General features: G+C 48.9%; 9 protein-coding genes, 1 long non-coding RNA gene and 1 other non-coding gene across 35 annotated transcripts in view; 9 read left to right on the forward strand and 2 right to left on the reverse strand.

Annotated features, from left to right (window-relative positions):
- Window positions 1-44,064: 44,064 nt before the first annotated feature.
- ZNF710 (zinc finger protein 710) lies at window positions 44,065-107,005 on the forward strand. 9 transcript variants are annotated; one of them, XR_008994711.1, is made up of 6 exons: window positions 44,066-44,866; window positions 95,990-97,475; window positions 99,884-100,075; window positions 100,559-100,733; window positions 101,721-101,963; window positions 104,406-104,541. XR_008994711.1 is itself a non-coding variant. In XM_036931979.2 (5 exons), exons 1-5 carry the CDS (start codon window positions 44,739-44,741, stop codon window positions 104,573-104,575), a joined length of 2,151 nt encoding a protein of 716 aa, XP_036787874.2. In that variant the 5' UTR covers window positions 44,067-44,738; the 3' UTR covers window positions 104,576-107,005. The 9 variants fall into 9 exon arrangements, 8 of the variants coding, with proteins under 8 accessions (XP_057350855.1, XP_036787874.2, XP_057350856.1 ...); XM_036931979.2 differs by lacking the exon at window positions 101,721-101,963 and having other exon boundaries at window positions 44,067-44,866; window positions 104,406-107,005; XM_057494875.1 differs by lacking the exons at window positions 44,066-44,866; window positions 101,721-101,963; window positions 104,406-104,541 and adding exons at window positions 47,114-47,128; window positions 48,136-48,227 and having other exon boundaries at window positions 100,559-101,637.
- Window positions 107,006-108,206: 1,201 nt separating this feature from the next.
- IDH2 (isocitrate dehydrogenase (NADP(+)) 2) lies at window positions 108,207-122,946 on the reverse strand. Its single transcript, XM_036931988.2, has 11 exons — window positions 122,719-122,946; window positions 115,013-115,104; window positions 113,924-114,089; window positions 112,484-112,644; window positions 112,256-112,399; window positions 111,388-111,524; window positions 111,069-111,220; window positions 109,493-109,605; window positions 109,240-109,337; window positions 109,076-109,168; window positions 108,207-108,592 (listed from the first exon to the last, which is right to left on the reverse strand). The coding sequence occupies exons 1-11, from the start codon at window positions 122,831-122,833 to the stop codon at window positions 108,505-108,507; spliced, it is 1,359 nt and encodes a 452-aa protein (XP_036787883.1). The 5' UTR covers window positions 122,834-122,946; the 3' UTR covers window positions 108,207-108,504.
- A 17,249-nt stretch (window positions 122,947-140,195) lies between these two features.
- On the forward strand, window positions 140,196-148,282 carry LOC118935531 (uncharacterized). Its single transcript, XR_005033865.2, has 3 exons — window positions 140,196-140,490; window positions 145,658-145,986; window positions 146,372-148,282. It is a non-coding gene; the product is annotated as an uncharacterized LOC118935531 (long non-coding RNA).
- Window positions 143,097-143,260, forward strand: LOC130681659 (U1 spliceosomal RNA). The gene has a single exon (XR_008994862.1). It is a non-coding gene; the product is annotated as a U1 spliceosomal RNA (small nuclear RNA).
- Window positions 148,283-167,511: 19,229 nt separating the features above from the next.
- SEMA4B (semaphorin 4B) lies at window positions 167,512-200,757 on the forward strand. Of its 2 annotated transcripts, none has more exons than XM_036932049.2 (15): window positions 167,512-167,644; window positions 178,716-178,981; window positions 192,483-192,646; window positions 192,801-192,863; window positions 194,436-194,534; window positions 195,164-195,275; window positions 195,529-195,642; window positions 195,773-195,924; window positions 196,087-196,268; window positions 196,401-196,551; window positions 196,903-197,113; window positions 197,213-197,328; window positions 197,495-197,661; window positions 198,755-198,840; window positions 199,081-200,757. In XM_036932049.2, the coding sequence occupies exons 2-15, from the start codon at window positions 178,849-178,851 to the stop codon at window positions 199,815-199,817; spliced, it is 2,487 nt and encodes an 828-aa protein (XP_036787944.2). In that variant the 5' UTR covers window positions 167,512-167,644; window positions 178,716-178,848; the 3' UTR covers window positions 199,818-200,757. The 2 variants fall into 2 exon arrangements, with proteins under 2 accessions (XP_036787944.2, XP_036787945.2); XM_036932050.2 differs by lacking the exon at window positions 167,512-167,644 and adding an exon at window positions 178,021-178,575.
- A 528-nt stretch (window positions 200,758-201,285) lies between these two features.
- Window positions 201,286-204,638, reverse strand: CIB1 (calcium and integrin binding 1). 2 transcript variants are annotated; one of them, XM_036932064.2, is made up of 7 exons: window positions 204,219-204,494; window positions 204,055-204,089; window positions 202,907-203,015; window positions 202,188-202,338; window positions 201,959-202,077; window positions 201,794-201,882; window positions 201,286-201,542 (listed from the first exon to the last, which is right to left on the reverse strand). In XM_036932064.2, the coding sequence occupies exons 1-7, from the start codon at window positions 204,267-204,269 to the stop codon at window positions 201,521-201,523; spliced, it is 576 nt and encodes a 191-aa protein (XP_036787959.1). In that variant the 5' UTR covers window positions 204,270-204,494; the 3' UTR covers window positions 201,286-201,520. The 2 variants fall into 2 exon arrangements, with proteins under 2 accessions (XP_036787959.1, XP_036787960.2); XM_036932065.2 differs by lacking the exons at window positions 201,286-201,542; window positions 201,794-201,882; window positions 201,959-202,077; window positions 202,907-203,015 and having other exon boundaries at window positions 204,219-204,638.
- Window positions 204,568-219,924, forward strand: GDPGP1 (GDP-D-glucose phosphorylase 1). Of its 10 annotated transcripts, none has more exons than XM_057494837.1 (5): window positions 204,681-204,965; window positions 205,074-205,297; window positions 205,712-205,822; window positions 206,949-207,092; window positions 218,573-219,924. In XM_057494837.1, exons 4-5 carry the CDS (start codon window positions 207,075-207,077, stop codon window positions 219,737-219,739), a joined length of 1,185 nt encoding a protein of 394 aa, XP_057350820.1. In that variant the 5' UTR covers window positions 204,681-204,965; window positions 205,074-205,297; window positions 205,712-205,822; window positions 206,949-207,074; the 3' UTR covers window positions 219,740-219,924. The 10 variants fall into 10 exon arrangements, with proteins under 10 accessions (XP_036787957.1, XP_036787956.1, XP_057350825.1 ...); XM_057494840.1 differs by having other exon boundaries at window positions 205,712-205,769; XM_036932062.2 differs by lacking the exon at window positions 205,712-205,822 and having other exon boundaries at window positions 204,568-204,696; window positions 205,179-205,297.
- A 2,128-nt stretch (window positions 219,925-222,052) lies between these two features.
- TTLL13 (tubulin tyrosine ligase like 13) lies at window positions 222,053-232,113 on the forward strand. The gene is made up of 15 exons (XM_057494683.1): window positions 222,053-222,185; window positions 222,631-222,901; window positions 223,223-223,263; window positions 223,985-224,103; window positions 225,421-225,551; window positions 225,800-225,956; window positions 226,307-226,450; window positions 226,745-226,830; window positions 227,143-227,374; window positions 227,840-228,033; window positions 229,186-229,371; window positions 229,669-229,849; window positions 230,139-230,318; window positions 230,881-231,196; window positions 231,566-232,113. The coding sequence occupies exons 2-15, from the start codon at window positions 222,642-222,644 to the stop codon at window positions 231,727-231,729; spliced, it is 2,391 nt and encodes a 796-aa protein (XP_057350666.1). The 5' UTR covers window positions 222,053-222,185; window positions 222,631-222,641; the 3' UTR covers window positions 231,730-232,113.
- Window positions 232,114-232,477: 364 nt separating this feature from the next.
- On the forward strand, window positions 232,478-237,044 carry NGRN (neugrin, neurite outgrowth associated). Its single transcript, XM_036931850.2, has 3 exons — window positions 232,478-232,691; window positions 233,086-233,196; window positions 235,963-237,044. The coding sequence occupies exons 1-3, from the start codon at window positions 232,528-232,530 to the stop codon at window positions 236,564-236,566; spliced, it is 879 nt and encodes a 292-aa protein (XP_036787745.1). The 5' UTR covers window positions 232,478-232,527; the 3' UTR covers window positions 236,567-237,044.
- Window positions 237,045-239,435: 2,391 nt separating this feature from the next.
- On the forward strand, window positions 239,436-257,528 carry VPS33B (VPS33B late endosome and lysosome associated). Its single transcript, XM_036931924.2, has 23 exons — window positions 239,436-239,868; window positions 242,915-242,995; window positions 243,354-243,415; window positions 244,853-244,902; window positions 245,081-245,148; window positions 249,291-249,336; window positions 250,373-250,467; window positions 250,746-250,850; window positions 251,289-251,385; window positions 251,584-251,661; window positions 251,912-251,985; window positions 252,245-252,331; window positions 252,518-252,608; window positions 252,807-252,881; window positions 253,135-253,199; window positions 253,286-253,340; window positions 254,307-254,353; window positions 254,918-255,050; window positions 255,705-255,778; window positions 256,259-256,360; window positions 256,545-256,620; window positions 256,732-256,848; window positions 257,145-257,528. Exons 1-23 carry the CDS (start codon window positions 239,773-239,775, stop codon window positions 257,222-257,224), a joined length of 1,854 nt encoding a protein of 617 aa, XP_036787819.1. The 5' UTR covers window positions 239,436-239,772; the 3' UTR covers window positions 257,225-257,528.
- A 12,261-nt stretch (window positions 257,529-269,789) lies between these two features.
- The window catches only part of PRC1 (protein regulator of cytokinesis 1), a 34,571-nt gene continuing 22,768 nt past the window's right edge, over window positions 269,790-281,592 (forward strand). For all 6 annotated transcript variants that reach the window (XM_036931929.2, XM_036931934.2, XM_036931930.2 and 3 more), the window contains exon 1: window positions 269,790-269,953. In XM_036931929.2, coding sequence (XP_036787824.1) covers window positions 269,943-269,953 — 11 coding nt within the window. In that variant the 5' untranslated portion in view covers window positions 269,790-269,942. The remainder of the gene's footprint in view (window positions 269,954-281,592) is intronic.

The raw sequence follows: 281,592 nt of genomic DNA on the forward strand, positions 1-281,592 counted from the left end.
ATGCTTACTCCTCGGGAAAATGGAGTCAGTATCAGGGGTTGTAAAGATTAATACAAACTCACTCTTGAACATAGTATTGCCCTTCTTCGTCTTCCCGGATAGTCTGTGGTTTTAGTATAGCTGGACCTCTGCCCAGCTGCCTATTGCCTTTTGCACACATCTTTAACAGTCTAGGGGTGCATTTTCCAAGCCTGGGTGCTTTGGTCTGTTCTGCCCCCGGATTTGTTGGAGAGCCTTGATTCTCTTGTTTAAGAAGGGCAGGTGGACCCGCTCGTGGAATCCAGGTGTGGCCTCTGTGGGAGCGAGCAGTCAAAGGGGAGGTGGCCAGATAGGTGCCTTCCCAGGTATCCAAACCAACGATGAGCTGTAGGTGCTAGAGCACCATCTCCCACCACACGCAACATGACTTTTGTGAATCCTGGGCTCTTTTTTTTTCAAGGGCTCCTGCCTCCATTAAAATGTTTTTCAGTTACGTTTTATGACTGGGTTAACATAAACATGAATTTATTGATACTACATACTAAAACATTTTCTTTGGCCTAAACATTCTTTTTGTCTTCTGATATTAAAAGAACATTTTTGTAAGTCCTAAGCATTGTGTCTACTGGATTAGTCAGCCCCACCCCATGTCTGGCCTACCAGGCTGCTCCCTAAAAGTCTAAGCAGGAAGGACATAGAAGAGCCTTCACAGGAAGCTTTCTGCATAGAACTGTCCTTGATTCTCTCTTCAAAACTTCCTAGGTTGATATAAGAAATTCCTGTAACTCAATAGCAAAAAAACTACCAGATTAAAAAATGGGCAAAGGAACTTTTTCTCCAAAGAAGACATACAAATGGCCAACAGCTGTATGAAAAACCATTCAACATTAGTAACTAATCATCAAGGAAATGCAAGTCAAAATCACAGTGAGCCCGTCACCTCACATCTGTTAGAATGGTCCTTATCAAAATGATCAAAGATAAATGTTAGTAAGTATAGAGAAAAGGGAACCCTTGTGCACTGTTGGTCGGAAGGTAAATTGGTGCAGCCACCATGGAAAACAGTGTGGAAATACCTCAAAAAACTAAAACAATTGCCATGTGACCCTGCAATCCAGTTTCTGAGTACACATCAAAGGCATTGAAATCAGATCTCAAAAGGATATCTGCACCCCCATGTTCCTTGCAGCATTATTCACATTAGCCAAGACATGGAAGCAACCTCAATGTCTGTCACTGGATGAATGGAAAAAGGAAATGTGGTGTATACATACAATGGGATATTATTCAGCCTTAAAAAATAAGGAAACCCTGACATTTGCAACAACATGAATGGACCTGGGAGTGAAAAAAACCAGACACAGAAAGACAAATACTGCATGACCTCATTTACATAGAGAATCTAAAATAGGCAAAACTCATTGAAGCTGAGAGTGGAATGGTGGTAGCCGGGTCTGGGAAGATGGGGGTAAAGGGGGGCAGTGGCCAAAGGGCGCAAAGTTGCAGGTATTCAAGCTGAGTAAGACCTATCTACTGTGTAGCATAGTGCCTACAGTTAACAATACTGTATTATATACTTAAAAATTTACTAAGAGGGTAGGTCTTAGGTTAAGCATTCTTATCACACCCAAAATAATAATTAAGAGATCAGCAGGAGGAAACTTGGAGGTGGTGGGTTATGTTTATGGTGATGGTTTCACAGGCATAAACTTATCTCCAAACTCCAGTTGTACACATTAAGTATGTACAGTTTTTTGTATGTCAATCATACCCCAATAAAATGGCTTAAAAAATAAACTCCCCAGGCTGTCACAGCTAAGTGACTGGTGTACCCCCATCCTCCTTCCCCTCTCTGCATCATCTTCCCCCTCAAATGGCTCTAAACCCCCACTGCCTTAGATGGCAGCCACTAGCCACATGTGACTATTTAAATTTAAATGAATTCAACCTAAATAAAACTTAAAATTCAATTCTTCAGTCAGTCTCACTAGCACATTTCAAGTGCTCAATAACAAACAGCGTGTGGCTAGCAGCTACCATTTTGGACGGCACAGATACAGAACATTTCATTAATTGCAGAAAGTTCTACCCGAAAATATCCTTTCTCAGGAAAAGTAATCTTCTTATCGGGTTCTGTGACTTCACCCCATTAGCACCAGCAGCAGACCAGGCGCCAGCAAGACGGAGCCTAAAAGAACAAGCAAACATCTTTTTTTTTTTTAGGTTTTGATATTTGTTTCCTAAAAAGCATCAATCATCATGGGGAAAAAAACATCTTTTCTGGACTTTCTTACACCTATTTGCAGGTCATGGATGTCTATATGAAATGATAAACCAGGAGGTACAGCACGGAGGCCGCTTAAGCTTTGGGTCCCTCCATTCCATGGCAAGTTCAGGAGTAGGAAATAGGTTTATGTGGTCTGTAGTCTTGCCCACCTGTGATTCAGTTTCTGCCGGCTGTGCGGGTGTGAGAGTGCCCTACCCCCCTCACTGACTCATCTGGTGTGTGGCGCATAGTGTGCGCCCAAAGGACCAGGGCAAGCGGGTCATAGCACAACGGAAACATGCTTCACAGTGCCTGGCAATGAGGTCATGCGGGGAGTGGAGAAGGACCAAGGTGTGAAACAGAAGGGGCCAGAAGCTGGTGTGTAGAAATGCAGACAGGTATAAAAATTAGACAGGTAAAAATGTGAGCGGAGGATTTGGTTCTCATTAACCCTGGTCAGAATGGATCTTTGTTCAGGAATGTTCTCGCTAAGGCTGTGCATGTAATTATAAGCATGTTAACTTTTTTTTTCTCTTTCAATGGGCACTGGGCAAAACAGAATTTATCAGGATTCTTGTAGGGCACAAATACATAGCAGTAAAACCAACAAGGAGTGGATGTGTGGTGCAGTCGTAGGTTTTATGCATCAGATCACTTCTTAGCACATCTGACACATTTTGCCTTGACAAAGTCTGGTGGTTCCAGAAGAAATAAAGTACCGATTTGCCAAAAAATGCAGTGAAATAATGTGCAGAAAACATACACAGACACCACAGAGTCAAGGATACAAAACAAAGAATGCACTCAAGAGAGAAAGCATAACGTGAAATAAGATGCCTGAATAAGAACTGAACTATCCATCATATTACATCAATAAATGCAAATAAGGCAAGCCTCATTTGGAAAGAAAATCCATGCTATGCCTTTGTATCAGACATCTCTTACCACCGCATCAGAGCCTCTGTTCCTCGTGTGCCAATTGGGCTGTTGCCCTCTCCTGTCCTAGACTCTCTATGGGGACCAGCTGTGCTCTGGCTCCAACTGATTTCACCCAAAAACAACCCTCTGCACCTCACCTCATGACCATATGGCACCACTTGCTCCCTAAGACAATGGGTCCCAAGGGTGGTCCTTCAAAGAAGAGCCCAGGATGGGACCGTGGTTGGATTACCAATTGTTCTGATGGCAATAAGGCCACTATTACTAGGTGGCGATAACCCTTGACATGAAGTGGCATTAAAATTACTACGGTTTTCGTCTGTGGTTAATTAGGGTGAGGTGCAGGCGGAAGGCCAAGTTGTGCTGGGAAATGGGATGCCTCTAGCGTCTGATCAGTACGGAGCCACGATAATCCTAGGAAACGCAGAGTAAGTAGGCTGACTTCATTAACAGCATTGGAAACCTTGCAAAAAACAAAATCATAGGCTCAGGGCAGCTAATGGCCAGCTTAAGGGACACATAAAGGCCATGGGGCGCTTTGTGGCTGTTTTTTAAGGAGACTTTCATCTTCTGCAGCTTCGAGGGAAATTGCTGTCAGGCTCAGCAGCTGATTGTAAGGGTGACAGTTGCTTGTTCCATTCCAGCTGTTGCTGAGATGGCAAACCATGTGCGTGTGACTCACTTACGTGGGTACAACCCAACAGGGCCGCAAGCCCTCCTGTGCCACTTCTCTCCCTGCTCTTGCCCTGGGGCACCCTTGCTGCCACTGAAACAGGAGATGCCAGGGCCCGCTGGGCACTGGAGCTCATATACCTTTAAGTGTACAGGAGTTAACAGCTGTGGAGAGAACCTCTGACCAAAGCTGGCAGATAAATCCTTCCTCCCTTCTCTCTCTGTTCAGACTGTAATGAAACACAGTTGAAACGGCCCCTTGGAAGATGGTTGCATAAGATCAGACAAGCACCCGCTCTTAGTTCCAAGTGGTGACCAGTTGCGTATCACACCCTTAGGTATGTCCTTCTTCCCTCCTGGGATTGCACTCCTAGTAAAGGAGCGGCAAGGAAGATTTTGTCTCCAGCTATGCTTTGTGAGGAACCCAGTACAATACAGTTATGTACGAGAATTTTCTAAAAGAAAGTGACCCAGAAAGACAAAAAAGACCAGGGAGAACCTACAAACCAAATAAAAGTCACACTTTTCATAATTTTAAAAGTGCATTAAATCAGATTTTTTAAAAGGGAACTTTATAGTGCAAAACATCACAGCCCACAGAGAAACTAAATAAGATAATAGGTCAAATCAAATAGGATTAAAATTCAAAAATGCAAAATCTGTCAAAGGAAATGGGAAAAAAGCACAATGAGCTCCTACCCTACACCCCTTAGGATGGCTACGGTATAAAAACAAAAACAGAAATAACAGATGTTGGCGAGAATACAGAGCCGTTGTGCATTACTGGTGGGAATGTAAACCGGTGGGAAACAGCATGTAGGTTCCTCAAAAATTAAACATAGAATCGTCATATAATCCAGCAATTCTACTTCTGGGTATAAACCCGAAAGAATTGAAAGCAGAGGCTTGAAGAAACATTTGTACACCCACATTCGCAGCAGCCTCACTTGCAACAGCTGACAGGTGGAAACAACCTGAATATCCATCTCTGGATGAGTGGATAAACAAAATGTGGGCCATACATACAATAGAATATTATTTAACCTTAAAAAGGAAGGAAATGAATGGTGGCACACGCCACAGCATGGATGAGCCCTGAAGACATTTTGCTAAGTAAAATGAGCCAGCCACCAGTGGACAAATACTATGTAATTTCACTCATGCGCAGTCCCTGGAGTAGTCAAATTCATAGACAGAGAAATGAAATGGTGGTTGCCAGGGGCTGGGGGGAGGGAGGAATGGAAATCTAGGGTTTCATGGGTAGAGAGAGTTTCAGTTTGGGAAAATGAAAAAGTTCTAGAGGTGACGGGTCACAGCCACGTGAGTGTACCTAATGCCACGGAACTATACACTTAAACGTGGTTAAGATGGTAAACTTTATGTTAAATGTATTTTGCTGCAGGAAAAAATTTCAAGATACACAACCCCTGTAGAAAATATGATAAGCAAAAAGAAAAAGTTTTTAGAAATTGCGCTAAAGGAAAAAAAAAGAAACAGATTGAGTCTATGTCTAAAATGATGTATGTCAATTTTAAAACACACACATCCACACTGCAACACTAGATGTCTTTGTTTGCTAAGGCTGCCATAGCACAGTCCGCTGGCCTGGGGGGCTTCAACAACAGAAATTTGTTTCCTCACAGTTCCGGAGGCTGGAAGTCTAAGAGCAAGGAGTTCACAAGGGCTGGTGCCTTCTGAGGCCTCCCTCCTTGGCTTGGCGACGGCCGTCTTCTCCCAGTGTCTCCAGTGGCCTTTCTCCTGTGTGCATACATGTCAGCATTCAAATTTCCTCTTCTTGTAAGACCAGCCATATCGGATTAGGGCCAACTCTAAAGACTTCAATTTAACTTAATTACCTCTTTAAAGATGTTATCTCCAAACGTTGCTACATTCTGAGTGAGGTTCTAGGAGTCAGGACTTCAACACAGGGGCACAATTCAGACCATAACCCTGTATGTCATTCAGTGATTCATACATAACCACAGACACTTAGTTAAATATGTGAAAGCGGGTTCCAGGAGATGAGGGGACAGGGAGAGTAGAGTTGAGATAGGAGTGAAAATGGTGAATGTAGGGGAAATATGAAAATGTGTGTCTATTAGAAATACAATAGAAATAAGAGACTCTAATTTACTTCTCTCAGCAAAGAACAGATGAAACAGACAAAAATTATTTGTTAATAGCTTACTATAATATCTTGCTATGAGTATGCTTTACCATTTCTTCCTCATTGTTATTTACCGTTTTTTTTTCTCTCCAAAAATCATTCTCTGTATTTATTTATTAGTCCTAGCTTTTTTTGTTTTCTAACTCATTATTTTCTCTTTTAAGCTTCATGAATTCCTTCCTTCTGCTTTCCTTACATTCATTTCACTGTTCTTTATTAATGTCCCGAGTTGAATGCTAAATCCGTTTACTTTCATTCTATCTGGTTGAGTAATCTGTTTATAAGCTGTCAGTTGTCCTCTGAGCTCTAACACCATCAGGCCCTGCTGTCCTCCTGATGCTCTTGGGACAGAGTCAAGAGTGGCCCCCCCCAGCAAGAGTCCCAGATTTCCGTGCTCTTCATAGTTTTGGGAGATACTCCTCCTTGCTGCCCTCAAAGGCACCTACCTCTTTTCCCTCCCCATAACATATGCCTTACGATGCTTAGGGTTCCCAAAATAAAATCTCTAGGAAGGCAGATCTACACATTCACAATGTGACCCCACATTCCCATGGTGGGAGGTGGGTGGACACATGTAACACCAGCATAGGATAAAGGTGCCTTTGCAAATCAGCAGGAAAGAGAGGCACAGACCAACAGGTGGCATCAGGACAACTGAATACCAATAGATTAAAAATAAAAATTTTTAAGTACTGTAAAAATGCCAGAAGAAAAAATGGAAAAAAGCTTACTAATTTCAGTGTGGGATAACTTTTTTCTCTACAAACACTAAAATCTCCGCCATAAAAGGAGACTGATAAATTTGGCTTCCTAAATTTGAGAATTTATGTACTGACATGCCAACGCTATGAAAGAAATGGGGTGAGGGAGCACTGTTCTAGATTTATAAATGGCTTATAAACGTGTAAAAAGAGGCTCAACCTCATTCAGAATTAAATATATGCAAATAAAACCACTGAGTTGAACCTCTTTTAACATGTTTTGTAAGCCATTTATACTTATATTTTCTGTGAAAGCTGAATTTTGCTTTCAATCATATTTTCCCCCCAATTTGGTAAAGATCAAAACACTTGATAATGCAAATTTATCTACATCAATAAACAGACACATACATTTCTGGAGAAAAATACATATGTGAGCTGGTATGACTTTTTGAAAATATGCTTGATAGTGTCTATTAAAACTACAAACACATAGATTTAAAATTTCTCATCATAAGAAAAAAAATTTTGTAACTATGTATAGTAAAAGATTTTAAGTAGACTTATTCTAGTGATTGTTATGCAATATATAAAAATATCAAATCATTACCCTGTACTCTTGCAACTAATGAGATGTTATCTGTATGTCAGTTGTACCTCAAAAAAAAAAAACAACTATAAGCACAGATAGCTTTCTACCCAGCAATTCTATTTCTTAGAATAAAACTATTTCTAAGAATATATTCCTATATGTGTGAAAAAACATATTTGTGAGCATTGTTTGAAATAGAAATATACTAGAAATGACCTAACTGTCCATCAATGGGGACCTGTTAGATAAATTATCAAGAAAATACTATACAGCCATAAAAAAGAATGAAGCACATGTACGCAACCACATACAGCGTGTAGAGGTGTGTGCATGCAATATCGAACTATTTCACTTATTGTTAAGTAAAATCAGCAAAAGTATAGTGCAGAGTGCCCAATATAACTTTTGAACAATACTGATGGAGGAGGACTTGCTCCATGCTGGGAACTGTCCTCAGTACTGGAGACGGAGAGGTAAACAGAACAGCTCAGATCCAAGCTGCCACGAAGCTTACATTCTGGTAAAGGAGAGGGGCAGTGAACCAAGAAAACAATCCAGAAGTGAGATCATTTCAAAGTGGTTTTCAAATGCTATGAAAGAAACTCGACAAAGACAGGTGACAATGAGAGATGTGTGCATGGGCTGCTTTAGAACAGGTGCTCAGGGAAGACTTCTCTAGGGGTGCCATCCGAGTTGAAGCACCAAGGGGCAAGAAAAAAGGCCCTGAGGCAGGAAAGAGCTAAGAGTGCTAAGGGCCACAGTGATGGCCAGTCCAGCTGGAGTGTAGTGACTGGTGGGGACAACAGTACAGATGAGGTCTGAGTGATAGACAGGGCTCGGGACTTGTATCTTACTGTAAAACATTTTCTCACTGTGTACAAAAAAGAGAATATAAATGTACATAAATGCATTTCTTCTTATATGTGTGCTTGTTTATGTACATAATATTTCAGGAAGGAGAAATAAGAAACTGATCACAGTGGCTGCTGCCTGCAAGAGGACTGGGCTCCAGGGCAGGAAGAAGACTTATGTTTCACAGTGTATCTTTTTATGCTGTTTGATAGTTATACCATGTACATGAATTACTTTTTCAATTAAAAACTAGTTAATTTTTTAAACTCTGGAGACATCATAAGATTCAGTCTTGTTGTAATCAGAGAAATGCAAATTAAAACATCAGGGAAATAAGATTTTTTTAGGAAGGATTTAAAAACTCATAAAGCTAATAGTTGATAAGGATATGCAAAAATGAACTTCTGTATTGTTAGTACATTTTATTTGTAGGAATGAGCATTGGTAAACCTTTCCTGAGGATCACTGGACTTTTTGACATCACAGGCCTTAACTTTTTTAGTATGTCCTTGACTCAACCATTCCATATAAATGAGTTTCCCCAGAAGAAAGAAACAGGGAAAGGTGCAAAGATTAAACTACAAGGCTATTAATCCCAGCATGTTAATAATAGGAGAACTATAGGAGGGAGCAATTTAGATTCTAACAATAGTCATTTATTTAAATAAATTATGGTATATCCATACAATGGGATTATATGAGTATATTTTAAATACTGTTAAAGAATATTTAATTACTTCATTTATTGTTAGGTGAAAAATAAAGTTACAAGAGTGGTCCATATTCCAGTTTTAGCACAAATATATATATGAATACTACAAAAATATTAACAATAATTAATAAACCATAGGTGATTTGTAGTCTCTTCTTTTTGCTTAAAGTGCACTTTTTGGAACTCAGGTGGGTGTAATTGGATTATAATTCGTAGAGAAGAAGATACTATCATTGTTTAGCCTATGCACCACTGTTTCATTTTATTTTCTTTGGTTTATGCATGTATTTCTACAATGAACTCCCATGAATCCACCTCCCGACTACAATATTGCCAATAACCATATATGGCTCCTCACCTTTCTCATCCCCATCTTCCCTCAACTAAAAGTACCCACCATCCTGAATTTTGTGCTTCTTATTCCTTGCTTTTTTTCATTTTTTTATCTTTTAAAAACTATGGTAAACTACACATAAAATTTAACTAAGGGATTTTCAAGTGTACAGTTCAGTGGCATTAAAAACATTCATATCGTTGGACTGCCATCACCACCATCCATCTCGAGAAGTTTTTTCATCTTGCAAAACTAAAACTCTGTCCTTATTAACCAGTAACTCCCCACTCTCTCCCCACTCCAGCCCATGGTAACCACCATTCTACTTTTTGTCTCTGTGAATATGACTTCTCTAGGGACCTCTTGTAATGGGAATCATACAGTATTTCATCCTTTTGTGACTGGCATATTTCACTTAGCATAGTGTCCTTAGGTTTGGCCATTTTGTAGCATGTGCCTGGATTTCCTTCCTTTTTATAGCTGAATCATATTCTATTATATGTATATACCACCTTTGGTCTATCCGTTCAAACATCACTAACACTCGGGTTATTCCTGTCAGTTTTGGCTATTGCAAAAAATGCCACTACAAACATGAGCATACGTCTATCTCTTCGAGCCCCTGCTTTCAGTCCTTTTGAAAATATACCCAGAAGTGGAATTGCTCGGTCATATGATGGTTCTGTTTTTAATTTTTTGAGGAACCACCATATTGTTTTTCATAGCAGTTGCATCATTTTACATTCCCACCATGAACCCAGAGTTCTGGGGTTTCAACTCTTCCACATCCTAACCACCACTTGTTATTTTCTGCTATATATACATATGATATATATATTAGCCAACCTAGTGGGTGTGAGCTGATATTATTGTGGTTATTTGCATTTTCCTAAGGATTAGTGATGTTAGGAACACCTTGCATGTGCTTGTTGGCCATTTGCATATCCTCTTTAGAGAAATGTCTTTTCAAGTCTTTGCCCATTTTTTAAAAGGGTTGTTTATTTTTTGCTGTTGTTGAGTTGTAGAAGTTCTTTATATATTCTAGATATTAGTCCCTTCTCAGATACACGATTTGAAAACTTTTTCTCCCATTCTGTACACTTCTTTTTCATTCTGTTGATTGTGTCCTTTGATGCACAGAAGTTTTTCATTTTACATAATCCAATTTATCTGTTTTTTTCTCTTGTTGTCTGTGCTTTTGGTTTCATATCCATATCCCTATAAAATGGTTTTATACATATATGGGTGCCTAAACAATATCTTATTTTGTTTTTCTTGTTTTAGAGTCCTATAAAAAGTTTATTGTGCTCCATCCATGTGGTTATCTGAGAAGGACTATTTTCATTCATCATAATGCTACCCAGATTCACACATGTGTTGCCTGGTGCTATAGTTCACTTATTTTCAGAGCTGTATATTATCCCACTGTATGAATATACCAACATTTATTCATTCATCTCCTACATCTGTGAACACTTTCATATGTGTCTCCTGGTGCATGTGTATAAGAGTCCTCTCAGCTGTCTGCCTAGGAGTCATTGGTTCAAATCTACAAAATAATGCCAAGTTATTTCAAAGTAGCTGAATCAATTTATACACCCACCAGCAATGTTTATGAGATCTCATTGATAAACATCTTTTCTAACACTTTGTATAGGTATATTTCTTAATTTTTAATCTTAAATTTTAATCTTGTGGATATTAAACAGTATCTTATTGTGGTCTCGATTTGCATTTCTCTGATTAGCATGGAGACTGAGCATCTCTCTGTGGTACCTATTGGCCATTGGTATTTTCTCTTTTGTGAGATTCCTGTTCATGTCTTTTGCCTATGTTTAGATAAGTTTGCTTATCTTTTTCTTGATAAGTTTGAAGATATTCATTATGCATTCTCCACAGCAATTCTCTGGTTGGATACATATGTTGCAAATATTTTCTCCCTTTTTTCCCCCCTCATTTTTTACAGTGTCTATTGATGAATAAGTGCTCTTAATTTAAATGCAATCTAGAAATTTTCTCTTGTATAGTTAGAACTTGTTGGCAGGCATCTGGTTTAAGAAATCTTTCCCTACTCTAAAGTTAGAAAGATATCCCCTATATTTTTTTCCAAAAGTTTTTGAGTTTTACCTCTCGCATTTAAGTGTATAATATACTCAGATCTGATTTTTTTGCACTGCTCTAAGGAAGGGATGCAGATTACTTTTATCCCCATATGGATAATTGATTTACTCTACTCCATTTATTGGTAAGTATTGGAGGTAGCATGGCAGAATGTGAAGAGCAAACTAGTCAATGAATGGAGCTGGGCATGGAAATAAGGCCTTGAGCCTGAGGGAAGTCTGCAGGGGCTACTGATGTTTCCTCCTTAACAATAACTGACAGGTGATAGGAGATTGTTTTCTTGCATGTTGTCATACAAGGATTTGATGCTAGGGGCTGTTGCAGCCTTTGTGTCCCCAGAGGGGATGTTGTTGACACACAGAAAATGGACAATTGGAAATTTGTAAAGGACAAAAGTCTTTGATGATATAATTGAGCTGCTGAACCAACTCCTGAAGCAAGCATCTGGTACATATTACATTTCCAACAAATACTTTAGAATAAGTAAATGAATGAATACATATATCCACCTGGGACCATTCCCTGTGCCTGATAACACCCAATCCTTTTCTGCCTCTGTGCCTTTGTATTTTCTGTTCCTTCTCCTGGAATGTTACCATCTCCATCTCCTAAAATCTGGCTCATCCTCCAAGACTCATCTAGAATACCTCATTTTCCCTGAAGCTTATTCTAACCTCCTAAGGTAAATGTGATTTCTCTCTCCCTTGAATGCCCATAGCACTTTGTACTCATCATGCTTATATTTTTTAACTTATGACTGTTAATTATTTATGCCTAATCTTGTTCTAGAGAAGATTTGGAGGTGTTATAAGAATACAAAAATAGAAGCAAAAATGTAAAAATCAAGACCCAAAATATATAAACTAGAATAGAAGACCAAAGCAATGAGAGGATTTGAAAGCATATATGTAAGCCATGGAGTCCACAGTTATTAAACAGGAGTGAATTGTTATTAATCTATAACAACTGTTCATACTTCTCAAATTTGTTATTATATTCAGAACTAAATACATCCCTTAAAGGTTATTTGAAATGCCATCTTTGTCATATCCTTTTTTAAAAAAAATTGGGGCACTCTACGTACAAATATTGGTTTTTTACTCTGGCCCACTGATCTGTCTGAGTAGTACCACACTGTTCTAATTTTTGTAGTTCTGTGACATATTCCAATAACTAAGAGAGCAAGTTCCCCTTTGTAACTCTTCTCCATTTTACCTTGGATTTTCCTCCTGCACCTATTTTTCTAGGTGTATCTATCTATTCTAGACCAATTAGAGCTCCCAGAGTGACAATCAACCTTCAAGGCTTAGGCAGAGTGGTGCTGGGCCTGCTGCCTCCTGGGTTTGCTGGGGTCCCTCTGAATCCACAGCAACCCCCTCCAGCAAACTCCCAGCTCCCTCTCCACTCGGTCAGGAGCCATGCAGCTGTGGGGGCACCACAGAGGCTCAGGGAGCCGAACCGCAGGGCTGCTCCATCACTGTGCCTTGGGACAGCTCCAGGGCCTTCCACGAGGCAGCCCCTCCGGGGCTCCAAGCAGGGAGAGGCAATGCACCCTCTGTCCTGTGCCACTGAGCTACTGGCTTACCCGAAACCCATCTCTGGTCTCCATTCTACCTGACTTGCTCCCCTCCTGTGCCGTCAGCTTCCCACTTTCCCCAGGGTTGAGTCAGGAAACCTGCGCCCTGCTCCGCTGTGCACTCCTTTGTCCCTCTTGCGCCAGGGCTGGAAGGATTCTCTTCTCCACAAAGGGAGGACCCCACAGGCTGAGCCCTCTGGGCTTGGCTGGTGAAATGCTAAAGGAGGGGACTTGCCAGCAGGTATGCCTGGCATCAAAAGAAAATAATTTAGAAGATCTTCTTTTAAGATAGACACCCGTTTTGCAAGGCTAATGTCTTGCTGCGTAATTCTATTTTGAATGTCAGAAGCTGGATATCAATTCCTTCTTCTCTCTTCATTCTTTCTATGATTTGGCATTTCATTGAAGTGAATACCATCAGTTGTAAGGTGCACTGTTATTTGAGGTACTCCCAAGAGAGGAAAACAAGCTGCCAATTAAGTTATAAACAATGCTTTCTTATTATTTAGAACTTGGGTTTATATTTGTTGAAAGAGCTCTTTTTAGACTGATTTAGATGTACCTGTTCATCATATATCACTCTTGCACATAGGTTAAAAGGAAAATAGAAGTGAAAATGATTGGCAAGTATTCCTAAAACTTCTTTACAGAAGAGACTGATGCAAAGAATGATGCTTTTGAATGTCTTTTCAACTCAGAGTTGGTGGTGATCGTGTCTTTCTCCGCAGTATTGATCCTGTGTCAACATCACGGCCCTGACAGTTATGTTGACCCAGGATCTCTTAACCCAGAGATGAAGAGATCTGCCACTGTCCCTGGGATTTTCTTCCAAATTGCTGACACCCATCCTGCACATTTTTATGCTGTGCCTCCCCAGGCTTTTAGTCTTCAAAGAAGGTGTGGATAGAAGGTTTTCAGACCAAGTTTGCATATGTGCAGACAATAAGAACCATATCACAACATAGCTAGCCATAGCTAGTGGCAGCCAACACTGATTATAGGACACATTCCAGTTTCAAGGAAATGTAGGTCCTAGAAGTGATGAATTACAGTGCACCTTAATGATTTCTCCTTCCCACACCTCCTCTTCCCCCTCTAGGCAGGTGGTGCTTCAAGTCAAACAGAAAATAATGTTTTGGGAAAGACTAATACTTTCTGAGGTAATTCTATTACATAAATAATGCTGGAAAGGAAATCTTTGAATAGAAAACTTTGACTACAATCCTACTATTTCTTCACATAGACTTTTAGAAGAGGGTTTATCTACTTAAAAATAAGGCTGCCTACCCACGAATGGACTAACAATTACCAAAGGGAAAGGGACTGGGGAGAATGGGAGGGTAGGGAGGGATAAGGGCAGGGAAAAAGAAAGGGGGCAGCATTACAGTCATATGTATAATGTGGGGGGGGGTACGGGGCAGGCTCTACAACACAGAGAAGACAAGTAGTGATTTTACAGCATCTTACTACGCTGATGGACAGTGACTGTGAAGGGGTATGTGGGGGGGACTTGGTGAAGGGGGAGCCTAGTAAACAGAATGTTCTTCATGTAATTGTAAATTAATGATACCAAAAAAATTTAAAAAATTAAAAATAAGGCTGCCTATTCTTTCCATGAATGTAAATCATAGTTATTGGATCAAATGTGAAAGAGGCAGATGCGTGTGTGAATGCACACAGGCATGCATGTGTGCACGCACACACACCCATACGTACACACTATGGCAACCCTGGAAAACAAGGACCGATCTCAGCAGAGCAGAAATGTTCAGGAACCCTTGAAAGACAGAAGGACAGTAAGGCTAGACTGAAAGGAAACCACAGCATAAAACACACACAAGAGAGGACTGCTGCGGAAGTCAGGAGCATCTTAGAGGCTCTAAGCTTAGAAATGGCAGATGTGGGGAACAGAGGGCTACTCAAGGTCTGGGGCTACTCAAAAATAGTTGGTTGAGGCATCACAGTAGGAACAGGAGACTTTCTCTCTGTTTTCCTGCCCTAATGGAGACAAGAAGAGGAGAGCAGAGGCATCTGTCTGCAATCAGGCCTTTGAGCTCAAATATCAGGGCTGTGCCCAGGAAGGCCACTTACACCTAAGAGAAAGAAGGAGCTTCTTTGGCCAAAGACGTAAACTATCGGTTTACCCCACTCGGCAGAGTCTTTCATTTCTCCACCATGATCTTTATAGCAAATAGTTACAATGTTCACACACTGGCTACATTTGCCAGGAATGTTTAACAAGTAATAACAAATCTGCCTAACAGTGGCTCAAGCAAAAAATATATTTAATTAAGTCACATCAGGAGATATCTAGAGGTGGTTTCAGGTTTGGCACCTCTGACTCAATTAAAGTTATCCAGAAAACAGATTTCTTACCTTTCCACTCCACCATCCTTAGTATATAGCTGCCTCACAGTCACACAGTGGCTACTGCACTCCAAACATCACGTCTATGTCAAATGAAGGAAGAAAAGGAAAAAGGCAGTATCACTGAGTTTTCCTCATATGTGTCCCTTTTATAATAAAGTACAAGATTTCCCAGAAATCTCTCAGGAGATGTCCACTTACATCTCATTGGCTAGAACTTTGTTGCAGGCTAGCCCTAGCTGCAAGGGAGGCTGCGAAAGAAAGACATTGGAATTACAACATTGGCTTAGTACAGTTATGATTTGTCACTTGAGCTGGTTATGCATATGACTGTCCAAACACAATCAGGGTTCTGCTAGGAAGCAAGAAGTGAAGAATACCTGTCAATACTCTATTTCCAGAGTCTTGTGAAAGTAAACGGAAACACTTATACACAAAGACAATCACCCATCCAAGGGTCAAAAATCATTTGAGGATTTACCACACCTTGAAACACACATACCAAACCAAAAAGTACAATAAAAAATAAGACTTCAGATTAACAATATATAGTAACCTGAGATAGATAAAAGAGAAGTTTGCATCAAAAAATAATAGGCAGAGATTTTGGCTAATAGACAATCAGATGTTAATTTTAAAAAAAACCTCAAAGCAGAATGGACACACTTGAAATATAAGCCATAGAGCAGAAAGATAAACTAACCAAGAAGGAAGAAAAAAATGATCTATACTGAGAGATAGTGTGGTGACATTTCACAATACCAAGGATAAAAGAGAAACCCTTAAGACAGGAAAAACAGACCAACTAAGAGAGGACAAAAAATTAAAGTGACATCAGTCTTTCTTTTGACAACACTGAATATAAGAAGATAATAGAAAGTTCTGAGCTCTCTCCCCATCTATACTACCAGTCAAGTGGGAGGACAAAACAAGTGCATTTCAGACCTTTGAGACTGAAGATATCTCACTTCTCAAGAACCACATATAAAAGAATTAGAAGAGGATGTACTTCAACAAGAAAAAAAGTAAGTCCTCAATAATCCCCTCTTCCTGGCTTTCAATCCCTTGTATGATCCTCTCCCCTGGAGTGTGGGTGGGTGGGCCCTGGTGGGTGGGTAGGCTCTGGGTGGGTGGGTAGGCTCTGGGTGGGTGGGCCCGGGTGGGCCCTGTGACTTGCTTCTAACCAAGAGAACACAGCAGAAGATTCTGACTTCGGTTTTGTTACCAGATTTTGTCCTTTGCTGCCTCAAGGAAGCCAGCTGGCATGTTGTGAGCTGCCCTATGGAGATGCCCACATGGCAAGGATCCAGTGGAGGCCTCTATCCAACATCCAGCCAGGAACTGAGGCCCTCGGTCCCTAGCCCAGAAGTAGTTAAATCCCAATCCACATTTATATATGCATTTATTTAGATAATGAACTCCCGTAAATCCATCAGCCAATAACTATCTATGGGCCCTTTCTCATCCTCCCAACACCCCAACTAAAAGTAGCCACCGTCCTGAATTTTATGTTTATCATTTCTTTGCTTTTAAAAAATAGTTTTATCTCGTAAATGTGTTAAATGTGTAGCCTAGACAATATATTGTTTTGTTTTCCTTGGTTTAGAATCTTATGAAAGGAGTATCACTTTGTGTGGTCATCTGAGATGTGTTCTTTTCACTCATTATTTTACTGTCCAGTGTCATGCCTGTTGTTGCCGGAAGCTCTATAGTTCATTCATCTTCACAGCTGTATGATATTCTATAATTTGCACATTGTCTATTCATTCATTCTCCTACCTCCCACCAGCCTGGGAGAACTGGAAAGAGTGTACAGAGTATATGTGTGCATGCATGTGTATGCATGTGCATGTGTGTGTACATTGCTAGAGTTCAATCTTCATTCTCTCCAGCAGAAAGTGAACAAATGAGGACTAAAACTGCAAATTCAGGAAGTAGCAACACATGCATATTGTTTAGAAATAAAGAAGTAAATATGAGTAGAATCAGCTAACTGAATGAGAGTGGTTTCCTCCGGGGAGGAGGAAGTGGGAGGGGAGGTTAGAGGGGACCACTGTTTTCATAAGACTTATACAAGGGTTGGGCTCTTGCACTATGTGCACACTAACACTGAGAAAAGGTGAAACCATCTTTATTAAGAGTAACCATCAGAATAACAAAAGTAGGGTATAAAGCTTGCAAATCAGTGAGAAAAAAATGGAATAAAGAAAAACGTGGTTTATTCCACAAATGGTAGGAAAAGAAACAAGAAAAATTATTTTAAAAAGTGTTTGAGTTCTTTTTAAAAGGATATTAGTTTCCTACTGCTGCTATCGCAAATTGCCATAAATTTAGTGGCTTGAAACAACACAAATTTATCAGCTTACAGTTCTGGGAGTTACAAGTCCCAACTGGGTCTGTGGGGCTGTACCCTCTGCTGGAGGCCCCAGGGGACAGTCCATTCTCTTGCTTGCTTCAGCTTTGAGAGGCTGCCCACGTTCCTGGGCTCGTGGCCGCTTCCCCCACCTTCAAAGACAGCATGGTTGAGTCTTCCTCACATTTCATTGTCCAGACAGACTCTTCTGCTTCCCTCTTTCACATTTAAGGTTCCTTCTTGTGACATGGGCCCCACTTGGATAATTTGAGATAATCTCCCTATCTTAAGGTCAGCTGATTAGCAATCCGAGTTCCATCTGCAAACTTAATTCTCCTTTGCCATGTAATCTAACATTTTCAGAGGTTCCAGGGTTTGGATGTGGACATCTTTGGGAGGACATATCTGCAGACCACACAAAAAAACTGCAGCAAATAGAAAACATAGTTATATGGAAAAAAATAGATGAAACTCTAGAAAAAAAGGGAAAAAATGGAGAGGAAGAAATAATTGAAAAAAAATGGAGTCAAATTCACTGGAATTAAACTAAGGTGAAAGATTTCAGATTAAAATGGGCCACAAAGTCAAAGAAGGAAGTAAAGGAGAAAAAAACAGAGAGAGAGAAGGAAAACCCACACCCAGAGAAATAACAGTGAAATTTAAGAATGTCAAAGGCAAAGTGAAACTTTGAAGTTTAAACAAAGAACAGATTTTTATCGAATGAACAAAGATCAAATTCATATCAATTTTTCAATAGCAGTATTGGGTGCAAAAAGGCAAAAGGGTCTTCTTTTCAAGCTATTGAAGGAAAAGAATTCACAAACCTAAAATTTTATATCCAGCCAAACTTTCATTCAAATATAAGGGCATGATGAAAAAATATATCATGATGTATATCAGGCCTGAGGAGGTTTGCCGCAGAAAGATTCACAGTAAAAATACTTTTGAATAAGCTTTTTAAATGGTAGGAGAGACAGACCTAATAGATGCTACAAAGTATACAAGAATTAAAAGTGATCATCTCCTTTAAAAATTTTTTAATGAAACTAAAAGGTAAGCATACTCAATGTCAAAGACTGTTGTCTTACTAGGAGGAGGCATATAGATATAAATTTTTGAAAAAATAAAGAACTAAAAAGAAACATGAAAATCAAAATAACATAGTAAGTTGGAGGAACACATCCAATTATATTAACAAGATAATTTTTAAAGGTCTGAACTCCTTTAAAAGATAAGGGCATATTGAATTTTCTTTTGATCCAGTTACATACTGTACATATAAAATGCACCTAAAAAGCACAAGAATACACAAATGTTGAAGGGAAAAGGTGTATCAGGCAAATACAAACTAAAAGGAAGGTAGTATAATCTTATTAACATTAGATAAAATGACCTTTAAGACAAGAGCACTATTAGAGATGGAGAAGGTCACTATATGTGATAAATGACATAATTCTCCAAGAAGTTGTAGCAATTTTAAACTTGTATGTACCTAATAAAATATACAAAGCAAAAAATTGATAAAAATACAGGGAAAAATTTCTAAGTGTATCTCCAAAGTAGGAGATTTCAATACATCTTTCTTGAATATTGATTGGTCAAGCATAAAAATATTCAGCAAAGATGAAGATATGAACAGTACAGTTAACAAATTTGATCTAATGAACATAGAGTTCTTCATCCAACAGAGACAGAGTGCAATTCTTTTTTTTTTGCAATAACACATGAAACAATAAAAAAACTTGATTAAGAAAATCTCAGCCCATTTTTCAATGCATGGATCATAATCTCTGAGCAAAACTTATTTAAGTAAGAGGTTAAGAAGGGAAAACTCAGTTTTCTGCCTCCTCTGTGGGGAAAACCCCATTGTGTCTTTCTTCCTGTAAGTCCTCTTCCCTATTCACACAAAACAGTCACACATCTGACACTTCTGGTCACCCAACGTGTGTGTTCTCCCCCACACCAAGCAATTCTGCAACACCAGCTGTGTATCCTACAATTCAGCTCAATTCTGACAGCGCCTACCTGGGGACTGCATCAGACCCCAAAGCTTAAGGGCTCGGTCTCACAGGGCTGCCACCTCCTCCGAAGCACACCCTTCAGACACATATCACAAGCTCAGGTTATCACCTGCGCTCCTGACCAACAGACTGTAGATCAGAGGTTGCAATGACCCCGTCCTTGGTTTCGATTAGTTTGCTAGAGCAGCTCATAGAACTCAAGAAAATACTTAGATTTACCAGTTTATTACAACAGGATATGATAAAAGATACAGATGCACATGGAGACTGTTGAGAATTAGGCTTGGGGTTGATTAATGATTGTGCATTGAGTCCCCTATACAGAATTTTATTGTTGTTAACAACCATATGATCAATAAATATGAGAGATGCCCTCTCAAAAAAAAAAGATACAGATGCACAGCCAGATGGAAGAGATACACAGGGAGAGGTCTATGAGAAGCTCAGAGCTTCCATGCTCTGCCTGGGCGGGCCGCTCTGTCAGCACCCCCATCTGTTCACCAATCCAGAAGCTCTCCGAACCCTGCACTTTGGGGATTTTATGGCTTCAGCACATGGACATGATTGATCATTAACTCTATTTTCAGCTCTTCTCCCTTCTCAAGGGAATTGGGGGCAGGGAATTCCAAGCTTCTAATCATGGCTTGGCTTTCTGGTGACCAGCCCCCCAGCCAGGAGCCAGCCAGCAGCCCACACACAGTCGCCTCATTGGAACAAAAGACACTCCTATCACCCAGGAAATTACAAGGGTTTCAGGAGCCCTGTGTCAGGAACAGAGGTCAGAGATCAATATTAGAACAAAAGATGCTCCTCCTCTTCTTATCATTTAGGAAATTACAAGGGTTTTAGGAGCTTTATTCCAGAAAAGGGAGTGGACAGAGACCAATATATATATATTTTCTATTATCTCACAGAAGTTTCAAAAAGGAAAGTAAACAATCCCTTTGGAAACCTTTATACCTGCCACTACATAACTCATGGGTAAAAGAAGACATGGAAATTTTAAATAACTAGAACAGGATAAATATGAAAACATTGTATCTCAAATAATGTGTGTTGGAGGGGTATAGCAAATCTTTGCTTCAAATTTCTTATTTATATTATAATAGAGGAAGACCTTAGAATTACTGAGCTAACTGTTCATATTAAGAAGTTAGAAAAAGAACAACAGAATAAAAGGAAAAGATAAGAAAAATAGACATTAATAAAATGCAAAATAGAGTTTTAACAGAGTTGATCAAAAAGTGAATAATGGTTCTTTGAAAACAAATGAAAATGACAAACTTCTAGCAATATTGGTCAAGAGAAGAGAAAAGACACAAATACTATGAATGACAAGAGGCATAACTACAGATAAGGTACAGATTAAAAAGATAAGAGACAATGATTAACGGCTATATGCCAACAATTTTGAGAATTTGGAAAAATACTCAGATTTGCAAGAAAATATAACTACTAATTGACTCAAGAAGAAATAAAAACTTGAGTGGTCTTATATAGCTATTTTTTAAAAATTAATCAGTGGTTGAAAATCTTTCCATAAAGGAAATATCAGGCCCAAAGATCTTAAAGAGTTCTACCAAACATCCAAGGACCAGATCAACCCAATTTAATACAGACTCTTTCACACTTACTCTACAGGGATAACATAATCCTGACACTAAGAGCAGACAAAGGTAATGGGAAAGGACAATTACATAAACATAGATGCAAAAATCCTAAACACAATATTACCAAACCCAATCCAAAGTGTATAAAAAAGGCAAATAAACAATGACTAAGGTAGACTTATCCCAGGAATCAAAGGATGACTAGAGAATCTTCAAATGTAATTTACTATATTAAAAGATTATGAAAGAGAATCCATGTAAACATTGGATGGATGCAGAAGAAATATTTGATGAAATTTGACACCCACACATAATGTTTTTGAAAACTCTTGGTAAGTTAGAAATAGAAAATTCATAAATCCGCTTAAGTATGTCTATTAAAAAGAAAACTAGAGCAACATAATTCTAAAAGCAGTGTTTTAAAAGCATTCCCTTCACTCTCAAAAATGGGATAGGACGTCATTACCATCAATTCTATTTCACATTGGATGTGAGGTCTTAGCCAATGGAGAAAAACTACTTAGAGGCATAATGGCTGGTAAAAAGGAAATAAAGCTTCTCATTACTTGTACGTAATAAATTGTTTAAATACAAAACCCAAAGAATATACAGATAAACTATTAGAAACAAGAGAATTTAACAAAATGGAAAATGGTGTAAGACTAATATATAAAAGTAGCATTTTTATACTACAAGAGCAAACAACTAGAAAATAAAAGCAAAAAGAAGATGTCCAAAACTTCTAAGGGAAAATAATAAATCTTTATTAAGGCATATGAAAGCAGGCCCAAATAGATATAGCTTATAGATAGAAAAGCATTTTATTATAAAAATGTCAATCTTTCCCAAATCAATCTAAGTCTTTGATATAAGTTCAATCAATGTCCCAATAGAGTTTTCAGTAGAACTGGTTAAGATTATTCCAAAATGTACATGGAAAAATAAAACACCAAAGAATGCCAAGACATTTCTAAAGACAAAGAGGACAGTGTGAGATTTTACTACCAGATATCAGGATTTAATATGAACTTCTTGTCACTAAGAAAGTTTAATATTGATGTAGAATACACAAATGACGGAGATAATGTATCAGATCAGTGAAAAAGGGGCTGAAGAATCTATGCAGGAAAAGAGTTATTTGTGTAGGGAAAGAGTGGATCCTTACCCCACATCATATACAAAAATCAACTCCAGAGGAATTAAGAATTTAGATTTCCAAACAAAACTGGAAAAATGTTAGCAGAGAACTTAGAGGGAAGCCCATCCTTTAGAACATGGAGTACAGAAAAATGTCTCAAATTAGCTACAAAATACAATAAAATACAAGATTGACAAATTACTACATTAAAGTTAAGAACTTTTTCTTAAAGGAAAACATAAAGAAAGCAAAAGGCACATACTGGCAAAGAATTCAGCTCAAAAATGGATAAAGAACTTTCATTAAATAATATAAAAAGGACAAGCAGCCCAATAGAAAAATAGGCAAAAAATGTGAACAGGCATTTTGTAGAAAGAGAACCATACATATCAATAAATATATTAAGAGACATTCAAAAATAATAAGGTAAATACAAGTCAAGGCCACAAAAGATAATATTTTACATATAACTGATTGACGAAAATTTAAAAATTTGATGCCATCAAGCATCAGAAAGGGTTTACTGCTATAACACTCAAACATTGATAGTGAGAATGTAAATTAATAAAATCACTTTGGAAAACAAGACCAAGCAAGTCTGCTACTAGCTCTTAAATATCCAAAAGGAACTCTTATACATGCACACCCACAGACACATATAAAAATGTTCATGGTAATATCTGAATTCAGCAAAGTTGTGAGATACAAAATTAATACACAGAAATCTGTTGCATTCCTATACACTAATGATGAACTACCAGAAAGAGAAATCAGGAAAACAATTCTATTCACAATTGCATCAAAAAGAATAAAATACCTAAGAATAAACCTAACCAAGGAAGTGAAAGACCTATACATCTGTTTTAATTTCAAAATGATCTCACTTTTCAAAGAATTGTGGTAAAAACACACAATTCAAAATATATAAAGAGCTCATGCACCTCAACAAACAAAAAGCAATGAATCCAATTAAAAAATGGACAGAGGAGCTGAACAGACAGTTCTCCAAAGAAGAAATTCAGATGGCCAACAGACACATGAAAATATGCTCCACATCACTAGTCATCAGAGAAATGCAAATTAAAACCACAATGAGATATCACCTCACACCAGTAAGGATCGCCACCATCCAAAAGACAAACAACAAAAAATGTTGGTGAGGTTGTGGAGAAAGGGGAGCCCTCCTACACTGCTGGTGGGAATGTAAATTAGTTCAACCATTGTGGAAAGCAGTATGGAGGTTCCTCAAAAAGCTCAAAACAGAAATACCATTTGATCCAGGAATCCCACTTCTAGGAATTTACCCTAAGAATGCAGCACTCCAGTTTGAAAAAGACATATGCACCCCGATGTTTATTGCTGTACTGTTTACAATAGCCAAGAAATGGAACCAACCTCAGTGTCCATCAGTAGATGAATGGGTAAAGAAGATGTGGTACATATACACAATGGAATATTATTCAGCCATAAGAAGAAAACAAATCCTACCATTTGCAACAACATGGATGGAGCTAGAGGGTATTATGCTCAGTGAAATAAGCCAGGCAGAGAAAGACAAGTACCAAATGATTTCACTCAGCTGTGGAGTATAAGAAAAAAGAAAAACTGAAGGAACAAAACAGCAGCAGACTCACAGAACCCAAGAATGGACCAACAGTTACCAAAGGGAAAGGGACTGGGCAGGATGGGTGGGAAGGAAGGGATAAAGGCGGGGTGGAGGGGAAAGAAAGGGGGCATTATGATTAGCATGTATAATGTGGGGGGAGGCACGGGGAGGGCTGTGCAACACAGAGAAGACAAGTAGTGATTCTATAGCATCTTACTACACTGATGGACAGTGACTGTAATGGGGTTTGTGGGGGGGACTTGGTGATGGGGGAAGCCTAGTAAACATAATGTTCCTCATGTAATTGTAGATTAATGACACCAAAAATAATAAAAATACTACCATCCTAAAATACGTCTTAATAGTATTTACCTTCTAGGGCTCTTATGAGGAGTACAAGCTAGTAAATGAGAAGCATACTTGGACCTATGCTGGGCACAGAGTAATAACCATATAAGTGTTACCGTCATTACTGTGGAATCCAAGAGGCTCAGGAAAGACCTGCTCAGGTCTCAGAGCTCCACCGTGTACAGCTGGCCGCCCTAGTACCTCTCCTGAAAGCAAACCAGGAAACTGGAGAAGCCACTTTCCAACACCCCCAGCCTGTCGTCACCTAGTAATGTGGGCGGAACCTGGCCTCTGGTGCGCTAAGTGCAGTAAAATGGAACTGCTCAGTGAATGAAATGGAGGCACCATTTGTGCTGGTTCTCAAACCCAGGCCTCTCCGGTATGGGGCATTTGCTCATCTAATCATGGAATGAATGGTGCTTTGATCCTCATCCGGCTGCTGGTCCACAGACATGAGCTCCTTTGGGAGCCTTTTGGGCCACACATGCAGCCTGCAAAGGTTTCCTGGCTCAGGGCCGCAGCCCCACCCTGGCTGTGGTCCCCTTAGTACTCCACCTCTGCCCAGCTCAGAAAGCCGCCATGTGTTGTTGGGTGTAAAAGCAAAAGGCAGAACAGCGTGTCTAATACAACTATTATTCAAACATACATGAAAATGCATTTTCAAATTCTAGAAGGATGTATGCCAAAGCGTTCATAGAAGTTACTGAGGGTTGGTTTGCCCAGGCAGAAGCATGAGTGTGTGGGGAGGGCACATGCCCTCTGCTATAGACCATCAGTATTGTGTTGCTTTCATAACAAGCACATACAATTTCTGCTATTAAAAAAAAAATGTAGATTTTTTTTCAACAGACATCAAATTATGGGAAAATATTTACAGCACATTTGGCAGACAAGGAGTTAAAGCAATATCTGTAAGTGTTTATGAATAGAAAAAGTAGTTGAAGAGAATACAATCAAACAACAGTGGTTATCCCTAGAGGAGAGCTTAATGGGATAGTTTAATTTTCTTCTTTATACCCTGGCCTATATTTCCCGAACGTTTAACAAAAAAATGCACTATACTTTTCGAGTCAGAAAAATATGATTTTTTAAATCGAAGGGAAATATGACAATAAAAGCAGATAATTAAAGAGAAGATACAAAAGGAACCAAAAGGCTGAAGAGGTTTGAGAGGAAGGAAGGTAAAATGAGACCATTTGGAAAGAAAAAATAATTGGGGAAAATTCAAGTCAGAATGATAAAATATGTATACTGAAGTAATAAAAAAGAATCAGCTAAGATATTAAAAGTCAATATTAAAATATGTTAAAAATCAATAGCCAGTAAGTTAAAAAGAACCACTAGAAAGCAGACCAGTGATGAGTCCTTATGCAGGTCTTGCAGGTGGGAGACCCCGGCCGAGGTCCAGAAGTGTCCTCGTGAGGGCAGGGTTTCCCACACACTCCCTGAGAGAGAGAGGTGGCAGACCCTTTGGCAACATTGTGGCCACCCAGAAGCCAGGGCTTCACCCTCCAGGCTCCTTCCCTATCTCAGAGTCATGTGGGCTCCCCTGTGCTTCAGGCCCTGCTAGATCCATAACTTCAAGTCCTTTGCTCCAGCTCAGGCTCCATGCCTTGGTCAGGCCTGCAGTGCAACCTGGGCGAGCCATCCCACCCACCTGAGCCTCAGCTCCCAGCACACTTTATGGAGATGTTGTGGCACAGATCAATCAGATGATGTTTGCAAAGCACCTGGCATACAGTGGGTGGTTAGCAACAGCTCAGGGAAGAAGTGATGATGAGTGGCATCCCATCCCCCAGGTTGTCATACGCGAATCAGAATCCCAGCCCACTTGAGCTCCACGTAGGTGCCACTCTGCCTACCCACAAAGACAGACCCCTCACAGCAGTGGGTTCCTTGGCCTGCACACCATGAAAGCCCCAGCTTCCCTGTGCTATCCCCACCAAACAAGGAGACTCATTGTGAGAGAGAGTGGGGTTCTGCAGGCAGAAGGGAAGTCCCGACACTGGCGGTGAGCCCTCAGCAGGCCCCATCCCCACCTAGACCCCAGACCACAGCCCCTGAGCCTAAACAGCATGCCGTGGGCCTCTGTGCAGCCAGAGCCTTTCGCCAGTTCCACTGGAGCCCTGAGTTGCCAACTGTGGATGCATTTGTGGTCATCAGCTAACGATGACCCTAATTTACCCATAAGCCCTCAAACTTAGAGCTGCAATCAGCCCAGACCTAGCCATTGCCAGTGAGGGCCATCAAGGGTCAGGGACAAGGGCTGGGCTTTTCAGGCGTACTGTATACAGGATTCACCTGGAATCTTGTCACAATGCCAATTCTGTTTCAGTAGGTCTGGGGCAAGGCCTGAGATTCGCATTTCTAATAAGCTCCCAGCTGATGCTGCTGGTCCAGGAATCCCACCCTGAGTGGCAGGCTGCTAGACGGTGCTTTCATGCCATGAAATCATTAAACTCGAAGGGACTCCAGAGACCATGTTTTCCTGCTTCCCATTAAGGCCAGAAATTCTTCCTGCAGCATTTCTGATGGCAGGACTATGCCTGGCATGTACCAGGTGCTAAATAGATGATAGTTGGCCTGAAATAACTAAATTATTTCCAGGAACAGGAAGCTCTCCTGGTAGAGATGGCTCTCTTGTGGTTAGAAAGTGCCTTCTGTTGATCTGCACAGTCTCCCTGAAACTGCCACCCACTGGCCTTGGCACAGCCCAGGCTGCCTCACCCCCCAGGCACTGTGGCACAGTGCCGAGGTCAAACAAAATGTTTGCAACCTGGAAAGTGAACGAGCAAACAAAGAGTGACTCCAGAAACTAAAGACAATTAATAAATGTTAGGCTGCAAAATGCCATGCTTGTCAAACAGGCATCAATCGGTAATAGTTATAAATTAATCATAATTGTGGATTCAGGTGCGATTTAATATGTGTCATGTGACCTGGGGTGGGGCCTCCCAAAGTAAGCATGTCTCTGGCCCTCAAAGATCTCAGATGGCCCCGTACCATCTTCCTCAGGCTCTCTTTCCCCCTTAGAAGTCAGCAACTGTGGCCTGCCAGGGTCCCGGCTGCTACGCTAAACCAGTTCTACAGGCCTCCAGGTTGGGCACAGGGGAAAACACACCTCAGAAACAGCTCAGAATGCTTCCAATTTTTTTTCTGTCAAAAATAACTGTGGAATCAAAATTTCTTTTTGCATAAAGCCTTTATAATCATAGGATTAGATCGCTGGCATACAGACTTAAAAGGTAAGCATCACTAAAATGCCTCTCGCGCCCACTTGTCAGTCCGACTGTTTCCAAGGCCTATTAGTTCTTTCTTTTCAGCATCTCTTGACTTCATCTACTCTTTCACATTCACTGTTCAAATTCACGTTGTCAGAATTTCTGCCCAGATTTTGCCCAAAGCCTCCCGCCTGGTCTACCTTATATTTGTATTGCCTTCCTCCAATTTACCTTCCATATTTCTGCTAGAATATTCTTTCTAAAATTAAACTTGAGGGAATTATTCCCCCACATAAAATCCTCGACGGTTTCCCATTGCCACCTGAGCAGAGCCTTACCTCCTGAGCTTTTTGCCTGGACCTCCCTGCCTCTGCATCAGGTCTCCAGGGTTCCCTCTCTAAGCCTTGATCCTGCTCATACTGAACCGATCACAGCCGCCCCCCAAAAACTGTAAGCTCCTTGAGGAAAATGTAGGGGGAAAACTTCATGACATTAGATACTGCATTGCTTTCTTGGATAGGAAGCCAAAAGTACAGGAAGCAAAAACAAAAACAAATGAGAAATCACATCACCCCCGTTAAAAAAACAGAAAATAGTATTGGCGAGGATGTGGGAAAACCGGAGCCCCTGTACTCTGTTGGTGGGATTGTAAAATGGTGCAGCTGCTCTGGAAAACAGTATGGTAGTACTTCAAAAAATTAAATATATAACCACTGTGTGATCCAGCAATCCCACTTCTGGGTAAATAATCCAAAGAATTGAAAGTAGGGACTCAAACAGATACTGCACCCACAGGTTCACAACAGCATTATCCTCAGTAGCCAAAAGGTAGAAAGATGGAAGCCACCCAAATGTCCATCAATGGATGAATGGATAAACAAAATGTGATATGTATTTATTATATATATAGTGGTTATATATATAATATATAGCATAATATATGTAATGCATACAATTATATATAATTGTATTATATATTATGTATAAAGTATAACAATATACATATATGTGTATTATATGATATATATTATGTATGTATTACACTATATATAATATAACGTATAATACATAATGAATAATACAAAATATGCAATAATATTCTATAATATATAGTATACAATATATGGTAGTTTTATAGAGATAGAGAATATCATTATATATTATTATATATTATTTTATATATTATATATAGTAGAACATTATTTAGCCTTAAAAAGGAAGGAAATCCTGTCACATGCTAAACATGGATGAATCTTGAGGACATTATACTAAGTGACATAAGCCAGTCACAAAAAAGACCAATATTGTGTGATTCCACTTAAATGAAATCTCTAACGTAGTCAGATTCATAGACACAGAAAGTAGGATGGTTACCAAGGGCTGTGCAAGGGAGAAGTGGGGAGTTTTTGTTTCATGTGTACATTTACAAGATGAAAGAGTTCAGATCTGTTGCACAACAATATGAACGTACTTAACACTACTGAACTGTATGCTTAAAAGTAGTTAAGATGGTAAATTTTACACTATGTGTTTGTATTGCCAAAAGAATTTTTTTTTTTAAACCATGCAAAGAAAAGAGGAAAAAAGGAAAGAAACAAAAAACCTTTTCAGGTGATTTTGAAGTACCCTGGACTTGTAAACTGCTGGCCCAAAGTGATCCTGGACGGCTTCTGGGAGGCAGAGAAACTGAGCTGCGCTGGGAGGGGTGGACACGTCCCGGCTGGGTGAACAGGAGGGGGCGGGTTACAGAGGAAGGGATTGGCTCCGAGGCAGCATTGTCGTCATCGCAAACATTTGTTTAAAGTGCCTGTCAGGTGCCAGGAGTGGGGTTCACAGGCGCCCTCTCCTTCGATGCTCACCAAAGTGACTCTGCGAGGTGCACGCTGCTGGGGCCATTTCACCGCAGACGGCAGCTGGGGGAAGCAGCCGGGGGCCCGCTGGCCTGGGCGAACTGCGCGTGTGGAGATGATGCGGATTAGAAGGGGGAAGGCAGATCGCCAAAGGCCTGGACACCACGCAGAGACGCCACAGGATGCCGTGGCCGTGGCCGTGGCCATGGCAGGGTCTTGAGCAGAATCAGAATACGACTGAGCCGTGTTTTCAGCAGGTAAATACGGAAGCAGTGTGCAGGAAAGTGCTGGCTGAGCCACTGTGCCCTGCACCAGGGGGAAACTCAATCAGACCAAAATGGGTGACATAAATAGACGTGCTAATTTGGGGTGAAAATCTGGGGTCAATCCCCGACGCAAGCGCCCCATTCCCCATCTCCCCTGCCCCAAGCACTCCCAGGCCTCGCCTCTGAATGGCTCATTCCCCTGGGACCGCAGGTGTCCTGGTACCCACTCTCCCGCCGAGCAGGACCAGATGGGGCAGGGCGGCCTCTCCAGCGGCTTGGTGGCTGGCACCGCGGGCATTGGCTGGAGTGGGGCACCTCCCATCCCTGTGAGCGCCCTCTGCTGGAAGAACCTGGACTGGCAAGTGTCTGCAGGCCCTGGGCCCCGGGCCTGGTCGTCTTTCATTTTTTATTGGAATGATGGGATATCTGTTGGAGCTTCGGTGATATTAATTACAGCCTGTCGTATAACGGCCTCAGGTCTCACAGAGCACAGAGCTCTCTTTCCCAGAGGCCTCTGGCCCCTAGGGCCCCTCCGAAGGGGTTGATTTCTCAAGGATTCTGGGCTCCCTCCTCCTCCTGCTGCTCAGCACAAGCCTCCCGCCCCCCAGAGTATCCTCAGGAGGGCCAGTCAGGCAGAAGCCTGGAGCTCCTGGTGAGTCAGCCTGGAAGCTGCTCCTTCAGGATGGAGAAGTCTAGAAACTGGATCTAAAACCAGACCCAGATGACCACGACAGGACAGTGGATTCCTGCTCTAGTGAAGACGGGTAGTGAAGTTTACCGTTACTGGATTCTTCCAGGAAGGGCCTGCCCCACAGCAGGAGCGCCGTAGTGGATTCCCGCACTGAGCTGCATGGTTTTCAAACCTCTCTGAGCTGCCATCCCCGGAACCCTGCTCTCTAGGCCCTCCTGTCGCTGAGGCAGCTCTGCAGAACCCAGGATTCCTGGGGCCACCACTACAAGCCCCAGCTGATGTCCCTCCCAGCCACGGGAGTCCGCACTCTCCATTCTAAGCCAGTCAAAGAGTGTTTTTTTTTTTTAACTGAAGTATAGTTGATATACAATATCACATTGGTTTCAAGTATACAACATGGTAATTCATAATTCGACATAATTTCTGCATTATTAAATGCTGACCGATCAAATAGCATTAAGTGAAGGAAAACCATACAGTTGAAAATCAGCTTCACTCATGAGGGTCAAGTGTTCATTTCTGGATTCAGGGCTTCCTGAATTTCTGATTTGTTCCTCTTCATTCAGTAATGAAATAAAAGTCACAGAGACTAAGAACATTCCAGGGACACACACTAGCACTTTAAATATGTTTCCCTCTTTATCTTCACCGTAAAATGCTCATCTCCATGAAAATAGGGAGACTGGAAATGGTGGTGGTGATCTGCCTAAGGTTTCTCGACTGAAGCCAGGATTCAGGTCGGGGTCGTCCGGACACCGAGTTGTCCGGCCTGCCTTCTTCTTCCTCCCCAGCCCCTCTAACTACCTTCTCCACCAGGGAGCCCAGCCCACGCCAGATTCTGCACTGCTGTTCGCTCCATCCCATCCCTACTGTGTCCAACCTCCAGATGAAACAGACATAGACAAAGTATGTTAGAAATGTTTAACGTGCATTGGAAATGGCAGGACCCAAACCTGAATAGTGAGAAGTATTCAATATTCTGAAAAGAGGACTGAGGCCATCTGGGGCCATAAATAGGATTCTAGAGAGTTTTTAAAATGTGTCCACTTTTCACTTAATCCTCACATCCAGCTTGTGAAAGCGATAATGTGTCAATAGCCCCATTTTACAGAGAGAACACTGTGCCCCGTTCAATGTCACACAGTTCAGGAAAGCTCCACAACCAGAACTAAAGGGATGTAGAGGCGCTGGTTAGATTAATTCCACTTAAAGGGAACAGCAGCCTCATTCCTGTGCGCAGTAATTACAGACCACCACTTGCATAGGCACCACGGACACAGCCAAGGTGTACACACTACCTGTACGTAGAAAGGTGAGCCTTGTGAGCTTTGAACAACATGCCACACAGGTGCACGTGTGAGCTCATTGCATCCTCACCACAAGCCCAAGAGAGGTTTCCATTTGCCCACTTTACACGTGGGGTGATAGCGGCTCAGAAGATCTCGTGGCTTGTTCAAGGTCACACAACGTAAGTGACAGAGTCCAACTTGAATGTAAGTTCACCTGAAGCTGAGGTCCATGTTCTTCACCCTGCAGCTCCTACTGAGGAGCCATCAAACCACAGCCCCACCTTCTCCGTCTTACTGCTTCCAGGGTGCGCTAGCGTGCTTTTCCGGTAGGCCAGGCCTGGAGACAGCTGATGACAATACCAATTATTATTTTCCCCATGTCTTGGTTACTTACTTCAGTGCTGTGCTTTACCTCATTATGTCACTCAGTCCCCACAAATGCTTCGTGACGTGGACATTGCTAACCCATTTTACAGATGAGAGAGTTGAGGCTCAGGGCTCAGTAGCTTGCCACCAGCACGCAGCTTGTAAACAGTGGGATGAGGGTTTGGACCCAGATCTGGCTGACACCTGCAACCACCTCTCTCCCCACATTACTGCCAGGTTTACTATTCATCCAAATACGACATGAATTCTCTCTGCCTCCAGAGATGGAGAGACCAGTCTGATCAGTTCGGCCCGAGGGAAAGTCAGAAGGCGCTAGGCTCCCTGTCACCTGGGTTCTGCCTGAGGCTGGCTGCCTTGCCCTGCGGGAGAGCTGCTCCAGATGTCAGGATGGATGCCAGATAACAGCTAGAGTGTCTGCTGGAGCCCTGGGAACATATGTGACTTGCCTATTTGGAGGTACAGAGGAGACTGGGGCTCAGACTGTTTAAAAACAGTCCCTTCTTTTTCAGCAAGAAGTGTGCGCAGTGCCCATCCCCCCAAAAGAGGGGAAGCTTGGGTGTTTCAATCCACAGTGGGGGTCCGAGAGTCTGGCATGAGGCTCCCCGAGGTGGGAGTAGATGGGCAGACGTTAGAGAGGGAACCAGGCAGGGCCCTTTCGTGACAGAAAACCCAAACCAAACTGGTTTAAGCAAAGTGGGTTTATTGGCTCATAGAACTAAAAGCCCAGATAGGCGGAGCTTCAGTGCAGCCTGATCCGGGCAGCAGAGGATGCCTCCAGCGCCAGCTACCCAGCCCTGCTCCCCTCTGTGTTGGCTTTACTTCCGTATCATGGCAAGACGGCAGCCAAGGCTGCAGACTCCGGGAAAGGCAACAGGTAGTCCAGTGAGCTCAACAACCAGCTAAGCTTCCCTGGCTCTAGCTGGCCTGCCTTGGTTCGACCCTGAGACAGGGAGGCGATGTGCTGGCGGGCTGGGCTCAGGGTGGGCTCCACACCCACCCAACTGCATGGACTTAGGATGTCAAAGGTGTGCCCGCAAGGCAGTATTGGGATGCAATATAAGAAGCAGGATGAGTGGGTGTTGGATGTCAGAAAGAAAGAAAGAGACAGAGGAAAGAGAGAAGGAAGGAAGAAGTAGGGAGGGAGGGAGACAGAAGGGAAGGGAACAGCCGAAATCCACTCGGGGGAACAAACGCAAGCCATTCTGGGGTCACAAAGTACAGTGCGTATCTTCACACAGGGCATGCTCCCAAAGCTCAGTGGTGAATCACTTTAGAACTTAGCACAGTTTTTCCCATGTGGGGACAGAGGAGGGGGCATTTTTCATTGTAAACTACCCAAATTGACCTAAAATTTTTAAAATGTAATCCATAGTAGAACAGAAATGCTTAGATATTTGCAACGAGAAATGAAAAGCAAAATTTACAACCGTGGATGATAAATCAAAAAAAATTTGGCTCTGAAACCTTGTCTGTATTTGTTATGAGTGTTGATCCTTGAGAAAAAGCAAGTTTAATTACTGAGAAGGAGCTAGCAGATGGGGACGGCAGTGAGGACCTGAGGGGGGCTTCCGAGCGCACCCAGGGGCGGCCGATGGCAGGGTCTGTGTGCGGCTGGATTTCCCTTCGCGCCTTGCGGCTTTCCTTTCTCTTGCTTTAAGTATATCAGGGAGGACATTTCTTTGACATCTTCTTTTTACAGGTGTGCCGAGGCACATGTAAGTCTTTGCAACTCCACCATGATCCAGGTCATTTTGGACCCGTGAGTGGAATCCAGGGGAGGGAGAAGAGAGCAGGAAGGAGTTGGTCCCACAGGACCCCGTGGGCAAAGGGGGGCAAGGGGAGGGGCCAGAGAGGGGCTAAGAGGGAGGAAACCCACACAGAGTGAATGTGAGGCTGGGCCTGAGCCAGGGAGGGAGCAGACAGCTGGGCTGCCAGCTCCCCCTCTCCACCCCAGCCACGAGATGCCTTCAAACCCACGTTCCTCCAGCACTCGGCGTTTCCCCTCTCAGACCGTCTAGAAGGTTGGGGACTGCAACCAAGCTAAGCTTAGACCCCACCGGCCGGTACAGGCAATTCTCTGAGACACACACGTGGGCTGCTTCTGTTCCCTGATGCGAGCTGATTGGATACATGCTTCCCTCTCCTTTTCCCTGTGCTTCTCTCCCACCAGCAACCAGACTATAGAACTTCTTTGCCTAAAACACAAACCTGATCCCGTCACTTCGCACCCTGCCAGAAACCATTCAGGGTGGCCCAGTGCCTACAACAGCATTTCTATAACTCTCCTTGTATTCCTTAGAACCCTCATTCTTTGGGCAAATAAGCTTGAGAAATCCACTGTCCTTCACATTCTTAGAGAATTCCAATGCAAAATGACAAATGAAGGGCTCCAAGCCGTCTTTCAGTAAAGGACCTGTTTCGATGTTTTTATTCCATCTATTCTTAGCCTTATTTGACGTAGAAGCCCTCCATATGCAGTGTCATTTAGCAAGCACACTTTGGGAATCACCAGCCTACGAGATACAGCCCACATACCCTGACACGGCATTCAAGACCCTTCCGCTGTGGCCACAAGCCCACCTCCAGCCTCACCGCCCAGTCCTTCCACAGACGTGCCCTGGTTCCCACCGTACTGACCACACGCAGATGCTTTACGCTTTCGTTTCTCTGTATTTTTGCTCATATTATTCCCCCTTCCCTCCCTTTTCCTTTTCCCAAGTGAAACAGCCTTTCCCAAGAGATCCCTTCAGGTTATTTTGTTAATGTGAAAGACCAACGTACACTGAGCACGTACTAGGTGCCAGGCCCTCTCCCTTCAGTTTTCTCCACTCAGGCTGCCAAGCTGACAAGATCTGACAAGGAGTATGTTGTCTTCTCCTCTCTGAGAGCCCCTTGCACCAGGGAGCCCCTCTCCCCTCACAGCTACCCCAGACCTCCCCTGCTGGGCTTGGGTCTCCAAACAAATTCCCCCTCACCACCTCCCTCCCTCTTAGAAAAGAGCTTTGTGGTATCAGTTGATAAGGGCAAATGAAGCCCCAGGTTCATTCATTCACTCATTCATTCTACAAATATTGATTCAGCACTGTGGGTTTTAAGATTACCTCTCCCCCCGATCCCCAACCTTCCCCTGAGCTGTAGGCCAGGGAAAGCAGGGAACAGCGTTAGGAACAAATCGATAGTTGCTAAAGCACAATGTGTGGCCAAAAAAATGGGGGAAGAGGCCTATGGGAAGGACTTACCAGGGACTTAATCTGGTCTGTGGCTCCAGGGAGGGCTTCCTGGAGGAGACAGGGCCAAAGGAGACGGGACAGAGGTGGAAGGACAGGGGTGCGTTTAGGGGCTGCAGAGAGTACAGCAGGGAGAGCGGCTTTGGAAGAGGCTGGTGAGCAACAGGCCCGGCCCTGAAGTCTCCGTGAAGACCCAGCTCAGCAGCAGGAGTCAGCATGCTTGGGTGTGAATCCCACCCACCTGGCCATTCACGTGCTGTGGGGTTTGGGGCAAGTTTCTTAACCTGTTTCTGTTTCCCTATCTGCAAAATGGGGCATCTTCTCTAACACCTAGTTAGACTTAATAAGCATTTACTACACCCTAAGCACTTTTCTAAGCACTTTACATGATATAACTAATTTAATCCTATGAGATAATGTTATCCCCACTTCATGGATGATGAAACTGAGTCGCTAAATGAACCTGTTGAGGGTGACCCAGCAGGTGGAATGGATGTAGCTACAGAACAGGTTTGCAGAGTTCAAGGAGATAAAGCTGGTAAAGCCCCTAGCAGAGTGCCGGGCGCACAGTAATTGCTCAACAAATTTGCCATTTGTCTTGATTTCTCCTGAGGGCAATGAGAAGCCATTAAAAGGCTTTAAGGTAGTAAGAGGACATTTCTGAAAGACTGGGTCTGAGGGGGTCCAGAGCAGGTGCAGAGAGTGGTTAGAAGGCTGTGACAGGGGACGGGATACCGGCAGATGGATCAGACCTGGGGTAGTAGAGGGCTGATCAACACCTGAGAAGTGTTTCCAGGCTGGAATCAATCCACCTTGGGCTTTAATGGGCGCTGTGGGTGAAAGACAGGGAGGGCCAGGTTTCTGGCTGGCCTGGATGGACAGTGGTGCCGTCAACAGGAGCCCAGGGTAGAGACAGTTTCAGTATGGTGCCTGCAAAGAGGTGAGAAGCTCTGTCGGGACAAGTGACATGTGAGGATAAAATGCAAGCAGAAAGGACCAGCAGACATGAGATGTACATGTTCAGATCCATGAACTATTTTGAGCTGATGAGCGGGTCGAGCTTCTGAAGAATGACGTACCAGCTACCATTTGCTTGGCAAGCCCTTTATTGGACCAGATCCCGTGCTGAGTGCCTAACTTCCCCACAGCCCTTGGAGGGGAGCTCTGCTCTTATCCTCAATTTAGAAAGGTAAAAAATGAGTTCAGGAAGGCTCATTTTCTTTCCTGGGGTCAAGTAGCTAGTAGGGAGAACTGGGATTTAAACCCAGTTTGCATGGACCGGAAAAAGAGGTGGCCATATGCAGTCACACAGCTGTTCATTGTGGGGGCCCAAGCTTGGACAAACGCTGGGGATCTGACAGCCAAAGAGAGGGACCCTATCCCCAAGGGTTTCCCCTCTGCTCCTGTGCTTTAAAATTCATTTGTTTTCATCAGTCCTGCGCACCTCGGCCTGTGGTTCTCTCCGAGCTTGAGGAAGTCCTAAAGCCAACTTTCCCCATTTTCTGGTGCTTAGCCCCAGGAAGGGACACCAGGGTGGGGCACTAGACAGAACACCCTCCATTGTGTCTGCAGGCTGGGCCGTCCCACCAGCTTTCTGTGGATGCCCTTCTCCCTGCAGGGTGGCCGCTGCAGAAAGAGCAGGAAGGCTAAGGGGTGGCAGGAGAAGACGCCTAGGAGGCGATGGGCAGGCAGTGCTGGCAAAATCTCCAGTTAGGGGGACTTGCGCAAGGGTCTCTTTCTGCCACTGTTCCCCCTTCCTTCCCTCTGTGGCAGTTCCCCCAAGTTGCCCATTCCCCAAGGCTGAGCTGGTCCTGGGGCCCAGAAGGGAAGCTGGAGTTCTAACTCAGTGCATTTTATTTAAATGACTGTGAGTGTGAACAATTTCTTGGACTTTTTTGAGTGACCTGATTCATGGTATCTTTGGACTATTTGTCTATTGGGATTTCACAGTTTGAAAAATCATTTAAGACAAGCTCTTTATGTAACTAAAAAATGGCTTTTAAAATATTTAACATAATATGTCTTTTTGTTTTTGTTGCCACTTTTAAAATTACGTGAACATGAGCACATTCTTGTTATTAAAAATTAATTCATAATTTATACACTACAAATAAAGCAAATGTCCCCTTTGCCCACCTTTTTCTCCAGTCCCTCCCCATCCCAAAGCTACCAGTTTGTATATATCCTTCCTGACCACTATTTACACACATAATATATTCCCACAAAATATGTACCTTTGTCTTGTGTACATTTTTCTTCTTTGTGTGAACATTATACTAACTGCAACTTGCTTTCTTCATGTAACAGTATATCTTGGAGATGATTTTTGTGTTCTTAGCATGGAAAATTTTAACTTCTTGACATAACCAAAAATGTTCTCTTTTCCCTTGATTTCTTCCATTGGGTCTAAGCTTGGAAAGTCATTTCTTCTCCAGATGCTTGAAAGTGTTTATTTTCTTTGCTTTACAATTTTTTAATGATTTGGTCTTTATTATTATTATTGTTTTTTATATAATATTTTAGTCCAGATAAAATTTTTTGTTGTATTATTATGTGAGATGAAAGTAGAAATTTTTTTCCTAATTGCCAGCCAGTTAGCTCAAAATAATTTTTAAAATAATCCTCTTTTTCCAGTGATGGCCCTTGATTACATGTTAGATTAGTACATGGATCATTGTCTGATTTTGAGCTCTCTGTTTTAATCTATTAAAACAGCTATACATTTTTGCCTTAATACCACACAATTAAAAATATTACATTTCTCTAAAACGTTTCCCCTCTACGTCTGTTGCCACCATCCTTGCTCTTATTTTACAAACATTTCCTTGAAATTCCACCTGCTTATTCTGCTAAATGAATTTTATAATCTTTTCGTTAAAGTTTGAAGAAGATGCTCATTTGAATTTGCACTAAGCCCATAAGTTCATTTGACCTTTCCCTCTTTATTTAACATCTGCATCAGGTACACAGTACTGTCATTTTCTTCATATAGAAAGTTGCCATTTTCTTCATATGGAAAATGCTATGTTCTAGATAAACTTATATAAGATGGGCTACCCATGCCTCGAAACTTTAAGACACCCGCCTCTCTCCAGGAAAACCATTTGGGCTGAGAACTTAAGGGAACAGTACTCTCGATGTTTTTCAGAAATTCTTCCTCGATTCATTTATTCCTCTAAATAGTATTTACCTCTCATGCCTGGTGTGTGCCAGGCCCAGTTCTGTGCAGTAGCCAGACAGCAGCCAGAAAAATCATTTTCTTACAATTAACTAAAATACAACGTTTAATTAAAAAAACACAATGATGTCAAAATAAAAAGTTTGCTTGAGAACAAAACAAAGTTCTCTCTACTCAGGAAGCTCATATTCTGGTGGGGATAGAAGAAGTCACACAAGCGATTAGGCCCATGTCATATCTGAAGGCAAGAAATGCAAGGGTGTGGGGGGCCCGAAGCAGAGCACGGGTCAGAGAGGAGCCGCCTTCAAAAGCTTGGTCAGGGAAGCCTGTGCAGAATGCTTCTGAGCAGAAACTGAAGGAGGTGCTTTAGATTTTCTGGGCAGAGCAATTTACAGCCAGAGCCAATCTATCTCCAGGAACTGGGGAAAAAGAACAAAATGTGAACAGGAAGTTTCAGAGCAGAAGTGATTTTGACACAGAGGGGACAAAGAGCTGGCTTTTTTTAGAAGCAACTGAAAACCAGGCATGGTGCTAGGCTTTCTGCACCTATTGTCTCATTCAGCAGAACAGGAAAGCAGGTTCCTCAAGTCTGTGACCCTGCTCAGAGCCCTGTCCCCTTGGCTGAGCTGAGCAGTTCCTACTTTTCTTTCAGGACTCATTGTAAATATCACCTCTTCCAAGAAGGCTTCCCAAAGATGAGAGCTTTTGTACCTAATCTTACATCTGCCCCCTTGGTGGACAGCACAGGGTCGGTTCTCAATTAATGTTTGTTGATGTGAAGAATAGATGTAAAGGGAAGAGACCAAAAAGAGAATTCATGCCTAACGATTCAACACTGCAAAGGCATTACCCTATGGTTCCACTCCCCCAACCCCAGCAAGCAGGTAAGGTAATCGTGCTGACACTTCTAGCTCCTTCCATCTTCAGGGTGCTTTACTACACAGCATTATCCTGCATGCATTTGATCTCCTCCATGAACGTAGGTTGCCCGAAGCCCGTTTTCTAGGCATTGAAAAACCCAGAGACTGAGTCTGACCGAGGTCACACAGGTGGCAGGTCACGTCAGCCAAGAGCTCTGCAGACTCCAGTCAGTGCTACATTCACCCCTGAGCTCAGGTTCCTCCTGATGGTGAAGCAGACACACACACACACACAAATGCGCATGCACATGCACACGTACTTTGCTGCCTTGGTAAAGACTATAAATTCCCCTCCTGTCTTGATCCTCATCATGGCTCCACAATGGAATCTTTCTTTTCCAGACAACATACTTAATGAATGCCTTAAAGGAAATTCATGAGAGTGATCCCTGAAGTTACATGCTCACTCATTCATCTATTCCTAAGGGCAATAAACATCTACGGAGCCCCTGTTAGGAATGCAGCACCGGGAACTTGGCTGGCCCTGGATGCTGTGACACAGTTGCAGGCCGGGGAGGACAACTTGAAACGACTTTCGGGGCGTGCCTGCCCACAGCGGACCCACTGCTCCCAGGCCTGCCTCCTCCTCCCCCACCCTCCCGCTCCCATCCCACACCCTCTTTATCTCCCTGCACAAAAAGCCCCTTTCTCTTTTTGCACAATACGCTTTCACAATAGATCGTCTATTCAACCCGGAGTCCAAATCCTCAGCATCCAAAATGCTAGTTCCTCTTTCCTCTCAGGTCTTCAAACACTTCCAGGGGAGGAGAACTAACTGCAGTTCTGCAGTGTAACTTCCTGTTTGCTTGGCTATTTCTCCTGTAGACTAGAAGCTCCTTGAAGGCCTGGCCTGCATCCATTCACCCTTGCCTTGAATGAGAGGCCTAGCGTTCGTGTTCTCTAGCATAGAAGTTATTGTTTAAAAATAATATAATTTACATTCAAAATAATATAATATATATATAAAAAATAATCAAAATTTGGCAAGCATACTAGGAGACAAAGGACAAAATAAAAATCATCCATAATTCCAACAAACAGAAATGATCTCTTTTTAACTCGTATTTCCTTCCAAGTACTTGATATGTATTTTTCAGAATAAATGTACATATGTACCAATTGGACAAAAATAGAATTCTGATGCATATGCAGTTTTGCATCTCGCTTGGTACATTACAAACATTTCCTGACTCACTAAATATTCTTCAAAAACGTGGTTTTTAATAGCTATCTAGTATTATATCAAATACTTGTACTTATTCGAGTTGTAGCATGCCATACTTCTTTAAACACTTTCTTGCTGTTCAAAACTTAGGTTATTTCCTTCCTTCCTTCTTCCTTCTCATTTGTAATTTTTGCCCAGGTAAATAAAACTTTGATAAACATCTTCAACGTACACCTTTGGCCACATTGCTGATTCTTTCTCTCAAATAGATTCCTAGACCTGATGTTACTGAATCAAAGGGTATAACTTTTAAATTTCTCTTGGTCCCTAGTATCAAATCATTTTCCAGGCAGGCTTTGTACCAATTAGCCAACACATAGCAACGTGTCATCACTGTGGCTTTTATGTATTTGTTTTTTAACTGTTTGGCGACGCTGGCAGTTTCCTGCTGCCATGGTTGATGGCCTATGTTTCTTTTGTCATGTATTTATTCTTATATTTATGCAAATAGGGCTGGTTAACTTACTGGTCCAAGTGATGATGGGAAAAAACCCATGAAAAAATACGCACCCTTGGTCCCAAGGAGGGTCAGAAGGGGTAGATTATATGACACACCCTGTCATCACTTCTGGAAAAGGAATTCACAAATGTCAGATGTTCAGCCCGTCCATCCACAGGGAGGTGTGCTTTCTTGGGTTTTCCTCCACAGACACTGACTATTCCTAAATTGTTACTATATTTCTGAGGTCTCTGAGTTGTTGCCCAACACATATGCAGGACTCAGGCCACTAACTGAGTTCTCAGTGACTCTTTACCAGTGCCAGGTGCCCCTGCCATCTCCAAGCCCATCCTTTCAGGGGCCCTAGACACACCTCTGTTCTTAGCAGCCCAGTTTAGTTCAGCCCTGGTGGCTTATGCCTGCCATTGGCTGGATTCCAGCTGGGAGGTTTGATACTAAAAATCGAATATTAAATATTACAAAGTGACTGATATCTTTTTTAAAGGTTCATTTGCTTCTGCCACTGAAAGAAACAGATTTTAATGATCGCCTACTAATCTCCCAGCAGTTACCCTGGTGAACACTTCAACTGCAACACTGAGGAGCTGTTTCATCTCTCTTTTCTGTTTACAAGATTCCTGATTTTCAGAGATGGATATAAATATTTTGGAAGCTCTGTGGCATGAATGCATCTTCCCTCAGGGAAATCATGAGGGTTAATAAACTTAAAAAACTTTTAAGTTTAGTTTTATTAATAAACTTACAACAAACTTTCTTTCCCACTTCAGTTCCAAGGGAGCAACTATGGGAATTCTGAAATGCCCAAGGGAGGCCTCCCTTTACTGCTTCTGCACCAGAACAGCTGGTTTTTCCCCCTCTAGTGGGACTGTGGAGGCTTTCTCCCTCCGTCTGGGCAGGCCAGGGGATTTGGCTGAATGGTGGTGGTATCTGGTCATGAGGTTAGGCCTTTGCTGCTACCTCCTGACATTCGCATACTTCATGATATATGAAATATACTATTGCACATTATTCATCCTGTATTACCTGCTTTCATTCCTCTCAATGACTCCAGGAGGTGGACATTACTGAAGTTAAAAAGGTGTCAGAGAGGGAAGTGGGTTGCCTGCCCAGACAGATTCTCACAGGGAGGTGATCTGTGAAAGAAGATAATGGCGGGGTATGTGGAGGGGACAGCTGCTCTGGTGCAAAGGAGAAAACAGATGCCAAAGGGAACTCCCAGCTAGAAAGTGGCTGCAAATTGCGGTTCAGTCCCTCCAGAGCTGTGACCTTGGGAAGTGTTTTTTTAAACTTTTCTGTACCTCAGTCTCCTCATATGTAAAATGATGATCAGAGTATGACATCTACCTGGCACAAAGGGGACTGTATGTTTATTACAACCGGTCCATATAAGTGAAAAACTGGAAACATCCCACAAATTCAACAAGGTGTTCAAACACGTGATGCACACCATGGAGTAACACCATTTCTTAAGAATGGGGGAAGATATTTGTGACATATTACTGGGCAAAAGTGATTGCAATTCAGTAAATACATGTGCCATTTTTGTTCACTTTATAAAAAATAAATTCACATGTATAATCATTCGTTTAACGGTATTTACTTTGTATAGTTTTATTATTATGTGCATTTACAGGTAGATACGTGGATAGAAAATGTCCAAGGATATACACCAAAACATAATGTCTCTACAGGGGGTCTTTTTGCCTTGCTTAGCTGATTTTCCAAATCTTTCACAAACCAACTAATGTCATATGGAAATAAAAGAAGAGTAAAATGTTTACAATGCAGGAACTGGAATGCTGGCATCTGTCTGGATTCAGGGGGCTTTTTGCCAGTGCTAAGTTCATCTGCACATTGCTTGGAAAACCCAAGAAAAGGACTAACAGGTTTTCAGACATTTAATATGGGCTCTGGGGGAGACAACAATCCCTTTCTCCCCCGCCTCTGCCACAGTGTGAACTTCTGTGTCTACTTCTCTCCATAGAGCAAACACAGCCAGGTATCTGCTCCTAGAGGGTCTCCTGGATTTTACGAAGCCACTGTCTTCTGTTCCCTATTCGTCCTTCATGCCAATGAGAATTACTCTGATCAGGCCAAGCCTTCCTAACTATAGTCTTCACATTCTGGTCATGTTTGTGAGAGGACACCCTGGCCATGCCAATCAGACGTAGGTGTTCCCTAATCCTAGCCACCTACTGGGACATAGGGCATCTTTGAAAGAATGCTTCCTCCACAGCCAGCTCATCACATTTCTGACAGGAGTCATTCCAGTTTCAATCCAGAACATAATCTCATTTCCAGGTTGTAAGGGCACCTCCCTGTCACTCCCTGATTTATAATAATAATAATGAATACAAGCTACCATGTATTGCTGCTTATGTACCAGATACAGTGCAAGGTATGGACTCATTTAAGCCTTACAACAACCCTGTGAGGCAGGCTTTTTCATCCCCATTTTACAGATGAGCAGAGAAGTCAGCTTGCCCAGGGATACACAGCAATAAGCCTGGGCCCTCAAACCTAAGACACTGTCTCTGCAGCCCATGGGAGTTCTTACCGGCATTTTGTAAGTGAGGAAGTGGAATCTAAGTTATTCCCTGAGGCTGTTATTCACCCAAGTTCATGAAGTTAGCAACTGGGAGAGGCTAAAAGTTGAACCTCTCCCTGATATCCACCCCCCTACTCCACTTGGGCCCTGACACTGTCCTGTGTCCCCACTCCCCCATTTGTACTCTTCACTGCAGCAAACAGTTGCGGCAGTTCCCAGAATCTGTAAGAATGTGCTGTCTTGCCCTGGGGCCTTTGGACAGGCTGTACCTTCCCATGCATTTGCCTGGCAAGAACCTACTCATTTGGATGTAACCCCCTCAAGGAAGCCATCCCTGACCACCCCGGTGCAAGTACCCTCTTAGCACTTCTTGGTTCATCCTTGCATGTATCACAGGGCACTTGGTCATCCTCCCCTGCCAGTTTGCAAAGCCGAAGAGAGGACCATGTGTGCTGATGGTTAGGGCCTTAGCACCCAGTGCAGTAGCAGGCACAGGGGGTACTCAGTAAACATTTGTTAAATGAATGTTTGATTATCAGAGCTGAGTCTTGCTTTGAAGGATACAGCCTAGATGCTCTAAGTGGGAGGATATAAAACTGAGGGAAAAGCAGCTTCCGGTATATCCTAATGCGAGGGTACAGAGGGCAAATGCCCTCGGGTCATCCGGGGCTCTGTGCGCTGATGTGAAAACCATGGTGTCCTCCTTCCCAAAGCCAAGTCTCAGGCTACCGTTTTCTCGCTCGCAGTCGGAAACAAATCGTGTTCTGAGTGACTGGAGTCACCGCTCCCAACACCAGGAGCTGCTCTGGGGTGGGGCGAGGGGCAGTGGTCCTGGGGCTCCAGTCTCTGAAGGCCCAGACCTCCGGGCTGGGGGGGAGGGGTGACGAGCGGCAGGTCCTGTCCCCGGGAGGCTGCAGCCGCTGGGGGGAGAGACAATGGGGCTCAGCATCTGCTCCTCGCTGGGAGAAGGGACCCTCAGTGAAGAGCCAGGGAGAGCAGGGAAGTGTGGGAGGAATTGATGAGAAGGGGTGGAGCCGAGGAGATGCAGCCCGGAGGAAGGAAGGGAAGGGGGAAGGAAGAGAGGGGAGGGAGAGGAGAGGATCCAGGCTTTCCTTCCTCTTGATGACCTGGTCCTGCGCTGCGGCTTGTTCTGGCACTGCTTCCTGCGGAAACTCTCGGGGCCCAGAAGACCTCACGTTTCTCCCCAGCCCCTGGCAGCAGAACCAGTCCAAGGGCCAGGCATCCAGCAGGTGCTTAATACTTACTTGGGAAAATGAGAAATGCGGCCAACTTTGCTCTGGGAACTTCCCCCCCTGTGTTCTCCCCGCTTCTCCAGGGAAGCTGAGGGCAGAGCAGGTCCTGGGAGCACGTCCAGGCGCCTCAGGAATAACTGGCCCTTCTTGGCGCCTCTGCCCAGCGCTGCCCGAGGACTCCGGACGCGCCCTGCGTCGGGGTCCAAGCCGGAGTTGCGGGCTTGGAGGTTGGAGGCCGAGGGTCCGGCCCGCCGGGGAGCTGGGGGGAGACCAGGCTGCGCGGAACCCCGAGGCCCTTCAGGGAGGCGCAAGGGGCCTGCCCCTGCCGGGAGGACGGCCCGCCTCCGCGCCCCCCATCAGCGCGCCTTGGGGACTGGGGGCCCAGACCCGGGATTGGAGGCCCCGGAGGGGCTGCTCCCCGGAGCCCCTTCCCCGCCCGGGGCCCGGCCCTCGAGCCTGGCCGTCCAGGGCTCTGCAAACAGCTGTTCAAAGCCCTTTTCCAGTTCAGTGCTCAGCGGGGACGTTTGTTCCAAGCCCGCTGCCTACTTTAAAAATATATAAGTAAAGCACACACCCAGCCTTCGCCCTCCGGCCGGGGCGGGGCGCGGAGGCCCCGGGCCCTTTGTGCCGGCCGGGCCGGGCCCCCCGTTTCCATGCGAGGTTCCGACGCTGCCCCGCGCCCCCGCTTCAGTTAATCTTTGTTCCCCTTTTCTGCTGGGAGGAGGGGAAAAAAAAAAAGAGAAAGAAAGAAAAGGAGGAAAAAAGGCGTGACTTGATTTTCAAACGAAACTCCCACAGCAAACAAAACCCTTTTAGAGAAATAAGAAAGGAGGAAGAAGGAAGAAAAGAGGGAAGAAAAAAAAGGAGAAAGAAAACCCTCCAGGCTTTCATTTTGAGTGGGAGAGTTGAACCGAAAGACAGAGAAAGAAAGGAAGAAAAATCCTCTCTGCGGTAGAAAGAGAAAAGAAAACTTGGGCTGACAGGAGGGGGGTGCGGGGGGTGGAAGGAAGTGAGAAAACAAAAGGGAGATAAAAGGGCTGCTTTTCGGTCTCTTCCTCCGCGCGCCGGCTTAGGAGGAGCTGTTTTGCATCCCTTCACGTCAGCCCTGCCTCGTTCCCTTCTTCCCGGGAGGGAGAGCGAGCGGGCGAGCGGGAGGAGAGGGGGCGCGGGCGGGAGGAGAGGGGGCGCGGGAGAGAAAGAGCGGAGCCGAGGGGGGCGGCGGGCGCGCGTGGAGGCGGCGGCGGGCGCGCAGCAGCAGCCGGGCGGCGGGCAGCAGGAGCCCCCGGCCCCGGCCCGCCGAGGGCCCAGCGCAGGAGCCGCGCCCGGACGCAGGGTGAGTGTCCCGCGCGGGCCCCGCAGCCCGGGCGGCGCGCCGGCGGGGGGCGCGGGGGGCGCGGGGGTGGGTCGCGGCGGCCGCGGCCGGCCCGCCCCCTGCCTCTCCCCGGGGACGGCCGCGCGCAGGCCCGCGCCGCGCCGCAAACATGTCGTCTTTTCCTTTCACTTCCCCGTTCCCTCCTGCCGGCGAGCTGGAGGGAGAGAGCCGAGCCGGGGGAGCGGGAGATGGCGTCTCGGGGGGAGGGGAGGAGGGGGGCAAGCGGGAGGGGAGCGCGCGGGGGAGGGGGGCGGGCGGGGAAGCGGGGCGGGGAGGGAGCGAGGGAGAGAAGCAGAAATGAAAGGAAAGCGCGGCGGCGGCGGCGGCGGCGGCCGAGCCGGAGGCCCGGAGGCGGCGGCGGCGGCCCCCGGGCCCGCACGTGGGTGTCCCGGCGCCGCGCTCCCCCCGCGCCCCGCCGGGGACCCAAAGTTCCCCCCCTCGCCACCCGCCCCGCCCCTGCGGCTGCCCACAAACTTTGTTCTCGCCGCGGGGGTGCGCGTCCCCGGGGCTGGGGGAGGGCTGGGCGCACCGCGGGCGGCGGGGACGGGCGCCCCCGGGACACGCGCGGGGCACCCCGGGACCCCACAAGGCCGGCCTCGGGGCGCCCCGGCCGGGGACCTGTTGAAGCGCCCGCCGGCTGGCGGGGTCCCCACGGCCTGTCGTCAGCCTCTCCAGCTCAGTTCCCCTTCCTCGTCGCCCGTCTGTCTCCGTCTCCTCGCGGTCATTTTCCTAATTGGACGGAGCTGTGGGGTGTGATCGCCGGCGTCGGATCGGGGTCCTGAGGCTGCCAGGTGGTCGCGGGGACTCGGGGACCGACGGGGCAGACCCTGCAGACGCTCAGATCCCGCCCTTGGGCCACCGCCCCCTAACCGGGGACTTGCTAACTAGTGCGTATCAGGTTTTTTTCCAACTTGCCTTTTAAGATGACTTTTATGGTCGCTGCAATTGCTTCTTTCCAGCCTGAGCTGTAGTTGGGGAATATTTAAGAGGCCAGGGAGGTGCTTGCGTGGGTTTTAACTAACCCGAAACGGTCTTTAATGTATCTCTAAGCTCAGCGATAGTTGGGGCAAGGCTGAGCCGCAGCCTGGGTACATTTTCACAGGGACACTGAGAGGTGATCTTCTTCCTCGTCTGAGCTGCCCAGTGAGGGACCATCCTCGTGGCCCATCTATGAGCTGCCAGCCTAGCACCCCAGCTCCTAAGGACACCCTGTGCGCCTTTATTTCTGGGCAAAATGGAAACTCCAAGCCGGTGTCGACCTGGAGGGGGCATAACAGTTCCTGTGGGCGCCTGGGAAATTCACAAAAATTCCCCCACAGGTGTGCAGAGCAGGCAGGACTTTGCACCCTTGGGGTCACCCAGCCAACTTTGAAACCGCTCTTTCAGTCCTGCCTTTGTACACGTGTAAGTAAAAACAGCCAAAGTTCATTTCTGCCAAGTAGAAGACTGGGGTCCTGCATCATTGTTGTGCCCTCACCAGGGGCCTTCAAAAGACCTGCCCGGCTAGGTGGGGGATGGGAAGAAAACCACCCTTAATTGTCAATAGACAGTAAAACATGTATTCTTACTATTTGTGGTCAAAACCATGGGCCTGTCTGGTTTTGACTTTTGAGACCTAGGATGGCTATCCCTTACTTGTGTTAAAGTAAACGTTATTTTCTAGAGCTTTCCGGTGGTTTTGTTAGCTGGCCTTCGGGCACATGTCACCCTTAGCCAGGCACCTGCCAGGCTTGGAACAGGACCTCTGCCCAGTCAACTTCAGCTCCAGCTGCGTTAGTGCAGTGCTCCAGTAACCTATAGGACCCAGCTTTCCTGCAGGAAGGCAGCAGGGGTAGAGCTGCTTTCTTTTAGGTAGGGGGAGTTGGACATTTGGGTCACGTTTTCTTTTCTCCAGGCTCACCTGGTTGACTGTGTGCCCATGGAGGTAGATGCAGGGAGTTGAAGTGGGTGCAGAGGCTCATTCCTGTCCTCAGAGCAGATTCCTGGGTGAGTCCTTATCCCGTGGCATGTGGCCATTGGGCAGTTTGTTCTGTACTTGGATCACTTCCATTCCAACCAGGCTTTTCCTACCAGGGAAACCTACTTTGAGCCTGCTGTCTAGAGACAAGGAGACAGACAAGGTCTGGAGTGGTTTTCGAGTTGGAGGAAGGGAGACTAATGGGACCACCAGAGATTTTGCATGACTTTTATTTTAGGTTTGCTTTGTGGCCCAGAGATACTTCTTTCGGAATTGTGTTTGGAAAGTTCAAGTTTGAAGTTAAAAGGGAGTAAATAAATAAAGGTGGTGTTGGGTGCATCTCAGAGGATGCTTTCCACAAGCTCCCCATGGGCTTGCTCACCCCCACATCCCAGGGCAGGGGTTCATTTGGTTGAATTAAGGAATGTGTGAACTTGCTGAGTCTCATGTGGATGTGAGAAGTTGCCTAAAAGAAACATGCATGAGAAGCTCCATGCCTGGGGTCACGCAGTAAGTGGCAGAGCCGGCACTCAATCACAAGCTTCCAGGGTCTACTTCCAGTGCTCTTAACACAAGGCTGCTGCCTCTATTCCTGCTGGGGATGCGGAAATCATGCTCTGTCCAAAGAACGTGGCTATGGGAACATGAAACCATGGGCATACGATACCCTCATGAGATGGGTAAATGGAGCACCCTATTTTCCAGGTGTGTTACACACACCGTTCCAGAGCATTTAATAGCCAGTGTGACTTGCTAGAGGAACCTGGCTCTTCTGGCTGTTTTAGCATGGACTTGTTCAAAGTCCACCAGTTCAACAGGGCAGCAGTAGTTTAAGTCACTGGGATGTTCCCAAGTCACACTTCGCACTTTTTGATCCAGCATGCTTCCTTCATGCTCTGTACTTGTGTGTGATTTATTTAGGATTGGTCTGGGAGAAACAAATGGGGATGTAAGGAATGACCAGAGACCTGAACTGAATCTCCATTCATGCATTAGATCTCCTACTAGAATGTCGGTTTGTTAGCTTATAAGTCTTTCTTTGTTCATTGCTAAGCCCTGTGCCCAGAACAGGGCCTGGCACATAGTGGGTCCTTGATAAATACTTATGGAATTAAGGAATCTCTGAATTTGTACAGGACATTAGGAAAAAGATTTTGCTGCTAGAAGGAACCCACAAATCATACACAGAGACAGCGACAGGGAGGTGATTGATGGGCGCTGCAAGGTTTTGCAGTGAGTCATTGCTTCCAACTCGCTCCAGACAGGTAAGGCAGGAGGGGCTGGGAAGAGCCCATCCTGAATAGGTGGAGCTACTGGGTGGAGACTGGTGCCAAACAATAGAGAGATTCTTGCATTGGACTGGATATTAGGAGCATAACAATAATCACATATCTTGGCCTAGGCTCATCGTTGTGTATATCCTGTCCCTTGGTTCTCACAGGTGCTAGTTACTACATTATCATCCCGTTTGGCAGATTGGGACCCTGGAGCACAGAAGAGTTAAGTAACTCCTCCAAATGCACAGAGCTGGTATCTGAACCCAGGCAGACAGACTTAAAACTTCACCTTCCTAGAATGACAGCGAGGTCAGACATCTTGGCCCAACCGGAGGACCTGAGCATTCAGAGCTTCAGGGTTGCTCGAAAGGATGGCAGCAGAAAAACTGGAAAAGAAATTATTGGTCTGCAGGGGAGCAGGGCTGGTCAGGGTGCATGCCCTCTGCCTCCTTTGCCAGGGCCCTCACAGTGCCCCAAGACCATTTACCCAATGAAGACCCAGGGAATGCTTATGTGGGGGGGCCTCCCTCTTCCCCAGGTAGAGTGGCTAGTACCAGATGGGGACTATTTTGCACTTGATAAAGATTTAGGGTATTTTTTGGGTGAGGGGCAGAGTATGCTTTTCAACTTGAATTTTGGTTGGCGTGTATTTGGAACTGGTGGGACTTTTAAAGCTAGAAATGCCGCTGTTGGCTTCCGGGCCTCCACCTCCAGGCAGTGTTTTCCTCGGGCATGAACCTTCCTGTTCCAGGATGCTGACCCAGGTTCTTCCAGACCACAACAGCTCCCCTTCCGTTGACTGTGATCTATCAGGCACTGTGTTGGTCCCATCCTCACGGAGCTTGCGGTCTCCCTGGGAGACAGACATTAAATTAATAATTACATAATACTCTTTAATTATAGTTGTTACAAAAGCTTCAGAGGAAAAAGTACAGAGGCCATGAGCTCTGATCATCAGGGAGGGTGGGGGAAGGAAGGCTTCCCTGAAGAAAAGAACATTTAAACAGCCATATGAAGGGGTGTGTGAAGAGGCTCTACCCCAGCTGGGATGGGCCATTAACCTTGACACAAACCCTTGCTATTCTATGTGGTCCACTCACCCACAGCATCAGCACCACCTGGGAGCTTTTTAGAAATGCAGACTCTCGGGCCCCTCAGCAGACCTGCTGCATCTGTGTCTAAACAGTGTTCGCCTGTGTGGTGAAGTCTGAGAAGTGCTGATGGGCTCAAAGTGCTGAGCTAGGAGGCTCTGGGCTTGGCTGTGAATCAGTTGGGTGACCTCGGGCGAGTCACTTCTCTGGGTAACAAAGGAATTAGATCATCTTCCAAGTTCCTTCTGGCTTCTCTGAGCTTTGGCTCTGCTGAAATGTGCTGTCTCCAAGCTTATTAAGAGGAAGGATCAGGCCTTGCACGGCGTCCAGCTTTGCCGTGCCTTTGGTGGGGCCCCACGGGCACTAGTTCGCACTCCGTTCTGACTAAAGGCTAGAGTGGGGCCTGACAATCAGAGCCTTGGGGAAGGATGGGAATAATTTGCAAAAAGCCTGTGGGGCTTTGTTGCACGCAGAGAGCTTGTCTTAAGGTGACCGAGGGAGGATTTGGCCTGATTTGAGAGAAAAACTGGCAGAGGTCAAAAGGGCTTTGGGGAAGAAAGGTGTAACATTTCTGCCAAAAGTGGCACCTGAAACGAGGCAGGGACGCACCTGCACAGTAGTTCGTGCATGTGAACAGAATGCTTTGAGAACTGCTACCGCATTTCACCCCTGAGACCCTCACATCGCTGTGAAGAGGACCAGAGGGGGCTGAAGCTAGGGATCCTTGACCCTCGCAGTCTGTGGTGGCCTTCTCTGGCAGCTCAGCTGTACGGAGGGTTACATGTGTGTGTATGCTCTCCTGCGGCGAGGACCCGTAGCTTTCGCCGGCTTCAGAGGGGTCTGCGGCCTCCCAGAACTAGGAGCAAATGCCCTTCTTGACCGAGCTCACCCAGCTCTGTTATTACACAGCACTTACTGTGTGCACTGGTTCAGGCACTGTCCACATACTAGCCCGTTCAGGCTGGATCCGTATCTGGACGTCACACACCTGGTATTGGAACCAGGATTGGCACCCAGGCAGTTGGGCTCCACAGCCCCTCTTGCAAAGCCTATCTGAGTAACAGGGAAGGTGGGACCAGGGGGAGCTTTTTCTGGTAAAACAGAAATTGAGGTTACAGAGTCCCCCACCCCACCCCCATTTTACAAGTAAGCGTCTCCTAATTGCTCATGCATAAAACAGAAAGGATTTTCCAAGGAAACAAGTTCTGAACAGCACCAGGTTGCCAGGCTAGCCCATGAGAACCTGTGTCACATATTTGGCCCAATTCATGCTTATTTGCCAAGAAAAGAATGAGAAATCAAAACTGCTACAGTACTGCTACAATACAAGCCAAATAAAAAGTTCTAGAATCAGAAGGTGCTTGGAGAACTGCACTCTCAAATATGGGAAGTGGGGGGGGGAGTAGCAGGAAATTGGGGTAGATTCTGAAAGGGGGAATTAACAATGTTAGAGGCCAAAGCAGGGCCAAATATATGTCAAATAAGCAGCTTCAGAAGGTAAAATAACTGGTTCTTATTACCTACTAATGAATGTGTGTAGTTCACAGATCTGACCCTTCCCCCATCCCTAGTGCCTGACCCCAAGTACAGAGGCCTTTTGTCTTCTCTTTTATTCATTTCTGTGCTATTTGAATTTTTATCAGTGTGTATTATCTTTATAATCTGTATATTTATAAGTGGAGTAAAAGGACTCTTAGAAGTGGGTTGACCTCTAGGGGTTTGTTTCTGTCTTCACCCATCGTCCTAAAGGGATTTCTGACATTAACTATATATGCTCTAGTGTATGTATATTTGGGGAACAAATCCGCAAATGTGAGGATTTCCTGTGTAGTTGGATGCTGAGAACAAGGGATCACCTTGTGGCCCGACTGCCTTCCCTGTCTGCCTTCCCCCCAGCCATGTGTAATAAAAAGGGAATCAAAGTCAGGTAGGAAGGGTCACTTACAGCTGGAATGTCCACCCTCCAGATTTACGTGGGAAACTATCATTTCTGTGATGACTCTTGGTTACGTGTGGTTTGCCTTCTGGCTGTTTCCTGAACGCCATCCTGGACCGCACCCCATTCCCAATGGGGCAGCAATGGAATGGGCTTCTGGATGGGGAAGGCTGTGCTGCACGTGTTTGGTAAAAAACAACAGCCAAACCTTGGTGGTGGTTTTATGCGCCACATCAGAAGTCCTCGTAGGGCCCACGTCTGAGCTGGCCTGTCGGTAAGATCGGGTGCCCTTTGGAGGCTGGCGGTGCTGGTTGGCTAACCCTCATCTGTGAAGTCCAATCCGCACAAGCCTCACCCCCCGCAGGGCTCATTCAGTAGCCACAGACCCCCAAGACCACTGTGGACTGGCTGTTATCTGGAAGCAGGTCACCTCTAAAATTCCGATCTCTTCCCATGCCCCCCAACTGCACAGCCCTCCTCAAGCTGGGAATCCTGTGCCTACCCACCCAGGCCGTGTGCCCACCATCACCCCATGCCTCACTCCCCTGTGCTCTGCCCTGGCTTCTGTCCTAGGGCTGAGCACCCCACATTCTCGGACATCCCGATTCTCCACCTACAGTTGCAGGCACACCTGTCTTCCTCTCCTGTGGCCCTGCCTCCCACCCAGCCCCACCCCCACATCACTTTCCCTCATCCCAGGACTTCACAGAGTCTTCCCTTTCCTTTCTGTCCCTACTTACTCTCTCCCTGCAGAGAGTATGTCTCACACACACACACATTCCTACCTGCGCTCCCAGAGGTCCATTTTATGGCCTCTACTTACCTGATTTTTCTGTAGCAGGTGGAGAGCCTTGCCCCCAGTCGGTTCTGGCCCATCTGGGTCCTCCCCCTCCCTCTGATCCTACCATTTGGGGCTGCTTCCTCCTCTCCCAGCTACACTTTGGTGCCTCCCCCGAGGTTCTCTGCTACTTGCCCCCCTTCCACGTCTGGTTTTAGCCTGCACAGCCAGGACTCTAGGCCTGCATCCTGTCCTCGTGTCTCCTGTGAACAGCCTAGAGCTGGGCTTGCATTTGTTATACTTTGGGATATTTATGGGTTTCTTTCTACCAACTTATTGTGCGCCTTCTGTTTTTTCTTTTTCTGATTATTCTCTGTTCATTCTTTCTTTTAAATTGATTGGAAGTTTTTTCTTCCCTTCACTCGATTTTTTTTCTCTTTACTGCTTTGGAACACAGGCACTCTGTTTCTCTTTTGATGCATGCGAACTGCAGAAGGTTTAAAGTTAGTTGGTGTCCATGTTTCTTTATGTTCTCAGGTAATACAAGGACCTTGGAAGGCTGTATGTGAAGTCTCCATTCTCCCTGCTCACATTCAGTTGCCCTGTGGTGGTTTAGCTGCATCTTGCTTCTCTAATTCCACAAATTGGGTGGTGTTTTTAATGTTGTATACAGTTAACCTTTGCTGTAATTTTCTACATACGTACCATTTTGTTTACTTATATTTCTCCTTGCATCGCAGGCCTTCTTTTTGAGATCAGAACATCATGTGTTGAAGGTCTCAACCATAAATTTTTTAGTTCCTGTTTGACTGAAATTTTATTTCATCCTTATTGTTGAAAGATTGCTTGACTGGGTGTAAAACATTAGCTTGACACACATTTTCTCTCAGTATTTAAAGATAGTATTCTGCTGTCTTCTGGATTTCATTGTTGATGTTGAGAAGTTGGTAGCCCAATTATTGTTCTTAGGTAACTTCTTCCCTCCGGTGGTGGGTGGTGGTGGTGATTGTGTGTGTGTGTGTGTGTGTGTGTGTGTGTGTGTGTGTGTGTGTGTGTGTGTGTGTGTGTGTGTGTGTGTGTGTGTGTGTGTGTGTGTGTGTGTGTGTGTGTGTGTGGTGTGGTACAGTTCACTATAATATACTTAGGAGTGCATTTTTATTTAATTTATTTGGCTAAGAATTCAATTTATTTGGCTAAGAATTCACTAGGCCAAAGATTGGTGATTTTCATCAGTTCTAGAACTATTTCAGCCCTTATCTCTTTTTGAATCATTATCTCTAGCTCTTTGGGAACTCCAATTAAGTGCATGGTAGGCCTCATTCTATCATTTATGTCTCTTAACATTTTTATTTTCAATCCTTTGGTTTTGTATGATGTTTTCTAGGCAACTCATCTTCCAGTTCTCTAATTGTCTCTTTATTTATCTCTAATCTTCTGTTTAACCCTGTTTGATATGTTTTCATTGCAGTTATCATTTTTGATGTTTATCCCTTGAGTTTTTAATCTAGATGACTTGTTTATTTTGGGGTTTCTATTTTATCCTTTTTCAAATATGCATCATGTTTCTTTTTTTAATAATGTTTTACTCCTTACTTGTGTTTTTAATTGCTTGTTTTATTTCCTTAATCGTATTAAATACTTTCTTTGTATTCTGTGTCCAGTAATTCCAAGTACCTGAAGTATTTGCAGGCGTAGTTCTGCTGATTTCCTCTCCTGACGGCTTGCTTTCTTCTGTGTTTCATGATGTTTTATTGTGAGCTTATATTTGTTAGAATTCTATTTGTGAAAATTCTTTGAGGTATGGGATGAGAGTACATTCTTTCAGGGAGGATATGTTGCCTTCTGCCAGATGCCTGAAGGCCCTATAAATGGGTCCATTTATTTATAATTCTTAGCTTGTAGTTTTGAGGACCTGTCAATGACCACAGCTTCTCAGAGGAACCTTTTTTAAAAACTCCATCCACAGCTGACACTAGGCCAGATTACTTCCTTCCTGCCTACATGCCACCAGACACGCTGCTTAGTCCCATTGTTCCCTTATTGCCAAATGCCTCTGTCCGTAGGGACAAAGTCCTAGTCATGCCAGGCCCAGTTAAAACCTTTATATCTTCTGGGCCTTCTCCATGCCATCGATGCAGAATTAACCTGTCCCTCCACATTCATTGGCCACTGTTGCCTTACCTCTTAGTCTGTAGGAATATATGTTTAGACCTCACACTGGACTCTGAACTTCTTGAAAGCTCAGAGCCTGTGTCATTTATTTCTGGAACCCCAGCATCTGGTGCACTGGTGGGGAGAGTAGTTGCTTAATAGATATCTATTGATTGAATAGAATTTATGGCAAAATCAATACTTCTTTTCTTCTTGAGTAGTAATAAAAAACAGACAAAAAAATCCAAGCATTAACCTGCCCTCTGATCTTGGACAAGTCCAGTTTCCCTCTCTGGATTTCAGTGTCCTTAGGCTATAAGAGGAAGGGGTGATTCTGAGATCTCTGTTTGCTCTAAGATGCTGAGATTCCATCCAACTTGTATGATCGTCAGTCACAATAACATAGATAAACTTCTGGCTCACAGTGGAATGATGAGATAGGAGGGCCTTGGAGAGAAAGAGCATGATTCTGAGGCAACTGGGCATGATTTGGGAGAGAAGAAAGAGAAGGGACTGAAAAGTAAATTAATATGACATAAAGATGGCATTTTAAAATTTGTGACCTGAGAAAACAAACATAATGGCTATCTAAAAAAATGATTGCATTATAGCACAATACATTTCAGATGAATTAAAAGTGATAAATATTTTTAAAAAAAATAGACTTGGGAAAGACTAAGTATGACTTAAAACTCAGAAGCCTTAGAAAAAGATCAATATATTTGACCCTATACAAGTAAAAACAATTTTGTGTGGCAAAATCATCATATGTGGAGTCAGAAAAGTCTCCCCGTTCTCAAAACAAGGGAAACATTTTTGAAACATAAATTGTAGATAGAGCTGATTTCCTTAATATCTAAAGAGCTCCTACAAATCAATAAGAAAAAAAAAAAAACTAACTTTTAAAGTAGGCTAAGAACACAGCTCACAGCTCACAGAAAATAATTACAAATGGTTCTTAACTGTATAAGAACACATCCAACCCACTAGCAGTAAGAGAAATACAGGTTAACTCTGCTGTGGAGAAGTGACAGCCCGAACAGATACTCTCATAATTGTTGATAGAGTATAAATTTGTTGATAGAGGATTTTGACAGTATTTATTAAAATGTAAAGTCCACAAGCAATTTCACTTCTGGAAATTCCTCTCATGGATATGTTGCATACATATGCATGAAGTGATGTGGTTTTTAGGTAGTTTATTGCATCATTGCTTATAAAAGCAAACAATAAATGTAAAAAAAGGGAAGCAACCTTAATGTTCATCAGTAGAGAACTGATAAATTGTCCTGCAACCATACAGTGCAATTCTGTGCAGCTATAAAACAGAATGTGAAAGTTCCTTAGGTATCGCTGTGGTGGTCACTGAGATACTTCCTAAGGCAGAAAGCAAGGGACAGAATGCCTGGCTCTGTGTTGGTGCTGCAAGGATACCTAGATTAGTAACAGTGGTTTCCTGCAACAGGGCCTGACTTGTCACTGTGCACCTTCTACATTTTGGGTTTTGTACCTTCTGCATATACTTCCTAATAAAAAATACTTTTAAAAAGGGAAGAAGAGAGGGTGGGAAACAGGATCTCACCTTTGCTTTGCATTTTCACATAGGCTATTTTAGTTACCCTCCACAGCAACCCTGGGCAAGGTTACCATTTTTAGAGGCCTAGAATCTGAAGGTTGGAGGTCAGAAATGATTTTCTCAGGTCCATATGGAGAGAGCCTTGGAACCTGGCATTGAATCCAGTTCACACCCCAGAACTACTGGGCTCAAGTCTGTGGATTGGTATCCTCTTCTCTTCCTTTATTTTCAACCGACATCTCATTGGTCAAGGACCAATGGCTGTACCCCTTGTCTGTACACCATGGCATAGGTCCATCCGCCTCTGCAGCTGGCTTGCTGGCTCATACTGCCCAGGGGGCAAAGCTCCAGTAGTAGGTCATAGAGCCAGCCCAGAACCCAACCAGCCACATCAGACGCAATGAGGAGGATTAGGGATGGGTTTGCAGTCATTCCTTTGAAGTTCCCAGCTTTTATCAGAGTGTCTGAACCTTAATATTATTTCAAGGGAGCTTTTATTACTGCCTGTGAACTGGCCTCAGGTGGGTACCAGCCGCTGCCAGGTGCTGAGGGAGTACTTCCTGCCTTAAGCTGGTGCCTTCACTTTGTTTTATGGCAGGGAAGTTTTCAGGGCTACAGGCACTTGGTACGTGGAAGATTCTGGAAGAATAACTTTCTGTTTCTATTTTTCTATTCAGAGGTACAACTGGATGGCATCCCTTTAATTAAAGGAAAGGAAGAGAGGTGCTTTTTTTTCGGTGGTCTAACAGAAATACCTATACTGTTTTCAAAGTAGAATATTGACTGCTCCCTCTTTGCCAAAGAAAAAAGCTATAGAACAAAGCTAAGGTTTGGCCATATATAATATGAGGCTGTAATTTATAGGATGCAGCTTCACCAGGGGAGGAATTTGATGTGTTTAAGAAATACAGAATCCTCTAGCACCATAGTCCTCGTACGCAGCGTTGTTGGAGTCATCATTTAAGAAAGGGGCAGGGTCCTTTGGAGCTGAGGAGTGCTCACGGGAGCAGGAAGTCCTCAGGAACTGAGAGCTTGAGCGGACAGGTCCAAGACACTGCCACATCTTTATGAGGGGTGCATCCTAATGACCCGGCTGTGTTTTTCTTTGGTGGAAGGGGAAATGCCTTGCACATTACAGAGGTACCCATGTAAAAGTCAGCTCTTTGCTGAATGCATGAATGGATAGGAGGCACCCAATGTTTCCTGAATGGATGAGTTTTGATACTTGAGATAGACTTTAAAGCTTTGGTCATAGTTCTGGAGAACTTAGATGTCTCCCATCGCTCCTCAGGTTTTCCTAACATTTGAATAATGGAGTCCATGCCCCGCGGAAGTTTTCCTTTCTTGGGCTGTCGGTCATCTCTCTATGCAAAGGCCAACTTCTGTAAGTGGTACATGCGCTCTCTGCAGCGGTCCACTCCATTAGCATCTTGTGTTCCAGCTCATTATCCAGAAAAGCTTCGGTGTAACAGCAGCTAAGTTCTTTTGCTTCAGTTACAGAGCTCGTCAGAATTTCTCTTGCAAACCCCTATTTTGGGACTTTTAGACTTTGGTTGTAAAAAGTCATTCCCTTTCTCCAGGTAGATCAGCAAATCTCTTAGGAATGAGTATTTTTTGAGGGGGTTTTCCTCGCCTCTGAGTTCATTGTCTAAAGAGATGGCTATTGTCCTGTCCTTGATCAAGGACGAAAGTGACATTTGTTTTGCCTTTTTGCACCTGGGCCCCTCCCTTGCCCTCATCTCCCTACCTGACAGAAATGTGCAGGTCCTGGGTGTTGGGGGGTCTGGCTGCCGGCTGGAGCTCCCCTTTTCTGTGCCCACTTGGGCCCTTCTGGAGGATTTCAGTTCCTCTGGGCTGGAAAGCCCCTTAGTCCTTAAGGTGGTTTTAAGATGCGTCTCTTCAGTTCGGTTGTTGTTTTTCAAATCCAGCTCTGATTTGAATGTCCAAAGAATGAGTCCGTCTTTTGGATCTTGAATCTCTTCCTTTTGTTTTTTAGAAAATAGCTTTCATTGATTTTTTTTTCTTGTTGCAAAAGGATTTATGATTGTTGCAGAAAATTCAGGAAATAAAAGCAAGCAAAAAGAAGAAAATAAAAGCCACCTATAATTATTAATATTTCATTATACTGTATATCCTTCCAGCATATATTTTTTTAATTTAAAAAAGTAAGATCATCCTGGATGTACCCTCATGTTACATTTTTCTTTCTTTCTTTCTTTCATTTTTGCTTTTACTTAGCAGTATGTTATTAAAATTTCCCTTGGATTAAACCTTCTCCAAGTCATTTTAAAGGGTTGCATAATATTCTCTCAAACGGATGGTGGACCATTATTTAAGCAGTCTCCTACATTTAGGTTGTTTCTTCTTTTTCTCTTATAAAGAATGCTGTGGTGAGCATCTTCGGGTGTTTTTGTCCACAGGCTTGATTATTCCTTGGGGTTTCATTTCTAGAAAGGAATCACTGGGCCAAGGACCCATTCTAAAGGCTCTTGATTTAGATGGGTAGATTGCCCTCCAGAAATATATAGTATTCTTTTATTCATTTTAGGTGAATACTAAGTCACGTGCCTTTAAAACCTGGTTGTGCATTTTTAAGACACCACTTTCCAAGTGTTTCATATATGTTAGTTGAGAGTACCCAGCCAGGGAAAGGCCAGAGAGGCCCAGGGCACAGCCGGCCTGTGAGAGTGAACCTCCCATCCCGGCCCCTTTGTCTGCAGTGGGCCAAGGCCAGCGGCCTTTCCTGTGTCCTCGGACTGCCGTCAGCTGGGAAACCTGGAGGTGCCGTCCCTAGGGTATCTGGGACGGAGCTGGCTTTGAGGATTCCAGAGTCTCTCAGGGACCTTAGGCTGGTCTTCCTGCCAAGAGGGTACTCACAATAAACATTCACCCCAACTCCAGAGACCAAGGCTGGGCCTCCGCTTAGCATTGGGGGTTAGGAACAGAGACTTCCTGCGCAGGCCGCCCAGACCTGCGGCCCTTGCAGCCTGGTTCCTCAGTCCTTGCCCTGGTGGGAGGGCCTGGGGCGGGAGGAGGGCGGATGGAGTCGCTGAGGAAGGAGCATTTGCTTAGTCTAAATTGGGCCTTCCTGTTCCAGCTCTTTCTTCCTCCTTTTCTGCTCTCTCCCTTCGCCATCCCAGCGCATTCTTTAGGGTGGTTGGTGAGGCCCCTGGGGACACTCGCCACTTCTTAGCGTCCTCCGTCCTCTGCACTCCTGGTGATGCCCAGGTCGGTGCCCACCTCCCAGACCTGCACCTCCGAGCATGCCCCGGCTCTTTCCCCCACCCACCTTCCTCCGGCTGCCAGCCCCATCCACCCGCCTTCCTCTCCAGGGGCTGCTGACCCAGCCGAGGCCAGGCCCTGCCTGTCCTCAGGCCTGGCAGGAAGGGGACCGGGCTCACGGAGGCCCGAGCTGCCTCCCCCCAGAGACACAGCGTGCCAGCTGCTGCCTGTCGGGTTACAAAGCACAAAGACACAAAACCCCAGCCCCCTGAGATGAGGGACGTTTTGGTTTCCATGAACCTGACGACTCATGTGCTGGAAATGAGAGGTGCGGGTTGGGAGAGGGAGGGTGGAGGTTTCCCCCGGGGTGAGCTTTGTTTAAAATTTAATATGCTCTTCCTTTCTCTCAACGCGCCAGCCACACTTCTGCCTCCTTTGTCATTTAGCTCCGTCATCTGTCTGGCGGATGAGATCTCATATCTGCCCGGCCGCCTCTTGTCCCTGAACGGCCCGTGCCCGTCCCACACCCCACCCCGCTCTGTGACACAGTGTTACAGGTCCCAGATCCCATCCTGTGACCTTAGATTCCACAAAGCTTGTCCCTTTGCTCCTTAGCCAGTTCAGGTGTGGGGAGGACAGGGGTCCACTTCTAAAGGTGTTGGACCCACCAAAGGCACAAGTCGTGAGCAGCTTTGGTGCCTGTAAGAAAGGATGTGGCACCGCACCCCTAGCGGCGCGGGGACTGTTGGGTCTCAGGGTGAGGGTCTCGGCTCTGGGTGGCCTAAGTCGCAGTTGAATATTTGCCCCCGTGTGTATTCCAGCTTCTGGCTTGGCACCTGCTTGGGCCTGCAGAGCCTGTAGGGCAGAAACTGCTCTAAACACAGAAACGCAGAACTGCTCTTTTCTCCGCAGATGGGAATGGATTTAAAGGCTCCCTCCCCGTGGCAGGGCTCAGAGGCACGGGGAGGCCTTACTTCAAGCCACGGGACTCAGGACCGGGGGGGGGGGCCATGGCTTCCCATCTTGGCTTACTGTCTCCTAGTCCCGGTGAGCCCCAGAGCCCCTAACCGTCAAGGTTTGGTTTCATGGCCTGTGAAATGGGCTCATGAGCCCACTTTTCATAGCTGTGCTCTGTGCTGTGAAATACAGGATTATCATTATTGCCTGTGGACCCAGGGCTGAGAAGTGAGGGGAGCGCCCACACCATACTGAACCCTTTTTGCTCTTACAAAACTCCCTTAACCATCTTTTTATTCCTTCACATAATCAGCAAACCTTTATGCAGCACCTACCATGTGCTAAACTCTGGTACAAAGAGGAATGGCAGGGTCTCTGTCCCCAGCAAGCCCTCAGCCAAAAGGAATATTGGCTATGTAAACAAGAGTACAGGAAGTTAGCTCTTTGAATGTGGTGGGAGTGTAGGGTTATACAGGAAGACTGCCTGGAAGAGGTGGTGTTTAGCTGAATCTCAGCAGACAAGGGGAGCAGGGGTGTTCGTCAGGCAACTGGAGAGTGCATAGGCACATTTGAAGAGTCAGTGGTAGTTTGGCGTGGAAGGGAGGTAGGGTGTGTAGGTGGAACAGTAGGAGATGGGGCTGGAGAGAAGGTAGGGGCTGATCTGGGGATGTGTCCAAACGCTAGGCCCTCATCTAAAGGTGTGGGGGATCCCTGAGTGGGTTCTGAGCAAAGAAGCAAAAAGACATAGCTGTGGCCAAAAAAATTGGGGGCCTATGTTGCTAAATCCGTGTGGGGAAATCCCCTTGGCAATGTTGACCTGAGAGCTGAGAAACCGCTCAGAGGAATAAGTAGAGTGCTTTTGCTTGAATTCCTTCTCATTTCACCTGAAATTTCTGCTTTGCACCAGATGTTTAAGATAATTTACAAAGGTGCATTTTCTATGCTTCATTGTGTTTCTTAAAACTTACCAAGAAATAACTCCAAGTAAAATTTTTCTGCTGGGGTGTGTTCTTTATTTATTTATATTTATAATTACCAAATTGACTTAAGACTGTCGGAAGGTCTTTTGAAATGTTGCATGAGACCTTCAGGCTGGGGTCCCCCTAATCTTGGCAAGAGAAAGCAAAGGAAAACCAGTGTTTCTTGAGTGCCTGCTCAAGGCCGGACAGTAGGCTAGACTGCTAATTCATGACCCTGCAAGAAACAGCATTCCTGGTGCATTTTAGAAACAGGGAAATGGGCTCCTAAAGGTGGCTGCTTATACCTCTAAGAGAGGTGGTGGGATGTGAACTCAGGTGTGACTGAGTCCAGAATTCACACCCCATCCACTGAACCGCTCTGCCGTCCAACTCCTAGGACACACCAGAAAAGTATAGTAGGAGATGCAGAGGGGGACACGTGAGCCGCTGGAGAGCCTTTTGGCTTCTAGATAAAAATTAGCGCTAGAACAGTAGCTCACACTCCTGTCCTTCAGTAAATTCATCTGCTGGCTGAGGCACCCCAGAGAACAGCGCTTTCCTAGGATGCACTCCTCCAGAGGGTGATGGTTGCAACCCATTGGCTGTGTTCTGATTTGGGTGTTTCAACCCACTGTGTAGACGCTGCATGGAGCAGAGGGCAGGAAGCTCGTGCCTGTAATTGGCATCAGGTTTAAACATAGGCATACTTGAAGGTCATTGCCCCCCAACACCCAGGGTGGTAGGCACAGCTCTGCCCGAACACGGAAAGCCATGAAGGTAGGCGCCAGGTTTATTGAGAAAGGATATTGAGAAATGGCCCTTTTCACTCTCGTGTGGCATCATGAGACCCTCTTCCACACTCTACCTAAGCCATACCTGGCATTTTTTTCCTTCTTTAATCAGAGCTAGCATGTCCACTACAGAACGAATTTTTTCCCCCAAGAGGATTCCAGGTGTTTAGGATTTCAGCTTCAGTAGATGTTTGTTCCACAGTGATTTTCATGGTCTTTTCCCATCTACCATTTATGAGAGAACCTTTGGGTTTTAAATGCCTAGGTGAGCTTGTTCATTCTGGGCATGTGAGCATTCCCAAGAGACAGGATGCACCGCTGGGGAGCTAGGCACGTGCCAGGATCCCTTTGCCTGTCACTGCACTTCTGTTGGCCCTTGGCCTCTGCTTGGCCACCTTAATACATTCCTTCCCTGTGGGAAAGGGCACATTGGTCGGGATGCTCTTATCTGACTTTCTAAGAGTGTCTTCCTCGCTCTGACTCAGCTGATCCTAGACTCGCCCTTCGATGGGCTGGGGCTCATTGAAACTATCACCTGTAGGCCCACCTGTGCCACCTTCCTCGTAGGCAGGCTGCCCTCCCCGTCTCTGCCTCTGTCTCTACTACAGAGGATTCACGTCAGTGAGGTGGAGGGCAGGGAGACAGGAGAAACACCCCACTGTGAGACAGCTCCTGGCAAAGGTAATAAATGCAGGAGAGGGGTTAGTCACCAAGTGGTGAGCGGGCTGTGGTGCCTCCGCTGGTCACGTGTTCAGGACATGATGGGTCTCCCTGGAGCTGCCTGCCCCCTCCCCTCAGCACCCTGTCACCCACCCTACATCTTTCTCCTGTTCTCATCAGCGCTGCCTCTTGCCTAGCCTCTGTCCCTGCTTTTTCCTGGGCTGGACAGTCAGGAAGCACGTTTCTAGGTCTCCCTGGGGTTTTTAGTCACACGCTGACCAGGCAGCTTTTTGGAAGTGAGGCTGCTTCTCTCCTGAGCTGCTGGTAGTGGGGTGAGCATCAGGAGCTGGTGGAACAGCCACGGTGGGCATCAGCGACCTTTTCCATTTCCAAGGACCCTTGGAACTGGGGGTTTGGCCAGAGTTGCTCTGAATTCATCCTTAGCAGTTGACCTTGAGTTGAAAATGTGGTTTTTGAGTGGGCCATAGGGATCATGTTGAGGAAGAAAATAAAAGCCTGCGTGGGTCAGCTGCAGTATTGGACCTCACTGTTTTTCACTGTGAGGTGAGACTCCGCTGTTGCAGCAAGGGGGGAGATGCTCATCTGGTGTGAGGAGCATGGAGGGATGAGCTGGTTCTCCTGGGTCCCCCCCAGCCGTGAATTTCCTCCTGCAGGGGGGACCTCCAGAGCCACAATGACTGTGGGTCCCTCCCAGGGCCAGCGTCTTCAGTCGTCAGTTCTCTTGGGTCCAAATCCAATCATTCCTCAAGTTCTTCTTGCTGACATCCTTGACTCTGGCCAGGGAGAGCTTCGCAAAAATAGTCTCAGCATCAGAGCATTTCTGTTACCAAACCTTAAGCAAATAAGCATTTAAAGAAATCTTATTTTTAAGGTAGTAAATCTTGTGCTTCCATAGAAAATTTGAAAATACAGGAAAGTGTAAAGAAAGTAAACACTACCCATACTCTCACCAAATAGAAATTACTATCACTGTTCCGTACCTTTATGCATTTCCTTAAAGTCTTTCTGATTGTGCATATGTTCGTTAATATACTGTATTTTCAACATAGTCACACGCACACTGAACTTCGTATCCTTTTTCTTTTTCATCTGACATAACATTATGGCAAGCAAAAACTTTTTAAAAAGCGCTTAGGCTTTGCAAGCAAACATATGTTTTGCAGACATGTCTGTCAACCACCAGTAACCAACTGTAAGAACTCATGCTCTACCCAAAACAGAAATTGTGCCAGTCGGAGAGTCCTTTGATCAGCGTGCAATAAACCTAGCCAAAATATTGTAAATTTAAACAGACTAAAACTAAAGCTCAACCACTTGGAAAATTTTAAAAGACTCTCCTAAATTGCTGTTGGGTCAAGGAAGAAATAAAAAACATAGTGACAAATATTTTGAAAGCTCTGAAAACCAGAACATCACATAACCAAGCCTATGAGAGACAACTGGAGCTATTCTCCTAGCTTTAAATGCTTTTATTATTAAAAAGGGAGAGAGAAAAGGAATAAGCAAAGCATTAGCCTGAGATCTTAGGGAAAAAAGGGACGAAAAACAGCCTCTCAGGAAAATGGGAAGAAAAAAACAATAAAGATAAAAGCAGAAATAAATGAAGTAGAAAACAGAAACACAGTGAAATTAGCAAGTATATCCAAGAGCTGATGCTGTTTTTAAACACACAATTAAGTAGACTAACCTCTGGCAAATCTATCTGAGAAATAAAAGAGAGAAAAGAAAAAATAATAGGAATGAGAAAGGGGACATGGCAGCAGATAGATATTTTAAAGGAAGAATGCATGCACAGTAAGCTCCAACTTGAAGATCTCAAACAAATGCTTTTGTGAAAATGTATATGTGGTTAATTGAGGAAAACATTTGCGATTGATATCAAAGCATTGCCCCCTCTACCTAAAGAAGACCAAGATCCCAAGTGTTTTTGCTAGGTAATTATTTCAGATTTGATAATACTGATAACATTAAGCTATTCTGTGGCTTAGCAAAGGATGGAGAGCCCTCCAATTCATTCTCAAAGCAAAATAAGCCTGATATTAAACATGGCAAAGAAATCATATTCAAGGATGAAAGTGCTGTGTCGGGAATAGAATTCAATAATACATTAAACAAGTCGTCCACCATAACCCAGTGGAGCTAGGCAGGGAGAATCGTCAATATTAGGAAAGCTTAATATAGTAACTACGTCATGCTAATGGGTTAAAGAAGTAAAACCAGATTGATTCCAATATATGCAGGGGAAAACTGATTAAAATCGAACAACCATTTCTACCTAATCAATACATCAAGAAAGGAATAGAAAGGTGCATTCTTAGCATGATTAAGAATATCTATTTCAAACCAATAGCCAATGTATAATGAACTGTGAGACACTAGAAGCATCCCTGTTGAAACCAGGAACAAAATAAGGAAGCCTGCTATCACCACCACCATTTTAACATTGTTCTTAAAATTCTAGCCAACACAATAATCCTGAAACAGAAATAGAAGTAAACGTAACAGTATTTATAGTTTACTCTATGCCAAATATTGGACTAGAGGTTGACTTCCAAAGTTTAGAAAATTTTTTAAACAGTCTTAAAAAAATCCAACAGATTTGACCCCATTTAAAAAATTGCAATTGCTCTGTGCATTCTGAAAGATGATCGAGAGCCTTGGGGAAAAGATCTTATCGTAAGACACCTAAGGGTTAATATTTTTATTCAACCAAGGTCCTACATATTTTGGTGTTTAAAAATTAAACTTGAGAAGAAAGTGAACAGATGATATAATTAACAAATACGTTCCTCACCCAAAGAAATGCTGCAGGCTGAGCCCCACGAGGTCAGGGACCAGGTCAGTTTACTGCATAATTGATACTGTATTGAATGAATATTTCTTGAACAAATTAAGTGAATACAATGCAAGTTTGTAATAAAGTACGATGCCATTTTTTACCTTTTAAGTTAGCAAGAATTTTTTTCAAAGTTTATTTTGAAAAATTTCAATGTAGATTAAAGTTAATACTATAGTAAATCCTCATATACCCATGACTGAATATAACGAGATAACTAACATTTGCCATGTTTGCTTCATCTGTACATGCATGTCTTTTTTTCCTAAACCATTTTTTAAATGCATTTTTTTATTGAAGTGTAGTTGATGTACAGTATTATATTGGTTTCAAGTACACAGCATAGTGACTCAACGGTTATATATGTTATTAAATCCTCACCCCAACTAGTACAGTTGCTGTCAACACAGACATGTTAATAGAACTATTGATTATATTCTCTGTGCTGTACTTTCATCCCCATGACTAATTTATATTATGATTGAGATTTTGTGCTTCTTTATCCCCTTCACCTACCCACCACAGCCCCTCCCCCATGGTAACCACCAATCCCTTCTCAGTGTCTGTGAATCTGCTGACATTTTGTCCATTTTGTTTTGTTTTTAGATTCCACAAATGAGTGAACTCATATGGTATTTGTCTTTCTCCACCTGGCTTATTTCACTTAGCATAATATCCTCTAGGTCCACCTATCTTGTCTCAAATGGCAGGATTTATTTCTTCTTAGTGGCTGAATACCATTCCATTGTACATATATACCACATCTTCTTTATCCGGTCATCTATTGATGGACACTTTGGTTGCTTCCACATCTTGGCTAGTGTAAATAATGCAGTAATAAACACAGGGGTGTAGATGTGTCTTTTCAAATCAGATATTTTGTTTTCTTTGGGTAAATTCCTAAAAGTAGAGTTACTGGATTGTATGGTATTTCCATTTTTACTTTTTTGAGGAACCTCCCTATTGCTTTCCACAGTGGCTGCACCAATTTACATTCCCACCAACGGTGGAGGAGGGCTCCCTTTTCTCCACGTCCGCACCAACACTTGTTATTTCTTGTCTTTTGGATAGTGGCCAGTCTGGCTGGTGTGAGGTGATACCTCATTGTGGTTTTGATTTGTATTTCCCTGATGATCAGCGATGTGGAGCATCTTTTTATGTGCCTGTTGGCCCTCTGTATGTCTTCTTTGGAAAAATGTTCAGGTCCTCTGCCCATTTTTTAATCTGGTTATTTGTTTTTTTGGTGTTGAGGCATATGAGTCTTTTACATATTTTGGATGTCAATCCCTTTCCAAAACCATTCTGAAGTAAGTTGCAGAACATATCTCTTCTCTCCTGATTACTTAAGCTTGTAAATCCTAAGTCTCCCGGAATCTCCCTAAGTCTCTCCATCTGTGTGGAGGAATTTGGGAAGCTGCCCCACGCTGCTTCAAAAGTGTCTCTGTAGATTATGCTAGTCCTTGAAAAGGCATGCAGGAGTCACAGGCATGACCTTCTGATATGTAAGAAAAGAAAATGCACATTTATTATCAGGCCCAGTGCCAGGCGTTTTACTGACGGTCTCCTGTTTAATCCTCTCCACAATTGTATGAAGGAGGCATTATGCCCGTTTTTTTGGGAAATTGAAGTTCAAAGAGGTTAAGTAACTTGCCTACATTCACACACTAGCATTATCCAACCCAGGCTCATCTGACACCATTGAATCACACGTTTGCCTCTTTCCTTTATCCTCTCCCTGCATGAATGCATGAAGGCATTTCGTGGGCAGTGCGGACAATTTGGAAACAATCTGAATGTCCTTCAGTGCAGGCAAATGGTGATCTGTGCACTCATGTGAATGTTCTGTGTTTACGAACGTGGATTATTGATTGTGAGCATGCAACATGGAAAATTGTTTGTGGCACCCAGGTAAGGGAAAACACGGGACACCAGCTTGCACACACCATGATCAAAACCATGTGAAAAGCACATGTATGCAGAGGACCAGGAAGAAATACCCAAGAAGTGGTTGGGTTAGGGTGAAAAAGAGTATTAATTTTTTTCTCTTCCGTCCTTTTCAAACTCTTTACAGTGGGTGATTTTATTAATTTTATGATACAAATTTTTAATTAAAAACAATTTATACCCACTTTATAGTTTTAAAAGCTTATGGCATGGGAAGGCTCTGCTCTGCTTATTGCTATTTTATTTCCCAGTGCCCAGCCCCATGCCTGGCCTGGCATATTATGGACATAATAAATGTGCTGGCTGAGTGCCTGCTGGGAAACCTCTCAGAGGGGCTTGGCCCAGGGACGTGTTTGCAGAGAGCTTCCGCCAGCTGGTCTCTTGAGGAGCAAGCGCAGGCCAGGTGTGTGTCGTGGGGCGGTGTAATTGCAGGGTAAGCTCTTCTGGTCCAACCAGAAAGTCCCACTAAGGTGTAGGAGCCACTCTGGCTGTTCAGCATCACCAGGGCATTTATGCTAATGTCCACATAGAATAAACAAACTCTGGCTCAAACGGAAACAGATGTTATGTCATTCTGGGACTTTCAAAATTGATCATAAAGATAATATGGACAGTTATTTATTGAGTGCTTCCTAGAGGCCAAGCTAATGCATTTACAAAACCATTCCCTCATTTAATTTGCACAACAACTATTATCTCCATTTTGTATGTAAGGAAACTGAGGCACAGAGCAAAGAGGCTTGAGTTCCAGGGCCTGTCTTGGTTTTGCCAAGAACCTGACTCAGCAAAGCACAAGCCTTCTGAGCTTCAATGTCCTTGTCTATAAACAACAGCTGACATTAGTTGAGTGTTTACTGTGTGCCAGGCCCAACTGAGTGGAGAATGAGAAGCCACCTTCAACAAACTAACTGTATCTCTTCTCCAGGAGCCTCTGTGCCAGGGCTTTCCCCAGCACTTGTCCCAGGAGAATAAAGCCAGCTGGTTTTGTTTGTTGGGCTTGTTTTACTTCCCCAAGACCAAATCTTGGGAGCCACAGGTCACACTTCATCTCTCCTGGTTCTTATGCAGTGAGAGGCATCTTCAGTGGCCACGTCATTTGTTATTCCCTCTTGGGAAGCTCGTCAAAATGCATTTACCTCTGTCCAACCCCAAATCCACTGGGTCTGGGTAGGACTCATAGGTCTGCATCTTAAAATACCTTCCAGTGGTTCTAGTCTTGTTCAGGCCAACATGGGCCAACCATGAACTGTCAGAGTGGCCTTTTTCTTCCGCCATTAAACCTACAAATGGCTCAGGCTGCTATAAACCAAAGCCCATCTGGAAAGACCCAGCAGAGCTATGAACTTGGTTATGAATGTGGTGAAGTGTTGCAAATTTTGTGCTCTGTACTGAGCTCTTGGGAATTTGTCATTGACAGAATATTCTCTTCAGACCTCAGCTCTGTGGAGCTCAGCAGGCCACGTGTAGTTGAATGTCAATTCCAAGAACACTTAAGAAACTTAAATGTATTATTTTCTGTTTTTAAGAGAGAAAAGACACAGGCAAGATAACCATAGAAAATTAAATAACCCAAAAAGTGGCCATCAAAAATGCATGTTTGAAATATTAAGAATAGGGTAAACTTGAGGCTCTCTTACCTGTGCATAGAAGTTTCATCTAAGAGGAAAGATATACATCTGGACTTAAAATTCTTAAATTTATAAACACTGTCATACATACTTAGGCCAGTGCCACACAGAAGGACAGGTCATGGACTAATGCTGTTGTGCACCGTGTTAGTCAGTCGAGAGAAATTGAGAATGAGGTTTGGAAACGTTAATAGTTTGACGTTGCCATGACAACATCCAAGTGGATGCTCTGCAGCTGCACCTTGAACAGGGTGTGGACCAGTGTGGTTGTATCGACCTAGTGTGGCAGGTCGTAGGACCAGGAGCTGCCTGTAAGGTTAGTCCTTCAAGGGATTCAAATAAAACTCATCATCCACTGCAGACTGAGAAGCACTGGGCATGTTAAATGTGGTGAGCCTTTGCAGTGGGAGGTATGCTCTTAAGTTTAAGAGCTAGAAAGTACGAGAAAAGTTGGGGAAGAGGTGGAAAGAAATACGCCCCACCCCTCCAAATCCCAAGAGGCCAGTTTATGCAGAAGGGGGTTATGCACTCCAGCTGACCCCTCTATTTTGAGCCCTTCCACTTGTCCCGTAGGATTCATTTAAACCCTGCTCATGGGGCTTGTGGGAGGGATTGGTTCGTCCAGGGTGGAGTGAGTTGGTTAAAGAGATGGCCTTTGGAGCGCAGCCGGGCCTGGCCGTGGAGACTCGGGTGCGACCAGTTGGCATCTTTGATCCACCACCTTTCCTCCTCCTCACCTCCGAGTTTAGGAAACGGGAATGACGTACCTCCTGGAAGGATTTCAGTCAAGCTAGAAATGAGACAATACACCCCAAGGGCTCACCGTCTGCTCTTGGAGAAGGGAGGGTTCTTTGTGTTGTTTTGTCTCTGTAATTTGAAAAAGTGGATTGCATTGTGGGTCTGCAGGAAGTTGCCGGCTGCCCTTCCTGTTTCCGAGCTCGTGTGTGTGTGTGTGTGTGTGTGTGTGTGTGTTGCGCCCATGGTGGTGGTGATGGTGGTGATGGTGGTGGAGTTGTCAGGAAACAGCCCTCAGTTTCCTGCTGATTAATTCAGTTCCTGGAGGGCCTCCCTAGCAGTGAGGGAGGCCCGGCCTCCTGCCTCACTGGCTCATTCTCCTGCACCTTCCTAAGAGGACTGCTCGCCCTCCTGCTACCTTTAAGCCCAAGATACCCTCCCAGGCCTGGGTTTGTTCTGGCCATGGGTGGGGTGCCCAGGTTCCAGCCGCCTCGGGTTTGGCCTGCAGGTGCGTTTCCTTTGTGCACCTCACCTGGCGCCATGAGGACTTGGCTCCTCCATGTCACTCCCCAGGTGGGGCCAAAGCAGTTTTGATCACCTAAACTTAAGCCCTTGGAAATGCTGCTGCCGGGGTCCTCTGCCCCGTCAGAGAAGGAGGCCAGATGGTGGGGGCTCCAGGAAGGAGCAGATACCAGGGCTGCAGACCCCAACAGCAGGTGGAAGGGGCCCTGGCAGGAGGGAGAGGTCAGTGTAGTGTTGGGATTCGGGTATCCCTGACCTGCACCCTGACGCAGAGAAGGGGAGCACTGCTTGGGGGGAGTGTGCAGGCCTATGGTCTTGGTGTTTGGAGGACCCACCTGGCCACTTTATTTTGAGAGTCAGCGACCACATGGTGGTCCTTTGAATGGTGTGAGGGCCACAACACAAAGCCATGGGTTTGGGCTCCCTGACTGCAGGGTGTCAGTGATGAGCTGAAGCTTCCTGCTTCGACCCCTGGGTTCCCACAGAACTGGCATCTTCACTCCACACAGGGGAGCCCAGCTGCTCCAGGATGTAGCCCCTGAGGCCTCCCTCAGCCCCAGTTAGTGCAGCAGGCGGTCTCCCTGGATGGGGTGCATTATCAGCCTGGCTTTCCAGCCTCAGCACAACCCATGCTTCTTGCACACAGGGACAGGTCAGGCCCACACGGCCTAGTGCATGGCAGAGCCGCACAGCTCCTCACACAGTTCGCCCGAGTCCACCTGGCTCTTTGCCGGGGTGGGAAACCCTGTTTTTGCTAATACCTGGTGGCTGAGTCAACAACGCCCGGATGCGTATTTGGTTAGCAAATAGGAGCAGCAGCTGGAGCTGGCCCACTGCCTTCCTAGCAAAAATGCCCTCTAAAAAGGTCAGCGAGGACCGGCTGCATCATTTAAGGGGCCTGGTGCAAAAGGAAAACGTGGCCCATGAAAGAAAATGAGTTGGAATCCAAGATGGCAGCGGCCAAGCTGATGGAACCTGCATGGGGCCCGCGCGGGGCAGCCCTGCCTGCAAGGGCCTGACGCATTGGGGTGCCAACACCAGGCTTCTCTTTGGTGACACGGACTCTACATGCCCACTGGCTGCAGGTGCCAATCCGCCCTCCGCCCACCCTGCCCTGCGAGCAGCTTTTCTCGAGGGTTGGAGTGACCTCCGCGCCAGCTTTTTCTTCTCTGCCCCGTTTCCCCCTTTGTAACCTCGGAAAACTCGGAGACCCTCCGACCCTCCACGGCTCCTCCATGCCTTCCTCCCCTGCGCCCCTGCCGCCCTCCCCCAGACCCCGCTTCCGCTTCTCTCTGCCCCTTCCCATCGCTTTTGCCCCCTCCCATGTCTCCCACCCGCTCGTCGGGCGCCCGTTTGACCGTGATGCCCCTCTGAGGGCCTCTGGCCAGCGTGCCCCTCGCATTTCCAAGGCCTCCCTGAAGGGGCTCGGGCGAGCACCTTCCCGGACCACGGCCGTCCCTCCCGTGGCCCCTGGCTGGTCCAGATGGTCTCTGCCCCCTGGGAGCCTGCAGTGAATGCTCATTGTTAGCATTCGGCCCTCGCAGTGTCCTCCCCCACTCAGCTGTCGGCCCTCCCGCCCCAGTGCAAAGAACGCCCGCATGTGCTTCCTGGTGGTCCCGCCTGGGCTCTGGTGGCCACCTGGGTCCCAGAGGCCTAGGGCTGGGGGCGGGGCACGTGAAGGTGCAGCAGGTAAGCCCGGGGGCCATGGCCTGGCCCGGCCCTCCACACCCTCTCCGCACAGTAACCAGAGGGTTTTCAGAACAGCCACCTGGTTACTAGACTTCCTGGTCTAAAACCCTCCTCTGGCTTTCTGATGCCTGAAAACGGCATCCAGACCCTCGGGTGACCTCCAAGGGCCTGTCCTGGAGAGGCAGGCAGCCTCGGGTTGCCGCAGTGACACAAGCCACGCCTGGAAGAATGCAGGAGGTCTGGGAAGGTGGAGAGGAGAGGAACGGTACAAGGAAGGGGTGGCTCAGAGCACCGGCGGGAAGCAGAAACTGGGACTGGCTGTGGGGAGAGGGCTTTGGGCAGCAGGCCTGGCCCGCTCAGCTCTGACTCGGTCCCTTACCTTAGGAGGTGGTACTCAACCCTGCTGCACATTTGAATCACCCAACGGGCTTTTAAAAATTACAAGAGTCTCAGGGTGAGCCCCTCCTGGTGTTTGCGTCGGCTCCCCGAGGGCCACGTGTCTGGGAATCCCATGTGAGCTCCTTAGGAAGGTGTCTGGCCTCACCCACAGCAGGAACATACCGGGACTTTTCTCTGTTGACGGCTGCCTTGCGCCATCAGCCCCAAGCCTCTGGCCAGAATGAACTAAGGGAGCGCTAAGCAGAGATGGGGTCTCTGGAGAGCCGGAAGGGACCAGCAGAGTGGGAACTGAGGCCTGATCACCAGTGAGTACCAGTAATTAACTACAGGCAGCAGAGCCCGGCGTTTGGGGCTTTCACCCCCGCTGGCTAGGATGAACAAAGGCTGCCCTGGAACGTTGTAGCTGACGTGATCTCCAGCAGCTGCCCGTGATTCTGGCTGTTAGAGCATCTTCAGCCTCTGGATCCTCACTCTCTAGACCCTGTTCCCTGACCTTCAAGTGTGGCATACCAGGATCTGTGCTTGAAGATGCGGGGGGGCAGGGCTGAGCTCTACCCAGGTACTGACTGGCCCTCAGCCCTCGGGCAGTGGGGCTGGGCAGGGCCAGAGCAGCCAGTGGCCATGGCTGGTTTTGAACAGCCTTGCCTGTGTTCCCCAGTGTAAGGTCCAATGTCATTTTCTGTGTGCCATGCAGACTGGGAAGCACGGCAGCAGTCCATCCGTGCATCACGAGCACATCACTTCCTGGGTTGGGCGGGTTGAGTAACGAACCAAAGATGGACCCAGCAAATGCAGGGAACAAGTCACAACTCACCTGCGTGCTCTTGTTTCCTGGCAACTTTTTATTTTGAAAATGTGAAGCCTAATAGAAAAGCTAAGAACCTTCATGTAGATTCACTGGTTGAATGTTCGTTTTGCCACATTTGCTTTACCTTGCCCTCTTTCAGTTGGTTTTGCTGAATCGTTTGAAAGTCAGTTACAGGCAGCATGATGCCTCACCCCTAAACACTTGGGCAGGTATTTTAGGAGCAAGGACTTTTCCCTGGGTTACTGCAACGCTATCATCATTCCTAAGAAATTACATTATTCAATAATACCTAGTATACAGTCCTACTCATGCAATCCCAATTGTCCTCCAAAAATGGTTTTTAGGCTCTTTTCCTGATTCAAAAAGGCTCATGCATTGCATGTGGTTATTATGTTTCTTTAGCTTCTTTTAATCTAGAAAAGTCCCCCAGCTTTGTGTGTCTAGAAAGAGTCTAGGCTGGCCAGCTGTCTTGTAGAATGTCTGATTGAGTCTGGTCAGGTTAAGTTTGCATGGTTTTGAAACTGGCCTGATAATTGCTACATTGTGTCTATAAAAGACCTAAGGCAGAGGGTACAGTTGAGGGTATCTCCTGTGTCCTCTACCCCTGCGTGAGTCATGGAATGTCCTGTCCAGCCACCCAGAAAAAGAGATGGCTTTAGTAACATTGCATTATCTTTATAAAATGTTTCAGCTGCCTATGATTATTTCACGTGATCCACAGCAGGCCTGCCTGGTTGGGCAGGGGTTCTCTTCATAGAGTGGATCAGAGTCTGAGAGGCTGAGTCTGTGTCCAGGTCCACGCCTTAGGCAGAACTGGACCAGAGCCCAGCCCCTCTGACCCACCTCAGGGTTCCTGCACCTTCTGCCCTATGGTGACGCCCCCCGCCCCCCAGGAGACCGGGCAGAGCTGATGCCTTTGCTGCGCTTGCCCCAGGACTGGGTGAGCTACGAGGTGGTGTCACCAAACCTCAGCTCTGGACCCAGCACCTGCGCTCCTGAGTGCTGGACTGAGAATACTGAATGTCCTCAAATACGATGTGACCTTTCTTGATGACTGAGCCGTGGTCCGAGTTTAGGTGTTGGAGTTGCTCGCCCTACCCTGCATGGCCCCAGGCTGCCGTCTAGTAGTTTTCATGCTGCGCCCTCGCCATCAGCTGTCACAGCCTCCAGCCGTGGCCCCCCTGCCGCCTCCCTGGTCCTCCTGACATACTGCTTGCGTCTGCTGTGGGCTGGGAAGCCAGATGGTCAGAAGGCCGCGAGTGAGGGGTTCCATCCCTTGGTGGGAAGTGACTGTGACGCCGAAGGCTCCCCGTAGAGGCACCCCCATCACATTTGCTGCTGGGCCGTCTGAGCTCCTTGGTAGAGTCCGCAGTTCTCTATTCTTGGGCGAATTTGAGGTTGCCAGGGAAAAGACCGCTGGACAAGTGGGGTATTGCTGTTACGTGTTTCAAGTTCAAAAGGCCTAGAAAAGACCAGGACATACAGAAGTGGCTGGTGAGAACGACCAGTGGCCGGGATGCCTAAGCTCGGGCTGGGGCGTAACGATGGGCCCCAGGGCTCAGACTGGCGTGCTCCACCCTCCCTGCACAGAGATCATGCTGCCCTCACCTAAACAGGCGGTGCTGATACCCACCTGGGGTTCCCTTGTCTCCCAGGGAGGGGTCCCTGGCGCTTCCGATCTTGTTAAAGCCTCATGCCAATATTCTGCAGGCTTCTTCCCCCAAGGAACTTTCTCTCCATTCTGTTCCTCTTGATTGTGTCACTTGGACAGGAGCCCACTGAATTCTGTTCTTTCTCAAAGAAATTTCTCTTCTCTTAAGCCCATAAGCGTCGTGTCCTTTCCGTTTCTCAGCCAAGTACTGCAAGGACTCGAGAGCAATCACAATTTAACTTAACAGTAACTTTTTTTGCCAGTCCTTTTTGCCTATTTGCTTTTCATTTCATTTTTTTATCAAAATAATCCATATGCATCTTTTTAAAAATATCAAACAAAGAAGGACGATGATAAAGCAGCAGGCCCCACCCACCTCCCTGGAGACTCCAGCCTTCCAGACCCAGAACTGTTTTCGATTCTTTTACTTTTTCCTTGCTGTTATTCACATCTGCAATTTGAAAGGACATATTTATCCTTGATTTGCTTCTTGATTTAGCAATTTTGGACATTATCTGTTGCTTCCATATCCTTGCTTTCCCTGTTAATATCGCTCTATCTCAATTTGGGATTAAATCTGCAGTGTAAATGCTGTTCACCCCCGAGCCTAACACTGAGTTCATTATTCTCAGTGGCTTAGTTTTCCCTGCATCTGATTCTGATTCTTGCCAATACACCCAAAGATCCAATCTCTGTTAGTTCATTATCAATTCTATTTTTCCTCCCTAGACACTGGGGTAGTCTCACCAGTGAAATTCTTTAAAGCTTTTTCAGAACAAATGAAAATTTAGTTCATTTTTATGCATTAAAATAATTGCATGCCACCTCCTCTGAAAAAGCTTCCCTGACCCCCACGTCCTCAGGCCCCCACAGTCCCAGTTCTTGTACTCTCCTGTTTTCTTGCCTGCTGCCCCTCCCCTGCAAGTTTTTGCAGGCAAGGCTGGGGGTCTCGTTTCCTACTCTCTCCCTAGGGGTGCACAGCAACTGGCTGCCACATAGGAGGTGCTCAATAAATATCATTGGAATTTGCAGTTGCAGGATTGACAGGAATGATGATATGCTCTAGGTAGTTGGATGAAATTTCCAACCTGCACTCCCTTGCATATTCCAAGTGCCTCTTTTCTTGGCTTCCCTGTTGGAGTTTGGAGGCCCTTCCGGGCCTCTTCCAATAACAACAGCTTTTCCCAAATGAAGTCAGCAAAGGCAGGGTATTCTTTCCCAGATCTGAGGTGCACCCCACCCCACCCCACCCAGTTTGGCCTCGAGTGTCTCAAAGCCTCAGATTGGTCCTTGTCATTTTATGATCCCAACCCCCGCCACTGAGCTCGCAAGGACAGATTGCTCAATAGACGAGTAAGGTTGAGACTTGCTCAGTCAATCAATCAATAAACCAATCAGTCTTCCTCCGTCAGCTTCTCTGTTCCCAGGCATTTCTCATTATCCAGCTTTTAGATGATCAGAAGGAAAAAGAAACCTCTGCATTAAGGTGACCCCATTTCAGGCTTCATTGTGACTCACTGAGTACCGAAAGAGAGGAAGAGCAAAAGAAAGACAAAGAAGGGGGGAACCAGGGACATTCACCTGTGGTCTCCGAGGGACATGCCAGAGACATTCAGTCACTAGGCTGAGGGCCGCACACGGGCAGTACACAGCTTTTCCCAGGAGCCTAGCGCCGGGCCCGGCCGTGACTAACGTCTGACTGCGGGAAGGAGGAAAGGACAGCAGTCCAGAATCCAGGCCTGCGGGGTTCCCCAGAGACCTGTATATTGTGCCGCCTTGGGGTCTTGGCTAACTCAGAAAAGTGGTGATCTGTGACGTGACGACAAACCTCAGTGTCCACAGAGTTCCCTCCCTTGTAAGGACACTGACCCACCAGTTGTCAGCCATTGAAAGGACTCACTCACTCTCTCAGCCTCCTGGAATGGGGGCCCGGCCTGAGCAGGCAGCCAGGCTTCCTTGGAGCAGTCCCTGGGGAGGACACCCCGTCCCAGGCCCATTAGAGCGTCACCCATACTCAGGTACTGGAAACTGAGTGGACGCAGCCCGCGCTGGCCTCTGGGCTGCCTTCCTCGGGGGGCCCCGCCACTGCGCTCCCTCCTACCTGGCTGCCAGCCGGGGCCGCGCCGGGAGGGCCGCGCACGGGGTCACCTGCGGCCCCAGCTGAATGGGAGGAAGCTCTGGCCAGGGCCCACCGGCCCTGAAAGGAAGCTGATGGCCGCCGGCCTTGCCCCTGCACCCCGAAAGGGGTACTGAGTTTTAGGGGAAGCCTTTAAAGCAGCTCTTTGATGCTCCTCCAGTGGAAATGCATTTATTTCTTTGTATTTTTAGGAATTAACTTGCAGTTCTCAGCCTCCCCCTCCTTCCCTTTCTCCCCAGAAAGGAGAGAAGGAGAGAAGAAAGGGTCTGTCTCGTCACTGACGGGCGCCTCCTGTGAAGGAGGGTCACTGCCTCGCCCGCTCCTTTCAAGCGCTCCTCTCTGCCACGCTGCATCCGCGCTGGAACATTCTCCCTTTCAAAGCTCCCCTCTTTCTCTTCCTTTGTGTCTCTGCTCTCCTCCCTTCTCTGCCTGCCTTTCCGTCTCCCTCGGGGGGATCACTCTCTGCTCCCTCTCTTTTTCCCCTTTTGCTTTTCTATTCAGTTCCTTTTTTTTCTTTTTTTCCTTTTTTCTTTTTGTTTTTGAATAGTGCTTCTATATCCACGGGATGGGACCGGTGGAGAAGTCGGTTTATTTGAGCGGGGAGAATGTGCATGTTTTCATTTTTCTCCGTTGCTCTGAATGTGTTAAAAATCAGTGTGGATGCTGTTTCTCCAGGCTCCCACTTTGAGAGGGAAGGGTGTTGGGGAAGGGTCTCCGCCAGACGAGAGGGAGCCGTGCACCCCAGGTCAGGCAGCTCTTGTTGAGAAATCCTGCCCTGGTCACCAAGGGCGGTTGACTAAAGGCCTGCAGGCATCAGACATGGCCCCGGGGACGTTCTGCCTTTCTGCCTGGCCCCAGGGTGGACCTTGATGTGAGGGTGAAGATCAGAGGTGGACACAGATCCCCCAAACCTCCCTCCTCTGTGAGAGCCTGGCCTTCCTGGCAGGTGGAAGTGTGGGAACACGTATGGAGGTGGGGTGCAAGGAAGAAGGTCAGGTTCACACACAGCACCACAGTCGCGAGCATGTCCCCGTCCGCCAGGGCGAGGGGCACAGTATCAGATGGACCCAGGGTCCTTGAGAGGAGACTGGAAAACTGCAACAGTGGAAGGGAGGCCAGGAGGGGTGGATGGCCAGCAGTCCTTGGAGTTTAGACCGGTGATGACTGATAGAAGGTTTGACGTGTAGGAATCGTTGCAGGGCTGGGACAGAAGTGTAGGTCTGGTGACATCAGCAGAGGTGGGAGTCGAGGCCATGGGAGGAGGACTTCTCCGAGGGAGCCCCCTAGGACAAGAAGGCAGAGGCCAAGGCCTGAGCGGAGGCCACTGGGTGAAGGAGGCCAAGGGAGCAGGAATGGAGGGCAGCAGTGAGTGGCTTAGAGCCGGGGAGGGCAGCAGATCTGCTTCCGGCTCAGGGGGAGCCCCGAATCTAAGCCTCTGTTTGGAAGGGCCTACCTGTGACCTTCGAGAGGACAGTTAGCTTCAGTGGAGGGGACAGAGAGCGGGGTTCCAGGACGATGTGGGAACTGACTCCCTGTTGGGGTGGAGAGAAGGCAAGAAATGGGGCCCTGCAGGCATGATGCAGAGACTGGGCCTGAGGCATGGGGGCCGTGTCTTCCCTGCAGAGGGTGGGTCTCAGGCTGCAGGTCTGGAAGCCCCTTTGCACCTCCTCAGAGCACAGGGGAAAGGGCCGGCTCTGCACCTCCAGGAGCCCCAGGAAGGCCTAGGACACCTGGGGGGACACTGGGGGCTTTGGGTGACGTGGAGCAAGGGGTCCAGGCCAGAGTTCGCTGGCACGAGCCACCAGGCCTGGAGGTCTGGCTGGTGAGAGCCTTCCAAGGTCAAGCCGTGTATCTCCTTCCTCCGCCACACCCAGCACAGCTGGACCTTGTAGGCAATTCCTAAGTGTTCGTTGAAGTGTGAATTGCATCTGTCTTTAGCAGGTGTGGGATGGTTACAGCACAGGGCACAGCCAAGTGCTATGTAAATTAGAAAGCCCCGTGCAAAGAAGGACCCCATCCCCTGAGCCCCCAGGGAACAGGGCATGGCAGGAAGGGGTGGTGTCCTCCTCAAGGAAGGCTGGGGCTCTGGAGGAAGGAACGAGTCAGGACGGAACACAAGCAGGAGCGGGCGGGGACCAAGCTGTACAGCAAGACAAGTGAGCAGCCGATTGGTGGTGACTGGAGCTCAGGTGGAGGACGCACCTCGGGGAGGTGGAGCTGAAGCCCCCAAAGGTAGTTTATTTAGCAGACATGTGTCAAGTACCTACTGTGTCCAAGTTCATGGATGACACATGCTTCAGAGGAGGAGGGCCTGGGGTTCCGAAAGGCTGGGAAGAGGCTGTGTCTTCCCTCTGGGTCCGGGTGACTGGGTCACAGTGAGCTGTGGGTAACAGTGTGGCTCTCTGAGGACATCGGGGATCGGTCCAGGGAAGGGATGGAGATGCCCGGGAGCAGGTGCCATCCCTGCAGGAGGGATCCAAGATGGCCAGGTAGGGAATGCCACCACTGCTCTTCCCAGCCCTGCCTGCCTCTCGGGACACCTGCTGGGAGCCCTGGTGCCTGCCAGGGCAGGTCTGGCTGCCCGTCAGGTTTTTCCAGTTTGGGCAAGAACATCTCCTTATGCTCCATTAAGGCGCCACAGCCTGGAGATGAAAGGGAGCAGGTCCTGGCAGGGGGATGAGGGTCTGAATTTGTGAACAGGTTCAGGGGCAGACACGCCTCCAGTTCCAGAGTGGCAGAGGACCTGGTGGTCAGTCCCCTCCAGTGACAGGCATCAGGGAACAGGCCCCTCCAGTAACCAGCAGTGTGGCCCCAGGCAAGGTACCGAGTGCTGCTGACAGTAGCAAACAGGCAGGGCCGGGCTCTGCTGCAAGCACTTGGCACATTTTAGCTCCTGAGGCAGGTGTCCTCAGTGGTGCACACCCCCACCTGAGTGCAGAGGAGGGATTTGAACTCAGGCCTTGAGACTCCAAAGGCTCTGCTCTGAACTAGTGCTTCTCAACTGATGTCTTAATTTATTATGATTTCTGGTCCTCACAGACCGATACCTTATCAACCCTGCCTGCAAGTCACAGTGATGTCAAATTGCTATAAAAATTTCTAAATGCTGTCCTGCACGTGGCAGCAGGCACCAGGGGCCCTGCTCTAAAGGCTTTTCTGTGCCTTAATTTCCTTATTTGTAGAACGGGTGTGATGCCACTAGTACCAGCCATACAGCGAGTGGCCAGTATTAAGTCAGGTAATGATATTGCACCTGATGTGGGCACAGGCTGGTGCTGGAGCTCCTGGGACAGCCATCCAATCCACCAACATCAGGATTTTGCCTGTCAAACGGGAATAAGAGCACTGCCCACATGGGTGCCACCCCTGCGAGGCCAGCTCAGAACCCAACAGAGAGGGTCCAGTGGCAGCGTCCCTGGGATGGGCTTTGTAAACTGAAGGGGGCTGTGCCCTCATGAGTGGCCTTGTTCGTTCTCCTGCCTTTCTGAGTCCTAGAAGAGCTTGTGTTTCATCCTGCACTTTGGCACCCAGATCCTGGGGCGTTTTGGGGGAAAGACTCCACCACGCCTGCTGGAGGCAGCCCCACGTGCTCTTCGGCCGGTACACTGCCCCGCCAGTCCCTGCACAGCGCAGGGAGGAAGGGGACCCTTGCTCTTGGCCCCTTCACATGTGAGCGTCCATGGTTTTCACACAAGAAACTTCCTGGGCATGTCAGTGTCTAGGAGTTGGGACCAGTGTGGGGGGTCTCATTCGCCTCATTCTCAGAGTCTCCCTGTCACACTGTGACCCATGGAGGCTGTGTGCTGGAGGCGGGTCATCGAGCTGGTCAGAGACAGGCAGTGCCCAGTGATCCCAGACTGCAGTCTGGTGAGTGGAGTCAGGTCTGTAATTCATTTAGGAATTTGGTCTTCTGCACCGCCTTGATGAGTTGTGAAATTCCAGCGTCTGTGGCAAGGGCCTCTACACCAGGTCCACCAGGAGAGGCCTTCCCACCTCTCCAGGGCTCCTCTCTGGATCCAGGATCCCAGGGGACCCTCCTGGCCCGACAGGCACTGGGGTCAGGAGCCCCCAACCGCAGGCAGCCCAGGGCCTCCTTTGCGGGCCAAGAACTTTCAGCCAGAACCTTCTCTGAGACCAGTTTCATTTCCAGCCTCTCTCCCCTTGCACCTGATTTGTTTACTTTTTCTCCCTCAAAATAGCAGCTGTTTTTCTAAGTGTCATGCTCTTACGACTCTTCATGGGATCTTTAAGAGGTATTTGTAGTGATAATAAGAATACGAATACCAAATATTTCAGGGCCTCAGGTGAGTCACGTTGCGTGCGTACATATACTGCAGTGGTAAAAGCAAGAGATGACCATTTATCAAGTGCCAGCCCCCATGCCAAGTACTGCCACTCCCATTATTTAATCTTCTCTGATGTCCCGTGGTATAGGCAGCTGTTGACCCAATTTCACAATCGAGGAAACTGAGGCTCTGAGAGTTGAAGCGACTGGCCCAGGGCCATGCAGCCAGGAAGTGGCCTGCTGACTCCAGGGTCTCCTGCTGCCCTCCGCCCAGGGGCGCCCCCCTGCACTCCCTGCGGGGCCTCAGAGCCCACAGCTGTCCCCATAGCAGTGAGAATGGTGAGGAAGCCCTCCATTGGGACCACAGACACCTCTAGTGAAAGCCAAGCATTTGCCTGCTGTCACCTCCGCTGAAATCATGTTGACCCTTAGCTCACAAACCACACGCATGAATTTTAGCACCTGGACACCCGTGGCCCGGAGCTCCCCACTCGGCAGCTGAGGTCTGAAGTGCTGAATGTCGTCTCTGGTGATCCAAACAGGAGAGGAAAGCCACTCCGGGCTGTGCTGGCCCCTCGGGTACCTTCTCTGGGGACCTGCCCTCCAGTCCTCCCACCTCCTGCAGCCTGCAGATGAGGGGCCCCCTTTCCTCTCCCCATTAGGTCCTGGTAATATACAGACCACCCTCCACAGTGCCTGGCAGGGACACCCCCATACCGAGGCTCCAGCCTCCCCCTCCTGCCTTCTCTGCCCCAGTCTCTCCCCTGAACCTCTTATCTCCCGACTGCATTGTGGCCTCCCCCACCCCAGCTAGATGGCAGGGGTCCTCAAGCGTGCATGGGTCCTGTCCCTTAACTCACTGTACAAAAGTGTCATTTGTCGGGTGACCAAGAATGGGTTTGCATGCTGTCCTGCTTGCCACTGACGATAGCCTGTGTGGGTGGCCTGTGTCTGACGTCTGCATGTGTACACGATTAGCCCGAGTGTATCCCCAGCTGTCCCTGCCTCCAGGAGATATATGGAGGCTTACGTGAATGAGAGAGGCACTCTTTACTTCTCTCCTGGCACAAATCCATCCTCAAATTGGGTGTGTGGGTGACTGCAAAATAAATGTTGATTATGGCATCGGCTCCAGGAGGCAGCCCTGCCAGGGGCTCTGCTGGGAAGGAGGGAGAGCGCCGTGTGCCAGGCCACACGTGCCGCCCATCCTCGCCCCCAGCACCTTCCCCACCCCTGCTCTTCTGTCCCCCAGCGGCCCTTCTCCAGCCTGGGCGGACCCTCCTCCTCTCTCACCACCTCTGCTGGGTGGGCCTTCCTGGCCAGCTTCTCCAGCACTCGGCCCCCCAGCCCCTCAGCCCCACCTTTGTGGGCTCGAGCGCCAGGGCCCTGCTCACCGGGTCATGAGCTCTGTGAGACTCCTTGCAGCTCTGCCAAGCAGGAACCACCGTCCCACACCGCAGGCCAGGAGACTGAGGCCCGTGAGGGGTTGGCGGACAGTGCAGCCCAGGCTGGGTCTGGCTGCCTCCCCAAGGGCCGGTTTGCATGGAAGAACATTTCTGATCCCTTAAGTTTAGAATGAAAAAAAAAGCAAGCTTCCCCTTCCGTGGTACCCCGCACACTTAGTGCTTATTTCCTGTCTGGTACTTCGCCCCTTGCCGCGTGGGTATTAGTCTTGTCTTTCTGACCAAATCGTGAGGCGGCTGAGGGTGGGGATCTCTGTGTCCCGCCAGCAGCCAGGACCAGCCTGGCTCGGGAGTGGCTGATGATATGAAGGAGAAGAGCCGTGGCTCCCAAGAACCGTCCTTCCGGCACCCCTGCCTTGTTATCACACGTGACTTCCCTCCTTTACCCTAAAGGCACAAGCGTCCACGTTAGACCCAAGAAAGAAACCCCAACTCCAGCTATTATTTGGTATGTCTGGTGACTTCAGCAAGTCCCTCAACTCCTCTGTGCCTCGGTTCCCTCCTCTGTAAAGTGGGTATTGATGTCAGGGTTCCATGCTCTGTCTGTGTGATCTCATCAGGTACAAGCCTGACCTGAGGGGATGTCTAAATACATTCACTGTCTCCATCTTTCAGATGAGGAAACAGTCCCAGTGAGGCTGAGGAACTGGCCTAGGGCCACACAGCTTATGAGTGGCAGAGGTGGGGTGCAGGCCAGGCCTGCCAGCCTGGGAGCCAGGCTCCTGTGCCCTCTGTTTGTCTACAGAGCCAGGTGCTGGCCTTCTCTGTTCCCACTCACCATCTGCTACAACCCGGCTCTCCATCCCCAGGCCCTGCTCCTGGAGTTCCTCGGTGCTAAGCGGCCTTCCCAGGCAGAAGCAGAGCTGTCACACCATCAGCTCCTCTGTGGGCTCGGCAGGCCCGGGCCCTGGGACAGGCCTTGCCCGCCGCGCCCGGCAGGGCAGGCCGGGAGCTTTTCTGAGGGGCCTTTGGCTCCCAGGGCTTAGAGGAACAATACCCGGGGCCTCCTCTGGGGCCCAGCAGTGCACCACGAGCCTGCGGGGCTCCTGAAGGTCCAGGGCCCCTTTCTGCTCCACGTGACCTTTGTCTTCCAGAGGATTTGACACCATTTTCCACCAGCCCACCTGTTCTCTCTCTCACTTTGAGATGCTGGGGCCGCAGCCGGAGTCTGCTTGCTTTATTTTCTATGGTAAATCCCTTTGTTTCTCCTGCCGTTTCTAATCACTCCAGATTAAACACAGACATGTAGGAGGCAGGGGTTGGGGAGGCTGGCAGGGCCAGGCGTTGGGGTGACCCTCCTCTCCTGGGAACACTGGAAAAAGGGAAGTAAAAAGCTGTGACATGATTGCAATGGCTCAAGTCCCACCTTTACCTTTTACTAGTTGTGTAACTTGGACAAGTAGTCACTTTTCCAAGCCTCAGGTTGCCCATTTGTAAGATGAAAGTTGAAATGCCCGTGTCCCTATCATGTGTCTGGTCCATAATAGAAGCTCAGTAAACAATAGTGAAAAGGAAATTGGAAAGAGCTGCCAGCACTGACTTCTGCCTGACACGGCGGAGACCCGGACGTGCGTAGGAGAGAGCGGGTCCTCGCTGTTCTCTGGGGCCGATTAGATCCTGGTGGAGTGTGTTTGGAAGAATGGGCCAATCTCAGCATCCCGTTTGGACTGAGAGGGCACTGGGCACCCACTGGGTGCCATGGCCTGGGGCCAGGCCGTGTCTCCTCCTCACAGGGCGAGGGGGTGCCTGGAGGGGCAGTGGGGCTTCCCCGAACTGCCGTCCGTTCCTGCTGGAGCCCTGTTATGAGGGATTCTGGGTCTGCCTCACCCCAAGGCCCAGGTCCTGCCCTTGCCTCATCCTGTCGGGCCCCCCCGTGAGCCCTCGGCCCCTGGACACCCCCCAGCTGCGTTTCCTCCCTCCCTTCCGCAGGTGAGGTTCGGGGAGAGCCTGGCTGGCGGCGGGCCGGGGCGCCCCTCTGGGCTCTGGCTGTTGACTTGGGAGGTGGCCCGGAGGCCTGGGTCTGTGCTGGCGGAGCTGGGGTGATGAAATGGGCTTTTTTCCTGTTCTTCCTTTTTTTTTTTAAGTGAAAGATAAATGTCGCCTGAGATGACAAGAGAACATTGAAGGAGATGAAAGAGTGAAAGGGAGGGACCAGAGGCACATGACGGGGGGCTGGGCCGTAGCTGCGGATGGAAGAGGAAGGGGAGAGGGGAAGGCAGGACCAGGGCAGAGCGGAGGAGGGGGTTGCCACGGAAACGGGAGGGGAGGCTGAGGGCGGGGCTGGCGGGCGGGGCCAGGGGACGGCAGCCCTGAGGGTCCCCCAAGGCTGCACCAGGCTCCTCTGTGGGGAAACAGGTCTGGGGAAGATGATGGCCCCGAAATCTCATCCCCACCCAGAGCAGGCAGGGTGGGGAGGTGACCTGGGCAGATCCACTCTTCCTGCAGGGGACTCCAAGCCTCAGTTTACACGACCGTAAAACGGGAAACGGTGTTCCCTACCCCACAGGGCTGCCTGGGGGGCCACAAATGCGTGTGCTCATCACAGGGTCTGACAAGCCCAGTCAGCGCTCCTGCTGTTCCTTCATTGGGGAGGCTTATCTTCGTCCCATGAGCTTGGGAGCCCAGGTTTGGCTTTTCCTTACGTTAAGCTGATGATCTCTGGGTCTAGGCTGGTGTAGCTGTATGGCTGACAGATGCGCATTTTGCTTCTCAAATTGGAGGGGTGCCGTGGAGCCTTCTGGGAACATGAGGCCCACTGTCCTTTCCCCTGGGAACTGGCACTGGTCCTGAAGCTGAGGGAAAGGAAGGGGGCAGGGTGGGAGGTTTCCACCCAGGGCTCAGCAAGGGACCTCTTTTTTCTTTGCCCTTGAATGTGGGTCTTTGCAAAAGGGCACCTTGAATTCATTGCATCTGTGCACTGTGCTAGGACTGCGGTCTTGGGCACACAGACTGCTTCTCTGCCCTTGTTGAGGCTGGGGTCTAACTGGGATGCCGGATAGTAAGCAAATAGCTATATATCATTGAAATGTTTGATAAAGTCCAGGAAGAAAAACTGCTTAGAACTTAGGGGACCAGACCTGGTTGGGGAGGTAGGAGAGAGTCGGGGAGGCTTTGGGAGGGAGTGACGCTGACTTGACAGCTGAAAGATGAGGAAGAGCATCGCAGGTGCAGGGAACAGCATGTGAGAAGGCTGCATGCAGGAAGGGCTGTTAAAGAAAATGAAAAAAGCTGCAGGTCCAGAAGGTGTAAGGGGACAAGCAAAACACGCTCTGAAGTTGCCAAGTAGGCAGAGACCAGTCATGCGAGTTCTTATAGGTCCTTGGGGATGTGTGTGAACTTGACTGCAGAGATGGAAGTGACTGGGGCATTCTGAGCAGGGTGGAATGTCGGGCTGACTGTTTTAGCCTCTGAGGTCAGGGGGTGGCTAGGAGGCCCAACTCTTGAGAGTTCAAGGTGCCTCCTGCAGGTGAGCTGCAAGGCAGAAATCCCTCGCTCCCACACCCACCGTGCCCACCCTCACAGCCCCCGGACCATGAGGGTGAGCGCCCTGGTGGGAGAGCCCGCACTTGTGGGGTGGCCACCGTGTAGGACATGGATGGACCGATATGCACCAGGAATCACAAGCCCCCAGGTGAGTCCCCGTTATGGGGTAGGGACCTCAGGGCCTCAGTTTCCGCAGTCCCCAGCATTCCTTCTGCAACGGCTGATGAAGGGTTGAAAACCAGCCTTGAGGTCCACAGGCAAAGATGCCGAGTGCAGGGCCTCCAGTGAAGCCACTGCCCTGCGGTGGAGAGCCCTCCTTCCTCCTGCATGTGAAGAAACCTGTGTCTGCCCAGCAGGAGGACCCAGGGCCCCCAGTTTCTGGGGACCTGTTGATCTCAGATCAGAGACACCACATCCCTCCCACCCCAGCGTGGACGGAGCTGCTCTGTGCTCTGTGGGCGGGCGCGTCTGCATGTGCCGCCGGTGACGTGTGCAGCCGCTGCTCCGTTAGGGTAGGCAGGCTCATTGCCATGAGGATCAGAGAGCGCGCAGCTCAGCTCAGGACAGCAGGGTAGTCACCGAGGGCTCCCCAGGTGAGAAGCAGGGGACCAGGGCCCCTGCGCCCTCCTGAAGGTGCCTCAGTCCGTCTCCAGCCACAACTGGAGTGCGTGCTCCCTCCTCGTAGTATCCCCACCTCAGCTTGCTCAGGGTCCCTGCCCGGCTGCAGCTCGTGACATGCCTTTGCTATTCCTTGGGCACCAGCTCCTGCGGTCCAGGGTGTTAGGCTTGGGGCATGGCCACGTTTCCAAGAGCGGAACCCATTGTCCTCAGTTCTAACAGGCTGTGGATGGGGCCCCGCTCCTGTGTGGACCGCCCGTGGAGGTGTGGCTGGGAGACAGGAGGGAGCCCACCTGGCGTGCGTGGTCCCAGCTTTGGGGAGGGCACTCCATTCGCCCCCACGCCAGGTCACTGTGAGAGCCCTCCCAGCTCCGACTAATTAATTTGGAGAATCAGAATCAAGTAGGGAGGGGTGTGTGTTGTGTGTGGGGGGGGGGGTTCATTTAATTTTTTTTCATTTTACTTTTATTTTTAATTAAGGTGTTATTGATATACACTCTTATGAATGTTTCACATGAAAAACAATGTGGTTACTACATTTACCCATATTATCAAGTCCCCAGCCATACCCCAGTGCAGTCACTGTCCATCAGTATAGTAAGATGCCACAGATCCACTATGTGCCTTCTCTGTGCTACACTGTTCTCCCCGTGATCCCCCTGCACCATGTGTACTAAACATAATACTCCTCAATCCCCTTCTCCCTCCCTCCCCGTCCACCCTTCCCCACCCCTCCCCTTTGGTAACCACCAGTCCCTTCTTGGAGTCTCTGAGTCTGCTGCTGTTTTGTTCCTTCAGTTTTGCTTCGTTGTTATACTCCACAAATGAGGGAAATCATTTGGCATTTGTCTTTCTCCACCTGGCTTATTTCACTGAGCAAAATACCCTCCAGCTCCATCCATGTTGTTGCAAATGGTAGGATTTGTTTTCTTCTTATGGCTGAATAGTATTCCATTGTGTATATGTACCACATCTTCTTTATCCATTCATCTACTGATGGACACTTAGGTTGCTTCCATTTCTTGGCTATTGTAAATAGCGCTGTGATAAACATAGGGGTGCATACGTCTTTTTGAATCTGAGAACTTGTATTCTTTGGGTAAATTCCTAGGAGTGGGATTCCCGGGTCAAATGGTATTTCTATTTTTAGTTTTTTGAGGAACCCCCATATTGCTTTCCACAATGGTTGAACTAGCTTACATTCCCCCCAGCAGGGTAGGAGGGTTCCAAGTGGGGAGATTTTGAAAAACACAATGCCAGGTCCCATAGCCAGAGATTCTGGTTCAGCTAGCCTGGAGTGAGGCCCGGGCACCGGTCCTCTAATCAGATGATGCCAGCTGAACCCTGTGGAGCCAGGATGTCTGTCCTTAGAAGACTTTGAGGCCACACAGACAGAGTGGGAAGAGATGGTGCTTCTGGCCGTGGGAAGGCCATCCCTCATCTCCTTGGGTCCAGGGGTCGCCATGACCTCTCTGGAGGGCAAGGCCTTACCCAGTAGCCGCTCTGCAGCAGCCAGGCCCACCTCAGCCCTCCACCTGTGGAGCTGCGGCTCCCAGGATGGATGGAGGTACCCCGGGCCAGGGAGAGCGGGAGGGGAAGGCCCTGCTGCCGCACGTCTGTGGGAGGATCTGTTCTGCCTGGAAGGGTGCGTCCGGTGGGAAGAGCTCAGAGCTCCTAGGCTGAGCCCCTGGGCACGCTGCCAGCTCAGGGGCCTTCTCTGTGCAGCGGGAGGCCACCCCCCAGGGTGGAGCAGGACTGCCCTGGCGGTCAGGCTGGTCCAGGGGTGAGCAGTGCCAAGCATCTGTAGAACTCAGGCGAGGATTTCCCCTGGGTCCCATTCATTCATTCATTCATTCATTTGTTCTAGGTCCCCTGGTGACTGCCAGCTCTTCCCTTCCCTTTCTCTATGCTGGTGTTGTTCTCTCAGGTACCCCACAGGCCATTCTGGTCACCTGCAGTCACTGTCCCCTGGGGTGCACCACCTGGTGGGGTAGATGACCCACAGACAGATACAATTATGTGTCAGCTGCTTGCATCAGCGTTCTCTAGAGAAAAAGAACTAGTAGGATATATATACAGGGACAGATTTATTTTAGGGAATTGGCTCATGCGACTGGGGGGGGCTGGCCAGTCCGAAATCTGCTGGGCTGGCTGGCAGCTGGGAACTCAGGCAGGATTCCTCTGATGTGGTCTTGACGCAGAATGCCTTGTCTCTGGAAAACGTGTTTTCCTCATAAGGCTTTATAGGATTGGATGAGACCCCCCACACTAAGGAGGGTAATCTGTTTCACTTAAAGTCAACTGATTGTAAAGTTAAATCACATCCACAAAATCACAGCATCATCTACATTAGTGTTTGACCAAAGCACTGGGTGCCATGGCCTAGCCAAGTCCGTGCATAAAATGAACCTGACTTCTCAGCTGTGGAAGAGGCCCTCACCCTGCCCCAGAGGCTAGCGGTGCTTCCCAGGAGACACTGCCTGCAGTGAACCCTACAGAAGGAGGGGAATTCACTCAGTGAGAGGGAAGGGCAGTCCTGGCAGAGGAGTCAGCCTGTGCAAAGGCCCCAAGGTAGGGAAGAGCCACTGGGGGTGGGGAGTGTAGAGGGGCCAGAGAGCTTGCCGGAGGGCAGCCAGTGCAGACGTGACCCCGTCCTGTCGGCCCTGTGTGGCTGAGGACAGGCTTCTGGGCCAGCGGCCTGCATTCCGGGCCTTGGTTTGCCATCTCCCTGGGTGACCTTGGGCCGGCCCCTTCCCCTCCCTGGGCCTCAGTTTCTTTATCTGTAAATAGAAGTGGCTGGATGCGGTTTGTATCAGGCCCTTGTGCGGTTAGTGGGTTCGCGGTGCTGTCTCAGCAGCCCAGCGGCTCTGACCCCTGGAGGCGGGGCTCAGCCCATCTGCCCGCAGAGGAAAGGGGAAGCTGAGGCAGAGAGAGAATCCTACGAGCAGCAGACTCGCACGCTTCCCCTTGGCCACCCCGCCCTCAGCCCTGCTGCCCCATCAGCCAGGGCCTCTTGCTGCTGAGTGGCATGAGGCCTGGAGGGCAGGGCAGAAGCGAGACTGTGCAGGGAACCTCCGGCTTTCGCTTCCTCCTCCCTTCTGGGGATGTGAGCAGGGTTTACTTTTAAGTCTCTGTGCGGAAGGACAACAGAGGAAACAAGGGTGGTCTTGCTACAAGTTGAAGTCCTGTGACTGTGTCCTTACAGCCTGTCCACACCTGGGACTTCCTTTCCCCTCGGACCCAGGGGCACAGGCCCGGATACACATGCTCACGCGTGTGCACACACACACACACACATGCACACACAACACACACACACACACACACTACAGCTGGTGACGGGCCTAAGAAGCTGAATGCCAGACTGAGGAGTGAGGCTGTCCCCTGTTGTCCCCTGGGCCCTGAGCCGCCTTCTGGGGTCCCAGCACCACCCAACCCAATGCTGCACCCACCTCCTGTCTCCCCACACCAGGTGCTTCAGCGGCTGAGTGAACTCCCTAAGGGCAGGGCCCTGAGGGGAGCCTTAATTTTGTCCCTACTGTATCCCCACAACCAGGCCCAGCACCCAGCATCTAGCAGGTGTCCAGTAAACATGAGTGAGTCTGCGATTCAGGCGCAGGACTGCAGTCATTGAGTTGACTAGCGAGCTGCTTGGCGATGCAAGGCCAGGATGAAGGGGCCTGGGGGAAGCCGGTTCTCCTGCAGAGGCCCGGGGAGCTGGCCCCAACGCCTACAGGCCCTCAGAGAGAGTCATCAAAGTGATATTGAGGTGCTTGGTGATATCCCAAGACTGCGGCAGGCAGAAGCCCCAGGGCAGCTGGTTTGCAAAGGTGTCATGGTGGTTGGGGGCAGAGCCTGGCCAGGTGGCCACCAGGTACTGCTGTTCTTCCCTCAAAGCAGTTCCTGCCCTGCCAGCCCAGGCCTCACAGCGGAGAGCTCAGCCCCGCCGTCTGTGTTCCAGGGCCACTGGCCACCTGAGCTCCCGGCCTGCGCCTCCTCCCTGAGCAGGACGCCTGAGGGGCCTCCGGGGGGAGCAGCCCTTTGGAGCGGCGTGGGATGACAGCGGGTACTGTCACATCTGGGGGAGGCGACCCCGGATGACAGGCAGGTGGGCCCAGGATCAACATGCCCAAGAATTTCCAAGAAGCCTTCGTACATGAGGAAACTGAGGTCGGATAACCTGTGGAGGGTCACTCGGCAAGTGTGTGAATGGCTTATAGGAACCACAGTGAGCCACAGAGGAAGTGGCAGAGCTCTGGGGCCTGGGTCCCTGCCTGCGTGGGGACCGCCTCCTGCTGGGCCTCAGAGGGTAAGGCTGGGCCCCCCCAGGGGCTGGCGCAGGCCTCGGCTCTTGGTGTCCCCAGCACAGCCCCCTCCCCTCTCTCCGTCGGGTCCTCCCCTCCCCCTCCTCTGCTTTTGTTTCTTGGCCTCCACAGCCTCTGTTTCCCTCCCTCCCTCCCTCCCTCCTCCACCCCCAAGCTCTCTCCCCCTCTTCCTCCGCTGCAGCCTCCCTCCCGCCACCTCCCAGCATTAAGTCTTTAAACCACCATCAGGCAGCTCTTCTCTTCCCCGTTTCCCTGACGTTGCCATTCCGTGCTCCCCACCCTGGGCCCTGGTAGGAGGCCCAGCTGCCTCCCTGATGGACGGACACTCCTGTCTCCTGGCCCAGGCTGTGTGGAGCGCCTGGACGGTCTGACCTCGGCATTCTTGTGCACCTTGCGGAGACTTTTTGTTCTAAGCCTGCAGCACAAGTGGGAGGAGGCCTTGCCCTGAGAAGGGAGGTGCCCCAGGAGGGCCCCAGGCCAATGACCAGAGGGGCTTGGAGGTGGGGGCTGCCCTGGCACTCAGGTAGTGCGCACCTGGCGGGGCATGAGTCAAGGGGCTGTAGCCTGTGAGGAGCCAGGGGCCTGGGAAATGGCACAAAAAGATGGCCCAGGAGGAGGAGAGGCGTCACACTGGGGTCACAGAGCCCCAGGCTTCCCACCACTCATTTTTGTGTGTGACAGACAGGGCAATGGGCGCAGGGCCCAGCCCCACAAGCCCCACCAAACCTGCACTTCTTGGGGATATGTGTTCTGGTCAGGCCAGTGCCCATCCAGCGTAAGAGAAAGCAGGGGCCCCACTGGGCCGGCGGGTTGATGGGGACCCAGGAAAATGTCCTGCCTGGCGAAGGCCCTGGACCAGCCAGGCCAGGTGGGTCTGAGGCTCCCAGGTCCTGCGGCCTCCTCGGCACATGAGTGGGGCATGGCGGCACCGGGTTGCTGAGGAGGCCAGGCTTGGAGCCCTGACTTGGGCTCCCGGGTCGGCCAATGGGGCCCGGACGGGGCTGGACATTCCCAGCTGCAGACCCAGCTCTGGAGCATGTCACTTAGGCCCCAGATTCCTGGGCTCTGAAATGGGGTGCACACTGCCCCCACCCCCATCCCACGGGGTTGTTTTCGGGTGAAATGGCTCGCATGGGACCTGGTGAGCACTTAATAGTAGGAAACAAGCTCTTCCCCCCACATATGTGGTGAGTTGTTGGCACCTCTGTGTCCCCCACCATGTGGGCACAAACCCCCCAAGAACAAGGACTCTGGGTAGGTCCCCTCTTATGCTCAGGCACTGGCTGCTGATACAGAAGCACCTTCCCCAGTCCTCAGCCCCAAAGCCGAAACTGCCCACCTGGTCCCGTAGGACGGGAACACCGGTTTGGCGGGGCAGGCTTGGCTGGCGCCCGAGGGCCTGGCGTGATCCCTGCGAGTGGCTACTTCCTCCTGGTGGGGGACCTGCCAGGCCTGTGCTCCGGCTCCCACAGGCTCCCCTTTACTTGGCGCCAGGTGCTGGGGCCGGGTCGGAAGACGGGGACGGGGCTCACATTCACACCGCTCGCCTTCTCACTGCCCCAGGAGTCGGGCACCGCGTCCCCTTGCACAGAGACGAAGAAACTGAGGCTCGGGACGTGATGGGCTGTGCCCGAGCTAGAGAAGGGAGTCCAAGGCCAGGTCCCCAGCTTAGGCTCCACTGTCGGGCATCAGTTCCTCGCCTCTGCTGGCCCTTCTTCAGGGGCGAAAAGTGCTGAGCCTGTGTTCGCTCAAGCCCACAGCAGACAACAGGGCTGCTGCTGGGGCCGCAGGCCGCTGTGACTGGAGGAGGCAGTGACACACCCGGGGGGGCTGGGTGCATACAGTGGTCTCTAATGTGGATGCTGTGGGGACAGGGACCCTGCCTCACTCGCCTTGCCTCTCCAAGCACAGAGCCTGACCCAGTAGTGAGCCAGTGTCTGTTGCACAAATGAGTGAATGAATGAATGCGTGAGTTCTGTCCTAGAGAACAGAATCTCGTCCACAGAATCCCCAAACGTTTGCTGAATCTGGGACCCAGAACGGAGAGATCTCAGCTCTGTGGTTTTTCATCAGAAAAGGCTTCTTTTGGAGATCTGGGCAGTCAGTAGTGATTCTTTACATTTGGGGAGCGCTTTATAATTCACAAAGCCCCTTCACCTACGTCATGACCTCCGGGGTCTCATCGCCCTTCCGCCATGAGGCATTCTATCCGCATTTGTTCAATGGGGAAACTGAGGCACAGGGGACTTTGCTCAGGCGTGTGTGGCAGGTCAAGCTGCCTGACTCCCAGCTAAGTGCTCTTTCCAGTGCTGGGGTGGGGGGAGACTCTGACTCACTCTGGTTTGGCCCCTCCAGCCTGTCCCAGATGGACCCTGAACCCCGTGTCCACTGACCCCTCCCACGAGAGAGCCCCACTTAAAGCTTAATAGTTTGATCTGCAGCGTCCATTTCAGAGAGGCTGAATTCCTGTCTGGGGTGTTTTATTTTTAGCTGGCTTCAGGAAGGGGAAGCTCCACTGGCCCGAGGTGGGAGGGAGACACCAGCCCGGGAGCCGGCTTCCTGAGGGAGGGCCGCCGCCGGGCCACGCGCCTGACCCTGGCCCTGGGACAAGAGCAGGCGAGGCCAGCAGGAGCACCCCCCAGTTTCCCTTCCTGATGGAGCACCTCTGATTGCAGAGCGCCGAGCCAGGGCAGGGTGCCGGTCTGAAGCCCGGGAGGAGGGCTGTGCGTTGGGCGCACACTGCACGGGCCAGGCCAGGAGAGGGCGCCAGGGCCGGCGGGAGGCTGGGAGCAGGTGGATTTTGAGGGAAGCCGGGAGGCTGGGGAGAGGAGCCAGGAGCTCAGTGGGGTTGAGAAAAGGGTGCCCAGAGGGAGAACCCAACCCGTGCCAGGGCCAGGCTACCCAGAGTGCTGGTGCACCTGCAGCCCGAGGAAGGCAGGAGGCCGATGCGCCGGGGCTCGGATCTGGACGGGGGGGCACGCTGGCTATTTTGGAAGAACCTGTTAGGCCGGAGAATGTGGCTGTGAACCCGGCAGCAGTTTTCGTGTTCACTTGAGACATTGTCTCAAATATGTTAGTGGGCATGGAGCCCTCCCTTCAGTTCATATCTTACATGGGATTCCAGTGGACAAGCCAGATCAAAGCTGTATTTTTAATTGGTATAAATTCAGATATTTAAATGTTTAACACTAATCAAGAACAATGACTTGTTAAAGATGCAGCCCTTAAACGTCAGGCCTGAGAGGTGATAGCCGCTGTCTGGGGGCGACCTTGGCACCTAATTTATTTTTGTGTGTAGCCTTTTTGCCAAATATATGTTTTGTTTTGTTTTTTAATCAAAACACCTCGTTCATATGGCCAAGCCATTAAAAGTGGTGACAGTTGTTGAACACCTCACTGTACCGTCTCAAGGTCTGTGCAAAATTAACTGCCTCGGCAGCAAAGCCAGAGAGGCCGCTGAAGGTGTTGGAATGACGTGTATATTTTAGATGGGTTTTCCATAATCGATTTTTAAAGTAGAAGAATCTTTCTTTTTTGCCATTTTGAATCAGATTTTTGAGGAACTCCTGAAGGACATGCAGAACACCCTAACTCCCTGTTGTGCAGATGGGAAGAGCAGATGGAGGCCAGCACGGGGGCCGGGCTTACCCGCGATCCCGCAGGGCAATGGAGGAGATGGTCAGACGCAAAGAGGGTGTCACTGCTCCCCGTGATTACAGGGGTACCCTGTTCCCAAAGCACACACCAGGGACAGGCACACCCAAGCGTAGGCGAGCCCTTGCTAAATGTGGGTGTGTGTCGTCTGCGCACCAGAGCCGGCACTGTTAACGTCCGTCTGTCCTCCCGCAGCGATGCCCTCCTAGCCAGCCGCCGCGGGATGGAGGGCTTCATGGACTCAGGGACACAGACGGATGCAGTGGTGGTGCTGTCCTTGGCGCAGGCCGCCGTGCTGGGCCTGGTCTCAGAGAATGAGCTCTTTGGAGCCACCATAAGCGCCGAAGCCTTCTACCCGGACCTGGGGCCGGAGCTCCCTGTGGCAGCCATGGGGGACCCTGGGCCCACAGGCCCCGACGTCTACCAGCTGGCCTGCAACGGGCGTGCCCTGGAGGAGCCAGTGGAGGAGGAGGTGCTGGAGGTGGAGGCTGCCTTCGAGAAGCACACCCGGCGGAAGACGCGGCCGCCCGTGCGGCTGGTGCCCAAGGTCAAGTTTGAGAAGGTGGAGGAGGAGGAGCAGGAGGTCTATGAGGTGTCTGTGCCTGGCGACAACAAAGATGCAGGCCCTGCAGAGGCCCCTGCAGAGGTGGCCAGTGGCGGCTGCGAGGCCCTGGTGCAGAGCAGCGCCGTCAAGATGATCGACCTCAGCGCCTTCAGCCGTAAGCCCCGGACACTGCGGCACCTGCCCCGGGCCCCGCGGCCAGAGCTGGACATGGCACCCTACGACCCCCACTTCCCCGACCCGGCCCGGGATGGCTTCCCCGAGCCCAGCATGGCGCTGCCGGGCCCAGAGGCCTTACCCACGGAGTGTGGTTTCGAGCCCCCCAACCTGGTGCCCCTGAGCGACCCCGAGGCCCCCACCATGGAATCCCCAGAGCCCGTGAAGCCAGAGCAGGGCTTCGTGTGGCAGGAGGCGGGGGAGTTCGAGGCCGACTCAGCGGGCTCGACGGTGGAGCGCCACAAGAAGGCACAGCTGGACCGGCTGGACATCAACGTGCAGATCGACGACTCCTACCTGGTGGAGGCAGGCGACCGCCAGAAGCGCTGGCAGTGCCGCATGTGTGAGAAGTCCTACACGTCCAAGTACAACCTGGTGACGCACATCCTGGGCCACAACGGCATCAAGCCGCACTCGTGCCCGCACTGCAGCAAGCTCTTCAAGCAGCCGAGCCACCTGCAGACGCACCTGCTGACACACCAGGGCACGCGGCCCCACAAGTGCCAGGTGTGCCAGAAGGCCTTCACGCAGACCAGCCACCTCAAGCGCCACATGCTGCTGCACTCGGAGGTCAAGCCCTACAGCTGCCACTTCTGCGGCCGCGGCTTCGCCTACCCCAGCGAGCTCAAGGCCCACGAAGTGAAGCACGAGAGTGGCCGCTGCCACGTCTGCGTGGAGTGCGGCCTGGACTTCTCCACCCTGACACAGCTCAAGCGCCACCTGGCCTCCCACCAGGGCCCCACCCTCTACCAGTGCCTCGAGTGCAACAAGTCCTTCCACTACCGCAGCCAGCTGCAGAACCACATGCTCAAGCACCAGAACGTGCGGCCCTTCGTGTGCACGGAGTGCGGCATGGAGTTCAGCCAGATCCACCACCTCAAGCAGCACTCCCTCACCCACAAGGTGAGCCTGCGGGCCCCTCCCCTCCCCCGGGCCCTCCCTCCCCTCCCCTCCTGCCGTCCTGTGCTTCCCAAAGTACCAGAAGGGGAGATTGTTGAGGTGGTAACATAGATGGTACACTGATGAATGCCACTTATTTTTATAGTTACATATTTATTTTGATGAGTATATGAGAAAAATGTGATTGAAATTGGTTTGTTTTAGTGGTAAAACCTTACATATTTAAAAAAAAGTTTTGAATGAAATGTGGGAGGAACCCCTAGAGGACCCAAGGAACACAGTTGGAGAATCGCTGCATTAGCCACGCCCACCCACACCCACACCCCCGTTTTATAGAAGATCGGACAGAGACCAGGATGCCAGGGGCAGATGGACGAGATGGGCAAAGTACAGAGGGTTTCCTCTGCTCCTCATAATTACAAAAGAATATCAACCTGTGTGACTTCTCTTTAGGAAAAAGCCAAAGATATCTCATTTTAAAAGGCAATCATTGTAAGGAAGAATATTAGTTATGGAGAAGTACAGTTGGTTCTAGAATACGGCCACGCTAGGCGAAGAGGTTATGGAAATGGAAGGTGAAACAACACCGCTCTTACCCAGCATGTCCCCACGTCCCCAGACATACTCTTGACCCGTTCTCCACTCCCTTCTCCCTCCCGTCAGGCTGCTACATGTCTTTCAGCCGACATCACCCCCTCCGGGAGGCCCTGTACATCCAGGCTGGTAGAATGGGGCTTGTCGGGCCCCCCAATCCCACTCTGGCCCCTGGCCTGTCCCCTAGTTCCCACCCCAAACCCAACCAGCTTCCAGCGTTGAAGCTGAATGGGTGCAGGGCTTCTTCCTTCCACGACGGCAGCTTGAGAGATGCTCCGGGTGCAGCCGGTGGCCTGTGGCTGAGAGCGGACGCGGCAGTGAGTCGGGGAGCGCAGCCTGCCGGGCCAAGAATCCAGCCTTCCCCAGCCCTGGGAACTTCCTCTGCCACGGCGGAGACGGCACACAGGCCTCACTGCGGGTGCTCCTCCAGTCAGTCGGGCAGCCGCCTAGGGTGTAATGCTGGGAAGGATTCTGAAGCTGAATGTGGGCTCCGCAGGGGATGTGTGTGGAGTGGAAACCAGATGACCGATTATTAATGTCTGCAGGACAGGTACTATCTAGTGGCCACTCCTCTACAGAAGTCCCCACAGGTCGGCAAAGTGTGAAAATATAAATAACATTGCGAAGAAAAGCTGAAAGCAAAAATCAAAGGCTAATAAAAGGGGAAACGTCCCGTCACCAGCCTGAATGTGTACAATGTGCGTTATCACGCACTTACAGAGTAAGCACCAGAAGGCGGGGCCCCCTGGTGGTCATACACACCCCCAGTGTGTCAAGCCGGCAGCTAAGATACAAGACACAGCCCATCTACTGAAAGAAATAGACACAGGAACCATTAAAGTATAACATGCAACGTACACCAAACAAGCAGTTAGGACAGCAGCTGTGACCACAGACTTGTGTCTGTCCCACTGGGGTTCCACTAAATCACTCAGCAAAGAGATCAGCTCCCACCTTTGTCCTAACTCTCCTCCCCAGATAATACACTGGACCCCTTGCACACAGCCCCCTGCCCTGTTCTGGGGGCCACCTCCAGACCACTGAGAAGCATGTTGGCAGTGCAAACAGAAGGGTTCTGCCTCGAGTCTTTGTCTCCTGGGGCCAAGTGTCCCAAACTCCATCAGTCACCTGGGGGACCTGCCGAGATGAAACAGCCCTGGACCCATGGAATCAGAATTGCCAGACGGCAGCCTGAGGGGCTGACTGTTCACCAAGAACAGGTGGTTCTTATCATCAGGGAAGCTCAGAAAACCCAGAGGGTCTGTGGATGGGCTCCGCAGGGGGTTGAGAACTCCACATTCTGTGCAGGCCTGGGTCATTTTTCCCAGGGTGTCCATACCTTGAGTCATATTCTCAAAGGGGTCTGTGAACCAAAAAGACCACTGAGAGCGCCGAGGAGGGAAACACATATGCTCTCACAGTCCACGGCCACCAGCCTATGGCTGTCATCTTGGCCACAGGCCCCTGGCACCTGGCACGATGCTGGCTTGTAGCAGGGCCTGGTGAATGGTCGCCGAATGAGTGAACACATTCTCCTCAGTGCCCGGTACAGATCTACAGGTACACCTGCTCTGGTGGGCAGGAGCAGTAAGTCCTAGCCGGTCTCTACCTGTTGCCATGGAAGGCTTCCTGGAGTGGGTGGCCTTGCCCTGATATTCTCCCAGTGGTTTTAAACAGTTTTAATCAGGTAGTACCTGTTCAGAACGCCCCCAGAAGTTATGTCCCAGAAGCTCTACGTAAAGAGTGATGCCGTGGTCCCCGCACACACTTCCAGGGCCGTGCCCACTGGGTGACCCTATCAACCCCACCCCTTGCAGGGCGTGAAGGAGTTCAAGTGCGAGGTGTGTGGCCGGGAGTTCACCCTGCAGGCAAACATGAAGCGGCACATGCTGATCCACACCAGCGTCCGGCCCTACCAGTGCCACATCTGCTTCAAGACCTTCGTGCAGAAGCAGACCCTCAAGACCCACATGATTGTACACTCGCCGGTGAAGCCATTCAAATGCAAGGTACCCGGGCAGCAGGCCCCACGGCAGGGGCTTCCCCAGAGGCGGCGTGACTGCAGCAGCCTAGACCCACCAAGAGCCGGGCTGGCCCGTGCGGGCAGGGGAGTCCCGGCTGGGTGAAATGGCCGGGCGTTGGGGGTTGGCGTGGGCAGTGGGGGCTCCGATCCTGAAGTTGTTTTTTGAGAGTTGGGGAGGGGGTGAAGGTCATCACAGCCACAGGGAGCAAGCCCGGGCCTGGGACCCACTGCAGTCAGAGGTCTGAGCCCTGGGTTTCTGCTGACTGCAGCTCAGGCCCACAGGAAAGTGGCCCGCCAGGAGTGGCTTAGCTCTCTGCCTCACAGGCCCCTGGCATCACACAGGAGAGGGCAGAGCACGTGCTGTCCACAGCAAATGGGATTTCAGCCCAGCCATGGAGGTGGGAGTGTCTGGGGGGTTCAAAAGGCCGGGCGCCCTGAGGGCTGATGATGCCGGGCTGGTGTGTTCCAGGTGTGCGGGAAGTCCTTCAACCGCATGTACAACCTGCTGGGCCACATGCATCTGCACGCGGGCAGCAAGCCCTTCAAGTGCCCCTACTGCTCCAGCAAGTTTAACCTCAAGGGCAACCTGAGCCGGCACATGAAGGTCAAACATGGTGTCATGGACATCGGTCTGGACAGCCAAGGTGGGTGGGCCCTGCGCAGTGGACGGAGCAGGAGCAGCACTATCGAGGCACACTCAGGAGCCTCCTGTCCAGTCAGGGGAGTGGGGAGGCTGGCCAAGCCCACAGCCTCCCTGGGGTGGGCTCAGGTCTGGGGAGGGGGCACCCTGGAGGGCTATCATGATGGTGATGGGAAAATTATGTATTCTTCAAAGGACTTAAGTGAGCTCCCGTAAACAACAATAATAAAAAGAATCACTAATGTCAATTGAGTGCTAACTGTGTGCCAGGCCTTTATTAACTCATGGGATCCTCACTGTGAGGATGGCTCTGCTATTATCCCTACTTCACAGATGCAGAAACAGAGGACAGAGAAGTTAGGTGACTCCTGCGAGATCACAACACACAGGAGGTGACAAGCACTTTATCTTGTTACTATGATGTGACATTTTAAATAAACAGATAAGAAAGTAACAAAAGGGCAAGTAGCAACTGAAAAAATAAGGGAGAGCCAGGCAAGCTCACAATTCCAAGTGCACCATGGACATGAGGAGGGGAACTCTGAGCTTCCTAGCAGCCATGGCAAAGAGTGTAACAATCAGTCATGCTCTTCATAGTGCTGGCCCAAGAGAATGGAACTCAGATACTCAGGAGAGGGTCCTCACGACTGAGGTTGGTAGAAGTCTCATGGGCTGTTTATATTAACATTGCCAAATGCTAGTGATAGCCTCCTCCCTGGATATTCATCACTAGTGGAAAAACTTTAGTCTCTGTCCTTTTGTGCAAGGAGGCAGGCCCTTTAGAGATTCCATAGGAAGAAAGAGCAGATAGCACTTGAGGAAGACTCCTTGTACAGTCCGGAGCTATTTGACTTTCTGGTGCTCCTGAGACAAACCAGCTGGGAACGTGCATCAACAATAATCGGTTGAGTTGACTTACCTGAATGAGATTCCTCACTAGCCGTCAGTCAGATGCTGGGGTGGCCGCAATAACCCTGGTTTGGTTTTGCAGCAGCTGACCTGTGAATGGCCTGGATTTTCTGGCGGAAACAGGTGTCTTCAGTTTTCTACTCTTGTAGGCAAGAATGAAACCCTGTGGGCTGCATCTAGATGCTCTCTGGAGCCCCTTTCCTCCTGAAAATGCAGTGTGAGAACCAGCGACATTGGCGTCACCTGGGATCTTGCTAGACCTCCACACTCAGACCTACCCCAGACCTGCTGAATCAGAATCTCCATTTCAAAAAGATCCCCCCAGGTGATTCCTTCGCATAGTAAGGTTTGAGAAGCACGGATCTGTGTCGGTCCCTTCCTGCCTCCGACACTTCACAGATCAGATTTCTATACTTAATTTATATATTAATCCCACAGATCGGGAGTGGTTTCCAGCCTTTAGAATCACCTGGAGGCTTGTTAACACCACAGCTTCTGATTCTGTAGGTCTCAGGTGGGGTAGAGACCCCCGGGACCTCTCAAAGAATGCTCCAGGCCGTATACTGAAGCTGCAGGTCAGGGACCTCGCTTTGAGAACCTTTGCTCCAGACTCTATAGACTGTTTCTCAAATTTGGCTGCACTTTGGAAAACCCTGGGGACTTTGTTTAAATGCTGATGCCTGAGCCTCAGCCCCAAAGAACTGAATGTAATTGATCTGCATGTGGCCTAGGATCTGGATTTTTTTTTTAAGCACTTTAAGTTTCCCTGTTAGACCTGCCAAGGATCTTCCCCACCAGGAGGGGCTTGGAGCAGACCTTGTCCTTTTGGAAATAACGTTCCCTATACACGTTGCTCCTGGGAGGTGGTCAGGCACAAATTCTTTCCATCTGAGATCAGTAACCAGGGATGTGTAGGAACTCTTGACTGTCCCAGATGACAGAGAGTGCAGTGATTGGCCCTGGAATGGCTGGGACCCAAGTCCGCCTTCTTCTCACGTCAAACCTGGGTCTGAGCAGCTCAGGCTTGATGCTGGGGGGAGGAAGGCAGCATACCCTGCGGATGGAACCACCTAGAAACTGGTTTGAGAGGTGGTGCAGACTGTCCCCCAGGACCAACTGGACAGCATCAACAATAAAGATAAACAAAGTGGGTGGTGGGAGGAATGGATGACAGAGACCAGAGGTAGAAAGTTTCCCAGGGTGAAATGATTCACTGAATGACATGAAAGTGTGGCACTAGGCTTTGAAAAGGAAGAAACAGCCGAAGGGCTATAAGATTTGGGAAAGTTGGCCTTTTATAAAGTCAGGGAGACACAGTGTGTCAGATGATCTGGGCACAAATCATAGACACCCCATTCAGACTGGCGTAAACAATAAGGAAATAAACTAAGAAATGATTCAAAGTCCAGGCCATCTTCAGAGCTGGATGATTCAGCCCCTCGACAATGAAATCAGGACGAGGCACCCTCTGTCCATAGCATTAACTTGAGATTTTACTCATGGTCATGAGGTGGCTGCCAGGCACCTTCACCGCAGTGGGCTTCCTTGCTCTCATCTAGTGGAAGATGAAGAGACAATTCCCCTTTGCCCTATGAAACCAATGAGAATGTTCCAAAAGCTCAATAGCAGGCCCTCCCTCGTGATTCACTGGCCAGAACTGGGCCATGCCTATTCCTGAACCACTCATTTTCAAGGGGATGGGATTACCCTTAGACCACTGGTTCTTCACTGCGGGGGAGTTCGCTCCCCAGGGACATCAGCCAATCCAGAGACATTTTTGGTTGACGCAGTGGGGGGATGCTACGGGCACAGACTGGTAGAGGCCAGGGGTGCAGCTAAACATCTTACTGGGCACATCCTACATCCCCCGCAACCCAACAAAGAATTATAGCCCAAAATGTTAATAGTGCCGAAGTTGAAAAGCTCTGCCTCTGACTTATCAGGGCTAATCCCTGGACCGGGGTCTATTTCTCCCCAAAACACATCTCCTAGGTAGACAGGAGCAGAAGTCACATTGGGGCTCAGCCACAGTCGCTGCCAGCCAGCCTCCCAGGGTCCCCAGATCACACCCTGGGTTTCCTTTCCTCTGCAGCCCCAGGCCTCCTCTGTGGAGTTTCTCTCTGGCTTTTGTTCTAACACCAAGAGTTTTATAGTAAGATTCCAACTTGGTAAAATTACCAGAGACCTCTTCTAGAGTTTTGCCTCATGCATCTTAGTTAACCTACCTTGGGTGTTTGTCCTTGAAGAGCAGGGCCCGAGGCAGCCACCGGCTAGAACTGGTTTAGAGCACCAGTGCCCAGGTCAGAGGAGAAAGGGCCCTCCAGCCTTTCAGGGCGGAGCAGCGCTTGCTGGGTGCCCTTTGGCAGTGGACGTAGCTCGGGACTTCCTTTTGATCTCCTGCGTGGTGTTGCTGTGAGCATCCATGAGAAGTGCCGAGCGGCAGTGGGCGCTGAGCGGGTGCTCTTGCAGAGAATACAGTAAGTAGGGACTTAGTGGCTTAGGAGGGGCAAGAGGCACGATCCAGAGCACAGTTCAGGGTCAGCCCTGCACCCACCCTGCGCACACACAGCCTTAGGGCTCAAGTCCGGTGACTTATCTGAGAAGCCACCGGAGCCTCAGGCTTCCCAGAGCAGAAAAGAAGAGGGGCAGCTGAGAATACTCGAGAAGCAATAGCCAGGAGGTCCTTCCTTTAGCAAGGGCATCTGCTTCCAGTGTGGGAGTGACTGGCTCTTCCTGCGTCCAGGCCTGACTGTTCCCTCTCTTGCAGACCCCATGATGGAGCTGACGGGCACTGACCCCTCTGAGCTTGACAGCCAGCAGGAGATGGAGGACTTCGAGGAGAACGCCTATGCCTACGCTGGTGTGGACAGCAGCGCCGAGGCCAGTGTCCTCACCGAACAGGCCATGAAAGAGATGGCCTACTACAACGTGCTATAGCACAAGCTAGGCTGCCCCAACGGGGCGAGGAGGGCACGGGGCGTGGGGGTGAGACCCACGTGCTGCAGGCTGCACCTCCTGCAGCAGAAAAACAAGCTACTGCCCCACTGTCCCGTGTCCTCCCCTCCCGCCACATCGTTTGCACCACTAGGGACCTCTAGACCAAACGGAGACTGTACTCCTGGCCTCGGCTGTGAACCCCGTACCGGCCCCAGTCATCTGGGGAAGGAAGGCTGACCGAAGGCCCAGCTCTGGGTCCCCTTGGCCTGCTGCTGTGGGAGGGTGGGAGGTATGTTGATGGGGCCATCTGGGGCCAAGTCTCAAGGTCCCTCCAGGCCCAGCAGAGCTGGGGCAGCCAGCGTGAGCAGGGGCTCCTGAGCTTCCGCAGGGCCCTGACCCCGGAAGGCACTTGAGCTATGCCTTGTTCCTCCTTGGGACCAACTCCTGCCTATAGGATGGGATGTCTGAGCTCCTGTCTAGTCAGCACTGCCCCCCAAGTCCACCCCCTACCAGCCCCAGAGACCCCTTCCCACCCTGTCCATGGACAGCCAGGCAGGGCCCTCTGCCTTCTACCTCCTGGTGCCGCCCGTGCTGTCCTGAAGCCAGGCATGCATGCAGCCCCAGTCCTGGCCTTAGGAAGGCAGGGTACAGCCCAGCCCCCTGCTAGCACCCTCAGCCAACCCCTAGAAGGCCCCCTGTCTTACAGCCCTGCTTGGAAATGGGTGTCCCTAAAGTGGATTTCAACAGATGTCATCCGGTTCTGTTTTGAACTGGGGCACCACATCAGGGTCCCCCGACACGAGCAAAGCTGGGGCATGCCTTGCACCAGGCCCACGCTGACAGACGGATGTCGGCCCCTTGAGTGAGAGGCAGGGCAAAGTAAAGGGGTCATGGGGACCAAGAAGGGCCCTTCTCAGAGGCCGAGAACCATCTGGGTGGGGGTGTGGGGAGCGGGGCTGGAGTATTTTCTTAACACGCATCCATTTTGAGGACAGGGACAGCCAAGAGTCAACAGGTTCCCAAGAAGAGCAACCTATCTAAAAAAGCAAAGTGAAGACCATAGAGAAAAAAAATTGTTGAGCAAATGGGGGTCTTCTGAAGGTAATTTATTGTTTTCCCCTCTCCAGTTCTGTGTCGCCTGTCTCTTTTCTGATGGAGATCATTTTTCCCCATCGGCAGCTTTTCTGTGCGCTGCGCCTCCGCAGCCTGGAGCAGCCCGGCTGGGCAGGCTCCAGGGGGGACTGCTGACTGGCCCCGGGGGTGCAGCTGCAGCAGCAGCACCTCAGGAGGCCGGGGCGGGAGGCAGGAGGCAGAGCTGAGCGGGCCCTCCACCCGCGGCCCGGCTCCTCCAGCCAGTGACCTGCTCAGCGCCACCCCCACCCCCACCCCCACCCCGCACTAGCCGGGCGGCTCCGTTCTGCTCGGCCAGCAGCTGCTCCCTTGCTCGCCACTCATCGCCTCTGTCCCCATGCCAGCTCCTGCCCCTGGAAATGAAGACAGGCCCAGGGCATGAAATAGCACATTCAGGAATTCTAGGGCACCCAGACTTCTCCAACAGCCTCAGTGGGAGGGGCAGGCAGTGCTGTCCCCAAAGGCCCAGGAGGTGAGGTCACCAGCTTCAGCCCAGAAACCAGGCTGGGGTGGGAGTCATCTGAAATGCAGCTGCCCCGCCGAGGCTGCATGTATCCTCAGTGAGGGACCGAGCCAGGCCTCAGGGTGGCTGTGATCGGGACTGAGGAGAGGATAAGGGGCCCTCAGGATTGGGCAGCCAGGTGCGCCTCCCTTCTCGGCTAGAGCTCATGTGAAGCAGCAAACGAGAGAGGGCTGGGGGCTCACAGGAGGCTCGCCCCAAGGGCGCCCTGGCCCCCAGTGCCCGCCGTGATGACCCTCAGGTGGCAGTGACCCGTCACTGTAGACGACATTTTCTCCTGCTGAGCAGAAGCATCATGCCCTGCAAACTACCTCTTCCCACAATGTCTTTCTCCCCTGGTACCAAAAAGAACCCCGTACCTCCTCCTCCCCCTGCCAGTACTGCGGCCTTGGTCTTGGAACCCTGGGGAGAGGGTCCGGCCCCCGGGGGGGGCTCTCCTTCCCTCCCCAGCCCTGCCATCGGCACCGGTCGATACTTGAACGCCCCACTGCCTGTGCCTTGGGCACGGGCAGAGCTGAGAAGGAGACGGCACAACTCAACTGAGCTGGGGGTGGTCTTAGCAAGGCTCCTGGCCTCACCCGTCCCCAACCTTTTCAAAAGAGGTGTGCAGCCTCTTGGGTGACTTGGAAACTCCTGGACAGATTCCATTCTAACTTATTTTGACGTGTATACAAACCAACTGTTTAGAAATTCCACTTGTGCAAAGCCCTACTGTGTTTTTATGTTCCTGTTTAAAAGAGTTTACTTAGCAATAATTATAAATAAATGAATATTCTCTAGTGAGGTGACGGCGAGTGCTTTTTCCGTGGTTCGTGGGGACCTGGTCCTCACCCTCCCCTGGGAGGAATACCCAGCAAGGCTTCCCAGGCCCGCACTGGGCAGCTTCACTCTGCAGGGGCTGGGAGACCTGCCGGCAGAGCGCCCCGAGCTGCCCGAGCCCGAGAGAGAGGAGCCCAAGGCCCCCGAACTCCCACCACCTGCAGAGAAAGCCCCTCCCTACCTACCAGCAGGGTGCCAGGACAGAAGCCCGTTCTCCACTGCTAGACTGGGCTTCGGAAGCTGTGCATCCTGGGGAGCCGGCAGCCCTCTGAGCACAAGGGGCTGGAAGCCGGGTGCCTCCCCAGGGGTCAGGCTAGCAGAGCCTGCACAGCAGCTTTTCCCACGGCCCTGGGAGCTCCAGGTAACTCGAACAGAAAGTAGCTGCCAGCCTGGACAGGCATCCGGAGGCCCATCTCAAAGCTGCAGAGCTTCCCAACTGTTGGGTCTCAGGAGCCATGAGTCCCCCCAAAATCTGGGCAAGGGACATTGGGTCACCAAGTACTTATTATATAAAGTAGAGATGACAACTCTCCCCCAGGACATTGCAGCACCAGGAGCAGCCCATGGGCCCTTTAATGGGGTCTACTGAAGCTTTATAGCAACTGCATAACCTCGCTTCGCTAGTTTCACTGAAGAACGGTAAAGATGAACCCAAGTTAGGGACCCACTGGGACCCACTAGGCCACATGGGGGCCCCACTCACACTCCCAGCCCCAAGCCCCAGGCAGCCACAGAGGGGAGCGGAGAGGCAGATACCCTGTGAAGCCTGCTCTGAGGACCGAGGAAAAGGCGAAGGTTGGAGATGTTTAGGTCAAAGTCCACAGAGAAAAATGTAAAAATATGGCCAGAAGCTATCAGGAAGTGATGATAAGCCCAAAACGAACAGGACGTGGGAACTGGACTGAGCTAGGAAATTCCAAGGAGCCCAGAAGCCCGTGCCGAGGCCCAGCCCTCAGGCTGCCCCTGAAGAACTCGGGGAGACTCCCAGTGCTGCCCGGCCCCCTCCCGCCATGTGGCCCCGGCCGGAGGGAGGCCTGGACACAGGCCTGTTGTGGCCCGAGGCGCTCCAGTCTCTCCCTGGTGGAACTGCCAGCCCTTCGAGGGGCTCTTTCTCGGGGCCCCAGCTGCTTCCTTCCCCTGAGGGACAAACACAGGAGACAGTTTTGTGCAGAGCTTTTTAGTAGCTAAACGTGGCACCATGTGTTCCAAGGGCAATATAAATTACAGTATGCAAAACATACCGACTGGCTGAGGTAAAACACGCTGTTCCCACCTCACGGTCACCGTGAGGGGAAACAGATACTATTAAAAACATTTTGTTTATAAAAAACGTCCCCGAGGAAGGCCTCCGAGAGGGGCGTGAGGCTCACCCTCCACCTGGCGTCGGAGGCCCCGGGCCTGCTCCCGCGTGGCCCCGGCCCGTCCGCGACGCAGCCGGCCGGGCCCCGCTCCTGCCCCGCTACTGCCGGCCCAGAGCTCTGTCCAGGTTGCTCTTGATGGTGTCCAGGAAGTCCGCAGTGTTCAGGAAGTGCTCGTTCAGCTTCACGCTGCCGAGAGGACATGCGCGTGAGGGGCCGCTTGAGCCGGGCCCTTCCAGGGAAGAGCCCAGCCGGGGCATCAGGATGGCAGCCCTCCTGCGCCCTTGGGAAGGGGCACAGCCAGGTTACCGGCCCGCTGCCTACAGCCCACCGCCCAAGGGCCTCAGCAAACTCAGCAAGAACCTGACGGGGTCTGTTTCCTTTTCCAGGTCACTAAGCAGCTGGGGACAAGCTCTCCTGGGAGAAGCGTAGATGGATGCCGGGGGGCAAGGGCTCTGAGCAGTGGGCCTCGGGGAAGGGGACCAACTCACGCGGCCTGGACTGGAAGGCCTGGCCTGAGCCGTCCCTCAGGGCCGAGGACCTGTCCTGCCCCCGGGCCGCTGGCAGCTAGGCTGACTCAGGGGGCACCTCTAAGAGGGCTCCTCTGGCTTCTTCCCGCCCAGCCCTGAGGTCCCAGGAGGCCAGCCCGGCCCTCCACCACAGGCCACGCACTTGCTGAGGCCATGGATGCAGCCCGCCAGGTCCTTGGTCATGGCTCCGCTCTCCACTGTCTCCACGCACACCTTCTCCAGGGTCTGGGCAAACCTGCAGGAGACGGGGCAGAGTGAGAACCCGCCGCGCAGGGTCGGGGCGCAGGCCCCTCCCTCTGCACCCACCTGATGAGGTCCTGGTTCCCATCCAGCTTCCCCCGGTGCTCCAGGCCACGCGTCCAGGCAAAGATGCTGGCAATAGGGTTGGTGCTGGTGGGCCGGCCCTGGAGACGGAGCCAAATCAGCCCACAGGGGCCACCGAGATGCCACTGCCCACCCCTAGGCTGACAGGGGGAGGCCCGCCCTCCTAGCCCACGGGGCCAGCAGTTCCTGGGCATCTGGGGGTGGGTGGGCATGTGGCCACAGTCCCCACACTCACCTTCTGATGCTCCCGATAGTGGCGAGTGACCGTCCCGTGGGCGGCCTCAGCCTCGATGGTCTTCCCGTCCGGGCAGACCAGCACAGACGTCATCAGGCCAAGGGAGCCGAAGCCTGAAGGGTGGACGCCTCCTCTCAGCAGCAGCGCCTCCCCTCGGACCACCCAGCTCAGCCCCATGGCCCTCCACTCTGAGGAGCCTCCCAGCCACAAGCTGCCCCTCAGCTCACAACCCCAAAGTTCAGCGGGGAGGACACAACTGTTCGGGCTTGCCTACTCCTGTCCTGGTCCCTGAAGCCCAGCACAGAGCAGGGGGCACTCAAAGGTGACCATCGCCAACCCATTAACGTACATGTGAGTCCCCACCTATAGGCACCCCAGAGGCCACGGCCCCAAGGCCCAAGACCCCAGAGAGTTCTGCCCACCCAGCCTGGCTGGCGACCCAACGGCTTGTTCGAACAGGACAGATAAAACCTACTGCCAGCTATTCCACAGCAATCACTTTATCTGCTCCTCTTTTAAGCTACTTTAAAACTTTGTGATTTATTTCCAAATTTTCCTATGTCAACCTTTTCTGTTGTCAGGGTCTCCCGGGCTTCAAAAGCACCCCGTGGCACCAAAATAAGAATTGTAAGGCCCAAAAAAGAAAAAGTGGAAAACTTCTGGAAGAAAACTATTTGTCTAAGAAGTTGCGGTGTTGGGGCAGGGGAAGGGGGACGCTTCTCCACTTTTACCTGGACCTTCACTCTCACTAACTCCTTACATACCTCAGGGTAACTTTCATGCCCTTCTCTTCTATGGCTTTTCATCCTTCCATCCCAGATGGGAATTGTTTTAGTGAGAGGATGACCACTGAACTTTTAGAAATAAAGCCAAAGGTTTTTAAAAAGCATTGAGATTGTATGCTTTTCACTGCGACCAGACAGGCTCTGCTTTTGTCCTTATCAGGAGCTAGACCTCATCCCATCTCACAGAACCTCATTTCTCCTTCACTCCCTCTGTTTACACGTTGCCTGTTCCCGGCATCCTTCCTGCTCGTGTGCCCAGCACTGCTGGGCTATTTCTCACGGTTCTTCTCTAGTGGCCTCACCCACACCTTCTGCTGCAATCCGATTTCTCTTTTCGGACACTCTAGGACTTGGGGGCTTTATCGTCCTCTCCAGTATTCTCCTACATCTAAAAGGCTTACTGTGAAAAACGAATTCCGTGTTACATCAAAGAGTATTTTCCATTTTTCTACCACAACCAAACCTAGCCCAAACCTGGAGCCACACATAGTCACTTGGCCCCTGCATGGACAGGAAGAACCTCAGAGCCGACACACACACAGCCCTTCAGAATTTGAATTCCTGTGTCATTTTTCTGTAACAGCAGCCTTAGTAATACACCACTCCAAACCTAATTTATGGTCCTTCCTCACAGATGCCAGGTAACTTCTGCTCCCTGATGTCCACAGAGAACCCAGCAAGCCTCAGTTCTATGCTATCCTAGAGGTATTTTCTACCAAAGGGTCTGAAATTCCCCCAGGCAGAGAAGACCAACATCCATCCCCTCAGGGAGCAGGGCCCTCCCAGCATACCCTGGGCCAGGATGTCGGACTGCACATCTCCGTCGTAGTTCTTGCAGGCCCACACAAAGCCGCCTGAAGACTTGAGGACCTGAGCCACCATGTCATCGATGAGCCGGTGCTCGTACCAGATCTTATTCTTGTCGAAATCAGTCTTATAGTGCCTGAGAGCAAAAAGGCCGCTGTGGATAGAGGGCAGGAGGCTGACAGGTGGGGATCTCTCCCTGAGCCCCGTAGCTGAGCCTCATGCACTGCGGCAGTGACCGCCCTGGTAGGACGGGGCCCAAGGGGAGGAGGGAAGGAGGGCCGTGGAGCCCCTGGGAAGCGTTACTTCTCAAAGATCTCCTGGAAGATGTCCTTGAAGCGCCCGTCATAGGCTTTCAGAATGGTGTTCTTGGTGCTCATGTACAGCGGCCACTTCTTCTGGATGGCGTACTGGAAGCAGCTGTGCGCGAAACCCGAGATGGACTGCGAGGAGAGCGAGGTCCTTGGCGTGGTGGGCTCCCTCCCTCCACACGCCCCTCTCCGGCAGTCTGGGCTAACCCGGCCACCTTAGAGCGAGCATCTGTTGCTCCTGCTGGCCCAGCACCCCCCGCCCAGCTTCTGGGAGGAAGCAGCCCCCCACTCCGCTCAGGGAAGCTACCTCCCCTCGCCCATCCTCAGGCCGTACGGCTGGGATGGGCTCCGTCCTCCAACCCACCTGCCCGTCTCTACAACTGACAAAGCATCCGGGCTTATCCAATCAGAGCCTTTCATCTCCCAGGGCCTCTGTGACTGGCTAGAAATGGTCCTGCGAGCCAGGCCTAGTCCTCTGGCAGGAACCAGGAGCCAAAGGGCTTCTCTGATAGGGCAGCCACGCTGGCAGGTTAGCCTGAGCTACTGGTAGCTGCTGCTTCATGGCCTGAGAAAGAGGCCAACCAAGAGGAAAGACGAGCCAGGGGGTGGGGGATGGGGAGAGGACGACATGCGCACCCGGTCTCCTTGACTCACACGCCCCCGAGGTGCGTCCAAGCTGAGCCCAGCAATGTGGGAGCAGGCGCAGCAGGCTAAGCAGGAGCCCGGCACACGGGCACAATACAGGGCTCCCCAAACACATCCAAGTGGCTTCCAAGACACCCCTCAGGCTGCTGCCCACCAACCCGACTTGGCCCCAAGGGCAGCCGGGCCCAGGAGGAGCTTGGCCCGCAGCCGGGCCTCACCTCGTCGGTGTTGTACATGCCCATGCCCACGCCGCCGCCAGGGAAGGTGTACACCTCCCACTCCTTGGCACCACTGCCGTCCTTCGGGGTGAAGACAATCCTGAATGTGCCGGCCCGGCTGACCACAAAGTCTGTGGCCTTGTACTGCAGAGACGAAAGGATGGCTCAGGCCAGGGGCTCCAGAGGGGCGTCCCAGGCCCGCAGGGCCCAACGCCCACCAAGGCTGACCTGGTCACCGTGGGCGTGCCTGCCAATGGTGATGGGCCTGGTCCAGCCAGGGACGAGGCGCGGGATGTTTTTGCAAATGATGGGCTCCCGGAACACAGTTCCCCCGAGGATGTTCCGGATGGTTCCATTGGGACTCTTCCACATCTTCTTCAGCTTGAACTCTGAGGACAGAAGTGAGCAGCCCCACTGCAGCCTCCACCTCCCCACCGGAATCTGAGCCCAAGCAAGAACATAGCCAGAAAGGCGGCCTAAAAACCATCCTGGAAGCCTGAGAGTCTAGAGTGTGAATGTGCAGAAGACTCTTGACATCAGATTTCCAGGCTTCAAGGTGCAGCTCCACCACCTCCAAATGTGAGCTTCATGCAAGTGGGTAATCTGAACTGAAAAATAAAACTATTGATAAAACGCCTAGCCTTTCAGGTTGCTATGAGGATTGAATGAGCTTGCATGTAAAGTGCCTGGAACGGTGCCTGGCACACGGTAAGGCCTCAGCCAGCTGTTACTAGTCCCGCGTCATATGTGGACGTAGCTGTCTGATGAACCCGGGCAGCACACTGCCTCACTCCAGACCCTCCGGCTCTAGCCCCGGCACTGCCTCTAACAGGGTCCAGCCCAAGTTACTAAGACAATGACCGTCTACTTCCTTATCCGTAAAACGGGGATATATAAATCCCAGGGTGCAGGGGAAATAGAAGAAAATCTGCAAAAAGAGCTCAACACTAAAACGATTCCAATACCCAAAGGTCAGGTACAATGTGAAAGACAGGAGGGGGCCTGGAGAGTTTGGAGATGGCTTGTGACCACTCCTTTCTACCTCCCTTGTACTTCAGGAAGTGGAGAGAGAGAACTCTCCGAACTCTGAAATCCCCCTTTCTTGAATTTTCCAAACCTGGCCCCTCTGTCCACACACTTGTGTCATTCTATGGAATCCTCGAGAGTGACCCCCAGAACCAGCGGCCAGCGGCCAGTCCAAGCCTGGTGGCCACAGAAGCAGGGGGCAGACCTGTGACGCCAAGACAGTTGTAGGACACTAGCAACGCTCTCAAAGGCCTCCAAAGCGCTGAGGGGCATAGGCCTGACCCCAGCACTGCTCGGCACAGAGGTAGCTCCAAAGCCCCTGCAAACAGCCCGGGAGGCCAGAAGGACATCCTCGCTGTGACAGCATCGCCTTAGCTCCCTCCTCCTCCTCACGGTTACTGAGGACACCTACGCTGGCCAGTCATTCAGCACAGTAGTCACACCACCGGCCTGGAGCAGGGGACATGAATTCCAATCCATTTCTGCTGCGTCCTAACTGTGGAACCTGAGGCCAGCCCCCTTCATCACCTATCCTCACCCAGGCGCCTCCAAGGCTCCTCTGTCTGTCGGGCATTCGCAGGGAGGCTGGGGTCGCATCACAGCCCCTACCGTCCCAGCCCACCCACCTCCTCGCCCTCGCACCTTCCACACGGGCCTCATCAGGGGTGATGGTGGCGCACTTGACAGCCACGCTGTACTTCTGGGTGGCCAGCGCAGAGTCGATGGTGACCTGGTCGTCGGTCTGGTCACGGTTTGGAAGCCCCAGGTCGAAATACTTGAGCTGGACGTCCACGTGCGGCAGGATGAGCTAGAGACAGGCGGCCAGAACAAGGCTTCGGGCCAGATGCCTGTGCCTCAGGGACCGTGCAGGCCGTGGCAGGGGACACCCGGTCAGGGCAGGGGTGAGGGAAGGCCAGCGGAGGTGGGGGACAGTAGCAGAGGGCTGGTGTCAGCCATTCCTCAGTGGGGCCAGGCCAAAGCTGGCAGGCGGCAGGGGCTCTGGGGAGAGGCTGCAGCCCCTCGGAGGACTCATCCCCAAGTGTGGACCGTGTGGTCCCCGCGATGGCCCATCAACAAGCCAAACCCCCACTCCACGTGCATCTCGAATTCTCTATACACAGTGGCTTCCCTCTTCTTCCCCATTCAGAAGTGGCAATTCTCAACCTCCTTGCGGACGTGTACACAATGCAGGGGGCTGCACATGCACAAAGTGCTTTCCCAGGCAGACCCAGACCACAGGCAGCCACCCCAGGAACCATTTTTCATGGCGACTCAGACTTCTCACTGCCCTTCAACACACCCCATGGCCATGATGCAAGATGACATCTCAGAACGGCTGAGAAAAGGTGAATTATGCGCCCAGCTCCAGGTGGGCCACCCTGCACACCAGCTCTGCTCCCCTTCGTTCCCCCAAGGAAGCACATAGGATGTAGGCAATCAAGCTGGACAAGACAGAGACCAGCCTTCAGTCACACGCTTTTGAAAACACGCAGGCTTTGGCACCGGCACAGCGCACAGCCTTCCGGACAGGCCCCTACCTGCGCCGGGAGAACCCTGAGCTGCCCGGGCGTGACAGACGGGGGCGGTGGGAGGAGAGCAACACGACTGCTGCTTCCCACCAGGGCGACGCATGGATCCTGGGGACCTGAAGTGGGGCCCGGGAGACTGGTGCTGGGACTGAACCCCTGCCTGGACACAACACGATGGCCACCCACTCTGGGAGGGAACTACCTTCTCCTTGATGAACTGCCAGATGATCCGGGTCATCTCATCGCCGTCCATCTCCACCACCGGCTTCGCCACCTTGATCCTCTTGTTGGCATCTAGAACCAGGCACACACAGTGCATCATACCCCTGGAGAGTTGGTGGGGAGCCCTCTCCTCCACAGCCAGACCCACCCAATGAGGATGCGGTGGTCAGCCAGGGCCCCGGTGCCTAGCACCCACTCCCCCTTTGAAGGAGCGACTCCTGGACTGCTTGGAGGGTCTGGATCCCCCACCGAGTACAGCCAGAGAGGACTAGCCAGAAAGATGCCAGCCAGGCCACCAGATCTTCTCCCCTAGCATCTGAAGGCAGAGGAGAGCAAAAGCGATGAGAGCCAGCTGAGGCCACCTTGTCCAGCAGCAAGTAGGGGAGAGGCTGCCTATGGGCGGCTGCCAACTGGTTCCCCAGAGCAGCCTAAACCCCTCTTGTCCAAACCCTGTAATTCTATAAGCTACCCTACGTCCTTCCAAGAACAGCTTCTCAAAGTCAGCCAGTCACTAATGTCCTTGCCTGTAACCTGAGAGGCCAGCTAAGGGGAGGTGAGGAGGGACTGCACGGAGGGCCCCCCATCAGCCTGACAGACAGTCCTGCACCCTTCGCATGTCCCCACTTACTCTTCAAAACCACTCCCAAAAGGCGCAAAGGCAAGGCCAAAAGTTACACAGCTTACAAGCCGTAGATCTGGGAGGACTCACACCTTCCACAAAAGGAAGACAGGCTTAGGGCACCTGGAAATGAGCTCAGAACCCCAGTGCATGCCAGCTCGGGTCAGACAGTCCTGCCAGAAGAGATCAAAGGACCGGACAAGCGACTGACGCAGGTCCAGGGAGATGGAGGCGGACACAGGCGCTGGGGAGGCTCTTTGGGGAAGATCTGCCTCGTGAGAAAAACGAACAGTCTGGGAAGCAAATTCCAAAGTAAACTCAAGAAAATGGCCCATCCAATGAATCAGCGCAGGCAGCCTGGGGTGAGGCGTGTTGAACTTCTGCCTGCAGGACACCAGGGCATCCAGGCACCAACATGCACCCCTGCTACCGCCTGGGAAGCAGCGGCGACTGCAGAGCAGACAGATCTCGGAACACCTACAGGCAGGCCGCAGTCATCTGAAGCCTCGTCGCTCACAACCGAAACCCAGGCAGGAACGGCACGGCGGAGGGCTGGGCACTGTGCCCCGAGGCGCACCCCTCAGCCCTCACTTACGGCCCGTTTCCTCTGTTCCACACAATCCTTACAGACAGAGTTACCGGCCTTCTGCCTCACCACATACCAGACACAGTGAACCAGGAGAGGGGATGAGGGGGTTCACCTGAAAACACTAACAGCTGTTAGAGTGATGGCTGCCCAGTGGACAGCAAGGCCCAGAAGCCTATGAGAAGCGAGCCTAGAAACTAAAAAAGCAGAGTCAACCTAGGCCCAGTTGGAACACAAGGGAGCAAAGCCCAGCAGGCCCCAAACGTACCCCTGTCCTGCCACACACGCCACAGTCGCAACTCATCGTCAGCATAAGAAAAAGGTGAATGACATGCAGCAAAATGACTCACTTTACGAAGATGTGCAAACAGATTTTTTGAGATCTAAAAATAATCTCCCAAAGATGTGCAAACAGATTTTTTTTTCTCTTAATCTAAAAAGAATCTTAGCAAAAATGGGACCCAGGGAGCATGGCTTGTGTCAGAGTGGGGAGAGATCCCAGGTCCCTGGCTCAAGCAGCCTCTGGACACCCTGGTGGGTCAGACGTGCAGAAACCGAAAGCAATGCAGACTGGAAATATCTCACTCCCCAGAGAGCAAGGTAGACACTGCTGGCCCTGCTCCACCACCCTTCCCAGGATGCACTGGGGAGTCTGGACCCAAGCTACAAAATCCCATTCACCTTTCCTGGTCTGAAGCTTGAACAGGAAGGGCTTTAGGAATGCAACAAGTCTACTGGCCGTTGCAGAGCTAGCTTAGTTTTTAGGGGCACCTCCTATGAGTTAAGGTGATGAGAGCTAATCAAATTTTTTTAAATGTACTAAACCTACCATACTCAGGAGCCCTAAGAAGAGATTCTTTTAGGACCAGTCCTAAAGGTTGCAGCCTCGGCTTGGGTTCCATTCAAGTTCTGGGCTTCAGACAGCAGCCTGTGGGCTATGGACACAACTCCGTGGGGGAGTTCAAGGTTAAGATAACAAACAGCTGGCAGCCCTCTCTGCTGTGCACGCAGGTGTGAGGCCCTCAGACCCCGCAGGCCCCACATATTTACAACCAGATGCTAAGCACCTCTTCCTGAACACACAGCGCACAGTCATGCTCGCCCTCAAGAGTGAGTAAGGAAGGAGAAACCAAAGGTAACACGGAGAGGGCAAGCAGCTGTTTCCAAGGGCAGACTCCTGAAAGCACACGTCACAGGACAGCTGGGGACACGCGAGTCAAGGCAGCCAGCTTATTTTGTTTGGTCCAGGCAGTGGTTTTTTTAAAACATTCGTTGGTGACCAAGGTTTAAAAAATCAGGTGATTTCAACAAATCAAAAAAACAAATAACCCAACTAATACACAGGCAAAGGACTTGAACAGATGTTTCTCCAAATATGACATGTAAATGGCCAACAGGCACATGAAAAGATGCTCGACATCACTAAGCATTAGAGAAATGCACATCAAAACCACAATGAGATGCCGCCTCACACACATTAGCACAGCTACCGTCAAAAACACAAAACAGAAAACAAGTGCTGGTGAGGATGTGGAGAAACTGGAGCCCTTGAGCACTGCTGCTGAGAATGTACAATGGTGCAGCTGCTGTTGAAAACAGTGTGTGTGACAGTGCCTCAGAAAATAAACACAGAATTGCTGTATGTTCCAGCCATCCCACTTCTAGATATCTACCCAAAAAAATTAAAAGCAGGGACTCAAAGAGAGATTTGTACACTCATGTTCAAAGGAGAATTATTCACAACAGCCAAGAGGCGGAAGCAACACAAGCCCCCACCCACGGATGAGTGTGTAACCCAAACGTGGTGTTGACCTTCAGCAGAGAACAGGACTCTTTGCAAAGGAATCCAGAAAGGGCAAGAAAAAAATTGCTTCCCAAAAGTTAACGGATGTTCACGACTCCAGGTTTTTCCAGGACTGGGCCCCCCACCACTTAAAGGTGGATGCACCCTCAGTGATGGATGTGGACCCACCCCAACAGCTTTGGCTTTCGTCACAAATTCTATTCCACAAAGGCAAGTTCCCTCTGGATCGCCAGGAGCCCCCCAATGTGCCACAGTTACATACACAATATTGCCACATTTGCCAAACACTCTTTCAATCCAGCTGTGAGTGACATTTTTGGGAATAAATTAGACTCAATGTTGGAGATGCAAATTTTTAAGAAAAAAACTATTGCAATTTTTAAAAATTAAAGTATCACTGATATACAATCTTAAATTATTGTAACTCAGAACAAATGAGAAGCAGTTAACAAATGTCAAGATTTAATAATTTTATCGCCTAAGCTTTTCACAGTACCTATCCCACTCCAAAGATACATTTTAACTTGAATATATTTCAGAATGTGGTGTGTACATATAATGGAATACTTCCCCACCTCACAAAGGAAACGCTTACACATGCAACCATGTGCGTGAACCTTGAGGACATTATGCTGAGTGAAACAAGCCAGTCATATGAAGACAAATACCGTATGACTCCACTTTTATGAGGTCCTAGAATAGCCAGTTCAGAGAGACGGAAAGTGGGAAGGTGATGGCCAGGGGCTGGGCGGGGGAGGGGAGTGGGGAGTTGGTGTTTAATGGGTACAGAGTTTCAGTTTTGCAAGATGAGAAAGCTCTGCAGACGGGATGCACAACAACGTGAATATACTTAACACTACCAAACTCTACACTTAGAAGTGGTTACCGTGGACATTTTTGTTACGGATTTTACCACAATAACAAAAAAATACCTAAAATTTAATTTAAAAAAAAGTTAAACAAGTTAAAAAAAAAATCCCCAGGAGCTTTTACATAAAAACCCAGCCTGTCTTGGAGAAGAGTTGCTTCCCCCACACTGAGGCAAGGATGGGCTGGGCTAACAGCCTCTCCCATCATTCCAGGCTCCGCGGTGCCTTCCAGAGCACCCCAAGGCATCGGAGTTTGAGACTTTGCTCTTCAGCCAGTGGAGACACCCCATCATCCGGGAGCTCTGGGAGACAAGCTTCAACAAGCGACCTGAAATGCAGGGAACAGCAGCTGGGCTGCCCTTAGAGCCTCCAAGGGGCAGCCACCATGAAACCAACACAGGACATGCTGCCCACCACCCTCTGGGCCCGAGTGGGGGATGGAATTTAATTACACCCACCACAAGAGGCCTGTCGGGCCAGGTCTCCTCCCAGGTTGGGGCTCCCAGCACCCAACACCCAGTGAGGATTTCAAAACCCATCGTTGAGTCTCAGGATCCGCTCGCTGCTCGAAACGCAAGGCTAGAGGTCTCTTCCAAGACAGCCACCCCGGGAGGAACTGCCTTCACCACATTCCTACCCATGCTGCTCTCAGCCGAGAGGCCGCTCAGCCACATGGCCCAGCAGAAGGAAGGGGTGGCGAGGCCCCCAGTTCCTGGGAGCCCAAGAAGGCCGGGTGGCAATTCTGAAGAGACCTCGTATTTTCCCTGGTGTCACTGCTCATTCCTCGTCCACTCACACCCACATCCCAGCTATTAAAAAACCCTACTGGCTCTTCCTTCAAACTACACCCAGAATCCAACCACTTCTCAGCACCCCCTGGGGCCACCACCCAGGTCCAAGCCACCATCTCTTGCCAGATTATGACTATGGCCCCTGTCCAGGTCCCTGAAGCTAGAGTTTAATGTAAATCAAGTCATGACATGCCTCTCAAAACCCTGCAGAGCCTCCCCTTTCACTCAGACCAAAGGCCAAAGCCCCCCATGTGGCCTGCAAGCCCTCCCCCGTCCCACTGCCTGACCTCACCTCCTCTGGGGCACCTGCAAGAACGATGGGTGGGCCTCGGGCCCTCTTGCCCCTCTTCTCCCATGAGCAAGGGGACACTCCGCTCCTCTCCTCCGCTGCGGCCTTGGCACCTGCGGCTTCCTCCTCCCCTGGTAACTAAATGGCGCCGTCCCTTCACTCCCAAAGCGCCTCAGGCAATGAGGTCCTTAATGGCTGTCCCATCCAACTTGTCACCCACCTTCCTTACTTGTCCACTTTCGTTCTTGTGCCCATAAATCACACTGCCAACTTCGCTCTTGTTTACTCTGTCCCCGTGTTAGAATGTAAGCTCCATAGGGGCAGAAATCTTTGCCTCTTATCCTCAGCTCTGCCCCCTGACCCCTCTGGAACATGGTAGAGCACAGTACTTGTTGAAGGCATGAATGAATGTCAAGTTTCAGTCAATTCTATCTGTGGTAAGGGCTTCCCTGCCCTCAAGTCCTATCTGGATGAAATGTGCTCCCTTCTGTATCCCCCACATCGGACCCCACTAGACCATCGCAAATAGACATGGGGGGCATCTCTGCCAGGCAATGGGTTCCTGGTCACGGAGAAGCTCACAATTTATGTTGTGTTAATATTTACAGTCTGCTGGCATTTTAAACATGCATTTACAGAAGTATAAACTCCAGGGCAGGCCACAGAGCCTGGCTTCCTGTGATCATTGAGAAGTTTCCATACCCAGAATGGAATCAACACAAGAGGCCTCCACCGCAAATAGAGGATTTGGGGGGCAGGTCCCAGGCTTTCCAAAAGAAAGGCTTTTCCTCAAAACCTACTGAGCTTTAAACACAACCACCTAAAACAGCTCTGATGGTCTTTTGTGATATGGCTGAAACACAGCTTGGCAGAGAACACAGGACTCCACTGGTGGGTCTGCAAAACTCGGAACAATCATTAAGTAATTTACCCTGGAATCTAGGCCTGCAGTCAAGTCATCAAGATCTGAGAAGTAATTCTCAGGCTAGGAGTAGAGCAAAGTAAAGCCGGGTAAGTAATCTTCCCACTGAGCAGCTGAGCAGAGGACACCTTCATTTCCCCAAACTCTTAACTTATCAGAACCACCACCTGCAGACGCTGGAGGCCTATGAGTCGCCAAACTAGAGACATGTGGGAATTAGGAGGCAGCAAAGACACAAGAATGTTTCAGCCAAAAAAATATTCTTTCCTTGTCATCTAGGGGAATGCCAAGTATTCTGTCTCCAGCAGTGTTGCCTGGTTACAAACTAGCAAAGGTTACAATTGTAGTCTCATGTCCAAGGCAAACCCCTGGTGCTGTCCCCATTAAGAACCAGCCCACTTGGGAACTTCTGGAAGGACCTGCAACTGGCTGCTCTTTTTATGTGTTGCCGAAAAGTTCAGGTCCCAAAGGGGCTTTGTTTTCTTGTTTGTGTGTTGGGGTGGGTGGAGGGGGTTGTTTTTGTTTTTACCATCAATGAAGAAAAAAGGGAGAACTGGAGAATGTATCTAACCTGCCCCATATTCTGCTGACGCTGGTGACATATGGGAAACTGTTTGGGTCCTGGGGGCAATTGGAACCTTGGAGTTGCAAGGCTGACCTCTTGGAGACAAATACCGTAAAGCAGAAACGTCCCTTTCTCCTTGGCAGGAGAGTGGGGGGGGGTGGCCGGGGCCCAAGCTCTTGCAGCCCTCCTCTCCCCAGCTCCGGTCAGCTGATCCCACACTGGGTTAAAGATTACCCACTCCAGCAGGAAGGCCAGACCGCCTGGGCCCCACCCCCTCTCTCCCTCACTCTCCTGGCTCCCCCACCAAAGGGCTCCTGGCCAGGTCAAGGTAGGGGTTTCCGTGGCAACAGGCACTAGATACAGCCAAGAGACCTACATTGTTTCCTGCCTTTTGCATGGAGAGCCAGGGTGCCGCCCCCATGCCCACATGCCGGCCCTGGCATCCATAGTAATGGAGGTTCAGGCTAAGGCCTGCTCACTGTGACCCGACTGTCTTCTCTCCTAGGCAGGCAACTAAAGGTACCACGGAAGCTGTAACGAACAACTGGGGAAAGTGACATTTAGGCGCTGCTGCAAGGTCTCCCATTGGGGTGAGCGGGGCAGAGCCAAAGAGCAGCACAGGCTGGCTGGGAGAAAAGGCAGGTCAAGCCAAGAAGAGGGCCCAGGACGGAGCCTCAAGTGCCCGACACGGGGAAAGGGGGCGTCCAAACAAAAGAATATAAAGGGCGCTCCTTCAGCTGTCGCGTAAAAGGCTCCAAAAATAGCTGACAAGGGCCTGTCAGCGAGGACGGATTACAGCGCGCCTGGCTAAAAAGGAAGGGGAAGTGGGTGCCTCCTCCCTCCCGCCTTTGTCTGAGCAGGACCGGCGCCGCGACCCTCCCTCTCTCGGGGCTCCGCGCGCTCCAGTCTGCGCGGGTCTTCCCCCGGGGGCGCAGAGCGGGCAGGTTACTCTCCGGCCCGGAACACCCCCTGCAGGAATCCCTGGGGGGCCGGGCGCAGGGCCGCAGGGCAGCATCGCCCGGGCCACCAGTTGCCACCGTCCTTCAAGTCCACACCCTGCGCCCGGGGCGGCCTGGAAGCGTGGGGCAGCGTGGCGCGTCCCCGTCCCCGGCTCTTTGTGCTCCCAACCCTGCGGTGCCGGGCCCCCGAGCCTCCTAGGTCGCCTCCCTGGCCCCAGCCCGGGAGGCCGCCACGTCGCGGTGCCCGGCGCGCCCCGCCCGGACCCTCCTCGTGGCACTCACAGTGGCGCCGCGGCGGCTCTTGCAAGCTGGGGGCTGTCAGGGCCGCCGGCGCCCAGGCCGGCCCAGAGCCGGGGGCTCTGCAGAGGGAGCGCACGACCCGCAGGTACCCAGCCATCCCGAGTAGGTGCGAAGCAGCCGCCGCAGGCGAGATCCGAGCGCCGGCCGCTGCTTGCAGCTGCCTGGCTGCTGGCGGCCCGGGGCTGGCGAGGCTGCCGGGCGCGGGCGGCGGGACGGGGCGGGGCCTGGGCCCACCACCCCATTGGCGAGGAGGCGGGCTGGGGCGGGGCCAACGCGGTACGTTGGCGCCGCCAGAGGCTCAAGGGGACCGGAGCGCGGAGCGAATGATACCAGGGAGCCGTCAGCGTGGGTAGCAGCTGGGGGTCAGGGGAGCCGTCAGCGCCGCCAGAACGCTCTCTCCTGGATGCCTTATTTAAGCCAGGGGCCAGCTGCTGACAAATGAACCTGAACCCAAAACGGCAGCTGTGAGCGAACTGCTGGGTCCTTTGCGCTCACTGGGCTGAAACCCCAGGGAGCATTAACCCGGAGCAGCCTCAGCCCTCTTGAAGTGGGGACCACGGGCCCCTCGGGGCCCCTCAAGTTCGCCCTCGGATCCTGCCATCCCCTCGCGTTGTGTAGACTGACCGGAGTACCTCCTCTGCTTCTCACCAGAAAGGTCAAGTGCTAATCCTCGAAGTCATTAAGCGTGGACAAGAGTCTGTTTTCTGTCCGAGATGGGAATTGTAACAGCAACAGGGCTTCCGAGAGGCTGGGGTGAAGGGACATCCGTGAGAGGCCTGGGGCTCACGCAGCGCGTAACCACGACCACCACGCGTGTCGCGTCCCAGTGGGAACTCGGGGGGCCTAGGCCGAGTAAAGTCAGCGTCCACCTAGGCAAACAGTCCTGGTTTGGCCTGTTTTCGTACAAAAGGTGACGCTGACTGGTTCTGCATCACAACCAAAGTCTGTCTTCACCTGTTTTCTTGAAATGGGACCAGGTGGGGCTGCATTTTACGTAGAGAAGTCTGACCCCAACCCCCTCCCTCCCATCACACCAACTCACTGCGCAGACTACCTACCACGGGCCTGCACGACCTTCCCAGCTCTCCCCTTCCTGGCTGCAGGGTCATCATAGCCCGATGGAGCTAGGCCAGGAAAATGACCTTGAATTTCTGACTCCAGAGCTTCCTTCTCCCTGTCCCAATCAGAAAGAGCTGCTGCCATGGCCCCGAGATCCAGGGCTGGGCCCAAGGGGAGGCTGCTTTTGGACCCCCCCATGTCTGAGTCCTCAGTCAAAGGCCTGATCTTGGGCTGGCATATCCCAGAGTGACCCAGAATGACCCATCATCCCTTTAACTTTGTCCCCAATTCTCTTGCTCAAAATACAAGTAGAGCCCATAGAAGCCTCTGGTATCTGTCATGCCACCTGTATTATGAGGCACCTGGGCCTCAGGGTCCATACCTGTGAACTGGGAGAATGGACTCCCTGAGACTCCTTCTGGCGCAAACTGTCAGACTTTGGTTGTGTATGTCAACTACCCACACTGCCACTTCTGAAACAGTGCTAAAGAAACTGCTGCCCACCTGCCAGGGGTTCATCTGTTTCTGTACATGGTGAGCATGGTGTCAGGGTCTGGCAAGAGGCAGTACTGAAGTCTCAGTGTGTTCCAGTCTGGCCTTTGCCTGAAGAGGGCTGACAGGGTGGGGACAGGGGTGGGGGACCACACGTGTCCTGTGCAAGGACAGCAGCAGCCCCGGGGCAGTGGAGCCAAATTATTCAGGTTAAACTGCCTCTGGCCGCCTGCCTCCCAGAGCTCCTGCTCCACGCCAGCTTCCCTACGCAGGACCTATTTGGTGAGGCAGCTGATGTCAGCTCCACAGGCTCAGAGAGGTCGGGACACTTGCTCAATCACACAGCTGGACAGTAGCAGAACTCCAGTTCATACCCACATACCCATCTTACAGTCCTATTGCTCTTCTGAAGAGAAAAAAGGAGAAACCCTTATTTACTGCATTTGTTCAGAATTCCTGGTGGTGGTAACTACCGGTCAGGAAAGCCACTCAGAGAAAGATGGTGTTTAAAGGAGAAGTGCTTAGGTCCTCGGGTCTGGGGTTAGCAAACTGGAAACCCCCACTCTTGCCCATTTAAACCAGAGCCCAAGTAGTTATGGATGTAGGCCATATGCAAGTTCCCTGTGGAGGCGCACAGATGCACGGCGCTCAGCCCCTGCCTGCCAAGGCCTGGACACAGCAATGCGATCACAAATCACTCACAGAGGAAAGGGGCCCAGAAAGAATTTAGACTACACAGGAGACATCTGTCAACGAGAAAACAGTCTCTGATGGGGAGACTCTGGTAAATTGAGGGCAGGAACACCACCAAGCTGGCTTGTACGGAGACAGAAGATCTGGGAGGAGGCTGGACAGGCAGTCTGGGAGAGCTGATAGATTTGCACTTCCTCCAAGCAGACACTCCAGGCCATTGCTTCTGTGGTGTTTGTAAGTGCGGGAAATATCTGGCAATGGCAATGAGGGGGTGGGATGTTGGAGATTAGGGGAGTGGGCATGGGGAAATGAGGCCAGGGTCCCTCAACCAGAGGCAGGCCTGACACAAGGTGCTTGCGCCACCCTCAAGAAGGGCAGGACTCCAGAGAGGCGGCAGCAATGGAACAGGCAGCAATTGCCACTGGCTGCACTTGGGGTAGGAGAGGAGTCAGAGCAACTGAGACTTCCATCCCTGGGGCTGGAAAAGTGGTGCTAGCATTATGAGCAGTCAGAAAATAGGAGGAGCGGGTTGGAGGGAGGCATTGGCTAGCAGAGCTATTTATGGTCATCTCTAAACTGATTTCCCTGCCAGCATCTGCTCTGTCTCCATCTGCCTTAGCCCTGATCCAGCACCTTCACCCTGAAGGGCAGCCCGAAGCAATTACCCACAGCTCAACTCTGTGCGTGGTGACCAGCTGCCCGATGCAATAACATCTGAATAGCTTAGAGCATTCGTGGCCTTTACCTTCCCTCACCACCCTTTCTCTTCTACTATTTACTGTCCCCAAGAACCCGAAATTTAGCCATTCCCCTGAATAGCCCCTGACTGAGCTTTTGCACTGGCCCTTCCTTCCATCAAGTAGAGTCTTTCCTCTTCCAGTGGCCAGAGCCAGCTCATTCTTGGTGGCCAAATCCAAACTCGCTTCTCAAGCCCACACCGGGTGGGAGGAGGGAAGGGGGTGACACAACACTCACTTGCACCTGAGTCATCATGCCAGGTAAACAACAACCCCCCCCCATGCCCTCTTCTTAAGAAGGAGAACATACACTACTCTGACTTTGACTTCATAAAATAAATCTATGGACAATAACAGGGGAGGTCCAGAAACAAACTCGGAAGGTTTTAAAATACTATTTCATTTTATGTAATTTTCTCTCAGGTTGCTTAAATTAATCCAAAAATTCCTAATAAAAGGAGAGCTCCGAAGCTGGAGCAAGAGGAAATTATTTAAAGGCATTAAAAAGAACCAGAGGGCAGCCTTATTACCCTGTTGGCAGCAGATTCCCAGAACATAAAGGTTTCTCCCTGTTTGCCCAAGTCATTTGTTATAATTGTCTCGTTGCCCGGGCAAGTCACTTAACTTCTCTCTGAGCCTCAGTTTCTTCATCTGCAAATGGGAATAATAGCAGTACTTACTCATAGTAGTTATTTGGATTAAATAAATTCATGCAGGTAAAATGTTTAGCATGGTGACTGGCACTGATGGATAGAAGAAACCTGCTTTTTTTTTTAATTCAGTTGAGTAAAATTTAAAGTTCTTATTAACAATATGAATAGGCATTATTCAACAATTCATGAATTGGGCAGCATCTCATCAGTGGGTAGAAAGGAGCTACGAAGAGCTGTACAAAATGAAAAGCTTTTATAGGCAGAAGCAGGAGGGAAAAGGAAGTTTCTAGAAAAAAAATTTCAGGCAAGGTTCAGCTTCCTATGAGGAATGAAAGGGGGTTAGAGGGCAGATTACTTCACTCATACTGACTAGGTAATTCCAGATTGACTGTTACAGGTCCTATTCCTAGGAGAGGCCGAGACTGCATTAGGTTAGGTAGTAAGTCTTAGTTTTCTTACTTGGGGCTTATCCCAAGTGACTCCATTTTGAGCCTATTGTCTCACTTTTAACAGTGGTGGTGTTAATATTCCCTGTTCATTCACATCTACTCCATACCATCTACTGAGCTCCTGTTGAGGCAGGCTAGAAGGGACAGAGGGACTCACGGTTTAAATCAGAAGGTATGGGATAACGGGATGTTTACAAAGTACAAAGTGGCAGGATGTTCAAGGTTCCAAATAACAGGTACAAAACAACACGATGCTTGCAGACCTGAACATACCAAAATAAACTCTTAATGGTCTGCCTACTAAGTCAATTTCCTCTTAAGAGGAGACCTTTTCTTTCCCTCACTAGGCATTCACAACCCAGCCCATTAAGCAAATTACACACCCCTGCATTCATGAAGATTCCAAGGGGACTCCATCTGTACCCTGTGGGTAAAACTAATATTTCCAGAATATCTCCCCTGGCTTTAGTAAAACTGCATATCAACAGGCATTCCTCAGGGGTGGAGAGCAGTAGTTCATCTCCATATCAGTGGGTAATTACCTGGGCAACTCAGGGCTTACGAAACTGAGAGGTGAGGGGGAGGGCTGGTTTGCTTCTGCCTGAGTAGAGGAAAGAGAGACAGCCCCGGACTGCAGTTTGTAAGCAAAAAACAGGTTTTAAACTTTATTTCTCCCTTTGACTGATTTCGGTTTTAGAGGTATTTTGCCCCGGGATTTCCTCCCCCCTGGACTTACAATCCCTTATAGGAGACCCAGCTCACAGGGCTGCTCTCTAGACCTGCTCTTGAATTCTTTCTCAACCAGAGTCAAGAACCCTCTCCAGGGGCTGAGGTGTCACCTAGGTAGCAGGGAGACCTCCCCAGATTGGATTTCCTGATAACGCTCTGACATGACAGGTGTGACCCAGGGATGGATAAGAGGACACATTCCACTCCTGAGAGGACTTCAGTTCACTAGGGGTGTCAGGGAGATGGATGTGCAAACAGGCCATTTGAAAATACAGTGGCTCTGGCTGGAGGGCCTGTTGGTTAGGACAATCTCCTTGGAGGGCAATTTATTAGCCTGCCATCCTATTATAAAGTGCACATACCTTTTCATCCAGCAATTCTACGTTGAGGGATTGTCACCATAGAAATACTCACCAAATTGTGCAGAGACATAAGGGCAAGGTATTCACAGCCACATTCTTTTTGTAATAGGGAAAAATGAGGAATGACCTAAATGTCCATTGTAAGTTGTATTGAGAATGAGGTAGATTTATATTTCCTGATAGAAAAATATATTGTGATATGGTAAGTGAAAACAAAGTTTAAAAGAAATAGCCCATCCTTTTATTTATTAACTATATATCTTTATGTATTTATAGGTAACTATAAATACATATATATGCACACACAAAATTGAAGGTACATAAACCAAAGAGTGAGATTATGACAGACTCTCAATTTTTACTTTATACATTTCTGCAGAGTCTGAATATTACCTAATAAGCATCTATTACATTTGTAACCAGAAAAAGAATAATATTTATGTCTTTTTAATTCTTAAAACAAATCGCCACAGTAATATATGCTATACAGAGTGTCCCATGTCCCAGCACAGCTCTCTGGCAGCTTCCTTCAAACTGAGGCTTTTCAGTTAGCATTCTTTCCATCCTGGGGGAAGGGAAGGGTTAAAGGGGCTGGGAGAGAGGCGAAGTGAGGTAAGGGGGTGTAACTGGAGGTAGGGCGGCTATTTTCCTAGCCCAGGGCAAAATACCTTTGAAACCAAAATCAGTCAAAGGGAGAAATAAAGTGGAGGAAACCTGTTTATTGCTTACAAGCTGTTATCCGCTTCCGCTTGCCCACCAGCCCGTGTCTGTCTCTCCCCACCCGGCTGCAAAAAGGGACCCGACTCAACCTCTCCCATCCAGATATGCCCCGCTCCCCCTCTAATCACCTATTGATATGGAGATGACCTACTTCTCTTCACCCCTTGTAAACACCTATTGATATGGAGATGCACTAAGGCCAGGGGAGAGATTCTGGAAATATTACAATTTTACCCACAGGGGTTGAGGGCCCCTGGCGTGCCCAGGCTGCAAGGGACCCTGGGCCGCTGCACCCCAGCTGCTCCTGTGGAGGCCACTGGACTGCTCCTGGGGACAGACATAAGAGGATGAAAGACAATGTAATATACCAAGTGAGGTGGGGATGAGGACACAATGTTGCCATCTGACCTAGAGCAACGGTTTTCAAAGTGAGGTCAGCAGACCCTGGAGGAGGCTAGGAGGTGTCCACCAGGTCCAAACTAGTTCCATGATAATACTAAGAAGCCGCTGGCCTTTCTCAGTGTGGTGGCATTAGCACAAGTGGTGCAAAAGCAGAGGTGCTGAAAGCTGCTCGCACCTTACCGTGAACCATCCCAGAGGCACCAAACTACAGGGGTGACTTTACTGCTCACCAAGCATGCCCTCTCTGTCTTTAAAAAAAAGTCTGTCAGTAGGGATCCTGAATAAGGCAGTCACCAGGGATCGTTTTATTAAATCTTAAGTCTTAATCTTTCTAATTTCCTACATAATCAAAATGGAAAGTATATATAAAGCACTCATGCTGCAGATCCACAGGAGATGGTTGTCTCCTGGAAAAGCAGTAAAGTTTGTCTGACTTGTGAGCCAAAGCAGCTGCTCTTTTCACACATCACCATTTTAACTGTAAAAATAACTGATGGAGAAACCATAGTGTGGGTAAAATTGTAATATTTCAGAATATCTGGCCTGGCTTTAGTGCATATGCATTATCAACAGGCGTTCCTCAAGGGTGGAGAATGGTGCATCTCCATATCAGTGGGTAATTAATTACCTGGGCAACACCTGAGAGGTGAGGGGGAGGGCTGGGTTTGCTTCTGCCAGAGTAGAGGAAAGAGAGACAGCCCCTGACTGCAGTTTGTAAGCAAAAAACGGGTTTTAAACTTTATTTCTCCCTTTGATCTCCGTTTTAAAGGTATTTTGCCCTGAGATTTCCTCTCCCTGGACTTACACCGTAGTTATTCAGGCCTGAATATTTGGCAGATATTTTCTCCAAAATGAATGAAATAAGCCAGTCAATTCAAGGAAATAACTGACTGCATTTATTGCCAATGATAAAATTGGAGCTTTCAAGGGAAAACTAAAATTTTGGAAAACTTGTATATACTTGGAATATTGTATATTTGGAAAACTTGTGCTTGAGAGTGTCTCAGTTCTTAAAGCTGTTTCTGATGAGGTTGATGGTATTACCTAATGTGATTTTTTTCATAATGTATAATGCAATGTGTCAATTTTTGGAAGATCTGCATAACTCAGGGATCCAATGTTTTCCAAATGGCCTATGTGTGATGTTAGAAAGTTATGCATGGGTCAAAGCTCTATGCAGGAGTGGAGTTGAATGTGACAGTAGGAAAGGCACATTGAAGTTGCTTCCATTCCACACTGCAGTTCACCTTTGAGAAACCATCACTTGCACATTTTGTTAGAGTTAAAGAATAGTCTGAAGAGGGCCTCATTCAATCTCCTCCACCGGGAAACAGGTGGGGAGGTAACAGTTAGAGGTGTCCAGATGCCCAGAAAACAAGGCCACCAGGGTCCAGATGGGCCCACACAGGTTGGGGTACACCTGGTATTGCAATGCCCACCACACCCAGAGGCACCCCCAGGGGCTCAGGCCATGGTGCAGGCCTGATACATGGACAAGCCCCAGGGTGACCCAAGGTGGCCCCACAGCCTAAACCCCAGTGGTAGAGTTTCCCTAAAGCAGTTGGTCGGCTCAGAGTCCTTTTATGGAAGCTGACAAATATGAGAATGATCCAGAATTAGAAAAGATCCAAAAACCCAGAAACTACTCCTGGATGGACAGAATGACCATATGCAAACACAAACTGCCAAATTCTGAGGAAAAGATTCAGACACTTTGTGAGGAGCATTTACACTTGGATGGAAGATTTGCTACAGTAGGTGGCAATGGGTACTTTGGTGTAAGAAATAAAGAGGACTAGTGGGTCTGATTTTCATGGAGAAAGGAGACCTGATTACTCTCCCCGCAGGAATTTACCACTGCTCAGCATTGGATAAAAAGAACCATGTTACAGTCGTGTGGTGATTGGATAACCAGTGTGGACTGCATGCATATAACCAGCCAAATGACCATTTTCATGCTTGAGGACTGCAGATAAAATTTCCAGCACAGACAGCCTCACTGTGCGCCCTGGGAGCTCACACACCCTTTGTAAAGGTCGTAAACATGGTAACTGAGCAGAAAATCAGCCATTTTCTCTTTGCCTGTATATTGTCGACTTGAAGCTGTCTGTCCTTCACAAGATTATTTGATCAGAATTTTTTTAATGAAAGAAGCTATAAAGCTGATCTTTACATGGAAACAACTTTGGAAATGTAAACAAAGCACAATCATTTTCTCTAACTCAACCAAAATCAGTGGTTCAGACATGCATACAACTTTAACCGAAATGGGAGACTTTTCTCCTGAAAGAGCACTGGTTAGATGCTCTATCTGGACAAGATTCGTACACTCTAAGCCAGGGATCAGCCAATAGCATGCCTGCCTTAGAAGAAGGGTGTGGTGTGGAAGTACATTTGGTCTTGGTCCCCAGTTCTGGAGCAGAGCTCCTGAAACTCCTGGGGTCTCTGAGTGGTGGGAGTATCCGCTGCTGTTTATAAGCAGGCCCTGTGGAGCATCGCAGTGCCCCAGGGACAGCAGGTCCTGCGCTCAGGATCCCCAGACCTCCCTCTCTGTACCTCTTCATCTGGTTGTTCATCTGTATCCTTTATAATAAGTTGGTAAATGTACATTACTGTTTCCTTGAGTTTTATGAGCTGTCCTAGCAAATTATGGGACTCAAGGAGGGAGTCCTGGGAATCCCCAATTTATAGCTGGTGGGTTAGAAGAATGAGGGTCCTGGATTTGCAACTGGCGTCAGTCTCTTGGGACTGAGCCCTTAACCATGGGGTCTGATACTACCTCCAGGTAAAAGGGCTCAGAAATGAGTTAAACTGTAAGACATTCAGTCCTGCTGAGAACTGGAGAATTGCTTGATGTGGGAAAACAAACCGGAAAGGTGCAATAATAGATAACATAACTAGAGAGAGGACACTTTTTTGTCCCAAAATTATCCTTCGGAGTGTGGAGCAGTGAGGGGGAAGAGCTTTCATGTTAGGGGCACGTGCTCAGTTCCTTATGCCACTTGCCAGTTTATTGTTCAAAAAAAAAGTAACTGCCTAAATTAAAAAATAAATAAAAAGAGGGCCACCCTTGTCTGGTCCCCTTCCCGTTGTAGTGAAACCTGATTCCACAGACTGTATGCTGGCTCCTCTCATCCGTGTGCTACTTTTCCTCAGCTCTTATTCTTCTTTCTTTTTTTTGTAATTGAGGTACATCCAATAAAATGCACATATTTTTGTGCACGGCTCGATGCATTTTGACATGTGTGCACATTCATATAGCCATCAGCCAGATCAAGGTATCAAACATTCTCACTAATTTTTCCTCTGGCACCTGTTTTACCCATCCCGGCCCCCTTCCTCTCTGGTAACCACTGGTTGGTTCTCTGTGTCTATGAGTCTATTTCTGTTTTGTTTGTTTTGTTTTAAGATTCCACCTATAAGTGAAATCATGTGGTATTTGTCTTTCTCTGTCTCTTATTCTTTTTGATTTCGTGCTCAACCCCTGTGGGAGAAAATAGCGGTGAACAGCCTTTGTGAAATCTTGCTTATGCAAAAACGATTTTCTTCACTTTATGCTTTTGGTATTGTTGATCTTTAAAAACGCAATAGTCTTTTATAATGGGCAAAAAAGAGGATATCCTCAGGATCTGAAAAAGCTATTAAAATACTCCTCCCTCTTCTTTTGCAACAACATGTCTGTGTGGGGCTGGATTTTCTTCAAATACCTCAACCAAAACAACAGACTGATCACAGAAGCAGAAAGGAAATTCCCCCTTTCCTTTAAGTCAGATGTAGAAAGATTCGCAAAAATGTAAACAAAGTAACTCTTCTAAGTTTTTCATTTTGGAAAATGTAGTTATTTTTAAATGAATAAATAAGCCTTTTGTTACTTTCTGTTTTAACTTTTAATTAGTAAATATGGTTTTGTATGACATATATAAACAAACACTCTATGGAATCCTCAACAACTTCTCAGTATAAAGGGTTCCTAAGACCATGAAATCTGAGAAAAACCCTAAAGGAAGGTACTAGCAGCTCACTAAAAATGGGGGCCACATTATTACACGAGAAAAATTTAACATTTATTCAATAATACTAGATAATATATAGTCCATATTAAATTGTCCCAAGGTGTCCCAATACTTCCTTTAAGTCTGGGGTGGGGGTCCGGGTCCAGAATCTCATCAAGGACCTCACGCCACAGCTGGTCGTCCGGTCTCATTAGTGTCCTTGGCTCTAAAGCGCCACTGTTCTGTGGGTGAATGGTGAGAGGTGTTGATAACCTTGCAGCTTTTGAAGAATCCAGGGCAATTGTTTTGTAGGATGTCTTAACAATTGCACTGTTTCTTTTGTTTGACGGCTTCCTTGTCATAAGACTCAAGTTAACCATTTCCAACAGGAATTGCACACGGACTGGGTCATTCCCATTGCATGTCATTAGGGAAGCCCCTAGTATCAGTTTGTCGTATTTTAGTTTTACCTCCCTAGGTCTGGGCTCTCTCTTCTTGAGAGTGGTGGTATATTTTATTGGGCTCCGTCTAATGCTATGTCTTCTTTGTTACCTACTGACTTCCTCTGTGGTCCCATATGTGGTCCCATTTGTAAGTTCCACGTGTTCTTGAAAACAAAAAATACAGGTTCCTAAAATTATAAGAGAGAGTTCTGTGCCTGCCCCTTTACAGCATGTTTGTCAAATTGCATTCTTCAAAACTATATTTTTGCACATTTTTGTAAGCTTGAGCTATTAGTTTCTGAGAGCGGCATTCAGATCTCCCAATGTGGTTGTGGATGTGTTCATTTTTCTTTCTACTGCCATCCACTTGCGCTGTATATATTTTGAAACTATGTGTTTATATGTTAAGTGTAGGTTCCTGTCTTAAAATTTTCCAGTGCATTATTCCTTTTATCATAAAATAACAATCATCCTTATACCTGATACCGCTTTTTGCTTTGTATTGCAACACCAACTTTATTTCGGTGGGTATTTGCCTGATACATTTTTTTTCATGCCTTTTATGTCCCTCTTTTCTGTCACCAAGTTTTACATATATTCACGTATAGCTACATTTTGTTTTTGTAACATATTTTAAAAGCCCGTGACTTTTAAGAGACACATTTATTGTTCACAGTTATAGGGATTACTGAAAATTTTTTATATATTTTTGTCACTTTATTTTGCATTTTCTATTTGTCAAGCATTTCCTATCCCTTTTTAAATATCCTTCCTAGTTTTCCATTGGAAATGGACTCAAGATTTTTTTAATTCTCTCCCACCTCCTTTACTAGTTTAGAAATTACATATTCTACTTCTATTGGTTTGGGGATTAAATTCTTGACTTCATAAAGTTTAAAACTCATCATTTTCCTTATCCTTCTTAGAAATATGAGACATTTCAATGATTTCTTTCCAGCTTCTCCTCTCCTATCTTCCATGTTTTATTCTATTTTGTATTCCAGCTCCACTGGGTTTTCTGAGCCCCTGCACTGTTTTCAAATAGATTTATCAACATGTTGGTCAGTTTCTTAGCTCAGCATTGTGTCTTACATTCGGCTCCTACCTCCTGGGTTCTGTTTCCTAACAACTGAAGGGCAGCATTCAACAGGTCTTTCAACATGTCTGTGAGTAATTAACTTTCTCTGTTTCAAATTGTTCAGTTTTATCACTCTTTTTTTTTTTTGGTATCATTAATCTACACTTACAGAAAGAACATTATGTTTTCTAGGTTCCCCCCTTCACCAAGTCCCCCCCACATACCCCTTCACAGTCACTGTCCATCAGCGTAGTAAGATGCTGTAAAATCACTACTTGTCTTCTCTGTGTTGCACAGCCCTCCCCATGCCCCCCACGCACTATACATGCTAATCGTAATGCCCTCTTTCTTTTTCCCTGCCCTTACCCTCCCTCCCTTCCCACCCATCCTCCGCAGTCCCTTTCCCTTTGGTAACTATTAGTCCATTCTTGGGTTCTGTTATCACTCTTTTTTTTAACTGACACATAATATATACATATACATATACAAAAAAGCACACAAATATTAGTATACAGCTTATGAATGTTCACTCATCACTGCCAGATCAGGAAATACACCATAACCAGCACCCCCATCCCTCTTCAAACCACCTCCTAGGCATTAACTTTCCCAGCTTCTCCAAAGGAACCACTCTCTTAACTTCTGCCAAAAGGACTGGTTTTGCCTATTTTTTAAATATAAATGGAGTCCTACACTATGTACTCTGTTGTGTCTTACTTCTCAGCATTACATTTGTGAAATTCATCCACGTTTTTGCTTGTAGCTATAATTTATTAATTCTGTTGCTTTCTCCAATTCCACTTTATGAATCTGCCCCAATTTATGTGTCTATTCTACTATTGATGGACATTTGGGTTGTTTCCAGTTGGGGGCTATTGTTTTGTTTTGTTTTGTTTTGGCTTAAACAACAGAAATTTATTTCTCACAGTTCTGGGGCTGAGAAGTCCAGGATCAAGGTGCCATGTCTGGTGAGGGCCCACTTCTGGGTCTGCAGATGCCGTTTATCTCATTGCATCGGTGGGGGGCTATTGTCAATGAACCTTCTTGTCTTCTGCTGCGCATACCTATGAAATTCCATGGGCTGATACTTAGGAATGACTTACCGGGTCATAGGCTACATACGTAAGCGTCCAGCTTCAGCAGCCTCTGCCAAATAACTTTCCAAGTGATTATAATTAATACTCTACCAACAGCGTATGAGAGTTTCGGTTTCTCTACGTCTTCACCAACACTTGGCATTGTCAATTCTTTTCAGTTTCCGTCATTCTCCTGGGCGTGCTGTGCTACCTCCTGGCGTTTTAAATTGCATCTCCCTGGAGAGGTGCGTGAGAGTCAGCTCCCTTTCATACGCTGATGATCATGTGACTGTTCTCTTTTGTAAAGTGCCTGTTCAAGTCTTTTGCTTGTTTTGCCACTGTCCGCCTGTTTGTGATTTGTGGGAGATTCTGCTATGGGTCCCATTTTTGGGTACATTTACTGCAGAAGTTACCTTCCACTCGGTGCCTTGCTTTCTCATGCTCTTAAGGTATCTTCTGATGCACAAAAGTCCTTGATTTTAATTTAGTCCAGTTTATTGATCTTTTCTGGTTATGTTTCATTTCCTGCTTGATAAAGCTTTTCCAACCCCAAGATTATTAAGATACTTTCCTATTGTATCTTCTAGAAGCTTTATAGCTTTACCTTTCACATTGATACCTATAATATGTGTAATTCACCCAGAATTGATTTTTTGATGCACCCTATTTCAGATATGTTCAAATGTGAAAAATAATATGTATCTAAGAATTGATAAAATACAGTTATTTTTTAACCTCCATTTTTTACTTAATACTTTATGTGCATTTTTTTTCCTGCCATCTATTCTTCTACAAGCTGTTTTTTTTTTTAATAGCTGCCTCATAGGCATGCCTCTCCCTGGAGCAGGGGCTCTGGAAACAGACGAGCCTGGTTAGTGGCCTGTCCTCATCTCTTACAAGCTGTGTACCTTTCAACAAGTGATTTTAAGCACTCTGGGCCTTAGCTGTCATGGAAGGTGCCCAGGTAGCATAGCTGGATCTCAACTCCTGATTAATAATTGATTGATAAATAGTGGATCTAGAAGAGTGAATCTGAAACAAGACCCTAAAGAGGCAAAAATATTCTCAATCATAATGTAAGTCGGTCACAGGGATAGTAATGTACAGCATGGAGAACATAGCCAATGATTCTGTAACATCTTCCTATGTTGACAGATAGTAACCACACTAGTGGGGGTGAGGATTTAATAACATAGGTAACTGTTGAACCACAATGTTCTATACTTGAATCCAACACAACTGAATATCAGTGATACTTCAATTAAAAGAAAAAGACTCTAGAACAGTCATATTTGCTCATTAAAGTCTCCTAAAGACCTGGGATAGCCATATTTTTTTGAGTCCATAGTTTTATTGGCTGTGACTAAGAACAATAAAACTAGATCAGAATGAATGCCCTGTGGTGGTTGAAAATTAAAGCCAGGTTGGCAGCTTGACAAGTGACAGTTGGGCCTTATCACCTTCCCTTATCAGATTTTCAGATTATTCTTTATCTGTGGAGCTAAAGGTTATAAGAGGCTCTAACCTGTTTTGGCTGATTGGCTTGGGAGAGAGCTGCTTGACTCTTCTGTGGCTCACTTTATCATCTGCAAAATGGGTAGAGTCAAAGTTCAATACCAATCTCACGGTGACATTATGAAAGTCAAATGAATACTTAGCGGAGGGAGGTTGTGGCAAGTGTGATGGCCACGATTATTCGCACCCTGGGTGGGTATAGACTAGTGAGATTTGCATGTAAGGGGCAGCTCACTCCAAAATTCGAGTGGGGACACCCAAAGACTAGAGTGGGACTCTGGCCCTGTTTTGGGGGCAGATGGGGAAAACTGAAACTCATGAGAAACAGCTAAAGACACAGTTCCTGACAATTCCTGTTTGTCCGGTGATGGTAGATGTTCCTAACAGCCAGCTCTGTGGAGGGTTGTGTGTGTATGTGTGTGCGATTATATCCTGATATAAATACTTCCACCATGGCCGAACTATGAACCTAACATCCCTGACCAACTTTATGTCGTATTTCCACCGCACAGATACAATAGATGTAAATATCCTCAAGGGAACGGGTACTGGTAAAATTAACAGGAAGGAGTTTGAGCCTTTTAATATAATTTATGTCATTGTACATTCACGTAACTTAATTTTTAATAATGACTGTGTTTAACAACTGGCTTGCAGCATCCCTGAAAATCCAATGCTTGGCTCTCATGAGCCTGTATAAACTGGCTCCAGCCGCCTCTGAATTAGTCCGTGGGTCTGTGTTTCGAGCCTGTAATCACAGACAATTAGTATTCGTGTTTAGTTCAAAACACGACAAGTGGACAGTTCTAAGAACAGGCTCGGTGTCCTCCTGGAGGACCGGTGCTCATTCCCCTGGTAACTGCGTCTCCTCCCCGAGGTTTCGGCTCAGGTGACCTTTTCCTTCCTTGGCTCTAGGCTGTTTGTCATTCCTGTGCACCAGCACCTCCCCCCACTTCAGGACAGACTACCTCGGGAAGGCCTGGGAGTGCACGTAGGGCTTCGTGGCCAGTGCCAGCCACGGCCGAACCCCCGTCAGGTGCTCCCAAGGTTATGCAGATGACCAGGGGGAGAGGAGCAGCCTTGGGAGGAGCCGGCTGCTCCGGGCCCTCAGCCCCGGGACCTGGGTTAGGAATACCCTTGCAAATAGACCCACCAGTCCATTACTCTCATATGTTTCAAGACCTGGATCCAAATTACCACTTTTCATCTAACCTCACTCCTCTCCGTTGCTTCTACCCTTGCAAACAGCAGGGACTGTTATATAAACGATGACGACGTGCCCTGGGTACCCGCTCTAGCTTTGTAACTGTCTGAACCTCCTAACAGTCCTATGAAGTAGGCACTATTCTTAACCCAGGTCTGTGGGTGAGAAGTCCAAGACTTCCTCCACTAGGGTGGTGTGCCAACCTGCCCACACTCCTAGGCTAAGGACCCGGGATTTCCCCTTTCTCCCTGCACCGTCTTCCCTCATGTGGTACCTTCAGCTCATACACCATTATTTTGTGTTCTTTAACATGTTGCTTACTACCAAGTGTTCTAGCATAGGGACAGAAGCAGAAGCCATGGGTCTGAAAATTTTGCTCAAGGAGAGCATGCGATGGTTGCTGCCTGCCTCTCTTTCCTCTGAAAACGAAGAGGCAGAGGTGAGGGGGCGAATGGCTCGGGGCACTGAGGAGAGGGGTGGAGTCTGTAACAACGGATTTGGGAGAAAGGTACAAGGAGGTTTCCAGGAGACGTAGCTGAAGCAGGAAGTGACAGGTGTGCAGTGGGGCCGTCCCTGCAGGTGTCATTGTCCCAGCAGCCATATGTTGGGACTTCTGTGGGGGCCGGCTGTGTCTATAGCCATTGAGCCCATAAGCGCATCATCTCCTTTCTTATTGCTTTCGCCACCAGCAGGTGACACTCTCTCCAGGTTCTAAGGGCGCTACGGCCCCCCAGTGAGAACTGCAGGAGGGCGTCTCTGGATTTCTTCCCACCTTGTAACTTTGCAAGGAGAAGTTGGCTGTCTGCAACCTGGAAAAGGGCTCTCACCTGACAGAATTGGCCAGCACTTTTATCTCGGGCTTCCCAGACTGCAGAACTATGATAAATAAGTGTTGCTTAAGCCACCCAGTCTACAGTAATTTGTTATAGTGGCCCAAGTTGGCACACACAACACGCATACAATTCCGTGTGAGAATGAGGATGTTAGTGGTTTTGCCCAGAACAGAGCTGGACTGGTGGCTGTAGGTCAGTGATTTTCCCACTGCGTCACGGGATGTACTGCAAGCTGCCATGGTCTCCCCTTACTAGATCAAACAGAAAACATGTCCTTGGAATTGGCCTCCCCAGACTCAGCCTAGATGTTAGAACTCATCACAAGCGCTAGTGCTTTTCCTTTGAACTGGATTTAGCTCTTCAATAATTTAGACCTGAGTTTTATTAGGAGGTAAATACAGGAGGGGTCCTCTCTGATCTGAGGAGTGGTTACACAGGAGCCCCCCTCCCAGAAAGAGTTCTGTGATCGATTAGCCAGGCCTGCCAAGGGCAAAGCAGTGGGAGGGTTAACCCTGGGGGCTAAATGTTTGCCCAAGCTGGTGAGAGGTGGGGTAGGGGACAGACAAGGATAAGCTTTGCAGAAAAGCTTGGAAGGGAAAGAGATCGAAGATTCTGCACAAGCCTTGGTTCTGCGGTCTCCCTGCTGAGTAGTTTAGAGCAGGATGGCTGCTGGCTGAGAGTGTTTATGTCCACCTGGGGCAGGCGAAGCAGGGGGCAGCCAGAAGGGAGAAGGACAAACAGCAGCTCCCGGAGTTTGGATGCCCCCCACCCCCTGCTGAATCCAGGACACAGTAAGCAGGACAGTTACCAAGATTTCTGGGCAAGGCTGCCTCTTGGCACCCAGACCTGAAGAGCTGGGAGGCCAAGGGCCTGTCAAAATAGCTTGGCAGGAAGAATGCTGAGTTTGTCTTTCTGCCAGAGGCAGGCACAGGGTGTACCAAAGGCAGCCTGGCCCTGTGCTCTAGTTACAAATGGATTTAGCTTCTGCAGTGCCTGAAGCTCACACAGTTGGGTGGGCAGGGCAGAGGGCTCCTTTTTTAGAAAAGAATATAAAATCATGTGCTGACCTTTGAAAGGGACTTAGACAAGCGAGAGACCCTGAAGCCTAAGCTTCAGAAAGGGATACGTGCGGATCACCAAGGAAAGGAGAGGCCACTCTAGATCGGAGTGGTCAGGGAGGGAGGACTTAGAGCCGCAGACCAAACGCCAAGGAGCCAGCCATGTGTGATCTGTGGGAAGAGCATTCTGAGCATAAGGAACAGCAAGTGCAAAGGCCCTGAGGCTGACACAGGCTTGAGATGCCAGAACTGGGAGCAGGTCAGTGTCCCTGGAGTGTGCTGAGCCAGAGGGGAGAGGGACAGGTAGTGAGTTCAGGGAATGGTCAGGGACCGGGTTATGTGGGTTCTGGGAGGCAGGTAAGGACACCGTTATTCCAGGGGCTGTGGGAAGCCATTGGAAGGCTTTTAAGTGAACTAAATATGAAAAGAGCGCTACTGTGAAATGTGGAGAATGGTTTGCATGAAGCTCCAAGGAGAAGGCAGCACGGGGAGGCAGGGGTGCGTCCGCAGGACCTGGTCTTTCCAGGTCTGTAAGCCAGGAGGACAACCAGCAGCACCGAGGGGTGCTTCCTCCCACTTCCTACAGAGGGCCCCTCGGATAAGCCTCCCCTGGTACCACATTCACCCCGTGGAACAATTTGGGAGCAAAAAGGCTAACCCGTATCTGTGCCACTGGACCTTATGAGTCCAGACAGCTTTCAAAGTCCCGGGTCAAACCTACACGTAGAGACAACTCAGGGTGCCCTAGCAGCCCCAGGGACCCTGGGAGGGCATGTCCTTGTTTCCAGATGGAGCAGCGGTGGCCACACTCCCTCCTGGGGCTGCGCAGTCCATCTGGGGCCTCCAAGAGGGCCTGACCTCGGTGGGAACCTCCGTCTCGGGAGCTCCAGCCTCCACTGGCAGGTGTGTGGCACAAGGAGGGCCTGTACTGCTAGAGGTGCAGATGTGCCCTGCGGGGAGCAGGGAGGAAATGGGGGTGGTGTAGAGGGTCTGCGGCCCGGGAGAGGGGGGCGGCCGTGGGGGATGAGCAGCTGGTGTGGGTGCAACGTGGCCTCGCGCCAGGCTCCCAGGCCCAGCCACTACAGAGTCCGTCAGGGTGAAGGGCCTCCCCCAGCAAGGCCAGGGCAACATCACCTCAGCCCCTGGGCTCAAGTGTAAGGCAAGAAACCCACCCACGGGGCGGCCGTTGTTTCCCGGGATGGTCGGAGGTGAAGCGCTGGGAGGGCCTGCTGGTGGAGGAGATTTGGTTTCCTGCCCTGAGCCTGAGCCTGAGACGCCAAAACAAAGGGCTTCCGGCAGGTCAGAGGGGTTCTCGGGGCAGAAGGCAAGTGCCCACAGCTCAGGTAATGGGAGAGAAGTAACCACCGGTAGAAGCGGAGAGAGGAAAACACCACCTTGGCAAACTGGAGAAACTGGTTAACTGGTTACAGGGCTCGTGCGGGCCTGCGTGAGTGCGAGCAGGTGCTGGGGAGGTGCTGGGGGTCCCGGCCAACGACCACCAACTTTCAAACGAAGAAACACTAACTTTCAAACGAAGAAACGATGGACAAGGGGAGGAAAGAAATGGTGGCCTGTGGCCCAGATGCCTTCACACCCGTGATAGCGGCAATCCACAGTGAGCCCTGCCCCCAGCCACTGAAAATTAAGGCAAACAAAGCTGTCTTTGGAGATGTAAAACAGTGAGGGTGCTGTAAACCACCAGTGGGAGGAGACCGAAAGACCGCAAAGCTTGGGATCAGCCTGGGGACCGGGTGTGGCCCCAGGAGGACAGGAACGCAAACTGGTAAAGGGAACCTCCTCCGCTCTGCGGCGTCCTAGCCCGGGGCAGGCTCTTCCTGGAGTCGGGCAGGGCGGTCTGTGGACCAAGGGCCAGAAGGTGGCAGTGTCTACCCAGGGAGGGGCTTCCGCAGGGCCCGCAGAGGGGGTGTCGCTCACCCCAGGGGCGGCCCGGGCCTTTGAGATCCAGCAGAAGCTCCTCCCACCCCCACCCCAAAGGCAGTGGACTCCCAGAATCCTCCTCACTGCTTCCAGGGTTCAAGAGGGCTTGGTTCCCAGTTCCGATGGCTGGAGTCCTGCATTGCCCACGCCCGAGGCCCCTGCCTCTCACTTGCCCATTCCTTCTCTTCCCTCTGCTATGTGTCCATCCTAGACTCAGAGTCACTCTTACCTGCAATTTCTCCTCACACAAGATACAATTTAGGGCAACAGAGGGGTATACCTATGAGGAAAAAACAATTTAAAATGCAGTATTACAGATCCTGGTCTTAAAAGTCTTATGGTGTAAAAATCCCAACGATGCTTTTGCAGAAACAGAAAAAGCCACCCTAAAATTCATATGGGTTCTCCAAAGACCCGAGTAGCCAAAACAATCTTGAAGAAGAACAGAGTTGGAGGTCTCACACTTCCCGATTTCAGAACTTAGTACAAAGCTACAGTAATCAAAATAATGTGTTACTTGCATAAAGACAGAGACATAGGCCAATGGAATAGAAGAACCAGAAATAAATCCTCCTGTATATGGTCAAATGATCTCCAACAGGGGTGCCAAGACCATTCAATGGGGGAAGGACAGTCTTGTCCACAAATGGTGCCGGGAAACTAGATCTCCACATGCAAAGGAATGAAGTTGGACGCTTACCTAACACCTGTATACAAAATTAACCCAAAACAGATCAAAGACCTAAACATAAGAGGTAAAACTATAAAACTCTTAGAATAAAACATAGGGGAAAGCTTCATGACATTGGATTTGGTAATGATTTTTTGGATAAGAGAGGCAATGAAAGAAAAAAGATAAATTATACTTCATCAAAATTTAAAACTTCTGTGCATTAAAGGAAACAACAGAATAAAAAAGCAACCGCAATACTTACCTGGCAGGGGAGATACCATGATCACGAAGGTGGTTTTCCCAGGGCGAGGCTTATCCATTGCACTCCGGATGTGCTGACCCCTGCGATTTCCCCAAATGTGGGAAACTCGACTGCATAATTTGTGGTAGTGGGGGACTGCGTTCGCGCTTTCCCCTGGCATGAAGCGTTAAATATCAGGCTGCTGTAAAAAAAAAAAAAAAAAAAAAAAAAAAAAGCAACCGCAGAATGGGAGAAAACAGAAATCACAGATCTAATGTGGGGGTTGATAACCAAAGAATATAAATAACTCCTACAACTCAACAACAGAACAACCAACCCACTAGAAAATGGACAAAGGACTGAAACAGACATTTCTCCAAAGATGATATAAAATGGCCAATAAGCCCCTAAAACATTGGTCAACATAACTAATAGCTCACAAAATGCAAAGCAAAACCAAATGAGATACCTCTTCACACACATTAGGATGGCTACTGTTAAAAATAAGACAAACCAGAAAATCGCAAAAGCTAGAGAGATGTGGAGAAATAGGAACTTTTGTGCACTGTTGCTGAGAATGGAAAATAGTACTTCCACTGTGGAAAACAGGATGGCAGTTCCTCAAAAATTAAAAGCAGAGTTATCATATGATGCAGCAATTCCACTTGTGGGTAGATACGTAAGATAATTGAAAACAGGGTTTCAAAGAGCTATTTGCACACACATGTTCATGGCAGCCTAACTCACGATAACCAAAAGTTGGAAGCAACCCAACTGTCTACCAATGGATGATGGATAGACAATGGAATATTATTCAGCCTTAAAAAGGAAGGAAATTCTGTCACATGCTACAACATAGAAGCACCTTCATGATATTATATGCTAAGTGAAATAAGCCAGACACCAAAGGGCGAGTACTGTGTGATTGCACCTGTCTGAGGTCCCTAGGATAGTCGAATTCATAGGAAGTAGGACAGTGGTTGCCAGGGACTGGGGGAAATGGGGAGTTAGTATTTGATGGGTATGGAGTTTCAGTTTGGAAGATGGAAAAAACTCTGGAGATGGGTGGTGGTAATTGCACAAAAATTGCACATTTCACCTGAAAATGTTAAAATGGTCAATTTTATGTATATTTTACCACAATTTTTCTAAAAAGCCCTTTGGTGTCCCTGCCACTGGGAATTTCTCCCATGCTGTGGCTCCTGCCATTTTGTTCTGCCCTCTGCACCCCCATCATTTCTCTGACCTTCTCTCCTGTCTTCTCTCTTTTGGGGTCCTTTCCTCCAGGTTCCTGTTAACGACCCCTGTGAAGCTGTTTGGCATCTTGTGTGTTTAACGTCTCCCTTCAGCGGTGCCCTGGCACCTCTCCTTTCTCAGCCAAAGTGGCTGATGGAGATATTTTCCTAAACAAACTGTTCTCACCCTGCTAAATGCATTGAAAACCTGCCATCTGGTGTATACATTGGTCTCCTGAGAAATCGAGTCGTCCAAGCCCACAGCTGAGACTCGGGTCTCCTCTCCGCCAGCTGCCAGGCTGAGGGTAGGCCTGGGGACCCAGGAGTTAATTTCTCAGGGTAAAGGCCACTGTGGGCAGCCTCTTGGCAGCCTGCCAACAGCCCCTTCTGGCAGCATTCCATCTGAGCATCCCAGATCAAGCCTCAGACATGCAGGGCCTGGGGAGAAAACAAACAGCATGATGACAGCAGGGAGCGATCACCAAGCCGAGGTGGGGTGAACTTGGCCTGGAAGGCAGAGGTGCTCAGGGTCCAAGGCTGCTGGGGAGACGGGGCGAGGTGACAGAGGACTGGACCTGGGGACCTGCACAGATCCTGAGCCGTGCGTGCATGTGCGTGGGGCAGACCAGGAGTTCTTACTGTGAATGAATATGACAAACCAGGCGGGGAATCAGTTGGCAGCACCCTTCCAGGCCGGTCTCCAAAGCAGATCCAAGAAAGGACCCCGGGAGAGGTCTTCAGAACAAAAACCGTCCCTTGATAATCGCTTACCATGCACCAGGCACTAAACACTGATAGTAGCTATAATTACTCTTGCTACATGCCAGGCGTTGTTCTAGGCCAGCACTGTCCAATAAACACAATGCAAGTCACATAGGTTATTTTAAATATTCCGTAGCTGCACTTAATTTTTTTATTTTTTTAAAAACCAAGACATTTATTAGCATGTATACCTTGTGTATCCATGGCAGATACCCAGAGAAAAGTGAGGGAGTCCTCTGCATTTTAAAAAGTTAAAAAAAATCAAAAGTGAAATTAATTATAAAAGTGTTTTGTTTAACCCAATAGGTGCAAAATATTATCAATTCAACATGTTAATCAAGAAATCAGTGAGATTTACATCCTCTTTCCATATTAGGTCTTCAGAATCCGATGTGAGTTGACAAAGCACATTTTGGTTTGGACAAGGCACATCCCAAATGCTCATTCCAAGTACATGTGGGTGATGGTTACTCTGCTGGACAGAGTAGTTTAGATATGTTAATTCTAAATGTAAGCAGTTCAGATATATTAGTTCATTTAACCCCCATAACCCTGCTTTGTTATCCTCATTTTACAGATGAGAAAAGTTAAACACAGAAAGAAAATGGCAGAGCTGGGATCGAACCACCAAGCCCAGCCGAGTATGGGCCCAGAATCTGCTCTCTTAACCAATGTGCTTCCACCATTACCTGGCTCATTGCCTGTAGGCCTGAAAGAAAAAGGGTGCTTGCTGTGATCGCCTCTGTTTTACAAAGAAGAACAGAGGATGAAACAAGCTACAGGGTCTTGTCCTTTCTGTGGTCCCGCTGGGTTTGAACCTATGTGGAGTGAAAACTTGGAGACATCGTCTTGTACTTCAGTCGGTGCCAGGATGGAGAGGCTGGGTGTGGACCCTGCACCCCTAAGGTGAAGTCCACTTTGAAAAGTTCAAAGGAAGAGTGGCCCCGTGGCTTGAAGTGGGAGGGGAAAAGTGTTGGCCCCATTTTCTACACCCTCATTTTACTTGGCTGCCTGTTGGCCCATCCAGCGATGGCACCATAGTTTATTTCAGCAGTCCCTATTTGGTGGCAATTTTTCACTAATATGAACAGCCCTACAATGACCATTCTTGTAAATTATTTTTCCCCACGATGATTTATTCTCCACTCCATCACTGGCTGAGTGTAGGGGAGCGCCCAGCAAAGTCCCCAAGCCTGACATATTGGGGCTGCATAGAAAAGAAAAGCCCCTGAACTTGGCCACTCAACACTCTGGTGCTTTATGTTCATAATTTCATTTTCTTGTCATTTAGGCCAGTTTCATCTTCATCCAACACTTGGTTCCACCAAGCCTTCTGCTCTCTGCTGAGGTTCAGCTCAAAAAGAAAAGTTTCTAGGACTACAAGGCCGGTCGGGGTTGCCTCTCCTGATGGCACATGCAAAGCGATGCTTCTCCAGGCCCTGCCTTCCGCCGCTGGTCTCAGGAAAGGCCTGCAGGGAGCCCCATGCAGCTGTCGCCCTCCTGCTTTGGAAATGTTTGTGCAGCTTCCTGGCTCCCTCCCAGGTGACGTCTGCCCTTTTACCTTTCAGGTTACTCCTCTCTCTTACCCGATGGGCAACTTTGGGCAGGCAGGAGGCCAACTGAAATAGTTCTGTAAATTGCCTTTTTATGTTTGTAACTAGAGCAGAGGTTTTAAGTAGGGTACATGGATGTTGGAGGGGAGACAACTCAAACCCCCTGAATTACTGTGCCAACCCTATATGTGTGAATATTTCTAGGGAGAGGTTGCTTATAGTCATTCGATTTCCAAAGGGGTCTGGGAAAGGGTTGCAACCACCCCTGGAGTCTGTGGTGGGCCTGAGCAGCCACCAGATTAGACAGAACACTGGCTGCTTTTTTGAAGGCTTTTCTGGCCAAGAACCGTCACTTCCTGTAATGGTGGCTGGTGGTGGCTTGTAGTGGAGACACCTGGCCTTTGTTCTGCTGCCCCACAGGCTGAGGCTCAAATTTTAGCTGGAAAAAAAAAAAAAGTTACAAATTACTTCCTGAACTGATCCTGGGTTTCTCGTGACCAGGAAAATCTTTCAGTGTAAAAACTTGAAATACCAAGAGCTTGTTGTACTGCCAACCTCTCTCTTTAATCACACAGATCTGCCATAACTAAGTACCACAGATGGGGTGGCTTAAGCAGCAGAAATTCATTTTCTTACGGTCAGAATTCCAAGGAGGCTACATGTCCAAGATCAAGTTGTCGGGCAGGGGGCTGGTTCCTTCTGAGGCCTCCCTCCTTGGCTTCCCACACAGCCTTCCCTCTGCATGTCTGTGTCCTAATCACTGATCATCTCCTTTTATAAGTACGCCTGTCCTGTTAGGTCAGGGCCCACCCTACCGACTGCACTCTAATGTGACATCCTCTTCAAAGGCCCTACCTCCAAACACAGTCACCTTCTGAGGTACTGGGGGCTTAGGACTTCAACAGAAGGATTCTGAGGGACACAATTCAGCCCATGACATATCTGTTACATTTTTGTGACTACAGAAGCAACACCAGCTCCCCATGGAAAATTTGGAAACTTCAGAACTAAAGAAACTAAGTTAAGAATTGCTGCAAAAACCATTTTTCTTGTTTTTTTTTTTTAAGTGTACAAAGTAAAAGGAAAGCACACCTCTCTGTCTCCACCTTCACGCCTCCTTCCCAAAGAAGGTCTGTAGGAATGTTCTGTAATAATGAGGGTCATGTCCTTGCAAACCTTTGCTATGTCTGCACGGGCTGCTCCCAGGACCGTCCCTGTCCCTGTCACTCTGCCTGGTGGTGCTGACATCCTCGAGAACATTGTGCTGGAGTTGCTGTGGATCAAATCTTAGGGGACGGTCACAGTGATTCTAGAATTGTCTTGTTTGAAGGGTATGCAACACGTTAAACACAAGATCTCAGATTTAAAAGGAAATTTTAAAAAGAAGGCATGTAAAGATAAATGAGACCCATCAGAATGGCTTCTGGGAGGCACTGAGATGTTTGCTGCGCTTGAGTTTAGGCACTGGGGCAGTCGGCTGTTTTTCCTTCCTTCATCTTCCTACATAGCAGGATTTTCTGCTTTTTCTTTAATGGGCTTATGTTACTTCTTATAATGTGGGAAATAAACAGCTGTAACAGAATATTGCCAGGGAGGACAATTAAAAGGAACTTTGAGTTCTGTGCAAAGCAAGGAGATAAAAGAAAGAGTGGACAGAGGGGGGCCGGGGGAGGCTCCTCGGAAGGTGGGGGTGCATCAGGCGATGGGGCCTTTGCCTTTCAGCCCTGGCAGAGAACAGTGCGTGCGAGTGAGGGTTGCCAGGAAAGAACTTGCACTTAGCTAGTCCGAGAGGAGCAGAAGAATTTGTAAATGAGCTCCTGGCTACTTGAAATAAGGCCCTTTGGCCTGGACTAATTATATCCTGGCTACTGAGAAATGGGATGCTGAGTCACTGCCCGCGGTCTCGAAAAATTACAGTGAAAGTGGGCTGGAAGGTTGGCCCGGGTCAAAAGGCCGTTCCTGTTTCGGAAAGGCAAGAGAGTGGAGACTTCAAACATTGGACTGGGGGCTGAGCAAGATTAAAGGGGTGATCTGGAAAGCTCTAGAAAAGGAAGTGACGGTTCCTGGGAACCAGAACGGGTTCATGAGCCCCAGCTCCAGACGGGCTTCGGCTCTTGACGCTAGGCACAGATGTCCTGGGTTCAGCAGGTCTCCCAGCAGACTTGCTAGAGTCTTGCAGTCGGGATGGGAGATACGGAGCAGGCACTTACCCAGTGAGGTCTGACGGTAGCAGGTTGAATTATCACAGCCCCCAGTCACTGGGGTGGTGTCAAGGTGAAGACAGGTCTCTAGGTCCATTCAGTGTTTCTTATCCATTGCTAGGGATTAGGGATATAGTGGAAAACAGGACTGATATTCCCCTGCCCTCATGGAGTTCATAAATCAGTGTCATTTATTTACTTATTGAAGAAGGAAATACAACAATTTCTTTGACCTTACTGAGAGAGTAGACTCATGTACCTAGCTGTCTGTTAGTGGTTTGGATGACATTGATGCCTCACAGGTAAGGGATGTTGCAAACCTCTGCGCACAGGTGGAGTCCAGCGGTGCCCTGCAGCAGCACAATTAGGCAATTGGTCCATGCAGGTGAAACACAAATCATCCCCCCAGGCCCATACCTGGGAAGCCACGATGCTGCCATTCAGTGCAGGAAAGCCCGCTGGCAACCCATCCAGCAGCCATCCTTTCAGAAAATGCCACGACTCCCACCCCCGCCTGCCCCAGGGTGTCCCCTCTCTTCCTGCATCCACATGCCTCAGGGAAATGGACCCCACACCCAGGAGTCACCCCCTTGGCCTAAGGGGAATCCTATTCCGCTTGAGGGTGACTGGCTCAGGAAAGGGCATGGGACCCAATCGGACAATATCCAGAGAAGTCCAGGGTGAGGGGAGGGTGACTTCTGGGACATTTTCTCCCTCCTGAGAGAGGCCACAGTCCATCAGTTTGAAATGTTTTTATCAGCCAGTAACAGAGTCCCTCCACCCGACCCACACCCTGACCAACAGTGGTTTTAAGAGCACAGACACTTAGTGAGTTCAGTACAAAGTCCGGAGCTACATGGTTCCTGGCACTGTGTCTCTGTGATGCTCTGTCTTTCGTTTGTGATGCCGAGAAGGTTGCTGCTCCAGCCATTCTGTCCACGTTAGGGCCGGAAGAAAGGGACTATGCCAGCGACACCTGCCCTTTTCTGCCCAAAGCTTTCCCAGAACGTCCCTGGCACTCCTCCACTTCCCTGTCATGGGGCAGAACTGTCTCGTGGCCATGCCTAGTTCAAGGCCAACTGGGAACGTGAGTTTTTGGTGTTTCTTTCCTAGAAGAACCAGGAGAGGGACAAGGCGGCTGGGAGTGGGAATTAGGTTAGCTGCCAACAGGGGATAACACCCCCAGTTTCTGCACATCTCACTGCCTGGATCTGCTGCTGTCGTCTTGGTTCCAACATGAGCAGGAAGCAAGGGCCGAAAGGCCAGAGCAGAGAGATGAAAAGAGCTGCATCCAAGACCAGTATCCCAATGAAAAGAGCAAAGTAGGTGAAGACAAAGTTCACAGCAAAGGGAAATAAGCAGCCCTTAAGCCTATGAAAAAATAGCTTAACTCCACTCCTAATAAGAGCAGTTAAAATGGAAATAACACTGCCATAGCACATTTCACCCCTCAAACTGGCAAAAAGCCAATCATTTAACAATACATTCTCTTGTCAAGGCCACAGGGGGTCAAGCACTTGTACATGAAGGACGGCGACGCAGTCTCCAGTGGTGGGGAAAGAGCCACCAAAGGAAACCATGAATTGTGGGCTTTGGGTCCTCACTGAGATGCCCTGGGGGCCACCCTCCATGGAAACGCCTATGACACGGCACAGAAATGTCCTCACTTATGAAGTCAGTTTGGGGAGGGTTTCTAGTACCAAGAGCCAAAACTATACCACATGATGCCCCTGCCCCCCACCCTAGGCCTAGGGGCAAAGTTGATGGGTCCAGTAGCCAGACTGTGGGAGTCCAACTAAGTCATCCTGTGACAAACCAAATCTAAAACAGAAGTCCAAAATCAGACTGGGGTCACATTCAGCCCTTGTGGTCCTGAGGCAGCTGCCCCCTGGCTGGTGAGAAGCACTAGTGGGATCGAAATGTAAAATGACCCTAAGGAGCGAGATGCTGGGGTGGTAAGACACTACCTGGTCTTCCTTGACCTGATGTCCTGAGGCATTTCACTATTTGGTTCATTTCATTGTCCTTAGTTAAATTTCTTATTATCTGAGCATCTTTCTGGTTTCTGCGTGTTTCCAAACTGCGTACCCCGACTCTAAGTGCATCCACTGGTGGAATCCCTCAGTCCCCCCACTCAGCACTCCTCACTGATGACCTTCCACTCAAGCTACCCCGCCTCATGTACTGCAGTTCATGGTCCATGAGAGTGGGAAGACCTGGCTTCTGGGGTTGGGAGCCTTCATGGCTGTGGGGACCCAGAGGCCTGCATCTCCCTTCTGAGATGGAGAGCGGGCCAGGAGAAACACAAAGCCAGTAGAGCCCCCCTGAGGTGGTACCGCGGGGGTGAGTACTCTGAAACCCCCAGGTACAGCTTTAGGCCTGCTAGGGGCAGTAAAAGGGGTACAAGGGGCCAGGTAGCTCTGATGGTGGTTCATGTTTGATCATGTGGCGGCCCAGTAGCAGGAGCCAGAGGGTAGGAAGAGTGTGGAGTCCTTAAGCAAGGGCAAAACAGTGAGAGGAGGTGCCAGTGGCTATGTCTCCAAAGGTATGGAGGTGCTGGCCTCCTCTGACATATAGGCCTCAGTCTGTGAGCTTGGCAATCTTCCAGACCCCTTCAAACCATGTTTACAGCAAGTGTCTGGCCAACAGCCTTATACCCACTCTGACTACTGCTCTCAGCTCATGCGCGTTTAGTTTATATTTTGTGATTGTTTGCAAGTTGTGTCATCTGTGTACATTATGTCTAAGGTGGAGACAGGTCCCTGAGATCAGGATGTGTCTGCTAGGTTTTTTTTGAATTGCCATCCTCCTCCTCCCAAACACCACCAGTAACAGCCAGTACCTAATACAGGGCATTACATCAGATAAACAAAAACGCTTGTAAAGAAGTTCATATCACAGCAGGCAGAGGTCGGCCCCCTCTGGAAAGAAGCACTAGATAAGTGAAATGCTGAGTTTTCAGAGCTGAGAAATGTGTCGAGAGCTTTTACTTTTACAGTTCGTGCAACAGACTTGGCACCTACTTGCCCTGAGATGACTGTCAGAATTACAAAAGGAGTGGAAGTTGTGTTCTGTAACTCCCATAACCTCCCGGAACGTATCAACGTGGGAAGACTCTTCCCAGAGCTGGCAAATCACTAAAACAACAGTTTTCAGAACTCACATCCTCCTGCCTTAGCAGGTAAATGTACAAGAAATTAGAGTCAGAAAAAATTTGCTTTGGCTTCAGAAAATCTAAGACAGCTTTTTCCAAAACTGTTCACTATGAGATTCCTTGAGATAGCAACCTAACGCAAATGATTTATGTGTGTTCTCAGCTTTTCAGAAATGTATTTCCTTTAAAAAAAAAAAAAAAAAGGAAAGGTGCAAATTGTCACCGTCGCAAGTCCAAGGTGCGGGGGTGGGGGGTGGGGGACTCCTGGCCACGAGGGGGCGTGGTCTCCCCAGCCCTGGGCCAGAGAGCCCACGACAGCCGCTCCCGCTGTGCCCCGCCCCAGCCTCGCAGAGACCAGTCCCCAACCTGCAGCCCAGGTCCCCAGGGTCAGGTGGACACCAGACCGCTCCTCCATTTGGGCAGCTCTGGCAATGGCTATGTCCGGGGTGCAGAAGGCTGTGAGCGGCTGGGCTGGGAGGGCCCATGTTTCAATTACAGACGGGGCAGCAGTGCTGAGCTGGCAGCTTTATCCGGGAGCCAGGAGGGCGGTGGTGTCTGGGGCATGACCTCGGGTGGAGTGGTGCTGGACAGGGTGCTAGGCGGAGCCTGACTGGCGGGACCAGAGGCGCGTGGGTGTGGCAACCACAACAGAGACGGACCACACAGGGCCTGCGGGATCCACTCTGTGGCCTGGCCAGCAACTCCGGCCCTGCCAGACTTGGGGCTGTGTGGCGTGGCTCAAGCAACGTGCACACTTCTCAGCGAGGTCCTCTGCGGCCTGGCTTCAGTCTCCCGTCTTCAGTATCACCGTCTCCAGAACGGTAGCTCTTCTCCAGCCAAGCTGAATGAACTGTTTTTCTCGCAATGACTTGTACTTGACTCCATTCATTTGTTCATTCACTTCTTCATGAGTACCTCCTATTGGGTGCCCACTGTAGCTGGCACTGTGGAGACACAAGACATTGTGCCGCCCATGAACACAGTTCCGAGGCATCCAGAACATGATTCATGCTTTGCTCCCCACCCTTCTTTGCCTGGCCAGTGTTTACCTTCCCCAAATGACCTTCTCAAGCCTCTCCAGCTCCAGGAAATCCCTTCTGATTACTCCAAAGTGAGGAAAAGGACCTCAGGCTGTCCTGGATACCACGTCTTCCGGAGTGCCTAATACCTGGCATGAGCAGGGATTCGATAAATATTTGTTGGCTTGAGTGAATGAGGTGATCTTTTCCATCTCCAGCTTCATGGCCCAGATTGCCTAAAACTTTCACTTGGAAAATCAAGTCCTGTGACGACTCTCCTACGGAACTGTTGTGTTTATCACCACTCCATGCCTGGTGGTTGGGTTAGGCAGGGCTCTTGAGTTGCAAAGGGCAGAAAGGAATTTATTGGCTCACTGAACTGCACCGTCGGGGTATGGTAGGAAGGGCTGAGCTTGCCTTCGGGGTAGCAGACACCTCAGATAATGTCAGGACGCTCTGCTGCCCATCACGGCTTCTCTCTTTGATGCCTTCATCCACTGCTGTCAGCTGGTCCAGATTCACATCCTTTCAGCCCATCTATCCAAGAGGAATAGGATTTTCTTCTCCAGCTCCAATTTTAAAGTCCTGGTAAAAGTTCTGTTAAGCTTGATTTTTCTGGCTCACATGCCCCTCTCTTGGACCTCATCACTGTGGCCAGGAGCGGTGTGTAGGCTGATTGGCAGCCCCTACTTGAATGGCAGAGTCAGATGAGAGAAGGGGCAGCTGCTCCCCAAAATATGGATGAGAGGAACAGACATGGCAACTGAGAAAAGCCAGGGCCACTGCCCTGATGTGTATCTACATCGGCAGTGTAGACCTTGTTACTGGGGACAAGGACCATACATGCATATAGCGCCTTTGTGGATAACCAGAACATGATAAATATTGGCTGATTTATAGGAAAAGGAGGTGTGTGTGTGTGTGTGTGTGTGTGTGCTGGCTGAAATCCCTGTGAATCTTCCCTACAATCTGCATGAGCCTACGGCCATCCACCTCGTTGCCGCAGCTGTGGGTGGGGTTGTTTGTCTCAGGGTGTGGAACTGGAGCAAGTCCTGAGCCATGTTATGACTTGAGTTGTCACTTCTCGTTTTCCTTCTGAGAAAATCTGAGCCCAGCAGTGTGAGTAATATTGGCTTTTTGTCTCAAATGGGGAATGGCTCTAAGACTGGTTTTTCTATTTGTTCCTTTGTCTGTTTTGGGAAAAAGCGAAGAGTGCAATTTTGTGGAATGGCATCTTTCTTGGACTGTCCCAGGAGTGTGGCCATTTCAAAAGAGGAGGTGTTCCTCTCAGAAGAGCTTCCGGCTTTCGACAGCCCTACTAAGTAATATTATTGTACCTATTTATTTGATGAGAAAACTGAGGCCCAGCAATGTGCCCAAGGTCCCAGAGTTGTGGGAAGTGGGGAGGACTGTGCTTAGGGCTTTGCATACCTCAAAAGTTTACGTCATGGCAGTCTTCTAGGGGCAGAATCAGATGACAGCCTGGGTACAATTTAAACACCTTGCCCAAGGTCAGAGAGGCAAGTAGAGCTGGGATTTGCTGATTCCAAAGCCTATCCTAGTTCCCTTCCTTAGACTGTGTGTCCAGGTCGCTCCACCTGGGTGCCTCCATTTTCTGATCTGTAGAATGGGGATGGTCATAGCACAGGCCTCAAGGGTTTGTTGTGAGGATTCAACAAAACGACACCGACACCTGGCCATTGTTAAGGGCTCCCTAATGTTGCTGTCTGACACCACGGGACCTCCCTCAGGGTCACGAGGCCGGCCACTCCCTCTTGCAGGAGAACCAGATCCCGTGGGAGCTGCGCCCTGACCCAGGTGCTCCAGAGGCCTGGCTGCGGGCGCCTGGGAAAGTCTGTACCAGGAATAAAGGGAACAAAGGCCCCAGGTGCTCCGCTGATGCTCTGTCTGGCTGCAGGCCCATTTCCTGCTGGATCAGGTTGCTCTTGGCTGGCTGGGCTCCTGGAGCTGACCCCTCTCCCCTGCCCCTGCCCTCTGGTGGCAGAGGGCCGGGCCTAGTGGCATAGAACAGGGCCCAGCTGGGCAGCACACGTGCTTTCTGGAGTCCAGCTCTGAGGTCTCACTGGTTGAAGAAGGACGCCTTGGGGTGCTAGGCCCTTCCTATAGCTCTGTGGCCTCAGTGAACCCTTCCCATTCTCCTCTGGTGGGATAACCTTGGGGGCCCCGGGGCCAGGATCAGAGACCTGGACTTGAATGCCAGCCCAGGAATGGAGCAGCAGGGTACCCCTAGGCAAGCCACCTTTCTCTCTGTGTCTCCTTTTCCTGTTATGTATGTTCAGGAGGTGAGGCTGGTCATGAATAAAACCCTTGCAAGTCCTAACAATTCCCTGGGGCCCCCAACACTGCCTGCAGGAGGTGGAACTTCAACCCAAAGGAGGGTGATCTTAGTGCAACACAAACTTCTAGATCATGTCCTGCCCCTCCTTCAAACCCCACCCCCCACCCCCGCAGGCCCCGGCCCACTCCCCCCCCCCCCCTCTCCAGCTGCAGCTCTGAGCCACTAGAGGCTCTGGGTTCCCCGAACAGGAGTCTTTTACTGCCTCAGGGCTCTTGCACTTGCTGTCCCCTCGCACTGGAACGCACCGTGCTCCAGGTGTTTGCATGGCTGTCCCTGTCACTCAGGTCTTAGTACTCAGGTGTTACCTCTGCAGAGAAGCCTTCTGTGGTTGCGCCTAACATAGCTCCTGCCCTGTTCCTCGCCGCCAGCCTCCTCCCATTTCATTTCATTCAGAGCACTCGCCTCTCTCTGAAGGTATCTTTCTGTTTCCCTTGTTCTTGTCTGCCTCTCCACTGGAATCTTAGCTCCTGAGGAAAGGGCCTCGTCTGTCCGTCTGTCCTTCCACTGTCTCGCCAGCCCAAGGGCTGGGCCTGACAGGAGGTGAGGCATGTGGGGTTCTCTGTAGGTCTCCAGGCTGCAAGACCCATCATGGAACAGGGGCCTCTGCGTCTGCTCCCCTCAAGCTCTCCTAAGGGCTGCTTCACAGGCAGGTGTGCAGGTGTGAAAGCACCTTGGTTTTCCAAAACGCTTTCACCTATGGTGCCTCATTTGCCCCTCATGTCACACCTCCTTGTAAGACAGGCAGAGCAAGATCAGAAGGCCCATTTTATAGGCGAGAAAATTGAGGTGCCTGGAGGCTTAAGGAACTTGCTAAAGGTCATATGAGTCATAAGGAGCAGAAGCAGGGCTAGGATGCGAGTCTTAGCCAGCTCTCTCCAGGACTCTAACCCAGACGTGGGAATGCCTTAAAGAGAAAAATCCACATTTCAAAGCCATTTTTCCATTAGGCCACATCGCAGATGTGCAGATACTCAGAATTACTGCATGAGGGGGTAGTACTCTGGTCTCTGAGGTTCTTTTCTGCTCGGAATTTTTCTACAACTCTGATATATGTGTTACTTGTAAGTCTCATCCAGGGAAACTAAAATTCTTGCCTTCTTGAGTGGCTGAGAAACCCCAGTTTCTTCCCTGTTCCCCGTCTATGGAATTATAGCTGTGCCTCCAAATAACACAGAGGACAGAGGACTCTACTCATCATACATCACACCCATTTTCACATATACTTAGCTGTGGAGCCAGCGGCCTGGCTCCAGAGGGGGTGTTTATCCCGTGTGGACTCACTTCCAGTCGCATGGAAGGTGAAGTTCTTCACGGCATAAATTGTTACCATCATAACCGCATCTTTGGATGCCTTCATTAAGCTCATGAAGGGCTTATTAAGTCTCGCCATGACCTTCTGCTAGATCTGGCAGCAAGAGAGGGAAGAGGGGATGCAATACACAGCCGCTCCTCCAAGGGAGAGCAGAAATCTATACTTACTGGTGCCTTTATAAACGTGTGTCTGTGTGGGTGTGTGGGCCTGCAGAGAGACAGTCCAGAAGGATGTACTTCAAAATGCCATTGGTGGCATGTCTGGTAATGGCATTTTGGGTGATTTCACTCTCTTCTTTATGGTTTTTGGTATTGTCTGAATTTATATTTTTACAATGAGCAAGCATTTCCTTTGTAACTAGGAGAAAAAAGCTCCATTTTCATCTTGAAAAGGAATTGAAGAAAGCCATTGAATAGAAATATAGGAATAGGAACAGGCTTTGACATGTGTGTGACCAATATTCTCAGTCAAGTCGCTCTGGGAACGTAATGCAGGTAGAGTCTGTGTCAGCCACCAATGGACCCTTTACTTGGGGCATTCGAGCTATTAATGGAATAAGGACTAATTTGACTTCTTCCTGTGAATGAGGCCAACAGTTATAATCCTCTTGGCACTCTCTTTGAACAGCTCTCATCTTTCTCAGACCCTAATGATTAATGTCACAAGTTCTTCCCAAAGACTGTGCCGTGGCGCTGGAAGAGAACTGAGAAGTGAAATGACTTGTTTATGGGTGATTGTCAGTGAGTCAGAATCACTCGGAGTGCTGGAGTTTCCAGGCCGTTAACTTACCTGCCTGAACCTATGAGTCAGGGTCATCCAGGCCAAGTTGTGTGTGTTGTGCTCCCGCCCTGCTCTTCTGGTGGTGCCCCCGGCCTGTACACATGCACACACATGGGCACGCAGCAGCCTCCTCATCTGTGTGTCCTGGGAAGGGTGCAGGCACACTGGTCTTACTAATCTGTCCTTGAGTGCTGAGCCCAGGCTGTAAGCTGCCAGATAGGGACCAAAAAAGGGAAAAGTAAATATTAGTTATTTCCTCCTCTATAAAAGTTGCAACAGTCTAGCTGTAGCTTAGAGCGTGTCTTTTGTGAATAACCAGAAACAACCTACGTGTCTCTCAGTAATGGTCTGTTATACTGTATTATAATATAATATTGTATATCCAGAAAATAGAATACTATGCAGCTGTTATGAAGAAGAAGTAGATCTATGTAAAGTGATGTAGAACATAGCTTTAAGAGTAAGAGGGAAGTTGTTTAGCACTGTGTACATCATGATTCCATTTGTGTGAATGTGTATTATGACTCTTATTTTTCAAATTATAAATGGAGATCTTCTCATTGTAAAAGGATAAACACTCCTGGAAAATTTAGACTAAGATGTGAAACTCCCACATCACGACATGCATTAGTCAGGACAGGCTAGGTTATGCTGTAGTAACAAACATCTCTCAACATCTCAGTAGCTTAAAACAACAAAGATATATTTCTTGCCCATGCTTCACAGTGATGAGCTTGCAAAGGCTTATCCCAGCACTGTCATTGTATGACGCCACCATCCCAACACGGGGCTCCAGGGGTCACCACTAGGAGGGAAGAAAGTGTGAGGACCACACACTGTTTCTCCAATACCTCCCCCAGGAGGGACACTCGCATTTCACTGGCCAAGGTGAGTCACATGACTATACCTAACTTCCAGAAAGTGAAAGGGTAATCTTCCTGTGCATCCAGAAAGAGAAGAGAGCTAGACATATCGGTGAACCCTGGTATGTCTTACCACCCACCCAAATCAACTTTGCCCATTTACATTGGTATACATAGTGGCTTTCCAGTACTTCAAAAATATAACACGATTTTGTAGTCGCAACCCGGTTATGGTGTGGCTGGGAGAGAGAGGCATCTTTATGGCCAGGCAGAAGCTGCCTGGTGAGACAGAGCAGCAGTCAGGTGCAAAACAGCTGCCCTGTGTCATCCAGCACCCCTGCAGCCCATCTGGACTGCACTCCTTTTACCCTTTTCTTCCCAAAGCTGAGGAGAACAACTTTCTAGTTAAAGGAGGACCAGTCTGCTCATATAAATATGCTGTTTTAAGAAATAATGATCATAATAATATTTCTAGAGGACAATCAGGCAGCATGTATCAGGAGCCTTAAACATATACAGACCCTTTGATCTATAGAGAAGAATTTATCCTAAGAAAATAATAGAACAAGCAAATAAAGATGAATTTTTATTGCTCGTAAGAAAAAAACTGAAAATAACCTAAATGTTTAGCCACAGGGATTAAGCAAACCAGAGAATGCTTCATTTACCTAACTATATTTAGATGTGAAAGGATATAAATTGTCCATTGAGATGTCATATAGGAAAGAGCAAAATATATGTATATATATATATCTCCTATGATCTCATTGTTGAAAAAGTACATAAATATATACTTTCTATATGCTTTGAAAATATAAAAGGATAAATGCCAGAATATTAGCAGTTATTAACTCCAGGGAATAAGGAGTTCTTTGTGCTTTTCTTTCTTTGTGCTTTATCAGAATTTTCTGACTTTTCTACAAAGAATGTGATTAAGTAATAAAAGAAAAAGGTTATTTAAAATGTGTTCAGCTATTTTTTATTACCTATCAATGTTCAAGGTAATCTGCTCACCCTTAGGAAGGACTGGGCCTGTGTCAGGAAACCTTGGTTCGTGCTGTGTGTGACCTTGGGCAAGCTACCTGGGTGGGAGGTGTTTGTACCTGCTTTTCTCAGGTAGACACAGATGCCCAGAAAAGGACCACACTGTGCCCAGGATCCCACAGCTCATGGGGCCAGAGCTGGAGTTTGAACACAGGTTTACTGATTCTGGGTCTAGGATTGTCTATACTACATTACCCAGCCACCCCGCTCTGAGCCTCATCTCTAAGATGACAGTCAGAATACAGTCCCTTCAACTGAAAATATTCAATGTCTACAGGAAGTTGCCTCCCCGCCCCGTCTTCTGTGGCACAGCACAGGCCCTAAGCAGTCGGTGCACGTGCCCTGCTAGTCGGATGCCAGCCTTCCTCAGGCTGGCAGGACTCCTGGCTGGTGTTTGGAGAACTCTGGCATGCCAGTGGCCATTTGGGGCCGGGACGCTCTTCGGCCAGGCATCTACTAGGCGAGGACTGCCCATGCGGGCTGGCTCAGGGCTGGGAATCGGTTGTCTTTCCCTTTAAACAGACACAGGCTAGCTGTTGAGATTCTGGAAACATCTGACCTTTTGCAGAGCATCTCAAGAGTTGTCAGGGAGGGCCGGAGGGAGGTCCCTCAATTTCTGTAAATGCTTTAACCCTTACCACACAGCCCTTGACAGCAGCAACAAAAAGAGATCAGTTTCCAAGGAACTAGGAAGATTCATTGTGCCTGTTTTCCTGCAGATTGTCTGGGGAGGTGGACTGCTCCTGGATGCAGAGAAGACTTGTAGACCAGAGACCTCCTGTGTCATTGTCACAGCTTCCAGTCTCGGTCTCTGGGGACAGCAGGCCTGGGCAACAGGACAGAGGGCCTAGCGGGAGGGGACCGGCTGAGAGGCAAACAATGGGGGCAGCTCAGCGAGCCCTGAGCAGAGGCCCCACGGGAGGACCTGGGACTTAGGACAGGAGCAGGAACTGCTCCTTTGATGGAGCCATATATTCCTTCATTTATCCTACACATGTTATAGGTCACCTACTACATTCCAGGTACTGTGTGAGGCGCTGGCAACAGAATAGCAAGCAAGCCCAGATAAATGTATCCCGTGCCTTCATGGAACACTCATTTCATGGACGAGAAGACCGTGAGCATGTAATCACACCCCCAAATGTCAAATGCAGTAGAGTTAAGTGCTGGGGAGGGAGCACAAGCATGCTGAGAGGGCCTGCCGGGGGAATTTAATTGAAGAAAGTCAGGGGAGGTTTTCCAGAGATGTCTGAGCAGGGATGCAGGGCTTTGCTGCTACAAGATTGAGTGCAACATCTGCATCATGTGGAATCTTATCAAATGCAGGATCTCACCCCAGACTAGCAGTATCTAAATCTGCCCTTTTACAAGATCCCCACCGTGATCTGTAGACTTATGAAGTCTGAGAATTGGTGTCAAAGGTTGAACTAGGAGTTACCAGTCTAGGTACAGTGTGAAACTGGAGCAAACCCTCCAGGTAAGCACCCTGGGGTGGAAAGGAGCTTGCAGCCTGGTTTGGAAGTCAAGGAATATTTGTGTGGGTATGTGTAATCTTTCTTTTGCTTTTAAGTGGAAGAGACTTGAGCATGTTTAAAAGTTTTTAAGGAATAAACTATTGGAGAGGGAGGCAGATTACAGAGGAGGGATAGATGGGAGGAGCCCCGTTTTACGGTAGCTTCTGAAGCTGAAATCACCTGGAGAGCTTAAAAAACGTATTGATGGCTGGCCCTACCTCCAGAGACTCATATTTATATGATCTGGAGGTGCAGCCAGCAACCCCAGCTGATTCCAACTTGCAACCAGGGTGGCGAACCACGGCGGCAGTGGAAAAAAAAGGCTTGGAGGGGAAGAACACTGGTTTGGAAGAGGGCCCCAGAGGGCCCTTTTAGCGGTAGATCACGTTCAGGGAGGGCCTCGCACTTAGACTTCAGATGTTATTGCTGAATGTATTTGCATCCACAGACATTGCATTTGTGTGGGTGTGTTAACAAGCACTAGTTTGTGGTGCTTATGCAACATGAGTGCATTTTTGGTAACCTGCTTTTGGCGAGCTCTCTGTCTATGCCACCACCACCCTTTTCATGAAAGAGGCCTGGGTCTATCTCCAGGTAAATCAGAAAAAGATAAGGGAGATGCCATCTGATGACTTCTATTTTGTATGTGACATAAAGAGAGAGCGTTGGAAGCTTGGGAAGACAGGAGAAGATAGAGGGGGATGCTGCAAATGGTCGTACATAGAGGTGACCAGAGAAATGGGAAGGGCGGCCAGGCGGTACCAAGGTTCTGGATTTGAGTAGATCCTTGCTCCCTGAGCGGAGCTCCCCCGCCACTGCTTAGGGAGAAGTACTGAGAAGGTGGCTCATCCCAAGCTTTTGCCAGAGAGTGAAAATATAGCAGCAGGGAAATTTAGGGAAGGTTGCTGGAAAGGTGAATCATGGCACCCAAGCCGAGTGAGAGGGGAATGAAGAGAGGGAAAGACTAATGGATCCGAGAAGATGGAGACACTGCTGTGGCCCAAGGAGGGCCCAAGGGAGCATGTTGAACCAGCGGGCTGGAAGAGAAATGACAGCCAGGAAGAAGGATGCCTGAATTTGGGACCCTGGTGAGTGAGTGTTGCTGGTGCTGAAATGGGAGTGGTGGCTGAGGTGGAGTCCTTGCAGACCTGAGAAAACCGGAGGCACGACGTGTCGACCATTCATGCTGAAGTCAGCAAGGCAACAACAGGGTTTTAGGTGGAAAAGGATGGGGTTCCTGTGCCAAGCCTTAGTGACTACCGCAGGGGAGTGGCCAGGAGGTGAGAGAGGGGCCTCAGGGCTCTAACCAGACATTGAGGAATGTGTTCAGGAAGGGCATGGGGATGTGGTCATAAAATGTGTGGATGGAGCCCAGGTCCTGGGAGACCTGGGAGGGGAGGGGCAGGGTGCAGTGGGGGCAAGCCGGGAAGTACAGGCTATTTCCGAGATGCCAATGAGGGAGAGAAAGAAAATCAATGAGGTTAAAGGTTTTCAGTTTATGGTAATTGTTCTCCAAGTATGCTTTCTCCACCTGCATCCGCGGTGTCATATCATCACCTGCGAACTTACTGGATATGCAGATTGTCTGGTCCCACCCCAGACCTTCTGAATCAGTTGGGTGGGGCTTCAATATCTGTGCTTTTACCAGCTATTTGGTGATTTTGATAGATGTTCAAGTCTGAGACCCATGGTTATTAGGAATTTTATTGGGAAATATGTTACGTGTTAGGGAATATATAGAGAAATAAAATAATGTTATTGGGAAGAATGGTTCACTTTATGAAAAAAAATAACTGAATCCCAAATTTAGAACATGAAGAAGTTACTCCATATAAATTAAAAACCTAAATGTGTCCAGAAAACTATGACGTTAATAATGTAATACATATATTAGATAGTAATGCAAAATGTCAAAGAATATCTTTGTGACCTTGGAACAGGAATAACCTTCTTAAACAAAATTTCAAAAGCACACACTGTCAGGCAACAAAATCAATCAGTTTGGTTAATCGGAGTTAAAGATTTTTGTCCAAGGATGGATACATTGACAAGGTTAACAGGTGACAAGATTGGGAGAATATATCTGTGATATCTAAAGCTGACAAGGGACTAACATCTAGATTCAGAATATACTGGGGACTTCTGCAAGTCCATACAAGAGAGATGGGACTCAAATGGGAAAAAAAACAGGTAAAGATATCAATAGGTTATTTACAGAAGGAGAAATTTAAAAGCTCATAAACACAGGAGGAAATGTTAAGATATATTAGAAATCAGAGAATCAAATTAAAACAATAGTCAGCAGTTTTAGTTACAGTATCTCCAAACTTCCTAAATGTCCATTAATAGGTGAAACAAGTTGATATTCATTCAGTAAATACTACTCCATGATAAAAAAGAATGAACTATTGATACAATTCTCAAGAACATTATGCTTAGTGAAAGTAGCCAGACACAAAGAGCACATACTGTGTAGTTCTAGTAGAGGCAAAACTAATTTATAGTGACAGAAGTCAGATCCGTGGCTGGGGGTGGGCAGGGAGGGGAGATTGAAGGCAAAGGGCATAGGGAACTTTTTGGGATTAGTTGGGATAATTTTACAGGTGTGCTCATTTGTCAAAACACATCCAAATGTGCTGGTAAGATGTGTTCATATGATTGCATATAAATTATGCCCCAGTAAAGTTGATTAAAAAAGACATTATAACTTTATATCATTTAGATTGGAAAAATTAGTCAACAGGATAATGTCAGGAATTGGGAGGGTGCAGAAATCCACAGCTGCTGGGGATGTGGGTGGGGGTGGGGTCTGTGATCCCAGAGCAAGCCATATCCTGCAAATAATCTCAAAGAAACTCTCATATGGCCCATAAAGTAGAGATACAAGAAGACGTTTTCTGTAGAGCTATTTATGGGGGTGATGAATAGTTGACAATTTGGGTGTCCGTTCCTAGGGGAGTAGATGGATAAAATGTGGGGATGCACACCTTGAATACCTTGCAGCAGCCAGAAGCAGATGTACCCAAAGCAGCATGGATGGGTCTACAGAAAAAAACTAGGAAACAGAATGGGTTATAGAACAAAATGTCATTTATGTAAATAAAAACTACAAAACAATCCAATTAGAAAATGGGCCAAAGACATGAACAGATCTTTTACCAGAGGAGCTATGAGTGGCCAATAAAAACATGAGAAGATGTTCAACAACCTCGGTCATCCGAGAAATGCAAATTAAAACCACAGTGAGATACCACTAAACACTTAGAATGGCTCAAATATAAAACAGTGATAACATCAAATGCTGGTAAGGATATAGAGAAACTGGATATTTTATACATTCTTGATGGGAATATAAAATGACACAAGCAGTCTGGAAATTAGTATGGCAATTTTGTCTATAACTGATCACATACTTATCATAAGACCTAGCAATGGCACCCTTCGGGCCTGTATCCCACCTAAAAAAATGAAACTTACGTTCATACAAAAACCTGTCATGAATGCTCATATCAGCTTTATTTGTAATAGCCATAAAACTGGAAATAACCCAAATATCTTTCAATGGGTGAAATAGTTAAAATCTGGTATAGCCACCAAAGGGAAAGAGACTGGGGAGAATGGGAGGGTAGGGAGGGATAAGGGTGGGGAAGAAGAAAGGGGGTATTATGATTAGCACGTATAATGTGGGGGGTGGGGGAAAGTGGAGGGCTTTGCAACACAGAGAAGACAAGTAGTGATTCTACAACATCTTACTATGCTGATTCTACAACATCTTACTATGCTGATGGACAGTGACTGTAATGGGGTTTGTGGGGGGGGACTTGGGGTAGGGGAGAGCCTAGTAAACATAAAAAAAAAAAAAGAACAAAAAAAAAAATCTGGTATAGCCATACCTTGGAATACTACTCAGCCATAAAAAGAAGAGAGCCACCCATCTGTGAGACAACAAGGGCATGATGGTGAGTGAGAAGAGCCAATCTCAAAAGGTTCCATTGATATGACATTCTCAAAGTCATAAAACTATAGTGATAGAGAAGAGGGCACAGGGACTGGAGTAGGGGGGAGTGACTATAAAAGGTACCATGACAGAGACCACTGTAGTGATGGGACAGTTCTGTATCCCAGTTGTGGTTACATAAGTGTACTCATGGGACCAAATATAGAATTATACACATACCCACACACATCGTGCACACACACACACAGGCTCATGTGAAAAACAGAATGATAAGATCTGTTGTCCAGTTTACAGGACTATACAAATGTCAGCTTCTTGGTTTTGCTGTTGTGCTACAGTTATGTGATGTCACCATTGGGGAAGCTAGGTGAAGGGTTCATGGGACACTATGTACTATCTTTGAAACTCTGTGGGTCTACAATTATTTAAAAATAAGAAAGTTTAACGAGAAGTACATGTATACAATTCTACATTTTGCGAGAAGCGTATGAACAAAAGCATGCACGTTAAGCATCTTAGCCTGGTTGAGACTCTAGGGGGAGGGGGTGGGAGGAGCGGAAGGGATGAAAAGAATGACAGCCGCCTTAGGCAAGCGCCCCTGGACCGACCGCTGGAGAAAGTGCTTCCGCCACGGTGATTAACTCAAGCTTCCCTGCACCTGAGGTCCCGCAGCCAGGAGGCGGGCGCGGGGCGGAGATCAATAATGTTAAAAATAAAGCCTTTTTTCAGCACTTTAAAGATTTTTCCCTTTTTCCAATAAAAGGTTTGGAGGAAGAGAAGAAGGTTGGAGGGAGAGGAGGGGCAGGAAAAGGGAGCAGGGAGAGGAAGAAGGGATGCTGAGGAAGAGAAGGGAGGGAGGGGAGGCCGTGGGCTGGCATTCTTTTCCTGAGGGCTCAGGGCTGCCCTGGGGACTGACGGGTCACGGCTGCCTGAGCCCCTGGAGCTCTGAGGCCCCTGTGGGGGAGCCCAGATTTCCAGGAGCTCCTCTGAACAGCTGGAGCTCAGCAGACGCACTGTGCTCTGCGCCGAGAACCCGGAGGTGCTGGATTTTAGCATGTGCTTCTGCCCTCCACCTCCCAGCGTTGTCTGGAAGGCAGAGTCAGTGAAGGCACCGGACACTCTTTAAAGCCGCTTGCACAGACGAAGTGCGCTACGTTAGCAATAAATGCAGGATGTCTTCCTAGTTAATTGAAGACTGTGAGGAGGAAGGAACGATACAAGGAATGAAAGGAAAGATTGAGGAAGCACGGAGAGGCTTAATGATAAGGATGCTCCTCTGGACATGACACGATGCTGAACAACTAAAGGCAAGTTCAATGTCCAATAGTAAAGACCTGGTTAAAAATATAAGTTACATGTGCAGGACAGAATAATTAAAATGAAGGTGTGTGAGAACGTTTAATATTACAGAACAATGTCTGTAATACATTGCTATCCTAGGTGTTACAGAAGTCTGCACTGCATAATCCTTTTTCTAAACGTTCTAAATGTATTAACTGCATAGAAAAAGATTCCCCAAAATATTCACCAGGAGAGTTAAAATCTGCACACTTTATTACATGTAAATTGTATCTCAAGGAACAGTTTTAGAAAATATTAAATATTTAGAAAATATTAACTGGCTAGGGCAAAATTATGAGTGATGTTTTTCATTGTGGTTTTCTGTTTTCCCCCTTTTTTGGTAGTCCATATGCGTTCACTTTTGTAGACAGACAACAAAACAATCAGTTTTGTCTTTATGGGTGAGCACTATCTGGAGGAGTCTGGCAGTCTCCCACTCAGCTCCGCCTAGATAGGGTGTCGGCAGAGGAACCGGGGCACGAAAGCCTAGCCTGGCCCGGGAAGAGGCTGACACTTGGCCTCCCGTTTCTGCATCCCCTTGACCAGCCAGCTCCGGCCGGATCACCCACTCTCACGCCCAGAACTGGTTGTTTCAGGAACCACCCTGAGCGCCTCGCTGTTGCTTTCCTGGAAGATAGCAGAGGGACGAGCCAAGGACACTTGATAAATGCTGGATATTTATAACGTTCTCTCTCAGCCCTCCCCATTTCTCTGCGTTTGGTTTCACTCTTCGAGCCCAGCCCATTCCAGGTTAAGGGACACGGTGCGCAGCGTTTTCTCCGGGCGGAGACGTGGGTGGTTTCGTGGCGGGTTGCTCTGCACTCCGCTCTCACTTGCTTCTTACTGTAAACAATGTCACCATTATCGAGCGCTGACCACATGCCAGGTGTGTGCCTAATTGCGTTTCTCACCACAGCCCTGTGAGGTCCCTACTGTTCGGATGCCCACTTTGCATTTGAAGAACTCGAGGCTCAGAGAGGTTAAGGAAGTCGCCGTAGGTAACACAGCCACTTAGGCGATAGCAGATCTAGGATTCCAGCCCCAGCTCCAGATTCCAGCTAGTGAGACTGTCCCCAGCGGGGGCGCAGGGCAGGGAGCGCGCAGCCCGCAGAGCCCCCCGGCCTCCTGGGGCTGCAGGGCTGCGGCGGGGCCAGGTGCCGACTCGGGGAGGGAGGGGCTGTCCGCGCCCGCAGGGAGGGAGCGCGGGCTGTGCGGGGCCGCAGGCGAGCCCCGGAGGCGCCTCCGGACAATTCCCAGCCACGCGGGCGGGGCGGGGCGGGGCGGGGCTTGGCTGCGGCCCCGCGTTTCCGGGGACGCAGCGCCGGGCCGGGGCTTTCGCAGGGAGCCTTCGGGTCTCCAGGGAGAGCGCCGCGCCGGCCTGGCAGCCGCGACGAGCTCCGGGACTCTCCCGGGGGCGAGGCGGCCCCGGCGTGGGCGGTGGCGGCGCGCGGCCGAGACTCTCCAAGGTAGGCGCGGCGGGCCGGGCGCGCGGGGCCGCAGGCGGGAGGGGGCGCCGAGGGCCGGGCCGCTAGCCCGCCGCCCCCGCCCGCCGGCCCTCTCCAGCCGGCCGCCACCTGCGCGCCCTGACGGGCACCCGCGCCCGCCACTGGGGAAGCCCGTTGCCATGGCAGCGCCGGAGGCTGGGCCCACGTTCCCATGGCCACCCGAGGCTCTGCGCCCAATCCCTTTGGCGGCTCTCAGCCCACCCCGGACTCCCAAACCTCGGAGTGAGAGGCCGGAATCCTGGCCCTGGAGGGAAATCCTGAGGAATTCAGGACCAGCCTGGGCCGTTCCTCAGAAAGGTCGGGGTATGACCTTTGAGTTAGGCTCTTTGTAATGGCTTCTTCCCTCTGAGTGACAGGTCGATGTGGGGCTTTGAAGGGAAAGGACCTTGGGATCCGGGAAATGACGCTGCTCTAGTGGCTTCTCAGGAGCTTCTCTGGTCTGGGAAAATGTCTCAGGAGCCTCGGGTCACCTGGGAAGGTCATCAGCCTCTGCTCACATTTCCTAACCTATAATGAATCACAGGATTCTTTTAAGGATCAAATGCCACAAGGACAGGGAAATGGTCAATTACCAATTTTTTTCCATAGATGCTTTAGAAGTATAAGAGAGGTTAGAAATCTGCCTGGTTCCAAATATTTCCTCCCATTCTATAGGTTGCATCTTCATTCTATTGCTTGTTTCTTTTGTTGTGCAGAAGCTTTTTAGTTTATGTGGTCCCACTTGTTTATTTTTGCTTATGTTGCTTGTGCTTTGGGTGTAATATCCATAAAATCCCTGCCAACACCAATGTTGAGGGACTTTCTCCCTATTTGTGCGTGGTCTAAGAGGCGTCCAGTCTCATTCTTTTGCATGTGAATGTAGAACTACCGGATGATCCAACAATTCCACTTCTGGGTGCACATCTGAAAGAAATGAAGTCACTGTCTCACAGAGACATCTGCACCCCCATGTTCACTGGAGCTTTACAATAGCTGAGACATAGAAACAACTAATTGTCCTTCAACAGATGAATGGATGAAAATGTGGCATATATATACACAATGGAATATCTGGTAGCCATAAAAAGAAGGAATTCTTCTTCTACGTGAAATAGCTCAAGACAGAAAAGGACAAATTCTGTATGATCTCACATATATGTGGAATCTAAAAAAAACACTCATAGAAACAAAGAGATTGGTGGTAGCCAGGGGTAGGGATTGAGGAATAGGACAGGTGGGAAAACTGGGTAAGGTACAAACATCCAGTCGTAAGATCAGTAAGTTCTGGGGAGATCATGTTCAACATGCTGACTACTATAGTTAATGATACTGTATAGTATATTTGAAAGTTGTTAAGAGAGATTTTAAAAGTTCTCTCCACACATAAAAAAATGTTAACTATATGAGATGATGGATGTGTTAACATTAGTTCATAATCATCATGCAATAGATACACATTTTAAACCACTACATTGTACACCTTATTTATCTATCCAGTGTTTCATGTCACTTATATCCTAATAAATCAGGAAAAAAAGAAAAGAAATCTACCTGATCCCACCCCTTCATTTGCATAAGAAACTGGACCCAGAAAAGTGAAATGACTTCCCAAGGTGACAAGTTGGGAAGGCCTGGATTCGAACCCAGTCTCCTGACTTCCAGGCTGTAGCTGTTTCCTTTGGTGATTATTCTTACTTAAGCTTGGGGAAATCTGGGATGTGTCTACGTGCAACCCAGGGCTCAAACTTTTGGTGACAGGAGATCTAAAGATGGGACATTGGCAACCATGAACCGAAGATGGAGGAATGGAGATTAGAGCCTTGGGGAAAGCTGAAGGAGCCCCTATTCCCTATGCTTTGGGGTTCTGGCTTTAATGTAGTATCTGACAGGTTGTCCTAAATAAATCCCCAGGAGCCAAGCATTCAGCAGCTGTCCAAAATACTATCTTTTCTGAAGCCAACAAACTTATTGAGACTATCTGAGCAAGAAGCCCTTTGGCTGCCCTAAACCAGGGAAGTGAGACTTTCCACATCAGTGAGGTGCATTTTCCTTTGAAAAGGATCAGAGGAAGGTAGGGAAAGAGATCTAGGAAGGAGCATTGGAAGTGATTTAAGACAGCTAGAGTAGGAAACTCATTTATTCATTTCGTGAACTTGTGCTGGGTACTTGATGTTTCCTAGTTCTGTGCTGGGGCTGAGAATAAAAATTTGAGTTAGGCAGGCCTGGTCCCTGCCCTTAAGAAGCTTGTGGATGAGATGGGAAGAGAAGGATGCGGTGTGTAAATGAGCACTTCACTGTGGCATAATGAGGGCCTCTGAGAAGAGCGCAGAGGGAGCAACTCCGGAAATCCGTGGAAAACTGCATGATTCGAGCCTGCATCCTGGGAGCCCTCCTGGAGCTCTGCCAGGTCGGCCCTGGCCACTGCCTTTGTTGGAGACAAAGGAATGAGGAGCCAGTGTCTAGGGAAATGTGGATGAGAATGAATATTCTCTGGAAAGAAAAGTTGAAGGGATCCTGGTGAACTGTAACCTCTGTAAAGTCAGCAACCATGTCAGTTTCCTTCACCTTCCGTGGTACTTACAGGGCAGCAGGTGCATGAGAAACATGTTGAGTGAAGGAAGGAAGGGAGGGAGGAAGAATGGAAAGGGACAGCAGCTAATATTAAGAGGATAATGTCTCTAACTTGAGACAAAACTTGGTTGAAATTCTAACTATAGGTAGGGGATTTAATGTGAGTTCTAGAGTCAGATGGAGTTCTGGTCCTAGCCCCAACTTACTTGTCTGACCTTAGCAAATCCCTGAACCTCTCTGTGCCCCAGTTTCTATTCTATGAAGTAGCAATATAATAATTCCTATCTTGCTCTGTTGTGAGAATTAAGTAAGTAATTGAATATAAAAAGCTCAGCACAGTGCCTCATGTACAGTAAGTGCCCCATACATATTAGCCTTGTAAATGCCAACTTTGCTTTAGTTGGAACCGTTTGCCAAATACTTTGTGTCAAGGTCATAGAACTACTCCAAAATGAGGTATAATTCTTTTTTCCTGATAAAGGCTAATTTTGAAAGGTCCACATGTCTGCAGATTAGAGCACCTCAAATAAAATGGTTCTTCACCTTTTATGTGAGGAATGGGGATTAATGGTCTTTTTGAAACCAAATGAAAGCTCTGATGCCTCTTGTCAAATGGCCTATCATTCTTGCGGGTCACAGCTCTCTGAAGCCCACCTTTGGGGCTCCCTGCTCTGCCTGCTACCCACAGGCTGTAATGACAAAAGTCAGGCAGCAGTACTAGAGGAAGTGCAAGGCGGGTCTGCTCCCTTCAGGGGCTTCGTGGAGTGTCTGTTGAAACCACAAGGTGGAGAAGCTGGAGGTCAGCCTTAGGTGGCTGGGTGGGTCAGGCCCCAGGTTCAGGCTCCTCGGAGCCTCTGCTCTGCGAGGCCAGGCTGGGCCCACCTGGAGCTTCATGGCACATAAACGGTGTTGTCAGGAGCATAGGAATCCTGAGCCCAGGTGGCCTGTCAATCATGGGTCTTTGTGCTGCCCTCACCCCCAGCTTTGGCTTTGCACTCTGCCACTGGTGGTGCATTCCTCCCTGCACCCCGCAAAGCAGGGTGAGTGCAGCCTTCAGTGGAGTCCATCTCTCCATCCACCTCCACCCTGACGGGTTCCTGTCTTGGCCCACTCTCTGCAGGCAGCCCTGGAAGCAGGAGCAAGGCCCTCTGGGAGAAAGAGTGGAGCCACCAGGTGACCTGAGTTGACTGAAAACTGCAGGGGTCAGAGAGCCCTTCTTTGGGAGGGGAGAACCTTGAGCCCCAGAAAGGAAAGTCGTTCCCTGGGTAGAAGAAGGGCTCTGGCCCAGGCCTTCTTTCCCATCAAGGGGAAAGGGCCAGGGGTTCTGGGGCTTGGAGTAGGATTTAAGGAGAAAGAACTTGGTGGAAAATGGGGAGCTAGATTCCTGGTTTCTTGGGATCTTGGGAATGGAGGGGCCTCGGGCCTGATGGGCCAAACTGGAAACCGAAACTCTCCTAGACCCTTCCACTTCTTGCTGCCCACCCTTACCTGGCCTAGAACATCCCCTCCCACCCTTGAGCAGCTGCAGTGGTCTCGGAGGAAAGCGAGTCACTGAGCAGTCATTGTGCTCCTTGGAGGTGACAGGTTGCAGGCATCAGCCAGGCCAGTTGCTCAGGCTCTGTAAGTCCTTCTCTAGGTGAGCAGGCCTGTGGACACAGGCAGACAGCTCCTCCTCAACTTGTGTTGGCGGCAGGGCAATGAGGGTGGCAATTTCGTGTTCCACCATGTTGGGGCGGGGACAGGTTGAGCCCTGCGGGTTGCACCACAGCCCTGTGGGGCAGGGGGATCCCCTCCCGGGGAGTGGCCCACTCAGGTCCCGACAGGCCCCAGGGAGGTGGCGGGCTTTTCACCAGAGGCGCACCCGGGCCCTGGCTGGGCAGGCCGGTTCCCTTTCTCTCTCAGAGTTGCAGCCTCAGCACTGGACTTGCAGGAGGCACGAACCTGAGGGGAGATCCTGGGGTGGGCGTGGAGGGTCCTCAGGTTGGGCATCTATAATGGCTAAAGGTTATGGAGGTCATGGCACCTTTCAGATGGTTGACGGGCATAACAAGCATGACTCTGCCCTGTGCCTCATGGGCTGTCTCACTGGCTTGCCCAACAGCCTGCAGAGTTCTGCAGGGTGCCCACCTCACAGACGAGGAAGCTGAGGTTCCAGGAGACCGTGTGGCCTGCTCATGGTCCACAAGATACGGGATGGTGCTGAGCTGCTCCTGACAGAACTGGCGTGCTCAATCGCTGGCCTCCACCATTTCCCTGAGGAGGGGAACAGGGTTTGGGAGCAGCGATGAGGATGTTCACCTTTACTACCAGACCCTGGGTAAAAGCTGCCTGGGTGATTCAATGGCTGCGTTAATACCGCCCTGTGAGTGCCCTCTGCTCCTGGGGAGCAGGGGAGCTCCCAGTCCCCAGCATCTGGAAGTCATTGGCTGATTTAAAAGCACACACAGGGTGTGCCAACTTGTGTTGCTTTCACATCAAAATGCATTGGTGCTGCGCTGAGCTGCTTCCCAGCCCCTGGGGAAGAGGCACCAGCAGCCAGGGCAGGGTGGGGAGCTGCAGCTGCAGGTCAGCCCGAGAGCAGGGCTCAGCGCTCGGAGGGGCCGGTGGCAGCGGGCCAGGGCCCGGGAGCTGTGCCAAAGCCAGTGCGTGGCTGTGAGGCCTGCTGGGCAGCCTGCCAGCCAGAGCCCGGGAACAGGAACGGGGAGGAGCTGGAGCACCCTCCACGCGGGGCGGTAGGACCTCTGGGTTCAAGCTCCACTGGGCTTGGCAGGAGGCCCCTCCCCGCTGGCCAGCAAACAAAGCAGTGACTCCTGAGGAGAACTGTGGGAGCCAGAGAGCCAGGCTCCCCTGTGGGAATGAGCGCCGGCAGGCCTGACCGGCGGCCACTAGCAGGAGCCACGGTGGGCAGGCCCTGCACCTATAGATGATAAATGAGTATCACTGCTTGTGAGGCTGTGGCCTAGACTGACCATTTCACTGCCAGCACCTGCCCTGGCCTATGCTCAGCGCCGTTGTGCTGAGCAGGTTAGCGAGGCACTGGGCGCCTGTGTTCACTTGCTGTGCATTTTCAGCCAGGCGTTCCTTTATTTTCTTTCTCCCATAGCCTTTCTTACTTCTGTTCATTTGGTCCCTCCTCTAGAGCTCTCATTTTTGTCCTGCTTTCACCTGATCCTGCAATTGAGTTTTTTTAATATTTCAGTTTTTTTCCTTTTTTTTTTTTTTACCCCCATGATAACAGGTATAAGGTATAAATTTGCATACAGGAAAATTGCACAGTTCATAAGTGTACAGCTCTAAACATTTTGGTGTTTGTATACACTTGAGAAGCCAACGTCCAGATTAAGATACAAAATACTCTCGTCCGTCCCTCGGTTTCCTTGTCTGCCTGTGAGGCATGTGTCCCCTAGGCTGATATGTCACCAAGGAGAAGTTTTGTTTGCATTCCTATGCACATTTTACCCCTCAGGCTTGCTTTTTTGTCCTCCTGTGTGTGAACAAAGGGATGCCTGAAAGAGAGAAGGGAGGAGGGCGAGGAGGGCACCAGGGCCAGGGCTGTGGGTGTGGATGGAGGAAGGGATCCATCTTGATGGTGACTTCAGTTTGCTGGCTGGGGGCTCGGAGGAAGCACTGCTTTTCTCTGTCTCTTTTTATACTCTTTCCAAGCCGCCTCCTGAGCTCTTTATAAACGTCAACGGTCTGGCCGAGAAAAACTTGCCTACATCCAAGACTGGCAAAGGGGAGCAGGAGATGCAGTGTGGCTTGGGAACCACTCGTTGGCCCACAGGAAGTCAGCTCCAATGAGGTTTTTCTCTGTCAGTTGTCCTGTTTTTTCCAGTCTGGGGAGAACAGATTAGCACTCTGAAAGGAGGTAGCGGAGCCGCCGAGGGCCGGAGCCACCATGGTGGACACTGGTAGAAGGGCTCTTCTCCAGGCCCACAGTTGGGCCCCTCGTTTTGTCAACCCTCTGAATGCCGTGCTAGGCAGCGAGGCGAGACCTGTCACTGTCCTCAAGGGGCTTGCCCCTCAGTTGGCACATGACATGCTTGGAGCATTTGAGCAGCCGTGAGCAGGATATAATTAACCGCCAAGCGAGGCTGCATGGCCCTGCCTCCTCTCCTCAGGGAAGAGCACAGCCGTCAGGCAGCCCGAGCTGCTGACCTGAGCGCAAACCTGCCTCCCGCTGTTTGAGGAGCCTCTGCCTGATGCGGAGACTCGGGCACTCAGCAAATACTGATTGAGTCCATGCCTCTCGTCAAGCCCTGTGCCATGTAAGAACAGTAAGCAGGAGATAGAAGGATATAGACTGTAGGCAGCACCGGAATTTCACCAAGATCTCTTAGAATTCTTTCCATAATATTATTATGGATAATACGGAGAAATGTGGGTTGAATAGTGCAGTTAGGAGGACGTATAGCTAGTTGTTCAATCTACAAAGGATGTTGATCAGCTGCAACCCTCGTGGTGGTCTCTGGTGGCACTGGGTTCCGCTTTTGGTCCTGTCTCAATCCTCCCTCCCCCTCCAGATTTATAAAATAGCCACACCAAAACACCCATAACTTTCCATGTCAACCAAATGCTAAAACTTTGCCATAGTGGGTTGCACTCACTCTTTCTAATACACACGTACACTTCCCTTCCCCGCACACACATTTTTTGTTTTTTGTTTTAGTTTTCTTATTTTTTGTTAAGGTATCATTGATATACAATCTTATGAAGGTTTCACATAAGAAACATTGTGGTTACTACAGTCACCATCTTATCAAGTGTTCTCCCTCCCCCGCACACCCCACTGCAGTCACTGTCCATCAGTGTAGTAAGAAGCTATAGGGTCACTACTTAATCTTCTCTGTGCTGTACTGCCTTCCTCATGACCCCTCTCCATTTTGTGTGCTACTCAGTGCCCCTTAATCCCCTTCTCCCACCCTCCCCACCCACTTCTCTTTGGTAAACCACTAGTCCCTCCTTGGAGTCTGTGATTCTGCTGCTGTTTTCTTCCTTCAGCTTTGCTTTGTTGTTACACTCCACAAATGAGTGAAATTGTTTGGTACTTGTCTTTCTCTGCCTGGCTTATTTCACTGAGCATAATACCCTCTAGCTCCATCCATGTTGCAAATGGGAGGATTTGTTTTCTTCTTATGGCTGAATAATATTCCATTGTGTATATGTACCACATTTTCTTTATCCATTCGTCTACTGATGGACACTTAGGTTGCTTCCATATCTTGGCTATTGGAAATAGTGCTGCAATGAACATAGGGATGCATATGTCTTTTTGAATCTGGGATCTTGTTTTCTTCGGGTAAATTCCTAGGAGTGGAATTCCTGGATCAAATGGTATTTCTGTTTTTAGTGTTTTGAGGAACCTCCATATTGCTTTCCATAATGGTTGGACTAATTTACATTCCCACCAACAGTGTAGGAGGGTTCCCCTTTCTCTGCATCCTCACCAGCATTTGTTGTTCCTTGTCTTTTGGATGTTGGCCATCCTAACTGGTGCGAGGTGATACCTCATTGTGGTTTTAATTTGCATTTCCCTGATGATTAGTGATGTGGAGCATCTTTTCATATGCCTGTTGGCCATCTGAATTTCTTCTTTGGAGAAGTATCTGTTTAGATCCTCTGCCCATTTTTTAATGGGGTTATTTGCTTTTTGGGTGTTGAGGTGTGTGAGTTCTATAATTTTGGACGTTAACTCCTTATCATATATGTCATTTATGAGTATATTCTCCCATAATGTAGGATGCCTTTTTGTTCTACTGATGGTGTACTTTGGTGTACAGAAGTTAGTTTGATGTAGTCCCATTTGTTCATTTTTGCTTTTGTTTCCCCTGCCCAAGGAGATGTGTACAGAAAAAAGTTGGTCATGTTTATATTCAAGAGATTTTTGCCTGTGTTTTCTTCTAAGAGTTTTATGGTTTCATGACTTAAATTCAGGTCTTTGATCCATTTCAAGTTTACTTTTGTGTATGGATTTAGACAGTAATCCAGTTTCATTCTCTTACATGTAGCTGTACAGTTATGCCAACATCAGTTGTTGAGGCTGTTATTTTCCCATTATATATCCATGGCTTCTTTATCATATATTAATTGGGCATATATGTGTGGGTTTATATCTGGACTCTAGTCTATTCTGTTCCATTGATCTGTGGGTCTGTTTTTGTGCCAGTACCAAATTGTCCTGATTACTGTGGCTTTGTAGTAGAGCTTGAAGTTGGGGGGCATAATCCCCCCAGCTTTGTTCTTCCTTCTCAGGATTGCTTTGGCTATTCGGGTTCCATATGAATGTTAGAACTATTTGTTCTAGTTTGTTGAAGAATGCTGCTGGTATTTTGATAGGGATTGCATTGAATCTGTAGACTGCTTTAGGCAGGATGGCCATTTTGACAATATTAATTCTTCCTATCCATGAGCACAGATGTATTTCCATTTATTGATGTCTTCTTTAGTTTCTCTCATGAGTGTCTTGTAGTTTTCAGCGTGTAGTTCTTTCATCTCCTTGGTTAGGTTTATTCCTAGGTATTTTATTCTTTTTGATGCAATTGTAAATGGAATTGTTTTCCTGATTTTTCTTTCTGCTAGTTCATTGTTAGTATATAGGAATGCAACAGATTTCTGTGCACACACATTTGCTTTTGTTGAATCATTTGAAAGTGAGTTGCAGACATGATGACACTTCACTGCTACAGCTTCAGTAGGCATCTAATCTGAGCGAGACAGGGAACCACTGGAGGGTTTTGAGCAGAGCAGTGCCATGACCTGGATTTGGTTTTGAAAAACTCACTCTGGCTGCTGAGTTAAGAACATTGCAGGGGAAGAAGGGTGGAAACAGAGAGATCAGCTCGGAAGCCCTTCAGTAACAGGGAGAAGGAGGGTGATGACGAGCCCTGGAAGGTGGTAAGGGGTGAGGTTATGGATTTGCTAGTGGATTGGATGTGAGGAGTGAGAAAAGAAAGCACTTAAGGTTTTGAACCTGAGCAACTTAAAGATAGACTTGCCATGAAATGAGATGGGAAGGCTCATATAGATGGAGCACATTTTTTTGGGAGGGAGTAGAGAGAAATCAGGAGCTTAGTTTGGATATGTTGAATTTGAGGTGCCTGTTAGATGACACAGTGGAGTAGAAATGTTGAGGCCATTTGGAGATCAGGATAGAGCTCCTGGCTGCAGATAGAAGCTTGGGATAGGTGGGTAAAGATGGATTGACACCATTATTTATAGGTAAAGTGTCTGAGGTCTGGGCAGTGCTACAACTATACATGCTTGGTGCTGTCCATATCCCATGTGGAATTCTGTATCAGTGCCAGGAGCTCTTTTAAAAGGGGTGCTGCTAGCCTGGACTTTGCTGACTGAAGGGTATCAGGATGGTTGAGCTGCAGAAATCATGGAGCATGAGGAAGCTTGGCTGCAAGAGAGGAGACCTGGGACCATGCGAGCACTTCCCCCACCTGACAGCCACCCTGTAAGAGGCTGTGTCAGCCCCTCGGGGTGGGGTGAGAGCACAAGGCGGTGACTTGGAGGAGGCTAATTTTGGCTGGGGATGCAAAGGAACTTCAAGCGATTGCAGCTAATTCTTGGAGAAATTGTCCTCACTGCCACCTAAATGACAAGCAGAGACTTTCAAACTCCTTCTGACTGAAACTAGAGGAAAAATGACATTTTACTGTGAATCTGTGCACACTTAGGCAAAGCTGAAACAGGTTTCCCAAAGCTTATTCTTTTCTATGATCATTGATTGCACTTTGATTTTTTCTTTTCCTTTTTTTTTATTGCTGATAGGGACCCACTAAATTGAATTCAGGACCCACTAAGAGGTCTAGTCTTGTTTGAAACCCTTGGTTTCAGCAGAACTGAGCTCCACCCATGGGGATGTCTCACGGCCTCGGCAGTGCATTAAATCCTATTATCCCACTTAAGCTAATCTTGCCTCGCACCCCCTCCCCTGCCCCCGCCACGGAGGTTCGGCTTCCTGTGGACAGAATTCTAAGCGTGGACCACCCGGCAGGTACCTAGACTAAGTGTTGAGCCTGTAGGAATGCCCAGCCAAGACCTAAGGTGGATTGACAATGAGGCAACTAGCCCCAGCGTCGACGCGGGCTCAGCCGAGTTCATTTGGGGACGGATAAGCGGGTGCCAGGAACATTGGCCGCTGGTGGTTGGTGTTGGAGTAATAAATGGAAAAGACCAAGGCTCGACCCTCGACAGGCGCAAAGCGAGGAGCCCCACGTGCCTTCCCAAAGCCGCGCGCACAGAGGGTCCTCGGGGCGCCGGAGGGGCGCGATCGGCGGTGGGAGGGTCTGAGAAGTCGAGGCGGAAGCCCAGGAGTGCGCCGGCCTCCGCGGCGGGTGAGTCCACGCTCGCCCCTCCGGCTCCCGGGAAGGCGGAAGGGGACGGGGCGGGGCGCCGTGCCCCGCCCCTCCCCTGGCCCCTCCCTCTCCTCACGCGCGGGCGGGGCCAAACCCCACGTGACCCCCCACCCCCGCAGGTCGGGAGGCGGGGACCCAGCGAACGACTCCGGGGCCGGACTTCGGGGGGCGGAGTCGCCGCCAGCGGGTCGAGCCCAGCCACCTGAGCCCGAGCGCGGAGGACGCCGTCACCGCCGAGCCCCGCGCGCCGCGATGAGCCGAGGGAGCCGTCCGGGCGCGCTGCCGCCCCGGGCGCCGCCGCTGCTGTCGCTGTCGCTGTCGCTGCTGCTTCTGGCGCCGCCGCCGCCGAGCCGGGCTCTCACCCCGAGGATCAGCCTGCCGCTGGGTGAGTGCCGGGGCGCCCCGCGGGGCACGGGCTGGGCCTGGGGGAGGGGAGGCGGCGTGACAAAGGAGGGGGAGTGTGTCGGGGGCCTGGGGTCCGCTAGGACCCCTCCGCCCGGTGCGAGTGCTGCGGGGCGGCGGGAGGGAGAGTGGAGCGGTGGGGCCGCGGGCCCCTTTCTTCCATTCTTTCAGTGAGCGGGGAGGGGGGTCCCACGCCTGCCTTGTCGCCCCCGCGCGCCCCTTGTCAGGGCCCTTGCGGCGGTGGCGGGCCCCCTTGCCTGGGTGCTGGCCACTCGCCGGCCCGCCTGCCTATCTGCTCGTCTTTGATGCTGACCAGAGCCCGCCTAGGGGCCGCCCCCGAGGGCGCACACGGTGAGGGGCCGTGCTGGCCGGCCCGTAAGCGCTGGGGCTCTGGTATTCCAGCAAGTCGCAGCAGGACCCGGGCGCTTCCGTCCGTCCTCCCTCCCCGCCCCTCACCCGGGCAGCCTGCGTGATCCCCCGGAGCCTGGGAGCGACCATGGGAGGGATGGGGGCAGCTCTGGTCGCTGAGACTCCCGGGCGCTGGCTGGGGCGACGACTCGGAGGGAGCCGGGAGTACCGTCCTCAGAGGCCTTGCCCCTCATCTGGTGCGCACATCTGCTTCCGTGGCCTCCTCCCTTCCCAGCCCTCTGCTCTTCCCCTCCACACCCCCTTTCATCTGGTTGCTTCTCTGACTACACTTTGAAATCAGAGGGAACTGGATTCCAAGCCCGTTTCTACCTACTGGACAATCCTTTCTCCCTGAGCCTCAGTTTGCTCGTCTGCAAAATGGACAGTCATAGGTACCTTGCAAGGCCATCTTGGAGACTTCATGAAAGTAGGTGTGTACCTGGCCACAAAGTACGTAGGAGCCCAGTAGAGGTTGTTTCTCTAAGCTTTTGAACTTGGTTGTCACACTGTATGAATTAGAATAAAGGGTGTGTAAATTAAAGGTTACAGACCGCAGCCTTGCCAGACTTCCTTCTCTTGACGGTATCCCCACCCCTGAAAACATTCTATTTACAAAAAAGAAAAAAATGGTAGCTTCAGCACTTAAATTGTGGCCCCGAGCAACCCTATCTGAAATATTGCAAGATAGTACTGAGAGGATGGCCTGGGTGACCGTGTGACCTCAAGAAGGCTAGGTAACCTCTCCAGACCTTGATTTCCTCACCTGTAAAATAGGGATAATAGCATTTACCTCAAGGTTGTGAGGATTAAATTAGTTTATGTTTGAAAAGTTCTTAGGGCAGGGCTTGGTGCATGGAAACTGCTCAGTAAGCATTCGATATCATTGTGGTATATGAAGCACAGGCTGCATTTCTGCCCATCCTGCACAGAGCTGGGGTGACTGCTTGGGGTGGGGGTGGTGTGGTGTGCTCATCTGACTGCAGCCCTTCGGGTGCTCCGTCTTGTTAAGTGAAGATGAACAGGTGTATCTGGACCCAGTCTTGCTGTTTTTCTGTTGTGGCCACAGCCCCTTTGCCCTTAGATCCTCCCAGTCCTGGGAGAGGATGAGATGAAGTGGGGATAGATGCTCCAGTGGACTCCACTCATGACTGGGAAAGCGGGGCCAGCTCATGGCGCCACATCAGGAGCAGGTTGTGTCCAGCGTGAGCTTGAGGGGGAGCCCTCCTAGGGTGACCATAAAAGGCAGAATTGGGGAGCTGTGAAGAAGAACCAAGAGGCCCAGCTTTCCTGCAAGCAGCCAGAACACTTGGTTATTACCATGCAGCTCCAAGACCCTGCCCACTTCCCAAACATGAGCACCCCATCTCTGCACAGGTCACTTGGTGCTATGGTCTAGACGTCTGTGACCCTCCCAGATCACTGTGTTAAAATCTTAACTCTCAAAGGACTAAGACGCTTGGGTTCACCTGTTAAGACTGCTACTGATGGCACACATTTTGTGCACTGCACAGGGGTGCCCAGCCAAGGGCTTGAGGGATAACTGAAATGCAGTCCACACTCTGCTTTCCAAGATGTGGATCTTCCAGAAAAAGACCTTCTGCTGTGTTTTTGCAGCTGGGTCTGCCCCCTAGAAGGGACCTCTTTTTCTGCTCCCCAAAACCCTGGGATAGTTCAGTAGCACCCAAAGACTTGAATTTGTGAGAACATAGCCACACAGAAGAGCTGCACCACACCCCGGATGCTCACTTCACTGACCTCCTGCGTCTTCCTCCAGGCCCTGGGTGCTGCAGCCCTGCTTCCATCTCCATGCAGGTCCTGCGGGGGAGGGCGGGGCCGGGCAGGGCCGGGGTAGGAGCCCCAGGGGGGAATGCCCTAGTGATGAACAGGCTTGCCCTCCGAGCGTGGCCTGAGGCGGTTTCCTGCCTCACCCCAGGGGGCTCATTACATGTTCCTGGCAATGTGCCTACCCAGGCAGGCCTGCGGTGTCCGGGGATGCTGGGCACAAGGCCCCAGGGCCCCTCCTTCACTGAGTAGGGAGAGGCCAGAACTAGAGACCAGAGGCCCCTTTCTTGCCACCTGCCCTCCCCTGCTGACTTCTCACCCAAGCTCCCCCAGGGCTGGATGCCTAGAGACAAGGACTCTGTCTGGGGTTTAAAACAGAATCCTTGAAAGTGGAGCATCAGTTTGTGTTTGGGATCCTTCCTATGGAAACTCTTGTTACTGTGGCTCAGCAGCGGGTTCCTGGGACCATCAGGAGAGGTCCCACAACTTGCGGTCTCGCCCAGTGGCCAGGAGGGTAGGAGGGCTGGGGGCTCTCTGGACAAGCAGAGGCCTTAAGAGGAAGTTGCTTGTGTCTATGAAAGAAATACTTCAAGGAGGTCTGCATTGGAAACCGGGGTCTAAGCCTCCAGGACGGAAAGCCGTGCAGGAGTCAGAAGCAGGAGAAATGTGAAATGGAACTAGTGGCCCCAGGGGTGAGTTGTCAGGCCAGTGCCTCCCAGCCATGTGGGGAGAAACAAAACAAAGCTGCTGGTCTGGCTCAGGAAAGCCCTACTGGGTCCTCTTATTCGGGTAACTGAAAGGAGCTACAACTTCCCCTGCCCCAGAAGTGCCTGGCTGAAGAGCTCTGGACGCATGTTTCCAAACCAGATTGGAAACAAATCCTTGGGCCTGCAAACTGCAGTCAACAAAACCCCGTTGATTGAACTGGGAGGGTAGGGCATTGGCACGAATAAGCCACTTGTCCTCTGACCCCAGAGCAGGCACCCAGGGCCATGGCTGCCCTGAGAAGCCCCCAGGGCAGGCTGCTTTCAAAGCCTTTAGCTGGCTGGCCACTGGCCTCCCTCTGTCATGTGGCCTCCGCTCAACATGAGCGTTTGTCTTCAGTTCTGCCTTGTGGGCTGGCATCTTCATGACCCTTCAGAGCTGTAACTGTGGGTGCTAATAGCCTGGCTTTGAAGGCTGGCATGCCTCCCTTACTATGCACACCCTGCCTCCTCCCAGCCTGTTCCACATTGGTAGATAGAAATAATAGCAGGACAGGACCCATCTCACTGGGTTCTGAGAGGATTACCTGAAATAATGTATGTAAAGTGTTTGGCATGGTGCCTGGCACGTGCTACATCCCCAGTAAAAGGTAGCAGCTTCTGTTCTCTGGTGGAAATTCCCTTCCAGCCTTGCTCAGTGAGGTTATTTGCATCAGTTTGGTAGACACTGTCTGAGCGCTGGCCATATGCAGGCTCTGTGTTAGGTGCCAGGACTGCCAGGCCAGGGAGGGAGTGATGCAGACCCCACCCCTTACCCTGGGGTAGGAGACGAAGCAAGTCCCCCAGGACCGATTGGAGGCCATCCCCAGGGGTCCTGCTTAACTGAGTCTGCTTTTCAAGCTGTCCTACTTCAGCTCTTCCAAAACCCTCCTTTGCCCCCAGAACCCTTCCTGCTTGCGGTGGACCACACCTCTGCCTCTTTCCTGCCCCCACCGCACCCGCTGGTTCCACTTTGTCCCCGGTGTAACCCACGCTAGAAAAAAAATGCATGTGTGTGTGAGCATATGTGTATATATATGCACACCCACACACACCCATTTCAACTGGGTGCTGCAATGCCCGTGTGGCAGCCCAGCAAAGCTCTAAGCTTGCACAACTTTTGGGGCACATCTGGGTACACCTGCATGTTCACCCTCCAGACAAGGGAGCTGGAGCCCATGGCGTGGAGTCAGGAGGAAGGCTGGGCTCCAGTCATGCAGTCAGTCACTCCTCCTCTGTCCTCTTCTTCGGGGCTGTGGGATCATGGTCCTTCCTGGGGGCTGGGGGTGGGGGCGGTGGGGGGAGAGGAGCAGTGAAACACGAGACCCCCACTGTCCAGGCTGGCTGCTTTTCCCCAGCAGGCTCTCCCTGCCCCTCTTCCTTGCATTCTGGCCTTCCTGTCCTGGCGAGCTCTCCCGTGTCCCGGATGGAGAGTGGCTCACACAGACAGCCAAGGGCCCCTAAGGGCTCCGATCCATCTCCTGCTGTTCTCAAGGCCACAGGCCTTTCTGCTCCTGGCCCTGTGTGGTCTCCCTGGTCAGTCCTTAGCCACCACTCCTTGTGACCACCTCCACTACAAGGCGGGAGCCAGCGCTTAGGGGTCACAGCTGTCCTCCTGTTTGTGTTCCCGCATCAGTGCCTAGAAGAAGGTGGAAGGTGAGGTAACATGGAGCTACTGTGGGCACCAGGCTTTTAGTTCTCTTGTCTCCGTCTACATGGTAGGTGGAATCACCCCATTGGGCAGGTAAGATAGCTGAGGTTCAGAGAGGTGAGGTATTTTGTCTGCCTCCCAAGCCTGTGACCTGACCTGTTCTCCATGGGAACCGTCTGGTCTGTACTCACAGGTCTGTCAAGAAGCCCATCCTGACAGCTTAGTGGGGTTCAGGGAAGTGGGGGCCTGTGGTGAGGGGTTCCAGGGGAACAGTAGGCAGAAGGCTCTCATTTTTGTCATAGCTTTTAAATAGGGAACAGGTGAGCCGGCTTGCCTCCTCTTGGCCTCCCCCTGCCTCTCCCCCGTGAGGGGTGCAGACAAGCTGGGGAGAAGAGCGCCCGGGATGGAGTGCCCGCTGTGTGCCGGGAGCTGCTCGGGGGCAGGGGGTGGCGCTGTCCCCCTCCCGTAGACGAGGGGACTGAAGCTCAGAGAAGCCAGCTCACGGGGTTAGGGTCCTGCCGCGAGGAAGGTTGGGGCCAAGCCTCGGGCCCAGCTCTTTAGCTCAAGAACCACGTCCTTTCCACTGGAACAGCTGCCCCTGCTTCAGCTGTGAAACGTATAAAAGCCGCAGAGGGACCCAGCTCAGCCCTTGCGTAACTGGTGGCTAATGTGTTTCCATCTGGTAAAGAAATCTATTGAGGTCACTCCCTGGATGGGACAAGGGGTCCAGCTGGGGCCCCTGATGGCCCAGCCTCGGGCTGGAAATACGGCAGAACCAGCCGACTTGGCAGGAATGTGGTACGTGGGAAACTGGGAGCAAATGGCTCAGAGGCTTGCAAACTGGGGGGCAGCGGGCCAGAGCCAGCCGGGAGATATATTTTGTTTGGCCTCCAAGTGTTTTAGAAAAATTTTAATTAGTTGCTCATATTTAAAACCCTGGAAATTTTACATAAAAATCCAGATTTCCAGCTCTTCTGAAGGTCTGGCAAAGCTGGGCCTCATTCCATCCAGCAGCAAGTGTTTGGGGGCAGAGCAGCAGCCAGCGCTTTAGAGGGGCTCCTGCCCCCAAGGGGTTGCACCCCACTTGCCCTTGTCCCCCCACCCTGTCCCTGCATGAGTTTCTGAGGTGGCCAGGGTACTGAGTGTTTACTCAGAGCAAAGGTGGGGGAGGGAGGAAGGCAGGAGTGGAGTGGGGGGCATGGGTAGGGCCCATCCCAGTTGCTGGTGGCCTCCCAGCCTGGGGTGTACTGGCATTTCTACAGAGTGCATTTATTTGGTCTTCCCAGCAACCCTGCGAGGGCTCCCCCTCTGTGTCGGCAGGTGCCTCTTCAGGACTGCACAGCTGGTCAGTGATAAAAGGACTCATGCAGGAACCTGTGACTCCCCTTTGCAGGCCCTGTGGCCCCCTGTCTCCCCGCAGCACTGCCAGGCTGAGATCGCAGGGCTGCATGCTCCGGTTGGGGGCTGGCATGAGGCCTCCAGACTCTAGACTGGCCCCTTTAAATCTGGGGCCCCTCCCTGGACCAGAGCACCCGACGCAAGTACGGGATACAGACACGAATAAAACAACAGTCTTACCCTCAAGGTGCACTCAGTGTGGTGGGACAGACAGGCACAGAAAACCCACCGTCATCAACTGTATGGCCAGTGCCCCTCGAGAGGTGTGAACAGGAAATGATTGGCACACACAGAAGTAGCTCTTGCCCATCTGGGGATTCAGGAAGGCCTCCTGGAGGAGGTGAGGATGCGCAGGAGTCAGTCCAAGGGCAGAGCATTCCAGGCAGGGACTGCCTGAGCAACGACTAGAGGAGAAGTAGGACTGTGAGTGGCAGTTTGGTGTCACTTGGTTGAAACAGGAGGGGGCTGTGACAGCGGGACACAGTTGAGGGTCTCACACGGAACACTGACAGTGCCCAGAGAGCGCTGTGGGTGCAGCACAGCACCTGGGCTGGGGCAGGGGCAAGCTGGGAGCTGCTGCGGAGGCCCAGCTGAGGGAGGGTGGCGGCCCCAGTCGCGACTGTGGAGCAGAGGCGGCAAGTAGAGCAGATGTGAAAGACGCTGAGGAGGAACAGCGCTGGGAGTCCTGGGTGAGGGAGGGGACAGGGTGGTGTCCAGTTTCCATGGGGTCAGTGATGCTACACAGAGACATAAGATTCCAGGTCGGTGAGTGGGTCTGCGACAGGAGAGTGCGGGAGGTGCCTCTGGAGGGTCCCCCACGCCGGGGCCTGGCGCGTTAGAGGACACTCTGCCCTGGATGACGAGATTCAGGAGCCACCAGCATCCCCCAAGTGATGGGCATGGGTGTGTGACGAGGGGCCGAAGGCTGACCTTGGGGGACGAGAGCGCTCAAGCTCAGGTCCTGGAGAGGCCGAGGGTGGCTAGTAACACAGACCCTGGAGCAGCAGCCCGGGTTCAGGTCCCACCCCACACCTCTCCCTGGCTCTGGCTGCTGGCAAGTTACCTGCCTTGTGCCTCGGGGTCTCTCAGCTGAAAAACGCAGGTGGTAATGCCTGCCCTGCCACAGTCTTACAGGAATAGCTGCATTAGTGCATTTGAAGTGCTTAGTAAGTGTACAGTGCGGTGGTGGGCTGGAGGCCCCAGGGGAGTGGGAGGGAGACGGCAGGGGACACTTGAGGCCCATATGCAGACACCTAGGAGACAGGTGGTCCGCTGGCCGTGTGCAAGGCCGTGCCCCCTGGCATCCGGGGCTTGGCAGTGAGGCAATGCCTGGGCCCTGGCGGGTGTGGGGCTGGTTGAGGCCTGCCTCCCAGTCCCGGTGAATGGGAGGTGAGTGCAGACAGCTCCGGGGGCTTTCTCTCCAGGAGCCTGGTCGACAAGGAGGGGAGGGAGGCACTGATTTCTAGGATGGACAGTGAAGAAAACTGCCCAGAGGTAGGGGCTGATGCAGGACTGTCTCTGGGGATGTGCGGTCGGCAGGACGTTGAGGTTGTTTATGCCCCATGGCCCGTTTCCTCAGAAAAGGGGCACCATCCGAGGGGAGGAAGGTGGTCCTCGGGCAGAGGCCCCAGGAGAGAGGGGTCGTTGGGGAACAGCCAGCCCCTGAGCAGAGGGCTGAGTAGCCGACTTGGGTGGGTGGGTGGAGGTCAAGCTCCCAAGGTGGCAGCAGCTTGGACAGGCCCTGGCTTAGGGCTCTGCTGGCCAGCCGGGCACGAGGGAGCCTCTGAGGGGCTGGAGGCCACCCAGTGATGCTGGCAGGAGCTCTTGGCCAGTTGGGCAGTGGGCTCTCTTGGGTGTGCCTGCCCGGGACACAGGATGCTTCTGGGCTGGGTCCCTTTGCCTCCTGGCCTCTTTCTTGGTTATCTCAGTCCATGGAGAGGACCTCCAGCACACTGTCTCACTTCCCCCGCCAGGAGTGTCCCTTCCCCGGTCAGGGACTCTGCCTGGCCTGTGGTGGCAGAGTGGGCCCTCGGCTTCCGGTGCGTCAGGCGGCGCTGCCCCACACCTGGGAGGCATGCAGGGAGGATGTGCACAGCCTCGCCTGGTCCGCTGCTGAGTCAGCACCCCTGCCTGGAGGTGGTGCTTCTGCCGGGACAAATGAGTCCAAGGGTCCGATGCAACTCCCTGGGGAAGGGGTGCGCCGACAGGGCCTCTGGGAGGTTCTCAGGGGCTTGTTTCCCGTCCAGAGCCCTGGCTGGGGACTTTGTGAGTCAGCCAGTGGGCAGTCTGCTGCATCCCCTCTGCTGGGGGTACCTTGACTTCACAGGGAAGCTGGAGTTTTCTGACCTAATCCTGCTGGGGCCTGTGGAGGGCGGAACCGTAGGGTCAGGTCAGCGTCAGCTGTGGTGCCCGGAGCCACAGTGCAGAGAAAGGCGGGGTGGGGCCCTGAGTCATGGCCCTGCTGCAGCTCCCTGGCTGGCCTGGGTGGGGACCGCCTGGGGTGGGGACGGGGCTGAGCCCTATTCCCGTCTCACCCCAGAGAGCACCAAGCTTCCGGCTGAGTCACAGGAAAGAGGAGAAACCCTAGGTGAGGCTGGGGGCTGAGTTGTTCCTGTATCACTTCCTGCTGAGAGCCCCAGGCCCAGCGATGGCAGAGGGGGCCCTGATGTGCCCAACCCGACGCGCCCTCCCCGAGGAGGCTTCGTGCCAGGCAGCCCCAGGCCAGTCCCCGTCCTGCCTTCTCGGGGCCTTGGGGAGCCACCAGCTCAGGCCTGCCCGGGGGGGGGATGGAAAGGTCTCTTCCACTTGGAAACACCAGCCACAGCCTCGGGCAGCCAGGCTCTCTCCATCCCGGACCTAACCAGCCCTCTGGGTGGGAGATATATGTGATGTTGGAGCAGTGCCGCAGCCCAGATGCCCGCATGACTGTGTGAGGCACTCTCTCTGCCCCACGGGGAGAGTGTGGAGGCCGAGACTGACCCTGAGGTGTGTCAACACTCACGGGGAGTGGAGTATACAAACGCCCCCCTCCTGGGCACCTCTGCACACATAGCACCCTGGAACGAACACACAAGCATGGACAAGCCCTGCAGTAGGGTGTACACACACACACACACACACACACACACACACGCAGGCAGGCAGGCATGCTCACGCGGGTCCCACGCAGACGTCTTTGCAGTGACTGGAGGTGACTCAGGCACCCGGGCACAGGCAGGAGTACCGCTCTGAGCATTGCCGGGCAGGGGCCAGCCGTCAAGGGCACGTGCCTGTGCGCCCATCCCGTTTCGGAGCCAGTGTTCGGATTGACCCCAAGACTCTTGTGTGGTCAGGTACTAACCTAGGTTCAGATCACCTAGGATGAGATTTTTACCCAGGAGGACACGGGAGGCCCGGCCCTCCAAGCCGCCCTCTCCTCTGGCAGCTCTTGCTGGGCTGGATTTTCCTGCAGGGCTGTGGGTTTTGTTTCTGATCCTCTCAAGTGCTGATCGTGTGCCAGACACCATGCCAGCCCTGAGATAACGTGTGCAGAGTTGTTCTGAGTAAAGCTCTCAGTAAATGTGGGCTATTATGTACGTTATTATCTACATTCTTTGTCTCATTTCTTCTCATAACAACCCTATGCAGTGAGGTGCTATTATCCCCATTTTACAGATAAGGAAAGTGAGGCCACAAGATGTTAAGTGGCTTGTCCTGGTGGGTGGTAAGCAACAGGCAGGGTTTGACCCAGGTCTCTGACTCTAGAGATATCTCTGTCTCATGGAGAGTCCCAGTTGGAGAGCCATTATCTCATCTCCACTGACAAGCCCTGGTGACTTCCACCAGGCAGCAGAGGTTGTGGGGCAAGGCCTTTAGGACACCAAGACTCTTGTGTGGCCAGGTACTAACCTAGGTTCAAATCGCTTGTCCTAGTTTGAGTCTGAGAGGCTCGGGGCAGACAGGCGAAGGAGGAGCATCTGCAGAGTGGGACTGCATGGTGTAAGGGGTCCCTAGCCTACTTCTTTGAGGCACGTTTCTGTCCCTTTGCCATTTCACTGACTGCTCCCGTTATGACTGGAGGAGGTAGATGGGGAGGTTCTTCAGCAGCTGGCTTGTTTGGAGGGCTGGGTGGACCAGGGCTGGGCAGCTGGTGCCCTGGCTGCCCCTCCAGATTGGCTGTGTTCTGCATGCTCCTTGGCAGGTTTCTACTGCCTCCCAAGCCTGAGTGGGGCTGGGCTGCCACCCGGACTTCAGCTTATCTCTGACCTTTGGCATTTCTGTATCTGGACAGATTCCAGGAACAGCCTCCTGCCCAGTCAGACCTATAGGACCCACCCGGGTGGAAATGCCCCTTCTCTGCAGGCAGATAAGCATTGGCAGAGTTGAACCAGCCCTTTTTCAGAGCAGCTGAGGGATGCAAAAGATAAGGCAGGATGGCAGGGGCTATTTGTCCTAGTCTCACTGACTCCTCATGAGACTGCCGGGCGTTGTTCTTCATTATCCCCGTAATACATATGAGAAAACAAGCTCACTGAGATGACTACACTGCCCTACAAAGGACCTACATGGTGCTTCTCACAGTGTGGTCCTTGGACCGCTTAGTTCAGAGTCACCTGGGAGCCTGTAACATGGCACGTTCTCAGGCCCCACCCCCACCCAGAGCATCAGAATCTCTAGGGCCAGGCCCTGGAGTTTGAGTCTTGGGGTGATTTTGCTGTATGCTGCAGTTTGCAGACCGTGGATTCGGGAAGGAGACCTCCTGAGCTGGCCTCACCATAGCTGCTTTTTTGCTGTGGGGCTTTGTGTAAGTTGCTTCACCTCTCAAAGCTTTTGTTTCTTGTATAAACCCGGATAACAACAGTCCCTACATCACAGGGTTATCATGGCCATGCCGGCAGGTGGTGTCTCAGCCTGTTCAGCATAACACCTCCTGGGAGTGGCCCTGTGGTGGACAACAGGAGGGGTCTCTTTAGGATGGTAGTTCTTCCTAGGAGCAGAGCAAAAAGAAATCAGGCTTTTTGTTCGAGAAGGCTCATCGGTAGAAATCTAAGCAACTTTTAATTGGGCTTCATCATGATCAGAAATTTTGTAGTTGGGGGAAGTGAGGGATTCCTGCTGTAAACTTCCTAGCATGTGGAGTGCTGGTGGGAAGTGGTAGGAGTTGGAAATTTGAGGCAAAAGATTGAGAGTCTAGGGTGATTCTGGCCTTGATAGCTCAGAGAGAGCCTTGATGTCTCCAGACCACAGCTGCCCTGTATAGTTTTCAGTAGCAGAGTCCAGGCTCTAGACATTAGGTTGGACCTCCCCATGTGAGTTTGTCACTTAGCCCCAGTTCTAACTCTGCTTCTGGAGTGTGACAAGACTCCAGTGGCAGAGCCAGACACATTCTGCCGTAGACTCCTGTGCTGGTCACCTTGTGCATCACCTTCCCTCATCAGCAGACATTGTGCAGAGCAGCCTTGGGAATTCCATCATCCTGTTTGTTGATGGGGTCCTACCCATCTGCAGGCCCAGCAGGTTTTCTAGGAAGTCACCTGAGGGCTCCCTTCAGCATTAGTGGCTAGGTAAAAAGCTTAGCTTCCCCAGAAAGGCTGGTATATGTTCTTCCTCGTGGGCAGCAAGGACAAGGTAACTTCATTTCCCTTTTCTCTTTGGCCACCGGGAGGCTCAACGCTAAATGTGCAGCCCATCTCTAGTAGCTGTGTGAGGACCTCACAACCTGTTGATGTTAATCTGCCCATACTATACTTTCTGCTTTAGATGTTTTCTTCCAATTTGTTTTTATTCTCTGCCCTTGATTTTAGTGTTTATATTTCACTACCTTCTCTTTCTGTCTTCCTGCCCTTTGTGGAACCAGGCTGGGGGTATGTAAAAACGCGCTCCCCATGTAAAAACACATGAAGCTGTCTTCACAGCTGCTCTCTTGGCAGGTTGCACTTTTTGCTTCCTCAGCTTCATTAGACTGTGTTTGTTTGCGTGGCTGTGACGCACAGGCGGGCAGGGCGTACCTGAGGTTGGAGGGTGCTGCTCTGGGCTTGTTTTTCTTTTCTTATCAGCTGCTTAGAATTTTTAAAATAATTTCTCGTCAAGTCCATTAATCACTCAGAGCACAAATGGTACCCTGGTGGACAGGTGCTTGCGTCTCTTTTCCTTCTTTTCTTCTAATTTATTTATGTTGCATTACTCGAGTATACTCTGCTTCTTGTAGAATCCAAAAGCAATCATGTGTGAAAAGGGACAATAATTACCTATAATCCTACCAGGTACACCACTCGGCAGCGTATCGTGATTCATCCCTCTGGATTTTTTTTTCTGTTTGTACTTTTCCCACCAAAAAAGTAGAATCTAACTATGCACACAATTTCATAACCTTTATTTTCACTTAGTGGTAGATAATTAGAATTTTTCTTTGTTATAACATATTTACAGCAATGAAAGATATTTAAAATTTATATCAAGGCAACATGTACCTTTTATTTATTTATTTTTTAAGGATAGGACTTGTGAAAAGCAACAGATGCCTCAGTATCCCCAGCCCCAGGCCTCGTTAAAAGGGGTGACTTTTAATCATCTAGACTTTTTGTTTTACAGTGGTTTCCTCTGTATATTTAGGCAAAACACTTACACCACTATTTCTTGGCTTATCTGACTTACTGATATGCTGCTGAGAAAAATAATGTTCTCCGTGGCTTACATCTTCATCCCTACCACCGCTGAACATTTTCTGCCACTGTCTTTGGTTACCGTTCCAACAGCCCTCAGTTTAGCCATGGACTCTTCCCTTACTGTCACTCAGAGGCAGATACAGAGATCTCCCTTTCCCTAACTCCCCTCCCTCCCAGCATCCCAACATGAGCCTGTCGTGCATTCATTTCTGAGGTCAGGGGTGGTGACATCTACATTCTGTTGAACAATCACAAATCTTCCATGAATGACTGTGAGGTGGTGCTAAGCGTTAAGAGCAGTACCCTGTGTTTGCAGCCCTCTGCCAGGGTAAGTCATGTCCACTACAGGGCCGAGGACGGCTGTGTTTACAGGTCCTTCTCTTTGGGTCTAATGCCGCTCAAAGAGGAGTGTTAAATTCTTTAATGTGCTCAAAACCCATCACTTTATATTTTGGTTTGCTTCATATGTATTGTACATGCTTTATATGCCTTTGTTTCTTTAGGGATTCTAATATAGCATCATTTTTACCAGCTACACGGTATTCGAGAGAGTGGAGTATTATGATTGATTGTCAGCAGTACCCTGTGGTTGGACATTCACGTTGTTTCAAATTTTTCACCACTATGATATAATGGTGCTATAATTAATATTCTCTCACATTCATCCCTGCATTGTTTCTCACATCATGTTTGAGGACTGGGAATGCTGTTCACGTTTACACCCGATCCCCCTGCCCTGACCCCTGGCCACCCAATGCCTTGCTACCCTGCCTTCGGATTGGCCCATTCTAGAGGTGGGTGTAAGAGGATTCCGCCGGCAGCGTGGCCCCCAGGTAATGCCCATCCTCCTCTCCCCAGGCTCTGAAGAACGGCCATTTCTCAGATTTGAAGCTGAAAACGTCTCCAACTACACAGCCCTTCTGCTGAGCAGGGATGGCAAGACTCTGTATGTGGGTGCCCGAGAGGCCCTCTTTGCACTGAACAGCAGTGTCAGCTTCCTGCCAGACGGGGGGTACCAGGAGGTGAGATGCTGCCCAGCGCTGGCTGCAGTGGGCAGGGGATGGCAGAGGGGAGGATGGGCAGGAAGATTGACCTTCTGGGTCGGAGGAGAGGAGGCTCCGCGTCTCCTTCATGTCCACCTGCTCGTTTACCTTCCCCCCTTCTCTCACTCCTCAGCTGCTGTGGAATGCAGATGCGGACAGGAAACAGCAGTGCAGCTTCAAGGGCAAAGACCCGCAGGTGAGCCAGGCCTGCAGGCAGCCTGGCCTGGAGGAGGGATGGTGGGTGATAGACCTGGGCCCGGGGCCAAGGCAGGGGGTGGGAGCAGCTGTGGGGAAAAGGGTGTAGGCTTCTGAGGTGGGCAGGCCTGGGGATGGCCTTATCCTTCTCTCTCTGTGACTCTGGGTGGGTAGGTTTGCCTCTGGACCCTAGTGTCCCACCTGTAAAGTGGGAATAATGATGTCTGTCTCACTGGACTTACTCTAAGGATTCAGCGAGCTAGTAGGTACAAAGTACCTGGCACATAAGTGCCAGATAGATGCCAGCTTCCAGCATGAGCGGTGGTTGGGTGGGGGTGGCAGTCGTCTCTTTCTGCTGATACGCTGAGGGAGCAGGTCTGATGGTTTCTGGTTTGGTTTCGCCAGACTGCTGGGTGGGGGCTGGTCCAACCGAGGTTCACCTGGAGGACTCCCCTCCATTCCCAGAGGCTTCCTTGTCCTGAGTGAGCAGGGGGCAGCTAAGGTAAAGGCCAAAGAGCATCAGACTTGGGGTGAGGGCACAGGTTCAGGTCCTAACTGCCCCGACCTCTTCTATTCAACAGACATTTATTAAGCACTTGCTCTGTGCCCTGATATTTTGAGACTCTGGAAATATAATTGTGAAAAGGAAGAACAATAGGCAGAAAGTGGTTTAATAGATGGTCAGGTTACACCTCATTAAAGAAGTGATATGTGAGCCAGGATTAGAAGGAGGTGGGGCTGCTGACCACAGGACACACCGAGAAGGAGCAGGATTGCGGATCTTACTCGGAGGGACTTGGGGAACCCTGGAGGGATGAGCAGAGGAGTGGCAGGTCTGGCGTGTTGTTTTAAAAGGGTCTCCCTGGCTGTCATAGTAGAGAGTGGTGGTGGTGGCCCAGACCAGGGTGGCACCAGGGAGAAATGGCCAGATTCCAGGTGTACTGTGAGATGGGGCCACTGGGATTTCCAGGTGGGAAATGGGGGAGACAGGAATCCAGGCTGCTATCAGGGTTGGAGCCTGAGCACCTGAGAAGATGGAGCTACTGTTAATGAAAGGGGAGCAGTCTTGGAGGAGAAAGTGTTTGGGGAAGACCAGGAGCTCAGCCGGAGAGCCTTTTAGACGCCTTGAGGAGGGAGCCACGACCCTGGGGTCCAGGGCTCAGGGCCGAGTGCACCCTCCTGTTCTGTGCTATGGCTTCCTCACCAGGTGGCCTGGGGGGACCAGTGGCTTTCACTGAGGTTCTGAAGAGGACCCACTGGGGACCAGGAAAGCCCAGGAGGGAGGGATTCTGTGCTTTCACCTCCAATCTGAGGAAGAGTTTTCCAACCCCAGACCTAGCTGAGCCCCTATGGATCCCTGTCCATAATCCACATTCTGTGGCCCTCAGCTTTCTCTGCCCCCAGGAGGCTCCCCAGTTCTCATGTGTTCCAGGACTGTAGTTCCCCACATCAGGGGTGGGGTGGGGCGGGTGCAGAGGCCTCGCCCCAGGACTGGCCTTGGGTTTGGTGGGGAGGACTCAGCAGTGCCCCCTGGTGTCCAGCTTGGGCCTGACATCTTCCTGCCTCTTCCCAGCGGGACTGTCAAAACTACATCAAAATCCTCCTGCCACTCAACAGTAGCCACCTGTTCGCCTGCGGCACAGCAGCCTTCAGCCCCATCTGCACCTACATTGTGAGTGCCCCTTCTGACCCCACTCGCTGGCCTGCAGCTGGCCTGGATGTGCCCCTCTTTCTGCCCCAGAGAGCTGTTCTCCTGCACCAACCCCTGGTGAAGGGCAGGGCCCAGGGGATGCTTCTAGGTAGCCGTGGGCACCAAGGGCCCTGAGGCCCAGCCCCAGGCCTGACAGCTGCGCTGCCCTGTCCCAGCCCTGACTCACACCTCTCCTGCTTCCTCCAGCTCTCTCCCCAGCCCTCACTGGATTCTTGGCAGCCCACCTTGTGCACCCCTCCGCAGCACGCACGTCCTTGCTTTTCTACACTATACACACCTTGGCAGGGGGTGGCATCTTGAGGCTGTGGGTTGGAGCACCAGCATTAGAGTCAGACATGCCTGGCTTTGGGTCACATTGCTGCCGCTTCCTGGCTCAGGTCACTTTTCTAAGCCTTGTCTCCCCCCTGCCAGCAGGGACTAGGAGTGCCCATCCCAGAGGGTCACTGTCAGGCAGTGAGGGCAGCGTGCCCTGGGTGCCCTGGTGAGGAGGGCTGCCTGACGCCTCACTCCTGGAGTTGCCCTCTCGGGCACCTGCCGCCTTGCCCGCCGAGCCCACCCCTCCCTGTGCTCACCCATCTGGTCCGTTGCAGAACGTGGAGAACTTCACTCTGGCCCAGGACAAGGCGGGGCACATCCTCCTGGAAGATGGCAAAGGCCGTTGTCCCTTTGACCCTAATTTCAAGTCCACAGCTCTGGTGGTTGGTGAGTGTCGGGGCAGAGCGGCAGGACGCGTTCACTGAGGCCCCACGTGGGGGCGGGCGGGCAGGCCCCAGGCCTGAGCTGGTGGGACCCCGCCGAGTTGTTCCCTGGAGGTGTACAGCGACCCTGGGCTGACCTCGGGTTGGGCTTTCCCCGGTTCCTGCTCCCTTCTCTCTCCACCAGCGACGTGCAGCGGTGGGGTCCCTCTGGGCCCTGAGTGAGAAGGGGCCACCCCCATGGGAATGTCTCTTGGCAGATGGTGAGCTCTACACGGGAACAGTCAGCAGCTTCCAGGGGAATGACCCGGCCATCTCCCGGAGCCAGAGCCTCCGCCCTACCAAGACCGAGAGCTCCCTCAACTGGCTGCAAGGTGAAGCCATCCCCCATCGCCGAGGGCAGTGCCCAGAGCCCCGGGGCGGGGCGCTCTCCCCGGCAGGGCCTGAGAACAGTCTGGCCCCTGTGGGATCCTGAGCTGACTGCGTGCCTCGCCGGCCCCACAGACCCAGCCTTTGTGGCCTCAGCCTACATTCCCGAGAGCCTGGGCAGCTTGCAAGGGGACGACGACAAGATCTACTTCTTCTTCAGCGAGACTGGCCAGGAGTTTGAGTTCTTCGAGAACACCATTGTGTCCCGCATCGCCCGCATCTGCAAGGTGAGGGGATGGGCCACCCCGAGGCTCCACTGGGCAAGGCCAGGAACACTCCAGGAGGCTGGAGGCTTGCCTGTCCTTCTGGCGTCCAGCTCAGCTGCTGTGCAGGAGGGGCTGGCAGGGTCACATGCCTGCCTCAGCCCAGCCTCTCTCCCCCTGCGCCAGGGCGACGAGGGTGGTGAGCGGGTCCTGCAGCAGCGCTGGACGTCTTTCCTGAAGGCCCAGCTGCTGTGCTCGCGGCCTGACGACGGCTTCCCTTTCAATGTGCTGCAGGACGTCTTCACGCTGAGCCCCAGTCCCCAGGACTGGCGTGATACCCTCTTCTATGGGGTCTTCACGTCCCAGTGGTAGGGCCCTGAGGACCTGGCTTGGATGGCGGGGTTGGGGCCGGGAATGGGGCTCAGGAGCGAGCCTTGGGTCCAGCCAGCCTCATCCTGAGCTGTGAAGCTCCCGGCTTAATCCAGCCATTTCCTTTGTAGGCATGGGGGGACCACGGAGGGCTCTGCCATCTGTGTCTTCACCATGAAGGACGTGCAGAAGGCCTTCAATGGCCTCTACAAGGAGGTGAACCGTGAGACACAGCAGTGGTACACCGTGACGCACCCAGTGCCCACGCCGCGGCCAGGAGCGGTAGGTGCTGCTTCCTGTAGAGCATGGGTGCTGGGAGGCAGCCTGAGGGACTACGGAAGTGAGAGAAGGGAGCAGAGCCAACAAAGGGGGTGTCCGTGAGCCGCTGCAGCTTTGGGCCCCTGGGTTTCCCCAGAGAACACTGGCAGGCAAAGGGCATCCGCGGACAAGTGTGGGAGCCAGCTGCAGGCACCACCACGCCCCTTGGTCAGCCAGCGCTCCCTTAGAACGGTGGGAAGGATGCTAAAGGAGCAGGACGTGTGCACAGGCACCCCTGCTGTCCACTGAGGAGGCAGGGCCAGGCCTGCCTGCTGCCCTAAGCAGCGCTCACCTCGCCACCACCTTCCCCTTCAGTGTATCACCAGCAGTGCCCGGGAGAGGAAGATCACCTCTTCCCTGCAGCTCCCAGACCGCGTGCTCAACTTCCTCAAGGACCACTTCCTGATGGACGGCCAGGTCCGCAGCCACCTTATGCTGCTACAGCCCCAGGCCCGCTACCAGCGTGTGGCTGTCCACCGGGTGCCTGGCCTGCACCACACCTACGATGTCCTCTTCCTGGGCACCAGTGAGTGCCTGCGGCAGGGCGGACTCAGGGTCAAGGGGGCTTGGCTCCTGGGACATGGCAGCGGCTTAGCCCAGGGCCTGAGTGGTGTCCCCATTGCAGGTGACGGCCGGCTGCACAAGGCGGTGAGTGTGGGCCCCCAGGTGCACCTCATTGAGGAGCTCCAGATCTTCTCACCAGGAGAGCCTGTGCAGAACCTGCTCCTGGACACAGACAGAGTGAGTGTGTTAGCAGCATGCTTGGGGTGCCCGTCTGGCATTCAGCTCTGGCATGAGCTGTCAGGAAGTGGGGTGCCCTGGAGCACAAGAGGAGGCCCCTTGGGGAATGGCTGTGGTGGGCATGCGAGCCAAGTGTGGCCCTGGCTCTCACTCCGTGTCTGTGCAGGGACTGCTGTACGCTGCCTCACACTCGGGGGTGGTCCAGGTGCCCGTGGCCAACTGCAGCGTGTACCAGAGCTGCGGGGACTGCGTCCTTGCCCGCGACCCCTACTGCGCGTGGAGCGGCTCCCACTGCAGGTGCATCAGCCTCTCCCAAGCCGAGGTGGCCTCCAGGTGAGAGCCCCCGAAGGGCCCTGTGCACGTGGCCTCAGAACTCCCCAGGCCTCTGTAGTATCACCGCACAGCCTCATATGCGTCCAGTGTCTCGGCATGATTATTAACTAGCTCGCCTTACAACTCTCCAAAGTGTGTGGTTTACACAGTAGTGTTTGCCTTCTGTGTAAACCACAGTAGGCAGTGTCCTCTACCGCCTTTGGGCAGTAACTGGCAAAGTGGGGATGTGATATGGGAACGTATGAAATGTCACCACCATGGAAAGTCAGGATCGGCATGTGGGTGTGTTCAGGTAACAAAAAGTAAAGGCTATGCACAGTCCATTCACAAAGCCACGAAAAATTATTTTCAAGATAACTTATTTGGATTGTAAAATGTTCCTGTGGAAAACTTAGAAAATAGAGAGAAGTGCAAATAAAATGAAAACTGCCTCTAATGCCACCACCTGGAGTCACAGTCAGACTTTGATGTGTATCCTCTCAGATTTTTCTGCATATGTGTAAAATAAAAATACTTGTATTTTTAGTCAAAATAGGATCTGTCCCACTTGGAATGTCCTTGTTTCACACAGGGGTAACTGGTGCTAGTGTTTTATTCCAGAGAACCACATATGAATACACACATGTATACCTAGAGGGATATACTAAAAATGCTGTCGTGATCACCGGATGGTGGATCGTGTGGGATTTTTGTAGTGTTTTTAGCCTTTTTGCTTAGTTGAGTTCTTCAGGTTTTCTGAGTGCATCAAAAATTACTTTTTTTCTTTATTATGTTTTATTAAATAAGTCAATACATATGCTGTGCTTCAAGAGACAGATAGATGCATATAGATCCAGCTGTCCTTCTAGGCTTTTTCTAAAGGCTCATACTGCTTTTGTAATTCAGGGTAGTATAGTAACTTCTATTTGAAATAAAACCTGTGTAGACACAGGAGGTGCTGAGTCAGACCCTCTGTGGGTAGGGAATCGGCCTGGAGAAGCCACCTACCTTTTACCCCTGCCTTGGGCCCTTGCCCAGGCCTTTGCTGCCTTGAGGGTGGGGTGATGCAGGCTGGTGGGGGTTCCTGGCCTACCCCAGACTCTCTGGCTCTCAGGCCCTGGTTCCAGGACATTGAAGGGGCTAATGCCAAGAACCTCTGCAACATTTCCTCGGCCAAGCCCTGGTCTTCTGTACCAGCAGGTAAGGGGCTCCTTCCGGGTGAGGGAGAGGTGGGGCCACGCTTAGAAGGCTCCTGCAGGCACTGGTGGCATAAATGCCCTTCCTCACACCCTCATCCCTCCCGCCCTGTAAGGAGGGCTCTGGGAAGCGAGACTCAGTTCCCAACATCCCTGGAGTTGCCTGTCATGGTTTGAGAGCATAGCCCAGAGGAAGGTAGGCAGATGCCAGCCCCACTTCACCCTGTGCCTTTAATGCCCGTAGGTGCGAAGCCATGTGAGCAAGTCCAGTTTCAGCCCAACACAGTGAATACCTTGGCCTGTCCCCTCCTCTCCAACCTGGCGACCCGGCTCTGGCTGCACAACGGGGCCCCTCTCAATGCCTCAGCCTCTTGCCGGGTGTTGCCCACTGGGGACCTGCTGCTGGTGGGCAGCCAGCAGGAGCTGGGGGTGTTCGAGTGCTGGTCCCTGGAGGAGGGCTTTCGGCAGCTGGTGGCCAGTTACTGCCCAAAGGTGGCAGAGGATGCGACGGCAGACCAGTCCGACCGGAGGGGCAGTGTGCCTGTCATCAGCACCTCACGAGTAAGCGCGCCTGTCGGTGGCAAGGCCGGCTGGGGTGCAGACAAGTCCTACTGGACCGAGTTCCTGGTGATGTGTGTGCTGTTTGTGTTCGCCGTGGTGCTCCTCATTTTATTCTTCCTCTACCGGCACCGGGGTGGCATGAAAATCTTCCTGAAGCAGGGGGAGTGTGCCAGTGTGCACCCCAAGACCCGCCCTGCGTTGCCACCTGAGACCCAGCCGCTCAATGGCGTGGGCCCCCCTAGCACCCCGCTCGACCACCGAGGCTACCAGGCCCTGTCAGATAGCTCCCCGGGAGCCCGGGTCTTTACGGAGTCAGAGAAGAGGCCCCTCAGCGTCCAGGACAGCTTCGTGGAGGTGTCCCCAGTGTGCCCCCGGCCCCGGGTCCGTCTGGGCTCCGAGATCCGGGACTCTGTGGTGTGAGCAGGCTTCTGGCCCTAGGGACGGAGGGCTCCGAGGGCGTCGCCTGGACCCCGGCTCCTCGTGGGACGCGGCTGTGGGGACCCGCCCTCGGGAGCCGCGGAGCCAGCTGGCCTGCTGCTCTTCGGACGAGTACCAAGGCCCACGCCCACCCAGGCAGCTGTGGCCTGAGGCCCAGCAGAAGATGGGGGCCTGCCCTGCACGCCCGGGGCGGCCTGCCTTGGTGGGCAGAACAGTGCCCCTTATGTAAACTGAGCCCTTTGTTTAAAAAACAGTTGAAAATGTGAAACGAGTGAGGGGTGAGACACCCAGAATGCCACCCCCGAGGGCCAGGGCAGGACACGAGGACCCGGGCGGCTGCGGCCGCGGCCTCGGCGGGGCGACGACGATGCACCGGAGTAGGTGAGGCCGAGCCGGAGATCCCTCGCCAGCCGCCCCTCTCGGCCGTCCGCCCCTCCCTGCTGCCGCAGGCTGAGCCCTGCCACTGCGGAGCCAGGGCCCCGCTCACACTGCGTCCTGCCCTGCCGGCCGGCCAAGCTGTTGCGGCCACTGTCCTGTCACCTCGGGGACGGGAGGGCAGCGCTGGCAGTGCCGCCTTCACAGACCCTGAGCTCGGACTCACCTTTGGGACCTGTCCAGCCTGTATCAGGCTGGGGCCACGTAAGGACAGGGCGGTGGGGCCCGGGAGCTAGTTTCAGCCACGTCTGCCTTTCCCTCAGCGTTCGCGGAGGAGGCTGTGCCCGCCGCCCCCATCCCGGCCTGAGGGAGCCCGGGGCCCCCTTCCCCACACCGTCCACAGCCTCATCTGGGGGCCTCTCTCCGTTCACCCTCAGCCCTGCCTGCCTCCACTCGAAGGGATGTTGACACTGCCCAGCACAGGGACCCTGGGTTTATATGGGTTTTATATATTTTTTTAATAAGATGCACTTTACTTTTTTTTTTTTTTAAATAAAATCTAAAGAATTAGAAATGAATCACAGTCCTTCCTCTTAAATGGCTGACTTCTAGAGAATGGTCCAATCCTCCCAAGTTCCGGGGTTCTGAGCCTCCTCGTCCCAGCCTGTCCCGGCAACGACCTCTCCCAGATGCGTTTGGCTCCTGAGGTGGGGAGTTTAATGCGCTGACGGGCGGGGATTCGTTTGCCCTGCCTCAGGCCCTTTACTCTGCACCCCCAGTTCAGTTCAGGGGTGCAGGCAAGGTTTTTATAACTTCTGAAAGTCTCTTATTGTTAAAATGATCATACAGTAAAATTGACTGTTCTTCAAGTACATGGTTCTACACATATTAACACATCGAAATTCACGTAACTACCACCAGCACCATCAGGAGAGGACAGGGCCTGGCCCTGTGCTGCCCCTTCATGCAGGCCGCAGTTTGACTCTGCTGGCCTCTAGGTCCTCCCCATTCTCAGTGAGACCACAGCTCTTGACGGTCCAGTCCTTCCTCATACCAGTGTTTCTAGCATCACAAATAGGGTAAAAACCTCTCAACGTTTATTACTGGTTAGCAGAAACAGAGCGATGACAGGGACAGCGAGCAGGGGACGGCCCTGGCAGTGCAAGGCCCTCTCCTGCCTGGGGCAGAACTGCACAGTGCCAGCCCCAGGCGGGCCAGCTTGGTGGCCCAGGCAACAGGTGTGCGTGACCTTTGCCACAGCTCAGCAGTGGGATGGTTCTTCGACGGGCTGCTGGGACAGCTGTGGCCAGTCACAGGACAATCTTAAAGGAGCTGAGCAAGAGAAGAGTAGGTGGGGTTTGCTGCTAGAGGAGAGGGGTGGCGACCAAACCCGAACTTGCCCTCTCCTCCAAGCCCCCGTGGATAGGTGGTGTCCCGTCTGCCAGTCTCCTTCGGAAGAGCTCCCCGGAGACACTGACAGGAAGCAGGGGGCTTCCTCTCACCCAGCGGACCACCTCCCATAACATCCCAAACCCAGCAGCAGAGCAGATGGGGACCAGAATGCGGGGGGACCACCGTCATACCTGGCAAAGTCCGGTGAGCGAGAGATGACATGCTGGAACTCTGAGAGATTGATGGTCCCATCCCTATCAATGTCGGACTCCTCCAGGATCTAGAGAAGGGAAAGCGTCAGCCAAGGCCCCAAGCCTGCCTCCCACGCCCTGGCCTGGCCCATCGCAGCTGCTCACGTTGTCAATGAGCTGCTTCATCTCCGAAGCACTGAGCCGCGTGTCCTCACCCTCCCCAGTGAGGCAGTTCACAAGCTGGCTCAGGTCTTCTCTGTTCAAGGTCCCATCATCATCAAAATCTGGAGAGCAGATGCGGAAGCCAAGAAGGATGTAGTCAGGATGAGCCCCAAGGCTCCGTGCACAATACCTCAGCTCTCCAGACATTGTGGGAGGGGGTGGTGGTCCTTACCAAAGATGCGGAAGGCGTAGTGGGACTTGACGTCTGGGGTTGCTGTGTCACTGAACACACTGAGGAGGTCCAGGAAGTCCTCGAAGCTCAGGCTGTCTCTGGCTGGGGATGTAGAGAAGACCCTGCCGATTCTCTCCCTGAAGGGGTTGGCCTAGGCAAGAGAGCTTTCTGTGAGCGGCACAGGACACAGCCCCGGCTGCAAGCTCATCACCCCGTACTGGGGACTGGAGGGAGCATGTCACAGTACCCACACCATGAGCTCAGTGCTTGGGGGCCACTGTAAGGTAGGAGGACCAACTAACTCAGCTGGGGAAGGGACAGGGATGCTTTCCGGGGAGTCAGTTTAAGCCAAGGGCAGGCCTGGGGGCAAAGAAGGAAGAGGAAGGCATCTTAAGCAAAGAGAACAAGATGGGCTGCTTATTGTAAAATACAGGTACTTGAACACTTTCTGGGTAAATAGGCACTAGGCCAGGCCCTTGGCACAGAAATTTTCACCGCAGCCCAGGCGAGAGGCAGTCAGCCTCTGAAATAGGTAACTCAGCTCCTCTTAAAGGACAAAACTGAATCTCCGAGAATATGTCTGGGAATCCCAGTTTGAAAAACACCATACAAGATAATTCCACTGGGTGATTTTGGTAAACAGAAAAGACCAGAATGGTGATCAGTGACCACATGATCTCAATCAAGATACACAGCAGAGGGCGGGTGGGGGCTGGCACCTTGAGTTCTGGAAGGCCGAGGATCTGCTCCAAAGACACTCGTGCCTGCAGTGACTCCTCCACACTCCGGTGACCTTGGGGAAGCAGCTCACAGAACCGCCTGTGGGCTCTGGCAGAAGGGGGGGAGACCTGCCTGTGTGTTTCACATCCCCACTCCTACCTTGCTGCCCATTATGAGCCAGGAGAGGAGCTAAGCCACACACACACAACTTCTGAGGCATCAAGGCGTGATAAGACAAAGGGAATGTCACAAGACAGTACAGGCTGCGAGTCCACTCTTGCAGTGGGTGTTTACTAAGGGCCCATTGTTGCAGGCACTATGCTGGGCACTGATGCTAGAGCTCCACGAGGGGCAGAGAGGTTGGAGAAGCAGCCAGACATTGGCATTGACGAGCAGGAAGAGTCAAACTGAAATCTCAGGGATCTCCTGCTCCTCTAAGCCTCCTTCTGTTTAGCAGCTGCCCTAAAGTCTCTCCTCCTCAGCCCCCACTTCCTTCCCACTGGGGTTAATTTTTGCCAAGGGAGGCACAGGAATCTCCACTCAAATGCCCTGGCCACATAAAGCTGGCACACAGCTAGAAAGGGGTTCCAGCTCCAGTTCAAGTACTCTTATTTGAAGCTTAGTCTTAGGCAAGTTACCAAACTCTGACCTGTTTCACTGTCCCCTTACCTCCTTCATGAGGATTAAATTAGGTAATGTAGGCGATCACTTAGCACAGTTCCTGGCGCATGGTGAGTGCCCACTAAGCATTAACGGTTACAGTTTTATTAAGGTAAAGTTGGGAGAAGGACCAGGCGCTCCCAGACCTCTGGCTTTGTTAGACAAAGTCAGCCTAGCGCCACCAGCAGCCCCTGCCGGGTTGGGGCTGGACGTTCGGGTGTGTAGAAGCCAGAGCAGCGCAGGGTCAAAGGGCGCCCAGCTTCGGCCGGCGGCTGCTAGGTGGCTTCGCTGTGCACCAGCGGGGCCCCGGCGCGGGCGGGAGACGTGCCTGAGAAAGGCAGTCGCGGCTCGGGGCCCAGGACCCAGTTCCGGCTCGGCTGCTGACCTCGGGCAGGCCCCGACCCTCCCTCCGGGGGGCCTCAGTTTGCCCTCGGTAAGACACAGCCCTCCCCCGAAGCCGTCTCCACGGGGCCGAGACGGCACTCACAGGAGGATCTCCTGCTTGGTGAGGAACGTCAGGTCCTGGAAGGCAAAACGAGAAGGGGTTCAGCGGGCCTCCCGGAGGCCGCGCCCGCCCTGCCGCCTGCTGCGGGAACCCGCTCCCGAGCGCACACCCGCGCGCAAGCTCTCTGGGACCCGGGTCCCGCGCACCTGGTACTCGGCCAGCAGATCCTTGGACAGGCGACTGCCCGAGCCCCCCATCGCCGCGAGCACAGCTCCGCCAACTCGTCCCGGGACGCCGGTAACTTTCTCACTTCCGCCCTCGAGCGGCGTCACCGTCCCGTCCCCGCGGCAACCGCTCCTGGGGCCACCGCCCCCTGGCCCGTCTCCTCCTTCGAGCTCCCAGGTGCTCCCGGCCCGGTTCCGCCCGCTGGCTCCGGGCTCCGGGCGGTCCCGGGCGAGCTGGAGGCGGGGTCCGGGGCGGGGCCGGATGCTCCGGCCAGGAGCCCAGGCCTCACGGCCCCGCCTCCGGGTGGGCGGGGCGGGGCGGAGCAGCCGCGTGCGCGCGTGCGGCCTGCGCATGCGTCAAAGCCGCCAAGGCCCCGCAATGGTCCTGTTAGTCGCCGCGAGGAAGTCGCGCGGTCCCTCGGCCTCACCTGTAGTAGGTGGTAGCTCCGGGCGAGGTCAGGTAAGGGGATTCGGAGAAGTGCCCGGAGCCACGGCATACGGGAGACCTCGAGACTTGCTGAGTGGCTGGAGGCGGTCGGCTGCCCCTCTGCCTAGCGGGGACTTCACCCAGACGGTACCCCCGGGCACTGGCCGCAGGTGACGCAGCCCCTGCGCCTCCTCTCCAGAAATAACCATAACCTTGCTGCCCACTGAAAGCTGTCTACTGAGGGCCCGCCGAGTGCCAGGCGTTTTATACATGTTATCTTCGGTTCTTAACGGCCCTGCAAGGTAGGTGAAGTCCAGAAAAGTTCAGGGACTTGTTCAGGCTCGGGCATTTAGAAAGGTCACTTCGGTCCAAGGCTTTTCTCAAGGCTTCCCGTCGCTCTCCTCATTCAGGCAGGCATGCCCTCCTCTGCCCACCCCGCGCCCAGACTGCGTGTCCCGAGGCGGCAAGGACTGAGGCTCTGACCTGTTTGCTCTTGTCCCCTCCCAACCCCTAAGACGATGCTTGGCACGTAGTTGGCCCTCAGTAAATATTTATCGGATGCATGGGTGAATGAATGAAACTAGCACTGTTCCAAAAGGGGAGGGTTCCAAGCTGCTGAGAGGAGGAGGTGAAGGTGAGATTCCTTTTTGTTTTCAGCTTTATTGAAGCATAATTGACAAATGAGATTGTAGGGATTCATTCTTGGTTCTGATTTATTCTACTTGCTGAGCTTTGTGAAGTCTAAATCTGAGCATGTCAGTCTCAGTTTAAAACAAAACATTGAATGGTTAAAAACCCAAGTACCAGCCCTCTGACTTCACTTCTCTCTGCCTCTCCTCTTGGATTTCTGTGTTTCAGCCATTATGGGTCCCCAGTTCCTCTTCCATCTCTTCCTCAGGGAAGTGTTTCCTGATTCCCTAGACTAGATTAGGAATCTGTCTTTCATCTGAAAAGTACCTAGTGCTTCTCCTTGACAGCATATATCATGTTTGCAACTTATATTTACTTGGGTGACAATAGGGTTAATAATGTCTGTTTCTCCTACTAGACTCAATGCCCCGTGAGAAGCTATGAGAATCATGATCTCCAGGACCTGATATGTGGCAGTTGAGTAAAGGTTTGCTGAGTGACCATAGTTTTCCCAGCACCCACTAATAAGGTGATCATCTGAGAGTGACTTTAGTAAGACTCACTCTATCAACATGTGAGTCCTACCACTGTGGAAATTCTTCACTCCAGTTATAGCACAAACCCAAACCTAACATTGAAAGTTTCATGTTCTTGTAAGAATTCCATCTGCCCAGAAGCCCCTTGCCATCCAGGGGCCCAATCCTTGATCACCACATAACTCAAATGTTTTCTTTGTCCCTTGTTCATTTTTGATTTTCTCTTCTTTGTCTATTTCCTATAAAAACTTGCCACTTTCTCTCCTGCCTCACAGTTCTCTGGACTCTTGAGAATGGAGACTGCCACGTCATGAAATGTTAAATTGTTTGTGTCACCAAAAAAATAAATAAATAAATACTCCACTCCAAGAAGTGGGGCTTCAGAGCAATGGGAGCACACAGTCCGAGCATCACCGGAGAATAGTGTCCTGTCCCAACCTGATCATTTTTTCTCTTGACGGTGGGCTCTTTCTGTCCAAGGAAGGGTTGGTCTTCAGTTAGTAAAAGGGTAGGCAGAGAGCGAGAAGCTGCCCCAGTGCCTCCTGGGCTAGACTGAGGGGAGGGAGCACTGGCCAGCCAAGGCAAATCCTTGGCCTTTGTGGTGAGACTGTATCCTTCAGGTGGCAGTGTGGGAATCAGCCCTGGGCCACGGTGGCCATCTGGGATCCGGCTCTCCCAGCCGCCTCATGTGGCTCTCAACCCTTCTTCATTGAATGGCCTGCTGATTATAATTTTGGTTCCTGGTAGATTTGTGTACAGAGGCGGGATCCTACCGATCAGCCAATAAGAACATTTTGTGCTGTTTGGCACGTTTCTCGTTATAAATTATTAAATAGGCATTCTGAGTCATGCAAGCAGTTCATGGCGAGGCTGGTCAGCGCACTGCCCTTCCTGTGCCTGATCAACTCCTATATGGTGATAAAACTGAGTTGCTGATACGCGTTTAAAAATAGCTTCTAGTGCTGTACTTGTAAAACTGTCTGTTGGATCTTTCAAAGGTTTGTTCATTGATCATATTTTTGTCAAAGTGCCAACTCTTAGGTTTGTGATTTCTCCTGACATTGTTTCCCTGCTTGTAATACTATTTCTTTCTTTCTGTTTCCCTCGGGCATCTGATAGGATGGCCACACAGGTTTTTCTGAGGTGATAACATTTGCTCTGAGACCTGAAGGAGCCAGCTGTGTGCAGAAAATCTGGGGAAAGGGTATTTAGGCCCAGAGAGCAGACAGCACCAAGGCCCTGGGCATGAACAACTTTGGAAGGGTAAGAAGCAGAGTAGGCAACGGGAAGAGTGGTATGAGAGGAGCTGAGAGGGTGGGGGCAGCTCTTGAGAGCCCAGAGGCCAGGGTGAGGAAGTGGACTCCATTCTAGGGGCTCAGGGTCCCATCACTACTGAGTGGCAGAGCCAGAATTCAGACACCCAAAACCACCTCCCCCACCTTTCTCCTGGGTTGACACCTACCTCACAGGCTTACTTGTCGGAGGTCACTGAGTGGACTTGGGAAGCCCCAGCCCATGCCTGGCACAAGACGGGCATGCAACTAGTGTTCCCCTTCTGCTTTTCCTATAACCTTTGTTCAGTCCTGTCACGTGCACTCTTGATTTGTCACTCTGAAGCGTTCCTTTTTGTTCCTAGGTCATGCCTTTGCCTGTTTACTCTCATGTAAACAGGACCCATTTTTATTGATTCTGCTAATTGATAGGTCTTTGCTCTTATTTTTAGCCTTTGGGTGTCATCTTGGTCTTAGGTCCTTGGTCCTAGTCCCTGGCTTTAAATATTACTCTGAATTTTGTATGTAGCCCAGACCTTCCTCTGCACCTCCAGGTTTGGCTTTCCAACTCCTACACCACTTCTGTTCTTGGATGCCCAGGCTGCATCTCGAAGTCAGTAATGGAAACTGAACTCTAAATTCCCCCCTTCCTCTAGTCAACCTGTTCCCACCCCCACCCCATGTACCCAGTTTCTCCATCTCTGTAAATGCCACCACGTTGTGCATAGTTTCTAAAGCTGAGTCACTCCCAGTTCTCCCCTTTGCTTCAGTTCACATGGCCAGTATGTCACCAGGGCCCTGCTGGCTTGGCCTTCAGAACCTGACTGGAGTCACCTGCTCCTCTCTATCTCTGTTGCCATCCCGGCTGTCCAGTCACCCTCATTGCTCACCTGGCCATCAGAGTGGCCTCCTAAATGGTCTCTCTGATTTCCCTTTGCTCCTCTACAGTCCATTTTCCACACAGCAGTTAGAAAAAAGTTTTATAAAATATTAGATGGTCCTGCTTAGAACTTGCTAATGGTTTCTTACTCCATTTAGAATAAAATCCAAGCTCCTGACCATGATGCCTAAGGTCCTGCTGCTAATCTGGGCCCTGTGTTTCTCTCCAGCCTCATCTGGGTCCCTCGCCCCCGTGTTGGCTGTGCTCTAGGAACACTGGCTTCCTTTCTGTTCTTTCAACAGCCCGAGCACCTGCCTGACGGAAAGTCTTGGACTTGGAATTTCCTTTGCCTGGAACACACTGTCCTCTGCTCTTCACTGCAAGCTTCTCATCCTCATGTCATAGCTGTCATCTCAGAGGACCCTGCGTGTCCTCTTGCTGAAATAGGATGCCCTGATCCCCCCTCTTAGTTACCCTCTATTGTTGTCACTTATTTCCTACCAAATGCTATCACCCCGGGGTAGTGAACATGTTCGTTTTGCGTAGTGTCTGTAAGTTCCACGAGGACAGGTACCTTGTTCGCTTCTCTTGCTGCTGTGTCCTCATTGCCTCACACGCAGCAGTTACTTCATAAACACTTTGGTTCTATGGCCCTGCTGAGCATGGAGCAGGATGCACTGAAGAGGTACCCGGACATCAGGAATGGGTGTGAGCTGGGCATTGACCTGAATGGATGAATGAATGAATGAATGAATGAATGTAAGTGAATAGTGTCTTACTTAACTCAAGTAAGTAGCAAATTGAGACTTAAAAATTTTTTAATTGTGGCAAATAATACATAATATAGAATTTACCATCTTGACCTTTTTTATTTTGGTCAAAAACACATAACAAAATGTACCAGCTTAACTGTGTAGTGTGTACTGCTCAGCAGGGTTGAGCTGTCAGTCTCCAGAACAGTTCCATCTTGCAAAACAGAAACTCTTCACCCATTAAACAGCAACCAGCTTCTCCTTCCCCCTACCCCCAGCCCCTGGAAACCACCACTCTTGTCTCTATGAATTGGACGACTCTCGGGGCCTCGTACAGGTGGAGTCACAGAGTGTTTGTCCTTTTGTGTCTGGCTTACTTGACTTAGTATAATGTCCTCGGTGTTGTGCTGTGTCAGCATTTCCTTTTTAAGACTGAGTAGTCCTCCATTGTGTGAACATACCACATTTTGTTTATCTCTTCATCTATCAATGGACACTTGGGTTGCCTCCATTGGGATTAATGCTGCTGTGAACATGGGTGTGCAAATATCTCTTTGAGAACCTACTTTCAATTCTTTTGGGTATATACCCAGAAGTGGAATTGCTGGATCATATAGTAATTCTATTTTTAATTTTTTGAGGAAGTGCCATACTGTTTTCCGTAGGGGCTGCATCATTTTATATTCCAACCAATAGCACATAGGATTCCAGGTTCTCTGTGTCCTCACCAACACTTTTTTTTTATAGTAATCATTCTAATGGGTGTGAGGTGTATCTCACTGTGGTTTGATTTACCTGATGGTTTGTGATGTTGAGCCTCTTTTTTATTGACCATTTGTATATCTGTATAGAGAATGTGTGAGGCTCAGTTTCCATACAGTGATTTAAGACTTCACATTTTATTGTCAAAATTATACTTAGCATGGTTTTTGAAAAAATTTTTTATGGTAAAAAAAACACTTAGGATTTACCATTTTAACTTTCTAAGTGTATGGTTCAGCAGTATTAAATACATTCACATTATTGTGCAATCAATCTCTAGAACTTTTTCATCTTATTACCCATTAAACTTAGCTTCACTTTTGATATGTCATTTCATATGATTTTTCATTTCCCTTCTGTTTTATTAATGTGAAGTTTGTAGAGCAGCCCAGCTGAGGGACCCAGACTTAGCCTAGAGCGGCTTTACTGAGGTACACCTCCAGCAAGCCCTCTTCAGGGCATTCCTGGGTCCGCAGACCAGGAGGAGATGAAGACAGGCACCAGCGTCCCCCATGAAGGGTCGGCCCCGGCAGCGCTTACGGACACATGGGCCATTTAGAATCACTATGGACCAGTGGGAAAGGTGTTCCCATAAAAGGAGTGGGCAGCATTGAAACCCTGGCCGTTCTCACGCACGGGAACACAGTCCGATAGAGTGAATCAAAACCCCGAGTCATGAGCCTACTCTGACCCAGAGATCTACTGGGTCAGTGGGATTTTATTTTAAAAGGAAATAAAAACATATCTGCAAGCAGGGTGTTAACAACATTGTGAATAATAGTATAAAACTGGCAACAAGCTATATATACAGCAGTTAAAGATTAGTTAAAATGGGCTAAAGATAGAAATGAAAATGAGACTAAATGTACATTGTGACTCTCCCTGGTCATTGGTGTAAGAGTTCTGTTTTATCTTTGTTTTTTTCTCCATTAAGAAAGTTTCCTCCACTTATGTATTTTTAGGAAGAAAAATATTTGATAATGTATTTTTAATTTAAAAATGTGTGTACACTCTCGGCCAAGATGGCGGCGTGACTAGAGCAGCGGAAATCTCCTCCCAAAACCACATATATCTATGAAAATATAACAAAGACAACCCTTCCTAGAATAAAGACCAGAGGACACAGGACAATATCCAGACCACATCCGCACCTGAGAGAACCCAGCACCTCGCGAAGGGGGTAAGATACAAGCCCCGGCCCCGCGGGAGCCGAGCGCCCCTCCCCCCAGCTCCCGGCGGGAGAAGAGCAGGCAGAGCGGGAGGGAGACGGAGCCCAGGACTGCCGAGCACCCAGCCCCCGCCATCCGGGCCAGAGTGCAGACACAGTGCGTGCCCAGGGGGCCCTGGATGCTAGGGAAACAGGGCAGCAAGAACAGTGAGCGGGTACCGGAGGCCTGGCGCCGGAGGACATAAGAAAAGCGAGCGGCCATTTTTTTTTTTTTTTTTTTTTGCTGTTTTGTTCTGGCGAGCGCTTTTTGGAAGTCTTAAAGGGATAGGGACCCCAATACTAGGGAAACAGGGCAACAAGACCAGTGAGCAGATGCCTGAGGCTGGCGCCAGAGAATAAAGAAAAACAAGAGGCCATTTTTTTATTTAATTTTTTATTTTTTTAACTTTACAAATTTTTTTTTTTTTTCTTTTGTGGTCGTTGTTTTGTTTTGGCGGGTGCTTTTTGGAAGTCTTAAAGGGGCAGGGCGGGTCACTTAATCCAGAGGTAGGGAATCCGGGATCTCTGGGCACCCTAACCCCTGGGCTGCAGGGAGCAGGGAGGCCCCTTACGGAGATAAATAGCCTCCCAGCAGCTCCTGCTCCAACGCGACTCCACCATTTTGGAGTAGCTGCCCGAGCCAGGCCACGCCCACAGCAACAGCGGAGATTAACTCCATAGCAGCCGGGCAGGAAGCAGAAACCCTGTCTGCGCGCAGCTGCGCAGCACAAGCCACTAGAGGCCGCTGTTCTCCCAGGAGAGGAGGGCCACAAACCAACAAGAAAGGAAGTCCTTCCAGCCGTCACTCGTCCCAGTTCTGCAGACTATTCCTATCACCATGAAAAGGCAAAGCTACAGGCAGACAAAGATCACAGAGACAACACCAGAGAAGGAGACAGACCTAACCAGTCTTCCTGACAAAGAATTCAAAATAAGAATCATAAACATGCTGACCGAGATGCAGAGAAATACGCAAGAGAAATGGGATGAAGTCCGGAGGGAGATCACAGATGCCAGAAAGGAGATCGTAGAAATGAAACAAACTCGGGAAGGGTTTATAAGCAGAATGGATAGGATGCAAGAGGCCATTGATGGAATTGAAATCAGAGAACAGGAACGCATAGAAGCTGACATAGAGAGAGACAAAAGGATCTCCAGGAATGAAACAATATTAAGAGAACTGTGTGACCAATCCAAAAGGAACAATATCCGTATTATAGGGGTCCCAGAAGAAGAAGAGAGAGGAAAAGAGATGGAAAGTATCTTGGAAGAAATAATTGCTGAAAACTTCCCCAAACTGGGGGAGGAAATAATCGAATAGACCACGGAAATACACAGAACCCCCAACAGAAAGGATCCAAGAAGGGCAACACCAAGACACATAATAATTAAAATTATGAAGAATCAAGGAGGAGGAATAAGAAGGGAGAGAAGAAAAGAATCTCCAGACAGTGCATATAACAGCTCAATAAGCGAGCTAAGTTAGGCAGTAAGATACTAAAGAGGCTAACCTTGAACCTTTGGTAACCACAAATTTAAAGCCTGCAATGGCAATAAGTACATATCTTTCAATAGTCACCCTAAATGTTAATGGACTGAATGCACCAATCAAAGGACACAGAGTAATAGAATGGATAAAAAAGCAAGACCCATCTATATGCTGCTTACAAGAAACTCACCTCAAACCCAAAGACATGTACAGACTAAAAGTCAAGGGATGGAAAAACATATTTCAGGCAAACAACAGAGAGAAGAAAGCAGGGGTTGCAGTACTAATATCAGACAAAATAGACTTCAAAACAAAGAAAGTAACGAGATAAAGAACGACACTATATAATGATAAAGGGCTCAGTCCAACAAGAGGATATAACCATTCTAAATGTATATGCACCCAACACAGGAGCACCAGCATATGTGAAACCAATACTAACAGAACTAAAGGGGGAAATAGACTGCAATGCATTCATTCTAGGAGACTTCAACACACCACTCACCCCAAAGGATAGATCCACTGGGCAGAAAATAAGTAAGGACACGGAAGCACTGAACAACACAGTAGAGCAGATGGACCTAATAGACATCTATAGAACTCTACATCCAAAAGCAGTGGGATATACATTCTTCTCAAGTGCACATGGAACATTCTCCAGAATAGACCACATACTAGGCCACAAAAAGAGCCTCAGAAAATTCCAAAAGATTGAAATCCTACCAACCAACTTTTCAGACCACAAAGGCGTAAAACTAGAAATAAACTGTACAAAGAAAGCAAAGAGGCTCACAAACACATGGAGGCTTAACAACACGCTCCTAAATAATCAATGGATCAATGACCAAATCAAAATGGAGATCCAGCAATATATGGAAACAAATGACAACAACAACACTAAGCCCCAACTTCTGTGGGATGCAGCAAAAGCAGTCTTAAGAGGAAAGTATATAGCAATCCAAGCATATTTAAAAAAGGAAGAACAATCCCAAATGAATGGTCTAATGTCACAATTATCAAAATTGGAAAAAGAACAAATGAGGCCTAAGGTCAGCAGAAGGAGGGACATAATAAAGATCAGAGAAGAAATAAATAAAATTGAGAAGAATAAAACAATAGCAAAAATCAATGAAACCAAGAGCTGGTTCTTCGAGAAAATAAACAAAATAGATAAGCCTCTAGCCAGACTTATTAAGAGGAAAAGAGAGTCAACACAAATCAACAGTATCAGAAACGAGAAAGGAAAAATCACGATGGACCCCACAGAAATACAAAGAATTATTAGAGAATACTATGAAAACCTATATGCTAACAAGCTGGGAAACCTAGGAGAAATGGACAACTTCCTAGAAAAATACAACCTTCCAAGACTGACCCAGAAAGAAACAGAAAATCTAAACAGACCAATTACCAGCAACGAAATTGAGGCAGTAATCAAAAAACTACCAAAGAACAAAACCCCCAGGCCAGATGGATTTACCTCAGAATTTTATCAAACATACAGGGAAGACATAATACCTATTCTCCTTAAAGTTTTCCAAAAAATAGAGGAGGAGGGGATACTCCCAAACTCATTCTATGAAGCTAACATCACCCTAATACCAAAACCAGGCAAAGACCCCACTAAAAAAGAAAACTACAGACCAATATCCCTGATGAACGTAGATGCAAAAATACTCAACAAAATATTAGCAAACCGAATTGAAAAATACATCAAAAGGATCATACACCATGACCAAGTGGGATTCATCCCAGGGATGCAAGGACGGTACAACATTCGAAAGTCCATCAACATCATCCACCATATCAACAAAAAGAAAGACAAAAACCACATGATCATCTCCATAGATGCTGAAAAAGCATTTGACAAAGTTCAACATCCATTCATGATAAAAACTCTCAGCAAAATGGGAATAGAGGGCAAGTACCTCAACATAATAAAGGCCATCTATGATAAACCCACAGCCAACATTATATTGAACAGCGAGAAGCTGAAAGCATTTCCTCTGAGATCGGGAAGTAGACAGGGATTCCCTCTCTCCCCACTGTTATTTAACGTAGTACTGGAGGTCCTAGCCACGGCAATCAGACAAAACAAAAAAATACAAGGAATCCAGATAGGTAAAGAAGAAGTTAAACTGTCACTATTTGCAGATGACATGATACTGTACATAAAAAACCCTAAAGACTCCACCGCAAAACTACTAGAACTGATATCAGAATACAGCAAAGTTGCAGGATACAAAATCAACCAACAGAAATCTCTGGCTTTCCTATACACTAGCAATGAACCAACAGAAAGAGAAATCAGGAAAACAACTCCATTCACAATTGTATCAAAAAAAATAAAATACCTAGGAATAAACCTAACCAAAGAAGTGAAAGACTTATACTCTGAAAACTACAAGTCACTCTTAAGAGAAATTAAAGGAGACACTAACAGATGGAAACTCATCCCATGCTCGTGGCTAGGAAGAATTAATATCATCAAAATGGCCATCCTGCTCAAAGCAATATACAGATTTGATGCAATCCCTATGAAACTACCAGTAACATTCTTCAATGAACTAGAACAAATAATTCAAAAATTCATATGGAAACACCAAAAACCCCGAATAGCCAAAGCAATCCTGAGAAAGAAGAATAAAGTAGGGGAGATCTCACTCCCCAACTTCAAGCTCTACTATAAAGCCACAGTGATGAAGACAATTTGGTACTGGCACAAGAACAGAGCCACAGACCAATGGAACAGACTAGAGAATCCAGACATTAACCCAGATATATATGGTCAATTAATATTTGACAAAGGAGCCATGGACATACAATGGCGAAATGACAGTCTCTTCAACAGATGGTGCTGGCAAAACTGGACAGCTACATGTAGGAGAATGAAACTGGACCATTGTCTAACCCCATATACAAAAGTAAACTCAAAATGGATCAAAGACCTGAATGTAAGTCATGAAACCATTAAACTCTTGGAAGAAAACATAGGCAAAAACCTCTTAGACATAAACATGAGTGACCTCTTCTTGAACATATCTCCCCGGGCAAGGAAAACAACAGCAAAAATGAACAAGTGGGACTATATTAAGCTGAAAAGCTTCTGTACAGCAAAAGACACCATCAATAGAACAAAAAGGAACCCTACAGTATGGGAGAATATATTTGAAAATGACACATCCGATAAAGGCTTGACGTCCAGAATATATAAAGAGCTCACACGCCTCAACAAACAAAAAACAAATAACCCAATTAAAAAATTGGCAGAGGAACTGAACAGACAGTTCTCCAAAACCGAAATACAGATGGCCAACAGACACATGAAAAGATGCTCCACATCGCTAATTATCAGAGAAATGCAAATTAAAACTACAATGAGGTATCACCTCACACCAGTAAGGATGGCTGCCATCCAAAAGACAAACAACAACAAATGTTGGCGAGGCTGTGGAGAAAGGGGAACCCTCCTACACTGCTGGTGGGAATGTAAGTTAGTTCAACCATTGTGGAAAGCAGTATGGAGGTACATCAAAATGCTCAAAACAGACTTACCATTTGACCCAGGAATTGCACTCCTAGGAATTTACCCTAAGAACGCAGAAATCAAGTATGAGAAAGATTCAGTGCACCCCTATGTTTATCACAGCACTATTTACAATAGCCAAGAATTGGAAGCAACCTAAATGTCCATTGATAGATGAATGGATAAAGAAGATGTGGTACATATACACAATGGAATACTACTCAGCCATAAGAAAAGGGCAAATCCTACCATTTGCAGCAACATGGATGGAGCTGGAGGGTATTATGCTCAGTGAAACAAGCCAAGCGGAGAAAGAGAAATACCAAATGATTTCACTCATCTGTGGAATATAAGAACAAAGGAAAAACTGGAGGAACAAAACAGCAGCAGAATCACAGAACTCAAGAATGGACTAACAGGTACCAAAGGGAAAGGGACTGGGGAGGATGGGTGGGTAGGGAGGGATAAGGGGGGGAGATGAAGGGGGGTATTAAGATTAACCTGCATGGGGGTGGTGGGAGAAAGGGGAGGGCTGTACAACACAGAGAAGGCAAGTAGTGATTCTACAACATTTGCTATGCTGATGGACAGTGACTGTAAAGGGGTTTATAGGGGGGATCTGGTATAGGGGAGAGCCTAGTAAACATAATATTCGTCATGTAAGTGTAGATTAATGACACCAAAAAAAAAAAAAAAGAAGCAGTCCCTGTGTGGAGACTTCCAATGAGTTCTACACAAGGGTATAAAGGGCATATAAAAGTGTAGGCAAAGGGTCTGTTTGTGTTTATACAGAAGATCAAAGCCTAATTGGGCTACCCTGAAAATGAACTAAGATACGATATGAAAGAGAACTTCCAACATCAGCACTCTCGGGAAGACTCATGCCAGAAGATGATCAGCAAAAAACCCCAACAAAGATCCACGCACTGCTACAGCTGTAGATGCACTCATCCCACCGGTTCCTGGACTTGCCATGGGAATGAGGAAGGAGATATCTAAGCTGGCCTGTGCATACAGTAAAACAACAAATTTGACCGGATCTATACTGTTGGAACTCAACCAAGAATTAGGAGAAGTGCAAATTGTAGCGCTCCAAAATCTTACAACTACAGACTATTTACTGTTAGAAGAACATATGGGATGTGAACAGTCCCCAGGAATGGGTTGTTTTAATTTGTCTGATTTCTCTCAGACTGTTCAAGTTCAGTTGGACAATATCCACCATATCATAGATAAGTTTTCACAAATGCCTAAGGTGCCTAACTGGTTTTCTTGGTTTCACTGGAGATGGCTGGTAATTACAGGTATGCTTTGGTTATGTAACTATACTCCTGTTATGTTAATGTGTGTGTGCAATTTAATTAGTAGTTTAAAACCTATACATGCTGAAGTTACTCTACAAGAAGATATGTCAAAGAAATAATCAATCTTCCCATGTTTTCTTCCGCCTGCTACTTCTATAGCTTTTCTTCTTCCTTCCTAATTACAACCCTTAAGTAGAATTCGTGCCTCATATAGAATTTACCGCGTATCATAATTCTTCCAAGTGGTAAAGATACCTCAAGACAAATGCTGGGCATAGAAGCTACAGGGCATAAATATGCAAAGAAGTAAAAAGCTAACCTTTTCAAACAATAAGGCTTCTCTCTCACTTACCAACTTAACATTTCCCTGTATGGCCCCAGAAGATGACCGGTTAGCCAGAGACGGGTAAGATTCCTCAAGGGAGGAACAACCTAAGACAGGCACAGTCACAGGGGGGTCATCAGGTGAGAAATTGGGGATCAACAGAGGTGAGGCTTAGAACCTCACCCCCCCTGTTCTGAGAGAAATCTTCTGCATACGTGGATGTTTTATTGCCCTTGTCTAGCTTGGATTAACACATAGTCTACAGGCACACACCTGATCATCTACATTTGCTCTCTTACAACACTAAACTATGTTTTCTACCTTTATCTTGTATCTACCTACCACTTCAGCATTTTATTAAAAATAATAATAATAAAGAGAGAAATGTGGTATCCACATATAAATCAAGTATAAAAATCAAATGAGTATTCATATTTGAACTGACTGTTTATAGTTCATAATGCATGAGCAAAACCAAAAATTTCTGTGATGACTGCCCTTGTACTGCTCACCATGTAACTTATTCAACATGTAAGAATTTGTTCTTCATGTAAGAACTTGTTCGTTATGCTTCGGAAGATTGGAGACTGACGAAAATTAGGCTTGGGGTGGATTAATGATTGTGCATTGAGCATTGACTCCCCTATACAGAATTTTATTGTTGTTAACAACCATTTGATCAATAAATATGAGAGATGCCCTCATGACAACAATAAATAAATAAATAAATAAATAAATAAATAAATAAAAGTACACACTTCCAATTGTAAAATAAGTAACTGGGATGTAATGTATAGCATAAGGAATATAGTCAAAATATGGTAACAACTTGGTGTGGTGATAGCTGGTTTCTAGAATTATCATGTATATAAATGTTGAATCACTGTGTTGTACACCTGAAACTAATGTAATGTAATACTGTGTCAACTACCCTTCAATAAAAAATAATTATCTACAAAAAAAAAAAAGAAAATTGTCATGATAAATGTATGTTACCCATTTTGAAAGTGAAAACATTTATAATAAAAACATTTTCTAATTAAAAAAAAATGTGTGTTCATCTTCAGGTAATGGAATTATGAGTGATTTCTACGTTTTCAAAATATTTTACCAAAGGCATATATTACTTTTGTAGTCACAACACAACATAAAGCTAATATTAAAATAAAATCTCTGGAAATGGATAGCACCATGCATGTATCATATCATCTCTTACTATTGTTTCAGGTCAACCCCATGGCTATTCCGCATGATTCAAATGAAACTTCCTATTTGCTACCTTCAAACAGTGAGGACTGGGAAGGGCATGGCATCCCTGACTTTGTCTATGGGCAAAAGGATCTTGTGCTGCAGGGGATTCAGTGGCCGAGGATTGCACCCAGCCTCCCGGACGGGCTGCCACTGTCTCGCTTTGACTCTGCCCTCTGCTCTGCCTGGAGGCAGCGAATGGAGCTGGGGCTGTTCCGCTACCGCCTGGGGGAGCTGCAAACCCAAACCCTCCCAGGTGCTGTGGGCTTTGTGGCTCAGCTGAATGTGGAGCGAGGCGTGCAGAGGAGGCGCCCGCAGAACATCAGGAGCGTGAAGCAGGCATTTGACCCCAAACAGTTTAACTTCAACAAGATCCGGCCAGGAGAAGTCCTCTTCCGTTTGCGCCGGGAGCCTGATCTCCCAGGTGCCCTCCCGCAAGAGGACGTCCTTGTGATGATCAATGTCAGCCCCCTGGAGTGGGGCCACATGCTGCTGGTGCCTGAGCCCTCCCGAGGACTCCCCCAGCGCCTGCTGCCAAGCGCGCTGCGGGCTGGGGTTGAGGCCGTGCTGCTGAGCTCACACCCAGGCTTCCGCATCGGCTTCAACAGCCTGGGAGGCTTGGCCTCCGTGAACCACCTCCACCTGCATGGATATTACTTGTCCCACAGACTGCCTGTGGAGGGGGCACCAAGCGAGGCCCTGGACCCTGAAGGCCATTTGCATCTGCTCCAGGGCCTCCCAGCTCCCGGCTTCCTCTACTACGCTAGCAGGCCAGGACCTGACTTGGAAGCCTTGATAGGCAGGGTATGTCGGGCCACTGACTATCTGAGTGATCACGAGATTGCACATAATTTGTTTGTGACCCGGGGGACCCCACCTGGAAAGACATCGCCTTCTTCAGCTCTCATGGGGGTCCGAGTAATTCTGTGGGCCCGGAAGTCCAGCTTTGGGATAAAGGAAGGTGAGGCTTTTAATGTTGCCCTCTGTGAGCTGGCTGGGCACCTCCCCGTCAAAACATCCCAGGACTTCAGCAGCCTGACAGAGGCGGCCGCGCTGGCCCTCATTCAGGACTGTCTGCTGCCGCCAGCAGAGGCAGGAGAGGTGCAGGCCGCACTGGTGGCCTTGACAGCCCAGGAGCAGCAGTAATCCCTCCGGAAGCATTTTCTTTCTGACCAATCTAAGCCCCTTCCCAGAGAGCCGTCGATACTGGCCGTCTGGGCCCTTCCGTGACTGCCTTCTCACCTGACTCAGCCCAAGGGGAGGGATAGAGAAGTGAGTGGGCTCTTTAAAGAGGAGCAACCGCAGAATAAAGCAAATGAATGGCCCTCGTGGGTTTATCTGCTGCTTTTTGTCTTGGACAAGCCCCAGGGATGTCAGGTCTGTTGTTAAGGGAGTGTGTGCAAGGATTACCTACTCCTGACTTTATGCATGGACTTGTCTTTTCATATCAAGTCTGGGGAAGATGATCGTTTGTGTGCCTCTGATATTGTGCCCCCATCTCTTCTGTTCTCACCTTCTTGTTCTCTTTGCCCACCACAGATTTCTTATTTCTTCTTCCTTCCCTTACATTCTGCCCCTGCTTCCTCCACATGCCCTACTTACAACACATTTGCTACCTTGCTACCTTGAATTTTCCTCCAGCACCCCCACACTGAGCTGTGTATTCTCCACAAACATCATCTCATGTGAAAATGAGGTGTCCTCACAAATTTAAAAGTGCAGGTCTTTTTAGTACTGCCATTTAGCAGATGAAGAGTTGGAGGCTGATGGTGCTGAGCAATTTGTCCAAGTAAGCCTATGTGTAGCACAGTCAGGGCTGCCGCACAGGCAGGCCCCAAAAACTGTGCCCTTGTGACAGCCTCTCCAGGCAGCAGCTGTGGTGCTGTCCTTAGTTGACAGGCCCTGAGCTAAGGCTCATTTGCTCAGGCAGTTGAGTTTCTCTGCTTAGATCTTCTATGAAGCCTTTCTGTAGAATTTTAGAGGTCAGATTGCAATGAGCAGAATTTGCACCACAACCTGTTTCATAAGAAAAATGGTTTAACAATTTGTATGGGGAACATTCAAATTCCTATAAAAAAGTTTTGGTCACCATCATGTTTTCGGCACATTAGTAATTTTCATTTAATGCTTCTCTCTGGAAGCATTTGCATGTACAGGTTTCAATAACCTCACTTCATTTTGCTCACTCTGAGGAGAGTGGAGATGACCATTATAGCAAAATAACTTTTGTGTTGGAGGTGATGAGCCCAAATAGCAGGATTTTCCCAGTTTTTCTCTAGGACTTGCTGTTCAGAGGAAAGCCTTCTCTGGGCCAAATAAGTTTTTCCATAAAGGGAAAAAAGTCAAATAGGTTTTCTTTATGGTGGTACTTAGGAGTCGGGACTCTTTGAGCATGGTGGGAAGGGATGGCGCAGCCCAGGGCTTCACCTCTTTGCTTTTTGATGGAGGACCTTATGTACTAACTGGTTTTGGATTTGATCTAATAGGAAACCTTAAAGAGTTTTTAATTAGAGAGTAACAAGTTTGCATTTTAGGACGAATACTTCAACTGCAATGAATGGATTAAGGAGGGAAGAACAGAATCAGGCCGTCTAATTAAGAGGTCCCACAATGGTGGCAATTCAGGCAGAAAATGATAGGTCATGTCCTAGAACAGTGCCTGGAACAATAAATATTTGTTGAAAGAGAAAAAAATCATCACCCCAGAAGCCAAGCATTTCAAGGAGGCGGGTAGAGTATGCTGAAGAAAGGCCAGTAAGTCTGTGAATAAGAAAATGCCCATGTCTTTTTAAAGGAGGGTCATTTTTTTGAAGTGCCCTCTAGATTTAGGCACACGGAGTAATCTTGAAGTGACAGCTCGGCTGAGTTTGATGGATGTGGCGACGGGGAGGCGCCAGTGAAGGCGTATTCCGAAGGCCTTTCCGTTATCCCGTAGCGAATGGCTCTGCTCAGCTCAGCAGGGCGAGCGCGAAGGCACGGGTGCGAAACGCTGGCCCTCCCGAGGGCAGACACCGCACCAGACGTGGTTCCTGAAACGACTGGGGAGTGGCCGGCGGTACTTGTCCCGATCACAGAGCTGGCCGAGCTCCGGGCGTGGCCCCTGCGTTCAAGAAAGGGTGGCGGTCGGCCTTGTGCGAACGGGCGTGAAGGCGGAAGGATACCCATGCCAGGCGCCCCCGAGCTGCCGCCTTCACCCACCCGAGGCGGCAGGCTCCCGGGCGCGGCGCCCCCCGCGACATTCCGGCTCCGCCCAAGACGGCCTCGGCCCGTGCCCGAGTGGGCGTGGCTCTCAGGAGGCCGCGCCCCCAGAGCGTTCCTCCAAAGGGGGCCGCCCTCGTGTCCATGGCGACGGCGACTTCCGGCTCGCTTCCCGAGGTGCCGCCCCCTGGAGCGAACCCGGTTGGGGCGCTGGCTTCCCCTCGCGGCGGCGGGGAGAGCCAGTCCTGTAGGACGAGGAGGCGTCCCCAGAGGCCCAGCAACGCCCGGGAAGGAGCAGGAACCGGGCGAAGGGCAGACATGAGCGACCCAAGGAGGCCCGCCCCGGGCCGTTAGGGGCCGACCCAGGGCCATTCCGCTCCCTCCCAACCCCCTGGTGCGCACTGTCCGCCTGGGGCTTCCTCTCCGACATCAGAGCCCAGGTGGTCTTAGCCATCCAGTGTCTGGCCCCAGTGTGTACACGTGGGGAAACTGAGTCACGGAACAGGGAAGGAGCCAGCGAAAGTCCCCCAGCCATCCCCCTTCCCATTCAGGAACAAAAAGCCTTGGTCGTGGTCCCTGCCAGGTCTGTCCAGCCCAGCATGTTGTATGGAGTGACCTTGGATGACTGGGTTTGTCAGCAAATCCAGCACCTCATAGGCATCCCAGGGCTCCCGTTAACCTTCTCGGAAACATCCACTCTGCAGTGGGATTGTTTTGTTCTGAAGGGGCAGCAACACTGCCTTATAACACCATGACTTTCTGTGGGTGGACTCCTGCTGGCCTTCCTGGGCCAAGAGGGTGCTCTGATACGTATTTCATTCCCACCTCTCGCCCCGCAGGATCTAAGAGGATGGAGCCAAATACCTGCAAGGCCAGGGAATCAGAGGAAGACGATGCTGAGGAGGAGGAATCCCAGGAGGAGGGTGTTAAAGGGGAAGCTACCATCCCTGCTAACCCTTCTCAGCAGTCACCCTCAAAGTCCGACTATAAGGCTTTGGGGACTGGAGTTCCCTTATCCATTGTAGCCAAGAAAATTCCAAAGAAAATCATAGCCCCCGCTGATTCCGATGACTTGGAAGTTGGCAGGAGAAAGAGAAGGCGGAAACGCAGGTAGCTGTTCCCTGGACTCACCTGCCCAGCTCCAGAGACACCCCCCAGCTTCCCTTCAGCAGCTGGGAGTGCGGAGATCCAAGGCCTTCCCTTTGATCTGTAAAAGAGGACAGGGAGTACCGGAATTTGGGCACAACAAAAACAAACAAAACTCAGCACCACGTGGGCTGGCACATTTATATACACTGGTCTTTCCTTTCAGTAGCTTCTAGAGAATATGAACTACATTGTGAATTTGTTGGGTGTCCCTTCATATGGGTGCCTGGCAGCCCAGAGCCTTCTTTTCCACCCTGGCTGATTCATGCTGTTCCTCCATTCCAGACCCCTGGCCATCAACCTGACCAGCTGCAAGTACGAGAGTGGTAAGCACTGGGGTTGTCACTCATATCACTGTGCCTAAGAGGTCACCTACAGCTGTCGCTTTTGCTCTGGGATGGTCCCCCATACAGGCTCCCTGCCCCTGGATCTTGTTAGGTTGACCTGTAAACTGTACTGAGTCCCCTGGCTCAGCTGCTGGCAGTGGAGACACCACTGTCCCAGTTAGTCTCAGCGGTAGGGCGGGAATCTCCACAGTTGGCTAACGAAAAAAAAAAGACTGCAAGTCACCATTGCCCCATCCTTTCCAGGTTTTACCATAAACAAGAGGAGACCAGGTAACAGATTTTTTAAGGATGCTTTTAAGAGGGGGGGTTCAGCAATTAGAAAAAATATCAGCAGCTAGGCCAGCCATGTCTTCCTCCCCTCTTATCCCTAGTGGCACCTATGCAAGGGGCCACCCAGAGTGTGAGGTGCCAGTGTGACCCTTCCCGAGGGTTGGCTCTGTAGGCCAGAAAACATCCTCAGGGAGAGAGAAGACTGACAGAAGCAGAGAGCCAGGAGCTACTTTTCTCTGTCAGATTTTTGGAAGGGCCTTGGCAACCCCATGACCTAGGAATTGTCACATGGTACCTAACCCACAGAGCTAAGAACTGCCTCCCTCTTCAAGCCACTCGCTGGACAGGTCTGTTCCTTACCAGACCCAGCCTAGTCCCAAGGCTCATTACCAGTGGCAGGCCAGCCCTGCTGACCTCTGTCTCACCACAGTGCGTCGGGCAGCACAAATGTGTGGCCTGAAGGAGGTGGGGGATGACGAAGAATGGACCGTGTACTGGACGGACTGCTCTGTCTCACTGGAACGAGTCATGGACATGAAGAGGTTTCAGGTACAGTCTTCTGACCCAAGACCCTAAAGGGGCTGTGGCCCCAGAGTGACCAGTCCTGCCCTTCTGCCCAGGCACCTAAGGCTGCTCCTCTCTGTGGCTATACCCCTGTGCAGGGAAGGCCAGAGCCGGGGCTTCTGCTCCAATGTAAATGTTCTCCTCTCGGGTCTCTGGAACTTTTATTACCTGACAGAAATGTCTGCTGGCCACTGTTTGCCTGGAGGCTTCTGTGTCCAGCTGGCCCCCTGTAGCGCAGGTGAGCCCATCTTAGGGGGAAGCCTGGGAGACTGCTTCAGAGCTATCAGCAGAGCCACTGAAGGATCCAGCCTTCATCGTTGCTTAGCCTAGCATCCCACACTCATTACAAGTCCATGTGGCATCGTGCACGGCAGCAAGAAAGTAGGAAAGATGAGACACAAGAATAGAACTAACTTCTTCATGGTATGTTTGTTACCCATGAATTGGGTCTTTGTGGTGGGTAGCAATGAGCTAATTTAAAAGGGTCTGCAGGCTTATTTTCAGAATCCAGGAAGGGAGTTGAGGAGACTGTAACCTGTCCTATAGCAAGGTGTGGGATAGAGCCTGAGAGAGCGGGCGAGCGAGTGAGCTCTGAGTGCTCAAGAAGCCCCAGAGAAGGGGCCCCAGGAGAGCAGTTGTGAGACGAACAATAACTGAGAGCATGTGTGGAGGCCTTACCATGCATCAGACACTGTTAAGTGCTTGTACAGTCTACGTGGCAGATTCCCTTTTGTTAGGAAGAGGACACCCAGGCTCAAATACTTAATTCAGGCAGCTGGCGAGCGGCAAGCCAGTGTGGGAGTGTGGGCAGATGCTGCCTCCCAGCACCGTGGGAAGGCACTGGCGGGGCTGGGGGGTCTGGCAGGCCACCTTGGCAATGCCGTGCCCTCTGGACATGCAGGCAGTGCATCCCCCGGGGTGGTTCAGTTTCGTTTTCTCTTTGGGGGACATTCCCTCATTGGCTCTGTGCTGGCGCACACCAGTTTCTGTTACAGGACTTGTCTGTCGTGGTCGGAGGCACCTTTAAGGTGGCCAGAGGCCCAAAGTCCTGCCCGCCCTTTCACTGCTCCTCATTTCCTAACCTCAGCTGTGTGTGTGTTTTGGGGAGAGGCCAGGGAGGGGGTTTCTCACTTGCCTTGGGGAACCTCCCTTTTCTCCTTTGGGGTACTAAGTACAGAGTTTACCTCCACCGCAACTTCCACCCCGAACTTCCCAGTCCTTCTCCACTGCTTACTGGGATGCCCTGGCCCCAGAACGGCCACTTACTCTCAGGGTTAGTAGAACCAGTTGGCCCTATTTCAGAAAATCAACCACTTTCCTGGCATGACGGAAATCTGCCGCAAAGACTTGCTAGCTCGGAACCTCAACCGCATGCAGAAACTCTATCCTACTGAGTACAACATCTTCCCCCGCACCTGGTGCCTCCCCGCAGAGTGAGTGCTCCCGGCTCGGCTCCCCAGGCAGAGACACCGGGGCAGGAAAGGGTTCGCCACCTCGGCTCCCTCCAGGCTCTGGCCTCTTGGGGATGGAAGTGGGATGAGAGTTCCAGCTGGTCAAAGAAAAGTGAGTCTGAGACGGAGTGTTCCAGGAAGGGTGTAGACTGGACAGCACGAAGCGCTCCCCAGGCCCTGGGGCAGCCATGATTCACAGAAACCTCTGACCAGCCCCTCTCCACATGTAGCTATGGGGACTTCCAGTCCTATGGCCGTCAGCGAAAAACCCGCACCTACATCTGCAAGCCAGACAGCGGCTGTCAGGGACGTGGTATCGTCATCACCCGAAATCCCCGGGAGATCAAGCCGGGAGAACATATGATCTGCCAGCAATACATCTCCAAGGTGAATGTGCCTCCGGACTGCCAGGCCCTCCCCAGCAGCTCCCGTGTCTCCCAGAGCCAGGGAGGAAGCCAGGTTTAGGCCCCTGCCCTCCTGCTGTTATCTTGGGGGCACTATGGAGCCATGGTTCAGAGCCAGCCTGCCTGGGTTTGAGTCTCGGCCTTTCCATTTCCGAGATATGTGACCTTGGGCAAACTTCTTACCTTCTCTATGCCTCAGTTTCATTTGTTAAATGGGAATAACAACAGTGAGTTACTATGTATTTGAAGCACTTACAACAGCGTGGTACATGGTAAGCCTGTCAAAGGTAGTCTTCTGTGTCCCTGATGGGTTTGTGGTTTGCGTGCTCTCAGCCCTTCCTCATTGATGGCTTCAAGTTTGATATGCGAATCTACGTCCTGATCACATCCTGCGACCCTCTTCGGATCTTCATGTATGAGGAGGGCCTGGCTCGCTTTGCCACTCTGCCCTACACGGAGCCCAGCCATAGCAACCTGGTAAGGGACAGGCTGGCAGCCCTGGGGGCAGGGCGGTGCCCTCTGCTCTTCCACTGCCCTGAGTGCTGAGCTGGTATGGAGGGACCAGGTAGAGAGGCTTGTCATGGCCGCCCATGAACAAGGAAGGTAGCCAGTGGGAACCCGCTCAGCCTTTTCCCTAGGAGCTCACCCAACAGTGCTTGGTGCAGAGGGACCAGAGGAGCCTGGGAAGGGGTGGGTAAGGAAAAGCAAGGAAGGGCTGGAGAGGAGAGCTGCACAGAGGCAGTCTGAGCCCTGGGGCTGCTCTCTTCCCAGGACGACATCTGCATGCACCTGACCAACTACTCTATCAACAAACACAATGAGAATTTTGTCCGGGACGATGCTATGGGCAGTAAGAGGTACTCCCTGCTGTTTCCTCCTCTTCCTCTGTCCCCAGAGCCCCACAGTCTTGGCAGCCCAGGGAGCTGAGCTGGCTCTTGGGAGGCTGATTTTTTTGAAAACTCAACCTTTATGGAGCCCTGTCCTGTGTTTGACCTCCAAGTTTAGCCCCAAACCCTACCTGGTTACTAGGCTGTGCTCCGGGCTGGAAGCAGCCCTGTAAGCCCAAGGCACCTAGACATGAGTCAGGGCTAGCGTTAGGGAGCCTCCTGCCTGCAGCCCAGCCCCACTGGCATAGAAGCTGGTCTTCCTCTGGGGACTGGGCCTCACAGGAAGCTGTCGACGCTCAATGCCTGGCTGCGAGAACACACCTACGACCCCAAAGAGCTGTGGCGGAACATTGAGGACATTATCATCAAAACTGTCATTTCGGCCCATTCCATTCTTCGCCACAACTACCGAACCTGTTTTCCCCAGTATCTGAGTGGAGGTACATGTGCCTGTTTTGAGATCCTTGGTTTTGACATCTTGCTGGACCACAAGCTGAAGCCCTGGCTGCTGGAGGTGAGGATTATCTCCTGGGCTTTGTAAAACCAAGGTCCAGAGGCCTCCCTGACAGGACGCCGGGGATAGGCGTCCACTCAGGTGGCGGAACACAGAACAGGGGGCGCGGCAGCACAGGGGAGGGTACAGCCATACATACAGCCTCTACACTTTCCACCTGCCGAGTGAAGATCTTGGTGGCCTCTGGCCCCCACTCATGGAATCCTGGTTTTGGATCCCAGTATTCCTTGTGTAAGCCTTGCCTTTAAGGACACTATACCCATAGAGTCAGGCTGTCTGATTTGCTTTCACCAGCCTGTGTACTGGAGGGGTCTCTGTGGCAGGGTCCTGTGGCCTTGGAAGTCAGAACACCCACCTTCCTGGTCTGGGGCCTCTGGAGAGGGGTGACTCTCCCAGACCCCCTGGGTGGGCCTGCGTGAAGCTCAGGAGCTCTAGAAGCAGGTGGATAATGGCTCTTCCTGGCAGGTAAACCACTCTCCAAGCTTCACCACAGACTCCCGCCTTGATCAGGAAGTGAAGGATGCACTTCTCTGTGACACCATGACCCTGGTCAACCTGCGGGGCTGTGACAAAAGGAAGGTGATGGAGGAGAACAAGTGGCGAGTCAAGGAGCGGCTTGTCCAGTGCCACCAACAGCCACGAGAAGCCAGATGCTCCAGGTGTCCTGTACTCATTCATGTAGCTTCTTTGCTATTACTTTCCTGAGGGTAAAAGCGCTTCTCTAGATGCAAAAGGCAGCCTGAGGCTGAAAGGCTATGAAAAATCAAATCTTTTTGCATAGATAACATACCACATTTTATAGAATACATGTTCAAAATTCAAAAGATATAGTAAATAGCCTCTCCTGCCCTTCTTTTTCAGATTCCCCCCCTGGAGCCAATCAATGTTGCCAGAATCATGTGTAGACTTTCACCAACATTTAATGCACTTATGTACATGTATTTTACTGCTTGTTTTTTTCCCTCTATCTAACCAGACAGTAGCATAATTTTCACACTCTTTGTGCCCTGTTTAGTTAATACATAAAAATAAATTGGAGTAGATTTAGGATTATTCGTATAACATTGTTCTTCCTGACTTGAATCATAACATGCAGGGCCTTTGTGTGTGATATCCTGGGGGCCTGGTACACAGAAGGCCCTCACACGTTTGTGTGAATGGAGGTGAAGTTTAACTGTGAACGCCATGGATGTTCTGATGCGATGAGGCTGTGTGCGTGCCTGTTAGGAATCAAGTCTTTCAACGTGGAGAAAAGGTTGGAAACCACTGGACTTAATAAAATCGGTAGAATACTAGGCAGCCATTTAAAAATGTGCAACCCCATATTCATCTACAACAAAAAAGGAAGGGATAAAGAAAGCAAGGTAGTGAGTGGCTACGTCAGGATCCAAATTCAGGAGATCCTGCCCCGGTCCACGCTCATAACCGATGAGCCAACCGCACAGTAAGGTTATGGGAGGTTTTTAATCTTCTTTTTGCTTTTCTAAATGTTCTGTAATTAACATATACACAATATAATTAAAAATTACTTTATAATCAGAAACCTAAAAGACTGTGGTAACTTGGAGTGCTAGTTTAGGAGTGGACACCTTTTCAATTAAGATGAAAACCAGATTTCCAGAAGTCAAGCCTGTTTTTATGCCTACATACAGGTGGGACTGGCCACAGATGGGCTTGGCAGCTTTCACCACAAGGGCAGGGGACCAAAAGGCCATGAAGCTAGCAGGAGGTTCTCAAAGCCTTAGCCAGCCTTCCTCTCCCTACTGAACATTCTCAGTCCTTCCGACTCACCATGAGCTTGGTTTCCACAGGCGAGAACAAATTGAGTTGTCCCACGCAGCAATGCTGGACCAGGAACATTACGAGGATTGCCATCTTGGGGGATACCGGCGGATCTACCCAGGGCCTGACACAGAGAAGTACGCACCCTTCTCCAAGCACAATGGCTCACTCTTCCAGAAGACTGCTGCTTTCAAGGCCAGAGAGGAGTGTGCTAGGTACTTTGCCTTGAATGCTCCTCTGTCCACTTGGCGGGGGGCAAATCTAGAAGCTGAACTGCTCCCCAGCAGGGTGGAAAGGAAGCCGGACACTTGAACACAGAGGCATGGAGTGATGAACTCTATCAGCCTCTTAATGACTCAGTTTAGCAGGTCTCCCATCTACCCCCTTATTCTTCTCCCACCAGTTCCCCAAACAGATCACAATGTCCTACTTTTTCCCCATCCCCATTTTTCCTCATCCCTCTTCACCCCAACACAATTTCTCAAGTGTTTGAAGCTGTTGTGTCTTGTCAGGCAGCAACTGGAAGAGATCCGTCTTAAGCAGGAACAGCAGGAGACCTCAGGCATTAAGAGGCGAAAAGAAACTAGGAACCAGAACCAGGGCGAATCAGCAGGGGAGAAGAGCCGATCCAGGGCCAGGCTCCGGGGCCTGTCCACCCACTTGGCCCACAGGAGCCGGAACCAGGAGAAAGAGGTGTCCAGGGTTTTGCTGCTCCCATCTTTCTGCAGGAAAATGGGTTGGTACTGCTAGAGAAGGGACTCTCTGCTGTCTTCTCTGCCTCTTGTACAAGAGAAATGAGTTCCTAATGAATACACTGAATCTGACCTTTCGGAACAGGAGAGAAACTGGATAGCAAAGGGAACCTTCCACTAGGATTGGGGAAGAGGTGGAGGGAGAGTGGGCAGCAGGTCTGATCCATCCTTATTGATGGCTGGGGACTCATCCTTGGAGAGCCTGCATTCAGCTCTCATGTACTTTGTAGCTGCTACCAGTTCACCTGGAAACCATGCAGCCTCAAGAAATTGTGGAGGAGGAGGAGCTGGAGCGGATGAAGGCTCTGCTACAGAGGGAGAATGTCATCCGAAGCCTGGGTATTGCAGAGCAGCTCACCCGCATACTGCGCCCCAGCCACCAGGGCCAGGAAAAACTTCATGAGTATCGGGTGAGGGTCCCTACACAGCCTCTCACAGAACAAGGGCACAAGGGCTGTAGTGGCACATGGTGGTGGCCACAGCACAGAAAGCTAATGTGATGCCATCTGGCAGTGGAGCCTGGGAAAGCTGGGGTCTGTTGGCTCCTTTTGCATCCATTCCCAAGCTCCCTTGTTCTTAGTAACGACATCCAGCAAAGCGCAGCTCCCAACCGTCTCACAGGAGACTTGTTCTCTGTATTTCTGTCAGCAATAACCCCAAACTCATGACCGACAAACAACAAAGCTGCTACCCTCAGTGGCTTCTGTGTAAATATCTCCCTAGCACTGCAAGTGCCATGGCTCTAACAGGAGCTAAGTAAACAGTCTTGGGCCACCAAAGCAGCTGCCGCATTCACTATTCCCCGGGCTAGTAGCAGCAAACCTGTTGGGTCCTCTGTTTCTGTTGAACCTCAAAGGAGTAACTGGTTAGATAGTGGCTACGGCCTAGAAGAGACTTTTCAGTTACTTGTTTTCTTCTACCACTCAATGCAGCCTCACAGGAAATGTGGTAAAGGGCTGCTTTCTCCTCTAGTCTAGATTTCACCAAGACGGGCTGGGCAGTCAAGAACCGCAATCTGTGAGTCTGGTCCCACTGGTCCTCCTGGGAGGAGCTGCCAAAGAGCAGGGACCTCATTTCCTGCATCCAGTCCGGCCCCACAAATTGAGCCCCAGGATCTTAGGGCCACTGCCAAGCATCAATACTACAATTCCACATCAGTCCTCGTGCCATCTACAGCCCAGGAACTTCAATTGGGTAGGAGATTCAGCAGCTCTCGGCCCCTGTTCATTGTCAATGAAGAAATCTGGAAGGCGCCATTTTTCCAGCACCAGAATCAGGCTCACTAGCCGTAAGTATGCAAAACTAGCTTTGGTCACTCTGATTTGTATAAATTCCCACTAGCAAATATTATAGTCAGGATGCTCCTCAAATATAATATGGCACTTCCAGCAGTGTGGGTGTGGGGCAGGTGGTGGATCCATTTATTTACCTCCTTCTGTGTGCTAGTCCCTGATGATACAAAGGGCAGGCACTCAACAAACCTAACAGGGATATGGACAAGTAAACACATAAATTACAATATAGTGTGGTAAAGGCTGGAGGGAGGCATGGTATGCTATGCCACTCCTGTGTGTTGGTGATCGGGGAACAGTTGGGAAAGCGGTGAGCAAACCTTTCTGTGAATACCAACTCAGGGGAACTCATGTTTCTACTGCAGAAGGCCAAGCCAGCAGAAGGCTAGAAGCCATAAACGGAGCCCCGGCAGGATCACTGCCACCCTGTTTAACTCCAAAGCAGCGCTATTTTCTGCACCCGGAAAGAATGGCAAGTGGCTCATGGACTGAATGCACCTTGCCGCCTGTGGTAGGCTCTGAACACTGAGCAGCGGGAGTCCGGGATCTCACCTCCGTCCTGCCTCCGCTGGACCCTGCTGCAGTGTCCCACTGCGGCCCTCAACGTCGGCCGCCACAGGTGAATGCGGGGACGGGGCCCAGCTCTCAGCCTCCCTCGGAGAACCCGCTCAAGTTTCCAAAGGGGCAAAGGGCCTTCAATCTTTGCTAAATTAAACTACCCACAAAACTTCAGTTTGAAAAGCCCTGGCCAAGAACCTTGTTTGCAGAAGGCAAAACGCAAAGACACCAAAGAATTTCTCAATATTCAAAATTATTTTCAGATGGGTAAAGACTAAAAATGAAGAGCCACGGCCAGCCATGACCTCATCTCCGCCCTTCAAACCTCAGTCTGAACACATCGCTGGGTGATGGGTCTGCACCTTGGGTGCGGGCCGAGGCTGGAGATCCTCCCGGCAAGGAGACCCTTTCCCGAGGAACCCGTGTCCGGGCAGCTCCGCCAAGGGGACCCCGATCCCGCCGCGGGGCGGACACAGGCCGGCCTCGCAGCCGTAAGGCGGCGGGGCGACTGAACCCTCTTTTTATTAAAGTTTATGCCATTTTGCAGGCGCATCCTCTACCTCACTGCGGCCCTCGCGTTTCAGGGACACCCCCACCACATTCACAGTCGGAAGGGAGGACCGCGCGGAGGCCGCAGCCCGGTCACACGCCCACAGCCGGAAGCGAGAAGGCGGTGCCGCGCCGAGTCCCGCTCGCCCCACCCACTTCCGGGACCCCCCGACTTCCGGCCTTGCCTCCTTGCGAACGCTTGAGGCTGATTTTTTCCGTCATGGCGGCTACCCTGAGCCTTTTGTTGGGCGGGCGTGTTCGTGCTGCCGTCGCTCGCTGTGGGTTCGCGACCCGGGGGGTGGCGGGCCCCGGCTCTGTCGGCCGCGAGCCGGACCCTGATTCCGACTGGGAGCCGGAGGAGCGGGAGCTGCAGGAGGTGGAGAGGTACCGGCTCCTCCCGGGGCCCTCAGCCTGAAGCAGGGCCTCGCTCCCCGGCGCTCCAGGCCGCGCCCCCTTGGCGCCGGGCGTTCGGCCGCCGCATCTGCCGCGGCCGCTGTTTCTTCCCCTTGTCAGGGGCGCAGAGGAAGGTGTTCAGCTCCCTTGGACCTACGGGTTCGTTTGCCAGTGACGTTTCATCCCCCGTTGAGTTCGGCGTGCGCAAGGGCTGTTCTGGCGGTAGATTTCTGGGGCGGAGCACAGCGGGTCTAAGCCCGCCGACTCGGCCTGGTTGCCCTTGCAAACGGAGAAGAGGGCAGGGAGCTCCCTAACTTAACCCGAGGCTCTTAAGCCACCCATTTTGTTTGCGCGCATGGCTTCTGCTATTGGTTCTCTCCCCCAGCACCCTGAAACGACAGAAAAAAGCCATCCGGTTCCAGAAAATTCGGAGGCAAATGGAGGCGCCGGGTGCCCCGCCCAGGTCCTTGACGTGGGAAGCCATGGAGCAGATCCGGTAAGACTCAGCAGTTTGGATCTGCTGTGATGAGACGTAAGGGATTGTGAAGCCTAGAATACTACTGTTTTTTTTTTTTTTTGCTTTTTATTTTTTTAAGATTTTTTAAAAGAAAAGCAGAATGATACAACGAATTTCCGTTAAGCCCGTCATCTGGATTGAATAGTTTTTAACATTACGACAGTTCGTTTATACCGAAATTTAAAAATAGTGAATTGCAGATTTAACATTTAATTCCTAAGTAATAGATCGTGACGTTCTTAACTTAAGATTCAGAATTGGGGACTTAACATGATTACGCATGTTTTCCTGAAGAGAGGATCCATATCTTAGAAATCTTAAAGATCCTTTTTAAAATTTAATGTCTTCTGTTTTGAATATACACTGTGTTATGTGTGGCTCAGAATTGGAACAGTATGTTGTGGTATACACATGAGGAAGTTTTAATCCCAGTCTCCTATGGGTACTATTTTTAATAGTTTTGTGTGTCTTTTCCCAGGTTTCCTTATGCAAATACAAGCAAGTATGAATATAGATTTTTATTTTCACTTCCTTAATCACAAACAGTAGAACACAAGAAGTACTGTTGTATACTTTTCTGTTTTCATCTAATATAGTCTTGATACAGATTTTCCCACTTCAGAAGAGAAAGCTCTTCATTGTTTTTTATAGAAATCATTGTAAATGGTGGTTTAACCAGACTTTTATGGTGGGCACTTGGGTTGTTTCCACTCCCTTGCTGTCACAAATAGTGCTTTAGCCAATAACTTTGTATGCACATCATGCCACATATGTGCCAGGTGTGTTTGTTGTATACATTCCTGGAAGTAGAGTAGCTGGGTCCAATGGCAAATGGATTTGCATTTTGATATATATATTGCTAAATAGCCCTCCAAGTTATGTGCCTTTTTCCATTCCATCAGGATGACTTTGGAGTAGATACTGACAGTAAAGGGGATTCTGTAGAGTGATCCAGATTTTGGTAGCCTTGGCACCTCCCATGGCAGCTGCTCCTGTTTTGAACAGTAGCTTTTTCAAATCTTCCTGCCCATTACCCCCACTTTTGTGGTCAGTAAATGTCCTTTTACTTCAAAGTACAAACAGGCCATTAGGTAAGAATCCTTTAAAGCTTCTTGGTCTTTCTCCTTACTTTCCAGTCTCAATCCTATCCTCTATTTACATCTCAGGGGAAGTGGTAGCCCCTCACTTGTCTGTGACGAACCCTCTGTGTGTTTTAGTCTTGTCCCTGCCTTCTCCTCAGGGACCTACATCTGTACACTTCGGGTTCCCCCTCATCCTTTAGTTCCCAACTGGCTCCCTGGCTGCCTACCCTTTATTTTGTTTTGTTACTACAGTGAAACTGTTCTCCACAAATCTATTGGTGACTTCCTCAGCGCTTGGCAAACCTGACACCCTCGTCTTTAGCCTCTCTAACATTTCTGGAGCATCTGCCCTTGTCAGCTTTCTTGAATTCTTCTCCCTAGATAGCCAGGGCACCACTCAGTTCTGTTCCTAAGGGTGGTTTTTTCAGTTTTCCTTCCTGGGATCTGCTACTTCCGCCTGTATCTTAAAATCTGCTGTTTTTTCTAGTGTTGTGTCCTTCGTTATTTTACCACTCTGCATATTTCCCCGCTTAATGCCATCCACTCACATCATTGTAACCACCTTTGCGATGGGCTGGGAGTTGTAAATTGATCGTCTCCAATCCATGTTTTTCTTCTGAACTTTGTATAATTAACTGTGCACTAGATACCTCTGTTTGGATGTCATACAGATTCCTCATATGCAACACGTCCAACATAGAATTTTTCACTGGTTTTGACAATGCAGTCATAACTCCTTTTTTCACAATAACCCTGATTGGTCCCACCAATCCATCTTAGCTAAAATCCTGGATCTCAGCTTCTTCCCTAGTATTAGGTCCCTTATGGAGTTCTGCTTTTGGCCTTCCTAAAATATTTCTCATCTTTTTCCCCTGCTGTCATTGTCAGAGCCTCAAGTTCAGACTGTCTGGATTACTGTGATAACCTCTTGCCACTGAAAACTACACTGAAAAGCTGTTCAGCTTCAAAATGAAAACTGGCTTTTGGCATCCATTGCTTAAAATCCTTCCTTGGTTCACTATGTCTTTGGGTAAACTCCAGACTCCTAAGCATGGTATGAACTTGCTCCTGTCCTCACTGTCAGACAAGTTGAGCTACTCCCAACATAGGTGATGTGCGTTGTCCGTGGGGCTCACTCTACCATCAGTGACCTTTGATTCTCTCCTTCCTCTCCTCCCTCTGTGAGCCTATTACTTCTTTTCATCCTTTTAAACCACCTCTGGCATGGATGTGCCAAAGCTTTCCTGGGCCGTGCTGCAAATGTTGGTAGCCTGTCTCTGAGTCTCCCTCCTGGGTGCTCTCAGAGTATCATCTGCAGTGACACTTGCCACATGTGGTCAGGTGTTAGTGCATCTGCCTCTACCACCAGAATGTATGTTCTTTGAAGGGAAGGACAGTCTCTTCCTGCATTCCCAGGATCTAACTGGGGCTGGTATGCAACGAGAGAAGTTCAGTTGGTGTGAAATAAAGTGGCCTAAGAGTGGTTGGGTGTTGTCAGCGTGCAGGAATGGAACACAGCCATTTATTTAAGTGGCACAGGGTAAAGATTACATTTGTAGTTTTTCCAAACCCTTTTCATTTCACGTATTTATAACTAGTACTACCAGTTAGTTATTCTTATAGGGAACTTCTTCACAACTTGAAAACCTCCTTTTTTCCATAGGTATTTACATAAGGAATTTGCAGAGTCCTGGTCAGTTCCCAGATTGGCTGAAGGTTTTGATGTCAGCACTGATGTCATCCGGAGAGTTTTAAAAAGCAAGTTTGTACCCACACTGAAGCAGAAACTGAAGCAGGATCAGAAAGTCCTCAAGAAAGCTGGGCTTGCCCACTCACTCCAGCAGCTCCCAGGCTCTGGGGATGCCTTAAAGCCACTTTCTGTAGGCCACTTGGTATCCGGCGCTTTGCAGATGCCTAAGGATGAAGCCTCCTCCAAAGGCCAGGGTCATGGCACAGCTTTGAAAGCGACAGAATCAAACACTCTCAGTGCAAACACACCGACGAGACAGAAGGGGAGGAATAGAGGAACCCAGGTCTGGGAGGAAGAGAGCTTTGTGCCTGGTGCTGCAGCCCAAGGTCATCAGAGAGCACTGCACTCCGGTGATTGTGAGGGCACGAGGGGAGCTGTCAGTGATGGACGGCCACGTAACAACAAGCTGGAGGAGTTGAAGGCAGAGGATCTGGGTGACCAGAACTTCAGCAGCAAAGTAGTGCAGAGGGGGCGAGAGTTCTTTGACAGCAACGGGAACTTCCTGTACAGAATTTGAGCTGGATCCTGTCTTCTGGAAATGCCACGTGAAACACAGGTGGGCAAGTGCATTTGGAGCTGCCTGAATTTCTGTCTACAGATTATCCACCTTCAAACAGGAGGAAATGATAAGCCTGGAATATGGGAGGAAAGAGCTGCTTGGATCTGAATCTGACAAAAAGGCAGTGAACTTCACGTGGCAAATGTGTATTGGGGCAGGGTGAATGACAGGCACGGTAGATTCCAGCCTCCTGGGCTGAGCCATGTGTTATCTTCAGCACTTCCCCTTCTTGCTTTGTCTCCCTGTATGTTGAAACCAGCCTGTGTTGCATGTGCTATTAGGAGTTTCTGTGATGCTTGCAGTATATGTTTGGGAGTAAGTGAACGGTTTGCCTTCTGACCTCATTTACTCTTGGTTAATGAACACTAACAGTTGTGGAACTGCCTAGTCAATTGCTTGTTTTCATTATGTGCAAAATAAAGCAAATGTAGCTTTCTGTGTTGATTGGTGTTCTTGGGGGTGGGAGGGTTTATCTGTGAACCTGGAGAGTGTGGGAAGGGAAGGGGCAGAGGGTCCTTTGTCATTAAATATTGGGAGAGAGATGCAGCTCCCCCTCTCAGTGATGGGTTTTGACAGCTAAAAATGACGTTAGGCCTCCTTCCCTAATCACCTAAAGCAGTTCCTTTCATGTTCCACATACTGTTTCACTCCCCCAGTATTTGAAATACTGTGTTGTTCGCATTTACCCACCTTTTCCCCATAGAATATAGACCCCATGAAGGCAGGAGAACTGTCTCTGTTCATTGCTGTAGTTCCAGCTCCCAGTGTAGATTTCAGTACTGGTTGAGTAAATGACGAAATGGTTGGGGACCCTCCTACCAATCAGGCAGTCCACAGTGGCAGAAGTGGCTTTCTGTCCTGCCTTTCACCTTTGCCAGCCTATCCATCCAGACCTCAGTCAACAAGGCCTATGCTTCCCTTAGGTTGACCTGTTCCTGCTTATCCTGTTAGTGTGTCTTGCCTGACCCACTGACATTTTGGTGTTTCTGGAAACTGCTCCCCCTAGCAAACCCAGCCCAAGCCCGGAAGCTGGAAAGGGGGATGGAGAACTCATCCAGCCTGTGCTCTGGGCTACCGGCTGTCCTGTTGCATGACTTGAGGGACTGACACGCCACAGATGAAGGGGAGCTGCACTTTGGGGCACAAGTGCATCACCTGGGAGGAGGCAACATGATAAGGCTGTGCTCAAACTGAAGAGGGAGTGGCTGCAGGTGGAATGGGCGCCACACGCAACCTCAGGGCCAAGCTCAAGGCTGGCAGACTACAACAGAAGGAGCTTTAAGTCTGTGTGCTCTGAAGGGTATGCATGTCACTCATCCATTCAGGGCAGCCTCCACCTCCCTCTGAGCTGGGATTTGATCTTAAGGGGAGTGGAATGTGGGGAAAAAAAGCTCAGTATAAAACACTAGTGAGCTCTTAAGCCCAGTGTGAGCACAAAGGTTTGTTTGCTTAAAAAATTTGTCAAACATGAAAGGGAGAAAACTAACGCAGTGAATCCCTGTGTATGCATTACTCAGCTTAAACATTTAACAAATGGCCAATCCTTTTTCATTCTGCATACTTGTCTCACATCTCCTGCCTGGCTTATTTTAAAGCAAATCCTAGACCTAATTTTATTTCATCTGTAAGTACTTAAGTATACATCTTAAAGAGATAAGGTCTCCTTTTTAACATAGACATAAACTACTATACCTCAACAACTTTAGTAATTCCTTAGTGTCTAATTTGATAATATTCTGATTGTTTCATAAGTGACTTTTATGGTTGGTCTCTTCGAATTAGGATCCACACACAGTCTACATACTGAAACATTGCATTGTGTTGACATATTCCAGAAGTCTCTTTGACTCTAAAGTGGTTCCCCTTCTGCTTTATTCCCCTTGCCATTGACAGGTTATTTGACCCATATAATTTCTGTATCTGGATATGGCTGATTTTGTGCTAATGATGTTTCCTATCATGTTCCTACTACCTTCTATATTATGAATTTATGAGGCTTGATCAGTTTCAATTTTTTGCCCTGGGTGATGCTATGCACTTTCTAGGCATCTCACCAGGAGATAACCATGATGTTGGTTGACTAGTGAGTTCAGGTATTGTTAGCCAAATCCATCCACTATAATGTCTCATAAGCTTTTTTATTTCTTTTAAACAGGTACATATAGATGATTACCATTACTTAAAATTCCCTAATTTCTCTTCCTAGTAAATTTTCATCTCCAAAGTCAATCACTTTCTTGAATGTTTTCGCCATAGATTAGTTTTCTTCACAGTGGCATGATACAGATGCCACTCTTGTGTATAGTATGGCTTCTTTTATTTACTCGTTATTTTTATTGTGTGACTGCTACAGTTTATCCACTTTCCCACGAAGTGCATTGAGTTAGAATTCCGGTACTCAAAAGTCACACCTGGTGGACTTAGATCGGATCCTAACGTGTTCCAATTCACTCTCCATGCCCCATCTCTACTTGTCTCGCCTTCCGCAGCTTGGAAGCCAGAGAGCTCCCAGTTCAGCTAAACTTGCGAAATAGACTTGATTTATAGGCGGCTATCGGTGCCCTTCGGACTCCGAGTTGGTTTTATCCATTTTACAAAGTTCTGAAAATCGAGCAAGTGCCCAACCCTCGCTTGACTGAGCTAGGAGAATTGGGTGAGCCCTTAAAATTAGTTTAAGGAATAATCCTTTTATCACAGAACACTCGCCTCTGGCCAGGAGCGCGACTGGAGCGTTGACGCGTTGCGTCCCGTTTTCAAATGTCCCTCCTAGGACGCCGTCCCCTTCCCGGCACGCCAAACGCTGGTCGCGCAAACGCGACTTCCGGGAGATCTGGAAAGTCGCTTTTCTCTCTGCAGGAGGCAGGGTATTCTTGGTTCACCGTCCTCTAGGCGGGTGTAGACCAGAGTCCCGCCGACGAGCGGAGTGGAGCAGGCGACCGGGTCGGGACTCTGGTGCAGGCCTGAGGCGAGGGGCCCTGGAGCCTGCGGCTGCCCGGCCGGAGGTGGCCATTCATCCCTGAAGTGCAGCTGAGAAGCGAGGGCCCCTTCAGGGGCTCTTTCGAAGCCCGTGCCCAGGCCTGAAGGAGAGCTGCCCTGCTGCTGCCGCCGTCTCAGAGCGGAGGGTGACCCCCTGCCCCCACCCCGCCGCCCAGGTGGCTTCTGCCATGGCTTTTCCCCTTCGGCCGGACGCCCCAGAGCTGCCTGACTTCTCCATGCTCAAGAGGCTGGCCCGAGACCAGCTCATCTACCTGCTGGAGCAGGTCAGTGCCCGCCACGCCTGCAGCCTTTACCGCATCAACAGTTTAGCAGTCACTGGATGCATATTTATTGTTCTTGGCCCTTGGTATTGTCCTTGGAGCTTCCGTGGCAGGTTAGAATGAAGCACTCGGAGGAAAACCAGAGGGCAGTAAGAGCTGCTTGGGTCGTGGCCAGAGAGTTAATGGAAATTACTTTTTTTTTTTTTTTTAATGCAGGCCAGGGACACACCACTAGTGCCGGGAATCACTGGGGATTGAAAGATGGTTAAGACATCTTTGTCGATAGGGATCTTACGCCCCAGTAGGAGCAGTAAGAGCCGCAAATTACCACACGCGGGGTATCGTGAGGTAAATGGGTGATAGCTAGGGTGCCTGAAGCATTCAGAATAAGCAGTCATTTCTAGGAGAATGATCTAGAAGGTTCAAGGAGCTGGAGTGTGAAGAACAAGCGTGTTTTCTTTGGAGATGGGAGAACATGTTCCAGGCCGATTGACTGGTAGGAGCAAAATGGAGGAACCAGGGAAGGACAGAGCGTGTACAGGGAAGAGAGTGATCAGAAGTTACACAATAGGCATTAAAAGCCACTGAATACTTTTTTTTCCCCGTTTGAAGCATGAAGCAATACTTGAAGAGGATTCTAATACCCTTGTGTGGAGTGGGGTAAATGGGCAATGAAAGGCCAGTTAGGAGACGGTGTATCAGACAAAACTCGTGGCCATGAGAATGAAGGGAAGTGATGGATTTTTAAGTCATGGTGAAAGAAGGCTCAAAGACTTATTGGTGAGAGAAGTAAGGCTGAGCTTGAGTTTTTGACTTGGGTTAATAGGAAAATAATGCTGTTACTATAATTGTAATGGATTACATTTATGGTTATTTGTGTGATGTCCACGTTCCCCACTACATTGGAAGGTCCTTGAGGACAAGAAATATGTCTGTTTTGTTCAACACTGTATCCAGTGAGTACCTAGCTTAAAGTCAAGCACATAGCATGTGGTTGATGACTGTCTGATGCATGAACAAAGGAATGGAAATGAAAAAAAGAACTAGAAAGAGGATTGGGTTTGGTGGGAGGAATTGATTGATTTGGGTTTGGGTAGGGTGAGGTAAAGACGTTGGTAGGAAATAATACATGTAATATCCAGCAAATTCAATTGTAGAGCTGCAGCTGGGTTGAAGGTGGGTGCTTGGGAGAACCTCAGAACCTAAGGGGACCTGAGACTTTATTTCTTCTATGTGCCCTGTGGTGGTAGTGCAATGGTTGGCATATAAAAGACACTCAGCAAATGTCTGAGAGATTGAAAAGAGATGCTAGTTAAAGCCAGTTCAGGTGATATCCACATGACAGAGTAAATAAGGACAAGGACAGAAACTTGTAAATGGAGTGTAGGTGAGGAACAAGGTAACAGGGGTGGCCCAATGTGGCCAAAGTGGATTTCTATGCAAAAACATCCTCTCCAAGCCAATTTCTGACTTAATTCTTGTTGATGGGCACCGCTATTCAGGCTTGAAACCTTAGAGTCATCTTTGACTCTTTACCTCTCAGACTTAACTAGTTGCTGAGTCTTAAGGATATTTCCTTACATCTGATTTTTAAAATAGTTTTTATGAAATAACTTACACATTATAGAAAACGCAGAAAATAACGGGAACTAATAAGGAAAAATTCACTTCTAATCCTACCATCACATACACACACTTAATTTCTTTCAAGTACTTGAAAAATTCTGTTACACATTCCATGTATCTCTTAAATAACCTATTTATCTGTACCACCACCAGCCCACATCAGGTCGTCATTCATCTCCACGTGCTTGGGTGGCTCGGATTGTGGCATTAACCCCGTAAGGAGACTCCTTGCCTTCAGTCTGTCAGGCAGCCAGTCCTTCTTACCTATAGTTCCCAGATCTACCTAACTAAATTCCGAGTTGATGGGATGCTTCAGTGCATAAAAGCTTTCTGTTTTTCCTTGCTTCCTAGAGGGTCAACTCCAGACTCCCTAACCAGGCATTTGGGGCCCCTCATGCTCCAATTCTAGCCAACTATTTCAGTCTTATTTCCCACCATTACCCTACTTCAAGATGGCTGGCCTTGGTGCTGTTGACATTTCGGACTGGTTAATTCTTCCCTGTAGGACTGTCCTACACTGTACAGTTTTGAGCAGCATTCCTAACTTCTACCCGCTCGATGCTGGCAACACCCACTGCTCCAAGCTGGACAGCCAGAAATGTCTCCCGACATTGCCGAATGTCCTCTGTGGGTCACACTCATCCCTGGTTGAGGACCAGTGCCCTACATGTGCCTTGTGCATCTGCCACACTGAGTTGCTCGTTCTGTACCATTCAGCCTGTTCTCTTATCCTGGCCTTTGCCGGGTTGGCATCCTAATGTATCACTGCCAACACCTCCCCATTTGTTGAGGCCTCATTGAGAGGAAACATTCAACGGCATTCCCCCACCCTCCCCACCGCCACCCAGTGTGACTTCTCCTTCCTCTGGGCGGATGGAGTAGCATCAGGAGTGATGAAGCCGGAGTCAGAGAATGGGATTTGCAGTGGGAGAGCGGGGGTCCAGAGAGGACTGTCCGAGGCTAGGTTTCTGCATTGAGCATAAGTCATTTTTGTAATTAGAGGAAAAATGCCATGTAATGAGCTACTTGACAGTTAGTTGGGGGGTTGTGGGTTATGAGGTGGGGTTTGCTTTTGTTTGGTGTTGCTTAGCCAGTGGTTGGGGTAATTGGGGGGCAGAGTGGAGGAGGCAGTGAAGAGGAGCAGTGACATAGAATAAGGTCACGGTGAGTAGGAGGGTTGAATGACAAGGACTTAACCTTAGAAAGAAGGTTAAACATCTTTCCACTGGTAAAGAAAATTAGAACAAACCAAACCAGGTGAATAAGTAGAGAAATGTCAGCTGTGGACACAGACAGTAAATGAGGTGCCGGGGTAGATGATGTCTAGCGCCCTTCCAAATCAGAGATCCTGCCTCTATTAAATGGGTGGCTCAAGGGAGCTTGCGTGACCTGTGAGTGACCCCAGATACCACGTCTCCTTCAGCTTCCAGGGAAAAAAGACTTGTTCATTGAGGCGGATCTCATGAGCCCTTTGGATCGAATCGCCAACGTCTCCATCCTGAAGGTACCTGCCTCTTTTCCTAGGGGGACTCAGGACCCTCTTTCCTCATTAAGCAGTTTTTCTTTTGATGAACAGTACAAATTACTAAAGAGCAACTCCCCTTATCAGGTAAACATAGGGTAGTTGAATTGGGCAGGCAAAGGGGGATTTGATGCTGTCGTTTGTATTGCATTTGAATTGTTTCACTTTTGGGTTTTCTGTTGACAGTTTGAGAGTGATGCAATGGGATGGCGGTCAGGGTGGCAGTTTGTTTCCTAGAATTAGCATAAATAGGAGCCCTGACCTCAGTCCCTGACTTCGTGTCATGCTTGGGGTTTCCAGGCACTCTTACGTTCATTGTCTTGTTGGGTTCTCTCTGTAGCAACATGAAGTAGACAAGTTGTACAAGGTGGAGAACAAGCCAGCCCTCAGCTCCAGTGAACAGTGAGTACCTGTTGAACGGTGAGAGTGGGTCTGGGCTCCAAGCTGGAGGAGGTCCCGTACGTTTGCCTGTGATCTGTCCTTGGCTGAGATCTGGCACCATGATGCCTGTGACGTGGTTCACCTCCCTGCACTTTTACATCTTCAAGCCTGCATTGTGCTGTAGCCTCTTAAATGGGTCTCTGCTTCTGTAGTTTCTCCCTCCTGTGTCCTCTTTTCTCTCTAATCCAATCCACCATCTCTAACCACATTGATTCATCTTTCAAAAATATTTTCTTTCTTCTTTTTTTATTTTGGTATCGTTAATATACAATTACATGAGCAACATTGTGGTTACTAGATTCCCCCCATTATGAAGTCCCCCCCATACCCCATTACAGTCACTGTCCATCAGCATAGTAAGATGCTATAGAGTCACTACTTGTCTTCTCTGTGCTCTACTGCCTTCCCCGTGCCCCCCCCATTATGTGTGCTAATCGTAATGCCCCTTATTCCCCTTCTCCCTCCCCTCCCACCCACCCCCTGCCAGTCCCTCTCCCTTTGGCAACTGTTAGTCCATTAAAAATATGTTCATTGTGCCCTTCTTAAGAAGCTTCAAAGCTTCCCTTTCTTACTGACTGAAGTACAGGACGCCCCAAGGCCATGTCCAGGGAGGCCTCACACCGCCTTGCAGCCTGGTCTCTCACCTGTCCCCTTAGACCTCTACCTGACACGCGCTTACACATGCTTCCTACCTGTGTGCGGGTGCCTTTTCCCTCCTGGCCACTCCATCCTCCCTGCCTGAAAGGCTCTCCTGTCCCCACTGCTCCTGTGAATACCCTGCTGTCAGAGCGCAGCCCCACACTCCATGTGGCTCTTTGGCCATTCCAGACTGCGGTGATTTCACCCCCTCTCGATTTCCGTGGTGCTTAGTACTTGTCCTCTTTGCTTGGCACACAGTCACATATGCCTGTTGTCTGGTTTTCGTATTTATTTTTACTATTTCCCAATCTTAAATAATGTATACCCTCCCTTAGAGGAAAAAACTATCTTGGATATATGGAGAATACATACAGGAACCCCAGTTCAAAAAAGATTATTTTATATACTTCTTTGTATTGTTTCTAACACTTGATTGCTAACATACTCCAAACATATAGGCATCTTATCTTGCTGTGTAACAGATCGCAAATTATTTGAGAGTGGAACTCCTGGAGCCACTGTAGGGCCGACAAAGGCCCCCAGCTCACCATAGTAAACCTGCTCTCTTGAGGGGAGTGCGATGTGGTTGGCATATGGGCCAAGAGAGCCGGCACGGCTCTGGCTAGGATGGGGACTGTAAGCCTGTCAGGAAGAGCAGATGGTGAAAGAGTTGGTGGTGTCTCGGTTTCTTCTGAGCTGCTCTTAACACCTTCATGCTCTTTTTTCACTGAGGCCTTTTCCCTCCCTTCTCTCCCGTAGGCTGTGCTTCTTGGTGAGACCACGCATCAGGAACATGCGCTACATCGCCAGTGAGTCTCCCGCATGCTGCTCATGGCTGAGACCTGGGGAAGGGTGGCCAGGGTCCAAGGACCCTTTAGAAGATGGTCGTTTGAGTCGGCCCCACCCCTTGTAGAGCGTCTCTGCTTCTTTGCTTCTGGTATAACAAATGGTCCGTGGCTATCTGTGTTGCCTCCCTTCTGTCTGCAGATCTTGTCAATGCCGACAAACTGGCTGGCCGGACTCGGAAATACAAAGTGATCTTCAGTCCTCAGAAGGTGAGTTTGGCCCCTGTGCAAATGGGATAAGGTAGAACAGCACGGACAGCTGGGGTGGGGTAAGAGGCCAACCGCTATATTTCCCTCAAAGTGCATTACAGGTGACTGAGCCAGACACTGCCCTTTCACTGGCGGGGTCTGTCATCAAACTGCACCAAATGCAGATTGTGAAATTGTGAGAGGTAGCCTCGCTTCAAAGAGAAGATTGACACTTTTGAAGTAGAGCCTGCTCTGTATCTCTTCTAGCACGAATTCCTGCAGAGTAATTGTGTACAATGTTAGGGCTTCTCAGTGACTTTCTCCTTTATATTATTTTCCTTTAATGATCAGTTCACTAGTCGTCACTCCCCGTGCTCATCCAAGGCTTGTGCTGGGTTGCCCCGGGTTACTAGAACCATCCCAGTGTACTTAGGGAAAGCCTTTTCTTATACAGGAAAGGAAGCTTATTTTGCTCCGCCCCAGCTTTGAGAGCTGAGGGAACTGAAGCCCATGGTTACACCATGAGTGACATAGCTAGGTTAGTTCTCTTCCACCTTTATCTCAGTAACAGCAGTCAGTGTTTGGTGATTTCTTGTGGTTTCTCCATCTCTTGATTCCATCAAGCTCCCTTCTCATCCCACATCAGCAAGGTGCATTGTGGGTGCATCCTCAGATATCCATCCAGATTCCATCCAGACTGGAAGGAATGAGCCTCGACACTCCCCGCCGTAGGCCTGTAAAGCTGTACCAAGTAGTGCATGCCACACAAAGGACAGGTAGAAATTAAAGTTGAAAGGACAGTGGTTTATTCCTTTTCAGTTTTTCTAAAAAAATTCTAGAGAAGATAGAAGCAGTAGCGAAGCCTAAAGATGTTGAAGTCACCTGTTTGGGGGTTGAATCCTTCTTGCTTTACCACTTAATATCTGTGTGATCTTGGGTAAGTTAATTAACTGCTCTGTGTCTAGTTTTCTCATCTTTAAAATGAAGTTGACAGTAGTACTTACTAGCTTTTAATATACATGAGATGACTTTCAGTTTCTGTTAAATCTGTGAAAGCCTCATAGGCTTATATTGTTTTCTTATCATGTAAAAGGAATAAGCAGAAAAAGCCAATGGTTTTATATTGAAGATCATTGAAAGCACAATCTTACAACTATTTATCCTGTTTGGAATATAAATGTCTAGGATAACATTATTACCAGGGCAAGAAATGTTGAGTAAGATAACCAATCTGAATGATAGGCTACTTTCGAATGTTACTAAAGGAACTATGCCAATAATTTCTAGTTTTTGGAGTCTTACAAAATGATACTTCTAAGGGTAGATTTGCTTAAATGGAATACAACAAATTGATAAGTTTCAAATAATCTTAGAAAATGATCCTCTTTATAACAGAAAAACACAATCAATATTTTAATGAATTTTCTCCATCTAATACTATCCAGTCAAATTCTGTGGTCTAATTTTTTTTTTATTAAGGCATCATTGATATACAATCTTATGAAAGTTTTACATGAGCAACATTGTGGTTACCACATTTGCCCTTATTATCAAGTTCCCGCACACACACCCCATTGCAATCATTGTCCATCAGCGTAGTAAGATGCTATAGAGTCACTACTTGTCTTCTCTGTGCAGTACTGCCTTCCCCGTGCCCCCCCTATATTATGTGTGCTAATCGTAATGCTCCTTACTCCCTTTCTCCCTCCCTCCCTCCCCACCCACCCTTCCCAACCCCTCCCCTTTCATAACCGCTAGCCCTTTCTTGGAGTCTGTGAGTCTGCTCCTGTTTTATTCCTTCAGTTTTGCCTCGTTATACTCCACAAATGAGTGAAATCGTTTGGTACTTGTCTTTCTCCGCCTGGCTTATTTCACTGAGCATAATACCCTCTAGCTCCATCCATGTTGCAAATGGGAGGATTTGTTTTCTTCTTATGGCTGAGTAATATTCCATTATGTACCACATCTTCTTTATCCATTCATCTACTGATGGACACTTAGGTTGCTTCCATATCTTGGCTATTGGAAATAGTGCTGCGATGAACACAGGGGTGCATATGTCTTTTTGAATCTGGGATCTTGTTTTCTTTCAGTAAATTCTTAGGAGTGGAATGACTGGGTCAAATGGTATTTCTGTTTTTAGTTTTTTGAGGAACCTCCATATTGCTTTTCACAATGGTTGAACTAATTTACATTCCCACCAACAGTACAGGAGGGTTCCCCTTTCTCTGCATCCTCACCAGCATTTGTTGTTCCTTGTCTTTTGGATGTTGGCCATACTAACTGGTGTGAAGTGATATCTCATTGTGGTTTTAATTTGCATTTCCCTGATAATTAGTGATGTGGAGCATCTTTTCATGTGCCTGTTGACCATCTGAATTTCTTCTTTGGAGAAGTGTCTGTTCAGATCCTCCACCTATTTTTTAATCGGGTTATTTGCTTTTTGGGTGTTGAGGTGTCTAAATTCTTTATATATTTTGGGTGTTAACCACTTATCAGATATGTCATTTACAAATATATTCTCCCATACCATAACATGCCTTTTTGTTCTGCAGATGGTGTTCTTTGCTGTACAGAGCTTTTTAGTTTGATGTAGTACCATTTGCTCATTTTTGCTTTTGTTTTCCTTGCCTGAGGAGATGTGTTCAGGAAAAATGTTTATATTCATGTTTATATTTAAGAGATTTTTGCCTATGTTTTCTTCTGAGAGTTTTATGGTTTCATGACTTACATTCATGTCTTTGGTCCATTTTGAGTTTACTTCTGTGTGTGGAGTTAGACAATAATCCAGTTTCATTCTCTGACATGTAGGTGTCCAGTTTTGTCTTTGTCCTAATTTTGTATCACAGGAAGATCTCTGCCTCAGTAGCTGTAGAGAAGAGGGCATGTCTCTCTCTTCCTGATGCTCCCTTTGTTAATTATGAAGATTGGCAGTGTTGAAACTGGGCTCTGGAATTCCACTAATTCGCTTTAAAAGTAGGCCTACAGATGTCAGCTTACCCACAGAAATGCGTGAGGGATGAATAGGACCGCCTGTGTAAGTGAGGGGAGCACGAGGCATCCGTCTTCCACGCCTGCCCCCAGAGCTGTTATGAGGAATAAGGAGACAAGCCTCACATGACGCTAACAGTGATGCCTGGTACATGTGCAATGCCTAATGCACAGCCACTGTTCTTCCTGTCACCACCATTCTCAGGTGGGAGTGTCCTCACCTTTCTCCTCGTTACCTCCAAATATTTAATCTTTTCCCTACTTATCTCACAGAAGAGAAGAGACGCCGGCTGGCCTTTCCCAGCTGGGATCAGCGGGCCCACCATGTTCCTGGCCTGTCCCAGCTCTCCTTCCTACTCTCTCCCTTCGTCACATAGACTCTGATCTGTGCTCAGCCGTGTCTGTCCCTTCTGAACCATTGTCCCCCTTCATCTCTTCTCCTTGGCAGGGACCCTGTCTTCTTTTGTGGCTAAATTTGTAAGGATTATCTGCTGCCCCCGCCCCCACCTCCATCTTCATCTTTAAGTCCACACCCTGGGGTCTCTGTGGTCCCGTCCAGTCCTGCTCATCCTACTGTATGTCTCTGGCATTTGACCCAGATGCTCATTCTTCCTTGAAACTTTGACCTTCCATGCCGTGAGAGGTGCTGTTTTCCCCTATTCCACCTCGCTACGTATTCTCTCTCCGCCGAGTCTTGCACTTTGTGCACTGTTGATGTTTTGGAGTCCTCTCCTAAGCTCTCCTCTCCCCTTGTGTTCCTTTCTTTTCCCAGGGACCTGCCCTAGCAGAACCAGCTCTCTGCACCCCTGCTCTTTACCTCCTCTGGCCCCACCTGCACCGTTTCTATGGTACCGGGACACCCTTGCTCCCATCTCGGCCTGCAGGACACACCCTTCAATGACCTCTGAAATACTTTCTCCTCTCTGGAGCTTTTCCAGTCTCTCAGGGAAACAGAAGCAGTTGACTTAAATAAATAAGGTGGATGACAGGGAAACAAATTGTTGGGCTAGATGACCCCAGGGGGCCTTTCTAGATCTGAGAGTCTGGTTTCTCTTGTCTTTTTCACTGGGTTCGACAAGTGGTGTCCTCATCAGTGACCATAGAGGAACCCCAGAGAATGGAAAGAACAGGGAAGAAGGTGGTTGACTAATCAGCATCCTTTTCTCTTCCAGTTTTATGCATGTGAGATGGTGCTTGAGGAAGAGGGAATCTATGGAGGTGAGAATGTGAGTGGAAAGGGAGAGAACATAGGGAAGAAGGAAGCGAAGTCATTGCTGGACCCCACCCCATCTCCTCCTTTCCTGTCGCATTCCTGTGGCCCAGCGGGAAGAGAGCTTTCCTGAGAGTGGAGATGGGAGTGGGCCCCAAATCAGAACTCCAGGGTGAGGGGCTGCCAGGGCTTGGAGTCGGTAGCCACAGCTGCTCTACTCTTACCTTCCAAGACTCCCGCAAGGAAAACTGCTTCCCGCCTCTGTGTTCCTCACCCTGTGCTGCATGTAACACAATCTGATCACAGTAGTCCCTGAGGAAAATCCTGCAGCTGGTCAGCGTCCAGCTCCGAATCCTCGCCAAGGCCTCCTATGACGTCTTCAGTCTGGCCCCTTCCTGACCCTTCACCTCCCCATGTGCCGCCCATTCCTTCTGACTTTCTATCCTCTAGCCATGGGAACTTCGCACCTGCTTTTCCTGTTGCCTAGAGTAATCTCCACATTGACCACATTTTGCCTACCCAAATGTTACTCAAATTCTAAGCCTCAAGGCCTCTTCTCTAGAGAAGGCTTTCCTGTACCCCTAGTTGAGGTGGGGTCCCTGGAAAGTCTGTGCTCAGGATCGCCACTTTACTTCTTTGGAGCACAACTGTATTTACATTTGTCTGGAGTGTTATCCTTCCCACTAGATCAAATGCCCCAGAAGATTGGGAGTGCATCCATTCTGCTCCCGACTGAATCCCCCGTGCCTGGCCTCGAGCCTGCGCACCTGCGGCTTTTTGTTGAGTAGTGGATGAATGTTTCCTCGGCACTGTGGTTGGCATGCTGATGAAAATGCCCTATTGCACTGTATTACAGGCAGTTGTGTACCCGTCTCCCTTTGTTCCTACATTGCACCTCCTTCAGGGCACAGAGTATCCTGTGCTTAGTGCAGTCCTGGGCGTGTGGCAGGTGCTCAGATGCTTCTGCCTGTCTGTGGTGGGCCTCCCCCTGATATGAAGCTGGGAGCCTTCTGCAGGGGGCTGATGCTCTCTCTGTACCCACAGACGTGAGCTGTGATGAATGGGCCTTCTCTTTGCTGCCTCTTGATGTGGATCTGCTGAGCATGGAACTACCAGAATTTTTTAGGGACTACTTCCTGGTAAACACAGGGCCCTTGGGTTTCGGCATTGATGGGTGGGGACAAACATGGAATCTGCTGGCCAGAAATACTGACATCACCTTCGTCCAACACATACAGTGAGTTGGAACTTGATTGCTACTGGTGTGTCAGTGGGGCTTCTTTTGGGGCCATGAGCATCAACTCCTCCAAACAGTGCCCAAACCCTGCCTTCCTGCTCCTGCGCTTCTTGGGCGAACCACTTCCCGGAGGGTCTGTCCCATTGACCCGTATCTTTGTGGCCCATGGCGTCCCTACAGGAAGGAGACCAGCGTTGGATCAATGCCGTGGCCCAGGCCCTGCACCTCCTGGGTGCTCTCTATGGGCCCTTCCCTAACTGCTATGGGATCGGCAGATGCGCCAGGGTGAGCGCAGCCAGTACCTGCGTCCTGAGAGCCCCTCTCCTCCTCCTCTCACCCACCCAGGGCTGTCTGTGAGCATCTGTGACAGGATGCATACTTGTCACCTTGCTTCTGTTGCTCCAGAATGGTTCCTCAGAGAGGAGAACTTGTGTTGCTAACAGAAAAGCAAGGGCCAGGGCCTCCAGGGTCTCATTATCTTTGGGTGGGGGAGAGATACTCCTTCATTGACATGGGAAGGGGCGGGCAGGGACAGGAACAGATGAGAGTGGATAGGTAATATTGTCAATGATTAGCTCCCAATTACTTAATTATTCAATAACAATTATTATTGTTAATGATAATTCAGGGAGAAGTGTCACATGGAAAGGGGTTGGCTTCTGTAGGTGTGGGGCTGCAGTAGGGGCCTGGACACAGGATTAAGAGTATCTTTGACCCTGGCAGATGTCACATGAATTGTGGAGGAAACTGGAGGATGAGGAGGATGGTGAAACCAAGAGCCGAAGGCCAGAAATTGGACATATCTTTCTCCTGGACAGAGGTAAGTTATGCTCAGCACTCTTCTCATTGGGCCCTAGAAGACACGGGAATATGGAAAAGGTGGTGCACAGTTGGGATCCTCCACTTGGGGCAGTGAATGCCAGCTTTGATGGGCAGCGTGGGTCCTCGAGCCGACACTGACAAGCTGGTTAGAGGCTGCCTTGGGGAGGACCCTCACGGCCGGGGATCTTGGTTTCAGATGTGGACTTTGTGACAGCACTTTGCTCTCAGGTTGTTTACGAGGGCCTGGTGGACGACACTTTCCGCATCAAGTGTGGTGAGCGGGGTCTTGCGAGATGGAGGTGCTCCTCAGCCTCTGGGGCCTCCCTCGGGGCAGGCTTGTGGGAGGGACTGCGACTGAGCAAACTGCTGTCTTCCAAGTAGTTCAGAGGACCTTTCATGGCAGTTCAGGAAAGGGTAGAAGGAAGATGGTGGGCCTCCCCCGGTATGAAGCTGGGAGCGAATTAAAACCACAGTGAGATATCACCTCACACCAGATCCTCATAGCTGTCCTGTCTGTCTCAAAGGGAGTGTCGACTTTGGCCCAGAAGTCACATCCTCTGACAGGAGCCTGAAGGTGCTGCTCAATGCTGAGGACAAGGTGAGGGTGGGGGTGCTGACCGTGGATTTCCTCAGGTCTCTGTTCCCACAAGGCTGTGGACACGGGAGGGAGGGACTCCCCGCCCCCCCAGAGCACCCAGCAGTTACTTGACGTGTAGTCACTGAAACCAGCTCAGCTTTCCCTGGACTTCAGCCGGAGCAGCTGGAACCCCTCCTGCACTGTCATCACACTAGTGACGTAGGAAGGGACAAGTCGTGGTTCTGATACAGTAAGTCGTTTCCATCTTGTTCTCCTCAAGGTGTTTAATGAGATTCGGAATGAGCACTTCTCCAACGTGTTTGGCTTTTTGAGCCAGAAGGCCCGGAACTTGCAGGCCCAGTATGACGTGAGGCTCCAGCCCAGGGGTCCTGTTTTGTTTCCTCAGTGGCTTCCCAAGGCTGCTGCCGTTCGGCTCCCCTTCTGATACTGTGACGGGCCTGCCTTTGCTCTTGGTTCAGGGGGAAATAAGGGAAGTAGTGGTGTCCTTTCTCTGAGGGCAGGGAGAGGCTGACCTTATGGGACTTCACCCCAGCGCCGGAGAGGCATGGACATCAAGCAGATGAAGAACTTCGTGTCCCAGGAGCTCAAGGGACTGAAACAGGAGCACCGCCTGCTAAGTCTTCGTAGGTTTCAGCCTGAGGGGAGGTTGCTGGGAGTGCTAGAGGAGATAGCTGTTCATCTGGCAGATAGTGATCGTGTTTGGTCTGCAATGGGAAGAGGTGCTTCTGTGTGTTTCCTTAGAGGTGTTTATTCTTCTGGACAGTAAAGAGATATCCTTCTAGAACCAGGACTGTGTCAGCTGACTTTCATCCTGTCTGCAGATATTGGGGCCTGTGAATCCATCATGAAGAAGAAAACCAAGCAGGACTTCCAGGAGCTCATCAAGACTGAGCACGGTAACTGCAGCAGTTGGGCCTGGCGGCGGCGGCTGCCTCCCTGGCTTCCGGCCCTTCCCACCCCAAAAAGATGCTGTCTGGCTCTTCTCAGCTGATGCCGGCTGTGTGCAGTGCTGGTTTCTGCTAGGAGTCCTGGGGGCCCCTTAACCCACCCCAAGGGTGGAGAAAGAGTTGGGGAGGCACATGCTTGTTAGCATAGATGGCAGCAGCAGAGCTGCCCCCCAATAACAGGCTCCCCTCTGGCTCCTCGCAGCACTGCTAGAGGGCTTCAACATCCGGGAAAGCACCAGCTACATTGAAGAGCACATAGACCGGCAGGTGAGCAGGTGCAGCCCAGGTGCCGTTTCTTGGGGAGAGGAGGTCGTGTGCTATGAACTTGAACTTTGCTTTGTCTTCCTGTGCAGGTGTCACCCATAGAAAGCCTTCGCCTCATGTGCCTTTTGTCCATCACTGAGAATGGTGAGCCTTGGGGACCAAAGATGCCAGATAGAAAAACTATAGCTCAGGGAGAGAAGAAAGCATTTTGGAAGATGAACAAACGTCCTAGCAGCCAGTGTTTCCCTGTAATTTTATGGATTCTTCCCCCCGGTAAAATAAAGCCATTTTTCTTTTAAGTGATACATCTCGAGGTCATAGGGTAATGTATTGTCAAGACCCTAAGTAGGATCACATCAGGCCTCTCCAGAATAAGGCCTGTCATGACTTAAGACTGCACAGGCGTAGGGCAGAGTGGCATTTCTTTCTTCATTCCATATGGCCTCCTACCTTCAACAAGGTTTTGTAATAGAGATACAGTCCAGGACAAAGGGACAGCCTACTTCATAAACATTTCCTAAAGCCCAGATTCTACAGCCTTTTATGGCAACTTGTTTTTACCTTTGAAGTCTTCCGTTGGTGAATATTTTTTAAGGTTGCCTTCTACCCAGAGAAATAGTTTGCTTATTCTAAATCTCCTTTATTGTATTTGGAAGTCCGTTTCTTCTTATCTCATTAGAGGAAATCATCTAAGACTGCCCTTTGGAACTCGTTTGCACACTTTACCTTTTCTTCAGCAGCCATAACGCGGTTCCTTGTAGAAGTGGCCTGTGCTGGGAAGAAATGCAGGGGTGGTCCCTTCTCCCTCTCGCCGCATCCCACTGCCGTGGGCACGGCGATTAGCATTTGTTTCTGTGTCCTCTCCTCAGCACCTACACTCGGGGCTCTTCCCTGGAACTCTGAGATCCAGGCTTTATCCTTCCATAAGCAAGTTTAAATTTAGGAGTCAGTTTAGAATCAGCTGTATCGGATGCAAGGTTAACATTTACTGAATTCTTCCACCAGATTAGGTTTTTCCTGGGGAAAAGGGTTGGTGGGTTGGTTTGGTTGTACATTTCAGGACATCTGAGCTGGCTCGTGAACTTCCTCATGAGCCTTCCTTGCCCTCAGGTTTCATTCCCAAGGACTATCGATCTCTGAAAACACAGTATCTGCAGGTAAGGCCAGGAGAGTGTGTACTCTTGGGGCTGCTTGGCAGAGGGAGGTTAATGCACATTTTTGAAAGAGGCAGAAAGAGAAATGGCCCCTTTTCTGTCCCCATCCCCACCCTGTTCCCATTCTGGCCTCCTTGTAGAGGCTGTAGCGATAGTCACCCTTCAGCACAGACCTCCCCACTGCCCTGGTCTCACTGTCGTGGGGGTTGGCCAGTGCTGAGGGGACCTGGACAACTCAGCTCATGGGCCGGGTGACGAGTTCTCACCTGGGACTCTCCCTCACTGTAGTGCCGGGTGAGGCATTGACAGAGCTTTCCTGCCTGCTCCTTTTCAAGCCTCAACCCTTCTGTGAAGGCTTCCCTAACTCGTATCAATAGCTTTCTCTGTAAATAGTGTCCTGCTGCTTTCATTTTTCTTTGGCCGTTTCTGGTGGGAAAATCTTTCACAAAAACAAGTGTGAGCTCCTCTGGGCGCAGACTGCCTAAGCCACTCCCTCACGTCCTCATCGCCTTACGGTGCTGGGCCCGCGGGGACGCTCCGTAAACAGCGGAGTCCCATTTTCTTCAGAGCTATGGCCCCGAGCACCTGCTAACCTTCTCCAATCTGCGGAGAGCTGGGCTCCTAACAGAGCAGGCCCCGGGGGACACCCTCACAGCCGTGGAGAGCAAAGTGAGCAAGCTGGTGACAGACAAGGCTGCAGGTGAGCAGGGAGCACAGGTAGCTCCCCCTTCTCTCCACGGGCAGAGCGCCCGGGGGTTGCGGTGGGTGGCCGGGGACACCGTGGCTCCTCGCCACCGTGGCCGCTGCTCCTTCGGGCCGGCCGGGGACACCGTGGCTCCTCGCCGCCGTCACCGCTGCTCCGGGCCGGCCAGGGACAGCGTGGCTCCTCGGTCTTCAGTCAGTAGCAGCACTTACCAGTTGAACACTTGCTATGTGCAAAGCTCTTTAGATATGGTTTCTCATTAACTCATCACAAAGCAAAGTTTATTATCTCCATTTTACAGATGAGGAAGTTGAAGCTTAGAGACGTGAAGTGACTTGTTCAGTGTCCCTCAGTTAGTAAATCAGATTTGAGCCCAGGTAGCCCACACACTTAACCAGTAAACTTGGGTCACCCTATAGATGGCACTTGGGCAGCTGAGGAGGAGAAGGGAGAGGAAGACGGTGGGGAGAAGGGTGTGAATGTCTTGATCAGTTCCAGGGAGTTGCAGGGAAACTGCTTTGAGGGGTCCTTCAGATGTGACAGGCCCCTACTTGAGAAGAGGCGGGCCTACCACTTCCGGAATGGCGTCCCTGTGGCAGTGCCACGAACCCAAAGACCTTAGACAAATCCTAGCACAGATTTCTTCCTCAGGAAAGATTACGGATGCCTTTAGTTCTCTGGCCAGGAGGAACAATTTTCGTGCCATCAGCAAGAAGCTGAATTTGGTATGTAGAACCTGGATGGTTCAGGGCGGGGTGTCAGTGGTTCATTCCTTTGTGGAGTACTTTGAACCCACAAAACCTTTTTATTTTGTTTTTATAGAGATCCATTATTTGTTAGTTTTATAGCATGAGCTTAATTGAATGATGAGACAAGACACAAAGATTCATTCGTTTAATAAACGTGTACTAAGCACCTACCAGTGCCAGAGAATAGGCTAAGTGCCACTTCAGGGTCACTGAGGGGTCAGCAAAGGGGCATCCTGCCCTGCAGGCCTTCATGGGGAGCGTGGGGGAACTGAAGAGAATCGGTGGGTACTGAAGAGAAGCTTCAACCTTTGGTTACAGATTCTTTCCAGGGCTATTGTTGGTTTTCCTTCAGTTGAAATAAGAATTCTTCTTTGGACTATGCCACTTTTCTCTGACCCTCTAAAGGACTGGAGAGATGAGTTGTCACTTGCCTCATGTGTCCCCTTTGCCCTCTAGATCCCACGTGTGGATGGCGAGTATGATCTGAAAGTGCCACGGGACATGGCGTATGTCTTCAGTGGTGCTTATGTGCCCCTGAGCTGCCGAATCATTGAGCAGGTGCAGACACATGGCTCCTGCTCACATTCATCTTTCACTGTCTGCTTTCTCTTGGTCCCTAGCCTGTCCCAGCTTTTAACTACTCTAGTAACTAGTAAGAAATGTGACAGTCTGGTTTTTGCAGCCTTCCTTCTCTAAGCCTAATACTGTCTCACACTTGAGACTAGTGCTTATGCCCTCCCAGGTGCTAGAGCGGCGAAGCTGGCAGGGCCTGGATGAAGTGTTGCGGCTGCTCAACTGCAGTGAGCTGGCATTCACAGGTGCGTGGTGTGGGCAGGCGGTGGCATGGTGGAACAAGAAGAGGGCTGGATGCATCGCCCAGTACTACCTAGCAGGTCAGTGAGGAGCTGGGTCTGGTCTGATCTTTGTAGATATGACCAAGGACGACAAGGCTTCCAGTGAGTCCCTGCGCCTCATCTTGGTGGTGTTCTTGGGTGGCTGCACGTTTTCTGAGATCTCAGCCCTCCGGTTCCTGGGCAGAGAGAAAGGTAAGAGAGAACAGAAAGGTGAGAATAGGTCTCCATGGGATCTAGGGGACAAGGGCAGCACTCAGGAAGGCCTCTGGGTACCACTTGCTGTGGACTGAATGGCAGGAAGCCCTGTTCCACTTAGTGGGACAAGCTGTCACACAGGTATAAGCCCATGAGCATGGCCCTGATGCATCTATGTCTGTAAATTGTGCTTTGGTCCAGCCAGGGCTGTGGAACTGGAGGGTTCCATGTGGCTAGTATTGGGGGCCTGTGATCTGCTCTTACTCATGTGTGCTGGTGCTTTTGATCCTTAGGGTACAGGTTCATTTTTCTGACAACAGCAGTCACAAACAGTGCACGCCTTATGGAGGCCATGAGTGAGGTAAAAGCCTGATGTCTTCCCTGCCAGTGTGGAGTCTTTCCAGGACACATTCCCCAGGGGCGTACAGGAGTCTGACTCCCAGCTGCTAACAAAGTGTCCACCAACTTCTCTACCAAGAGCTGGGGAGCACAGAACTTATCTGGGATTTAGAGAGCATATCTGAGGAAAGAGTTCACTTCTGCCCTGGTGATACTCTCTGTTTTGTTTACAAAGTACAGCCCAGGCTGATAAGATACGAGGAAGAGGTATGTTTTGCTAAATCCTGTCTGTGTATCATTATAAATAAAGCCATACTCTCAGTATGTTTAATTCTGGACACGTAGCTCTTCTTTTTTAGTGAAGCACAGAGGGACTTTACACAGGGGCGTCATGTGCTCCTGGCCTGGACCCTAGTCGCTCTGGGTCTGGTCTGGTTCTTCCTTGAAACTTGTCCTGAACTGGAGTTTCCTCAACCGTACAAGGAGGGGGATGGATTAGATAGATGATCAGTAAGCACCTTGCCAATTTGAAAATTCTGTGATTGATCACACTTTAGAAAAAATGAGTTAATTGCTTTAACTTATGGAGGCACTTTAATTTCAAGTGTTTGTTTCTTATTGTAGAATGTATGATTATATGCCCTGTTAGAGTAGTGACAGACATGGGCAAATGGTGCTCTGATAAAGGCCCCTGGGGCCTTTTCTCCCTTTACCTTCTAAAAATTGTGAGCTGTAACCACATCTTCTAGTCTCCTTTCTGTCCTCTTCTAACTTGATCTGTTAACCAGCCTTTCCTTCCTGAAATGCCCGTATTCCGCTTCCACCATGCTCTCTTTTGTCCTCATTCAGTCTCCTGGGTGCACTTCTGGTTCTGAATCCTCTCTACCAACACCCATTTGTTGACACCTCCCCTGTCTGTCTTTTGTTATCATCCACTTAAATCTCTAGCTTTTAGTTTAAAACCTATACATGCTGAAGTTACTCCACAAGAAGATATGTCAAAGAAATAATCAATCTTCCCAGGTTTTCTTCCGCCTGCTACTTCTATAGCTTTTCTTCTTCCTACCTAATTAGAACCCTTAAATAGAATTCGTGCCACGTATCGAATTTACCGAGTATCATAATTCTTCCAAGTGGTAAAGACACCTCAAGACAAATGCTGGGCATAGAAGCCACAGGGCATAAATATGCAAAGAAGTAAAAAGCTAACCTTTTCAAACAATAAGGCTTCTCTCTCACTAACCAACTTTACATTTCCCTGTATGGCCCCGGAAGATGACTGGTTAGCCAGAGGCGGGTAAGATTCCTCAAGGGAGGAACAACCTAAGACAGGCACAGTCGCAGGGGGGCCATCAGGTGAGAAATTGGGGATCAACAGAGGTGAGGCTTAGAACCTCCCCCCCCGTTCTGAGAGAAATCTTCTGCATACGTGGATGTTTTATTGCCCTGGTCTAGCTTGGATTAACACATAGTCTACAGGCACACACCTGATCATCTACATTTGCTCTCTTACAACACTAAACTGTTTTCTACCTTTATCTCGTATCTACCTACCACTTCAGCATTTTATTATTAAAAATAATAATAAAGAGAGTAATGTGGTATCCACATATAAATCAAGTATAAAAATCAAATGCATATTCATATTTGAACTGTTTATAGTCATTATGCATGAGCAAAACCGAAAGTTTCTGTGATGACTGCCCTTGTAATGTTCACCATGTAACTTATTCACTATGTAAGAATTTGTTCTCCGTGTAAGAACTTGTTCGTTATGCTTCAGAAGATTGGAGACTGATGAAAATTACGCTTGGGGTGGATTAATGATTGTGCATTGAGCATTGACCCCCTATACAGAATTTTATTGTTGTTAACAACCATTTGATCAATAAATATGAGAGATGCCCTCAAAAAAAAAAAAAAAAGATCTCTAGCTTTCCTCTCATTGGTTAACTTCATACTAGTATTTCCAACCTGGTCGTTCAACAGACACTTCAAACTCAACATGTTCAAACTGAACCTCCTGTCCCCACTTTGAATCCCTAAATTAATCTTCCCCCTATATCCCCTTAATTGACATTCTCATCATGTACCCAAGTTTTCTTCGTGCAAGAAATTGTATTCCGGACCTCACATTTCCCTTTTCATCTCCACATTCAGCTGGTCAGCCTACCCATTTTTTTTTTAAGGCTTCTGGTTCATCCTCTCCCCCGCATCCCCGTAGTATAGGTACTTACTGTCTTCTGCCTGGATTTTTGCAAGACTGTCTCTCCTAGTTGCGCTGCCTCCTATCTTGTTCGCCAATCCATACCATTGCCACTTATTACAAGACATCTCTGTTGTTGGATCATCAAAAGTAGTCTTTCCACAGAGGAATGACAAAGTTGTATCTGTGCATATTCCAAGGAAAATGCATACCTCGAGTACCTAGCTAGAATTTGTGTAGTGCTGTGTCAAGCTAGTGTGCAAGATCAAAGACACTATTGACAGCACTATTCATTTGTAGAAAGGATATGTGGCAGTCAGAAAAACATCCTCTAGCTAAGTGAATAACCAGTGACAATGTTTCGCACTTATATTCTAGAACACTATCCAGTAGAAATATAATATGACCTTGTAAAACGGTCATATACTGAACACACATTATATAGTGTTTACATGCTGAGTGTATGCTCTGAATGGACATCTTCCAATGTTCTTTTTTTTTTTTTTTTTTTTTTAATAATTATTTTTTATTGAAGGGTAGTTGACACACAGTATTACATTACATGAGTTTCAAGTGTACAACACAGTGGTAGAACATTTATATACATAATTCTAGGTTCCAGCTATCACCCTACCAGGCTGTTACAATATCTTGACTATATTCCTTATGCTATACATTACATCCCGGTTACTAATTTATTTTACCATTGGAAATCTGTCCTTTTTTTTTTTTTTTTTTTTTTTTGTGAGGGCATCTCTCATATTTATTGATCAAATGGTTGTTAACGACAATAAAATTCTGTATAGGGGAGTCAATGCTCAATGCACAATCATTATTCCACCCCAAGCCTAATTTTTGTCAGTCTCCAATCTTCTGAGGCATAACAAACAAGTTTTTACATGTAGAACAAATTCTTACATAATGAATAAGTTACATAGTGAACAGTACAAGGGCAGTCATCACAGAAACTTTCGGTTTTGCTCATGCATTATGAACTATAAACAGTCAGTTCAAATATGAATACTCATTTGGTTTTTATACTTGATTTATATGTGGATACCACATTTCTCTCTTTATTATTATTATTTTTAATAAAATGCTGAAGTGGTAGGTAGATACAAGATAAAGGTAGAAAACATAGTTTAGTGTTGTAAGAGAGCAAATGTAGATGATCAGGTGTGTGCCTGTAGACTATGTGTTAATCCAAGCTAGACCAGGGCAATAAAACATCCACGTATGCAGAAGATTTCTCTCAGAACAGGGGGGGTGAGGTTCTAAGCCTCACCTCTGTTGATCCCCAATTTCTCACCTGATGGCCCCCCTGCGACTGTGCCTGTCTTAGGTTGTTCCTCCCTTGAGGAATCTTACCCGTCTCTGGCTAACCAGTCATCTTCCGGGGCCATACAGAGTAATGTAAAGTTGGTAAGTGAGAGAGAAGCCTTATTGTTTGAAAAGGTTAGCTTTTTACTTCTTTGCATATTTATGCCCTGTGGCTTCTATGCCCAGCATTTGTCTTGAGGTATCTTTACCACTTGGAAGAATTATGATACTCGGTAAATTTGATATGAGGCACGAATTCTATTTAAGGGTTGTAATTAGGAAGGAAGAAGAAAAGCTATAGAAGTAGCAGGCGGAAGAAAACATGGGAAGATTGATTATTTCTTTGATATATCTTCTTGTAGAGTAACTTCAGCATGTATAGGTTTTAAGCTACTACTTAAATTGCACACACACATTAACATAATAGGAGTATAGTTACATAACCAAAGCATATCTGTAATTACCAGCCATCTGCAGTGTAACCAAGAAAACCAGTTAGGCACCTTAGGCATTTGTGAAAACTTATCTATGATATGGTGGATATTGTCCAAATGAACTTGAACAGTCTGAGAGAAATCAGACAAATTAAAACAACCCATTCCTGGGGACTGTTCACATGCCATATGTTCTTTTAACAATAAATAGTTTGTAGTTGTAAGACTTTGGAGCGCTACAATTTGCACTTCTCCAAATTCTTGGTTGAGTTCCAACAGTATAGATCGAGTCCAATTTTGTTGTTTTACTGTATGCACAGGCCAGCTTAGATATCTCCGTCCTCATTCCCATGGCAGGTCCAGGAACCGGTGGGACGAGTGCATCCACAGCTGTAGCAGTGCGTGGATCTTTGTTGGGGTTTTTTGATGATCATCTTCTGGCATGAGTCTTCCAGAGGGTGCAGATGTTGGAAGTTCTTTTTCATATCGTATCTTAGTTCATTTTCGGGGTAGCCCAATTAGGCTTTGATCCTCTGTATAAACACAAACAGACCCTTTGCCTACACTTTTATATGCCCTTTATACCCTTGTGTAGAACTCGTTGGAGGTTACCACACAGGAACTGCCCTTTTTTTTTTTTTTTTTTTTTTTTTTTGCTATCACTAATCTACACTTACATGACGAATATTATGTTTACTAGGCTCTCCCCTATACCAGGTCTCCCCTATAAACCCCTTTACAGTCACTGTCCATCAGCATAGCAAAATGTTGTAGAATCACTACTTGCCTTCTCTGTGTTGTACAGCCCTCCCTTTTCTCCTACCCCCCCATGCATGTTAATCTTAATACCCCCCTACTTCTCCCCCCCTTATCCCTCCCTACCCACCCATCCTCCCCAGTCCCTTTCCCTTTGGTACCTGTTAGTCCATTCTTGAGTTCTGTGATTCTGCTGCTGTTTTGTTCCTTCAGTTTTTCCTTTGTTCTTATATTCCACAGATAAGTGAAATCATTTGGTATTTCTCTTTCTCCGCTTGGCTTGTTTCACTGAGCATAATACCCTCCAACTCCATCCATGTTGCTGCAAATGATTGGATTTGCCCTTTTCTTATAGCTGAGTAGTATTCCATTGTGTATATGTACCACATCTTCTTTATCCATTCATCTATTGATGGACATTTAGGTTGCTTCCAATTCTTGGCTATTGTAAATAGTGCTGCAATAAACATAGGGGTGCATCTGTCTTTCTCAAACTTGATTGCTGCATTCTTAGGGTAAATTCCTAGGAGTGGAATTCCTGGGTCAAATGGTAAGTCTGTTTTGAGCATTTTGATGTACCTCCATACTGCTTTCCACAATGGTTGAACTAACTTACATTCCCACCAGCAGTGTAGGAGGGTTCCCCTTTCTCCACAGCCTCGCCAACATTTGTTGTTGTTTGTCTTTTGGATGGCAGCCATCCTTACTGGTGTGAGGTGATACCTCATTGTAGTTTTAATTTGCATTTCTCTGATAATTAGCGATGTGGAGCATCTTTTCATGTGTCTGTTGGCCATCTGTATTTCTTTTTTGGAGAACTGTCTGTTCAGTTCCTCTGCCCATTTTTTAATTGGGTTATTTGTTTTTTGTTTGTTGAGGCGTGAGAGCTCCTTATATATTCTGGACGTCAAGCCTTTATCGGATGTGTCATTTTCAAATATATTCTCCCATACTGTAGGGATCCTTCTTGTTCTATTGATGGTGTCTTTTGCTGTACAGAAGCTTTTCAGCTTAATATAGTCCCACTTACTCATTTTTGCTGTTGTTTTCCTTGCCCGGGGAGATATGTTCAAGAAGAGGTCACTCATGTTTATGTCTAAGAGGTTTTCGCCTATGTTTTCTTCCAAGAGTTTAATGGTTTCATGGCTTACATTCAGGTCTTTGATCCATTTTGAGTTTACTTTTGTATATGGGGTTAGACAATGGTCCAGTTTCATTCTCCTACATGTAGCTGTCCAGTTTTGCCAGCACCACCTGTTGAAGAGACTGTCATTTTGCCATTGTATGTCCATGGCTCCTTTATCAAATATTAATTGACCATATATGTCTGGGTTAATGTCTGGATTCTCTAGTCTGTTCCATTGGTCTGTGGCTCTGCTCTTGTGCCAGTACCAAATCGTCTTGATTACTATGGCTTTATAGTAGAGCTTGAAGTTGGGGAGTGAGATCCCCCCTACTTTATTCTTCTTTCTCAGGATTGCTTTGGCTATTCGGGGTCTTTGTTGTTTCCATATGAATTTTTGAATTATTTGTTCCAGTTCATTGAAGAATGTTGCTGGTAGTTTCATAGGGATTGCATCAAATCTGTATATTGCTTTGGGCAGGATGGCCATTTTAACGATATTAATTCTTCCTAGCCACGAGCATGGGATGAGTTTCCATCTGTTAGTGTCCCCTTTAATTTCTCTTAAGAGTGACTTGTAGTTTTCAGAGTATAAGTCTTTCACTTCTTTGGTTAGGTTTATTCCTAGGTATTTTATTTTTTTTGATGCAATTGTGAATGGAGTTGTTTTCCTGATTTCTCTCTCTGTTGGTTCATTGTTAGTGTATAGGAAAGCCACAGATTTCTGTGTGTTGATTTTGTATCCTGCAACTTTGCTGTATTCCGATATCAGTTCTAGTAGTTTTGGGGTGGAGTCTTTAGGGTTTTTTATGTACAGTATCATGTCATCTGCAAATAGTGACAGTTTAACTTCTTCTTTACCAATCTGGATTCCTTGTATTTCTTTATTTTGTCTGATTGCCGTGGCTAGGACCTCCAGTACTATGTTAAATAACAGTGGAGAGAGTGGGCATCCCTGTCTAGTTCCCGATCTCAGAGGAAATGCTTTCAGCTTCTCGCTGTTCAGTATAATGTTGGCTGTGGGTTTATCATAGATGGCCTTTATTATGTTGAGGTACTTGCCCTCTATTCCCATTTTGCTGAGAGTTTTTAACATGAATGGATGTTGAACTTTGTCAAATGCTTTTTCAGCATCTATGGAGATGATCATGTGGTTTTTGTCTTTCTTTTTGTTGATGTGGTGGATGATGTTGATGGACTTTCGAATGTTGTACCATCCTTGCATCCCTGGAATGAATCCCACTTGGTCATGGTGTATGATCCTTTTGATGTATTTTTGAATTCGGTTTGCTAATATTTTGTTGAGTATTTTTGCATCTACGTTCATCAGGGATATTGGTCTGTAGTTTTCTTTTTTGGTGGGGTCTTTGCCTGGTTTTGGTATTAGGGTGATGTTAGCTTCATAGAATGAGTTTGGGAGTATCCCCTCCTCCTCTATTTTTTGGAAAACTTTAAGGAGAATGGGTATTATGTCTTCCCTGTATGTCTGATAAAATTCCGAGGTAAATCCATCTGGCCCGGGGGTTTTGTTCTTTGGTAGTTTTTTGATTACCTCTTCAATTTCGTTGCTGGTAATTGGTCTGTTTAGATTTTCTGTTTCTTCCTGGGTCAATCTTGGAAGGTTATATTTTTCTAGGAAGTTGTCCATTTCTCCTAGGTTTCCCAGCTTGTTAGCATATAGGTTTTCATAGTATTCTCCAATAATTCTTTGCATTTCCGTGGGGTCCGTCGTGATTTTTCCTTTCTCGTTTCTGATACTGTTGATTTGTGTTGACTCTCTTTTCTTCTTAATAAGTCTGGCTAGAGGCTTATCTATTTTGTTTATTTTCTCGAAGAACCAGCTCTTGGTTTCATTGATTTTTGCTATTGTTTTATTCTTCTCAATTTTATTTATTTCTTCTCTGATCTTTATTATGTCCCTCCTTCTGCTGACCTTAGGCCTCATCTGTTCTTCTTTTTCCAATTTCGATAATTGTGACATTAGACCATTCATTTGGGATTGCTCTTCCTTTTTTAAATATGCTTGGATTGCTATATACTTTCCTCTTAAGACTGCTTTTGCTGTGTCCCACAGAAGTTGGGGCTTAGTGTTGTTGTTGTCATTTGTTTCCATATATTGCTGGATCTCCATTTTGATTTGGTCATTGATCCATTGATTATTTAGGAGCGTGTTGTTAAGCCTCCATGTGTTCGTGAGCCTCTTTGCTTTCTTTGTACAGTTTATTTCTAGTTTTATGCCTTTGTGGTCTGAAAAGTTGGTTGGTAGGATTTCAATCTTTTGGAATTTTCTGAGGCTCTTTTTGTGGCCTAGTATGTGGTCTATTCTGGAGAATGTTCCATGTGCACTTGAGAAGAATGTATATCCCGCTGCTTTTGGATGTAGAGTTCTATAGATGTCTATTAGGTCCATCTGCTCTACTGTGTTGTTCAGTGCTTCCGTGTCCTTACTTATTTTCTGCCCAGTGGATCTATCCTTTGGGGTGAGTGGTGTGTTGAAGTCTCCTAGAATGAATGCATTGCAGTCTATATCCCCCTTTAGTTCTGTTAGTATTTGTTTCACATATGCTGGTGCTCCTGTGTTGGGTGCATATATATTTAGAATGGTTATATCCTCTTGTTTGACTGAGCCCTTTATCATTATGTAGTGTCCTTCTTTATCTCTTGTTACTTTCTTTGTTTTGAAGTCTATTTTGTCTGATATTAGTACTGCAACCCCTGCTTTCTTCTCACTGTTGTTTGCTTGAAATATGTTTTTCCATCCCTTGACTTTTAGTCTGTACATGTCTTTGGGTTTGAGGTGAGTTTCTTGTAAGCAGCATATAGATGGGTCTTGCTTTTTTATCCATTCTGTTACTCTGTGTCTTTTGATTGGTGCATTCAACCCATTAACATTTAGGGTGACTATTGAAAGATATGTACTTATTGCCATTGCAGGCTTTAAATTCGTGGTTACCAAAGGTTCAAGGTTAGCCTCTTTAGTATCTTACTGCCTAACTTAGCTCGCTTATTGAGCTGTTATATACACTGTCTGGAGATTCTTTTCTTCTCTCCCTTCTTGTTCCTCCTCCTCGATTCTTCATATGTTGGGTGTTTTGTGCTGTGCTCTTTCTAGGAGTGCTCCCATCTAGAGCAGTCCCTGTAAGATGTTCTGTAGAGGTGGTTTGTGGAAAGCAAATTCCCTCAGCTTTTGTTTGTCTGGGAATTGTTTAATCCCACCGTCATATTGGAATGATAGTCGTGCTGGATACAGTATCCTTGGTTCAAGGCCCTTCTGTTTCATTGTATTAAATATATCATGCCATTCTCTTCTGGCCTGTAGGGTTTCTGTTGAGAAATCTGACGTTAGCCTGATGGGTTTCCCTTTATAGGTGACCTTTTTCTCTCTAGCTGCCTTTAACACTCTTTCCTTGTCCTTGATCTTTGCCATTTTAATTATTATGTGTCTTGGTGTTGCCCTTCTTGGATCCTTTCTGTTGGGGGTTCTGTGTATTTCCGTGGTCTGTTTGATTACTTCCTCCCCCAGTGTGGGGAAGTTTTCAGCAATTATTTCTTCTAAGATATTTTCCATCTCTTTGCCTCTCTCTTCTTCTTCTGGGACCCCTATAATACGGATATTGCTCCTTTTAGATTGGTCACACAGTTCTCTTAATATTGTTTCATTCCTGGAGATCCTTTTGTCTCTCTCTATGTCAGCTTCTATGCGTTCCTGTTCTCTGATTTCAATTCCATCAATGGCCTCTTGCATTCTATCCATTCTGCTTATAAACCCTTCCAGAGTTTGTTTCATTTCTGCGATCTCCTTTCTGGCATCTGTGATCTCTTTCCGGACTTCATCCCATTTTTCTTGCGTGTTTCTCTGCATCTCTGTCAGCATGTTTATGATTCTTATTTTGAATTCTTTGTCAGGAAGACTGGTTAGGTCTGTCTCCTTCTCTGGTGTTGTCTCTGTGATCTTTGTCTGCCTGTAGCTTTGCCTTTTCATGGTGATAGGAATAGTCTGCAGAACTGGGATGAGTGACGGCTGGAAGGACTTCCCTTCTTGTTGGTTTGTGGCCCTCCTCTCCTGGGAGAACAGCGGCCTCTAGTGGCTTGTGCTGCGCAGCTGCGCGCAGACAGGGTTTCTGCTTCCTGCCCGGCTGCTATGGAGTTAATCTCCGCTGTTGCTGTGGGCGTGGCCTGGCTCGGGCAGCTGCTCCAAAATGGTGGAGTCGCGTTGGAGCAGGAGCTGCTGGGAGGCTATTTATCTCCGTAAGGGGCCTCCCTGCTCCCTGCAGCCCAGGGGTTAGGGTGCCCAGAGATCCCGGATTCCCTACCTCTGGATTAAGTGGCCCGCCCTGCCCCTTTAAGACTTCCAAAAAGCACCCGCCAAAACAAAACAACGACCACAAAAAAAAACAAGAAAAAAAATTTTTTTTAATTAAAAAAAAAAAAAATTTTTAATTAAAAAAAAAAGGTGGTCGTTCGTTTTTCTTTATTCTCCGGTGCCAGCCTCAGGCCTCTGCTCACCGGTCTTTCTGCCCTGTTTCCCTAATATTGGGGTCCCTGTCCCTTTAAGACTTCCAAAAAGCGCTCGCCAAAACAAAGCAGCAAAAAAGCAAAAAAAAAAAAAAATGGTCGCGCGCTTTTCTTATGTCCTCTGTCGCCCAGCCTCCAGTGCCTGCTCACTGTTCTTGCTGCCCTGTTTTCCCAGTATCGAGGGCCCTGCACTCTGGCCCGGATGGCTGGGGCTGGGTGTTCGGCAGCCCTGGGCTCCGTCTCCCTCCCGCTCTGCCTGCTCTCCTCCCGCCGGGAGCTGGGGGGAGGGGCGCTCGGCTCCCGCGGGGCCGGGGCTTGTATCTCACCCCCTTCGCGAGGCGCTGGGTTCTCTCAGGTGTGGATGTGGTCTGGATATTGTCCTGTGTCCTCTGGTCTTTATTCTAGGAAGGGTTGTCTTTGTTATATTTTCATAGATATATGTTGTTTTGGGAGGAGATTTCCGCTGCTCTACTCACGCCGCCATCTTCCGCCCCAGTCCCAATGTTCTTAACTCCAGAACTACCGTATAAAGGACATGGTAGCAAAATTGGCTCATCTCTGGATAAATAGTGTTGGCCTGGGAACATGCCGGAAGGTCACAAATTTTTAAAGCTTTTTGAAAAAACTCAATTTACAAAGAGTGCAAGTAAATTTAAAAAGTGATGTCTGTGGCCCACTGTGTCAGTGGTGTGAACACTTGGCACACTGCTGGCAAGTTGAAAGATACTGAGGGCACCAAGGAAGTTCTTGGTGATAAACATGGTCCTGAAGGTGAAGGAAACAAATATCCTCGACTTTTCCTTCACAGAAAAGGCAAATGAAGAGAACTGTCAGTTACAGTTGTCCAGTACACGTGGGGAGAATGTACAGTTTCAGTTGTAATCAAACAAGTGTGAATCAACAAGGAAATGCCACTTTGAAACTAGCAAAGAGGTTTAAAAGGACAGTAGTACTCAGTGTGGTTGAGGGTAAGAGTAGAGTACTCTTCCCATGAGGCTTCCTTGGTGGGAAGGCAACTCAACAAACACAGTTGACCCTTGACCAATTCAGGGGCTAAGGGTGCTGACCCCCACGCAGTCCAAAATTCACGTGTAGCTTCTGACTCCGCGAACACTTTACTAAAATGGCTCCTACTGACTGGAAGCATCACTGATAGTGTAAGCAGTTAATTAATACATATTTTCTGTGTTGTATGTGTTACATACTGCATTCTTACCATAAAGTAAGCTAGAAAAAATATTTTTTCAAATTGTTGCAAATCTCCAAACGATTCTCCAGTATATTTATTGAAAAAAATCCATGCGTAAGTGAAGCCATGCAGTTCAAACCCATGTTGTTCAAGGGCCAGCTGTTCAAGCCCTCTGGAAAGGGAGCCTTCAGTAGTTAAACTCCCAGGAATCAACTGCAAGAAAATGCAACATGCAAAGACTTGTGCGTGAAGTCATTTATTTGTAAAAATTAAAATCTAAGTAGCTATCAAGAGCAAAATAGTTTATGAGATCTGCACACTGGGATATTAGGCATTGGAAATCGAATCATTGAAAAAAGTGATATGTAAGCATTTAGGAATGTAGTATGTTCAGCGAAAAAAGATACAAAATACTTTGATGTTGAGTTTTTCAGTTTTCATATAACAACCATATAAACCCTTGTAATTTGATGGGTGATCTCCATTTATCAATCGTGTGACTAGGATACGTCACTCAAACCTTTTTTGTGATGGTTCCCTGTAAAGCGGCGATAACACCCACCCACCAGGACTGGGTGGAGTATTGGATCGCCGCCTGTAGGCACAGGCCCGTGAGCAGGTTCAGGGTTCCCTCCCTGTTCCTGCATCTGGGGAAAGCTGCCACCAAGCATCGGTCCCCAGGCGGCTACCCGGATAAATGAGGGCCGTCAAACAAGGCGCCGGGCTTTCCTAGCGGGCCTGCACTGGGTGCCCGCGACGCCCCACCCCTCCTGGCAGCCGGGCGGCGGCGCGCACTTCAAATCAAAACTGCGCCGGGCCGCGCGGGGCAGGGCGGGGCTCCGACGGGGGCGGGAACCTTCCGAGCTACCGCGAAAGCGGGCAGCGCGTCACGGGCGGTGCCTAGCGCACGCGCAGTCGGCGGCCGCTGATCCTGCCGGCAAGTGCTTTTCACGCTCCGCCCTCGACTGCGCAGTTGCGACCAGCTGCCGTAGGGCGGGACGGAGGCGGGGCCTTTCGAGGAGCGACTGGACAGGACACCAATCGATAGGTTGCTCCGCCTCTGGGCTCGTTTGAAATTCTGCGGGAGCTTAACGGCTCCTGTAGCGGCGACTCGAAGCGAGGTCGGTCGTTTGTGTGTGTGGTTGGTGCGCCCGGCCCCGCGTGGAGCAGGTCGGGGGCCTCGACGCCTGGCTGCTTGGAGCGAACGCCATGAGGAGAAGGTGCGGATTGGGAGGGAGTCGAGGGCGCGCCGGAGGGAGAGACGCCCGTTCCGGGTGCGGGGTCCCAGGGGCCCCCCTCGCCGCCGGGCTAGGGTGTCACGTCAGCCCGCGTCCGGGTGAGGCCGGCTTCGCGGACGGGCAGGCGTGGGGGGCGGTGAGCCGGTGCCTCGCTGCGGGCCCCGGGGCCGAGGCGAGGCCTGACGCGGAGCGTCCGGGCGGGCGCGGGCTCCCGCAGGCACGATGCCCGGGCGGGGCCGAGTGCCGATACCGGGAGACGCGGCGGGGCGGGTGGGACGGCCAAACGGGCCCCGGGCCCCGGGTAGCCCCGCCCTCCCCGCCCGCGGCGCCTCAGGTGCCGCTGCTTGGCACCGACGGCAGGTTCTAGTCCGGAGTCTTGTGGTCAGGTTTTTCTCGTTTTTCTTTGAATAAAGCCGTGACATTTCTTATTTATCGTTTTTCGATGTATCTGGGCTTCAGGGTTAACACTGTACTTGAGTTGGGAGGACAGATTGGTTTCTTTGGGAATTAGACTCGGATTAAGGAATTCTTTCCCGATCGTGTTACCAGCTTCTCAGGCTGTGCTGGGGAAGGAGTGTCCGACTTGAAGGACCAGACTCGTCAGGCCGCCACTTAACCAATTTTGTGACTTTGGGCAAGATGTTGAATGTCAGTTTTTTCGCCTCTAAAATAATAATAATACCAGTGCTTAGGGCTTTTGTGTTGAGAGGTATATCGGTGTTAGCCCTGTTTCCTGAAAGTAGTGGGTGAAGCGTTGTGATGATTCATTATTAAGTAATTTGTAGTTATTGGCCTAACTGATCGCTGTATGGAATTTTCTATCCATGAGTGCTAATTCCCACAGTTCTTTTTCAAATGCGAGCCCTAGGGAGAATGAGAATTGAGCACAAATTACCGGTACCACTGAAAAACAGATCTTGGTGTAAGGTTGTGGATTACAATTATCTTGTTATCTGAAGAACAGTGTATTTAAGCTGCTATGCGTTTAAGCTTAGTGAAGCATCCGAGTAGTAGTAAAACCTTAAATGGTATTTTACAGGAAACTCTTATTCCAAGTCCATTAACAGTTTGGGGGTTGTTCAGGCATTTTCTGCCTTCAAGAGAGTGAATGAAGGAGAAAAAGCTGTCAGTTAACTTTGGTTCCAGGCTGACAGATATAGTTAGACTTTAAAACAGCAACTGGAATTACACTACCAACAAAACTAGACTTCTGGATAATCTGGATTCAGGTATTCATATTTAGACGACCATTTGGGATCTTGAGTTCAAGAGACTGGGGAAAAAAAAGTTGGCTTTATTACAATATTTGTGTCTTTCGGTGGTATGTTTGAAGCACCTTCAATTTTTCAGTAATTTATAATAAGAAAAAAAAATCTCAAATTTGCACCTTTTAGGGAATAACCTGAAACCATTTAACAACCTACTACATAAAGTACCATGTTAATTATTATTCATTGATTGCGCTGAGGCATCTTATGATCACACAACTTTTTGAAACACCGTTATATGTTCAAATATACTTACCTTGAATGTTTAGTTTCTACAAGGTGCCATTTTAAGTGTTGGGGGATTCAGCAGTGAACAGAACTGACATCCCTGCCCTTTTGGAGTTTATATTCTAATAGCAAAAGAAAGATAATAAGCAAATCATACATTAAATGATAATAAGGGCTATGGAGAAAAAGCAAGTAGAGGAAAGGGACAAGGAATCTCGAGGTTTAGGAAAGGGAGTTGTAGTTTTAAAGAGATTGGTCAGCAAAGGCCACCCTGAGAAGGTGATCTTTGAGCAAAGACCTATACGAAGTGAGAGGTAAGAGGTCAAACGTGAGACATGGGAAGAGAGATCTAAGTAGAGGGAACAGCAGATGCAAATATCTAGGTAGGGTAGTGCCTGGTAGGCTCAAGAAGAGCAAGGAGTTTGGTGTGACTAGAGGAGAATACACTAAGGTTCCGGAGGCCTTTGTAAAAAGCAGAGTTTTTACTCTAAGATAGGAAATATTGGAGGGTTTTGAATAGAAGACAAGACATGGGGCTTGTGGCTCCTGTGTTGACACTAAATTTAAGGAGGCCAAGGCACAAGTGGGGAGATCATGTAAAAGGCCACTGCAGTTTAGGCAAGAGATGATCATGACCTGAACTGGGGCGGCAGCAGCAGAGGTGAGATTCAGGCTGTTGTTTGAAAGTACGGCTAATGGTGAGAATGTAAGAAAGAGGTGTCAGGATGATATGAGAATTAAATTTATGCATTTGAATGTTGTGAATAGTAGAAATGTGTTTTTTTTCATTCTTTGAAAACTACTCTTATGAGAACTGTCTCCAACTAGAAGATTTGGTGATTCCAAACACCCATTTTCCAGTAGGCTAAATAAGACTTGTTAAGGTAATCAACAACAAGGCATGGTTAACTTTTTTAACAAATTGTGTGCATCCTGCTTTTAGCTAGTGGCCCATCTGCTGGAGTTTAGTAGTCGATTTGCTTACAGATGGTTTTCTTGGTTTTAATTGGATTTGAGATCTACAGATTTTGCCCCAATCTCTTGTTTAATTTTGTAAAAGTAATTCGGCTAAATTAGTGAACATATCTAAGCTTTTCAGTTAAGTCATAGATCCAAAAAAACTTCAGATTGTGCCAAATTTTTAAAAATAATAGCTTTATCGAGATAAAATCCCTGTACTATACAATTCACCTGAAGTACACAGTTAAGTGATTTTTAGTATAGTCATAGAGTTGTATAGTATAGTCATCATCCCTTCAAAAAACCCATATCCAACAGCTCTCAGTCTCTTTTCCCACCCTTCTCCTTCCCCAGGGCAACTTCTCCAGCCCTGGGCGACTGTTAATCTATTCCTGTCTCCATAGATTATTGCCTAGTCTGGATATTTCATACAAGTGGAATCATGCAGTATGTAGTCTTTTGTGACTGGTTTCTTTCACTTGGTATAATGTTTCAAGGTTTATTGCCAAATAGTCCATTGTATAGATACATCACATTTACCCGTTCATTAGCTGATGGCCATTTGTGTTACACTTTTGGGCTATTATAAATAATGCTGCTGTGAACATTTGTATACAAGTTTTTGTGGGGCCATATGTTTTCATTTCTCCTGGGTAATACCTAGGAATTACCAGGTTATATGGTAACTGTTAACTGAGGAACTGCCAGACTGTTTTCCAAAGTGACTCCACCATTTGACATTCACACCAGCAGTGTATGAAGGTTCCAATTTTTCCACATCGCTGACAACACTTGTTACTGTCTTTTTTTATTGTAGCCATCCCACTGACTGTGAGGTGGTTTTGATTTGCATTTCCATGTTGAGCCTCCTTTCATGTGCTTATTGGCCATTTGTATATCTTTGGAGAAATGTTTGTTCATATTCTTTTCCCCTTGTGCCAGATTTTTATTGTTCAGAAAGGCGATCACTTTACCTTCTGGATGTTTTACAGAGCTAGGCAGCACTGATTGTAAATCTGTTTGTATCTGAGTGTTCATAAACTTGGAAGGCAGCTAGAAGTTAGAAAAATAGTGGACCTCTGGCAGGAATCCAGTGCCACTCATTTTTCATTTATTGGACAATTACTGTGTATTAGGGTCTGGTAAAATGAAGCTGGATAAGATGGTGTGGTCCCTGCCCTTGAGTTACGGCCTACTGGGTGAGGGTGAGGGTGAGGAGAATAAGGACTGAGGAATCTACTGCTGTCCAAGGGAGATGGTGGCAGGAGGAAGGTAACATGCAGACGCATGGCAGCATCAAAAACTGAGAGCTACGTGGGGTTGAGTAAGGGGCACTGTCCAGTGAATGTTCTGGAAGTTCAGTTGGCTGGAATTTTAGGGAGTGAGGGGTGGGAGGGATTAAGAGACAAGCCTGGAGAGGGGTTTCGGAAGGCCTTCCTTTGAAGGTGCTTGAACTGTTTCTGTAGGGCAGTGGGAAGCTGTGAGTGGTGTAGTTAAGCAGAGGCCTGATTGGGTTTGTTCTCCTGAGAACCTAGTTGTCACTGAGATTGGCTAGGAAGGGGCTGGGGCATGGCTTGGTCAGACTGAAGGAGACTGTGCTGAACTCTGAAGCAGTGACCCTCAGAGCAGTGCCCCAGGCTGGTCTGACTCAACATCAGGGTTTTGCATTCAGGTTAAATATATTGGCCACAGAGAAGATCTTGTAAGTTATTTTTAATAAAATGCAAAAAAATGGATTTGACCTGTGCATTTTTTTGTCCTAAAATGAAGGACAAAGGGATTTCCTGGAGAAGCTCACTAGTTGAACTTTAGTTAATTGATATTATATTACATAAATGCCTTAATTATCTGTTAACATTTCTGAAATGAATGGAGCAAATTATTTTAAACACTACTGATTATCTGGGCAGTGATACTGGCTATCCAGTATCTGTAACTGCTATTTGCAAAAGTTTTTCTTCAGGTAGAACAGGCAACTTTAAATTGTTTTTCTTAGCTAGAGAAATGTCTTGGATGTGAATATGTTAATACCTGTGGGAAAATGATGTTCTTGAAGATCTTGGCTGGTTACTCATAGAACTACTTAATACCCTGAGAGAGAAAACGGGCCAATGAAAACCTCTAGCCCCATCATTGTAGACAGCAGAAGAGTTTAAGTACCTTTTCCCAGGTCTCATGGCTGACTCCTGGCAAAGCACATCCAGATTCCAGCTTCTCTGGTGTCAGAGTAATGTTTTTGTTACCCTGCTGTACCTACGAAAGGAGAGGAAATCTCTATTCTCTATATGTTATGTGAAGCAGACTAAAGGTTATCATTTTTTTTTTTTTTAATAATTATTTTTTATTGAAGGGTAGTTGACACACAGTATTACATTACATGAGTTTCAAGTGTACAACACAGTGGTAGAACATTTATATACATAATTCTAGGTTCCAGCTATCACCCTACCAGGCTGTTACAATATCTTGACTATATTCCTTATGCTATACATTACATCCCGGTTACTAATTTATTTTACCATTGGAAGTCTGTCCTTTTTTTTTTTTTTTTTTTTTTTTTTTTTGTGAGGGCATCTCTCATATTTATTGATCAAATGGTTGTTAACGACAATAAAATTCTGTATAGGGGAGTCAATGCTCAATGCACAATCGTTATTCCACCCCAAGCCTAATTTTTGTCAGTCTCCAATCTTCTGAGGCATAACAAACAAGTTTTTACATGTAGAACAAATTCTTACATAATGAATAAGTTACATAGTGAACAGTACAAGGGCAGTCATCACAGAAACTTTCGGTTTTGCTCATACATTATGAACTATAAACAGTCAGTTCAAATATGAATACTGATTTGGTTTTTATACTTGATTTATATGTGGATACCACATTTCTCTCTTTATTATTATTATTTTTAATAAAATGCTGAAGTGGTAGGTAGATACAAGATAAAGGTAGAAAACATAGTTTAGTGTTGTAAGAGAGCAAATGTAGATGATCAGGTGTGTGCCTGTAGACTATGTGTTAATCCAAGCTAGACCAGGGCAATAAAACATCCACGTATGCAGAAGATTTCTCTCAGAACGGGGGGGTGAGGTTCTAAGCCTCTCCTCTGTTGATCCCCAATTTCTCACCTGATGGCCCCCCTGCGACTGTGCCTGTCTTAGGTTGTTCCTCCCTTGAGGAATCTTACCCGTCTCTGGCTAACCAGTCATCTTCCGGGGCCATACAGGGAAATGTGAAGTAGGTAAGTGAGAGAGAAGCCTTATTGTTTGAAAAAGTTAGCTTTTTACTTCTTTGCATATTTATGCCCTGTGGCTTCTATGCCCAGCATTTGTCTTGAGGTATCTTTACCACTTGGAAGAATTATGATACTCGGTAAATTTGATATGAGGCACGAATTCTATTTAAGGGTTGTAATTAGGAAGGAAGAAGAAAAGCTATAGAAGTAGCAGGCGGAAGAAAACATGGGAAGATTGATTATTTCTTTGATATATCTTCTTGTAGAGTAACTTCAGCATGTATAGGTTTTAAGCTACTACTTAAATTGCACACACACATTAACATAATAGGAGTATAGTTACATAACCAAAGCATATCTGTAATTACCAGCCATCTGCAGTGAAACCAAGAAAACCAGTTAGGCACCTTAGGCATTTGTGAAAACTTATCTATGATATGGTGGATATTGTCCAAATGAACTTGAACAGTCTGAGAGAAATCAGACAAATTAAAACAACCCATTCCTGGGGACTGTTCACATGCCATATGTTCTTTTAACAATAAATAGTTTGTAGTTGTAAGACTTTGGAGCGCTACAATTTGCACTTCTCCAAATTCTTGGTTGAGTTCCAACAGTATAGATCGAGTCCAATTTTGTTGTTTTACTGTATGCACAGGCCAGCTTAGATATCTCCGTCCTCATTCCCATGGCAGGTCCAGGAACCGGTGGGACGAGTGCATCCACAGCTGTAGCAGTGCGTGGATCTTTGTTGGGGTTTTTTGATGATCATCTTCTGGCATGAGTCTTCCAGAGGGTGCAGATGTTGGAAGTTCTTTTTCATATCATATCTTAGTTCATTTTCGGGGTAGCCCAATTAGGCTTTGATCCTCTGTATAAACACAAACAGACCCTTTGCCTACACTTTTATATGCCCTTTATACCCTTGTGTAGAACTCGTTGGAGGTTACCACACAGGAACTGCCCTTTTTTTTTTTTTTTTTTTTTTTGCTATCACTAATCTACACTTACATGACGAATATTATGTTTACTAGGCTCTCCCCTATACCAGGTCTCCCCTATAAACCCCTTTACAGTCACTGTCCATCAGCATAGCAAAATGTTGTAGAATCACTACTTGCCTTCTCTGTGTTGTACAGCCCTCCCTTTTCTCCTACCCCCCATGCATGTTAATCTTAATACCCCCCTACTTCTCCCCCCCTTATCCCTCCCTACCCACCCATCCTCCCCAGTCCCTTTCCCTTTGGTACCTGTTAGTCCATTCTTGAGTTCTGTGATTCTGCTGCTGTTTTGTTCCTTCAGTTTTTCCTTTGTTCTTATATTCCACAGATAAGTGAAATCATTTGGTATTTCTCTTTCTCCGCTTGGCTTGTTTCACTGAGCATAATACCCTCCAGCTCCATCCATGTTGCTGCAAATGATTGGATTTGCCCTTTTCTTATAGCTGAGTAGTATTCCATTGTGTATATGTACCACATCTTCTTTATCCATTCATCTATTGATGGACATTTAGGTTGCTTCCAATTCTTGGCTATTGTAAATAGTGCTGCAATAAACATAGGGGTGCATCTGTCTTTCTCAAACTTGATTGCTGCATTCTTAGGGTAAATTCCTAGGAGTGCAATTCCTGGGTCAAATGGTAAGTCTGTTTTGAGCATTTTGATGTACCTCCATACTGCTTTCCACAATGGTTGAACTAACTTACATTCCCACCAGCAGTGTAGGAGGGTTCCCCTTTCTCCACAGCCTCGCCAACATTTGTTGTTGTTTGTCTTTTGGATGGCAGCCATCCTTACTGGTGTGAGGTGATACCTCATTGTAGTTTTAATTTGCATTTCTCTGATAATTAGCGATGTGGAGCATCTTTTCATGTGTCTGTTGGCCATCTGTATTTCTTTTTTGGAGAACTGTCTGTTCAGTTCCTCTGCCCATTTTTTAATTGGGTTATTTGTTTTTTGTTTGTTGAGGCGTGAGAGCTCCTTATATATTCTGGACGTCAAGCCTTTATCGGATGTGTCATTTTCAAATATATTCTCCCATACTGTAGGGATCCTTCTTGTTCTATTGATGGTGTCTTTTGCTGTACAGAAGCTTTTCAGCTTAATATAGTCCCACTTACTCATTTTTGCTGTTGTTTTCCTTGCCCGGGGAGATATGTTCAAGAAGAGGTCACTCATGTTTATGTCTAAGAGGTTTTCGCCTATGTTTTCTTCCAGGAGTTTAATGGTTTCATGACTTACATTCAGGTCTTTGATCCATTTTGAGTTTACTTTTGTATATGGGGTTAGACAATGGTCCAGTTTCATTCTCCTACATGTAGCTGTCCAGTTTTGCCAGCACCACCTGTTGAAGAGACTGTCATTTCGCCATTGTATGTCCATGGCTCCTTTATCAAATATTAATTGACCATATATGTCTGGGTTAATGTCTGGATTCTCTAGTCTGTTCCATTGGTCTGTGGCTCTGCTCTTGTGCCAGTACCAAATTGTCTTGATTACTATGGCTTTATAGTAGAGCTTGAAGTTGGGGAGTGAGATCCCCCCTACTTTATTCTTCTTTCTCAGGATTGCTTTGGCTATTCGGGGTTTTTGGTGTTTCCATATGAATTTTTGAATTATTTGTTCCAGTTCATTGAAGAATGTTGCTGGTAGTTTCATAGGGATTGCATCAAATCTGTATATTGCTTTGGGCAGGATGGCCATTTTAACGATATTAATTCTTCCTAGCCACGAGCATGGGATGAGTTTCCATCTGTTAGTGTCCCCTTTAATTTCTCTTAAGAGTGACTTGTAGTTTTCAGAGTATAAGTCTTTCACTTCTTTGGTTAGGTTTATTCCTAGGTATTTTATTTTTTTTGATGCAATTGTGAATGGAGTTGTTTTCCTGATTTCTCTCTCTGTTGGTTCATTGTTAGTGTATAGGAAAGCCACAGATTTCTGTGTGTTGATTTTGTATCCTGCAACTTTGCTGTATTCCGATATCAGTTCTAGTAGTTTTGGGGTGGAGTCTTTAGGGTTTTTTATGTACAGTATCATGTCATCTGCAAATAGTGACAGTTTAACTTCTTCTTTACCAATCTGGATTCCTTGTATTTCTTTATTTTGTCTGATTGCCGTGGCTAGGACCTCCAGTACTATGTTAAATAACAGTGGAGAGAGTGGGCATCCCTGTCTAGTTCCCGATCTCAGAGGAAATGCTTTCAGCTTCTCGCTGTTCAGTATAATGTTGGCTGTGGGTTTATCATAGATGGCCTTTATTATGTTGAGGTACTTGCCCTCTATTCCCATTTTGCTGAGAGTTTTTAACATGAATGGATGTTGAACTTTGTCAAATGCTTTTTCAGCATCTATGGAGATGATCATGTGGTTTTTGTCTTTCTTTTTGTTGATGTGGTGGATGATGTTGATGGACTTTCGAATGTTGTACCATCCTTGCATCCCTGGGATGAATCCCACTTGGTCATGGTGTATGATCCTTTTGATGTATTTTTGAATTCGGTTTGCTAATATTTTGTTGAGTATTTTTGCATCTACGTTCATCAGGGATATTGGTCTGTAGTTTTCTTTTTTGGTGGGGTCTTTGCCTGGTTTTGGTATTAGGGTGATGTTAGCTTCATAGAATGAGTTTGGGAGTATCCCCTCCTCCTCTATTTTTTGGAAAACTTTAAGGAGAATGGGTATTATGTCTTCCCTGTATGTCTGATAAAATTCCGAGGTAAATCCATCTGGCCCGGGGGTTTTGTTGTTTGGTAGTTTTTTGATTACCTCTTCAATTTCGTTGCTGGTAATTGGTCTGTTTAGATTTTCTGTTTCTTCCTGGGTCAATCTTGGAAGGTTATATTTTTCTAGGAAGTTGTCCATTTCTCCTAGGTTTCCCAGCTTGTTAGCATATAGGTTTTCATAGTATTCTCCAATAATTCTTTGCATTTCCGTGGGGTCCGTCGTGATTTTTCCTTTCTCGTTTCTGATACTGTTGATTTGTGTTGACTCTCTTTTCTTCTTAATAAGTCTGGCTAGAGGCTTATCTATTTTGTTTATTTTCTCGAAGAACCAGCTCTTGGTTTCATTGATTTTTGCTATTGTTTTATTCTTCTCAATTTTATTTATTTCTTCTCTGATCTTTATTATGTCCCTCCTTCTGCTGACCTTAGGCCTCATCTGTTCTTCTCTTTCCAATTTCGATAATTGTGACATTAGACCATTCATTTGGGATTGCTCTTCCTTTTTTAAATATGCTTGGATTGCTATATACTTTCCTCTTAAGACTGCTTTTGCTGTGTCCCACAGAAGTTGGGGCTTAGTGTTGTTGTTGTCATTTGTTTCCATATATTGCTGGATCTCCATTTTGATTTGGTCATTGATCCATTGATTATTTAGGAGCGTGTTGTTAAGCCTCCATGTGTTCGTGAGCCTCTTTGCTTTCTTTGTACAGTTTATTTCTAGTTTTATGCCTTTGTGGTCTGAAAAGTTGGTTGGTAGGATTTCAATCTTTTGGAATTTTCTGAGGCTCTTTTTGTGGCCTAGTATGTGGTCTATTCTGGAGAATGTTCCATGTGCACTTGAGAAGAATGTATATCCTGTTGCTTTCGGATGTAGAGTTCTGTAGATGTCTATTAGGTCCATCTGTTCTAGTGTGTTGTTCCGTGCCTCTGTGTCCTCACTTATTTTCTGTCTGGTGGATCTGTCCTTTGGAGTGAGTGGTGTGTTGAAGTCTCCTAGAATGAATGCATTGCAGTCTATTTCCCCCTTTAGTTCTGTTAGTATTTGTTTCACATATGCTGGTGCTCCTGTGTTGGGTGCATATATATTTAGAATGGTTATATCCTCTTGTTGGACTGAGCCCTTTATCATTATGTAGTGTCCTTCTTTATCTCTTGTTACTTTCTTTGTTTTGAAGTCTATTTTGTCTGATATTAGTACTGCAACCCCTGCTTTCTTCTCACTGTTGTTTGCTTGAAATATGTTTTTCCATCCCTTGACTTTTAGTCTGTACATGTCTTTGGGTTTGAGGTGAGTTTCTTGTAAGCAGCATATAGATGGGTCTTGCTTTTTTATCCATTCTGTTACTCTGTGTCTTTTGATTGGTGCATTCAACCCATTAACATTTAGGGTGACTATTGAAAGATATGTACTTATTGCCATTGCAGGCTTTAAATTCGTGGTTACCAAAGGTTCAAGGTTAGCCTCTTTAGTATCTTACTGCCTAACTTAGCTCGCTTATTGAGCTGTTATATACACTGTCTGGAGATTCTTTTCTTCTCTCCCTTCTTGTTCCTCCTCCTCGATTCTTCATATGTTGGGTGTTTTGTGCTGTGCTCTTCCTAGGAGTGCTCCCATCTAGAGCAGTCCCTGTAAGATGTTCTGTAGAGGTGGTTTGTGGAAAGCAAATTCCCTCAGCTTTTGTTTGTCTGGGAATTGTTTAATCCCACCATCATATTTGAATGATAGTCGTGCTGGATACAGTATCCTTGGTTCAAGGCCCTTCTGTTTCATTGTATTAAATATATCATGCCATTCTCTTCTGGCCTGTAGGGTTTCTGTTGAGAAATCTGACGTTAGCCTGATGGGTTTCCCTTTATAGGTGACCTTTTTCTCTCTAGCTGCCTTTAACACTCTTTCCTTGTCCTTGATCTTTGCCATTTTAATTATTATGTGTCTTGGTGTTGCCCTTCTTGGATCCTTTCTGTTGGGGGTTCTGTGTATTTCCGTGGTCTGTTCGATTACTTCCTCCCCCAGTGTGGGGAAGTTTTCAGCAATTATTTCTTCTAAGATACTTTCCATCTCTTTGCCTCTCTCTTCTTCTTCTGGGACCCCTATAATACGGATATTGCTCCTTTTAGATTGGTCACACAGTTCTCTTAATATTGTTTCATTCCTGGAGATCCTTTTGTCTCTCTCTATGTCAGCTTCCATGCGTTCCTGTTCTCTGAT

The sequence above is a fragment of the Manis pentadactyla genome, chromosome 18 (genome assembly GCF_030020395.1).
Source record: "Manis pentadactyla isolate mManPen7 chromosome 18, mManPen7.hap1, whole genome shotgun sequence".
In the NCBI taxonomy this organism is placed as follows: Eukaryota; Metazoa; Chordata; class Mammalia; order Pholidota; family Manidae; genus Manis; species Manis pentadactyla.

Bases quoted from the DNA above. Each gene is read 5' to 3' on its own strand.
- ZNF710 (XM_057494872.1), top strand. From the start codon at position 44,739: ATGACCTGGTCCTGCGCTGCGGCTTGTTCTGGCACTGCTTCCTGCGGA. The intron at 97,476-99,883 runs GTGAGCCTGCGG...CACCCCTTGCAG, and splicing joins AGCACTCCCTCACCCACAAG to GGCGTGAAGGAGTTCAAGTG. The intron at 100,076-100,558 runs GTACCCGGGCAG...GGTGTGTTCCAG, and splicing joins TGAAGCCATTCAAATGCAAG to GTGTGCGGGAAGTCCTTCAA.
- IDH2 (XM_036931988.2), bottom strand. From the start codon at position 122,833: ATGGCTGGGTACCTGCGGGTCGTGCGCTCCCTCTGCAGAGCCCCCGGC. The intron at 112,645-113,923 runs GTGCGAGGGCGA...TTCTGTCCTCAG, and splicing joins TGATGAGGCCCGTGTGGAAG to AGTTCAAGCTGAAGAAGATG. The intron at 111,221-111,387 runs GTAACGCTTCCC...TTTTGCTCTCAG, and splicing joins TTCCAGGAGATCTTTGAGAA to GCACTATAAGACTGATTTCG.
- SEMA4B (XM_036932049.2), top strand. From the start codon at position 178,849: ATGAGCCGAGGGAGCCGTCCGGGCGCGCTGCCGCCCCGGGCGCCGCCG. The intron at 196,269-196,400 runs GTAGGGCCCTGA...TTTCCTTTGTAG, and splicing joins GGGGTCTTCACGTCCCAGTG to GCATGGGGGGACCACGGAGG. The intron at 197,114-197,212 runs GTGAGTGCCTGC...TCCCCATTGCAG, and splicing joins TGTCCTCTTCCTGGGCACCA to GTGACGGCCGGCTGCACAAG.
- CIB1 (XM_036932064.2), bottom strand. From the start codon at position 204,269: ATGGGGGGCTCGGGCAGTCGCCTGTCCAAGGATCTGCTGGCCGAGTAC. The intron at 202,078-202,187 runs GTAAGGACCACC...TCTGCTCTCCAG, and splicing joins CTACGCCTTCCGCATCTTTG to ATTTTGATGATGATGGGACC. The intron at 201,543-201,793 runs GTATGACGGTGG...TCTCTTGCTCAG, and splicing joins CGCTCACCGGACTTTGCCAG to CTCCTTTAAGATTGTCCTGT.
- TTLL13 (XM_057494683.1), top strand. From the start codon at position 222,642: ATGGAGCCAAATACCTGCAAGGCCAGGGAATCAGAGGAAGACGATGCT. The intron at 225,957-226,306 runs GTGAATGTGCCT...GCGTGCTCTCAG, and splicing joins GCCAGCAATACATCTCCAAG to CCCTTCCTCATTGATGGCTT. The intron at 231,197-231,565 runs GTAAGTATGCAA...TTTCTACTGCAG, and splicing joins CAGAATCAGGCTCACTAGCC to AAGGCCAAGCCAGCAGAAGG.
- NGRN (XM_036931850.2), top strand. From the start codon at position 232,528: ATGGCGGCTACCCTGAGCCTTTTGTTGGGCGGGCGTGTTCGTGCTGCC. The intron at 232,692-233,085 runs GTACCGGCTCCT...TCTCTCCCCCAG, and splicing joins GAGCTGCAGGAGGTGGAGAG to CACCCTGAAACGACAGAAAA. The intron at 233,197-235,962 runs GTAAGACTCAGC...TTTTTTCCATAG, and splicing joins GAAGCCATGGAGCAGATCCG to GTATTTACATAAGGAATTTG.
- VPS33B (XM_036931924.2), top strand. From the start codon at position 239,773: ATGGCTTTTCCCCTTCGGCCGGACGCCCCAGAGCTGCCTGACTTCTCC. The intron at 252,882-253,134 runs GTAACTGCAGCA...GGCTCCTCGCAG, and splicing joins GCTCATCAAGACTGAGCACG to CACTGCTAGAGGGCTTCAAC. The intron at 254,354-254,917 runs GTAAGGCCAGGA...CATTTTCTTCAG, and splicing joins TGAAAACACAGTATCTGCAG to AGCTATGGCCCCGAGCACCT.